The 210753-nt window shown below is 39.1% G+C and overlaps 20 protein-coding genes across 46 annotated transcripts; 9 read left to right on the plus strand and 11 right to left on the minus strand.

The window, feature by feature from the left end:
• Positions 1 to 14064: 14064 nt before the first annotated feature.
• Fmr1 (synaptic functional regulator FMR1) lies at positions 14065 to 22657 on the minus strand. Of its 5 annotated transcripts, none has more exons than XM_018019086.2 (12): positions 22299 to 22657; positions 21235 to 21424; positions 20974 to 21163; positions 19479 to 19528; positions 17471 to 17788; positions 17236 to 17401; positions 17093 to 17160; positions 16336 to 16645; positions 16145 to 16276; positions 15555 to 16077; positions 15052 to 15135; positions 14065 to 14994 (listed from the first exon to the last, which is right to left on the minus strand). In XM_018019086.2, exons 3-12 carry the CDS (start codon positions 21022 to 21024, stop codon positions 14576 to 14578), a joined length of 2121 nt encoding a protein of 706 aa, XP_017874575.1. In that variant the 5' UTR covers positions 21025 to 21163; positions 21235 to 21424; positions 22299 to 22657; the 3' UTR covers positions 14065 to 14575. The 5 variants fall into 5 exon arrangements, with proteins under 5 accessions (XP_017874575.1, XP_017874577.1, XP_017874578.1 ...); XM_018019088.2 differs by having other exon boundaries at positions 16345 to 16645; positions 22299 to 22656; XM_018019089.2 differs by having other exon boundaries at positions 15061 to 15135; positions 22299 to 22656.
• Positions 22658 to 24622: 1965 nt separating this feature from the next.
• On the plus strand, positions 24623 to 34579 carry CAH7 (Carbonic anhydrase 7). The gene is made up of 4 exons (XM_018019091.2): positions 24623 to 24893; positions 32346 to 32417; positions 33474 to 33632; positions 33696 to 34579. The coding sequence occupies exons 1-4, from the start codon at positions 24872 to 24874 to the stop codon at positions 34349 to 34351; spliced, it is 909 nt and encodes a 302-aa protein (XP_017874580.1). The 5' UTR covers positions 24623 to 24871; the 3' UTR covers positions 34352 to 34579.
• A 5034-nt stretch (positions 34580 to 39613) lies between these two features.
• TwdlW (TweedleW) lies at positions 39614 to 41016 on the plus strand. Its single transcript, XM_018017635.2, has 2 exons — positions 39614 to 39764; positions 39884 to 41016. Exons 1-2 carry the CDS (start codon positions 39750 to 39752, stop codon positions 40850 to 40852), a joined length of 984 nt encoding a protein of 327 aa, XP_017873124.1. The 5' UTR covers positions 39614 to 39749; the 3' UTR covers positions 40853 to 41016.
• Positions 41017 to 41282: 266 nt separating this feature from the next.
• Positions 41283 to 42346, minus strand: LOC108620714 (chymotrypsin-2). The gene has a single exon (XM_018017640.2). The coding sequence runs from the start codon at positions 42301 to 42303 to the stop codon at positions 41464 to 41466; it is 840 nt and encodes a 279-aa protein (XP_017873129.1). The 5' UTR covers positions 42304 to 42346; the 3' UTR covers positions 41283 to 41463.
• Positions 42347 to 43973: 1627 nt separating this feature from the next.
• LOC108620715 (chymotrypsin-1) lies at positions 43974 to 45968 on the minus strand. The gene has a single exon (XM_018017641.2). It carries the CDS (start codon positions 44986 to 44988, stop codon positions 44170 to 44172), a length of 819 nt encoding a protein of 272 aa, XP_017873130.1. The 5' UTR covers positions 44989 to 45968; the 3' UTR covers positions 43974 to 44169.
• A 152-nt stretch (positions 45969 to 46120) lies between these two features.
• Positions 46121 to 48005, minus strand: LOC108620716 (chymotrypsin-2). Its single transcript, XM_018017642.2, has 2 exons — positions 47792 to 48005; positions 46121 to 46862 (listed from the first exon to the last, which is right to left on the minus strand). Exons 1-2 carry the CDS (start codon positions 47974 to 47976, stop codon positions 46232 to 46234), a joined length of 816 nt encoding a protein of 271 aa, XP_017873131.1. The 5' UTR covers positions 47977 to 48005; the 3' UTR covers positions 46121 to 46231.
• Positions 48006 to 48099: 94 nt separating this feature from the next.
• Positions 48100 to 49067, minus strand: LOC108620712 (chymotrypsin-1). Its single transcript, XM_018017637.2, has one exon. It carries the CDS (start codon positions 49031 to 49033, stop codon positions 48170 to 48172), a length of 864 nt encoding a protein of 287 aa, XP_017873126.1. The 5' UTR covers positions 49034 to 49067; the 3' UTR covers positions 48100 to 48169.
• Positions 49068 to 49793: 726 nt separating this feature from the next.
• LOC108620717 (chymotrypsin-1) lies at positions 49794 to 50805 on the plus strand. Its single transcript, XM_018017643.2, has one exon. It carries the CDS (start codon positions 49858 to 49860, stop codon positions 50665 to 50667), a length of 810 nt encoding a protein of 269 aa, XP_017873132.1. The 5' UTR covers positions 49794 to 49857; the 3' UTR covers positions 50668 to 50805.
• A 1335-nt stretch (positions 50806 to 52140) lies between these two features.
• LOC108620713 (chymotrypsin-2) lies at positions 52141 to 53089 on the plus strand. Its single transcript, XM_018017639.2, has one exon. It carries the CDS (start codon positions 52188 to 52190, stop codon positions 53040 to 53042), a length of 855 nt encoding a protein of 284 aa, XP_017873128.1. The 5' UTR covers positions 52141 to 52187; the 3' UTR covers positions 53043 to 53089.
• On the minus strand, positions 53064 to 53965 carry LOC108620718 (chymotrypsin-2). Its single transcript, XM_018017644.2, has one exon. It carries the CDS (start codon positions 53918 to 53920, stop codon positions 53114 to 53116), a length of 807 nt encoding a protein of 268 aa, XP_017873133.1. The 5' UTR covers positions 53921 to 53965; the 3' UTR covers positions 53064 to 53113.
• Positions 53966 to 54513: 548 nt separating this feature from the next.
• LOC108613696 (chymotrypsin-2) lies at positions 54514 to 56498 on the plus strand. Its single transcript, XM_018007365.2, has one exon. The coding sequence runs from the start codon at positions 54576 to 54578 to the stop codon at positions 55419 to 55421; it is 846 nt and encodes a 281-aa protein (XP_017862854.1). The 5' UTR covers positions 54514 to 54575; the 3' UTR covers positions 55422 to 56498.
• Positions 56499 to 56966: 468 nt separating this feature from the next.
• LOC108620711 (uncharacterized) lies at positions 56967 to 60037 on the plus strand. Its single transcript, XM_018017636.2, has 8 exons — positions 56967 to 57531; positions 57585 to 57729; positions 57785 to 58120; positions 58285 to 58583; positions 58644 to 58731; positions 58796 to 59144; positions 59345 to 59466; positions 59519 to 60037. The coding sequence occupies exons 1-8, from the start codon at positions 57246 to 57248 to the stop codon at positions 59877 to 59879; spliced, it is 1986 nt and encodes a 661-aa protein (XP_017873125.2). The 5' UTR covers positions 56967 to 57245; the 3' UTR covers positions 59880 to 60037.
• Positions 60038 to 60834: 797 nt separating this feature from the next.
• cher (filamin A protein cher) lies at positions 60835 to 101441 on the plus strand. Of its 13 annotated transcripts, none has more exons than XM_018017625.2 (19): positions 60835 to 61103; positions 66216 to 66948; positions 67878 to 68223; positions 78301 to 78445; positions 78506 to 78841; positions 79311 to 79325; positions 80554 to 80645; positions 80698 to 81990; positions 82048 to 82434; positions 82547 to 83113; positions 83432 to 84236; positions 84295 to 84747; positions 84809 to 84944; positions 88813 to 88896; positions 89291 to 89381; positions 98179 to 98319; positions 98392 to 98561; positions 98621 to 100652; positions 100718 to 101441. In XM_018017625.2, exons 2-19 carry the CDS (start codon positions 66520 to 66522, stop codon positions 100900 to 100902), a joined length of 7707 nt encoding a protein of 2568 aa, XP_017873114.2. In that variant the 5' UTR covers positions 60835 to 61103; positions 66216 to 66519; the 3' UTR covers positions 100903 to 101441. The 13 variants fall into 13 exon arrangements, with proteins under 13 accessions (XP_017873114.2, XP_089319222.1, XP_089319223.1 ...); XM_089463096.1 differs by having other exon boundaries at positions 67899 to 68223; XM_089463097.1 differs by having other exon boundaries at positions 67902 to 68223.
• A 39-nt stretch (positions 101442 to 101480) lies between these two features.
• LOC149270558 (uncharacterized) lies at positions 101481 to 103513 on the minus strand. Its single transcript, XM_089476420.1, has 4 exons — positions 103256 to 103513; positions 102995 to 103199; positions 102391 to 102921; positions 101481 to 102321 (listed from the first exon to the last, which is right to left on the minus strand). Exons 1-4 carry the CDS (start codon positions 103281 to 103283, stop codon positions 101652 to 101654), a joined length of 1434 nt encoding a protein of 477 aa, XP_089332546.1. The 5' UTR covers positions 103284 to 103513; the 3' UTR covers positions 101481 to 101651.
• A 382-nt stretch (positions 103514 to 103895) lies between these two features.
• LOC108620708 (aminopeptidase N) lies at positions 103896 to 144845 on the minus strand. Of its 7 annotated transcripts, none has more exons than XM_089476393.1 (16): positions 144693 to 144845; positions 132669 to 132744; positions 130639 to 131204; positions 129258 to 129293; positions 114668 to 114976; positions 111110 to 111287; positions 110464 to 110733; positions 107610 to 107969; positions 107393 to 107545; positions 106764 to 107316; positions 105983 to 106704; positions 105799 to 105922; positions 105468 to 105658; positions 105239 to 105406; positions 105033 to 105176; positions 103896 to 104972 (listed from the first exon to the last, which is right to left on the minus strand). In XM_089476393.1, the coding sequence occupies exons 3-16, from the start codon at positions 130661 to 130663 to the stop codon at positions 104717 to 104719; spliced, it is 3489 nt and encodes a 1162-aa protein (XP_089332519.1). In that variant the 5' UTR covers positions 130664 to 131204; positions 132669 to 132744; positions 144693 to 144845; the 3' UTR covers positions 103896 to 104716. The 7 variants fall into 7 exon arrangements, with proteins under 7 accessions (XP_089332519.1, XP_089332525.1, XP_089332534.1 ...); XM_089476399.1 differs by lacking the exon at positions 132669 to 132744 and adding an exon at positions 141517 to 141736; XM_089476408.1 differs by lacking the exon at positions 132669 to 132744 and having other exon boundaries at positions 144723 to 144845.
• A 3545-nt stretch (positions 144846 to 148390) lies between these two features.
• Positions 148391 to 150586, plus strand: Ets97D (DNA-binding protein Ets97D). The gene is made up of 5 exons (XM_018019257.2): positions 148391 to 148553; positions 148698 to 148824; positions 148885 to 148954; positions 149008 to 149734; positions 149793 to 150586. The coding sequence occupies exons 1-5, from the start codon at positions 148490 to 148492 to the stop codon at positions 150224 to 150226; spliced, it is 1422 nt and encodes a 473-aa protein (XP_017874746.1). The 5' UTR covers positions 148391 to 148489; the 3' UTR covers positions 150227 to 150586.
• Positions 150346 to 190236, minus strand: T48 (FU domain-containing protein T48). Its single transcript, XM_018019258.2, has 3 exons — positions 190022 to 190236; positions 187864 to 188506; positions 150346 to 151870 (listed from the first exon to the last, which is right to left on the minus strand). Exons 2-3 carry the CDS (start codon positions 188189 to 188191, stop codon positions 150879 to 150881), a joined length of 1320 nt encoding a protein of 439 aa, XP_017874747.1. The 5' UTR covers positions 188192 to 188506; positions 190022 to 190236; the 3' UTR covers positions 150346 to 150878.
• Positions 190237 to 190437: 201 nt separating this feature from the next.
• On the minus strand, positions 190438 to 192904 carry Mink (Mitotic spindle and nuclear protein). Of its 2 annotated transcripts, none has more exons than XM_018019254.2 (4): positions 192764 to 192904; positions 191432 to 192694; positions 191285 to 191356; positions 190438 to 191218 (listed from the first exon to the last, which is right to left on the minus strand). In XM_018019254.2, exons 1-4 carry the CDS (start codon positions 192777 to 192779, stop codon positions 190533 to 190535), a joined length of 2037 nt encoding a protein of 678 aa, XP_017874743.1. In that variant the 5' UTR covers positions 192780 to 192904; the 3' UTR covers positions 190438 to 190532. The 2 variants fall into 2 exon arrangements, with proteins under 2 accessions (XP_017874743.1, XP_017874742.1); XM_018019253.2 differs by having other exon boundaries at positions 191432 to 192697.
• Positions 192905 to 192981: 77 nt separating this feature from the next.
• On the minus strand, positions 192982 to 197712 carry LOC108621758 (uncharacterized). Of its 3 annotated transcripts, XM_018019251.2 has the most exons (9): positions 197354 to 197712; positions 196888 to 196996; positions 196013 to 196800; positions 195394 to 195550; positions 194684 to 194997; positions 193789 to 194621; positions 193493 to 193729; positions 193306 to 193437; positions 192982 to 193241 (listed from the first exon to the last, which is right to left on the minus strand). In XM_018019251.2, exons 2-9 carry the CDS (start codon positions 196989 to 196991, stop codon positions 193134 to 193136), a joined length of 2673 nt encoding a protein of 890 aa, XP_017874740.1. In that variant the 5' UTR covers positions 196992 to 196996; positions 197354 to 197712; the 3' UTR covers positions 192982 to 193133. The 3 variants fall into 3 exon arrangements, with proteins under 3 accessions (XP_017874740.1, XP_089318918.1, XP_017874741.1); XM_089462792.1 differs by lacking the exon at positions 197354 to 197712 and having other exon boundaries at positions 196888 to 197336; XM_018019252.2 differs by lacking the exon at positions 197354 to 197712 and having other exon boundaries at positions 194684 to 194955.
• LOC108621760 (prolyl 3-hydroxylase sudestada1-like) lies at positions 197686 to 202109 on the plus strand. 2 transcript variants are annotated; one of them, XM_018019256.2, is made up of 7 exons: positions 197689 to 197857; positions 200007 to 200097; positions 200310 to 200449; positions 200529 to 200726; positions 200791 to 200985; positions 201036 to 201653; positions 201720 to 202109. In XM_018019256.2, exons 1-7 carry the CDS (start codon positions 197809 to 197811, stop codon positions 202031 to 202033), a joined length of 1605 nt encoding a protein of 534 aa, XP_017874745.1. In that variant the 5' UTR covers positions 197689 to 197808; the 3' UTR covers positions 202034 to 202109. The 2 variants fall into 2 exon arrangements, with proteins under 2 accessions (XP_017874744.1, XP_017874745.1); XM_018019255.2 differs by lacking the exons at positions 200007 to 200097; positions 200310 to 200449; positions 200529 to 200726; ... (1 more) ...; positions 201036 to 201653; positions 201720 to 202109 and adding an exon at positions 198065 to 199841 and having other exon boundaries at positions 197686 to 197857.
• Positions 202110 to 210753: the final 8644 nt, after the last annotated feature.

Raw genomic sequence — 210753 nt, forward strand, 5'->3', positions numbered from 1 at the left:
GCTGTCGCTGTCGCTACCGCAGCTGCAGTCAGCGCCGGCAGCGCTGCCTGTGCTGGCTGCCAGCTGCCGTATGCTTTCAGCTGCAACGGCCAACGTTGGCAGTCGTCAGTTTTAATTTCCACATCGAGTTAACAACATCACGAAGCGGCGGCAGCAGTAGCCGCAACGGCAGCAGCAGCAGCTGTGCTTTTTGGACTTGGATTAGGCGACCAGCAGCAGCAGCAGCAGCAACAACAGCAATCGCAGCAGCAGCCGCTCTACTTGCAACGTATTGTTATTCTGTTATAACCAAAAACAGCTGTTTTGCCTAACATGTGTGCCTGTCTATGTCTATATCTGTATGAGTGTGTGGGTTTGTGTTCCTGCATTGCATAAACTGTATTTTATTTTTACCTTCCTCTTTTGCACACGTAACGCGTGTCAGCATGCCCGTAAAATTCATTTTCATTTTAGATTTCGCGTTTCTATTTGCATTTCGCTTGCATTATGCAACAATGAAAACGAAACAAAGCAAATGCCATGTGAAACAGTTGCAATTGCACAGCAATTGTTGTGCCGTTAGATTCAAGCTTTAAGTTTGCATCTCTCTGTGTGTGTGTATGTGTACGTGCAAGCGTGTGCGTGCTTTGACGTGGAGTGTGTGGGTTGAAAACAATCATCCACGGCTCATCCACGCCAGTTCCCTCTCTCCCACGCACGCACGTCAACAGCCAGCCAATGCCGACGCTCGCCCCGCATTCCTCTCTCACTCTTTCGTTTAGTTTTGCTTGGGCCGAGTTTTTCGTTGAGTTTAAAATTAGATTTGCCTGCATTTGGCATTTGTTAGTGCACTCGCGCTTGCCTTTGCTTTATGTAATGCAAATGGCTTTCTCTTAACGAATCCTTTTCCATTATAATGTGATTCGCCGCAACGAAATCCCAATTAAAGCGCCGCTTTAATCAGCGGCCTACTTGAAACGAATTTCGTGCACTGGCAATTAAACAAGACGCGCATATATAGAGACGATCAAACACTGACACATGTGGCGTATACGCGATTTCACTGTAGCACAGTCATCGTAACACACACACATACGCACGCACACACTCGCACCGCATAACGTAACCACTTGACCTTGCACACATGCAGCTTGTATTACACACACAGCTGCAGCACATTTTATTGGCTTATATAGCTATCTATCTATATATACAATGTCTCACTTGTATTGCAGAATTTTGCAATATATATTTTTTGTGTGTAAAAATAACAAACGGACACGGGCATGTGCTGCGCATTCAGACAGCTGCCATTGTGTGTGTGTGTGCGTGGGGGTGTGTTTGCCTTTGTGTGGGAATCACAAGGCTCGTTATGAGGTCGATTTTGTCGTTGTGTGTGAAAAGATGACTGCAAAATGCATTTGACACAGAAACATAGAACAACAGCCGTTACAGAAAGCCTCTAATTTGGACTTTTGCTAAGAAAAAAACAGAGAGTGGAGCTTTAATTAATTGCTTTTTAAAGCCTGTTTAAAGCTGCGCACAAGGCGAAATACTATAAAAATGATTCACAGCCTTGTGAGGGCCAAGCCCCAACAAAAAGAAATCAAGTTAAAATTACTTTATCATGTTTTCTTTTTGTAGTACAAACCGATTATACGCTCAATTAGCGCAAAACATGGCTAATTCTTTACAGCTATATATATATATATATATAAACTGTTTATATACAATTTGTTGCAGTTGCAAAAGCTCTTTTTGAAACCTGTTTTTGAAAATTGCCAAAGCAATTAAGCATGCACAAATTTGCTGTTTTCATTTCAAATCGAACAAATTACTCGAGTACAAAATACACAAGTTTCAAATGAAATTCCAAGTACAGCGAAATTCCCATGCTTTTATAATTATAATAAAATAAACAAGCAATTAGAGTGGAATCAGTATAAATTTTATTCAAATTTTGAGTGATTTGAATCAACTGTTTATAAGAATAAAAAATAGTTATATAGTATATCTCATATCTATATATATTAATGAGACAGTTTTTTGCATGAATGAATTTTGTTGCAACAGTGTTGCGAAACGGCCGATAATAAGCAAGAGAAATGCTTAAATGTGCAATTAAAATAACTGTTTTTTAGATTCTTCTCACAAATACCTTAAACTCTTGTTTAGAAACTAGGCATAGACAATATTTACCGTACTATCACTTTATTTAGCTGTATTTTTTTGCTTACAAAATGTTTCGTGTTTATTTATTCAGCTAATGTGCTTTGGAATTTGTACCTCAACTAGCTGAATGAATACGCAAGTTTCCCTCTCTCTTTCTCTGTCTCCTTTGGCTCTGTCTCATATCAGCAGACGCGTCAACAACCCAAACAGACGAATTTTGTGCTGCGGCCATTTTTTTCTATCTTGCTATCGCGCTCTAGGGCTGACTATCTACATATGTATTTGTCTGTCTGACTGTCTGGAGACAAACATTACGTATTTGCAAAAAATACGAAGAAGAAGAAGCAGAGTAAAAAGTACGTCGGATGACATCATCAAGCGTCTGTGATGTGTCGTCTGATATCATTAACCAGTTGAGCTATTCCATTAAAAGATACTTTTATACTTTTGTCAGTGCTACTTTTGTTAAAAATACATTTATAAAAGATACTTTCGCTAAAGATACATTTCACAGATATTTTTCGATCAAATATATCTAGCATTTGACACACATTTTCCGGCCGTTTATCATTAGCTGACTAGCTGTTGGGTAGATCAAGTGGAACAAATGATCTTCTAAATATAGATATTTATATATCGATTCCTGTTGACTAACAGCAATTACTTTACTCAGCTGTCTTAAGACATAGCCATATATTTCTGTGACGGAAAAAGTGCAAAGTGCCTTAAAACTAAAGTGTATGTGTATGTGTTATCTCATAGATCGGTAAAAACAAGAATATGTTTACGTCAAAGAATTCTTTCAGTTTTATGCAAATAAAACTGAACTTTAGAGAAGATTTTTGCTCAAATGGGCAGCATATCACTACATCTTGTTTATTAATATATACGAGAGCTACAATATTTTCAGTATACATTTGAATTGCTTAAACAATTTTATTGAGTGTTGAGTCAGAGATGTGAAAAACCCCAGATAAGCGATTCGCGATCAACGATCGAAGAGCCGCAGGCAAACCCTTCAAAACAAGTTTCCGCTGTCTCTATATATTATATTGACTTGTATATCATATATGCATATGTAAAGTGTGTAAATGTCTGACAAATATACCCCATACTCCGCTTAGGGCATTCGACTTACGGCCAATTCTTGGCCGTAGTCAACAAAGTATGCTGATAAGCTGTCTGGTTTAGCTAGAGCAGCCTCAATTCCATATGTGTTTGGCATGAATCACGTGTTTCCAGATAAGCAAAACAAAATGCTTTCAAATCAGTGTACATAGCAGAGCAAATACATACATAGACGTAGCGCTGCCCACATCTGCTATGTAGTATATTCATATACATGTGCACATATATATATATCGCTAACATTTTGTGTATATTTCATGCTCTGCTGGCCGGGGAGCGACCTTCAGAGCAGCCGACAAGGTCGCCTTACCCAGTTTTTCAGGCCATATTGGCCTACAGCATTCACAGTGCACAGTTATCATCTGAAGCTTGAAAATTGGGTCAGTGTTACGACCCAGTTTTGGTCTATTCCGCCCCCATTTTAGCCGAACCTTTTTGGGGCTCATGGGTTACGAAAGATTGCAAAGGATTCCATTTTCTCTGCTGTGTGATTGGCAACTACATAACCTGGCTGAGCGGATGCACACAGCGTGCAGCGCTATATATACATATGACTGTATATACTGCATGCATGTGTGTGTGTGTGTGTATGTGCTGGCATATATATCGGGTATCTACTGCTGCTGCAGTTTGTGCCGCAAGGCTGCGCACGCTGCGAGCTTAGCCAAGAAGCCAAAAATAAAATTTCTCTTTGGCAAGGCGCCAAAATGCACTCAGCATTGCACATTGGCAAATGGCAAAAGACAAAAAGGGCGGAACTGGGCGAAGGGGCGGAACGAATTACCGCTACAGCTACCCCCGAACCCCATATCCCCCAATATTTCCCTATATGTGTATTTGTATTTACAGTGAAAAACTGTGGTAATGAACAGCTGTTGTTGGTTTAGCTAACTCTTGCATTATTTGCATTAGCAGATATAAATATTTTTCGTTTTAGTCAGTTTTGACTGTGTTTATCTGTGTGCTTGGCATATAGAGATTTTGTGAAAGCAAATCTTGGTCACTAAAAATACGTCCAAAATGCAATATGCAAATTGACAATGAGAATGCGAATGAAATGTGCTAGCAAGAGCTGCATAAATCTATAACATAACTCAAACACAGATACAAATACACACACGCAGGCATTCTTCAAGGCAGCAGCAGCAGCAGTTGCAAATCCTCCCGCACCGCCTCGATTGCACCGCCTCTAGCATTGGCAAAATCAATGCGCACTTTTGTGTCATTTCGCTTTTCACTTATTACATCACACAGAGAACGAGAGAAAGACATGAGAGTGACAGAGCCAGAGAGAGAGAGAGAGAGAGAGAGAGAAAGACACACAGAGACAGTGAGAGAGAGAGAGGGCGAAGGAAAGCACTATAAATCGAGGCCCAGCAATTTGGGTCAGCTGCAATGCTGTTACCCAACCGACCTGCCAAGAATCGTATCTATAGCATATTGCATATACTATATATAGTATGTAAACTATATATATATACATACATCTATATATATTGTCTACTTCTGTGCCTCGTGCCAACTTGGCTGCAACTTTAACTAGTTCAAACTTGGTGCCCTTACTTCGGCCAGTCTTAAAAGCCAGTTGCTTGCTTGCTTACTTCTTGTCTGTTTGCACAACAAACGAATTAGATATTATAACTGTGTCATGTGTGTCCGTTGTCTGTCTGTCAGCGTGTCCATAATAAATGCAAAGCTAGAATTTTAAATTACTTAACTAAAACAAAACGCTCTTTGTTGGTCAAAAACCAGAAAATGTTGCCCAGTTACATTCTTGGAAGCTATTATTAGGGTATGACCCATGGCCTACAAAACCTGTGTCTAAGTGCTATGGCTGGGACTTGATTTATCAATAATTCAAATACATTCCATGTCGAAGTCCTTTAATACTTAACCTGGCTCACTTTTCGTTTCGAATAAAAATGTCTTTTCAATAGAATGAATTCTTTTGTCTTAAGGGATTTCGAATTTCGTATTTCTCTTCCTTGCTTATTCTTAGACGTTTTTCCAGAAATGATATAAATCATTTAGCTTTTGTTTCTGTTTCTGCCTTCTTTATAAGCTATTTTCTCAGTAATTGTTTTCCTGTCATTTTCATAAACGTTTTACAGGCTACTTAAGAGCAGTCAAATATTATTGTTGTTTAATCATACAAGTTGTTCAACCGAAATATTTTTGTTATTGCAATAGAATCAAGTATGTTTTCATGTCGTATTAGGAAATATGTAGATACATTAAAAAAAAAAAAAATACATATATAATTCATATATACAAATTAGTGAATTAAAACTACAAATGTTCGTTAATCTTCACGCTTTCACGCCGTGTTCTGCGCGCTTTTGCGTTCTCTTTCCATATTGGGTCTCCATATCAATGGGTTTCTTTATAAATGTGTATATAAATATATTTCTAGCCCCTATACCACAATCTCTCGTATTTTTTTAACATTTATGCTATGTTACGTTACGTTACGATTCGTTTCGTTCTCGCCTGGCCGCACAAAACCAAAAATCTTCGAGCCTATCACGCATTTGCCGCATGACTCAGTTCGTTGTTTGTTGCTTTCGTATTCGCTGGGTATTTAAAATTAGCCAACAAATGCCCGAAGCTAACGCAGACACATAGATAATTCTCCCCACTTTTTAACAAAAAAAAGAAAAAAAAAAGGAAGAAATAAAAAGTATTATAATTAAGACGTCACTGTCTAACAGTCGCTGGATTTGTGGAAAAATGCCTATTAATTTATAGAGTTGATACAGCAATACAACTCAGCAGTGTTACGCACATATCGAAAATTCCTAAAGTCGACTTTCATAATGCCATGTATTAAACAAGCTTTAAGACTCGGATGATGACTCCCCCCAATATATGTATATTCCAAAATTCAACTGTTTTTTTTACATTTATATATAGACAACTCAGACTCTCAGTAACCCATAGCTAATATACTCTATTCTCACACACTGAACGAGTATTATAAGCGGTTAAAAATCCGCTTGGGATTCGTGTATAAAGAAAATTGAACACGCGTTCTTGTTGCTAGCCGCATTTCACAATCGAATCGCCCAGCGAAAAGCTCTGTTTACACATGACTTAGCGGGTACAGTAGCCACACGCTAAAGTGCACTGCAAATATTAAACAGACTTAACACGTTTTCTTTTAGTTTAAGCAGTAAATACTGTTCAATTTGTTGGCACTTAAAATAACACAAAATTGTTGTACGCCATAACGAATGTTTACTGTACGATTGGGCGACTGCTATTTGGCCTAAAAAAGAAACGACAATAACAAAAACAAAATAAAAATTAATTTAAGTAGCTTTATGGAGCTGCTGCTACTTTTTGGCCTTTACGTTTGTACTACTCTTGCAACTCTTTTAGGCCAACTTCCGCTGACAGCAAAAATGAAAAAAAAACAAAAAAACTAAGCTGGCAACACTTGGAGCGCTCGAACTCTTTTTTATGACACATTGGCAGGGCAGGTTTTCTGTGTCGGCATTTATGACCCAGATAAAAGCTAAGCGTGTTGGTCAACAACTACGACAACTATGCACACACACACACACGCACTAACGCACACACTGAGAACTGTTAATGAAAAGCGCTCAACATTTGCCTAATGAAATTATGACCAAGTTACTAAGTGTTTGCTTGCTTAAGCAAGGGCTGAAGGCAGGGAACGGAAGAGGGCGAATATTGGGGCGCCATAGTAGCTAGAGGCGTGGCAAGTTAGTGTTAATTTAAAAGATTTTCAGATTGCCTATGAAAGAAGCAGAGGCTAACATATGATATGATCAATATTTTATATATTGCTGATTGCGTGCATTTGAAGAAATAGTCCAGCTATTTGAGATGCAAATATTATATTTCTAAATATAATTTCAGCTGTTTACTCATTTTTGGCTTAAATTGAAATAATACAGAAAAGAAGAATTGTTATAAATTGAAGAATTTTTGAATGTACCCAAAACAAGTTTCGTAGCAATTAGCTTTGTGTAGGCTTAACACTGTTTTTGAATTACATTGCCCCACTGTACTACAGCCGCTTCAAACCACTGGCATTTTGAGCCCTTTTCAATTATGTATATTCAGAGCATATTTAGTAGTCGCAACAACTCGTTTGTCTAGCCGCAAATGCAAGAGGCATGTGCGAGTGGCAGCTAACCCAATTAATACACATCATAAATTTATAATTTTCATTTTGCTTCTTTTTTCCATATTGTTTTTCTGCTCATTGTAACGCTTTTTAAGCGCGTTACACATACAGACACACACACGCACACTGACACAAATAAGCCTTAATTTATTTAATTGCTCGGGTTGTGTTAATGTGTTTTACTGTACTCTAGTTGCTGTTGCCCTCGCACTTGTGCATTTTTTTCTGAGTTATTACTGTATTTTTCTTCACTTCTCTCTTTCTCGCTCTCTTTTTGGTTTTTTTTTTTTTCGTTAGAAAATAGACCGCACACGCGATTTATATTCAGTTATAAACGTATATATATGTATATATGAATATATAATATATATATATATATATTTCAATTTTTTGTTACACTTGGAAAAACGGTTTGTTAATTGTGCGGCGCATGCGCCGTATACGCAATTCATTTATGGCCTTTGCTTGAGTTTGTCTTCTCTGTTTGTTTGCCATGCACCAGTTTTTTCTTTTTGGCGCTATGCAGCGTGTTGGAGGCTTGAATGGTTTCGCTACAGTGAGGACTAAGCGCGAATATCTAAACCTTAAGGCTTAAGAAAGATAAAGCTTTAAAATCAGATACGTTTTACTATATAAAATTTATCACATCAGCAAAAAAATTGCCTACAAAATCTAGAATTGTATTATATACTTATATCGCCAAAATTATATATTTTCTCTTTATTTTTCCTTCTCCGTATTTCATATAAATTTGAATTGATGAAATTCATGTTATTCATCTTCAACTCGCTCTAATGAGCTTTCACTGCAGCTCAGTTAGCCGCACCTAGTCAGTGAAGCAAAGCTCCTTCCCCCTCCGCTTCTGCTTCCAATTGCAAAAGAGAAAAATCACATAAAAAGCAGCTGCTGCGCCCACTGTGCCACGCACCAATTCATCTGTTCCACAAACAAAAAAAATTGGCTTAGACTATGAATTAAAATAGCTTTGGGCATAAAAAATTTATACAAATTTTCAACAATTGACGCACGTGCACACATACATACATAGATAAACCTCTACGTGTGTGTATTTGAGCCCAAAATCAAATTCAACTTTGGAATGAACAGAAATTCTGCGCAATCAGCATTTGGAGCGCTCTTATCTTATCGCTAGCTGCCCCGACGCGACGTACTGCCACGCTTGATTCCAAATTGTTTGTTTGATTTCGATTTCCGTAATTTGCCTTTCTTTTGAGCTGTTATTCAAGTTTTTATAGAAAACTATTGACATGACTGCAACTATATAAGTATATATATAGTATATATATGTATAGGTATAGGTATATATGTAGATTCCTGATTGTGAGCAAATGGAGAAAGAGACAGAAAGAAAGAGAGAGTTTAGCGAATACAGGTGTTCGTCTTTTTATATGGATCTGTTCTTTACTTGAATTGTACTTGGTAATGCGTACGTTATGTAAAACATATAAAAACGTATAGCCATAGGGCTGTATCTATTTATCCAGCTATTCTAATAGCTAACAAAAGAATCTGAATTGAATATGTTTCATTTTAGATAACAAATTATTTAAACTGTGTTAAGACTATATCAAGATATCGTTCAGAAGATCTTCAATTAGCTTTTCTTATATGAAATAATATTTAGTTTTTAAGCATTTTAAACAAAAACTAGCTAAAGGAAATTTCGAAAATTCTGAGAAATTCTATTTGTATATATATATTTATATATATATAAACAACAGCATTAAAAAATGATTTAGTTTGATTCCCAAAAATTTGAATAAGGTTTTCTCTAGATGGGGTATGTGATACAATTAATACACACCCAAATTTATATACATAAGTCAGATATATGTATGCATACACACACTCCACTCCATATTTTTGACCCATTTTTTAAAGCGTAAATCGGCCGATCATTGCGCCCATCGCGTATAGCAATAAAACTGCTAATCGCATTTGTTTAGTTGGAAATCTAAAACTGATAAAGTTTGAATTTTTTTATTTTGTCATGCTCCCCACAATCTGCCACCCACTCTACCTTTCTCTCCTCCGCTCTCTCACGCACGTTGTTTTTAGTTGTTTTTTTTTTTTTGTTGCTTTTGCGTTCTCGTTGCTCTGTTTCGCTGTATATTTTGTGTGTTTTGATTTCAACACGACACGAATAACAATTAGAAGAGAAATATAACAAAATCTCGAGTCGACTGGTTGCTCTGATGCCGCTGCGTCTGCCACGCCCACGCCCATACTGACACGCTGCCGCCGCCGCCGCCACCTCGTTGATGTTGCGTTGTTGTTGCGGTTTTGTTCAGTTACAAAGAAAAGTAAAAGAAAAAAAAAAAGGCAAAAAGAAAATATGATTACGTATAAATAAGAGATAAAAGTATCTATAGCATAGCATCCTCTTGAGACAGTTTTGGGCTGCGTGTCAGGAGTGCATTTGCACTGAAAAATTCTGAAGCTTGTAAATGCACTATCTGGTACGACATTCCAGAACGTACAATCTTCCCGAATGCAACAACTAAATGCTGAAACAATATATATGCAATTTTTGTGAATAATGTGACTTGCCAATATGCCAATATATATAAATATATATATATATATATTTACATTTTATTTATTTATTCTATATATTTATTTAAAATTAAATTTTAAGCACAAACTAAATGTAAGCATTTATTCATTAAAAATAAAGAAATTATATGTTAATAAAAATGTTTTCTATTTTAAATAAATATCTTTAATATATGTCGTTTTATTTCTGTGTAATTAGGGCAGAAAATCTATCTGAAGTATGCCCAAGATACAATTCCATTGAGCATTAAACATGCAAATATATACCTTATATATACTACTGCATCAGCCATATACATATAGTTATATATATTAGGGTACATCTAGCCATATAAAAGATACACACAAAAGATATATTTAATAGGGTGATTAATTTAAAGCATATAGATAGAAAATATATGTATGTATAAAAATATAGTGCAAAACATTGAAAAGATTTTACTAGAGGGCTGAGATACATTTGATGGAATGTAGAGAAGATACAACTACATAAAATTTAGAGATACATTAAATTCTTTATTTGATAGACATATAGATAGATATAGATAATAATAGATACATATAGAAAAGATAGATATACGTACACAAAGATACGTACTATAAATAGATATGTAGATACATGTGGACAGATTGGCCTATATAATAGATACATACATAAGACAGAGGTATATTATGAATGAATAGATACAGACATATATAAACAAAGATAGATATATACATACCAGACACATATGATTAGACATAGTTATATAGATAGTCTGAGATACAGATAACTTTAAAATCAATCATTCAAAATCATTAGAGATTTTAAAAAACTTTCGATGCATAAAATGTGAGATACATTTTTTACAAATCTATAAAGATTAGATAATACAACGTAAATCATATTGAGTAATAATAAGACACCATCGAAAGGCCAGTTCGACTCGCTTGCAATGACCTTGAAACCGGGTCGACTCATCCCAACTCCAGTTGCAAAGAAGGCGTCACATGGTGGCCCACTTTAAGCTTGAAACTGAAAGCAATTATTATATGAATAGCTTAAAGCAAAACTAACTAAAAAGCGACCTTCAGACGTTGCATGCTCTAAGTAATTTGTTTGCAGCCCAACTTTCGCTCCACCACTCCAGCCCACTTGTCAAGGCCAACATAGAAACCTACAATTCCCCCAATATATATGTATGTATCTCAAAGTTTTATTGCATATTTTACAGCGCTGCGCTTGGAGCCACGCAAAATGAATAAAGCTTTCGGCGGGCACGCAACGTAGCATAAAATGCAGCATAAGTGGATAAGCCAACGGCGACGACGACGACAACGGCGGCGGCGGCGATGTTGCTGCCAATGAGACGCAAGATGGCGCAAAGTGATTTCGCCCCGCTGAAAAGCTCGCGACGGCATTTGGGCGAATTCTGATTGGCGCCCGTTTTCAAAGTGTTCAATCTATCTGTAGTATGCGCTCATCATATTATATTATTTTTAACTTATTTCTCATAATTTTATCATACGAAAAAATACCCTTTAATCCGATTGGCTATGCGCTTTGGCAGTGTGGTTAGCTGGTTGTGTGGCCACTTGAGAAATCACAGCCACTATCTTCACTGCCGCCGCGACAAGCTATGACACCGAGAGCCACTAGATGAAAAGAACTAATAACTAATTAACAAGTATATAAATAACAACAATGTACAAGCTAACAAAGCAAACTGCAATATTTGCAGATTACTTATCTAGGATAAGTAGATGCAAGACATGTGGTCTCAGGTGAGTACGCAGAAGGATATACATCTTTAAAGGAAAAATATCGAATATAATAAAATGGCTGGAATTTATTTTAACTGTAGTAAGTCCTAAAATCTTTAAAAAGGTAAATTAAAAAAAATATATAAATGATTAGACTTGAAGTCAATATAATTGCCGTATTTTAAAGTCTGAGAATAAAATATCATTTTCCATTGTAATAAAAAGTTCTTGATTTCACAGTATACACGATATGTCTGCTTATGAGCAGATCTTGAATTTTCGAGGAAATTTAATTTAAAAATGTTTTAAAAGTTATCTAATTTTATTTTTATAGGTGAATTCTGCAGATCTTTTTTTTCTGTTCTAAAGTAAGCGCTCTCTAATTTAGTAATGTATTAGGATTATAATGTTAGTTGTTCTATATGTAACATCATGTAGATATCCTATATTTCAACTGAAATATTATATTAACATATGAAAAAGTGATTGAAAACCAAGCGCTACGTTAGCACGAAGTCTTTTCCTCATTGTCTATGTTTATACAAATATAAGCTATATATTTACAGCAGGATAATTTAAGAAAAATTCCTCTCCAGTTAGAATCCCTCTCACTCCCTCTATAAGTATCTGCAATGGTAGCAAAATATCAGAATCAAAAGCTTTTGTTATATGGTATTCGAGGAATTTTAAGTCTATGTGCTACGTAAATCTACGTTTCTTTAGATAATTCTTCCAATAGTTGGAATTTCTCCCAGCTGCTTAATCTTATAGTGAATGTTATTTTTATTGAACCGCTGCTGGGCGCAAAAAGCATTTATAAATAAAAGCAAAAAACAATGTGGTTCTTTATGTTTTGTTTGTTTTTTATATTTATAAATTTTAAATTAATAAAATTTACTTGCTATATTTCTATATAAGTTCATCTTCATATAAATAATCATTTTTAGATCGCACATTCTTTCTCTTTTCAATTTTTTTTTGCTTTTTTTTTCTTGTATTTTTTATTTGAATTACACAACATTTCTATTATTTATCGCTTGTTTTTTTTTTTTTTTTTTTTTTTTTTTTTTTTTTTTTTATGTTAAAAGATTTTTGTGTTTTCTTTTATATATATTATTGACATTATTCTTCAAGTAAATGAGAAGAAATCTGTTTTGTATTTTATATTATCCGTTTCTTATCTGTTTTGTTTGTTCTTGTAAGTGTGGCTGTTTTTATTTTTTCATATCTTTTTTTCTTTAAATATCTTTAAACTGATTTTAATGAATTTATTACTTTTTAACTTCGATTCTGTTTTAACTAGCTTTTAATTATGTTTGTTGTTTCTATTGTTGTATCTCCCAGTTGGTGTTATTTATGTTGTTAATGTAATTTATGTTTATCGCTGCTTTAAATAATTTAAGAGTATTTAATAGGGTACTAATAAATTAGTTATACGCGTGATAGGTATTGGCAAAGTTGAATATAATTTATATGATTTGATATCAACAAAAATGTTAATGAATTATATTTATTTATTTACCCCATTCATGTTCTTTGCGTAGATATATGAGCGAGCGAGTGTGTGGGTTTGTGTATATGTGTGTGTTAGAGCGTGTATGCTAAATAATAGTAGTAATAAATACAACGTTATACAAATAAGAGAGGTTTTCCATATCGTTAATGTTCAGGCTCGACATAAAACAAAATGCAACAAATTCTAAAATGAATAAACAAAATTCGAAATTTTTTACGCTTTCAAATGCTTTGCAGATATTTGTTGAAATTCTCTACGCAAGCATTTACGTAACTAAACAATAATAATACAAAATGTATGTTTAAAAAAATAAAAATAAAATGAAGCTATATACGAAAAATAATAACTTTTGCAATTTAGTTTTGATTCACGCACGAATTATACACAAAACTTGTCAAACTAAATATTTTTTTAATGCTAATTTACAAATGAAATTAAATAGTATATACATATATATTATATTGGTATATATGTGTGAATAATAGAAAAAAAACATAATTGCAATTACATTGATTTCTTTCACTATAATTTTCATTATGTAACTAGAAACTTTCCATGTTGCTGAAGAATCGCGCTTTAAAAGCACATTTTCGGCAAGTTTTTCATGTTTTTTGTTTTTTTTTTTTTTTATTGGTTTCTTATTTTAGCAATTCATTTTCCGTTTTCTTTTTGAAAAACTGTGCTAATTGCCTGCATTTAAGTTTAAGTTAACATAATTCAATTTGTTCTCTTTTCTTTTCGTGTTTTGCTAATAATTGCATTTTAGTTTTGGTTTATACACATAATTAATTAGTTTCTTTTTGTTTTTGATTGTTTTTATTTAATTTCAATTAAAATTATAAGCCTAGCCATGGTTGTATGTTGCATTCCTCTTCTTTTTGTGTATAATTCGAGCTGTCTGTAAGTTTGTGTGTGTGTGTGTGTATGTATTGTTGTGTGTGACGTATTAGTATATATATGTATGTGTATTTGTATGTGGTACATTATTCATGTATAATTATATATGTTTGTTGTTTATTTTTTAGTTACTCGAAATAGTTTCTCAAACATTTTGTTATTTATGCCTACTCTACACGTTGTTCTGTTTGTTGTTTGTTTCGTTATGTTGTGTGTGTGGGTGTATGTTTTGTTGTGTAAACGACATGAACATTCAAATTTAATTATCTGCCTGCATGTTGTCTGTGTGTTTGTCTCTTGCCTGATGCGCATATACAACATGTTGAACGAAAGATTTGCATTTTGTTTGGTTGTTGTTGTTGTTGCCGTGTTGTTGTTGTTGTTGCTGGTGCTGTTGCTGGTGCTAATTAGGACGTACCATTGACCAAGCCTTCCTTCTTGATGACATCCGAGTTAACCGCCTGATCCGCATGGTTATTGCGATTCTTGTTGTTGCGCCTGGGCTTTGACTGCTGGTGCTGCGGTCCCTGTGGCTGCTGCTGTTGCTGTTGGGCAAGCTGCGGTGGTTGCTGTTGTTGCTGCGGCAGCAACTGTTGCTGCTGCTGTTGTGTGGCCGCCTGCTGCTTATCGCTATTCCGCGGCGCATCCTTCGACTTGCCAGACGAGGCGTTCGCATTGCCACTGCTCTGTTTGCTGTTCTCCTGTGCATTCAGCGGCGCTTTGTTCGATTGTGCTGGCGCCTGGTGCTGTTGCTGTGCGGACGTCGACGACGAGGATGACGGTGGCTGTTGTGATTTGTTGTTATTATTTCCTACCGCGCCATTTGCTGCAAGTGGAGTCGAAATTGTTGTTCAATTTAGCATTCAAGTGGAATCATCCTCACCATACTCACTGTTGCCGGGCGCATTGTTGTTCTTTTGCCTTCTGCGTCTTCTGGAGCTGCCCTCGTACGATGAGTTGCTGTCCGCTGTGCCGGAAGAGAGAAACATATATGTGTACAGGTGACGCAATTGAAATAACACAAAAGTTTGCAATATTAAGCGGGGGTTCAGCCCAATCAGAAATCAAATTTATAACGTCAAAAGTCATATTACAAATGGGTTACATTGAATTGCACAAATTGGATTCATATGTTAGCCAAAAAACCGTTGATATGTATATATGAGTTTATATATACATATATACGTGTGTATACCATACACTCTTACACAGATACACTCATACAGACACACAGTCCCTAGTTTTACACAACAGTGGTTGCTTGAATACCGAGAACGTCTTGTCCCCCCGCTTAAACGATCCGCAAGCCGACTGCTCTCCCTCTCCCTATGTCTCTCTTTCTCTCTCTCTCTCTGTCTTAATCCATTCGTTGCTTGGTCAACTCACCACGCTCCACGCTGCTCACTTCGCGCGTCTCTCGCATATCGTCGGTGTGATTATGGTACTGATAGTCCCTGCCGTTCTGCTCGTTGCGTGGCGGCCGGCGATTGATACCGCGACGGTCGTTGCCGCCGCGATAGTTTTGGATACCACCACTGCCGCCTCCACCGCCACCAGCACCACCGTTATTGCCAGCATTTGGTGGCCCGCCGCTGTTGCGATCATTGTAGCGCTGATCACGCTGATGGTCACCGCGGGAGTTGTAGTCATCGTCCTCGCGCCGATTGTTGTGATAGCGCTGGTTCATGTTATTGCCACCGCCGCCACGCCCGCGAACGCGACCACCGCCGCGCTGACCACCGCCGCCGCCGCCGCCACGTATCGAGCGCACAGATTCTATGTCGCTGCTGTAGCCGCGCTCTGAGCGCCGCGACACAGCGAAGCTCTGTGTAGAGCCCATCGAGGACTCTTGAATGGCGCGCAGCTGTTGATCGATTTCCAGCTTCTCCTGGCGTAGTTGCTCCACTTCCTAAGTAATCAATATAAATAAGAATTAGCACAGACTACAGAGCATTCAAAATTGTTCTGAAACTCACCTTCAGATGTGACAGATGATACTCCAGCAGCACTTTAGCATTCGCAATGCTCTCCATGGTGCCAATGAACACAAAGGGTACGTGCGCTGGTTCGCGTGGTATATTCTGATCCTGTTCGTCATCGCCAGCGATCTGTGTTTTTGTTGTTGTCGCAAGATTAGGCCATGCCAGGCAAGGTGTACAATACTCACAGCACTCACCTTGATTCGAAACACTCCGCTCTTATCTACAATCTCCTGTATGATGCGGCCGTTCTTTCCAATCACCTTGCCAACCAGCTCTCTGGGCACTTGAAAGAACTCCTCGGCATATTCGAGCATGGCTCGTGCCCGCTGCACCGACTCCTCTGTCTCGCCGCTTATCTTGAATGTGCACGATTTTTCCTCCAGCTCAATATTCGTAACGCCGACCAGCGTGCGTGCCGCTTGTATATTGGAGCCATGTGAGCCAATTGCCAGGCCCATGAGATCTTCGCGTACACGAAATTCCTCGATAAAGTTGCTAAAATAGATACAAAACGAAAATATTATAGTTTATAATGTATTAAAAAGTAATTTTAATAATGGAAGAGTTGTAGAACACATTTTCATTGGACAGCGAAGGGAATGGAATAACTGACAGTTGATAAGAACAATAGAGAACTTTTCTAATTCACTACAAGTCATTTCTATATCCTTGATAGCTGAACGGCGCTTATACTCCTTTACAATTAAATGTATAGTTCAGATTACTATATTCCTTATGGCTGATAAGCACAATATAATGACAATTCTACATAACAAATTAACTTATAGTTCCTATATCCTAATACATTTTATGCATAGCTACTTAAAAGGCTGATAAGAGGATTAGAGAAGAATGCTAGAGGCTACAACTGCCTAGAAACTCTTTCTATAGCTTAAATTTTTGCTATCTAGCATTATGTTTCATATATCTATTATAGCTTACCCACGACTCATCAGCTTGGTCGTTTCGAGCTGACGCGCAGCTTCTTCAGTCCTTTTCAGTAGCATAACCTGAATGATCAAATAAAAATTGAAAAGAGTTTAATAACTGCCTTATAAAGAATATTCTGAGCAGTATTCTGATACCTTCTGTGAGAGATTACGAAAATGCATATCCTTGAGCATGCTGGCGCGCTTCTGAGTGTGTTCCCATTTGGAGATGACAATCAGGGCATCTAATTCGCGATTATAGTTGCAAACGCCCGCATCGATGGTGCGCTGAAACTCCTTGTGTATGCCATCCTTTTGAGCTCTACGAAACAAATAAACATCGATATATATGAAATGTGTTGATATTTAATATTATATTCAGTTTACTCACTCTTCGCGCAGTTCCTCGGGCACGGGCAGCGTGAACTGATAAAACGATTTGGGCGTAATTGGCGGATTTGGATTTTTGGCGCGCAGTCTACCCAATTCACAGATTTCGGTATAGGGCGTCTCGAAGCCAATGTACGCGACCGCACAGATATCAGCTTTAAGCATTTTGATGACAGCCACCCACCAGCCGCACGTTTCGCGTTCGTTTGTGCGCGTGAATACCTCAACCTCCATGCCCTCCTCGAAGCTCGGCGCCACAACAGCCTCATCGGGCGGCAGGCGAACATTGACGAATGCGTATTTCAGCACCTCAGGCACGCTGTTGTAGCACAATTAAACGAGAAGATAGAACACAAAGAAATCAACACAAAAACAATTGAGCAACAGAGCTAAGATGGCAGACAAAATCATTTACTTCGTTTGGCATAATGAGCCAGGCAAAATGTTCATTTAAATGCCGTGTGCCAAAATATTTGATTGCGAACATGGCTGCAGACAAGTGTTTGCCGACGTTGACGTCGCCATCGGCGCAGGCGCTGGCAGCGCCGTCGACGCTGATTGCAGCGTCTGGCTGGGTGCCAAGCGTGCTCAACACACAATCGCGGGGGTGCCCCCTATTATTATTTTTTTCTTTATAGCCAAGACATAGATCGGAAATGACATAAACTGACTCACACACACACACACACGCACACAGAAGAGCAGCAGCAACAGGGTGGCAACTAAATTTAGACTCAGCTGCGCAAGCTCAGCAGAAATAAATAACAAAAACAAAATAAATAAATAAAATTGTATACATATATGAAAATATATACATAAATCAAATTAAAAACTGACAAAAATCTTCTAAATTGAAACTACTCAAATTGCTCCAAAAATGCAACAAGCGAATAAGCACAATCGCAATCTAGAAAGCTAGAGCAAGCTGAATATTAAATACTCTTCTATTGTAAATTCGAATAGAAAGTTTTGATAAGGTTTATTAGGCAAAACCTATTGTTGAATGAGGGGGCACTTTAAGATATGATATGAAAGTCTAAATGACAACATACAAATCTATCGCTGAATGGAGATAACTATTTGGCTTATATACAATAATAATAACTGTCTATCTGCCGATATATAAAATATATATTCTAATTTTAAATAAATATATGTGATATATACATATGATATAGACTTAGAAAGAATGACCTGATCTATATTTATAGTACTGTAGCTCTACGTTTCATCAATGATATCTCCAAGCTGATCAACTAATTGGAAGCAAACGAACTGAATAGATCAACTAATTACTGATGTATACATATATTTGTACAATATTTATGATTATTGCATTGCTCCATTAAAATTCTCCACCTGCTACAAATTTTATAATTAAATATTTATACCCTGTCTACAAGGATATTAACAAAATGAAAGCAACGCAAAAGAAATGACAAGAAAAATGGTTTCTTTCCGCGATTAAAAATAGCCAACTGCGAAGTTGACGTCGACAGCGACGTCGACTGTTGCTGCTGCTGCGACTGCTGTTTAGTGGCATTTGCCGCTGAGGCATGACAGCACGACGCGTGTGCACACACACAAACACTCACGCACACATACAGACAGACGAATGCATTTGAGGAGCTGACACTTGGGCGGCATGCGGATCACACGGTCAGTCCGTCTGTCGTTTGTCTGAAGGAGTCGCAGCAGCATCATTTAACAAATTGCGCCAAATGAGAAGCGGACAAACGGTGGCGTCTCCCAACACACAGGCAGACAGATAGACGGACGATGGACAGGCCGATGCGTTGGGCGAGCGTTTGCCAAGAGGTAAAGTGCAGTGCGCATCATTGTTGCAAATCGTTTGTAAAATAGGCACATAAACAACCAAAGAACATGAATAAAAAAAAAAAAGAATAATAATAATAATAGATTGTATGAATTGCAATATAAACAGGCTGTTGTTGTTGCTGCTGCTGTTTGGTGGTTTGGTTTGCTGTAAACTTTGTCGCTTGACTTACCCGTCCACATCCACAAAGATGCCATCATCGCCGACAGCTGTCACCTGGCCCTGTTGTAGTCGTAGTTGTTGTTGTTGTTAATATTATCATTGTAGTCGTTGCGTTGACGTAGGCAGAGACAGCGACAGAGACGTAGACAGCGACAGAGGCAGCACCAGAAAAGACAAGAGCGAAAGAAAAATGTGTGTCATTTATATAGTTGGTCTGGTCTGCGCATTTGTTGCTTTATGATACATTTCCTAAAGCTATAGATACATAATTTTGCTCTTAATTATACATTTTTATGAGCGAATTACCAGATAAATGCCGTTGACAAAACGTGCCACACACGCGGGGTAAATACGCCGATTGATACTGATAAGAAATGCAATGCAAAGGGTAATCGCTAGCAGCAATAATATATACAGTCCATAAAAAATATCTTTTTTTTTCTCAGAAATACCTTCTACGTAATTTAATTTGGAAAATATTGGAATTGAATTTAGCACATTAAAATAAATTTCATATGCATAAAATTCCGAGTAGATATTTATAATTGAACTATCTATGCATTGTAATTAGTAAATTATTTTTGTTTCCCTTTACACTTTCAAGTAGAAATATAATTCCAAGCAAGTAAACTTGTGATTCTGCGGTGTTATCATATACATATGTACATATATAGAATCTATAAAAAACTCTTTTGTATAATTTCCTATTAAAATAATTATGGAATGAGATTTGCATCCCTTTCCATAATCAATTAGAAATATAATTCCTGGAAATACGTCAATTAGTAGACAAAATACGACGCCTCAGCATCCTAACTATTCCATGCACAAAATTAATTACGAATTCCTGGGTAATGGCTAATGAGTTCCAGCATCTTTTTGGCTGAATGACGCTTTTTCATACCATTCAATGAATTGCAAGAGTTTTCAATAAACTGAGAGTGTGGCTCTTAATGAAAAGAAATGCTATTGCATGTGCAAATAAATTCCACTTTGCTATCAAAGCCATCAAAACGTATTATGTATGCAAATCTGATAAGCTTTAGAAAGGGAAATCACAAAGCAACAAAGTATTCGCCGCGAACGTCAGTGGCGCTAAAAGCAACTCTGCGGAGCCTGCTGCTTGTACACACACACACACACACACACACACACACAAACACAATCATATACGTGAATATGCAGCGACGCTCGCGCAGGCGACGACACACGCACACCCCCACACACAGACAGCGACTGCGTGCGCCCTATGAGAGTGCGTGTTGATTTCTATGCTTGTGTGTGTGTGTGTGTGTGTGTATTGTATGTGCCTTATTTCGATGCGAGACTCCACTCAACAAAATGATGCAGATATTTATAGAAATAAAGCTAAAATTTACGAAATTAGAAACTGAGGCCGTCGCTGCCTTCGGCACATGTTGCTGCAGTTGCTGCGTTGACAGCGACGTCGACAGCAGCAGCGGCGAGTTCAGCTTTGGAGTACTCCCGCTCTCTCTCTATCTTACCTTGTAATAGGCACCATTATCGAGTCGTACTTCGACCATAAGATCGTCCATTTTGTTAACCCTGTGTTCGCCGGTCTCCAGCTCTTGTGTGCAGCTCTAGTTGTAGTAGTCGTTGGAGTTGTAATTGATACTACAGCACTCGCCCCCGCCAATCGCCACACTCAAGCCGACGTATTTCGTATGTTAGCCTCTAAAAATTGAGAAGAGATAGAAAATGCAATTAAATCAAATAGAATATGGCAATGGCAATTCAACACCTACACAACGACAAAGTTTAGCGTTGTTGCTTCAAATCTTTGTTATATTCCCTGCAGTTGCTTTATCAGTCTTTTGCTTTGTTGCTCTTTTTGTTTTTGTTGGTGTTGTTGTTGTTGTTGTTGTAGCAATTTTGCGGTGGTTATGCTTGCTGTTGCACCCACACACACATACGTATGCTCAACTCTCGCAGTTCCTGAAATAATAAACAAGAGCAAGAGCTGGCAATAACAATAACAATAATAAATACAGTTTAAGGCGAAATTATGAGCTTATAGATTGACACAGGCAAATTAACGGCGCAGCGGTCGATGGCGAATGGCGAACGGCAGAGAGTGGAGAGCAGAGAGCAGCGGCAACAGCCGCGCGATGGCAATCAAAAGTTTTGAAGTTATTTTGGGCTAAGCATAGGAAATTCCTTTCTGGTCGAGAACGGTAGCTAAATATCAAGAACAACAACAACGACACCGACGACAACGACAACAAATGCAGCAAGAAACGTCAACGCGCTTTTGCCGGGGCAGAGCTGGTCCGTTGTCTTCTTCTTTATTTTATAGTCAGCGCCGCCGTCTTTCTTTTGTGTCTTCACATCACTTCTCAGCTCTCTCTCACACACATACACCCTACACTCAAATACACTCTCACATATATATAGATAGATATATATATATACGTCCAACTGTCAGCAGAAGCAGCAGCCGCCGAAATGCTGAGCACGCTTTTCCAATAAGAATTTTATGCACACACACACATGCCCCAGCACATGCCGATTTTTCATACACACATACAAATGTATCAATTTTTAGTCATCATTTCTTAAAACTTTTGAAAATTCTGGTGAATATAATTATTTAATTACATTCGCATTCTCAACTATTTCACACCGAGTGCGCTTTTTGTAAATTTTTCATTATTTTCAGCTCTCCTTTGCTGCACAAATTCGCCGCAGTCTCGGTCGCTGCCGCCTTTGCCGCTGTGCAAAAATTTTTTCGCTTCTTGCAAAAAAATTCTGCAGACGAACTACACGACTATATAATTACGTTGAATATTTCAAATGTTAATGCACTTACGGCTGCCCGGCACGTTGATCCGCTAAATTGTTTAATATTAGCTTCAATCTTTTGAAAATAAAAAATATATCGCGTGCAGTGCGCTGCTTTACTGCTTCCAAAAATTTTTTTCGGCTGCGCTGCGTTCTCTTCGCTTTGCTTTTGCACACTACTTCGTAGCTCAGCATTCGACAATGCTGCCAACTTGATGCAACCTCCTCCCGTTCGCAACAATCTTTCACTAATTTAGCTTTGTTCGCTTGACTGCTCAAATGTTTCAGACACAATAAATTCAACAATATTATTTGGATAAATACTTTTTGTGAAATAACCCAATGCTTGCTTCAAATCACACTAGAAAAACATATGTGACATGAAGCGCACAGAGGGGCAACGCTGCAAACTGACAAACAACAGGGCGTTGCCAACTTTTTGATTTTGTTATTACACTTTCGATAAGCAACGAGGGCTGCAAGCAATACAGAGTTGCGTGTTAATGCGCGGGCAACCAAATATTTCGATTTCCATTTCAAAGGGGAGAAAAATAAGCCAGTTGCTCCCATTGCTGCTCGTCGCGGATGAATTAATTGAGTTGTTTGATCATTGAACCGATGCCATTAGCACAAATCAGATGTGTCTCGCAACTCAATTGAATTTCATTTGATTTCAATTTGCTAAATTCATCTAATGGCAATCAAGTCACATTTTTATAGGCGCCTTTTAAACGAAACATGTTGCAGACCTTTGCCGTTTAATGTTATTTTATTAGCTTTTGGGGTCAGTTGCATGACTTTTTTTTTTTTTTTTTATTTCTGTTTTCATTTTATGCTCAGCTGGGAAAAAGTCGCGTGACGGTGCTTTTTCATCAATGTGTTTGTTTTCCGCCTTAATTTGTTGTCGCTGTTGTTGTTATATCTGAAATGCAGTCGCACGCAGCTAAATGCACTTAGATGTTAATTAGCTGATAAACCGTTTTTATTTTCGATAAATAAAATACCTGTTTACTGCCTATTATTGCATTTAAAGACTGGCTATAGACATGATATATAGTCATTTGATTTTTAAAGAGCTAAATCAAAATCTAAAATAAAACCTGATTGAAATATTTTAAAATATACTTTTTATTAATATACAGGGCATCAATGTTTGCATATCTGAAAAAAAAAAACACAAAACGAAAGCGAGCGTCAGCAGCAATTTGCAGCGGAAATGCATTTTGATTTATACTCAAACCGCATAGGTAAATAAATTCTCAGCAACTCTCTCTTCCACACATACATACACACGGATGGGCGCTACTCATTAGACTGTCGACAGCGCAGTCGATAACAAACAGCAGCATGTTGTTTTTGACATTGACTTTTGTTATGTATTAAGTGCAGTTTAACGACGCGACGCCGGACAGCGAAGCACAACAAAAGGCAGCATACATGAATAGACGCATACACACACACACACGCATCCACATACTCACTCTCTTTCGTTTAGAAATTCGTCTCTTCAATTAGCTTGCATGTAGTAAAGTGGCCTGCAAAAACAAAAACTAGAACAGAAGCATCTGTGGCTTGACCCCGCATTAATTGATATCAAAATTTAAATTAGCAAATCGTTTGAGCAGAATCTACCCCTCAGCCTCTTAATAATATTAATTTAAATTTATTTGCAGCGTTGACCAACCATTGGCCAAAATTAAGGCTCGCGAATGGAAATTTTCCAGCTGCCGCAACGTCACTTCCGGCGTCGCAGTCGCAGTCGCAGCGCTGCTAGAGTTCACGCGGTTTGCAGTTCTTCTCATTGGATCGGCTTGCTTTCTCTCTCTTTCTCTCTCTCTCTCATGCTCTCCACCTCTCTTGAACAGCTGTTGCTACTACTGTTTATTACGCCTATTTATTGCTCATTTAGCTTTACTCGCTTGCTTATCAATTAATCGCAGCGTCTTCAGCTTCGCTGCAGCGGCGTAGGCAGCGAAGCGACGCCGCAATCGTTCGGTACATTGCAATTCGCTCGGCTGCCTTCGGCTCGCGCTGCTATTGCTGCTGCCGCTGCTGCGCTACTCTAGCTCTTCTTGTTGTAATGGCTATAGTTGTTGCAGTTGTTTAATCAGCTCCATTTTGTGGTCTTTTCGCTAGTACAAATTGTAGTGAGAGAGTGAGGGAGAGCGAGCATAGAATGCCCCGAAAAACGGCCAACCTGTATGTGCCAATGCCATAATCCAATTCAATACTTACCGTCTCTCTGCGTGCAATTGTGTGCGACTGTATGTGTATGTGTGTGCGGGTATGTGTTTGTGTCTGTATCGTTGTATTGTATGTGTGTATGCGCACTTATTCGCCCGATGCTCGTACGGCATTCAGTAATCATTCTGTGCTGTGGGCTGCGGGTTCTGTTCTTCGTATCGGTTCGCCTCGGCTTTGGTTATAAAAGGCGACGATTCCATTTCAGTTTTATGGAGTTGTCATTGAGCTCGCAAGGGATTCGAGTCCTGAATAGTCGCTCTTTAAACTAATCAAACTAAAAGTGAAAGTGTGTTAAATATACAAATAAAAATAATTAAGTAAAATAATTAAAGAATATTCTATTGCAAAAATATCGTGATGCATTTCCTAGCCGTAATAGGTAAATTAAAAAATTTATGTTGAGTTTTGTTTGTTTCCATAGTTCTATGTAGATATTTTGCCACTATGCTGGAATGCTGCAGTGAACGAGTGTAATTACATGTGTTTCGCACAGACATTCCTCAGATTTGTTCTACAAAAGTTTTGCACAATCGAAATTGCGAATTGTCACGTCTTGTGCTTCATATATTGTCTGCTTATAAGCCACAGAGTCGTTGCCTTCCAGTATAATAAATTTAGATCGATCTTTTATTGATAATTCGGTCGATAATTTAAGAAAACGATTCTAAATCTTTAGTTTTATTAGATTGAAGATATTTATGAATTATTATGGTGTACTTTAATTGTTTATTATTTCTTTTTTTTTTTTTTAAGTAGATCAGATTCTACCTCACATCAGGGGATTTTTGACCATGTTGCTTTTTTAGCTAATTAACAAAACATAACACATACTCAAAGTTGTTGGGAATCAGATAAAACTGTCGACTCACGCAACTTCTGAAGTACTTCAATACCATGCGTCACTCAGATTTAGAATAAGCATAGGTAAACAATTATCTGTTAGGCAATTTAACAGCATTTTATTATCAATTGCCTAACTGTTGAGCAGGTCGAGCGAAGCCGTTCAAACATGTTCGATAAGTCAGGCTCTTGAGTCAGCGGTGCCTATAAAATCTGGCAAATAACCGCGCCTTTTCACTGACCACATCACACTCATAAGGTCAATGTAGTCAAACACGAGCTGAACTCAGTCGTTAAGATTTTATTGAGAACTGTTTACTGTTAGTTATTTCTTGATCTGTTGTCGATCAGCTCTCAATATTGAAGAATCACGAGAGCTCTCCATTTCATGACCACATCTTTATAAAACTTTTCAAATTTTTCCTTTTAAGTTCTCAATAATGCGTAAATTAAGTTTTGAGCAATTGATGTTCAGTTCATGATTAGATCCACAGATTCTTCTTTCTCTATGAGTTCTTCTCATTCAGCTTTTGGACAACTCACGAGTAACTCTTTAGTTTTCGACCAGTCCTTACTTATGTTGTAATGCCCTTTTCATATCACTACTCTATTAGCTGATGCTGCTCTTGTAATTCAGGATTAGATTCTAAGCAGTTTGTCGAGCTAACTAACGGTCCTACAGGTGTTATTCTTTTGTTTTAAAGTACCTTCTTAGGAAGATTATTTTTAGTTTACTATGCTATCGATCACGTGTCGATCATTGAAATCTTAGACATTATTTTCGAGTAGTACGTAAATTATTTTCGATTTCTCTATAGCCACTCCTCTCTCCGATTGAGTTCCACAAATCGCTGATAAAGCGTTGCAAATAATAAAGCATTTTGATAAGCGCGCCCATTGGGCATGCATAAGCACATATTAAACAATTATTTGGGAATTATAAGTATAAAGTTTTATTGTCGTGCTCGCCCGTGAAACCGATTCGATTCCGATTCCGATTTCAACTTGGACTTGTGACTATAAAAACTTAATAACAAGACACACCATGATAACACAGTAGCGCGCTTGGAGCTTCTGGGTTTTTGTATTAAAGATTAGCAAAGATTTTGTTTCAAGATATAATGGGACAATTATATATACCTGTGTCGTATGTTATTAAATGATTATACAACGGCAACGGCCTCAGAGCTGTGCGTCAATTGATTATTTTGCTTTGATAATTGCGAGTGAATCGAGCCACACTTATTTGCCCTGCTCTGTAATGAGTTTCATTCAAGAGGTTTTCTCTCCGATAGCTACAGCTCTGATAGCTGTGCATTCAAATCAACTCAACTTGAAAAATATCAATTTAAGATAACTCTAAGTTTTCACATGTCGGAAAATGAAAATGAAAATGCATTTCGTATTTTCGTTGTCCATTTGAAGTGCAACAAAGCGTGTGAAAAGTATCACAATTCGCATAACCCTCAACCCGGGGACAAATATTGATAGTTAAGCTATCAGCTTCCGTTTTACAGAGATTATTAAATATATATGTGTTTATTCATATATGAATTGTATATGGAGACAATCGCCAATCAGTTGCAATGTACTACTTAAGTTCTTCTGCTGATTTGCGCTTATCAGCTGTTTGTTTATAACTTATAATTGCATATCGACTTCTTTGATATGCGTAAAGACCAGGACAGAGCAGACCAGACCAGACGAGCCCATTGCCATCAATGTTGATGGAAAGTTTTCGCATTGCCATCGATCACCAACAATCAATGTCATAAAATTAATAAAACTCATTCATAAAAGCCAAAATAAAGCAAAGACCACATTCAGCTGACGTCTTCATTCGCAGTCGGCAACGAGAAGTTCCGATATATAGATATATAGATCATTTTGAGACTCTATATATATACAAAAGGACAAAACTAATATACTCCTTGTATATTCTATGAAAGGGCAACAAAAGGGCATCAACTAATCAATCTCGTCAACATTCAAAATCAATCACAGCTCATATATATAACTTATCAGGTTTCATATATATATAGCTTATTAAATGACTAATATTAAATAATGAATATTTTTAATCATAATAGTGTTTATTATAAATAGAAAAGTCCAAATTCAATCGAGATCAATATCAAAGTACAACTTTATATTTTAATAAGTGAATCAATTTTTTTTTTTTTTATATCTGTAATAGTCAATGACTAATATGAATGATAATGCTAATGTCACTCAAATGTTCACGTAGGCTAGACTAATTTCATAGTTGAAGTAGTTGCGGACATATTAAATATCAGTTTCAGCAATGAAACATATTTCAATTAACTTTTTTATTAATTTTTGATGAATGAATAATCATAATCATAATGATAATGGCAATGAGTGCAAAGTAAAATCTGCTATCAGTTTGTCTATCATACTTTCAACACTTTAGGTTCAAGTATTACAATTCATTAATGAGTAGGTCCGATGTATGAGTAATAGTATTAATAATCATGATCATGCAATCTAAACGCATTTCATAGTTCAGGTAGCTTTAATTAAATATTTTTCATTGTATTAATGACTAATAAAAATAATAATGAGATACTTCAATTTGACAGTTCAACTAAATATCTGCAAAATTAATTTTTAGTTTTAGCTTGAGTATTTCTTTTTCAATTTGCATTCTTTTTATGAGTTTTTATGAGTGTCTATCAGCTTGAACGTATTCACATGACCCGCACTGTAAGATGATAATTTGTATATTGGCATTATCGTGCTATCACACAGCGAGCATAAAACCGAGCGCACTCCCGAAAACCGTTTATCAGCGAGCGACTTTGATTGGATAATATAAGAAGTGTAAATACATTTTACAAAATATGGAAAATCACCGAGAGGGGCGTCTGGCGTGCAGTGATTAGGCGAAAAATTGGAATAGGCCTTCGCCAAAGCACAAATGGCAAAGCCGATGGCATTTTATTGCAACGAATGCGAAATTCCCTCAATTGTTTTCAGCTGACATGGCCAAAAAAATCGCGGGCAGATGCTATAAACAATAACAATAACATAAGAGCCAAATCGAGACAAATGCTGACAGTGCAAATCTTGCAAATCTGAGAAACTTACTAAACGTGAACATTGTCGCATGCCCACAAACAGACTATATCCCGTTGTCAAATCCGGCCAAACGCATGTCAGTGTCGTTGCTAAAGTTGACATGTGCATCGCTCTGACACTGACAGGCGTTGAGACGAGGCAATTGTGGCCACGGCTCAGCACTTTAAGTGCCAAGATCGAAAAACATTCAGCTGCGAGTGCGATGAGCTGAGCATGCTCGACTGGCAGATGTCCTTCATTTTGACTTTGACTTTGGCTTCGACAGATCTCTTCCTGTAACTCAAAGAAGAATTGGACAATATGATGAATATCATATAAAAAATGATTTGAATCCATATGGGATTAAAGGGAATAGAATAAGGTTTATATAAGTTTTTTGCTCTTAGTTCCTGAGGCTTGTCCGATCATAAGTGTGCGCTCACAGAGCACTCAAAGATTTCAATATCAAAACTAAAATACGGAAAGATGAATATAGAGATAGATTATAATATAGAGAGAAAGAAGAAGAAGAAGAAATACATAAATAGATAAAGTAGATGCAACTTTGATATATAGCGTATATACACATACATATATCTATATATCTGTATTAGCCAAATTTAACTTAAGCTCTATCGATATTAACCTTCAATATTTGTCAAACAGTTGTTCTAAATGGATATACCCACCTCAAGTCAAACTCCAATTCTCATAAGGCATAAAATATTTATCAAATCAGTTGCATATTTCGCTTTTGCCCCTCTCTATCTCTCTCCCCTTCTCTCTCTTTCTCTCTCTCTCTCTCAATTTCCGTCCGTCTCAGCTTTCTCGCTCTTCTCGGTTTTGTGCAATTTTTCGCATTGTTTTGGTATCCACGATGCAATTATCGTTTTGTTGGCAGTTTTGTTCAACACTCCGGGTAATTGTTACGCCACCTCCCCGGACACCTGCCCCGGCCCCTGCCCAGCCTCCTTTTAACAAGTTTTAATTGCTTTTTCGTTGCATGCGAATGTTAATTACAATTTACCCTATGTTGCATGCGGCTGCCACTATTGCGGCTGTCATTAACTATATCAGTTTGTATCTGGCTTCCGATAGATAGTCGCGCTCCTATATCGTTTAAGTATCTAATAATTTGGTTTAGTTGTTGCTGCAATTAAAATATTTATAAATTGTGCTTCAATACTATGATTGATGGATTAAGTTGTGAAATTAATCTCGCCATATATATACAGATAAACAAAGACTGAGGGCTCTTCACTTTATTATCACTCACATAATTATGATCGATGACAGGTCTTAAAGGTGTTCACCGTTATCAATAGCGGAAATGATTAGGCAATCGAAAGGAGCCGCAAAAGCTAAGCAAGAAAACCAAATGCACTGGCGTCTTAACTGGCCTAAAGCTGCTTGAACTATTGTTGTATATATACTTAGGCATAGATAGGCACACACACACATGTATATTTACATATATAAACATTTGCATTCAGTCTCCCACACTATGTGAGCCCTATTATTAAATAACTGTGTTCTAAGTTGTTCAATCTGAATGAAATGTTAATATTTATGACATTCAGATGTGTGAATGTGTTAGAGCTTACATATAAAATGTGCAAAATTAGGTATATAGAATCTGTAGACTTCATTGTACACCCCGTCCAGTTTGGGCTTAGAAATTTGAGATTATTTCTATGATACAAAAACGACTTAGGCTTTAGTATTCCATTAACAAATGATTGAGCAAAGTCCAGATAGCGATATCTACACATCAGTTCATAGACAGAAATAGGTTTCAATCTTTTGTCATTTACTAAATATAGACGGATTAACTGTGGCAATACATATGGCTAAGCACAGGTACTAAAAATGTTTCTCAAACAATAGAAGAGATAACGAATTAAATTGAAATATAATTTAGACAAATCTCAATTATAATATTAAAGTTCCCATAATTTAATAACTCATAAAATAAATGAACATAAAATCGAAATATTTGAATGAGTAAAAGAGAACTATGATCATATAGATATATATGTTATCAAAAGTAAAACTCATTTAAAATATTATAAATAGCTTCTATATAAAGTCCAAGTCATTAACTTAACAAATAAAAATTCAACTTGATGCAGCAGTAAATATTCTTAAATTGCAAATACTAAAATTTTGAAAATAAATTAGATAGCATTTCCAAATGATATAGCCTTTTCCAAATTGACCCATAAAAAACGTTTTCCATGCGAAACGTTTGTCTGGTTCCTAAATTCATTTGTCTATAAAGATATAATTAGTTTCTGCAATTGGAAACATCAAAATTACATTAGACATGTGCACAATACCAAATACATAAATAATAAATCATGGGTCTAGAATTTATAATAGAACAAAAAAATTATTTTAGAATCAGCTGTTAGGCACGAGCTTTGCAGAAAAAAAAAAAAAAAATAAATAAATAAATAAAATTGAATATAATATATTGCACAGTTCGCCAAGCCATAAATCCAGAAAAATTGTTTTCTTAGCTGCTGTCGTCATTTGGGTGAAAGCATATACCTATATGATATATCCACATATACTATATAGCTCTTTCTATTTTCTTTTAGTGTCAAATGGGAGCATAAATATATTTGAAAGATTTGGCAAATCGTAAATCAGGAGCTTTTCGTTTCTCTATTGCTTTTACGAGCTGTTTTTTTTAACCCCTTGATGGCTAAATAAACACTCTGAGAGTTATACGGATGGGTCAAAATGCATCATTAACGGCATATATATCTTGAGAAAAGAAATAAAAAATAGTCTTCAATTCGCACAAGCATGAATATCTGGCTGACATATGCTGATGCTTAGCTGCCAAAATGCTTTTAAAAAATCCAATTCGACTTAAAAATAACGAAAAAAAAAGCAATTTTGCTTATATTTCAGATTTTTTTGATTATCAACTGAACGTAGTGTTTGTGGTTAAGTGGGGTAGACTAATTTCTCGAAATTGAATGTCGCAGGCAAAGGAAGTTTCTAAATGCAGAATGTGTGTATATGGAGTATAAGAAGTTGCTTAGCTCTTGCCCAGTCAGCTCTTGCTCAACATAGTGAGCTGACGTAGCTCAGCCTAATTAGTATAAATAGACTATTATTATATGTATGCTATATGGCAACGTCGACTGAGCTAAGTCAGCTCATAATGCAGATCAAGGGCTGAACAATAACTAAATAGTTTATATGTAATTTTCCTTTGTACACATATGTATATACATGTGTCTTTGGAAGGTTCATTCCATATTGTAAGATCAAGACATCTCTTCTAAATGCTTTCATGAATAGATTATGCCTTTGGCATATGGGAACTCAGCTCTTGGGATATTCAATAGTCAGCCAGTACGGAATCTTATTTATGTTATGCAAACATTTGCAAATGCAATTAAAATATAAATAATGCACATCTAGTATACAATATGTTTATAGACGAACTGTCGCTGGCGCTGCTTTTGCTTTTGCTGCCGCACGGCGACATCATAAATTCGTGGCATTATTTTTAGCGCATGTTTGGCCGGCCAAAGTCAAGTGCAAGGTGCCAATCGTTGCCAAATAGTCGACGTATATCGCATTATGTGTAGTCTCTATATAGAGCACTGCCTCTGCCCTTCTTTGTTCATTTAACTTGTCTTTTATGGCACACAATGCACATTCTGTGCTATTTTGATGGCCGGAAAACGTGTTTAGCGGCAAACTTTTATGTCGGTCAAGTTGAAGAGTACCCAGAAAATAAATAATTACACATTTTTATATATGTATATCTACACACATGAACATGAGCATAAAATGCCCAATGAGGGCGCTTAGCTTGTTGTCTAGAGTTGCTCTAGTGTTACACTGCGTATAGCTAATGTTTGAGTTTTTCTTTATTGCCTTGCAGCTTGCAGCTTTTTGGCACTCAGCGCAGCCAGCGAATGGGGCTATCCGGACCTGGACAACAATCAGGATGAGCGTAAGTAGAGCCAATAAAAGTTACATATATGTATGTGTTTGGAGCTATATTTAAATTCGAGTTCATTGTGGGACTCATTGAAGCTCGTATTAGTTAATCAACGTGCATTTGCATAGCCGCAGTAGCTCGTGGCTGAGCTGATCACAGTCAAGTGTCTCCCATTCCAATGCCCAGTTGTGATAGCTCTACAAATAGCGTTTATCTAAATTGTGCCAAATTGCCGCGTATACAAATTCGAAAACGACAAAGTAAATGAACTTAAAACAAGACACGGAATTTGCTGAATACCAAATTGAGGGCAACTGTAATAGACTAGGGTAGTAGTTATGTGATAAAGATAGCTTCAGTGGAATATTAAGAAAGATAGAGGGATAGAGAGAGATAGAGCGAAAGACACTCTCATAGATAGTGTGAGAATCGCAGACATAGAGAGAGAGAGAGAGGCAAAGGTAGAAAGATCTAGGAGCAGAACGAAAGTTGGCTAGAGCGAGGGAGCTAGAAAGGTAGCATGAGTGAGAGGGATAGAAAGAGAGATAAAAAAGGCGATAAACGAAAGAGAGAGAGAGGATATAAGAAGGAGAGGGAGAGAGAGGAAGACTGAGACAGACCAAAAAGGAAGAATGACAGAGGGAGAGAGAGAGAGAGAGGGAGAAAAGTAAAAGTAATAGAATGAGAGATAAAAATACTGGGAGAGAGATATGTATGTATATATATATATAGAGAGAGACAGAAGAAGAGTGAGGGAGCTTGAGAGAAAGAAGGAAAGAAAGTGACTCAAAATATATAAACAACTAATTTTGCTTCAGTTTTTCTTAAGTTTAATAAATTTAGTTTATATCAGTAAATTAAATAAAATATATTAAATTCTACCTACATCTGTGCAAAAAGTGCGGAAAAATCTCATGTGATCAAATTATTCACTGCAGTTCTACATAATTGTTATTTATATAATAATGAATTGCCATTGCTTAGCCACCAGCCAATCATGTTCTATGTTTATTTCTCTTTATTTATATGTTTATTTATATAATTTATTTATTATTGTTATATTTGTAGCATTTCCCAAGTGGGGAGGTCTGTGTGACACCGGCAGAAAACAGAGTCCCATCAATTTGCACGTGAAGGGCGCGCTGAAAGGCGAGTTCAGTCCACTCAAGTTTGAGAATTACGACGAGCATCAGGGCGCACTGCAAATGGTCAACAATGGTCACTCAAGTGGGTAGTCGCCGTGATCCATAGATAACAATTTAACGATACTAAATTCCATTCGATTTTCAGTTCAACTCTCGGGCTTTGCTCACGAGCTAACGCTGAGCGGTGGAGGCCTGGGCAGCGACTTTGTTGTGGAGCAAATCCATATGCATTGGTGGTCGGAGCACACCATAAACGACATACGCTATCCCCTGGAGGTGCACATTGTGCATCGCAACAAGATCTATCCCAACATGAGCATGGCAGCTAACTTCAAGGACGGCATCACGGTGATCGGCGTGCTCTATCATGTGTCCAATACGCCCAACGAGGCCATTGGCAGCATCATCAAGAGCCTGGACAAAGTGAAGAAATACGATCAGATGAATGTGCCCACCCTGGTGGCGGATAGCCTGGCCGTGGACGATCTGGTGCCAAGTGTGGACACATATTTCACCTATGCAGGCTCGCTGACCACGCCCACTTGCGCAGAGGCCGTCACCTGGATCGTGCTGACCGACACGCACCCAGTGACACTGGATCAGGTGAATCAGTTCAAGGAGATCGAGTACAAAGAGGACAAACAGCTCCACAACAACTATCGCGAACTGCAGAGCGAGAATAATCGAGCTGTGGTGCTGGTGCAGCAGCTGCAGGAGCGCAACTCTGCGGGCAGGATGTCCGGCCTGAGCCTAGGACTATTGCTGCTGCTGGGCGTGGCAGTGCGACAATCTCAGCTGTAACTTGTGCAGGGGCGCCAGCTAGAGAGCTACACCAAAGACAAATCCAAACCAGAGAGCAACGACATACCAGACACACAGAAATTATACTCATTATTTGAAGGCAGGATTCAAATAAATCCAGATGAAATTTCAACTAGTCAATTGATGTGACATTCAAAGCATGTGCCTTAAATCTAAACTACCTATAACTATATCTATCTCTAAATATAAATAAATGTTTTATAAGCACTCCAGTCTGCGTTCTACTCTGGTTTCTGTGGTCAACGCGTAACTTGAAAGCGTTCCGCTTTGGTCAAAGCTCAAAAGTGCGAACTTTACAGCATTATTTGTTGCAATTTTGTTTTGATAATTGCCATATAAATACCTGTGGATCTAACATCTAATTATAGTTAGTGAGCACATAGTATGTATATTATCATCGGGTTTATATTCATTGCCCATTGTGATTCTCTGAATGCGGCACGAGTTGGTCAACTTTATGGCTTTAATGATGTTGTCCATAGGCACGCGATAAAAGAAATTCACTTGACTTAGTGTGTGACTAAATATAATACAGATAAGCATTTGACCACAGTCAACTGACCAATCAGATCCAATGATATCAGTAATGGACAGTTATTATCGGTTACTCTATATAAGGTACCAAAATAGTATAAGTATATAGCTGCAATGAAGTCTGATTCTTTTCAAAATGCTGATTAATTTTTGTTGTTGATTTTTATTTACCAATTAACGTGGTCAAGTTTATGGAGCCCAATATTAAGCTATTTGTCCAGTTAAATAAGATTTCTATTATTTATATGTAGGCTTAAAGAGAACTTACATACATATGTATATATGTATGTGAGGGAACATAAAAATAAAATTTCAATTTTTTGTAAATTATAAAATTTGCTTGGAGACCTATTTTACACGCATTTATTATTATCATTATCATTATTATTATTATTATTATTATTATTATTATTATTATTATTATTATTATTATTATTATTATTATTATTATTATTATATTCTTTATTCAGTTCGATTACTCTAAGCATTACCTAGTGCAAGTATATACATGTTAAAAACTGTTGATATTTTTGCTTATATTTAAATTTCATTTAGATTCAATTTTCTGTAAACTCAAATCCAGTGGTCAAGCAACTACTTGACATATAGATGGCGCCACTTAATGTAGCTACCTAAAAGTATGCAACACTTTTTGTTCACGAATATTTACCAGCAAAGGAATTCTTCTAACAGGAGCATGAGGTGGTATTTGAATTGAAGCATCAATATATTCAATCATTAGACTTTTACCTAGCAGACCTCACAAAATATATAGAAGCTGAGCCGATATAATCTGTCTGTTTGCCTGATCATGTAAGCCACTTGCGTATTCCATATTCAGTACGAGGTTATAATTAAAGACGGTAATCTTATTTTTATACACTCGTAATTGATCATAGTTTCTTCTGAGTACTCCGTATGGCAACATCCATTAATAACTGGCAAATAGAAACTAGCCTTATTTAAATAGAGATCTCTCTGCCTTTAGTGAGGCATAGAGCTTTGCCTGAAGGCTTAGCCACTTAATTGATATAAAATGCGAATGAATCAATCACAAGATAATTCCATATATATTTATATATATAAATTTCGTGACTGACACGATGTCTATGAAATCAATTTGAATTCATTCATTAATTTCTTGCTGCCTCGACGCGACTCGATTCGTTTTTGGGACTTAGCATAAATGTTTTGGGGCTTAAATGTTTAGAGACGGCGTTTTGGCTCGCGTTTTAGGCATTTTGTGTGATTTGTCAATGCAGCGTAAAGAGTATAATTAATCTGGAATCGTTTTGAGGCCAATAATCAAATGTGCATTAGTCATTCGAGCACCTAATCAGACTCTAGTTGGACGCATGCCTATGCCTACGGCTACGACGTATGCGTATGCGTCTAATCCCCAGCCACGTCGTATTACCACAGCAAACAAAGGCCAATGTCAAAATCTGACAGTGTGAAGCGTTAGCTACACAATAAATTAATAAATTAAACAAAAAAGTATAAAAAAGAAGAAGCACAGCTTGTTACGAAAATGCAAATTTATGCCGCGCCTGCTGCATTCACTTTTTATATATATTTTATCAACATGATGTGTTATATTTTGGTTTTAATTTTTTTTTTCAGATAAACTCAGCTCTTGATTTAAGATTTGCGAAATGCGTTTAACTCCAAATAAATGCAAATCCCTTCGGTTTCACATTACGAACGGAAGTCGATCGGAGATAGTTTTTAATATATTTATATATGAATAGAGGGTATATAGGGTATATATTTGGAAAGATTCTTCTAATAATAAGCAGGTGGAAGAGTTGAGATAAGAATAATTTTATATAAGAATATTCTATATATGCAAATGATTATTAAAGAAATATTATACAATTTGATATTTTAAATTGAATTTTCTTACATAATATAGGACTAGATATTTCCCATTTGGTATATAACCTTTATAAATAAATATAAGATATTTTATATTTTATTGCTTACAAATTCTAATAAAAATGCTTAAAATTTCTATAAATTGCTGTAAAATCAGCCTAGGTATCTTCTAGCCGGATACTGCTTTACTAGAGCGCTCTTACTAATTTTTGCATATTTATTAAATGTGAAGCAAACGATTTCCCCTTCCAATTCGCTACTTCGCTTTGGGTCATGCCTCTGGAGCAGTGGCGTGAGAAAGTGTGAAACCTGTTTGCTTAGCTCCGGTTGGACACAATTAGTAGATCTGTGGATCTGGTGCTAGCTAGGGCTGAAACTGCATCACTTGCATAAGTTGACCCATTTAATGCTTGGCTTAGTACTGGGGCGCAACATTGGCTAAGAGTGCAGCGTGGGACGAATATGACTTTCCTTATCATAATTGGATTACATATAAATTTACTGCTGCACATTTATTTACCATAACTGTCCGGCTTAATTAGATAATGCCCGTTATGACAACTCATTTCCGTTTAGCCCTAAACTAAACTGAATTAAACGGGGACTAAACGGAGACCGAACTGAAAACGAGAGCTTTCGATTTGACAAAGTGATTTACCTTCACTTTTGTGTATCGCAACTGCTTAATAGATGAATTTGGATTATATATGTATAGCTATATATATTTACGATATGTATGCGGGCATTTGTATCAATTTGGCGCATTTAAAATTGACAAATTTAATATGTGTTTCGATATAGCTGCACACAACAAAAAACTAGACCTTGACGTTATCTTTACAGCACGCAAAATACGGAGGCTTCGCCGTCTCCCAAAGCCCAAATCCCAAAACCCCATACCCATTCCATTTGCATTTGCATTCACATTCACGCATTGGCATTTTGGCCTCTTACGCTTCCAGCTAGTACAGTCGGTTCGATCGGATAGATCGATTGTAACCAACCGATTGTAGCCTCGTCGTAATATTTGCATGACAAATGCCTAAGTCATTCAACTTCAATGCAAATAATTCCAACACAATGCAAAGTTTATTATTTTCCTTAGCATTTATGATTTGTTTAACACCTTTTGTTTCCCTTTGTCTTTTTAGATTTATTATTTTGTCTTTGCCATAATTAAATAAAATTAATAAAAATTTTTGGCAAAATATTTGCTCTATAGCGTGTTCTTTTGTTAGGTGAAGTTTTGGACACGCTCTATATATAAAACAATGGATTGTAAAAAAAAAAAAAAAAAAAAAACAACATAAATATGTATCTAAAATCGCGTATATATGTATGAACGAATATATATGTATGTATGTATATACTTATATCTAAACCTTTAAATATAACGAGAGCTAAAAAATTAAAGTCTTGAATATTTATATTTCATCGGAATGTGAACGGAATATTTTATCATTTAGACCATGAATAAAACTAATTCTAAATTCTATAAATATGTTTAGAATATGTTTATACTAGATTTGTGCTTAATAAACTTTACTAAAATGTTATTGGTATAGTAAATTAATTTTTCTTCCAGAAAATAAAACAAAATCAAGGTCAAGAAATTTTTAATGGTTTTTTATCAATAGATAGTAAATTGATTTTGTGAAAAAAAAATAATAATAATAAAAATAATCATAGAAACATAAAACATATTTAATGTGAATATATTCTCAAAATGATTATTTACAAAAAAATTATTTATGTATATTTTTTTGAATTATTTATTTTTATTTTGTGAGATGAATTCTCTAACGGGACTAGACATCTATTAAATAGTTATCTGTTATGAATGCTTGCCAAGTGGTCTTCTGTAGTGTTCTTTTAGACAAAGACTATAGCCATTCACAATAATAGGTAACAATTAACTTAATTATTTATTTATGCATAGTCCGAGAATACTTAAATTAATGAGAAAATATCTTTTGTTTCTCGCCAATGGAGAGGCCATTTAATGGATTGGTTTATTTGTGGTGCTAGCCACTACGGCATGAATTTCTGAATTTCTCTTGTTTATATCGACAGTAGCAATGAAATTCATTGAAAAAAAAAAAAATGAAATTCATTCAGATAGATAGAACGAAAGACAAGACGATCATTGCATAAATTCACTAAGAGACGAATAAGAAATAACATAAAATGTAAGCTATAAAATCAAAACTGAAATGAAATCAAGTTCAGACTTCAGTTTCACATGTTTGTAAATAAAAATTCTTGAAATTTAAGTAATATTAATTTAATTAAATTAAATTTGCTTTAGCAAATATTATTCTATCTAATTTGTAAGCTAAATTAAACCCCACTCAGCTGCTGTTAACTGTTAACATGTTGGATCTTATCTCGAAAGTTTTACCACTATTACTCCTGTTTAAAATGCAGCCCTATCACATTTGACGATATTGAAGATGCGTAGCCCCTGCAGCTCCATTCATTCGATGTCATGTCAAACTAGGGTAAGGTAAAAGGGTGAAGTCAACAAACAACTTTATTTCGTCCATTGTCAGAGCGAGCTCCACTTGATTTGTTGGCCCACAACAATGGCCTGTTTTGAGGCGTAACAAAAAGGCCCAACTGCCAGCTGCCACTTGCCACCCAAACGCCCTACTAGCTGCCTCTCGCTCACTCACATACACACGCACACACATGCCATCTCTCTTTGTTTGCTGTTTGCATATGAAATGTTGTTGACTGTTGCAACTATTTTTTTTTTGTTTTCTTTATTTTTATTTTTGATTGTGACTGCCGTTGCTGCTGTTTCATTATTTGTTTCCGATTATAAACTTGTTGGCGCACAGCTTGGCCGCGTATAAAAGGCGTTGTCAGCGCTTGACCCATCATCACAACCACTTGACCCACAGCCAGCTAGAGAGCAGCCAGAGCCACAGCGTGTGCAACTAACTAAGTCCCAAGCAGCAGCATGAAGATATTTGTGGTGCGTTTTCAATGGATTTAACTGGACATTCAAAAATATATATACATACATATATATATCATATGTATATATCTCATGGATTATCAGTGCTTAAACCAAACTTCTTCTCTCCTCTTTAGACCATTCTTGTGGCCGCTTTGGCCTTGGCCCGTGCCGACATCAGCCTCACGCAGCAGGGCTACAACTACCGCCAGCAGCAGCAGCAGCAGCAGCAGCAACAGCAACAGCAACAGCCAACTGTTGTGGCTCATTTGCTTAACCAGCAGCTGCAGCAGCAACAGTCGCAGCAGTCGCACTCATCGCACCCAGTGCTGCCGCCTCTAGCCGTGCCACTGCCGTATCTGCCACCTGTGGGCCAGCAGTACCACTCGCAGCCTCAGCGTCTGCCCGCTCCCTTCCCCATGCCCTCCAACTTCCCAGTGAACTTCCAGACGGCGCCGCTGCAGCAGACGCGTCGTTCGCGTCCACGCGTTCGCATTCCCAAGAAGCCAATCGTCACCAAGAACTTCTTCATTCACACGGCACCCGAGGAGTCTGATGACGAGATTCAGGATGAGCTCCAGCAGCTGAACCAGCAGCCACGCAACCACTACAACGTGCTGTTCGTGAAGACGCCCGCCCAGACGAATCGCGCGGCTGCCCTGAATCTGGCCAAGAGCCTAAAGCAGGAGAAAACTGTGGTCTATGTGCTGGCCAAGAAGACAACGGCCGCCGATCTGCAGGACGCCATTGCCGAGGCGCCACAGCACATCAACAAGCCAGAGGTGTTCTTCATCAAGTACCGCACTCCGGAGGAGGCGCTCAATGCCCAGCGCCAGATCCAGACCCAATACGATGCTCTGGGCGGCAGCTCCACCATCACCGACGAGGGCTTGGCGCCAATCACCTCCGTCGTTGGCTCTCTGGACGCACCCGAAGAGGAGGAGGAGGAGCAGCAGCAGCAGCAGCAACAGCAACAACAGCAGCAGCAGTCCAACGATATCAGTGGCAGCGCTAACCTGAGTGGCACCATCAATGGCAACCTCAATGGCAACCTCATTGGCAACGGGCCAATCAACAATCACTATCTGCCCTCGAATCAGTTCTAAAGTATCTTCATTGCTCACCCATTGCGAATCTTAGTTAGTTCGTCCACATCCCCGTTGAACTCTCGCATTTTATTGTTGTCTAAGTTTATAAGTGAATTTATAGTTGTTTAAGTACATCCTGTAACCAATCCGTATTAAAAATTTTTTATTGAAAAAAAAAAAAATTAACTTACTGAATTTTAGAAAACTTCAATTTCTGAAACAAAATCTAATTATTTTTAATCAAAGCAAAGCTTTAAAGTTGTTATTACCTTGAAACCATTGAAAAAAGAGAATTGGTATCTAAGAGACAGAAGAAGGATTGGCTGATCACGTAAAGGATATATAGTAGAATCCAGTTATATCGACTCCGCTTATAGCATCCGTACGATTAGTGATAGATAAAAATAAAGTAAGGATTCAAAATAGTATTATTATTATTATTATTATTTTAATTTTGGATTTATTCATATATCTGTTTTAGCTATCTAGAATAGAATAGAAGAAACTTGTGTGGTCTTTCGTCAGTCCATATAGTCAGCTTTATTAAAAGACATCTTTAGACCAAGCCAAGATTTCATTCGACATTTCCTCAATCTCTGTAGAACGGTGGATCTCTACCGATGCCTGGATTAATGACAATGTGATTTACTCCTCCAAGCTGCCAGCTCCTCAGTTCCTGCCGCTGCCGCCGCCTCATGCAGACTGAGATGGGTGCGTATGAAGTCGTGATAGTAGGCAATGCTGGCGCTGGCATCCGGCTTGCCTCTGGCGCAGGGCATGCCCCAATTGACCAGGGCGACGAGTTTGCCGTTATGCACCAGTGGGCCGCCCGAGTCGCCGTGACAGGCGCCACGCCCCTTGTCGTTGTAGGTGCAGACGTGGCCAATGTCCACATGGCTGCTGTTGCCATGCGCCAGGCGGCACTCTTCGAAGGGCACATACTCCACCTCCAGGCGTTGCAGCTTGGCGGGCACCTCCCCGCCCAGCGACAGGGTGCCCCAGCCAGTGAGCAGGAGCCAGTCACCTGGCATCAGCGGCTCGTGGCCCAGCTGCACAGGCTGTGTGGCATTGTCGAAGACAATCGATTCGTTCAGATGCAGCAGCGCAATGTCGTTGCGATACTTGCGTGGCTCGTAGTCGCAGTGCTCGAGGATTCTGTCCACGTAGTAGTACCGGGAAACATTCTTCTTCAGGTCCTGGGTGCCTGCGAGCACTCGAAAGGCTTCGGGCGTTTTGCCATGGATGCAGTGAGCCGCAGTCAGAATCCAACGTTCCTCAATGATGGCGCCGCCACACGAGTGCTGCCCGCTTGTCGCGCTCTGGAGGGAAATTTGATAGGGTGCCATGCCCTCGGGCGCATCCTCGCCGCCCACAATGCGCTCCCTGGTGAACTGTGGCGGATAGAGCAACTGCTCCTCCAGCCGCACACCAGCTACGAGGAGGTTTACTAAGAGCAGCGGGAAAAACATTGCAAATGGTGTGTGGCATGCAACAGGCTGTTGCTTTTATGGCTTCTTCAAGTTCAGCTTTGACATGCTTGTCACGTAAGCCCTAGATTTCCCCGCATTAAGCAGGTCTGTGCTGATAAGCCAACCACTGCTCACGCTGCGAGCACGAGGGCGGAGACAGACATTCACGAGCATTCCCCAATAGCATTCCCAATAGAGTCAGCTCTGCTTTGATTGCCGCCACTCGAAGTTTCTTATGGCGTATTCGCAACGGGATTTCTAATAATCTAGAGATAGTAATTTAAAGAGCGTCAGCCTTGGTGCTTGGGTTGCTATTTTGAGTAGAAGTTGGCATAATAGAGTAGCTCAAGGTCTCATGTGTCATTGTCATGTAGATTTTATAAGTAGTCTAAATGTATTTTAACTGTGAAACATGTAGTAACAGTAGAACATTCAAGGGACTGTCGTTATACCCGGAAGACTTATATGGTTAAGTTTGAACATATAAGTTTATCTGGGGGCCAGAATTTTCATCGCATTAGCCATACGGACGCTATAAGCGGAGTCGTTATACCCGGATTCTACTATAGTTGTTTCTCGAAGTAGTATTTGTATGTATTAGTGAAACATATGTATGTTTCATGAAACTCAGCTTAGCTTTTCTTAGCTACAAACCATACATATTCTAGAATTTCAAAATAATGTTTCATTGAAATCGAACAGCTTCTTTTTGTCCTGAATTATTAATTTTCTAACTTCTTCACAGTTCTCTATTTGCTGAGGCTATAAGTCACCTTAATGAATATTTAAGAAAAACTGTTTAATTTTAATGTGCAGAAATATACCATTAAAGCTCTTGTATAATCTCTTGATTCGGGGCTCTATCAACATGTTAATCAACATTATCATATAGGAAGCTTAGTTTTTCAAGTATTTTTCTGGGTTTTGATTTTTAATGCGCAGCTCGATGATATCAATTCTTGTCGATAAGGTTCCTTTCTGATAGTTTCGTCATGTTGAAGCAGCTCATGGTAGATCCCTCCGAATTGATACCACCAAATGGACTGCATTAGCTTTTTGTTATGAGACTTGGCAGTTGAAGTTGAAGCATGCACTTAACTCATTATATTCTGGGTTGTCAACATTTCGACTGCTGTACCAAAAAAATCATAAAGAACCTTTCCAACAGGACCTTTGGGTTCGCAATTTGTGCTTGCAGCTAAAAATTCAATTAGATGAATCTGACTTGGGAAAGATCTCTCTATCCGAATATCTCTGAATATATTAATGTTACAACGAACATTTACTGGAGAATTACCAAACTCCTCTTTAATCTGAGCATAATCAAAATTATTATTAAGTAATAGCAATTACTTTTTAAGAATTGAATTCTAATCAAAGTCTGCCTAGCTATTTCTTTTTGTTTTTTTGGCAACTCTTGATAAATATATTTTTATTGTTTATTAGAAATTGGATGATAACTACTTAGTAGGCTTATCAGGCAATGATTGCCTAACAGCTGCCGACTTGGCTAAGAATAGACAACAAATTGACTCATTGGACGATCAGCCATGCGTCGTCAATTTCAATTTTATGACTAAAAAATTCGCACATTCGGAATTTCCATAGGCTGTTCCTTTTCAACTGTCCAAAAAACAGGTTCATAAAGTGATAAAGAAATAATGGACATCTTTATAGGTTCATAATTTGTTCATAAATATTTTATATTTTTGCGATATATGCGTGATAAAAATGTACAGTGTTTGGACTTATCGTCTATAGTCTTCTGGTTATATTTGTAGGTACATATATATATTTTTGTTCGGTTTGGCTTCTATTCGCCTGTTGGCTTTGTTCGACATGCTTTGACGTCTTCTCCTAATCATTCTAAAGGGACTTTTCCAGCTCGACCTTCGTCTTCTTAATCCAGTCTAGGTAATAGGCCACTGAGGCATACACATCCGGATAGCCCAAAGCACAGGCCTCACCCCAGTTGACCACGCCCACCAATATTTGATTCGCATCGACGAGGGGGCCACCCGAATCGCCATGGCAGGATCCTTCGCCCTCCTTTGTGAAGCTGCAGATGTGTCCATCGCCCACCCAGCTAGCATTGCGCACCTGGGTCCTGCACCTGTCGCGCTCCAAATACGCCAGATCGATCTTCTGCAGCTGGGTTACATAACGTCCCCAGGCGCGGGGACTGCCCCAGCCGCTTAAGGTAACCTTATCGCCCGTCTTCAAGCTCTGCTTGCTGGCCAATTGGATGGGCTGTGTGCGATTGTTGAAGACAATGGGCGTGGCTGTGTGTATAAGTGCGATGTCGTTGTGGTACATTGGCTTGTCGTGGCTGCTGTGCTTCGCGGCCGCATCCACCAGATGCTCAGCGCCGGGCTTTGTGTAGTCATTGGTGCCAGTCACGATCTTCAGGTATTGAATGGGCCACTCCAGGCAATGGGCAGCTGTTAGTATCCAATGCTGCCCAATGATGCTGCCACCGCATACATGCTCGCCGAAGGTGTTCATGATGGAGACTTGGTAGGGGGCCCAGCCCTCGGGTGCATCTGTGCCACCAACGATGCGCGACTCGGGTCGCACCACGTCCAAATCCAGCTGACGGCTCAGCTTACGGGCCAACCTCACGTGGCGTGCGAATCCACACTGGGCAAAGATCAGCAATGCGCTGACCAAGATGAGGAACTTCATTTTAACACTCTGTTTGGGTTTGCGTTACGCGAATTTCAATTTCGAATTGTGAAGATTCCGCTGTCTGGTTTTCCTTTTATAGTCGGCTACCTGTTGCCCTTATCGGCAGTCAGCTTTCTTTGAATACGCGAATCTTTCAGATAAGAGACTCAGACTCGATTCCTAGTAAGTTCCGCAAGTGACATTACCATAGCCAACAAGCTGATAAGCATGAAATTCGAAATTCTAGCTAGGCGGAAAAGTACCTCCAATCAGTTGGTTGACTGGTAGCGAATCGACAACAAATTACTCATACGCCGCGTTAGCGAACTTTGATCGACAGGCAATCTCAGTTGCGCACACGTCGATAGACGCCACCTCCGGAACTCTCCATTTCACAGCAGACAATAAAAAGCAATAATAATATGTACTTAGTCTTAATTATTCCTAAATCATTGCCCACTCAAACACAAATCAATCGAGCAAAAGCTACACTGTTCCAAAAGATTGTAGTCTATATTTCTAACTTGATTAGCTAAAGGTTTAAAGATCGATATATTCCATATATATTTAAAAACATTAATTTCTTGACAGTTGTCAAATCATTGCCACATAAGTCACGCAGTCCATAGTTTACTCAAAAAAAAAAAAAAAAAATTAAAATAAAAATAAAATGATTCAAAATCAATGATTAATATAAATGATTAACGAAAGCCAAACTAAATATTATGGAATTTGGGGTTGAGGCAAATTCTGTCAATTTCAATCGATAAATCTCAAGTCTCGAAAGAAAATTATATCTTTTATTTTTAGAGGATTTTGTCTGTAAGTAGTATAAGACTCATTTACTTAATGGTCCTCTTATAAGAATTTGTGCCTATTTTACAGAGTCCCAATAGGTATAAAAAATTAGTCATATTCAAACTGGAATTCATTCACTTTTTAAAATGTAAAATGAATTTCCTCCAATTAATATTAATTTAAAAATCATAACTTTTTTGATAAAAGTCATGTCGGACTCTACTATATATTACTTAGAGTACTCAATACTATACGGTTTATCCTGATTCAAATGTTGTTTCTATTATTTGTCTAAGTCAAATTATTCTCACAGTATATTTGAAAAGATAAAAAAAAAAACAATTTCCAAACATTTCTTTCATTGATTGTATTGTAAGCAAGCAAAATGTTAATGTGGGTGCAAGAGTCCAATGATTACAGCGATACCATCATCCAGACGTCTGGCCAAGATTACGGACATGACTTACGGTAGTTTAATAGCACAGCCCTTGATCGTGCTCTGAATCCAGTCGTGATAGTAGCTGACACGCGCAAAGACATCTGGGTAGCCGTGGCCACAAGGCACGCCCCAGTTGCCAATGCCCACGAGACGACCCTTGGAATCGACCAGTGGACCGCCGTGGTCGCCGTGACAGGCGCCGGCACCTACCTTGCCCACGGCACACAGGTGTCCGATATCCAGGTCGGGTGTTTGGAAATAGGTGGAGTTACAGCGAGCTGTCGGCACATAGGTCAGCTCGAGTTGCTTCAGATTGTCGACAAGTTCGCCGCTCGTCTCGTCGAGGCCCCAGCCCGTCATTGTCAGCTTCTCGCCCTCGACCAGATCGTCTACAGCGGCGATCGTAATGTTCTGCGTGACCTCGTCGTAAGCGACCAGCGTTTGCATCTTGATCAACGCGATATCATTATGGTACAGCGGCTGATCGAATTTGCAGTGCAGTATGATATCCTCCACATAATACTCCCAGGCTGGACCTGCCCATTCATTGGTGCTCATCACGACCTTTACGTTGTTCTTGCGCATGCCCGCCAGGCAACTGGCCGCGGTCAGGATGTACTGATCGTGTATGATGACGCCGCCACACATGTGATTGCTGCAAGAGATGGGCGAGCAATTAGGCTGGGTTATGCTTGGGTTTACTTGGTTATATAAGGTTAAGGGCAAGGTCAATAAAAATCAGATTAAAGCTACATTGTATTTAGCATGTTCAATCCCATTCTGTTTTATATAAAAATTGCAATTTCATGCATTGTAATAATTTTAACAATGTTAATGTTACAACATATTTATATAAAAAGTAGCATGCCCTAAATTTCCTATTTTATAGACTTCGGTTTATAAAAAGAACCCTTCAAAGTTTCAGATAAACTACATAAATGATATGCTGTTAACTTCAGAAAAACTAATTCCGATCTTTTTAAGTTAAGTGATATAGCTTTATCCAAAATTTTATTTAGGTAAATGAGTGTAATAAAAGAGGATATTTTTGATTATTTTGTTTTGCTACTGCACAAAGTAAACCTAAATATTAGACTAGAATTTTAGTTAGGATGCGTGATGTTGGCTTGCCGTCAAGGATATGTAGTTCTATCTCGAAGCTGTGCTTCAGAGTTAATGTGTATGAGCTTGTATATTTTATTGTAACTCTAAATTGGAAGGTTTTCCCATATTTTATCCAAATTTTTTTTCTTTCTATTATTTATATTTAGATTATCCAATTATTTATTTATTATATATATGTATTTATAGCAATACTTTTATCACAATATATAATTGCTCAAAACTGTTCACCATATTGATATTATTTATATTATTGTCATTAAATTTATCTTTTCTCGGTTGGTCTTTATTCATGTGTTAATATTTATTAATTTATTAGTATTATTAGTATTATTGTTATTTTTATTTTTTTATTATTTATCAAATTCACTAGATTCACTTCACTTTCTCAATACATCCACTTGATGCACACAATCCGCTTTGTTTTACATGTTATATAACTTATTATGCATTCGTATGTACCCGAACATATTCTGTACGGAGACCTGATAGGGTGCAGCACCCAAGGCCACCTGTTCGCCGCCGACAATGCGAGAACTGAAGGCGGACGCAGGCCTCGATGGGAAGACGCGACGCTGATCTGCTCCTTGCGAGCAGGACAGCAGCAGCATTAGCAAGGAGAGCGATACTCCGGTGTGGTAAGACATGTTAGCAGCTCAGTTGAAAGTGGACTGATCTAAAGGTTGGCCCAATGGCAAGCAGCTAAGCAATGCCTTGGATATTAATGACCCGCCATAAAGTTGGCCTAATATCAATCAGAATAAAACCAATTGTTGTTCGATACATGAAAATCCCATAACTTTTATTGAGGCAACTAGAAATCAAGAGCTGATAATGGACTTATGGCCTAGTCTTGCCGCAGCCTGTTGTGATGGTGCGTATCCAATCGTTGTAGAAGGCCACGCGACTGTAGACATCCGGATAGCCGAGGCCACAGGGTACGCCCCAATTGCCGATGCCCACCAGCTGCTGCTGGGCGTTGACCAGTGGACCGCCGGAGTCGCCATGGCAGACGCCCTTGCCCGCCTCCATCTTGACGCACACATGACCCAGATCCACGTCGTCGTCGTTTTGCAGCACCTTGCGGCACTCGGTCACGGGCAAATAATTGCCCTGCGACTGCAGCAAGTACTGCGAGTTGGTGCCACCGGCCCATTCGGTGCCCCAGCCTGCAAAGGTCAGCCGCTCGCCATCCTGCAGCTCATCGATCTCCGAGAGCGTTACCTTGGCCACATGCGCATTGTACTCGATGGCCCCCGTCAAGTGCAGCAGCGCAATGTCGTTGTGATAAAGCGGCTTATCAAAGTTGCAATGGACGTGTATCTGGTCCACATAGTAGCCCGGCGCCGTGTTGTTCCAGGAGCTGACAGTGCCCGCTATGGCAACCAAGTTGCGTGGACGCAAGCCGGACACGCAGCTGGCCGCGGTCAGAATCCAATAGTCATCGATGATGACGCCGCTGCAGAAGGGGAACCCGAACTGATTCTGCAGCGAGACAATCCAGGGCCAAGTGCCCATCGGTGCCTGCTGTCCACCCACCACGCGCCCCTGGATAAGTCTCGGATTGGAGTGCAGCTGCATCCCCTCGGCTGCCTCGCCTGGCAGCAGCTGCTGTCCACGCAGACGCAGCCCCTCAGCAGCGAGACAGAGACAGAGGCAGAGATAGACGCTGAGCGGCCAAGCTGATCTCGAAGTCGACGCCATTGATGTGAAGTATTGAACTGAAACTGAAACTCATTCACGATCAGCTCTGGAATTACACATCGGCTATGGCTTATCGCTGGGTTATGACTTCTTTATGGCCAATGGCGGGACGATAAGTTTTGTCCACTAATTGCCCCTGGTGCAGGCGGACATGATGTGCTGCACCCGGGGCCCCCGCCCCGTCCCTTTAGCCCACAGTCGTATCTCCGCCCAGTTTATAGACCCTCCAATCGAACGCATTTACCGTGCGGGTTTTATCCAGCTCATCGTAAAGATATGCAAACTGATATGGACTTTATTTACATTCATAAAGATTTGACCAGTTTGTTGCTTTAGCCACACATTCCGCGATAGCCACTGTGCCAAAAACTTTCCAGGTGCAATAAAGGGCTACACTGAGAGAAACACTAGGATAGACTGAGAGCTCAAATTGGGTGTATGCTCTGCAATTATCGTTGGGTCTATACATAGATCATATTCATATTGTTAGAATAAGTCGAATCGGATATTAGATATAGTAATCAGAATTATTCGATGATCTCGGAGAGTAGCATTACAATTTGAGCTTTCAGTCTTCGCAAATATATTAAATTTATATTGTTCTTTAAGCAATGAGGTAAAACCAGGATTATAGAGATAATGAAACGGATTATATTTCTACTAAGCCAAAAAAATTCGTAATTTAAGAGATTCCGAATATATGATTTGATAGCCCTATTTTTCCGAGTGTACCTAGCCGATATAAAAGCTTCGAGTAAATACTTTTAGTTTTTCATTGCTGGTCATTAATTGCAGTTCACACGTAGTTTCCATCGTCGATCGCCATGACTGCACTGAACGCGTCTTGGCTGTGCCTTTGTCTGCTGCTGGGCAGTTCCATTGACGTCAGCTGGGCTAAGCGTATCCATCATAAATATCCACAGGCATATGGCAATCGCATAGTCGGCGGCCAGGAGGCAGAGGAGGGGGCGGTGCCTTATCAGGTCTCGATACAAACGAGCTGGCAAACCAATATCTGCGGCGGAGTGATCATCGATGAGCGCTGGATCCTTACGGCCGGCCATTGTGCATTGGATTTCCCCATCGACGAGCTGCGCATTGTGGTGGGCACCAATGACAGACTTGTGCCCGGCCAGATGCACTATGTGGACGAGGCCTTCGTGCATTGCCTGTACGACATTCCAGCCGAATATGCGAATGACATTGGCCTGCTCCACTTGAATAAGTCGATTGTGTTCAACGAGCGCACACAAATTGCAGAGCTGAGTACAGAGTATCCGCCAGTCGGTGCTACAGTTACGCTCACCGGCTGGGGCTCGCCGCAGCTCAATTTCCCAGCCGTGGAGCGATTGCAGACCATCAACCTAACTGTAATCGATCACGGCGACTGCCGTGCCGCCTGGGATTACACGGATGGCGTCGACATAGGCCATATGTGCACCTTTACGAAGGAGGGCGAGGGCGCCTGCAACGGCGACTCCGGCGGACCCCTCACGTGGGAGGGCAAAGTGGTGGGCGTGCTGAACTGGGGCGCCCCGTGCGCCGTAGGCAAGCCGGATATGCACGCCAGCACGGTCTACTACGCTGACTGGATACGCCGCACCATGTCCCGTTGCAAGCAGCGCGTCAATTGAGCCGACTCATTGCCTATATCGGTCTATATATATACGATATACATTAGATAATATATAATTGCACAATACATGTTTTAATTGCATTCGTGGCCAGTTTAAAGTTCTCTTGGAAAAAATGGATATTCCCTTTTGAATTTATGAGTTTGTTTTCATTGAACAATTATTGGCGCTGACTGCCGAGCTGTTTGTTTTTATTTTGTGGCTTCATAAATATTATTAATTAATATCTGATGTGTGTGTTTAGGATATTGCGGCTTGTTTACTTTTATGAAGTATTTAGCCCCTGACTTGGTAATCACTTTATCTTTATGTGAACTCGATACAGTTCCTTACCTATGACTGGGTCGCTGAAGCTCAATAAGGAAATGTTGCTCATTTTAAAGAATATGAAAAATTCCATTGCACACTTCTTGCAGTGTATATTTATTTCATAAGAGGATTGCTTGGCTTAAAAAATTTTAAATAAATGAAAATAAATTTTAAAACAATTCATGTTCTTTATTTTGAATAAATGTGTAATATTATTTTAATTAAACGCGTCTAATCCAATTTTTAAATTTGTAGTATTTACTTAAAATATATCTTTTCACTAAACAGAAACTGTAGCCGAAAATTCCTTTCGTTATGGAAATGATAATTAGGCTACCCCAGATAATCTTTTAGATTTTTATATTATGATATCTTTACAGAGTAGCTTCATATTGGGAAGCTTAATCTAAACAAAAATACCATATATATCTCGAGATATTTTTTGCTGTCCCAAAGCACCTTAAGGCTCCCTTCAATATCCCTGGATATCGTGTACTTATGGACCCTTATGATCTTCTTCAGACGAGCACGCAAGTTATTTAACTGTGTTTTAGCTGTTATTCCATACCAAGGACAGACTGAATAACCATATAACTCATATAACTCCCAAATGGGCAGAATTTGGAAACTATAATCAGAAAGGGGTTTCAGGAGTGCCTAAATGTATATTAATAGTTTTGGCACCATTACATACTTCTAGCCTAGTCTTAAGCTCTCAAATTTGGACTGCTCCAATGCACTATTGTTTCATTGTTTAGAAGACTTTAAGGACTTTTATCGCCTTTTCTTCATTATAGTCAAAATTATTCCTTGTGAAAGACCCGACTCGTCTTACCACAATGTCCAATGCCACGCCCAAAAGTATGCTAAATCCATTTTCAACATCGATATCCGCAATTTTACAGAAGGCCGGCAGGAAGGAGCTGGCAAACTTGTGAGTCCCGTGTGGTTAGGGTATTTGCGGGTCTACATGCTTAAACCTATATCTTGTTCTCAGCATTGCCGAGTCATCAAGGCAGTGTCCGACTGCGATATTAATTACCTTCAACAAAATCGTAATCAGAACGCGTCTATATCAGTTTATGGGCTAGATATCGACAGTGGACGACATGCAGACCGATTTATGATCTAGTCAAAATTTGGCAGAGTATAAAAGGAAAATCACGCCGTGGAGGCGCGTTTAATACGCGTTCACAGATTGAGCTGTCAGAATGTGGAAAGAGTTCATAAGAGTCGGAATAGTCCTGTGCCTGCTCAGCTGGAGCATGCCAGCTGAGGGCAAGCGAATGCCAGAGGTTAGCGCCGAGAAGCTACAGCGATTCTCCCGGCCGGAGTCGGGCTCACGTGTCATAGGGGGCACGGATGCCGAGCTGGGACTAGCTCCCTATCAGATCTCGCTGCAGAGCATGTTCGGGGATCACATGTGCGGAGGCGTCATCATCGGTGAATATCACGTACTCACTGCCGCCCATTGTGTCTATGGCTATAATCCGCCGTACCTGCGCGTTGCGACTGGCACCGTGCACTGGATGCAGCCCGATGCCAGCTACTTTGTGGAGGAGTATTGGGTGCACTGCAACTACAATTCGCCTGACTATCACAACGACATTGCGCTGATACGGCTAAACGATTCAATCAAGTGGAACGAGTACACGAAGCCCGCCTTGTTGCCAGACGCACCGCTGGCAAATGGCTCCCAGCTGCTGCTCACGGGCTGGGGCTCCACGGAATACTACCGCGATGCGGGCGACAGGCTGCAACAGGCAACACTCACGTATGTGGACTACGCCACCTGCCAGGAGATAATGGGCGGCGATGAGGACAACGGGCCCGGACACATATGCACGCTCACGGACGAAGGCATGGGCGGCTGCCATGGAGATTCGGGTGGCCCAGTTGCCTGGGATGGCATCGTCTATGGCATAGTCAACTGGGGCCATCCCTGCGCCATTGGCTATCCTGACAGCTATGCGTCGACGTATTACTATCGCGATTGGATAGCACGCACAAAAGCGGAATCCTCCTGCAAGGATTGCCACTGCTATGCGAGCAATTATGGCATCTGATTGAAATAAAACAAAAGCGAATCGATTTCCATTTAAACCAACAATAATTTAGTCTTTATTTCAAGCCGAGCTTATGTAGTGCACCGGGCATTGCCGCTGATTACATTGCGTATCCAGTCGAAGTAGTAGTAGACATTGGCCTGCACATCCGGAAAGCCCTTGGCGCAGGGTCTGCCCCAGTTGACCACGCCCACCAGGTAGCCATTGCAGACGAGCGGCCCGCCCGAGTCGCCGTGGCAACCACCCTCGCCCTCCTTGGAGAAGGTGCACATGTGGCCCACGCCCATATTGTCCGTCTGATTGAATATTTCCAGGCACTCCTCGAGCTTGACAAAGTTCATGGAAACCTTTTGCAGATTCGGATTGGACTCGCCATTCGGCACCTTCGACCCCCAGCCGGTGAGCACAACCTCGTCGCCTTCGCGCAGCGGCCCCACGGGCAGTGGAATGGGCTGGGTCAGCTCGTTGAAGGTTATATTCCCGCTAACCTTCACCAGAGCGATATCGTTGTGCATGTAGGGCTTGTCGTACATGCAGTGCACGTGCACCTCCTCCGTGTAGTAGACGCCGCCGGGCTCCGCATAGCGATTCGTACCCGTGACCACAACTATAAACTCGGGCGGAAAGTTGACGACGCAGTGGCCCGCCGTAATGATCCACCGCTCGTTGAGTATGGCACCGCCGCAATTGTGGGCGCCCAGCACCGGCTGCAGGGAGACCTGATACTTGGCATACCCGACCTCTGCCGTCTGGCCACCCACAATGCGCTCTTCCATAGACGCTCCAGTTGCATCCATATCCATCAGACGCTTAGCTCTAGACAGCTCCTGATGCTGCTGCACCAGCAGAACTATTAGGCAAATGTGAAGAATTTTCATCTTTTCCGTAGGACATACAAAGACGGACTGAAATGTAAAAATGCTATAAGAGTTTTATCGAAGGTCTATTCGCCAGGCATTTTATCAGGGCAACTTTATGGATGCCTTCGACCGTTTACGATTGCTCGAGCGATAGCCAGAGCATTGCATATGCTTATACTTGTACTTGGCTTGTTCGTGCTGACCAAGTTCAGTTCTTATGGGTCCCATTTCCGTTCTTTATCAACTGGTACAAAGCTAGATTTCTATTGGGAGCATGTTAATTATGCAGGATGATAAAAGCTTTTATCGAGGCATAAACTATTAAATATTGTATTTACTTATTCCTTAACCTTAACTCGAACTTTGAATATTTTTAACTTTGAATATCTTTATAATAGTTATTTTAGTTCTTATGTATGAACTTTTTATCATATTCGTGGTCTGTTCCTAAATTATCGAAATTTCACACAAATTAAAACTAAATATTCCAGATATTATTCAAATACACCTCGTGGATATATTATCGAAGTCCTCTATATTTATCAATATTGTCGACTCTTTTATCATACTATTGTATAGACTATTGCTTGACCATTAATTGATACATGTAGTCATAAATCAGTTAATTGTCGATATCGAATGCACTTATGTTCCGTCGATCCACCTTATCGCCATGGAACAAGCCGGTGCCGATCAATCAGTCTTCTCTTGGCTGTCAACTATGACACAATACAAGCTTTGGCTATTCCCACTCTTATTTTTGGTCGTCCTGCTGCTGCCACGCCCCGCTGAGCCAATTGTGGGCGGCCAGAATGCTGCTGCCGGCGATGCGCCCTATCAGATCTCGCTGCAGACGCTGGCAGGCGGCCATCTCTGTGGCGGGGCCATAATCTCAGGCAGCTGGATACTCACGGCGGGGCACTGTGTGAGTGGCTGGCCCGCGGATCGACTGCGTGTGGCCATGGGCAGCACACGGTACTCCGAGCCGGGCGCCGTGCACTATCCCGCTGCCATTTACCTGCACTGCAACTACGACCGGCCCAAGTATCACAGCGACATTGCCCTGCTCCAACTGAACGAGAGCATCGCCTTCGACGCACTCACTCAGCCCGTGCAGCTGGTGAGCGAGTCCTGGCCCGCGGGCAGCTCGGAGCTACTCTTCACGGGCTGGGGCACGCAGTCGGCGGGCGGTTCCACGCCCTCGCAGCTGCAACGCGTGCAACAGCAGCACATACCGAGGACAGAGTGTGAGGCGCGACTCGATGGCTATGAGGACGTTCAGCTGGGCGCATGCCACGTGTGCGTCTTTCGGGAACGGAATATTGGCGCCTGTCACGGCGACACAGGTGGTCCGCTCGTCTATAAGGATCAGCTCGTTGGCATCCTCAACTTCCTGGTGCCCTGTGCACAGGGTGTGCCCGACGTGTTCATGGACTTGCGCTACTATAGCGAATGGATTAGACGCACGATGACGGGCAATGGCAGATGTGCTGGGGTGCAAGTGCAGACTATCAATTAAGAGCTCAGCTCGATGAGTCTATTCCACTGATAATAGTTTAGGTTATTGAAAATTCGTGTTCTATTCTATGTATGTATTAATCTGCTATGCTCGAGAGATTATTAAAATTAAAGAGAGTTACATAGAGTTACATTGTTAAAAATGCAGTCGCCTCTCGTTATTTCAAAAATGGGATATTTTGAACCTCCCATTAATTCAAAGTTAGCACGACTCCCCTACAAAATCTCTTTATATTTCGAATTATGTTCATAAAATTTTATGCACTGGTCTATGTGTTCTATGGTCTATATGTTCTCTGGTTAGTGGTGGAAGTGAATGAAGATGATGCTGTTTCAGAATCCCTAACCGATGGTGAAATTTTATCTGCGTAAGATACATCATTTGGCAGAGGTATCAGTTAGGTAGCAGGAGCCTCATTGGATAATTTAACTTTTGTCTAAGAAAAGAAACTGATGAAACTAATATCAGTCACTTTTTCTCCTTAAAAAATTGTTCAAGCACCAATGAGTTTCGAAGCAAACCCGAATAATTGAGTTATTTTAAAAGATTGATCAATTTAAACCTACATTACGTATATGTAAAATTTCAGCAAACCCGTAGCTCTTTTCGTTCTTTTCAAAGAATTATTAATTTGAACATACATATATTACGAATATGTAAAATATCAACAAATATTTTTTTTTTCTCTTATGTACATTACTAGCTCTACGGATATGTGTATTAGATGATAAAAGGATTCTGATCATCTTTGATGAATTAGTTTCAAGTATGAAATTCGCAGGACAGTGTTAGCGATGCTTTTATATACGTTCATACCTCAACTAGACAAAATTTAGTCAATAAAAATACTAGCCATTAGAATCGGGTGTATGATGATCTCAATATTGAGTCAATCTTTTGTATTTATAAGCGCTTAAAAAACTCCCGGAATAAATATTTCTATCATCTGTAGTAAACTAACATAACAAAGGGTAGGTTTCGGGTGAGGCATTGATTTGCAGCGTTTACAAAATCACCAACATTATACAAAAATTCTTAAGACACAATAAAAACAAAACATTTTTTGGTATCTCTCAATTGATAAGATTACTGTCGAATGTTTTAAATATAAATTCATTATACTGCAGACTTCTAGAGTTAATGCACAGACACTTGCTAGAGCTTGCATTTTATTTAAAAATAATGCCGTCAGCTCATAAGTGATTCAGTGAAATTTTTCCCGCTTATCGAATGTCAATTTGAAATTTCTTTGAAAAAAAAAATAAAGTAAAAGTTCCCATACTGTGTTATCAATGATATAAAAAATATGACCAATTTTGTTTGCCAAAAGTTTTGTTTGAGTTTTAGTCACGTCTTTTATCTTTATGCGAGTTGCTCGATTATTGAAAGTGTTGCTGATAAGAAATGAGATATAAGCTAGGCTGTGGCTAGTAAATACCCTGCGGTGAATGAAATATATATCTATCTATATATCAAATGTAGTATTATTCTATTATAGAAAGGCTTTCGAAGCAATAAGATTTTATATATGATAAGACATAATTATAAATATCATAAACGTATACAAGTACATAAGACCCCATAAAATAGTATAATAATTAACAGGGTATTTAAGAGTGAGCTGTCTGCATTGAAACATGGGCGCTATGAGGCGCAGCAAGTTCAGTCGATCAGCGATTGTCACGGTGAAAACATTAAATCGGCAAATAAATTACTAAACGAGTACGAAACGAGCTGAAAAAGTTGATCAAGAATTCTACAAATACACATACAAGAAAAGTTATATCTAACAGTTGAGTAGAATATATATAACAGTAACATAATATGCAAGCGGAACATAATCTTGGCGAGCACGCTAAATGGAAGCAAATCCAGGAAAATACCTTCACTCGCTGGGCCAATGAGCACTTGAAGACCGTCGGCAGTTCCATAGACAATCTGGAAACGGATCTGTCGGATGGTCTGCGGCTGATTCAGCTGGTCGAAGTGCTGTCGCAAAAGCAATTGCCATCGCATTGCCAAGATCCGAAATTCCGTAGCCAGAAAATGGACAACGTTTCGATCGCCCTCACCTTCCTCATGAATGAGGGCATCAAGATTGTAAATATTGGTGAGTGGAAGAGAGTTCAGCTGGGCACTCGGAGCTAATCGCAGCCATTGTAGATTCTACGGACATAGTCGATGGCCGATTGAAGCTGATTCTGGGTCTGGTGTGGACCCTCATTCTGCACTACTCCATCTCGATGCCCGTGTGGGAAGGGGATGAAGAGAAGCCGCCAGCAGAAGTCACGCTAACGCCCAAGCAACGGTGGGCTTTATCTTTCTTTCTGATAGCAGGCCTAATCTAATTTTTGCCTTTGCAGTCTGCTTGCTTGGATACAGTTCAAGATTCCCTTCATGTCCATCACCAACTTCACCAGGGACTGGACCACGGGCAAGCCAATAGGTGCTTTGGTTGATGCCTGTGCCCCCGGCTTGTGCCCCGACTGGGATCTGTGGCATCCCGAGAACTCCGTGCAGAACGCCACCGAGGCCATGGAGCTGGCTGATGCTTGGCTGGATGTGCATCAGCTGATCAAACCCGAGGAGTTAGTCGATCCCAATGTGGACGAGCAGTCCGTCATGACTTACCTGGCGCAATATCCCAACTGCAAGCTCAAGGATGGCGCACCACTGCGGCCCAAAACGGATCCCAACAGGTGAGAGATGATTTCCCTAATGTACATATGAAATGAAGGTGAATGTAGATAATGCTCATTATCTATCTGCCGATCCCTAAAAGTATGCGTTATTTTACCCACAACTTTTATTATGTTAAAGTCTATATTTAAATGCATAAATCTCTATTCTTCTTTTTATTCAGCATTCCCATTGTTGTACCCATTACACCTGTGCCTGAGCCTGTCATCGTGCCCGCTGAGGTGTATCCAGGCACCGAGTCTTATCCGGCGGAAGTATATCCGGAAATTGAAAGTACACCCGCCGAAGTTGATCCCGGCTATGAGATCGTTCCTGCTGAAGTGCATCCAGGTGATGAGATATTTCCTGCTGAGGTGCATGATGAGATATTGCCAGCTGAATCTTATCCTGGCCCTCGTCCCAATGGCCTCATGGATGGGGAGCCCGCAATCGTACTTATTGATGCCTTTGAGAGAATAGATCGTAAGTTCTATCAAATATATATCAAGTCTTGAAGTAAACATTTCTTTATGCTCTATTTAGCAAACCATAGGACTGCAATTGGAAAGCTATACGATCTGTACGACTCTAGCTACTTGATCACGGGCAGAGCCTTACCCGATGCCCAGAGGTACAACCATCTGACTTTTGGTATTATAGAGTTCCCTCAGTATTATAAGGTCCTCTATCGATAGATTTGCCATTAACTTTGTGTTGGAAAACAACGATGTAGCCCTGCACATCAATCCACGATTCGATCAACAATGTGTTGTCCGCAACAGCCAGGTAAGCGGCTCTTGGGTCCGTGAGGAAAGGCAGTCCACATTGCCATTTCTGTTTCGGCGCGGCGAGTACTTTGCCATTCAGGTGCTCGTCACACAGAGCTGTTACCTGATATCCTTCAATGGCCATCACATGGAGCCCTTCGTACATCGAATGTCATACGCCAAAGTTCGTTATCTCGAAGTGGCAGGACATGCGGAGGACATACGTATACATCGTTCTGAGGTTCACAGCTATCCCAAACAATTCATAGATGGAATGGTAAGTATTGAATATATCGATCATTTGCATATTTGGTATAAAAAATGTATTAATTCTTGTGCAAGATTTATTACTTGTCTGAACATATCAAAGAACAATTATCAATTCTATTTGCATTCTCGATATGAAGATATTAAGCCTCGAGTTTTCTTCATTTCTCTGATCTTAATTAAAATAAAATCTCTTACTACTCCTTATAGCCTGAACCTTACATGCCGTTGGATTTACATCCCACAAATTACAATAACGATATCGAAGTGGAGCCACTTAACGAGGGAGATAGTTTCCTTTTCAGTGGGGAAATCGATCCGAAGTGTGAAGTGTAAGTTTAATAAATCTGAAGCGTTTCTTTTATAATAATATCTCTTTCCTAGATTTGAGATATCGTTTATATATCCGAATGCAGCATACAGAGACTTTCCCTTCCACCTTAAGTCTCTCTTCAAGAAGAATCAATTCTTAATGAATAGCAAAATAAATAACGAGTGGTGCCGCAATGCTGTCTCCAATCGAACCCCATTCCGCAAAGGCGAAAGATTTACCATTCAGGTGCTCATCACAATCGACTTTTACCTGATAGCCATAAATGGTCGACACTTTACCAAGTTTGCCCATCGGATTCCCTTCCAAGGCGGTAACTTACTCAGAGTCCAGGGTGGCATTCACGATGTCAAAATGCATCGCACTAGAGTGCTGGACTACCCTCAATCCACATTGCAAAGGCAAATTTTGTGAAGATTCATGCAGTTCTTACGGCTTAAGTTGAAGGCTATTCTTATACACAGTTCTTTTTATTTTATGATTAAAATTAATATGAATAATTAAAAAATAGTTTAAGAATATTTAAAATATTATATGTATTATAGAGCTCCTTATTTTTGAGTTATACGCCATCTTACCCTGATTTCACATTTTTAATGGGATATATAAATCAATATTAATTTTTCAATTCCCTTTCAGCTTTTCAAAATTATATAAATTAGAAAAAAGAAAAGACTTTCTATTCTTTATAGTATCTAACTTCCATATATTATGGCACATCAAAGAGCTATGAATGAAAATTTCGACTTCTTAGTTAGGGTATCTCCTAGTCTAGCATATGTCTTAAAGCAGATTTTCCCTATGAATGAATCATGCCTTAAGTAATTTTTTCACATAGATGAAAATAAGTTTCGACTTGCCTAGAGAAAATGTAAAAAGTAAAACTGTTTGTGTGTAAACAGTTTTCCCTCTATATTTTTCGTTTGGCAGACGAGTCAATGCATATCTCTCTATCGAATATTGATTAGATTTGATTTAACAGGAAATTAGGTGAGAGGAAAGAAAACTGCGTCGGCGAGAAAATGCTGTTAGGATTTTGATTTACGAGTATGTCCATGTCAAATGGGATTGTCTGCTACGCTATACGCGCCGCCAATACACGTGTCGCTGCTCTAATTAAGGACAGGTAGACTCAAATGCAAACAGACACACATAGTCTTAGTAATGTTCGAAAGATATGAAATGCTCGACGCGGTTGCTGTCAAGAATTGCTCAAAAAGATATGGAAATACTGAAAATATATATATATTTAATTTTCGAAATAATTTTTTGCCAGACGCTCTCAAATGCTCACATAAAACGTATATATACATATATGAATATATGGCATGGTAATGGCTGAGAATTTTCGAAAAACAGAAATTTCAGTTGTTGCATTGACTTCGAAGTGTGCGGAGCATTTGCGTGTCGTGTCTAACGTCTAAGAGGGAATACGCGGCGTATACGCAATCGAACGATTCAAGTGCCAAAACAAAAACGTGTAGCTATATATACATATGCGTATATGTACATATAGTGTATATATGTGAATATATACATAGACGATATACTATATGAAGGCGCGTGTGTTGTACATATAGCGCCCAATAATTACTCAATTAGAGCATAACGCAACAAGATCGAGCAAAAAATGTCAAAGTATGTGCAGAGATTATTGCCTTTTGAAGGCAACAGATGAAAATCTAGAGAAATAAAATATGTGTGTATATATATGTTTATACATATATGTATATATGCGTACGTGTTTAATAATATGTGCTAGCAAATGAATATATATATATGTTTGGTCTAGATTATTCAATTTCTGAGCATTTATTTCCGATTTTGCAAAATAGTTGCCATTTCTTTTTGTATTTTTGATATTTTTGACGGACGTCTCCCGAGTGCACACTGGAGTCCCTAGTCAAGTCGGATCTCGCGCCAGATGTTTGGGCCTAACAATGTAGTTGGTTCTTAATTTAGATACAGTTGCACGCCTCAGCACACCTGAGTGAATATATTCAGTGGAAGAATTATAAAGACTCTCCATAATGAACTTTCAAGAATTTTTTTAAATATTGCGAACAATTCTGATGTTTCGCAATTTTGTGTGTTTGGGCATGAAATGGGCTTTATTTTTGGCTATGGTCATAGGCAAAACATCAAGAGAGGCAGAATGTGTGTATGAGAGAACTTACAAGTGAGAGCGTGATAATGAGCAGGATAGAGAGAGAGAGAGAGAGAGAGAGAGAGAGAGAGAGACACTTTTAGCCAATTGTTTGCACGTGAATAATTGGAGGACGCCAACGCGACGTATGCGTAACATTAAATTATAAACAGCTGCTGACAAGCCATAAAATGCGAGCACAAAAAATGAGAATGAAAAATAAACTATAGATAATATAAATTGTACATAAATTATTTAATTTTGGAATTTTTGTTGTTTCTTCATGTAGAAGTCTTTGATATAGTTAATGAGAGTTATAAGAGATATGTTTGATGCGTAGCAGAAACAGTTAAAGTTACAGATACAGATACAGATACAGATACAGATACAGATACAGATACAGATACAGATACAGATACAGATACAGATACAGATACAGATACAGATACAGATACAGATACAGATACAGATACAGATACAGATACAGATACTAAAACAAAGCATATCTCTTCTTCGCCTCACGTCCTCTAGTATATCTACCTCTTAATTTTATTCTAGCTGAAAATTCAATAGAAATTTTTGCAATGAGAAAATAAGAAACAATTCATTTGGTATACCGGTTTATTTCATCTTTAATTAAATATAAATCACTTAAATTTGAGCAGAGATTTTGCAAAAAGTTTTTTTTTAACCCCGCGCGAAATACAGAATGCGAATAAAATCAAAGAATTTATGTTATATGCTGATCGGGTTAGTGAATTAGTCATGCGACATGCCGCAAAGAATATGCAGCAGCAGCAGCAACAGCAAACACATTTATTTGCTTTCATTTCATATTTTTTATGAAGTCTGGCCAACTAATAGAATATATATTAATGGTTTATATAAAAACATATATTTTGGGGTATATTTTGCAAACGCAAATTATGAGTCACGAGCGGAGGGGCGAATTCGTCTACCGAGGGGCTCCGAGGACAAATGACAGTACGTCTGCAATTGGCAACAAATCAAGCATGCTTAACAACAACAGAAATAATAAAAACAACAACAAAACAACAACAATTGCCTCTATTTATAAAAGAACAACAAAATCAGCTGCGCGCAAAAATCGTCCAAAGTTGTTTGTGGGCAATAGCGCCAAAAGCTGCTGCTGCTGCTGCCTCTGTCGCTGCCAATTGCCGTTGAGCACAGAGTCAAGAGTGCAGTCGACGTCAACAGCGACGCTGTTGTCGTTGCTGTTGCCGATGTGCGCTGCAAGCAGCGAAAATACAAAGCACAAAACATGCAGCGAAATAAATATTGAAGAAATTATGTATTGATGATGATCAGCACAGTGCGTGCTACTTGAATAGAAACACTTGCAGCATATTTTCAGTGGATATATTTCAACTATGGAATATTTTCTATATACTCTACACCATATTTTATTGCTTATGTATTTTTTTATATACATTTCTGTATTAAATTATGATCAATTTTATATACTTTAGACTATCAATTGGGAATACATTATTATACATTGAAATTTGCGAATATGGTATTCAGTTGATATGGAATCACTTAAATACTCCAATATACACGTTATCTATATCTTCTAACTATACATTTTACAATTATTTTAGACTGCTGCTAGGCATATGTCCACTGCTGTAAGATACTGCGAAAATAATAATAAAGAAATTGAGCGAAAAACAGAAAGAAATAAAAATATATGTAAGAGCTGCGCGCGATTTGGCTGCATAAAAACATTGAGCAAGGAGGCGAACCGAAGTCAGTCGAACTGAGAAATTGCGACGAGCAGAACATTAAAGATTACAACCTGACTAACGACAGTCACAAAAACAACAACAACGAGTCGTTTACCAAGTGCCAAAGTCAAGTTCCCCAATGTGAACAAAACGCTCGAGCAAATCAAACGGAACAGAACGCGCGCAGCTCATAAAATATATAAAAAAATAAAAATATTGAAATAAATATTTTCAAAAATATTTGATAACCAAAGACTCAAAGTGCAGAGTGAACAGTATTACAAAAACAAAATTAAAAAGATAAATATATTTTTTTACATAAATAAATTAAGAGCAGAAAAATGGCAGCACGTAAAGTGAGTTTTCCTTTTCTCTGTGTGTCCCCATCTTTGCTTTTCACCTGTGCACACACAATTTCCTAGACAGATATTCCATTTGCATGCTCTTTGGCCAGTGTTGATCAAGTTGTTTGAATTTTGGGTCGGAATGGAGGACATGTGTTTTGCATTACCTTTTCATAAAGCACAAAAACAAAAACAAATTTAAAATATTTGTCAATTTATTTATAGACAACATTTTCTCTCTCAGTATGTGTGTGTGTGTGAATATGCAAATGTAGTTGCATATAAATTAAAAATAATTAAAATGGAAGTGAAAATTTATTTAGCATTTCGTTAGGTGCGCTGCTGCTGCTGATTCATGCCCCCAAGGCAAACGAGCCAAGTGGCGCCTCACGTTCGTCTTGCTCAAACTGCTTTTGGTGCGACGCGCGTTTGGATTTATTTCCATATTGGGTTCGATTTTGTGTTTTAGCCGATTTTAAGGTCAGTCAGTCAGTCGCACTTGGGCTACTTTAAATGGTCAAGCTGCGGCTCCCTTGGGAGCACATCATGAAGGACATAGTTGCAAAGTCAATCGTAATGAGCTTGGCAAAAATGAATGAGATGAAGTTACCTAATGGCATGTAGTATAGCCTCTATAACACTCCTTCTAGAAGCCCAATCAATGATCAATCAACCAATTCATAATTCCCAAATATAATTCAATTTTGACTTATTTGACAGAAGTTAACAAGTCTTTGACAAGTCATTGATAATTTAAGAAAGATCATCATCGTCAATCATATCAAGCATGTTCAATCAAACAGCAAGATATCTTTTTTTGACAAATTTAAGGAAAATAATTGAAAATTACACTTGTCTATCTTAAGTGCGAAAGCTGGCTTTGCGAAGTTATTAATCATATCTATCAACCTTCAATCAATTAGTGTTTTAATCATATTGACTGTTTTCGAGAAAACAAAAAATTACCCTCAGTAGGACTTGAGCTCCTTAACAACATTATCTATCAGTCATTTATCGATCAAGTATATTAATAATAATTTCCTTTTAGTTGGGATATCTCATACGCTAATTAAAACTAATTAATTTCATAGAAGAAACAATATAAATTTCCCTTCAGTATCAATCAGACAGCATTGTAAATTTTGATATTGCTCTCATTGATTGCAGCTAAATGGAACAAAATTTAATGTGCATAATGTTCAATCAAACAGCCCCCACTCTACGTTGTTTTTGGATTATTTGAACAAGCCTCGAATTTGGCGAGAATATAAAGCAGATCAGCTGTTCAATCAATCAGCATTCGAAAATCGACTTAATTTATGTTTGCTTTCTTCTTCTTGTTATTTTTTGTTGTCTAAAATGGCTAATATGTAGAATTCCTTACCATATAGAGATAGTCGTTTAGGCATCATTTGTTTCGCTCATTCAAATGTCTCGCTTGACATTACCCCCTCCACCCCCTGGACGTATTCACCTAAAAAAATAAAGGTGTTCGCCAAATGCGATCCGCAAAAAATGCCAAATATTTGACTACACTTATTTATTCACATTTCGGGTGTGTGTGCGTGAGTGCAATATTTGAAGCTGAGTGCATGAATCATATTAAGCATATGGAATTTTTTTGTTGTATACAAAAGCCGTGCTTCTTGAAGAAATAAAATTGAATATAACGTAATTAAAAAATCATAATAGCTATTAAAATTTAGTTTCTTGTCAATATATACAATATACATAAATATTCGATATACATTTATAATGGAGGAGAGTGAACGAGAGGGACTTGTTTTTTTTTACTTCTCTCAACTTTTTTTTTTTTTTTTACTAATAATATACATATATTTATTTATGTGGAATTTCAATATTCAATTATCTTTGAATAATTAATCAAACTGATCTTAAGAATTTAAAGTCAATTTTGCTTGAAAGTTAAAGTTAGTAGTTATTGGAGTGCATACTTTACGGCGAAGCTTGGAAATTCAAACCAATGCTCGAGTGATAATAAACGGTACATCAGTACTAAGAAATATTGCATCATCAATATTTCAATATCATAATTCAATTTAATATACATACATATGAATGTGTGTGTGCAATTAAATTTTAAACAAGCCATGTGACTTAAGACAACATAGCGCTAAGCTTTGTGAACCAATATTTTGTGCAGGGCGCTACATATAGAATGAGCGAGAGAGAGCAGAACAAACAAATTCTTAATACTTTGCTAGAGAACACGAAGCAAAGAGACATCACAAGAGCGCGAGAGAGCAGAGAAAGACCGGTAAACCAAACAACAACAGTAACAAACCGGTCATCTCAATGTAGATCAGAGCTAGGGTCAAGTTTTTGTTTTGAGGGGATGCTTGTTGATTAAACTGTTATAAAACCCAGTGCAATTAAATAAATATTTCAAATTTATAACTTTTTTGAGATTTAGAAAGATACATACATGCATATTTAAATATTTATTTGCTTGCACACATATATTGAACACGAATACTAACTTTTTGTGCAGAGTGTAAAAGAGCGCAGCCAAAATACTGTAAGCAAGAGCGCAAACAAAACGAATTTTGTCTGCGCGTCATCAGAGAGAGAGAGACAGAGTCAAACCAGACAGGTCAAACGAGAGACGACGAAGAGAGTAAAAGCGTGCGTACGCGCCAGAGAGTGGGAGAGAGTGAGAGAGACCGATAAACAATAAAGAAGAAACGCAGAGTGTGATAGGAAAGCGCAGCGCGTCGATCAGTGGCAACAGCAGCAACAATTTCAAAAACAACAACAACAACAACAGCAACTTGAACAACAAACCGGCCATCAAAATGTACAGCGATCAGCAGTTGGTGTTAGTTAACGGCGGTACGCTCAACAGTAACGACGCTATTGGCGACGAGCGGCAAAGAAACACAGCGACAATTCACAACAATCGAAGCCAGCAGCAACGCCAGCTACAACACCAGCAACAGCAGAAGATCGGTTCGGTTGCCCCTGTTGCTGAATTAGTGCAAAACGTGAATTATACAAACGTCAACGGTCAAACGCAGACGCAGGCGACAATATTTCTAAATCACAATAATTATAGAAAAATCCCGCCGAATTTGCAGAACAACGTCGCTGCAGTCGCCGCGTGTGCTTACAACAATTGCAACAACAACACCAACAACAACAACAGTTTTAGCAATTTAAATTTTTACGCCCAGCAGCCAACGAGCAACTACAACAACAATAACGAGCTCTTTCAAGTCGAGCAGGTGTGTGTTACCTTCAGCGCGTCGCCCTTTAATTTAGTTTTGCTTCCAACAAATTCCACAACTTCTTGAATTTTGTGGGCGCAAAGAGCTTTCCTTTCCTTCTTCATTTGTTGTGTTTTAATTGCAAAACATTTCGCAATTAATGAAAATGTTAATGAACTTCACACGCTGCGCAACTAGCACGGCGAATTGGCCGCTTGTCGCCGCCGCCGCCGCACCGTCGCCGTCTCAGTCGCTCCAATTCTTTTTCTAGCCCTTTTTCGCCAGACAGACGACTCTGGCTACCTACTCTATTTTGGTTGGTCTTGCCGGCACACGCACACATATGCATACGCACGCATAAACACTCACGCAGTCAGTCAAAGTTTTGTGAATTTCTTATGCCCCTTTTATATCTTGCATTCTTCTTCTGTTTTTCCTTTTGTGCGTTCTTCGTTAACTTTACGATAGTTTTTACGGGTAATAACATTCCCATACATTCTGGTGACTTTTCCAGTTGATATAACTGCTGTTTAGCCAACCACAGTTTATTGTAGGGTATACAAGTTTCGCTGCGAGTTTGTCAATCAGATTGTATTATGGGCCACTGGCCTGAAGAAGCGTTTGCGTGGTAGTTGAACGAATGTCCACTCAACTTATATTGAGTGTGTGATTGTGTGTGTGGTCTGGCTGTCCGATTCGCTCTGTGTGTGTATATCCGTGTGTGTGAGCATATAACTGGAACAAGTTGGCGTCGGTATGTCCATTGCCACACCTAGAGATCGCATTGAATGCGATCCGCCACGCTTCAGCGTGGACATTTTCATGCAACTTGGCTTGAATGCTATTGTAAAAAGTTCACCTAAAAATTATAGCACTGTCCTACACATGTCCATTTCCAAATCCTGCCTAACTTGTTGCTCTCTGCCCAAAACGCACAAAACTTACAGCCGAACGAATATTACCAACAGCAGCAGTCGGAACAGTACGAGGAGAACTTTGACGAAGATATGGAGGCCGAACGTGATCTAGCCGAGGATGCCCAATGGAAGAAAATCCAACAGAACACCTTCACACGCTGGGCCAACGAGCATCTGAAAACGATCGATCGTTCGATAAACAATCTGGAAACGGATCTGTCCGATGGCCTTCGTCTGATTGCACTCATCGAGGTGCTGTCCCAGAAGCGTTTGCCCAAGCACAACAAACGTCCCACATTCCGTAGCCAGAAACTGGAGAACGTATCGGTTTCCCTGAAATTCCTTCAGGATGAGGGCATCAAAATTGTTAACATTGGTGAGTAGTCCCCATCGATATTTGATTAATCTTCATATGTTGATTTCATGAAATTTCTGGGAATACGGGATTAAATTGGGTTGGGTTGCCAGCGGAACATAGATACACCCTTTGTTCCCACATATGTATCTATGTATGTAGACAGAGTCACGTTTTGCTGTGGCCATGAGTCAACTCCAATTTGTGTTTAACCTTAGCTGATCTGTTGGCAAGTCTAAAATATTTCCATACAAATTGCATAATAGGCGATTATTTTATTATCAACGCAGAGTCGAATGCACAGTATAGACACAAAAAAATAAAAAAAGGAAAAAGAGAGATAGCGAAAACCCCAAACAAATATCTATAGAAATTGCCTTGCTGGCAAATATATAAATATATAAAAAGAAAGAGTCTCAAGTTAGTTAACTAACGACCTGCAATGCATTCCAAAACAATTTGTTATTTTATGCATACCCTGTATTTTTAAGGCAGATAAAGGAAAGTATACTGATCTCTCTTATTTTTTTCCAATTATAATGTGTTTACTGTAAATTTAAATTTAAAGTAATTCATGTTTTATAAATTTGTTCTTAATCTTATAAAAAGTATTTTATGAAGATACGGCTTAATACATGCTATATGCAATCAGTTTTCAATTATATCCCTGCAATTATATCGAAATACATTGTGCTTAGATGTTTGGTACTCTATGTCATGAGTACAGGGTATTTACTGAACCAACAACATGTTTGCATCACATCTTATTTACACATTGCTGTTGCTTTTTTTTTTTCTTCAATGCGACAAGACTACAAAACAAATGATGTCATATAGACTCGTATATACTTGTATTGTTAGTGGGCCAGCATATTTTTATTCAAAGCGCCCAGCCTCAATGCGATTTTTACTTTCATTTGTTAATTTTAATGCATAATTTAAGATTCAGTACGACAAATATACACGTTACGCTGCGACAGCTTTGAATAGTACTCACATAGCACCCGTGACTCTATAGGCATGATGTCAGTGAATGTAATCATTCAAACATAAATACATACATATGTATAAGTATATCATCTAAGCAGAGTATCTGAATTTGATGGCGAGAACTTCAACGAGGCGTGTAGGTCTACCAGCTTTGTTGATTAAATCACTTTGTTGAGGGTCTACTACTGTGGGTGATATATATTGACTTTTCAAGATCAGGTCCAGCTAAATCACGAGCTTCAATAGCTAACGGTATCTAAAAAAAGTTTAATATCGTGCTAATTGTCATTGATTAAAACTATGAGCATGTGATAGTCATACTCAATGAGTCACTCTCCAAGCTGGGCTCAACGTGCACTCGGTCAGACAATCAGTCCATACATACATAAATACATTTTCTAGTACTTGTTTAATGCTATTTCTAATTAGAATTCAGTTTTTTTGACCGAATTGATAAGTCGTTTGTTTGTTTGTTTAATTTCCAATCTGAATCTGAACGAGTTGCTTCAGTTGTAATTCCATTAGTTGTTGATAAGAATGTCGAAACGTTCGGTGGATGCCAGCTATATATCAATACATATACACCTACATATACATATGTCCCTGTATGTGTGGGTACATAAAACCCGTTTGTCAATAATTGACAGCTACGTAAATATTGTTAAACATTTATGTGTTTTTAACCGACTTTTTATGGGCGATACCCTTTGGAAATGATATATGGAAATGTTTGATATGTAAGGCCTTTCTATATAGATGTGATAGCTTATTTTAAATCGATTTATATATACACTATAGAATTCAAGTTTTAGTAAACTATATATAAATATCGATATACGATATATGACGTCATAAATTTTGGATGTTAAGAGCCCACATTATCGTTAAAAGAAGTTCAAGAATGCGATACGGATTCTTGGCAAAAATATACGAGTTTTTAAAGGTGATCCATTTACCTTCATACCTTGTAATCATTTTAAAGTAATTTTCACTTTCAATCGGTCAATAATCTTTCATTTTTGTATCGGTAATCAGACAGCTTTAACTTTTCCTTTTTTAGGTTTATTGTATTTTTGATAAAGCCGGCATATCTTTTGCAATGATTAAAATTTGCCAAAATAGCTTTTGACAGTTGCAACAACATTTCAAAGAAAGTCATGATTCATATTAAAATTTTGTTGCCAATTTTAAAGAGATACTTAAATGATTCAGATGACAACATTAATGAATCATTTTACGAATAACTCGCTTGAAACATCAGTTTAGAATGTCAGTTATTACGTACCTCTTGACAGGGATGTGTCATTAAATATTTATAGCCAGAAACTAATATAAATTTATTTATATTATCTTCTATGTACATATGACAGAGAACAGAAGCTTTGTTCGACCTAGCCATATGTACCTGTCTATCTGAGTATCCCTTACTTCGTGGAAAGATATTTAATGGCCAATCACGAAACCTATAACAGCTAAAAGTTTGAAATTCCGCACATACCACACGTAGATCAAATTTATTTTAAATTATCGATGGATTTTCGAGTTTTCATTATATTGCCTTTTTATCGGTACGTCTATCCTCAATGTGTGATGAGGATTTCTCATTGTTTTCCCAACTAATGAGAGATCGGCTCTTAAAATGATTTGTTAGTTATTTCTATGAAATCGATTAGCACGTTTATCGAACTTTTATTAAATGAGCATAACACTAAAGCTTTTTGAGCTCAACTCATTAAAGTTGGTATCTAAATTCATTCACAGATCACTAAATAATGACCAGCAAGTATATAAACTTGAAAATTTAGAGCTTGAGTGTCTGTTAGTATTACTACCCTCAATTCGAAAACTATTTTACAAGCTAAATGAAGAGCTCTCCTACCTATAGCATACATGGATTATTATATGTATATGAAACTATTTACTGTTAATTAATTTCACTTTATCCAAGACGCACCTCTTCCTGTGCACCAAACCTATAATGAAAGAAAGAAAGCGAAATGAGCCTGAGAATTGTGGAGCTGTGCAACTGTTCGACGTTCCACAATTTAAACTGGTTTCACAAATTCCTCACAATTCATTTCTGAGTTTTTTTATTTTTATTTTATTTTATTTATTTATTTTTTGAGCTCTTTTGTGTTGTCAATTGAATTAGCGCAAAGTCTTCTGGAGCTTTTATACATACATATACCCAGCCCAACCACAAATTGTAGAATTATCTCCAAATGTTTGCGCTAAAAATCTAACCGAAAATAATAAAGAAAAATAAAAAATAAAATAAAATAAAATAAATAAAATGATAAAAACACTCAAGCGCAATAAAATTAAAAAAGAAAGAAAAACAAATGCAAAAATAACTAAGCAAAGAGAAACAAGCCTAATATGTGTGTGGAGATACGTATGTATATGTATAAATATCCACATATCTTTATATATATATATAAAGTCGCTCAGTTTACTCAATGACATCATCTGCGGCTCTTTTTGCTGACTTTTTCGGCGAACTCTGAGAAGTTTGTGCGATTTATACGCTGTTCGCAAGTGTGAAAATGGGGTATATCGATGTTTCTTATTTGAAGAGTTTATTTGAAGAGTTTATTTTTGAATATATAACGTTAGTTGCAGTCTTAGAGATTGCATGATCAGCTCATGGCCAATACAAAGTTACATCGGCGAGTAGATTGTTGACTCTTTACTCTATGATTCTTTGATCATATCAGCTGTAAGCTGCTTTTATACTTGTTAAAATGTAGAGCGTTCCACAGATTGTGATGGCTTTATGCTAATTTCGAGGTTCTGCTTCGCCGCTTTTCACACTGTATAATTACAATTTAGACTATATTTGGTCGTTTGGAGTCTCGTCTTGTAAAGTGACTTGGCTCTTGAATTTTCAAACCTTTGGCTAATCAAGATCAGCAATTCGGAATGTCGGCTATTCATAATCTTTCTCTTTAAAGAAAAAAAATTAATTTCAAATCTTTTCACACCTTAAGAATGAGTCAAACACATTTTATGAATTTTCTACAGATTCATAAATCGAATCTTTCAGCTTAACCCAATTTGTACTATGAACGAGTATTATGCAGTCGGTAGTGCTTAACTGCAGCAATCTTCCCTGTTGACTTCACAGCTCTTTGAGCAAGCCTCCATAGAGATGTGAAGCGTTTCATGGACAATGCGATGTAGTATAAAGCAGATGTCTAGTTCAATTTGTCACAGCCAATTGATTGTTATTGATGACGCCATAGTTAGCAGCCCTTAAGAGGCTACCAGACCCAGAGAGATAGAGAGGAGAAAGAGCGACAGAGGCAGAGCCAGCGAGTGTCAAATAGTAGGCAATTTTAATTCACCAAACCATATAAATATTCTGGTACGCAATCATAATTGAAGCTTCATGTTCCATTTGACCCAATTCTTAACTGCTTGTTAATCTTTTCAAATATTTATTCTGGAGACTTTGTACACAGTTTATCAACGGAAATCATAAAATGGCAACAAATTTTAATAAATTCCTCAATTTGAAGAGAGATTTCAAAATTATTATTAGTTTCAATTTTTTTTGGTTTTATTTTTTACTTGTGCTGGAATCGTTCTTCATTTATCTATGCTGCTTATCATTTGTTGTCATTGATATTTTTGTTAAAAAATATTTAAACTGTCTTTAATTTAGAGAGTCTACATCTAATTTGTGGTTGGTTTGCTTTTTCTGGGAATTTCCTATGTTTGCGATAGTGAATATTTGGATTTTTGTGAATTTGGTTTATCATGTTTGCAAAAAGTTGATGGAAGTTTTTGCATGAAATTTGTTATGGTTTTAGTAAGTGTGGTGGAACTCTGAATAAATAATTTAATAATAATTTTTAGTTAGAAACATCTTTTGTATATCATTATTATTTTATATCTCTTATTTAGTGTTTCAGAAATAAATAATTCCAAACAATATTTCTTTTTATGGGCACTAAAAGTTTTATCAACTAGTTTTGTGTTTATTTATTCTTTAGTTTATAAACATCATATCATTTAGTAAATATTTGTTCTGTAAACTGAATTTTATCTTTTATTAAAGCACAAATATTATTGCATTTCCCTTACATTTTATAACACAATATAAAAGTATTTAGCTTTTTCCTGCACATAAAAACAAAAACAGATAAATTATGTTGTTTCCGTCTTTTCTTGTATTTTTGTTTTTGATTAGCAAAATATTTGCTGTTGCCAAACTCACGTAGATGAATCAGAGTCAAGAGTTGGCTTGAATAGTTAAATATGCAGCCCACATTATCGGAGAGTTTCCGTTGAATTTTAGCTGAACTGTCCAATGCCGGAATGCAGTCAGCACGTAGTATTATTAATCACTGGCCGCTCAATATTTATTTTTTCACAATGCGAATTTTAACATGACGCCATCAATTGATACACCTCACTGACATTGAGGGACTTTAAATAGAAATGATGCTTAGCCAAGGCACTTGGCGTTTTATCATCATGATCAAAATGCAATTGTGATAAGATTAGGGTTAATCATGCTGAGTCAAACGCCTTGAAATCTCTCTTCCCGTCTATCTCTGGCCATTTAGTCATTTATTCAAATTAGCAACTTGTACCGCTAGCCAGCAAGAGAAGCCGGTTCAATTAACCCCAAAACAAGTGCGCGCCGGCAACGACAATGAAATATTAGATACTCGTACACTGAGCGAAGCTCTTTGAAAATATGCGAATAGTTGTGAAAGCGTAGTAGCTAAGGTTGTGCATAGGAATGCGATCTAAAAGTCAATTTCAATATCTTCCCAGACTAAAAGGGACTTTCTGTTATAAATAAATATCATATTGACTGTGCTGTTTCTCTCAGTGTAGCCTCGCAATGCGACAAGTAACTAGAAAAATGTATGCCACAAGGTGAATGCTTCATGTGGCAGACACACACCTCAGCCCACGCAGCACAGGCAGCTGCCCAAATTGAGCTGAGCGGCTTAAAGTTGCGTTTGATTGTTGCCAGCCAGGCTTAACTTTCTAAGCGATGCCACAGAGATGCTGTTGCTGCAGTTGGTGTCGTTTGAGCTGCTTTCGACTGCTCGACTGTTTGGCTGTTTGGGCGCCCTGCCTCTAATTAAATTAGCGTCGGGCGCGCGTCTGCATGATTAGGCTGGGTCGTGTGGAAAACTGGTTTTCCCAGGCCCACTTGCAAGAATGTCGGAAAATATCACAGCGATCAGCAGCCAGCCAGCCAGTCTCTGCCACAATTTCCGTGTCTGCCGACCGAGCAGAACGTGTCTGACGACTGTGACCCAGCTCAGCTAGAAGATTCTGTTGCAGACTCCATCTCCAACTCCATCTTGGACTGCAACGGCAATGCCAATGGCAATAGACTGCGACTTGGCAATTTAGCCTCTGCTTCTTGTTTATCTGTAAATTAAATAGTTTTCCGCAGTTGCGCCTAACATCATAATTCTTGGAGCTGTTTTGCTTTGCTTTGCTTTGGCTTTGCCTGATGCCTCACCAAATACTGCCATGTCATCGCAGACGGCACTCCATGGATAACATTTCTCTGAAAGCTATTAAAAAAGAATTCCTACAGCTTGAAAATCAAGATATAGTTTCTACAATAAATTAGCTTCTGTTGTATGAATAAGATATGTGAGACTCTGCATTAAATATGTTCCTTGATTTGTAAGGAAACTTATTCAATTATAATAAAATATACGAAAATGTTCTTTTCATTATGGTTAAGGTATTTACAGCTATATAGGTATTATTAAATGCATGCAGACTTGCTTTGATAGGGAACATTTATATTTTCCAGCCCAGTCAGTCAATCAACTCCGTTCAATCATTATTTACTCAATCTGTATAGTTCAGTAAATTTGTGAGATACTCAATCAAGAATATTTAAATATTTTGAAAAATTGATTTAAATTCTATAAATTTTATACCGCTATTTTCACACAGTGTAAACTGACTATAAATGAGCTCTTTGAGCTGCCAAAATCCTGAAGAGATAACATCAAGCACTTACGATTTACATTAAGTAGCGACGGCCAGTGGAGGGAACCCCCTTAGAGTTTTCGAAGAGTGGAGCGCATCATTGTTGCCACGTTTCGTTGCATAAAGTGGTTGCCTCTGCCGTCTCACGATTAGCTTTAATATGCATATACATATATCTTCACACTTATGCATATGTATGGGCTCTTGGGTGTGGTGTTTGGGAAGGGTGAGCAGGAGTCTAGTGGCCTAGGGGGACTGCGACTGGTTAATATGCATTAACTGAAGATATTTATCGCAGTTATGGCAAAACTCCATGGCATCTATTAGCATATTTCTGCATAGTTTACAAGCGAGAACAAACAACAAACACATCCACTCAGTGAAGAGGCAGTTCCAGTTGGTTCTTGTTATTGTTGTTGTTGCTGTTGAATAAACACAGTTAGACATTCTCCGGAGATTGTCGGACGACAGACGTCAGTCGGTCGGTAGCCGGCATTTGCCAGCCTAATTAGCCAAATCATCTTTTTTTTTTTGTAGCTTCTCCGTCTCTCCGTCTCTCCGTTTTAATTGCAGCTTTCTCAATAGCTGAGAGAGCCAACTTCACAACTTTACAACTTGACAACTCCATCAAATATATAAAAATGCGAAAATATTTATATATGTATGTGTCAATGGAGTGAGCATTTAGCTGGCAGTTAATACATTTGTCATTTATGCGTTAAGTAAACAGTTTCCAAATGGCCATCGGGATGTGCGCACGAATGGCCACGAGCTGACAATTTGACGGCTTTTGGCTAGCAGGCAGGCTGGCTGGCGAAACTAGCCGGTTTCTACTACATTATCATTATCATCATCATCATCAGCTTCAACTCCATTCTGGCCAATCTTGAATCTCTCTCACAAGTGGCACCAAAAGTAAACAATGCCGAATTGCAAATTTCGCCAATGTTGGAGGAAGGCTGCGTTTGGCCATAACAAGTAGAGCCCCACTTTATGTTTATATATGTGCATACACATACTCATACATACACATATTTAGAGATATATGTACTTGTATGTATTTTGGTGTATTTGTTTATGGCGAAGCTGTATCAGCAAATGTTTTAATGGCTCGTTGAGCAGCCAAAACAGCGGCAAAAGCATTCTACTAGAAAGCGCCCAAAAGACAGACAAAACAGAATTCTATGTGTTGGGGATAGACATTGATATACCTTGTAATTGCAATTTAAATATGAGTAAAGTATAGAGTTTAATTTATTTGAATAGCACGGTAAGGTATAGATGAATTTGATTTGAGTTATATTATGTATTTGGCAATAATGATTATTTACATAGTATTTAATAATGATTATATATATTGTATATAGTCTAGTTATACTGAACGATGCTTACGTATATGAATTGAATTGAACTATATTAAAACATTTCTCATAATTAATTTAATTTAGTATATAATTAAGTATAGATCATGTATAAACTATTAAAAAATAAAATTTTTAATTTCTTAAAATATAATTTGATAGAACTAAAGAACTTTTCCTAATATATGCTTATATGTATTCTGTATACAGTCCAATTTGATTAATTTTGAGATGAAAAAATTGTTTAGTTTTATATACATTAAGTGCATACTGTATTGCTCGAACTACACCTCTTCACCTCCTCCCTTTCTATAGGGTATAAATAGCTATGCATTGCATATGTAGATTAAATTGCCTACGCAGGCACATACAGATGTACGTCACTTTGCTGTGACTGTCGTCACTTGAATATGACATGCACATGTGTTGCATGTGTGCATGTGTGGATGTGCGCATGTATGCATGTATGCTGCTGTATTTGGTTACAATCAGTTAAGCGGGGTGGCCAAGTTAATGTTAATGTTTCGCTAGACTTTCACTATGCTGCCTCAGCAACAAGGTCGCAATTGCAGAGACAGAAAGAGTGAGAGAGAGAGAGAGAGAGAGAGAGAGGGGGAGAGCAAAATGTCACCTGGTTCCACTTGATTAGTAGACAGGTGTTGCCTCTCTATGCTCTACGTCTGATAAGCTATCAGTGTGTAAAAGAACCTTTCACTTTGCTTCCATTTCCATGCTTATCAAACGCTCGTAAAATCGCTTTAGACTTAGTTCAATAAACCCACCAAAAATAACGGTTTCAAGCATATTGTTTTTAATTTGCTTAATTCGTTTAACATAACAAAAGATATTTTGTCTATGGCTATGTGGAATTGACATCACAAGTCAAGGCAAGAGAGACGAGAATAAGAAGAAGAGAAGAGAAAAGAAAAAAAAAAAAACAAACCGGCTCGGCAAGCTGGTCGCGTGCACACTAGCCCTGAACTTGACCAGGCCAGCAATGCGAGGCAAATGCCGACTCTCAAAGCGATTTGCCGTTGCTGTTGTTGTTGCTGTTGTGGCCATAGTTGTTGTAACAGTTAACAAATGCCTTGCACATAATTGGCAGCTTGTTGCATGCAACAAGTACTGCAACAACGGTGTTGCCATTGACAGATGATGCCCGTCCAGTCAGTTGCTGTAGATGCAGTTGCAGTCGCTTTTGCTAATAGCTAAACCTGGTGCGAGCATTTAATAGACATATTAAGTTTATGATGGTTTCGAGTGGTCGTAACGGTGGTCCTCGTTCTATTTGCCGGATTGACAACAATCGCAACTAATTCAACAACTGAAATATAACTAAATCACGACATGAGCAATAGTTTAAGATTGTTCTAAATAGATCCTCATTCAACAGAGATAATTTATAGAGATTTTAGAATAGATATCCAAATATTCTTAGCTTTTAATATATGCTCAAATATTATGAATGACAAATTCTATCGTAAACTAAATTACCATAGATATAAAACTTGTATATATATACAATTTTTAGAATAGACATCGAGGTATTCAAGTATTATCAATGAAAAATTCTTTTGTAAACTAACTTAAATTATATTTAATGAAAAGTTAAAAAGTCTAATTTCCTACCTTAAAAAATATATTTAAAATTGAGAAGAGCTTTTAGCACTTAAATTCATAGAAGATTATTGCTGTTGAATTCTTGGCTTCAGTTTAAGTTTTTCACGCCTTTAAACTCGATCTGAAATGTTTTCTCTTCTCTTGAAAGATTCTTCGGATATTGTTGACTGCAAATTGAAACTGATATTGGGTCTTATATGGACGCTCATTCTGCACTACTCGATATCGATGCCAATGTGGGATGGCGAGGATGAGAAGCAGTTGAATGGCTCTGGACAGACGCCCAAGCAGCGGTAAGTAGCTGGGCACGTTCTCGAAATGCCAGACACACCTTTAACTCTTGTCATTTGCAGCTTGTTGAACTGGATACACGCTCGGATACCTGATATGCCCATCAATAACTTCACCAACGACTGGACCACGGGCAAGGCGGTGGGCGCATTGGTGGATGCCTGTGCGCCCGGCTTGTGTCCCGATTGGGAGATGTGGGATCCCAAGGACGCGGTGCAGAACGCATCGGAAGCTATGGGTCTGGCCGATGACTGGCTGAATGTGCGTCAGCTAATCAAGCCGGAGGAGTTGGTCAATCCCAATGTGGATGAGCAGTCTATGATGACATACTTGTCGCAGTATCCCAACGCCAAGCTGAAGTCAGGTGCTCCATTGCGTCCCAAGACGAACCCCAATAGGTAAGCCTCTATCCGACTCCCTTGTTTCATCTTTTTAACTGCTATAACTGCAATTAAGGCACGTACTATTTCAATACTGTTGTCTCTGAGAAGAATTACTTAAGCAATTGTAAAGTTTTCATAATTTTTCTCTCTGGACTAAAATCAACTGCAATGCAATTGTTTAAACCCAGTTCTTAACTGACTTAACTGACCAAGTGATCTTCTAATCGTCTCTCATTCTCTCTCTCTCTCTTTTTCTCTTTCGCTCTATTTCTCTTTCTTCTTTTTTTTTTTTTACATAAAATTTAAATACATATCTGGGCAAACTTTTTAATTTTCTGGATTTGGTTTCTTTCATTTTGGTTTTGATTGTTACCAACCTGATCTTATATAATGTATATATATCCTATATATACTACTACCTGCCTACCAATATATTTATCTGTGTATATATAATGTCTGAATGTCTGAATATTGCAAATCTCAGCATTCCTCCGCCGCGGTAAGTTCGGCATGCTTCTTCTTGTTTTGGGTCGCTTTTTAGTCGGCCATTCTTATTCTTTGTTTTTTTTTTCTTTTAATTTTGGCTTACGTTTTTGATATGTTTTCGCGTTTGGCTACTTTATGGCATTTTATATCCGTGCCCGCCTCACTTGATTTAAATGCTCTGCCAGTTTTATATTTTGGATCTTTGTACACCCTATCGCAAAGCATATTCCGTGTATTATAATGTGTGTAACGTATGGAGGAGTCGAGTATATAAGTGGTAGGGTTTTTAGGTGTAGAAATTTGCTAGATGTTTTCAAAGTCAATAGTCGACTAATCTGCTAATATGATATCAGATTGCTGTTTCCTTATATATAAACTATATTTTCAACTTGGAAATATTTCTCTACTGCAGTTAAATATCTCAGCTTACAGACTGCTCTGGTTCGATATCTAAAACCTCTCTTAGTTTAAATCTTTTTTCTTTAAAGAAATCAATACATCAATAAATATTGCTTTACACATATAAATAATAGGTTTCATGTCTGCTTAGGGTATTAAATTTTCGGCTTGCCGAAAAATGTTTAATTTTTGTGATGTTCTCTGTTTTTTTTTGGAATTGTTTCTTTTGTTATCTGCGGCTTTACTTTGTGCCTAGCCTTGAGCGCGCGTATCTAATGGATACTTCAACACGCTGGTCGTACGGCTTTGGTTTTGACTTCTGGCTGCCCGCTGCTTTTAGCTGTTGCTGTTGTTCTTGTTGTTGCACAGGTCTCTGGGACCCTCTTCTTGTTGTATATACCCGAAAAGTCTTGTTCGCTTGATTAGCGCATTTGAAGCTGACAAACTATTAGCACTAACTAAACAATTAATTTTTGTTAAGCTTATGCTGAAATGTGTCTTCAGTTCATTTGAAATTTTGAAAATTAATATTGAAGCATTCATTTCGGTCGTATTAATTTGTATATATTATATTATTAAAATCAAATTTTCAAAGAATATCATTAAGAGTTTTCATTTGAATTCATAAAATGTCTCATATAGCTGAAGGTAACAATAAAAATCGTTGCATACTTTTAGCTGCTGCGCTCTAATGCTGCCCGTGTAAAAAGTGCTGCATACTTTTGGTCGCAAAAGTATTTAGTATTCATGTTAATAATTTTTTCTAAACGTTAATGATTGCTAACTTTGTGTGTTAAATTTGAAGGCATTATGAACTAATTAAATGTTTCCCCTTATCGCAGAGTGCGTGCCTATGGACCCGGCATTGAGCCCATTGGCCCCGTAGTTGGTGCGCCTGCTAACTTTACTGTGGAAACTTTCAGCGCAGGCAAAGGTAAGTCAAAGAGCAAGAAATATAGGCAAAGTCTTACACATATTCCCTGCAGGTATTGTTGATGTTGAAATTGAAGGACCCGATGGCGTAGTAGAGAAGGCCGATGTACGCTTCAACAATGACAAGAATCTCACCTACACCATTTCGTACATACCCAAGGCTGAGGGTCTGCACAAAGTGGCCGTGAAGTATTCGGGTCGCGATATACCAAAGTCGCCGTTCCCCGTTAAGGTCGAGGGTCATGCTGGCGACGCCTCGAAGGTGAAGGTAACTGGCCCCGGCATCCAGCCCACGGGAGTGACCATCAAGAAGCCGACGTTCTTCGATATACTCACCAAGGATGCGGGTCGCGGTGTGCCCGAGGTGATCATCATTGATCCGGCCAACCACAAGACTTCCGTGGCCGCCAAGGTGCGCCAGTTGGAGAATGATACTTGGCGCTGCGAATATGTCACCGCACTGCAGGGTCTACACTCGGTTAATGTATTCTATGCGGGCACGCCCATACCAAACAGCCCGTTCCCCGTGAAGGTGGCTCCGTTGTCGGATGCGCGCAAAGTGCGCGTCTCCGGCCGTGGGCTGCAGGCGACGGGCGTGCGTGTGGGCGATGATGCGGACTTCAAAATACATACCGAGGGTGCCGGCGAGGGTGTGCCAGAGGTGCGCGTCATTGGACCTGGCGGCATGAACCAGAACGTCATGCAGTCCAAGGTGGATGGCAATACGTATGAGTGCCATTACTATCCCACCAAGGAGGGTCGCTATGTAGTCATGGTTACGTTTAGCGGACAGGAAGTGCCCAAGTCGCCGTTCGAGGTGAAGGTGGGACCCAAGAAGGAGTCTTCGATTGTGGCCTACGGGCCGGGTTTAAGCAGCGGCGTCATTGGCTACCCCGCCGCCTTTGTGGTGGAGACCAATGGCGAAACGGGCGCGCTCGGCTTCACCGTGGCCGGACCCTCCCAAGCAGAGATTGAGTGCCATGACAATGGTGATGGCTCCGCACTGGTCAAGTATCATCCAACTGCCGTGGGCGAGTATGCTGTGCACATACTCTGCGACAACGAGGACATACCCAAATCTCCGTTCATAGCACACATACTGCCGCGCACCGACTTCCATCCGGAACTGGTCAAGGCCATTGGACCGGGTCTGGAGAAGAACGGCGTGACCATCAATGAGACAGCCACCTTCGATGTGGATACCAGCAAGGCGGGCAATGCGCCGCTCGACATTGTCGTTCAGGATGTTTACGGCAACAAGCTACCAGTACAGGTCAAGAGTAATCCCGATGGCACCAAGAAGGTCAGCTATACGCCCAACTCCGGCGTGCCGCACACCGTAGAGGGTAAGCTTTATATACCCACAATTTGTGAACCTCACTAATCTCACTCTCTTCACTCAGTTAACTATGGTGGTGTCTCAACACCCAATTCGCCGCATCGCGTCTATGTGGGCGTGCCTGTGGATGCGACAAAGGTGCAAGCCTTTGGACCCTGGCTGCAACCGGGCGTCCGGCCCAATATGCCCACTCACTTCAATGTGGATGCACGCGATGCTGGCGACGCGGAGCTGAAGGTGAAAATCGTACACGAGGACACTAAGTTGGAGGTGCCATGTCGCATCATCGATAACCAGGACAACACATACTCCGTAGAGGTCATTCCACCCATGAAGGGCGCCTACACCACGACCATGACATACGGGGGACAGCGTGTGCCATTGGGCCAAAAGGTGGTCGTCGAGCAGACGGTGGATGTGTCCAAGATCAAGGTGGACGGCCTGGAGCCCAGTAAGTACTCAAGATTACTAATATTCCTCATCTCGTCTAGCTCTCGTATACATATGAAATATATTGTGTGCACATCATGGTCTAAGTCTAAGTCATTTCATTCATTCACAAGCCGCGCCCCTGAACAGTTTGCAGCAGTTTCGTATTATTACTCATGGTCTGCCCAAGGCGGATCTGGCTGTGACCATAACGAGTCCGTCGGGCAATCGGGTGAAGGCACACATCATACCCACAGCCGAAGGTTTTCTGGTCAACTTCACGCCCACGCAGCTGGGCGAGTATTTGCTCAGCATTTGCTTTGGCGGAACACCCATCACGCCACGCCCATTTCGTCTACAATGCCTCACGGGCAGTGACTCGAACAAGGTGCACGCCTACGGTCCGGGCCTGGAGCGTGGCATTGTCGGCCAGCCGGCTGAGTTTATGATCGATACCCGGGGAGCGGGCCAAGGCGGCCTGGGTGTCACCGTCGAGGGGCCCTGCGAGGCGGCCATCAATTGCCGGGACAATGGTGACGGGACCTGCAATGTAGCCTACCTGCCCACCGAGGCGGGCGACTACACTGTCAACATAACGTTCAACGAGCGCCACATCAATGGCTCTCCATTCCAACCGATAATTGCGCCCGTGCCGAATCTGAAGAATACGCGAGTGAGCGGCATCGGCATACAGCCGCATGGTAGGCAATGATGCGAGTTCCAGTATCAAGTACCACGTACCAAGTACCAAGCTACCAAGCTCCAGTTGCTGCCGCAATCCGCAATCTGTAATCTGTAATCCGCCTATGCTCTAATCCCAGCCAGCTAAAATGCCCAAGGCCCGAAAGTCGCACGCAGCTGACCCAAGGCTAATCTTCTTGCTGTTGTTGTTATTGTCGTTGATGTTTTGTTATTGTTGTTGAAAACTAAACCATTTGATACACTAATCGCATCGCATTCTTGTTGTCCCACGCCAATTCCCTCGACTTGTGCTAATCCTGCTGCTGATCTCCCCTTAGGTGTCATCATGAATGCCGACACGGACTTTATGGTCGACATGAGCAAGGTGGGCAGCAACATCGATTCTGGCAAGCTTTCGTGTGCCATCTTCGACCCGATGGGTCATGTACTGCCCAACAAGATGGTGCAGGGTCCCACCGACGACATCTTCCGCATCATGTACTCGCCATTCGAGGCCGGGCGTCACACGATTGAGCTGATGTATGATAATATACCCGTGCCGGGCTCTCCATTCGTGGTGAACGTGAAGAGCGGCTGCGATCCGACACGTTGCAAGGCTTATGGCCCGGGTTTGGAGAAGGGTTTAACCAATCAGAAGAACAAGTTCACCGTGGAGACCAAGGGCGCAGGCAAGGGCGGCCTATCGCTGGCTATCGAAGGACCCTCCGAGGCCAAGATGACCTGCACGGACAATCGCGATGGCAGCTGCGATGTCGACTATCTGGCCACGGATCCGGGCGAGTATGATATAACCATACGCTTTGCGGATAAACACATACCCGGCTCTCCGTTCCGTGTGCTCGTCGAGGAGACTGTTGATCCCAGCAAGGTGAAGGTCTACGGACCGGGCATCGAGCACGGCCAGGTGCGCGAGAGTGTGCCAACGGTGTTCAATGTGGATGTGGGCGAGGCTGGTCCTGGCCGCATTGCCGTCAAACTGACCAACTCCGAGGGCATACCCGTTGACAATCTGAGTGTCGAGGATAAGGGCAATTGCATTTATGCGGTTCACTATGTGCCGCCCAAGGCCGGTTCCGTGCTCACCTGCCAGGTGAAGTTCGCCGACGAAGAAGTGCCATGCAGGTGAGTGCCTTCACTTCTACTGCCCGCTAAGCGCTCTCCTCAAATGCTTCGCTTGCAGTCCGTTTGTGATGACCGTTTTCCCTAAGTCCGAGGCGACCAAGGTCACGGTGAAGGGCGTCAACGAGAAGAAGAAGACGCCCGCCTCACTGCCCGCCGAATTCGAGATTGATACGAAGCAAGCCGGCCAGGCGGACATCAATGTGGCCATCAAGAATCCCAAGGGCAAGCGCATGCAGCCACGCCTAGAGGAGGTCGCCACCGGCACCTATGTGGTTTCCTTCGTGCCCGACGAGTGCGGCACGTATCAGTGCAGCATCAAGTACGGTGACAAGGAGATCGAAGGCTCGCCCTTCAAACTCGAAGCATTCCCCACCGGCGAGGCCAAGAAATGTAAGCTTGTCGAGCAGGCGCCCAAGATACAGCCATCCGGTAGTCAGTCGCATCTGAAGGTGGATGCACGCGAGGCGGGCAATGGTGCTGTCACATGCAAGATAACCAATAAGGACGGCAGGTTAGTAAATTGGAATGGAACGCCATCTAGCGGATGGTAATAACACCATTTATTCCTGCAGTGAAATCGTAGACATTGATGTTATCGAGAAGGACGGCTTCTTTGACATACTGTATGCCCTGAACGATCCTGGAGACTACGATATCAATGTCAAGTTCGGAGGCAAGGATATACCCAATGGCAGCTTCTCCATTAAGGTAGTCTGAAACAAAAAGAACTACAGTCGAATCTAGTCACAAATTGATTTGTTGAAAGCGAACAAAATTAGCAATTATTATCATAATCTATTTATCTCAATCTAGTCACATAAGCAACAAGAACAACAAGAGAATACTCTACACGTACATAAAAACTCTAGTCGAATTCACAGTCATTTTGGGTGTTTGTGTTTTTGTGCTTTTCTCAATGTTAATGTCAAATTGTTTTTGTAAAAATATGAAAAAAAAAAAAAATGAATTCAAATTCAAAACACGCAAACAATTTACGTACGTATAAATATATATCTACATATATATACAGCATATGTATATAAAGCATATGTCAAGCGATGAAGACCCAGCAATAAAACAAAGAGAATACAATTTAAGTGCAACATTGTAAAACATGACAACAAAATAAATGAAAACAACAACAAAATCAACGTTTTGTATACAAAAAAAAAAAAAAAGAGAAATATTTCGAAAATTTTCGAACTGCATGCGAATGTTAAACGTTTTCAAAATTTGATTTCAACCAAAACCAAAACAAAAATGCTCTGCTCTGCTAAATTACAATATGCGCTTTATTTGATTCAATTGTTTTAATGCTTAATTAGTTTACAAATTACTATGCGTAAGTTGTTTGTGTGTGTTTGTAATTTGCCAATTGTTAACTGCCACTGTAAGCCATAGACATGCACGTATATATATATATATATATTTAAATAAATATATATAGATGTTTCTCTTATATATCATCAAGCGAAAGCCAAAACAAAACCCATACACACCTGACTTGGTTGCGCTCAATTTTCGTTGCTTTAGCACATTGCCAAAAATGAACCTAATTTAATAACTTATAATGATTGCTAATTTAACAACAAATTTTATTTGAATTTTAATTTATATTATCTAACACAAACGTATATTTTGAAAAAAATATTTGTATCCTTATAATTTATAGATTTTAATTTTTTAAACTTAATTTAAACATTTTTATCTGACTCGAAACGTATACTTTGCACTATATGATAGATATTTTTTTTTTTCTTTTTATGTCTGCCTCGTTGAGGTGCTATAGAAGCATATGTGGTTAATATCCCTAGCGTTATAGTCATATATGTCGGTCTGGCTTTTTATAAATGCGTATGTCATACATACATATGTATGAGTGTACTTGTTTCCTATACTAAGATATACATATTTATGTATGTATGCTGTGAGAATCGTAGCACTACTGAAACTTCTGCTAGATAAATCGTTTTTATTTAAGTTTTATTATGTGATGAAAATGTGTTGATTCAACCACCAATTTCAATATCAATCTTTACTTAATCTGATGTCAATTTAATCGCAATCTAAGCAATATGGAATCAAATTTTCAAATTTTGAATGGTATTAATTTTTGTTTCCATATTCTTTAAATAATAATAGGGGTCTTCTGCATGCTGTAGATTTTTGTATTATTTCTGGTTTTCAGCTATATGATTATGTTGTAAGTACACATGCTGACATGTTGACAAATGAATTGTCAAGATAAACGGCAAAGGCGACAAGAAATCACACATATATTCCGACTCAGACATATATATACTATATATAGAATTTTTTTTTTCGTATAGCAGGTTTCATTTGCGGGCATTTTGCCCAGTACAGAATTATTATTTGATTGAAACTAAGATTAATTATCATTATTTTTGATTAATAATGTTTAGTTGAGCATTAAACATAAACGTATTATGTGAAAGTCTAATAATCAACAAATCGGCTCTTTCTGCTTGAGTCTAATGTCTTTATTTGGATTGCCCTGCATAAAATCAAGAAGTTCATTGCTTTGATCTACTTTGTCTACGTGACATTTATCACATTGGCCCTATTTTTGTTTCAAGTTTTTTAAGAGTGCTATAAAATGTTGAAAACACCCACACACGCACAGGGAGAGGAAATGGTTTTTAAGTTTCAATATGTCTTTGCTGGATAGGTAATTAGAGCTATTTTTAATGCAAGAATTTTCCAGCTGTTGATGATTATGATCTATAAAAGCTGCTAGAGTAATGTGAAATTTAGATTTGATTATATCTGTTTAGTTTTTTTCTTTCGATTTTCAACTATAATTCAAATGCTGCCTTTCTTTAAAACCTTTTTGTTTAGCTATGCATATATAAAATATTCTATATGAAATATATTTGTAAATTGATGCCATTGGTAGTCTATTGGCAGCCCGCAAGATCATACAAAATGTAAATGATGTGGAACATAAATTAACACATTGTTTACAGTCCAACTGAATTACATTGAATTAATAATTAACAATATTTACAAAGCTAAATTTAATTAAAACAAAAAACAAGAAAAACGAAAAAATGAATATAAAATTTTGTAGCTGTAAAAATTTTTGAAATTAGTTTTACACAGACAAACACAAAATTTCGAATATACATAAAAACTATAAATGTGTGAAATGCAACTATATATAAGATTTTGCTGAATTATAAATTGAAATAAATATATGAGTGTGTGTATGCTATAATATATATAAATATACACACACATATATATATGTATATTAGAAATGGTGTTAAGAGCAGCGCTAAGAAGCTAAATGAAGAGGCCGCTGAATCACAGTTGTGTTGTAGTTGCTGCTGGCAACCGCGTGGTCGCCACGAAATATCAAGTATACGCCGCCCGTAACAGCGTCTGTTCATGCAATTCATGTGCTGCAACTAAAAATTTGCAAGTAATTAAAATAAGCACATAAAATTTACACACACAAGGTCTGCTACGTATGTGTGTGTGTGCTGAATTTGTTGTGGAAACTATTAAAGATTGGCAAGAGGCGATAGAAGCAGAAGCAGGCGACTGAGCGAGTGGATATACATATTGTCAGCTACTACGACTAGTGGCCTGGGCTAGTCGCGCATCCATTCTTAGTTCAAGTTTGTACACGTCGCCGTCGTCATTAACGCGCTGTCGCGCTTTGCAACACTGGAAGTTACGAAAGTGGAATACTAGAATTCGTGACGTTTTCTAAAAGGCAGGTCATACATACATGGAAACAAGTCTATGGCTGTGGCACCTGCATCTATTTCGAAATCTCTCTTTTTTTTACATTCGTATAATATATATACATATATAGATATTTTTGCGAAAAACCCTCGTTCGGATGCCCATCTATTGATTGGCTGTGAATTCGCATTCTTCTTCTTATTAATAGCGAAAATATTTTATTGAGATTTGTATCTATGACTTTTTTCATTTTTTTTTCTTCGGTTGATTCTGTATATTTTCAATATAAATATTTTGTGCATTCAATTCAATGTGCTGTGCTTATGTAAGAGCAATTGCTTGTGGAAATTCTTAGCACATGACTCGATGAGGGGAAAGAAAAAAGGAAAATCGTCAATCAATGCCACTTCCTTTCGACTCGACTTTATTTAGGTGTGTGTTTGTGCGCTTATTATTGTTATGCTTTTCACTCTTTAGAAGCTTCATTAGTTCTCTTCCCCTTTTTGCATTGTTTCACACTTTCAAGTCTTTTACTCTTGGACTCCTCTTTTTTTTCCATATCAATCAATGCATCGGTTTTTAATAATAAGCAGACGCAATCGAACTATTCATAGTTGTAAAATATTTTCGCAAATTTCATCACAAGTGCAAAGTATACGAATCGTACAGATATATGCATATATACAATATATATATGTCTATATGTCTGAGTACTCAGGATTGTGTTCTGATTTCGAAATCATTGGCCAATCGCATGTCTGGCTGTTGTTCCATACATTTCAATAGAAATCTTACATTTACATACATATATATATCGGGTGTATAATTTGGGCATTTTGATTTTGATTTTCATTGACCTCAGGCTGTCGAAAGCGTCGAACAATACTCGCACAGTGAGTACATCGAGGAGCATACGACCAAAGTGGTTAAGCAGATAACAACACAGGTGAGACAAAAAAACTTATAGAGAAGAGCTGAAATGTTGAAGAAGATGAAAAATATAAAAATAAAATATATATATTATATGTGAAGATAGAACAGAAGAATATGAAAATGTAAGAAATTGAAAACAAAATATTACAAATATTACAAAATATGAAGTCCTTAAAACTCTGAATACATCGAAGAAAGATAATTGAAGTTAAAAAATTAATTAAATGAAGAAACCTGAAAGTTTCTAAATTTTGCCTCGTTATAAAATAATAAGAAAGAAATAAGGTCAGGCTTTAGTAATACTTTTCATCAAGTATATCTTCCTGTTTTTATTGAATATTTTATATGCATTCCTTATATATTTTTCTATATTTTGCTATACTCATCCGAAAATCTACATATTATAGAGCGAACTGGTCAACGGAAAATCAGAAGTAACATATCGAGCTGTTGCCTTTGAGAAATTGCCACTACCCACAACAGGCGGAAACGTAACTGGTATGTAATTCTTTTCTCAATTGTTAACAATATATATAAATATGTATATATATGCAAATATAATGTATATATTTAATAATTTAATGAGAGTTGTCAAACAAATTTTTTTCTGTATAAAAATTTTTTTTGAAAAGTCAAAATTCCCATTAGGAAATGTTTGCTATTTTTCATTTAAAATTGATATTAAAATTTAAATTTTACGCTTTAAATTAAATGAAATTTGATTTGTTTAATCAAGAACATTTTTATAATATTTTTGCGACATTTACGCAGTGGCTCGTATTTGCAATTTAGTGCAAGCTCTTGGCCTCTTCCATTGTGCACGAAACAAACAAAAATAGAAAGCGAATATGTCGTAAATCTTAAAAAAAAAAAAAAAAAACCAAATCTCAAAAATAAACATGTATTTATATATATGTAAACATATATGTGCATATATGAGAGGTGCTACGGCACCAGGGATAAGTGACATAGCCAATGTACTCGGGAGTGGGACTGAGACTGAGTCTGACAGAATGCAGCTAAGGATGGGCGGACAGATGAACTGTCATAAGTTTGGCGGCTTATCAGGTTAATTGCTGACAGTCGGACAGCTTAATCAGACAACAACAGTGACAGCGACTATGACAGCAAGTAGGAGTCTTCTAATAGGTGCTGCTTGACTAGAAGATACTCAAAACTCTCTCAATATAAATAGAAATATATTTTAAAATATTGTATATATATTGATAATTATTCTATTAATAGAGATAAAGTCTTAAATAGAAAATATTAGTTGTCTTGATGAATCGAAACAAGACGGTACGTGAATCGTAATGGAAGTCTCTTTCATTTGTAGCTTTCTTCATTCTTCAGTTGAAATGACGAAATTGATTAGGATTTTCTGCATATCATTAAAAATTACTCTAATATTTACTACGCATTTGCTTTACTATTTTTTATATTTTGGAATATTTCATTTGTCTATGCAAAACACAGATCCTAAAAACACAATATACCCTACAACCCAAGTTAAATTAGATTTAGGGTATAAAAGAACAATGTCAAGAGATATTCCAGTTTGTTTTTGTGTGAGATCTAAGAAATAATTTTATAAAAATTTATGTTATAATTCGTATATATCCTATATGGTGTTAGGTATGCAATGCGAATTTCTTTTGTTTATGGTTCATTGACTGCGCCCGCCTCAGCGTGAAAGTAATTAAAATTTGTTTTTTATATTTGTTAATTAGCTAAATTGATGCAGTTTTGTCGAGGGATCTACGAGCTGTAAAACGCTTGCACACGATTTTATTAAATTCTCAGCATGATTGATGAGCTGCTTTTGCATTGGGATCGCGCTTCTTTTGCAAATCAATAAATAAATATGCTATATATAAATACATAGACATATACGTATAGGAGAACATATAAAGATATATTTGTATCTGAGAGGTAGTCGCCGCCTGTTGCAAATATTTGTTCGAATTTTCACGCTTCCATGCAATTTGACCAAAAAAACAAGAAGAATTCGAAGAAAATCGAGAAGAGGCCAAAACTGGGTCTGTCGTCTACTCATTAAAGATCGTGCCGTGCACGGCGGCCACGTTTCATTTGTGGCAGCGAAAATCAATAAACTGCCCACCGTTTGCTGTACGGCCAAGCCTCAAGTGTCGCCCCTGTTTGTGGCACATGTGGAACGTGCAACGCTTTAATGCTGCGCTCCATTTCGTTTGAAGATGGTTCATTGTAAATGATTCGTTTTGCCCAAATGACATTATTTGTTGCGCATTTGTCGCACTCATTATTCATAGCTCATCAGAGCGACGAGCTGTCGACCGAACCAACTTTATTCACCCACAACTTGTGGCTGAAAGTCTTGAATGGATTCTTAACTCTCTCGAGCTGCTGAAATATGAATACCTATAAATAGAGTTAACTGCACAGAAAACTTAAATAGAATATAGTCCTATAGAAGTAAACGATTTAGTTCCGATTTGAAATTAAATTCACGCTAATAGTTTTGGTTTTGATAGTTTAAAGGAAGAATAAGCTAAAGTAATAATTTAAATTCAAAATACTTATTTTTTCTATGTATTGATACCTATATTTATACATATTAATATTAAAAACTAGGCTTTACATATTTTACCTTGGTTTCATGTTAGTAAAAAAAAGGAGGAACAATTCTAATTGTTTTTTAATTTTTTATAAAGTGCATACTTTATCAACATTTGTCTTAATTGAGCTTATTTGCAAATTAAACAAAATTTAGTTATATTAAATTGATTTTCAAATTCAAAATTTGTTGACTAATTGTATTCTAAATGTTTTGCTGCACTTATTTGATTGATTTTGGCCAATTGCATTTTGATGTCAATGCCAAATATATTTAAGATTTACCAAATACAAAATCAATTACATAAGACTATATAGATTTTCATATATATATATACACATATTTATCGATACGCGTTTACACAATTAATATCGCATAGACTATAGAAAAAATCTTAAGAAACGTTTGACATAATGTTTCAAGCATTTTCGACATTCCACAATAAATTTTTTTATATCTCATTTTTTTTTAATGTTTTATAGCTGGACATAAAAAAATATATAGCGAATTTATTTTTAAACATTTTTAATAGGCAAATATTAATAAGTTTGATGTCGCCTGTGCAGCAATAAGTAATAAATTGTATTTCCTTTACAATATACACATACGAAGAGAGAGAGAGAGAAAGGCAGAGAGCAAGGTAGATAGATATGATTTCGAAATGCATAAATTAATTTTATATGTGCAAGTTTCGAGTTCGAAATACGAAATTCGAAATGACAACTGTTAAAATGTCCCACAGAGACGAATACTAGGACATGTTCAGCTCGAATGTTTTAGCCATGTTCTCTATACAGATATATGCATGCACACGCACACAGAGATACACACACATACACACTTGTCATATGGCAAATATTTCCAATTTATTTATTTTTTTATATTTTTATATATCGTTCATTGGCTCTGCGGCTGCTGCCTACTTTATAGGAGGCCTCAACATCGGCAGCCATATTTTTTGCCAGATCCATAAGTGTGTGTGTGTGTGTGGGTTTGAGTTTTTGTGTGTGTTGGCTGATCTATGCTGCCAGCGTCGCTGCTTCAGCTGCTGCTGCTGCTGTAGAGACGCATCTCTGTGCTAGGAACTGGCATGCTTTTATATATTGGCCTTAATTTCAATTTGGAACTGTCGATGTTCACTTGAAATCGGGACGTAGAGACGCGTGGACCTTTTGAGAAAGAAAACGTCGCTGGCAAATTTCAAATCGTGTCAAATACATTAATTGAGCAGCATAATTAAACAATTCAGTGTGTGCGTGTGTGTGTGTCTCTGTTGTTTAGTGTGCGTGTGAGTGTAAAGGATATTCGCACACAGGATTTGATCTTCAAAGACATTTTATTGTAGCTTCTATTCAATTGTAATTCTAGTCATATGCTATTATATAACGTGTTTGTAATTTCCATTTAAGCGCGTGAGTGTTCATTTCTTGTTGCCAAATCCATTTGTTTGCCCATTTTGTGCTGCTCGGCAAGGATCAGCAAGGATATGCCCCAAAAGGAAAACAGTGTGTCTGCATATCCTTGCTGCTGCCCGCTGCTCAGCTAGAATGCGCAAAACATTCGACGTGCTGTTAAAATTAAATTGTTCTAAATTTTAAGTGTCTTTATTTCAAAACCCAAAAACACGTGTTTCGAAACTCACAAAATAAAACAAAAAATATAAAAATTAAAAAATAAATATCAAAACGAAAATTGCCTTTACAAAATGCACTTCAGTTGGTTATCTGAAAAGCCTCCCACGCCGGAAGCGACCTGGGCCGATCATTCATACTATTTTCGATCCAATTACTATAAAGTGACCGTCTCTGAGCGCGATCATCCGGAGCGTACACACGTCTACTTCAATGAGACCATCATACCAGAGAATCAAGGATTAAATGGTTCAGATTTTATGCCATTGAATTTCAAATCATCTTTTTCAATTGTTACACATCAAGGTAAAAACACTCGAATCTTGAATACAGCCAAAATTTTCGCTAAAGAAAAATATGTAATAATAATCTCAAAGTTTATTAAAAAATATAAATTTAAAGTTAAAAATAATACACAAAGCCCAAAACTCAATAAAAAACGTCAACAAAAATTGAAAACAAAATAAATAAATAAATAAATATATTGAAAAATACAAATTAAAAAAGTAAATTAAAAAAAAAAAATATATATATATATAAAAAAAAAATAAATAAATCATAAAATAAATAATAATTTTAGCTATTTTTCAAATTATTTTTAAATGTGAAAAATTAAAGAAAATAATTTTATAAGATACATTAAACGTAGATAAATGAAAAATAGATATCAACTTTATGCATCTACATATGTCATATATATTGAATCTATAATGTTTAGATACAATATAATTGAAATTATCTTGCTTTCATTCTTAATCCACAAATTTCCTTAAAATTAAATTGCCAGAACTCAAGTCAAAACTTGAAGTGCATAGAGATATCAATCAAAATGTGTTGCATATTCCATTCGATGGAGTTGTCAGTTGCCCCACTGAGCACATACAAAAATATCTTGTGGTTGCTTCCATATATACTTATAAATAATTATATTTATATATATTTGATTTTACTATTTTGAAATTTTGCCAGGCCAAAATGACGTCCGCGACTTTGCCGTCAATAAACCCAATTCCGCTGACTAAAGCCACAAAAATGTCTTTTCATTTGTGTTAATGGTCAAAATCTCACCAAATGTCTCCGCTTGAAGGCGGCGCTTGGCCACACACATCAGCATACAGAACGACCCACACATACCTACATACACTAAGACTCACACCCCCACATCAAGCAATGCAATTTTGAATTATGAGCAAAAGCCTTTCAGATATATCTTTTGTAGTATATATATATATATCGGAGCAACGCATTTGTCTATTGGCTGGCATTATGCTCGTTGCTGCAAATTAAATTCTATGATTTATTATCAGAGTTTGCAACAAAGCGTAAAATTCGTTTGGCCCCTTGTGCGGTGCTGCTGCTGCGTGTGCTTCATGCATAAATTATAGTTTACACTAGCCAACAAGTGCTGAAAATGCATAATTTATTATTACATATACAGTATATATATTATAATAAATTGTAGTGAAACACTTTGAAAGATTTGGGGTTTGAATTGCTTTAAAGTCCTTGCATATTTGTAAATATTTAAATTTGTGTTTCCTAATAAATTGTAATTACTTAACAAAATGTGTGGCGTATAAAAATAAATTAATACAATATTCAAAATAATTTACATTTTAAAATATTACGAAAATTAACTGCTCACATAAATTAGGGAAATAAAGTACCATTTAAATTGATTTAAAAAGTAGTCAAATTAAATTCAAAGTAAATAAATGAATAAAATATAAAAATTAAAAAATAAATTAATTAATTTTAAAAAAATAATAATAATGATGAAATTAAAAAAAAAAAAAAATAAATAAAACAACACTTTTGTATGCAGTAAATTGATTAAAAATAAAATGTCCCATATAAATAAAATACAAATAATATTGATGAAAATTTTTAAAATAAAAAACAAAAAATATATTAGATTTTAACTCCACAGCAATTGGTGTAATTAACTTAAACATATATGCATATACATATGTATATATAAATCAACAGTTCAGCCACCATTTTTGTTGGCCAGTGTATGGCTCTCAACATTTTTCTTCTTGTATCTGCAAATGGCGCAAAGTTTTGCTGATATATCGAAAACATATATGCGTTCACGTCGCCATTTGACTCGAACAGCTTGAGAGTCATTAAATCTTTCATTTGTATTGCCAGCGTCCATTAGATAGATGATGCCAAGAAGCTAAGAGGATGGCACTGCCCAGCAGATTCTCATGCTTCAATGGGCAGCCGCTATAGGTGCCGCAGGTAGCTGTCTGGGCAAGGGGGCGTGCCACTGAAGATGGGCGACAACTGGGACGGACAGCAACAAATGTTCAAACATAAATAATCAAAAATTATTATTATTATTTTTTTTTTTTCATTTTCATACACATTTTTGTTCATTTCTCATTCGTCTAATGAAAATGACCATGCGAACAGCTAGATAGAGTTGTCTTGCCAGCATTTTTTATGCGTTCTTGCTGGTATTTTCTAATTTCCCATAACATGTGTATATGCTGCTTTGAATATATGTAGTATATATGTACATACATATATCGAGAGATATTTTCTTAAAATGTTCTCTGCACGCACTCAGCGCAACATTTTGATCGTTAATTTGCAAAAATTTCTTTGAACAAAATATTTCGGATTATTTGCATTTTACATGTCATTTCCATTTTATGATATTGAACAGCTGAACGCAGACGCTTCAGTCTATATAAAATTTGTGCTTGGAATTTGGCTTTTGATTCTCCACAGCTTAACACACTATCATTGCCAATCCACTAAATGTCAGTTTAATTGTTTCACATCAGCAAGAAACGTGCGCCAATAAATTTTCAATTTTCAATTTTCAATTGTTTCGCACCCAAAGGCGTTCCACTTGGCACTAATGCCAGATATTTTCTTTTTGATTTTCTTCCGCTGCCACTTTCCCACCAAACCCCACCCACCCGTCCATCCAATTGTTTTGTTTTGAAAATTTGCTTAACATTGGACAGGCACGCGACACGTTTCCCTCTGTCTGATTTATGTGTGTTTACCAGTCCGTGGTTTTGCTTTAGTTCAGCGATTAGCCGCGGCTATTTATTTTATCGTGTCGCTTTATTTTGTTTAATTTTTTTTTCGGTGTATCAAAACATGGCGAATTATTAGCACTATAAATATATGAAATAGCAAAATTAAAATATCAAAAATGTTGACTTTTCTTTAAAAATACATCTTGAAATTTATGCTGAAAATACTTTTAGGATAAAGTGTATAACAAATGGGGCAGTAGGCATATACTATATTAATATATATTAGGTTGAATATTCATAGCCTTGATAGTCAGCCTAATTTTTTCAGGCAAACCTATATATATCATATTAGAGCTCCTCAGTTCACAGTTCTTTGAACCGATTTGTTAATTGAATAAATTGTTTTAACACTAGTTTATTGAGTTTAAAATTTAAAAGCTTTTGAGACAAGTTACGTGGCATAAATATGTTCAGTCTATATTTTACAATTTTGTAATACACATATAAGATCAAGATCAATTTTAAATACTGACCTTCAAACTCATATCGTATAGAACCATTTTACCAAAACAAATATCAAAGCGTGAACTTGTTTCCGAAACATTGTTTCACTCTTAGCATTTCCAGCCCTGATATAAATTCTAGCAAAAAAACATGTCAACACTTATGTTATTATTTATTGAGCATTTATTTATGATATACATAGTATATAAATAAAAGCACTCATAATTTGATAAACAACTCAAGAGTGCCACAACAACAAAAGTGTTCTTCAGCTGTGAATCATGCTGTTTTCCATCATATAATTTATATTTATATATTGTTTATTTTTGTTTTTAAAGATCTCTTATTTACCAGAAAGATAAAACATTCACTAAATTATATGCAGGTAGATTTCTTTCACAATATGTGACGTCTTATGTGCCAAGCCTTTAAAATTAATGATCCCCTGTTGGACTTTCTATATAAGATTCCTGAACGCAAGAAGTATATAATATAGAAAGTATTTTCGGGAATACTATATATAAATACATACATATCTACACATATGAGAGTATATAATGTGTTATAAATAAGCTTCCCGGAATATAAAATAAATTTTATTATAAGTGTGGGCTCGTGGCACAGTGTGTTTGTCCAAGAGATATTCCTCCAGTTTGTTTGATCAATAGAAACTTCTCGTCAAATCTGGCACAGACAATCTCTGGATATATATACCTCATATATATACATATATATTTGTGCATATGTATCTTATACATAAGTGGCTACGAGTTAGAAAAGAGATTGTCCTATATTTGACCTCAAAAACATCCGGGACAGATATTTTAATTTTTTTGTCTTGTTTTTCCTCTGGCGACTGCGTGGGAAAGTATAAAACCAATTGTAGGCGTTGGTGAAAATTTCTTCAGAAAGTCGAAAGATTACTGTGAACTCAGTTCGTGCGGAGCAGTCGCTGTGTTGAGAAGTGTTTTGAAATCGAAAATTTATACCAAGGATTATAAAAAGGATATACTAAATATATATACAGTGGACCAAATAGTATGTGAATAACCATATATATTTTAAAGAAAAATCGTAAACAAGAACTGCCATCAAATAAAAAAATATTTCTGGATACAAATATTTTAATTAGTATCCATATCCTGTTTAAAAATACTTTCGGAATTTTAATTAAAATTGCTAAAGAAACTTTTTCGCCACTTTCCAGTTCCGAGTGCAAAAACATTTGTTCCCATTAATTTTAACTGTGCTGCGTCATCAGAATTCATAAATATTTTCAAAAATAATTTGTTTTTGAATACCGAAATAGATGAATTCAATAAATATTGTCACGCTGGTCCGCCTATAATAATTTAAATTATGATATCGTTGAGGAATATTGAGCTGGGAACATTTTTGGAACCGCCTACACAAAGTGTTGATTTCAATCTACTTTATGGATATATTTGTTTGGATGTGATCCATTTTGAGCCACACCCCTTTTTTCTTGTGCTTTCTTTGAGGATATGTTAAGTATTAAGATCGCTTGACTAATGTGAATATATCTTTCGTTTCATTTACAGCTGAAGTCAGAATGCCAAGTGGTAAGGTAGATAAACCCATTATTCAGGATAACCGTGATGGTACGGTCTCCGTGAAGTACGATCCTCGTGAGGAGGGGTCCCACGAACTGGTTGTTAAATACAATGGCGAGCCTGTTCAAGGTAAATATACTATGGAGAAAAAAAACACCGTTATACTCATGTTTACTTTTATTTTTTTTTTTTTTTTGGCAGGATCTCCATTCAAATTCCATGTGGACTCCATAACATCCGGCTATGTGACCGCTTATGGACCAGGCCTGACGCACGGTGTCACCGGTGAACCCGCAAACTTTACCATCTCCACCAAGGGCGCCAGCGCTGGCGGTCTGACCATGGCCGTCGAGGGACCCAGCAAGGCAGACGTAAGTTTAGAAAACAGCAATATGCGAATTCAATCATATACAATTCCATGATTTTATAGATCAAATATCATGACAATAAAGACGGCACTGTTTCGGTGCAATATCTGCCCACGGCTCCAGGTGAATACCAGGTGTCGGTGCGCTTCGGCGACAAGCACATCAAGGGCTCACCCTACTTTGCCAAGATAACTGGTGAGGGTCGCAAACGTAACCAGATTTCGGTTGGCTCCTGCTCGGAGGTGACCATGCCCGGTGACATCACCGACGATGATCTGCGCGCTCTGAACGCCTCCATCCAGGCGCCCAGCGGCTTGGAGGAGCCCTGCTTCCTCAAGCGCATGCCCACCGGCAACATTGGCATTTCGTTCACGCCCCGTGAGATTGGCGAGCATATGGTGTCGGTGAAGCGGCTGGGCAAGCACATCAACAACTCGCCTTTCAAGGTGACTGTGTGCGAGCGCGAAGTGGGCGACGCCAAGAAGGTGAAGGTCAGCGGCAACGGCCTTAAGGAGGGACAGACGCACAGTGACAACATTTTCTCCGTGGACACTCGCAACGCCGGCTTTGGTGGTCTCTCGGTATCCATTGAAGGTCCCAGCAAGGCGGAGATCCAGTGCACCGACAAGGATGACGGCACACTGAACATCTCCTACAAGCCCACGGAGCCCGGCTACTACATTGTCAATCTGAAGTTTGCCGATCATCACGTTGAAGGCTCACCCTTCACCGTGAAAGTGGCCGGCGAGGGTAGCAATCGCAAGCGCGAGAAGATTCAACGTGAGCGCGACGCGGTGCCCATCACTGAAATTGGCAGCCAGTGCAAGCTGACCTTCAAGATGCCCGGCATCACATCCTTCGATCTGGCCGCCTGCGTTACATCGCCCAGCAATGTCACCGAGGACGCCGAGATCCAGGAGATCGAGGATGGTCTGTATTCGGTGCACTTTGTGCCCAAGGAACTGGGAGTGCACACCGTCTCGGTGCGCTACTCTGAGATGCACATCCCCGGCTCGCCCTTCCAGTTTACAGTGGGTCCACTGCGCGACTCGGGCAGCCATTTGGTGAAGGCTGGCGGCTCTGGTTTGGAGCGCGGCGTTGTCGGCGAGGCAGCCGAGTTCAATGTATGGACACGTGAGGCTGGCGGCGGCTCGCTGGCTATCTCAGTGGAGGGTCCCAGCAAGGCCGACATTGAGTTCAAGGATCGCAAGGACGGCAGCTGCGATGTCTCCTATAAGGTGACCGAGCCTGGCGAGTACCGTGTGGGCCTCAAGTTCAACGACCGCCACATCCCAGACTCGCCCTTCAAGGTGTACATCTCGCCCGATGCCGGCGACGCCCACAAGCTGGAGGTGCAGCAGTTCCCACAGGGCAACATCCAGGCCGACGCGCCCTATCAGTTTATGGTGCGCAAGAACGGCGCCAAGGGTGAGCTGGATGCCAAGATTGTGGCCCCATCTGGCACCGATGACGATTGCTTTATCCAGGTGATCGACGGTGATATGTACTCGGTGCGCTTTTATCCACGTGAGAACGGCATCCACGCCATCCACGTCAAGTTCAATGGCGTGCACATACCCGACTCGCCATTCAGAATCAAGGTGGGCAAGGATGTGGCCGATCCGGCAGCTGTGCATGCCACCGGCAGCGGCTTGGACGAAGTGAAGACTGGACACAAGGCCGATTTCATCATCAACACGTGCAATGCGGGCGTTGGCACACTGGCCGTCTCCATTGATGGTCCATCCAAGGTGGCTATGGATTGCACGGAGGTTGAGGAGGGTTACAAGGTGCGCTACACACCACTGCTGCCCGGCGAGCACTACATCACGGTCAAATACAACAACATGCATATCGTGGGCTCACCCTTCAAGGTGCACGCCACCGGCGAAAGGCTGGCCGACGAGGGCGCCCAGGAGACATCCACAGTGATTGTGGAGACCGTCCAGAAGGTGGCCAAGGGCGGCAAGAACACTGGCGTCCATCTGCCCACCTTCAAGTCCGACGCCAGCAAGGTTGTCTCCAAGGGCATGGGCCTGAAGAAGGCCTACATTGGCAAGCAGAACCAGTTCAGCGTCTCTGCCACAGATGCAGGTGAGTGACAATTGATACAAGTGACATAAATGAGACATTTCTCTAAACGTATTTTTTTTGTTCAGGCAATAACATCCTGTACGTGGGCATGTACGGACCAAAGGGACCGTGCGAGGAGTTCCATGTCAAGCACGCTGGCCACAACAACTACAATGTGCAGTATCTGGTGCGCGATCGCGGCCAGTACGTGCTCCTAATCAAATGGGGCGAAGACCATATACCCGGCTCCCCATTCCAGATCGATGTCTAAGGCCAAACAATCATATATAATATATATACACATGCATAGTTATATGAACCACAGCCCCTAATCCCAGCCCTATCCAATTGTTCCCGACTATGTGTGAACCAATCGTCTTTTCCAGGGTCCAAGAATTTTTGTGTTTGTTTCTCTATGATTGTCTTTGTTTAATTTTAACTCTTTGCCTATCATTAATATAAGTGATTATTATTTTTTGTTATTTGTACATAAAAATCAAGGAAAATATCAAGAAAACGAAATCAACGTATGTTTTTGACTTGAAAATAATGTTTGCGCGCCATTTTCACATATCAATTATAAAAACAAATTAAAATATAATTTTCATCAACGATTTGGTATCAACTAAATTTACTTACCACAATTATTAAAAAAAAAATTTCGAGAAAATCTCTTAAAACAAATATTTAATACTTAAGCAAACACTTATGAAGATGATTATTACGATTATGATGTATTATGTTTTTTATTATCTCTATCGACATGTAATTTACGTAAACTCAAATAAAAAAATTTACAAAATAATTAAATGAAGTTTTTTTATTTTATATTTTTGACATTTGGTTTATTTTATTGTACTTGCTTCATGTACACGGTTTTATTTTTTGTTTATTGGTTTTTATTATCATAAAATTAAAAAAAAATCAATCTTAATAATAAATTAACAATTTATTATTATTTATTTTTCGACTTCCCAATACTTTACTTTTTTTTTTAATGAATCTTACATATAAATGTATTTAGTTGTCTGGTTTATCTTGTTGCACTTGTTTCATGTGCATGATGCGAATGATATCGGAAATTCTCGTTTTAGCCTCTTCTAGGAGATCGTCGTTTAGCAAATGTAGTTCATTAGTAATAAAACTACCAAATTGTTCGACTTGTTCTGGTCTGGTGATGGCTTCACTTAAATTGATTGCGTGCTCCATCGGCTGACCCTCCTCCATCACCACCATCGCGAGACTCTCTGGGTATATTAGATAGCATGCGTTCTCTGCATTATCCAAGTGATCTGCTGAGCTATTCCCATCGAATTCATTCTCATTAGCTTTTTCTAAGGAGTTTTCGTTGTCTGCACAATCAGGGGAACGACTTTCCATATTTTCTGAATCGATTGGCTGATCCTCAGTGCACAAACTGTTAAAGTAACCAATCAACTTGGGATTAAGGTAGTAGCTTGCGCAATCAGGCGAAGGACTATCAATTTCTGAATCGAGCTTGTCAGCAGCCAGCCAATGGTTAGGGTAATCAATAGGGTAGTAATTGGCAAAGTAATCAAAAAAGCTAGGCTTGGGGCAGTATAGAGCTTCATGTCCTTGAGGCTTCGGGGTCTGTGCAGTGCACAACATTTCGCGCACCCTGGCATAGTGAACCCACTTAGAGCAACTATCAGGTCTATTGCGCTCTTTGCTGCAAATAGAATTTACATTTGATATGCCGTGTGTGTAAATATAAAAACAACTTCAATGACCGTCTTACCTAAATTTACGAATAAACGATTGAATTTTCGTGTTGATATCATAGCATCTGATATGAACGCCCTTACTTTTGAGCTCTGCCGCCATTTTTTTATATATACCTAACTTTATTTCAACGCGTACTAAATCACTCATATATTTCTCCCATACATCCAAGAATATGTCTTCCTCTTCCAGGCCCCAAAGTCTGCGCCTTGGTTTGGTCTTTTTCACTGCACTAGGTGCAGCTATAGTCGAATCGGTTGAGCTGGCTTGATATTCGTTAGCTTCGATATATTTTTGGAATGTGACAAAGGTCGTCGTTGAGGATGACGATGTCCGCATGTCCTCGATTTCGACTTGAACTTCGGCATATTCCATGGGGGCAGCCTCATCAAAACAGTAATTATTTTGTTTATAAAGTTCACTTGAGCTGTGTGAGTCGTCCCTAGTACCAAAATGTATTTCTTGAGCTTGTTCCAGATATCCCATTATTATGGCCATCCTATCAAAGTTTTTCCATCGTTTCTTTTTATTCGGTTCTCTTATGATCCTGAAATATTGAATATATATTAATTATTCCCTGATTAATCCACCTTTGTCGCTTCTTAGACTACTATACTTACTTATTATATTTTCTCTTGAGAGAGTATATTTTGGTTTTTATTCTATCCACCGTGGCATCAATCCCTTTATTTCTAAGCTCAACCTGAAGATCTTTGCAAACATCTGTCAGAGTTCTACCATCATTTACAGCTACTAAATTATTTTGCCAAATAAGTAGGAATATGTCCTCCTCCTCGGACGTCCAAAGCTTCCGCTGGTCATTCACTTGAAACAATTTTTGATTATTAAGATTATTATAGTTAATTGTAAATTATACATACTTTTTGGTTGATAAAAGCAGTTTCTCATTTAATTCTCGAAGTTGTTTTTGTCGCAAACTGAATTTTCACTTCCAGCGTAAAATTCAAAATTAATGCTTAAAGTCTCAACGAGTTGCAACTTACAACAGCAGCGTTGCACGGTTCAGCTATTAGCTATTCTGAGAAAATACTGACACCCGTTAGTATCACTGAAAAAATACCAGCATGTTGCCACACTGCCAAAAGATGCAAAAATAGCAACATTCAAATAAAATAAATGTGTTGCTTTGAACGATTTTCAATATTTTTACATTATATAAGATGTTGAATATTACTTATTGTGGCCTTTATAGGTAGCTAGACTTCAATCTGAATATTTCTTCAAACTGTTTAAATTGTTCACAGCGAGAAGCTGCTTGCTATGACTAAATGGCAAAAATGACTCGTTAATATGCAGTATTTTTGTCGTTATTTTAACAAGTTTGGCGGTTCATTCAAAACATTACTACATATATACGGCTAATTATCGTTGCCGCCTACTTTAAAAATAATTATATAGGATGCATATATGTATGTATGTATGCTGAATGCAAATGCATGGCACTTACTATAAAAATTCCAGGTAAAATATACCGGTATAGAGGGAAAAGTTGACCTTGAATTTACGTAATTACATTATTTATTTATTTGTTTTTAGTTAAATATGCTTTAAAACTTATTTACATGATTGTGCACTAAGCGAATATATATTTAGTGTTACGCATTATAAAATTCATAATAGATAACTTTTACATTAACAATAATTAGATATATTTTTATTTATATATATTTATTTAGGTTTAACTTTCGCAATACTTTGAAACTTTGCGGTAAGGACACTCAATTTCCCTCCACTATCCAATTAAGGTAGCACTTCGTTCATCCTTTCATTTTCATTTTGTTTGTTGGACTTAATATAAATTAAAGATATTACATTTAGTTTGACTTAGTGCTAAATGGCTTAGTAGTAGAGTTTCAAGTGTATTTATTTCATTTGTTAATATTTTACCCAAGCAGCATTAGGAAACGTTTTGATGATATTTTCAACTTTTGACCGACGGAATGAAATGAATTGCTTTCTTTCTTTTTCCTTCTTTTTGGCTATTGTTGTGATAATAAACTATAGTTTTTTTTTTCTATTCAAAACAGGAACGTTGCAAGAAACTCAAAAATAAATTACAATAGACTGAAGCAGAACGAACTTATAAATTAAATAAATATACAGATACTTGCAAAAAGTAGAGGATCTATAGTCATATAGATCTGGCTATCTGTCATATAGCTGGCTATCTTAACTAAGTTGGCTAACTTACAAGTTTATATCACTTTTCGCAAATAATTCGTTTCACATATTGATTTTGTTTTGTTTGCTAAACTTATATTGAGGCTGTTGAATAAAATGTAGCATTTGGTTGAAAAAGTTGCGCCAATGACGTCGAGGGCCTAGAAGATGTTGATCTGGAACTCGCTGACAATGGCCTCGAGGAATCCTTTGAGGCTGTCGTAGGAGTGGGTGCGCCAATAGATATTGTCATTCACCTGCTCCATGGCCAGCCCGATGGCAATTTCGACGGCCTTCAGGCCGAGCTTGCGGCAATTGGCGGCCAAGGCCTGCAGCTGCTGCTTATGATAATCCTTGTTCATATAGATGGTCAGCGACTTGATCATCTCCGTTATCGTCGAGAAGCCATCGCCATAGCTGCAATTCGAAATGTTAATATATGTACATATAATTTTGATGTACTTTAGTGCAACTCACTATTCGGCTATCTCCTTGATGTTGGTCTGTAGGAAATCAAAGGCTATCTCATAGCCAATGGCGTTGGAGGCGACGGCACGGAAGGCCAAGGCGCCATCCTGCTTGAGTATACCCGACGTGGAGTTTACAGTCAAATTCAGATATCTAAAGAGCCAATCATATTTTAATTTCTATCACATATATATATACTATCATCTATATCTTACTTGGACAACAGCCAGGGCTTGGTGGTGCAGCCTAGAGATGTGAGTATCTCCTCCTTCTCCGAGGCACTGTTCGTTCTCTTGTATTGTTTGTAGGCGAAGTACCACTCCGGATAGGAGCCCTCCGCCAGGGCTGTGCAATAGATGACCGACTTCAGATTGGGCTTAATGCTGTAATCGAATATGAAATTAGCTATTGATAACTGTAGTTGCTGTAGCTAGATCTACTCACGGATTCTTTTTGGGATCACGCATCCATTCACGGAATTTCATCTGTGCCACCTGCGTGCAGCGATCGTAGTTGAATTTGCAAGCAAAGTTTGCGACCAAGGCGCGATGCTTGAGCTGCAGATGTGACTCATTGTCCGGCTCGTTGAGGCCGTAATGATCGAAGGCCGGACGCACTATGAACTTCATGAAGGCCTAGAGTGAGCAGATCGAAAATTAAGCAAAGAAGGGCATAAGTAAGAAGGGCATACACTCAGAGAAAATCCAATTAAATAAAATAAAATTCAATTTATATTTTGATTATTTTTAGGTTTATTTAATTTTTTTCCACTTACCCTGAAGGTCTCATAGGCTGGTTCCCGCTTCAGATTGTAGATGAGATAGTTGAGACCTGGCTTGGCTGCGCTCCACAACAACTCATCGTCCACGGCCGTGAATAGCTCCATCAAGAAAGTCAAACTGGAACATTGGATAAAATTAGTTTTAAAGGAAGTTTTCGAATTGACATATTCAGCTTACGGTATATCGTAAGGCAGATACTCGGCCTGCGATAGATGCAGTGCATCGTCCAGCAGCTGAGCGCGAGTGATGCGTGGCAGTGTGCTGAAGTTCTTCTTCAGAGCCAGCCAGGAGGTCATGTCGTAGTTGACCCGATAGTAGCTCTGTCGGTTTAGATTCAGGTATACAACGTTTTCGCTGTTGTTGACGGAGGTGAAGACATCGTTGATCAGCAGCTGCTCCTGGTCCTGGGTCATCCAATGCGTGGGTATATTGTCGCCCTTGTGCAGCTCGTCCGTCTCATAGGTAATGGGTATGAACCAGCGACTGGTGTCCAAGGGATTGCGAGTGGGCAGCAGATAACGCTCCTGTCGCAGCACCAAATCCGCACCATTGCGCTCCACGTGCACCACCGGGTAGCCCGGCTGTGTTATCCATGAGTCCATGATCTGTTTGACGTTCATGCTCTTGGGCAGCGTGCCCTTCGCATGGCCATGGCGCGTAAGGAATGCCCAGAGATCATCGCGTGACATGTTTTCGTAGGCAAAAGACTTGAGCAGATCCTGGGTAGCCGCACGGAAGGCCTCATCGCCCACAATGGAGTTCAGCATGCGCAGCAAAATCGTACCCTTCGAGTAGCTGATTGGATCAAAGATGCGACGCACATCGCTTGAGGTCTTCACATCAAATGAAATGGAATGAGATGTATTGGTGGCATCATGTTGCATCGACTCCTTGAATTCCTGTAAATTTAAAAGTGAATTAGTATGGGAATCCTGTCTATAACTAGGCCTCAACTTACCAGCACCGTGAATGTATCCATAATCTGGAACTCGCGATGCACATGATTGAGCGCCTTGTAGCTCATGTAACAGGCAAAGCCTTCCTTCAGCCAGAGATCGTCCCACCATTTGGGTGTCACCAGATTGCCGAACCATTGATGTGCCAACTCATGGGCAATGATCTGAGCTACGTACTGCATGTGCTCCGATGAGGAGGCCAGCTCCTGGTCCTCGGGCACTAACAGCGCCGAGTCACGGAAGGTGATCAAGCCCCAGTTCTCCATGGCACTGAAGCCAAAGTCAGGCACGGAAACCAAATCAATCTTGGGCAGCTGATACTTGATGCCGAAGTATTCCTCATAGTAGGGCAGGAACTTACGCACCATCTTATATGCATAGTTGGTCATGTCCACAAATGTGGGACGCGTCCAGATCTCCACGCGCGGCACAAGGGCGCTGTCCAGCTCACCAAAGCTCGAGTCAACCATATTGGAGACAATGAAAGCCAAGAGGTAGGTGGGCATGCGGGGCGTGGTCAGGAAGTCGTCGCGTATATAGCCAAGACGATGGGAACTGGGAGAGGAAGAGTTTGATATGATTTGGGTTTATGAAAGAATTATTCGAATCAGTTCATATTCAGTTCGCTTACCTGCTACGATATTTGGGCATGTTGGACAGACACATTGTCTTCTTGGTGTCCCGCACGATGCTGACGGTAAAGTTGGCCTTCATGTCGGGACGATCGAAGCAGGGGAAGGCGCGGCGAGCATCAATGGGCGAGAACTGAGTGCTGATGACCCATCTGCAAGGAGGAGGAGGAGTATAGAGATAAAGGATCCCCAGTTTATCCTATCTACACCACTTACTGCAGCTGCTTGGTCTCCGGATTGGTGTAGCTGGTCTTGTAGATGCCCTGCAGCGTGTCTGTCACCTGGCTGACAAAGTCCAGGCTCAGTAGCACTCGCAGATTGGACTCTCCTGCCAGATCCTTGTCCAGTCTAATCACAAATGTGGCATTGCTCTCCCCATAGTCGCTGTCGAAGTCCAGATCCACCTCATCGCTCGCATTGCCAACGGGCGCTCGTATCACGCGCACATTAGAGATGCTCACATTGTGCACGTCCAGTACAATGGGCTCCCAGCTGCTGACTTTGGCATCACGTTCGATTTCAATCGACAGACTGCCATTGTTAGCGGACGTCTCGACATTTGGCTCGATGACAATTCTGCAAAGGGTCAAAAGGTTCGGTTTGGCATTATTCATTAGCCAACTATTTAAGTGCAGGTGCAAATAGTTCTCTAATCACTGCCAGAAACGACAAGACGCCTCAATTAAAACTGCCAATCAATCAGCACGGCTCAGTGCGGGTCAGCCAACGCCGAGCTGTGTCGCATTGCAGCTCTGGCGTTTGTGTTAATCATTCGAACGGGGAGCTAAACTGTAATTGCGAGCTAAAAAATGCCACAAGAGCAAATAATGTGAAAAGGCAGGGGCATGACCGATAGTCTATTGCTCTGTAGTTCTCTAATTTATCACTGGTTATAACTGATTCACGAAGGTCTTAAGTAGTTCTCCCGAAGCTGCCTGGAAATGTTTCGGAAAGAGGAAATGTTAGACTCCCAAAGATTAAGTTCTTTTTCTCATAATAGCTAAACACAATGAACTACAATAATAAAACCTACAAATTAGTTTCAACTTTCAGGTTGCACTAATAAATATTCTTTGATTTTAGTCTTGACAATGTAAGGTAGCTAACAAAGTTCTCCTAAGCACCCAACGTCAAGTGCTAGAGTATCAAATTGTAGATCAATTTCTGTTCGTCCCCTTTTCCCTTCACATTTTATTAAGAATGCCGTTGGCAAGAGCTGGCCGCCAGATGGAACCACTGTGCTGCTTGGTGCTCTTGCGCCTGTTGGCTATTAATTGCGTCGATTGGCTTACAATGTGTTGTTGCGCCCGGGGGCAACCAGGAAGCGTGCTCAGCGCAATTTGCCATGGACAGAGAGACGGGTGGACAGACGGACGTTTGCTTTGATCAACAGCTGCAAAATCAGTTAGCATCGATGATTTTGTGTAGTGAGCAGCAAAATGGCATCGATAGCCAACACCGACTGCTCCAGCTGCGTGGCAGACGCAATTCAAGTCTTTGGGGTATTTCTGTGTCAATTATATTAATGCATGCGGCATTAGCTGCAGCATCTTCCATCTCCCATCTCCCAATCGCCCAATCTTCTAGCTAACTAACCAAGCAACCCATCTGGCGTGCTGACAGTTGGCGTGCGTGCTGCTGCACAAAGATCTGCCTCAGAACTGCCTTCGATCGGCCTCAGATGTTTGCCGCCTGGCAAGAATCAAGCGGCTGGGGCAGGGGGAGGGGCCAGTAGCATGGGGCGATTCCGCGTGAGTTTAGCTCTGCTCATATTGTGGACATATTTGGCCAGCTCCTGTGGTGTCTGATTGTCGAACAAGTTGTTAGATGTCTGCATTAGCTGAATGAGCTCTGTGAATGTGTGCTTAGCCTAAGTGCCAACTGGCGCACTGTTGGCGACGCTCAATCCTTGACCCACTTAGCGGGTGTGCATCGTACCTCAAGCATAAATACGAAATGTCTGACAAAACATCTTTTGGCATGACGTCAATAAATATCCTAGGAAATGCACAATGGAGCACACGCCATGGGGTCAAGGGTTAAACTATTGTTGTTGGACAACTGCTGTCGTTTTTTGTATCGAAAGCCATTTATACTTGACTTGAATCGATGAAGAGTTAATTTAGTTGATATATCGAAAATGGGACATAACAATAAGAAGAAGACTACACTTATTAAACGGATAAATTATATAGCTTCGTAGATATAAATATAATAGGGAGAGATAGTGAGTCTCGTATTTATAAAAATATGTTAAGTTATGGTTAAAGTTCAGTCAAAGTATAACAACATTTATAATAAATCAGAAAATGCATCGATCAATCAGTTAATTTGTGATTTAGTTAGTTAATCAGCCTGTCAATAAATCAAATACTAAGTTAATCATCAATCATACAATCATAAAGGTCAGTCAATCAAAGAGTGTGAGAACCACTCAGTCAGTCAATCAGGGTGCGAATAGAAACCGCTAGTCAATCAATTAGACAATCAGTCAATCTATAAGTGAGATGGTCAATCAATCGATAAGTTGCCTGCTTGACTGGGCTTCAATTAATTCATTTAATCAATTTGTCAATCAGTCAGTCAAAATACTAAACTAGTCAATCAGTATGTCAGATAATTAGCTTATCAGATAAAAGAATTAATCAGCCAATCAATCACTCACATTCATTTACATTTATATATATATCAAGAATTTAAATACAATCTAAGCGGAAAACTCGTGCCGTATTCCGTTTTATTATTCCGACACGCGCTCATCTGCAGTACTTAATGATAAGCTATTATCGTCGTATAAATCGCGTTATACTGATTTCGATCCGTAGAAGACTCGACTCTAATTGCAACAATGTGAGCCGGAAGCAGTGGAGACAACAAATCTCCGCCGACAATTTATGCCCGGCTGTCCAGTCATCAGGCCGCGCACTTTGCGTGGCTTTCAATTGAAATGCGGGCATGCAAAGCAATTTGAGGAGTAGTCGCGTGGAAGCCATTATTCAATTGGGGCTGAAGTGCAAAACTGAGTAGATGCCCCTCCCCCGCTCGTCTCTGGGCCCTGGGTTGCACTCACCTGTAGTGTAGTGGGCGCCAGCCCTCGTACAGCTGCAGCGTGCGCTCCATAGACTTTGCATTTGTGTCCAGGGTCTCCTCCTGCACGGGTATATCGCCTACGGGGGGTACAACTACGGGTTTTTCTGGCTTGGATACGATTTCAGGCTCCTTTTGTTTCAGCCAGCCGGGTATATCGAACTTGGCATTTGCCAAGGGCGTTGCATTCGCGTGCGTGTCGCTCGTTGCATCGTTCTCGTGACTCTGGAGATCCTTGGACTGTGCCTGGGCGCTGTGTGTTGGGTAAAAGGATATATGAATAAAGTTTCGGGTTTGAGTTTATGTAAAGTGCTTAATTGTATTTGGACAAGCTGGGCGCGGCCTGTGCAAACAGTTAAGCAGCTAAAGCAGCTTCTTTGACCCTTCCACACCTCGAAATGCGTCAGAGGAAACGAACCAATTGCTTTCGCTTTCAAGACGGACGTGAAATGAGGTCACGCCGGAGTCGACAGTCAATTAACTCGTTTGCCAAAACGCATTAGAAGAATGCAAAAAAAAAAAGAAAAGGGAAAGCATGTAAAAATGTGCTAAAAATTAATAAGCATGCCAAACCCACAAGTCCAATCAGCTCAGATTCTTAGGTGTAGCTCTTAACATGGCTTACTCACCTGGGCTCCATGACAGGTAAATTGTGCGAGGCGAGGTAGTAGGTAACAAGCACTGAGAATATCAGAGCTACCACCATGATGAAAGCCGCGACGACCAAACACGTCCTCGAAACATAAACACCCGATGGCGGCCCATTGAAAACATATTTCTGTCCATTTTTCGTCTTTAGTTGACCGCCTATGACAATAAGCAAGAAAGAGAGAGCGAGAGAAAGATCAGTTAGTTGGGATATTAAAGACACTGACCCCCTAGTTCTAAGCGACTGAAGAAATGTTACAGCTGCTGCCCTTTATATAGGGCGACTTCACTCAAAGTCTACGTCGCTCTCAAATGCTCAGCCCAGGTAGGAGACGTTACAGTCGAGCCTTAAGTGACCAATGGGAAAACTCTCTGCTGCTTCAAGCAATTTAGCTTCTCTTTACTTTAATATAAATACAAGATGAATACTGCTGCATACATATAGACAGCTTAAATGTTCTTCTCTAGATCTTATTCGTCCATGGCGTTTGTTAGGCAGCCAAACAGAGAGACATACGTAGAGACAGACTTTGAGATAGAAAAGGAGGCAGACAGAGAGGCAGATATACAGACAGGCATACGAACATATATATACACAAAGAAACACACATAGTTAATCCGGATTATCTCGTTACTTAAGAATAAAGGCTAATTGTTCATATGCTTATGTACTTTAATATTTATAATTATTAGATAGTATAGACAACAGTTTTTATTGTTACCCAGTTCTCTTAAGGACTAGGACATAGTCTGTCTCCAATTCCCGTAACCATTTTCAATGAATTCATTATTAAGAGACCACTTTCGAGTAGGCTATATCTAGCCTGAAACAGGCTAAAGTGGCAACACGGCTTGTAGGGGGAGTGAGCGAAGGAATTTTAAGTGCTGGCAGCTCATAATTGCTGTTGTATTAGTGAGAATGACGGTTTAGCACAATTAGGAAAATTAGTCTCTGCGTGTCTGTCCCGTTGATCGTTTATGTTCTTTGCGTGTGCGAATATAATAATTTTGCTAATTAAGTTAAATTAACTAAAGAGTGTTAATCCCGATTAGTTGCTACTTTAAGAGCGTATGATTATATTTGTTTCTATTATAGTTACTATATTTTTGGGATATCCACATATTGATAAAGCGGTAACTGTGCTGATACATAAACTCAGAGAACAGAGATAGTGGGAGACAGAGAGTGAAGGAGTGACAAAGAGTGGGAAATTACTAGAGGGTAATATGGAGCTACTGTTAAATAGGTAAGCTCACCCATTTATAAAAACATTCGATCGAGTAATGTGTTAATGTGCAGAACATGACATGAAAGCGTATTAGAGCTTTGACGTGCGAGGCATAGCCCTCTGTCTTGTTTGTTTTTGTCTTCTGTGTGCACTAGAAAGTATTTATGGGAGTCCAAACTCTGCTTTGGCATTCCTGGCATGCCGATGCATTATGAAAAGTGTTCAATGAAAATAAATTATGCACTTTTTCGACACATAAGACATGCGAGGGAACTGCGCGCCTCGTAATGAAATATGGTATAATTTGGCCAATATATGAGTACAGGAAATTAATTGTTAACGGGCCATTCAGCTGGGTGTTGACAGCGCCACGATAGCTTCCCGCGGTGTTGCGCGGCTCGCGAGGTAGCACAAGATCATTAAGCTCAATGCTGAAAAACTGAATTCGTATTTGGCGAACGAAATTGAGTGAAAAATATGTGTGGCTCATTTTTAGGGCCGGAACATTTGTAGAAAGACAAAACCGGCAGCAGGTGGGCATATGCATAAACAAATAGCCAGACAGTGCGGCACAAAAGTCTGTTCACACCTCTCGATAGGATAGCCAAATAAACCATGCAACGTAAAATATGATTATGTTATTATGTTAAATTTGTTTCTCCAAGTGTAAATGTTATCTTTACGTAAACTATTAAACTGAAAAAGCTCAAGATTTGATAAAAATAAATTTATGTTGCATGGATCTCAATCTAAAAAATTTGCTCTATTGTAGAAATGGGCTTGCCCACTGTTAACACTGAACATGACCATTGATCGCGAGCAGAAGAGGCGCACGTGTTGGGCATTTTCAATTACCGATCAACATGATCGAAACTAGCTCTGTGACTATTGGACTTTGCCTATAAACCCACACAGCTGGACGTTTTATGACGCGATAAATAGAGGAAGAGAGAGAGAGAGAGAGAGTATAGCGAAAGAGTGGGAGAGAGTGATTGTGTGTATCATTAGATTTAATTGGCAGTTCAGTGACTTTTTAGGCTGAATTTAATTGCAAAAAAATGAAGGTTAACAATCTGGCCCAAATTAAATTTTCACCTGTCCCAATGCTAGAAAATCTGTTGTTAATCTACGAATGCCTGCGGCAACCACCAGCACCGCCTCCACACCCACTGGCTTTGATCTGGCGCAGGCTGATGGAATTTATGTGGCAGCCTCAGCCACATTTTGTGGCAGCAACCAAATTAAAAACTTACACGGGTTGTGGATCATGTTGAATGCAGCGGATAAATCAGTTGTCAGGCATTGTAACTCACGTTGAAAGCTTTTCAAATCTATTTTCTTTTTCCCTTTTCTTTTCACTTTTGGTATTTCACCAATTTTTAGTTTTATTTATTGTTTGTTTAGTTTTGCTGTTTGTTTTGCTCTTTCTGCGGCTAGGTGAGAAACGATTAAAGAATTTCATTAAAAAGGAAAAAACACATGTTGCGGCCCACGTGTGCACTGACTGTGCTTTATTAACAGACAGACAGACAGTCTGATGGACTGACGGACACTCCTACTCCGGCCAAAATAGACAGTAAACACACAAACACACATATGAATTTATAAATATATATGTATGTATAAATTATGCATGTGAACATATGTATTTTAATATGCATCAGCCGAAGTTTAAGTAGCATTAAAAGACAATAAAAACATTCAAATTGAGTTGTGAATAAAGGCGACTATGTAAGTGTGTGTGTGTATGGGTATGTTTCGGCGTGTGACTATGTGTGTGTGTGTGGGCGCTGTGCGTGAGGCGCCGGCTTCAACGTGAAACGGGAACGCCTACGAGCCGAGCCGAGCTGAGCCGAGCAGAGCTCAGAGCTCGGGGCATTTAGCTGGCGACATTGAAATTAATTCGGGAATTTCGAGCTCGTAAAAATATTCTCACCAAATTGTTAATCAACATGTCAAATGAGGTTAATTAGAAACCAACTGAGCAAAGGCAGGTATTCAAAAGTAAAGCATGAGCAAATGTCCATACAGAACGTATAGATATAATACTTACTAACTAACTACTGCGAGAGTAAAGCTCTTTAAAATGTGTGTATCACTTGGAATTTGAGTAACAAAAGTACTTTGAATTTGCAACTATTTTGGTTATCTATACATATATATGTACATATATTTATGTGTGTGTAAATGTATATAAAAATGATATGCTTTTTATATATTTTACATAAATAAGACCATTTTCCAAATATCACAAACTTTAATTAATTCATGCCAATACTTTTAATTAATTTATGAAATTTTGAAACATACCCAAAAATTTGTCCTTCGATATGAAATCGAAATGCAAACGTTTTCTAATATTTTTCGAATCGTTGAATTTGAAATTTCGCAATTTCGTAACGAATCCGTGAAAGGGACGGCCGCCTGCCACGCCCAACGCTGGAGTTGTGGATGAATCGGATGATGAGCATTTTGTTGGTGGTGCAGAGGATGGAGCCACTTCAATGGCGGTGTTGGCGCTTGCTGATGCTGTTGCTGGCGTTGCCATTGGTGTTGTTGTTGTTGTTGGCGCATAAATTGATGAATTTTGCATGTTGGGATTGGTATAGGATATGATGGCTGTACACAAACACAGATACGCGATAGCAAGTGAGAGAGAGAGAGAGGGGGAGAGAAAGAGAAAGAGAGAGAAAATGCGAAAATTTTGAGCAAAATGAGTAAAAGCTAGATGAGTGTTGAGTTATTATTTGTTTTACAATGTTAATTAACAATTACTATGGTTAAAGCAATGAAAAAGCAAATGAAAATGTGTGTGTGTGGGTGTGTAGGTGTGTGCGTGTAATTGATGCCAATTCGCAGTGGCCACAATTGAAAATGCATTTAATCAAATTGACGCCACTGCCGATTGAGCAAAAGGGAATGGAGCGGGTGGGTTGGGCGAGGGCAGGAGATGGAGGCATTCAAGTGGCACGTGTCGCCACGGGGAGGCGTGTCTGTATTATGTACGTATATATGTATATGTGGTGTTTGTTGTTGTTGCAGCGGCTGCAACTAATCGTTGCGATTACGCCTAAAGTCCAAGCACAGAACGAAACAAATTCGATTTGCTGGCGCCAAATACTTAAATCTTTTCGCTAAAAATACAAAATGCTTCACAATGGGCACAATGTTTATAGGTACTCTCGCTGAGTTATGCCTATTTATAACCAAATATGTGTGGATATACACATACATATATACGTTGATTTGCCACGAATAAAAATAGTTTTCAGGAATTTAGCAAATTTCATCTTTTACTGATTAACAATAGGCTGCGATTGAGATGCTTAAAAATATATATAAATATATATATATATGTATATGGGCCTCAACTTTTGTTGCCATACAAGCCTTGTTAGCCTTGCTCCTTCAGTAGTATCTCGGATCGCTAGATGAATCATCCGGGTGAATGTAACCGAATGCTTTGCGGGCAACTCCGTATCGCCGTTCGATTTTATTATGCGTGAAAACGGAGAAGTTCTGCGACCCATAAAATCAGAGCTATATTGCCTTTTTGCATTTTGCGCACATACACAAGATCGTTTTACAAGCAGCAGAGAGGGAGAGAGTGAGAGAGAGTGAGAGAGGGAGGGTTGGAGTTCCAGTTAGAGTGAGACGGCATACAAATTCAATCAAGCGTTAAATTTTGTGCGGTTTATGGCGACGTTTCTATGGGCAAATGAGGCACAGTTCAATAACAGCCAGAGCAGCACTTTAAACAAGCAAGGGTTTAACAGATGAGAGTGTTTGGCTAGCAAATACCCTGTGCATACATATATTGATATAAGTGCTTCACTAAATATGATGTAAGTAATGCACTCTGACAGACCTGAGGTAGCAGAATAAGTGTAGAAACTATAGAGTTTATATACAAGCCTAGTAATCTATAGTTGAGCCGTCGCATATTTATCGCATATCTCTGAGCCTAACCGTTATACCCCCTTCACGCATCTCTAGAAGATACTGGGTATAATATGTTCGACTTTGATCTTGAATATACCCAAATAAATAATAGTCATAAAATGACTGTATCAGATCGTCTTACAAATCGCCCGAGATTGTTGCTGAGAAATTCTATGAATGAACATTTAAATATTTGTTTTTATTTTTTGCTCAGGGCAAAATTTTTTGGTATTGCGTCTAGATAAGGCCGCGTATACGCAATCTTATCGGGAGTATTTGCAAAAGTTGGCAGCAGATAAGAAACAAAATATTACTTAATCCAAAACAAAAGCCAAATGACGAACTAGGAAGTAGAGAAAAATGAACTAAACTCGTTTCTTGCTTTCTTATGGGAATAAAGACGAATTCTTTTTGGCTGCAACAAATGTTTTGTTGTGAAAGACCCGACTGCGTCTGTGAGGTGCGCTACTTAATCGACCTATAAAACGGAAAGAAACAGTCGTATTTACGTCATTGTCAACTCGTGTCGACTGCACCAGAGAAATGTACCCTAAAATTGTTTCTTATCTTATCGCAGACATCGGAATCACTGAAATGACAGACAATCGTTTTTTCGTTCTGCTTCCCATACCTATTCCTATTCCTATTCCCATTCCCAATTCGGCATGCTCAACACCTCATTTAATGATAACCCATATTGGAAAAGAAGAGTTAATTGGGTTTCGGGCAACTGGGTTACTTAAACAATTTCTGTTGTTTGTGCTGGTGTTTACAAGTGCATTTCTTTCTTCCCATCGGGCCATTGGGCAATCGCAGTGCCCAGATTTATGAGTCACAGTCACAGATGCCAGGCCCTGATATTTGTAGTTCCATTTGCTTGATTAACTTCTCCCTGGCTCCCTGGCCCACTGTTTCATTCTGTTCTGTAATGCGATCGCCCTGCCATGTGCTAGGGATCTGTTTGTAGCACTCTTAATTTGTATACGCAGCCTGTGGTTTAATTGCGCGCTGACCCAATTCCGGATCTCAGCCTGAGCAGCTCTTCAGGAGGTAGCAAAGTAGGCAGAAAGAATGTGCTTGAAACGGGCATAAAGGACCATTAAATACTCTGTAAACAGTCTCAATGTTAAATCTACTGCCGAGACTGAGAGAAATATTCCCTAGTTTCTTTCATTCAACTCTCGATCCAAATATACTCTCAAGCACGCTGCTGAACAGAGTATGGCACACAAATAAAGCTGACAGTTTTATTTTTGCATTAATTACAAGCGGTTAGCAGATGTTGAGGATGTGACATGGCATATTCGCGATATGAAGAAAGCCAAGGCTAGCTGTCATCGAATTTCCACAAAACTGGCGACAAGTGGAAGTGGCCCCACTCAAAAGCGAAATGTGGGTCAACCGAATGCCAGCCAGAATGTAAGTACACTTTGCTTCCAATAATACGAGAAGAGAGTGAGAAATTAGCCAGTTGTTATTTAAATTGATTCTCAATTTGCAAACGACGCCAATAAGTCTGGCACGCTACGAGTATAACAATAGCAAGTGAAAGAGCAGATGAAAAATAATATAAAATAAAGGCAATACAAATAGTTGCCAAACTTTTAGATACATTGAATATCAGACTCTCAACTGTTTGTTTCTGTAATATATTGCCTCGATTAAGATTCTCAGATATGCCGCTATTCGTTACAGATATCGTGATCGAATTATAAACACCCTCATTTAGCTCATAGTCAGAATAATGTTTGCCGATTTCTCATGTTCTTCATTCTGTTTCTTTTCTCTCTTGTCATTTGTTCAGCTGAATCGTTACAGTCGTATATTTAAAATAAAGAGTTAAAAGCCAAGCGCAGAGTTGACTGAACTTTGCAGAACGTGTGGCGGTTGCATGGGTGTGTGTGTGTGGGTGTTTCTCTCTCGCTCCCTCTACCTCTACATCTTTCTCTCTCTCTGTGTACTAAAGCAATACTACCCAGTATTACCGCCCGGTATTCCGTTTTATTGCCCATATTGTTCTGCATGCCTCTAATGAAGCGTTCAGCATTGCAATTACCAAGCTCGAGGGCTTTCCAAGTGCCATTGATTCGCGGCATGTGCGTCGCTTGGTTGCCACCAAGTTTTTGTGGGTAGGAGGGGTGGGGGGAATTCTGCGGAAATGTCAGTCGATTTATGCATAGTTTTCTACTCCATTCTGATGCATAAAATGTTGCATGTGTCCGGGCGATAAACAATTCATTTGTTGTGTCGCATCAAACTTGAAATCTAAACAAACTTTCAACTCGAAAAAATGATGGAGTTAAAAAGAAAAACAAATAAACAGAACCGAGTGTAACCGACTGTAAGATGCGCTCTCCCATATGTAAAATATTGAGGTTCATTTAGAAAAGAGTTAGCATAGATTTGATATGCCTTCCATTAGTATTTGAAGTTTATCAACGATATGAATTGATTTTAGGATTCCGTTTCTAGCTAGAAGACTATAACTAATATCAATTTACCTCTTGAGCAACAACTCATTCGTTTCAGCGATACTAGAAACTTTCAACACGCTTTCTTCAACTTCAAGCTATCATCAAACTGATATACTCTTCAAGTATCCCAAGCGAGCAGAGGAAAAACACTACACGTAGTTCATATTGTGGTCATGTTTTGTCTTCTTGGTTCGGTTTCGGCTTGCTTTAACGCCTCAGAAATTGTTTATTTCCAGCGTTGGGTCCAGACCACTTTCTTTGATTTACGCCGACAAAATTTTATTTCTTGTTTTTCTTCAGTTTCGCTTTTAGTTTTCCATTTTTTCTGTAAGTTCAGCAGAATTTGTTAATTTTCCTTTTCTGGAGCAGAGAAATGAAAGCGAAGCAGTAGCTGGACGGTTCCATAATTTCGAAATCTATTGTATAATCGAATGGACCAAACACGAGATTAGCATAACACGCTAAGATCTCGGTTAAAGTTATAAATAATTAGTGGAAATTATGAACCATAATGAAAAGACTGTGAAGCCAGACAGAGAAATAAAAGAAAAACAATGCAGCTGATTATGTGATCAAGCTCGCTGTCGGTCACATTTCCGGGACAGACAAACCTACAAAAACCAGTCGCATTATTTGCACTGCGCAACGGTAGCCGTGGCAGATGCAGACTCCCAGATACATAGAGACATTAAGATACAAAGATACACAGATACACAAACACACATATGTATGGGGTTCATAATTATGTATCTCAGCAACAACAGATTGCGACAACATGGTGCACAAACAGAGCTAAGCCCTGAGAACTGTTTGGACTTGTCACCACTTGCCCTTAGCTACCTTGAAGTGTGAAGCCGTGTAGCGTGGACAAATGTGCGGCTATGCACGACTCAGCTCCGTTCAGCTCGACTCGCTGCATTCGGTACACAGATAATTTGGCGAGGCTGAAAGTTTAAATGCTGTCAGCCCCAGGCGGGCAGCTATGAATTATCAACAGGCGTGGAGACACCATTTAGCGGCTGATGAGACTGCAGTTGAAAGCAGAAGCTCTGTCTGAGTGGGCGTGGCAGAAAGGCATGCATTGCTAATGTCGATTGCTCCCCGCTGAGCGACAAAATGTCTGCAGGGATTATACAAAATAGAAGTAAATGGCGAATGTATAAAAGAGAGGCGTGGCACAGTGACTTTCAGAACTGGGCAGATGCGAATTATTGGCAACGCCACAGCAGGCTGCTTAAGAGCTACTTGTGTATCTGAGTAAAAGTTTGTATTTGTGAGAGATTTTATATACGAACAAATATGTGTGTATCTAAGAAATACGTTTTCATTTACGCCAGAGAAGAACTAATAACAAGTTTTTTATCTGAGCAAGTCTGTTAGCTCTTAAATATAGCGGTTAAGATTCGTCTATATCTGCAAGATACAATTACAGTTTCAAGATACTCTCGTGTCTTTGAAAAACTTTCACATGTATGGGAACATAAAATAAACATTATATTTATATCTGCAAGATACAATTGACGTTTCAAGATACTTTCGCATCTATGACATACATATGAAAAAATCATTTCACACACATTTGTAGGCAGCTCAAAAGCTGCTCTTGTATCTGTGAATATATGCTGTATCTGTGAGATACTTTTGCGTCTGTATGCGATCGACACAAATGCATTGCATCAAACGGCACAATGTGTACCTAGCCGATGATCTATGAGCATTTTGTAGACCGAATTTGACACTTGTCGAGCGTCGGCTAATTTGCAAATTAAATTAGCGCTCATTCTCATTCGCTGGCTGGAAATGACAGCATGACGCCAGCTCAAATGCAAACAGACTCACACCCGCACTCAAACCCGCACTCACACTCACACTCACAGTGAGAGAGAAAAGGCCGTTCACAGCAACAAAGCAGTCGTCAGTTATCAGCCAAGCCAATTTCCATTAGTGGTTCGAGAGGAAGCTCGAAACAGGGCAAGCGGCAGTAGGCGCCGTCAAAGAGAATTAACTCGCCTACAAACATTTGTGTGTTTTTGCATGTCAAACGCAAAAGCCATAAAAAGTGGGCAATAAAAACAAAGTTTGGCAAGCAAATGGAATTAAGTTTTTGTCTCTAACTTTTTTTTCTATTTTTTATTTTTTTGCTACCTGTAATAGTGAGCCGAGCCGCCGCCTCCCGGTTGAATAAACCTTGTTGCCAATAGACCAAAAAAATAAAAAAAAGACGCAGGTACAACCCAACGTATGAGCGATGCCTAGCAATACGTCCCAGAGCAATGACTGACCCCACAGATACATACACTGAACAACATGCAAATAACTCTTAAACAATTCTAACTTTTAATTAACAACGACACGTTACCCAAACGTTGCAAACAACCAGCCATAATAAACACACTTTGCATACACGGTTTGAGAAGTGAAAGAGGTATATTAGTGATATGAGGTATATTAGTGATATATTTATATCTCATGTAACCCTACTGCTGAGAGACAGAGATGGAGAGAGGGAGAATATATGCTGATGAAGATGAGATCTACTTAGGCATAGAGACTTAGATTCTCTTCACAGAGATACAGAGAGAGAGAAAGATTGAAAGTGAGAAAGAATCTAAAGACTTTCAGCTATGATAAATCAAATCATTTTTTACTTTTTATTATCAACTGCTTTGGATTTTCGTATTTCCAACAAACACAGTAGCATACAGTCAGTTATACCCGTTTCCCTATTTCATTCAACAATTTTCACGCAAAAAGGTTAACAAATCGTATTGTGCTTTTTTCTGTCGACTCGACATGCAATCCATTTCTGATGAGTTGGTGATTTGAGTTGTTTTGTAATATGTAATTCGAGTGCTTTGACAATTTGTCGCACTTTGCGAATCAAATCCAAATGATCTTGAGTTTTTCATTAAAAAATCACAGCGGCAATTAAGCGATTGCTACTTGGAATGGATATGTCAGTCTATTGATAAAAGTATTGCCAATTAGTTAACTACTTCACAGTTGGTAATTATTTCTGTGGTGAACGCGACAGGCATCACAATTACAGGTTACAAATATATTTATTGTTCGATTCATTCGTTCGTACACTTTATTGCCTTTTGTTGTGCGTTCACAATTTATGGCTTATTTGGCTTCATTATTCCAAGAAACAATATCCATTGGCAATTGGTAAAAGATTTCAAATAAATTAAGCATATATATCGCATTTCTTGGAGCCACCTCCCATGCAATTAATGGCAATAGCCTAACCTTGGGTAGCTCCCGCCCCGCATTACGCCATCAACATTAATACATAGTAAATGCCTCGACGCCCCAGTAAGTTTTTGATATATACAATCAAATTAAATGTCGACCATAAACTATAATTTCGCGTGATTACGTTAGGCTTGAGGCATGTCCTTCGGCCGCATTAAACTGTCGCTCGGTCCCCGATAATTTGATGGCTTTTTATATGCCTGATAAACTACATGAATTGATAGGTACTCTTGCATGTGTTTACACCTACAGCAAACAGCCTACGGTCTACAGTTCCGCTATACAAATTAGCCACAAATTATTGGCTAGGATCGCAAATGAGACGTTTTGTGTGCCCAAACTAGAAATATATACACTTTAAGATACATTGGGTATATTGAATATTATAAATAAGTGAATTGGTTTACGAATCGCATTAATCCAGTTCTTAGACCAGAGTTATAAAAGTGTCGAATAATTTCTTTTAAATATCGATATATAAATATATTTTAATTAAATCATGTGGCTTTTCAAAATATATTTATATATCGATATTTAAAACAAATTATTCGACACTTTTATAAAGTTTTTATCCTTAACACAAATAATAGTTACTTTGATCAGTTGGCAATAAAAATCAGTAAAATAATCTTCTGAAATATTAATTCTCAAATGACAATCTCAATATATAGGGTATTATTTAGTCTTTCCTTTTTGTTCCATCTGTTGCTATTTCGATTGTCTTATTTTTTTGAGTATTCTATTTTTGGATATTTTTGATTTTTGTTTTCGTTTTGCTTTTTATTACGGCATTTAATTTTTTTTTTTTTTTTTGTTCCTACACATATAACCGGGGCATAATCGGGTTTTGATTTGGCGTGATGCCAAATTAGTTTTGCTCTCGTTTTCACAAGCTGGCACTGACATTGTCACGCACTGTACAATTTGTTGTTATCTTTGTTGATATACACGCTATACTTGAAGCGTAATGGGGCATTCTGATTTTTGTGCAAAAGTTGAGGGAGGAAATGTTTCCATATCCGCTTCCATATATATTCTATTCCATTTGGATTGAAGTAAATTTTTTATACTGATATATAAATTAGATATCACTATGAAACAAGGGTTTATATTCTAAGCAAGGAAACTATTCAGGAATAAATACATCTATACATATATCAAGCTAAGTCCTCATCCAGCTAGCTAGATACAGAATATCTCTTAGTCGTTCACTCAAATCTTTCAGTTGTTTTTGTGCAAAAGTATTTAGGTTTTGTTTATCAGCGCACAAAGAAATTTTTATATTATTTATATCACTGTCAAAACTATTTGCTAAAATCAAGGCATTCGCTTTTGAGCTAATGGATATAGGTAATTCTCTTGGAAATGATATATAAATAGCAATATATATACATGTATAGAACAATATACATGTATATATACGGATTAGCTTGGGTGTGCGTGTTGTTGCGTGGATTTAGTTGGGTCTTTGATCCGCACGCATTCGTTGTTGGCGACACGCTTGATTTATGGCCAACATTTATCTGTTCGCAAGTCGAGTTTTCTGTTTTGTGTCTCGACTCAATTTAAGGTGAATGAAGTTTTTCAAGCCTTGGATGCCCCCACACCTGCGCCCGAGGGTTGCTCGAGCGCTCGAGAGCCCACGCAAAACAAGATTCGTTTTCATTCTGGCAATTGATTAATTGTTGCCTCTTTTTGCCAAAAGTAAAACAGTTTTAATTTCTTAAAAGGCCAATTAAATGATTTCAGCGTGGGCCGCAGTTGATCCCAAATGTTGAACTCTGTTTTCAGCGCTTGTCGTTTGATATCTTTGAGTGTATCGAAGCATTGCATATTCATCATGTCCCGGCTATTTGTTCCGCATTATGATAAATGTTCGACACGTTCTATGGCTGTATGCAGCTCAGGTGCAGTCAACTCCTCAATTGGTTATCTATTAGAGTGCAATCTAAGCACCGCAAATACGTGCTGGCAGCCAAGACATGGGGGCCAGCTCTGATAGCATCGCCTTTGCGTTTGACCGCACTTAGGCAATTGATTTTCCATGCTCAATACTGAAGCCGAAGACGATGACGATGCCGATGCCGATGCCGATGCCGTTGCCGATGCCGATGCCGACTACATCACGAACTGGCTCCCGGCTTTATGTTGTATTTCTTATTTTTCTATTCAACTATTATTTTAGCCAATTTTGGTCAATTTTGCATAACAGCCCCCAAGCCTAGAGTTTATCTCTGCGTTTTTGTACCCTAACCAATATTTGTGTAGGGTATCATGAAATTTTCAATACACATAAGAGAATAAAAGCTTGTTGAAATATTATATATAATGAATAATTTTATTTTTATTTTTCATCATCATCATTTAAGACAGATTAGAAATATAATTCATTTTAATTCTATATACTCTGCTGACCTTTTGCAACCTCAACTATAAACTATATAAAACATAAATCATCTTTGCTATTTATTACAGAGTATCTCTCAGTTTCTTTCATACTTGGGCGTTTTTGCCATATAAGTATTTGTCTTGAAATCTACAGCGAAAAACACTTAGCCCCGTTAGCATGCCTGGCCATTAAAATAAATTATTTAATTTTATTATTGCAGATAAAGCTGCAAAATTACGCGAAAAAAATGCAAAAGATTTGACAGACAGTCGAGTTTAAAACGCAGCGATTAGAGCGATTTTAAAAATTGGCCCAATAGCTGGAATAGACTTGAGAATATGATAATTATACAATTCAATTAAATAGGTGTTATTTTAAGCAAACGAAAGAACCAGAAAATTAGTATTATTGCCCCAAAGCCGGACAGAGATTCACAGTGAATTGTTGCGCATGCGCTCTAAACAAATTTGCATACAAATCTATAAATATCTATATATGTGTGTGTGTGTGTGTATGAGTATGTGTGTCTGCATGTGTATTCATTTCTATCATCTATCTCCATTGCAATGTTTATTTAGCAAATCGATGGGCGTTGCATAAAATGTGTCAGCGGCAATTGGAGTTGCCACAAGCGCTGCAAATTGTCTTTAATTTGTGCACATTGAGCAGAAAGATCATAATGCTGACGTCATTATGCATATAGATATATTTACATATATATATATATATATATATGTATATACGTGTACATTTATGTATAGCTGTATCTGATCTGTTGTCATGCCCATGATTTTCATGAGCAAGTCACAATCGTCAGGCAAAGAGCCAATGCAAATATGTCGAGAAAACGGCCAATACCAGAGGCCAAACGGTTTGACGGCTAGGCAAACAATTTAAATGCAAATCACGTGTTTCTATGACTGTCCATTAAGTTTAAAGAGTTTCTTAGCTTGCTGATTGATTATTTATAAAATGCAATTTATGATTAATATTTGGAGTATATAAGCAAGAAAATCAGACTAAATGCATTAGCGTAAATTTGTATACAAAAATAATTTTAAAGTTTAACACTCGATATCTATATTTCTCTGAATTACAAATTTATCAATAGCCTTTAGACTATACATAGCTGTCTCTAAAAAGTCGATTAACTGAAATTGAGAATGTAAAATCAAATTTTGCGTTGTCTAATTACGCCCAAACTTAATCTGATGATTCTAGGTTCTTCTATTTCATATTATTTATTCTCCATAGAAAATAACTGTCATAGCGAACGAGTATGCCGCAGCTGGTTAAGCTCGCTTACAACATTCCCCACTTGTTTTTCTTAATGCATTCGATCGATTGGCGATCGAAGCGGTTATAGTTGTCTTCGATCTCGCTGAACTTGAACTGGAAAGGCGCTTGGGAATGCAAATGGAAATGAAACAGTGAAATACTGAAATATTCAAATGATCTTCAATAAGAATTGAATGCTATTGTCGAATGTGGGCAAATAGGTGAAAAATAGAAAATGATGCAATAACACACAGATGTAATAGTGATTGAAAGGCTGTCACAATTGTTTTTAAAAACACTTAAGGAAAGCGTTTCCTGTACAGCTTCCAATTACAATTGATCGGCTTTCTATCAACGTTGTGATTACAGTTGCATTTGAAGTGTCAGGTAATTGAACACCTCACAAATGCAGCTCCAGTCATTAGCGGTCTACGAATTAAAAGACTTGTCAAACTTGTCTTAATTCTAGTGTTGTTTATAGAGAAAAAATGTTTTTTCTTAAATATTTATTTCGTGTTTGTGAAGCTGTGAATACTCTGGCTAATCATTTCGCAGAGGTGTGAAAAGTGACGCCTTCTTGTCACGTGGATTATGCTAATACAGATACCTTATCATGCCCAATTATGTAGACAGTCGTCTCAGCAGATCAGATACTACAATTGTATATATAGATAGAGGCGCACACACACAAATATATTCTAAGGTCAAGTTGAAGTCTAAACAAATAGCAGCTGCCTGTATTAAATTCAACAAACAGTTGTTGCTAATAAATTTTGCCTAAATATGAAACGAAAGAGAAACTGTAAACAACGAAAGCGAAATACTCTTTTACATATTATATATGCATATGCATTTTAGATGATTTCGGTGATGTGTTAGGAATATATTAAATTTAACAAAAGTTGAATACCCAATAATTTTAAAATTGCTCATCATTAGATCTGTACGACTTGTTGTGCTTGATGCTTATCTACATATATCTACATATATTAGCTAAATGATATTTGGATTCTATTTAGTCAATATTATATATTTCAATTTCCACACGGTAAAGCTTAAGCTTCATTCTAAGTTTGACTGACTATGACATTATTTACATGTGATATATATGTATATTGTTCTCTTTATTCTTAGAGCATCTCACTATAATATAATACTCCACCCGAAGGGCTTAGAGACTGTGGTGTTCCCCCTATATTAATTCCCATGTTTATGCTATCGTCATCGCTGCGACGCCACGAAATTTACATATGCATAGATCAGCAGACATAAACACATATGCACACACACAAACACATGTGTATATAGAAGCAAATATGTATATATACATGTGTCGCTGTATCTGTTTCTATATCTAAATTTTGTTTACAGTTCAAAGCACTCGCGGCCGCAGGGTCAATGTAAAACCGAGTGGACCATGTCCATGTTTCAGTTGCGTTTCCCAACTCTGCCTGCGCAACATTAAAAGCTCTATAGATATATCATTTTATTTTTACCAGAGAGGGGTGGGCGTGTCAATAAACACCAACTGACACGATAAATTATCGCTGTGTATTGCTGTGCTATCTAATTGCGATTTGAATGCGTTGTTAAATTTAGTTGACTTAGCTGTTGCTCGATATTTTATTTGCTTTTAATTCAGATATATGTATGTAGGCACACATACACACGTATGTTTATGCGGGTGCTATGAGCCATAAAAACTTTTCTATTTCTTAGGGAATTTCAGACAGATGTACCCAAGGTTATCGACAGGTTTGCGTCTTTGCATTATCAAAGAAGACCATTTATTTGGCTTAGGCGGCGACATTGTCCAAAGGCAAGTTCAAGGCTAAGTGACTCAACTAAGCCACATCGTTGCAACTGAGCTTAGTCGACTGTCTAATACTCGCTTGGAAGTAATTCAGAGCCTTAAATTGTAAGCTCACCTAGAACAAAGTTATATAGAATAATAAAAAATGCCAAAATACTTTATCTTTAACCTTATTTCTTTACTTCTATGTCTTCAACTTCGAACCTCCCTTCGGCAATTTGTAAGCGAGTATTAAGACTCTTTAGTGGTTGAGAAGACATTAATGTTTTTTATTTAAGGCGCATGGCCCTTATGCGATTTGATTTTAAAAGCACAGATCAAGTTATTTATTGCGGTTTGTTTGCTCGTCGACTTCCAAGAAATAAATTTGTATCTAAAGCAAAGAGTGCTCAGAAGGCAGTCAAAGTGGAAGTCGCTGCAAAATGTATCTTCATTGTCTTCTGATCTCAGCTCTTTTCGCTCGAAACGTGTTCAAGATACATGCGGAACGATCCTTAAAGATCTTTTTGCCAGTCCGGATGACATCAGCAGTTGCCCCAAATTGCTTCAAACTGGATGTTGCAGCAAGTCTTTTTTTTCGCTTTTTGGTTTTTATGGCATTTTGTCAGACGTGCCTCAAGTTGCAGTTGCATTTGCATTTCTTGAATGTCTCTTTCTTGGGTGTGTGTGTGTGTGTTTGTGATAGGCGTAAGTACTTGAGATTTGACATTGCATCAATCGCTCACAGTTCGATGGGAAATCTACTCAATGCAACTGTCTGGCATATAAATTTATGACAGTTTTATTTACTGAATTGAATATTAATTGAAATACGCATAAGGTTATTCAGCATCCGCCAGTTTGCCCTAAATGGAAGACAACTTGTCAACAACCACAGCCGCGAGACTACTTAGCGTTTAGTTTGGTTTCGTTTAAGGCAATTTATATAGTATACCGAGAATCTTTAACCATTTTGATTTCACAAATTCATAATCAGATTATGTAAATATGGAAATCACTTGAGAAGTGTGCTAACAGATATACACTGTAAAAAACCGACTGATTGACTTTCTGCCTAGGTGAATAAGAAGATAGATATGGAACCAAATCTATGTACTCAAAATATTTCATTTCATTTCGTCAATGAGATAACGATTGTGTTGAACCAGTAAAATGCTGATTGATGGATCGATGATCAACAAAATCCAAACAATCGCTTAAAGTTATATAGAAACACCTTTACTGAAGAAAAGTGAAAACTGAGATTGGAAATTTGGATTTGAAAGTTGTTGAAAATGCACTTCCTAATATCAGTTAAGGCAAAAGCTGACTCATGCAATTATTACAGAAGTAATAAAGCTAAAAGTTACAGCTGAATAGCTGAATTCAATTTCCACAATACAAACTCAATAACAGTCATAATCTAATATAGATTTTTTGTTTTTCTGTGTATTGATCTGATAATTTATATATGTTTGCATGTGGAGGTAACTTGTCCCTACTCAAGCCCTAGAAGATGTTCAGCCAGAGTGGGCGAAGCCGCGTAATAACCGGCTTGTGTGTAACTGAACGATAGCAAACCAGTTGAGCAGTTGACTACAACAACAACCGAATATGTAGCTGCAGTTGTAGCTGAAGGCGATTTCATATAGTTAATTGAGTGTCGGCCACAAATTGATGCCACTTGGTTTTATGAACCGCCCCATTGACGCTGATAATTGGGCGACATAAAAATGGATATGCACTTAATGCTATGTTTCAATTTACCTGGACTTTCCACGCCCATTATGGCATCGGAATCCTCTGCGGGGTCCGCATGTGTGCATGTGTTTATAGTAAATAGCAGATTATAATATTTAACTATGATGTCAGATCTGATCTGCCTGAGTCAGAGCAGTTCAGGTAAACAGACTCGCATCGTAATTGTTTATTTCTAGGCAGCAGCAAATGTTTGCCAGAATTGCAAGAGATTAAAAATAAATGAAATAATTTATGCATGCTAAGCTCATTCGGTTGACTAATGCTGGCAGCTTGAATGATTCGCTAAAGCATTCATATAAATCAAATAAAATTCGCATCTTGTGTCACTGTGCCGCAGCAAAAACTAAAGAAGAACAATTTGTCTGCTATGCAATTTTCATAGTTTTCGCATATTTCAAAGTCAAAATAAGCTGCAAACATCTCATGTTCTGATAATTTTCAAAAAGAATTTTGTATATTTGTGTGCCGAGGTGCCGTATGAGTTAATGGCAAAATTTGCAATTAACAATCAGCTAGAATGGCTTTTATGTGTATGTATGTAAATTTCACTTGTATATATGTACACATGTAAATGGGCATGATGCAAGAGTTCATTCACTAACCAAGCGACTGGATAGCGAGTCTTGGTGATGTATGTGCACATGTACATATACATATGAATTGATCTATAAATAAACCTAGAGCAGGTATGACTAAGAAGTGCCATTGTTTCGAATGGCTTTACAAATGCTCAACTTGGGCTACTTATGAAAGTGAAATAACTCGTGAAATTATTTTTCAATTCTAAAATTAGAATAAAACAAGAAGTAAGCAAAACAAAATGCAGAAATATTTAAAAACCATAAAATTAAATTTCTAAGACAATATTTTTTTTAAGCCAGCATATTTTTTTTTATAAATAACTTTCAGTTTTCTAGGGAAAAGTCTTTTTTCAAGCTATTATTGATTTATAAAAAGTTCCCAAGCAATTGCAAGAATATACAAAAGAATTTTCAAAACAGATTATCAAACAAATAAATATATATTCAATTTTTATTTAAAATTATGACTTATTAAAAAATCTATATTATCATTCCATTAAAAATATGAAATGAAGGCCGAAAAATGTGGCAAAACCGTAAAGATTCAAGCAATTGAATTCATAAATGCAAACGAACCCATAAACATGGTTTGATTACAGATTGAGAAAGTGCATTCGGCCCAAGCGATAGGCCATAAATTAACGGATAATTGACTTTAAAATATGGCACAAGTTGGGCAAGTGCTAAATTTCAATAGCATTTGGGTTTTAGCACCTCAATCGAATGCAGTGTGGGTAATAAATATCTATATAGGTGTTCTTATATATGCATATAGTGGAAGATCGATAGATTTACGAGGCACTCACCTTCGTTCACGTAACCGCCCTCCATGGTGCCGAATGTGTACACCTCGTTGCGGCTGCCGCTCCGTTTGCCTTTGAACACCTTGGCCACGACCTACGCCTATGCGGACACACGAAGAGGGGGCAACAGTTGGGGCGGTAGCCTCGCGGTCTGGTATCTGCAGCTGACTTCTGGGCGATGCACTCGACACCTCTCGTATTTCGAATATGTTTTTCTTATGCTCTCGAGCTACTTATGAGAATGTATGGCACAGCGCTCCCAAGATACGACTAATAATAATAATAATAGTATTGTTGCTTAGCACTTGGATATCGAATTGGGCAGCATTTGTGGCATCATGTGGCACGTCTCACACTCTTTCTCTCTCTGTCTCTTTCTCTCGGTGATTTCCAGTTTTCAGTTGCCGTTGCTTCGTCCCACTGTGCAGCAGAACTTATCTGGCAATTGTATCTGCTGCTCCTCTACAGCTAATACTTCTCAGTGTGTGTGCGTGTGTGTGTTTGGCTTTTCCTGTGAATTTGCATGTGGCGCGATTTGGCTTTTCTAATACTTGCTGTTGTTGCTGGTGCTGCAAAGTAAATGGAAGAGGTGCCACATAAATAAACATGCAACATCAAATTGGCTTTTGATAAATGTTGAACCCCAAGTCTGACCCGAATGTAGCCCCAACAGAAGAAGAAGAAGAAGAACCAGAGGAGGAGCGAAAGAAAAACATATGCACATTCACCGCGAATCAAGAGGGCAGGGCAGGGCCGGGCCGGGTCTCGACGAGATGAACTCTCAGATTTCAAGGCGCTGTCACTGCAGAAATGTTGTCTCTGTGTGAGTATATGTGTGTGTGTGATTGTATTTGTATATCTTTCTGCAGATGCTGTGGCCCATTGCCTGTTCTAATTTTGGATAAGCTTGGTGAAAAGACGCCTTGACATTTGTTTGACTTTGCGAAATTTGCGGCTGCATTTTTAATGAGAAACGACGCGAGACAAGCAGCCACATGCCGCATGTCTCTTGCCGCATGCCCCCATGCATAGCTGAAATCTTTGGAACGACCAACAATGTGGGGCAGATTCGTGTCAATGTAGCTCCAACTAGCCGAACTTCTATCTACATGTTGATAAATGCATTTTATCTAAATAAATGAAGCCATTAATATTGACTGACTGACTGGCTGACTGAGTGAGTGAACGTGTAAATGTGAATGATTGACTGACTGACTGACTGGTAAACAGAATAATTGATTGCTTAGTTGACTGAATGGTAGATTGATTGCTTGACCGACTAGCAAAATGACTGAGTGGCTTGATGACTAGCTGTCTGATTGACTGCTTGACTGGCTGATTGATGAATTGACTGAGTGGTTGACTGGTTTATTGACTAAGTGGTTGATTGCGTGAAAGTCTAAATGATTGACTGACTGATTGATTAAGTGGTCCACTGATGGAGTATTTGATTGACCGAATGCCTGCCTTGCTGATTGACTGCCTGATTGATGATGTGACTCATTCATTTATCAATTTTTGATATATCCATCGGTTAGGCCGAACAACGCCGGATACCCGCAATTCATATGAATAATTTCCAACCAACTTTGGACCATCATAATGCCCCATTAGGCCAATTTGAGGTAAAATCAGACTCAGGCTTAAGCGCTTGCTTGACTTCTTGGAATTTTCACGCCAGCTAACATTGCTTTCGTTGATGTTGCTGTTTGTTTATTTCAACCATTAGTACATAAATTTTGTGGCACTGCGGCAAAGCGTTTTCCAACTTATTTGCAAACAACTGCTGATGTCACTCGGTCAATATTTGCTGCATAAATTGAAAACTAATTTGAGCTGCAAACAAACGAATAAGCGAATGAAATCGTTGCGCTTGTTTGTGTTTTACTTTTTGATTGTTTGTTTTCGTTGGTTGTTTTTCTCTCTTTCCCCAAGTTCGGTTTCCAAGCAGCAAGTTCAATGTCAAATTTGCAATCCACTCAAAACATATAAACACACTGAATTATGATAATTTCTCGCAGCATAAATCATACCTAGACTGGCGGTGCTTAGAATTAAAGTGGAACTAGCAACCAAACCGAACCGCACGCGCACAGAGTTCCGCAAGAACTGACCGGAAAAATGAAAGCCGGAAACAGAAGCGCGATTTGAAGAGAAAGACATAAAAAAGAATCGAAATTGCTTTAACAAAAAGCGCCGAATTTATGCATGGATATACATATATTGTAATAAAAAGAGTGAGAGTGATGGTCGGCAATATGCGACTACTGCATACTCGCCTACATTTTTTTTATGAAACTCTGAAAGGTATCTGAAGTCTTTGGTAAAGATTTGCCACTATCTATCCTACTACTACTAATACTTGTACTATTTCATACTATCTATGCTATAGTCTACCTTAAACATACAGAAACGTATATTGACGGTATACGGAATTATCTAGAGAGTTGTTATTTCATCTATACATATTTCATCTATATATTTCATCTGAGTACCATTGGCTGCCATCGAAAATGGTCATCTATAGTAACAGGTCATATACTCCTCTGTAGCTAGTGAGCGGGCATTACAGCACATAAAAGAGAAGAGCTCGAGAGAGTAACAATTGTCAAAGAGACCCATCAAATGGATTCGGACCGGCGTTGACAGCGAGCAGGCGACTCATCAATGGATTCATACTTGACATTCGCTTTCGGACAGCGCTCAAGAACCAAGAGACCAAGAGACAGCAGCCCGAAGGCCTGCTGCCACACTCCCCGCCCATTAGTCTAATGCCAAATAAGAAGCTCGTAATACTGTCAATTCTTTCATTCATTTTTGGGCAGTTGTTCAATTTGATCGGCGGCAGGCGAAACGAATTTTAATTGATGCGGCAGACCGCAGACGTCACTCGTCGACGGATTGCCCCGGGCGATAAATACATACATAGATATTACATGGGACAGTTGTGTCGCATAATTAATGCGGCACTTGATTAATAATCGTTGAACCCCATTGTGACCCGCAGGCCGGGCCACGCCTTCTAATTTACTAGCACTAACCACTTTTATGCTCCCATTTATGTTAATTGTTATTATTTATTGTTACTACGGTTGGTTGATTTGTTGGAACTATTAGCGCAGCATTATGCTTTAATAATGAATTGTAAAATCTGAGTCTGGCCTTCGCTTTAAAGCAACCCCTATGCTTCGGCTGGGGCATTCAATTCAATCAATTTGATCAATTATTATCTGTTTTTTATATTCTTTTAATTCTTTTCAGTATTTATGAGTGTAAATATTTGAAGTTAAGGACGGTCTACTGCGCATGCCTGGCTGCCTAATTCAATCCCAGTGCCATCAATCAAAGCTACAAATTGTCATCAAGGAAAGGGGATATACAGTTGCCTAGCTCTCTCTCTCTCTCTCTTTTTCTCTCCCTCGCACTTGCCTCTGTTTGTTTTGCTTTGAGCATCGCTTTAATTGTCAGCCCAAGTTTGTAATTATGTAATTGTCATCGTTGTCTCCGCTGTTAAATTCCCGCTGCCTTGAGAGTGTCACATTGTTGTTGACCATGACAAGGGTTTTCGGTGCCCCAACTCCAACTTGTCTGCCCCAGTGGCAAACAAGAAATAACTGAAGATGGGGCTTAGAAAAAGAGTCAAGTGCTTAATTCAATATGAGTGGAAGGAAGTTAGAATGAATGACTTCAGCTTAAGTGCACCTAGTACCAATTAGAGTAAATGCTGAGCCTTGAAGACATCGCTTTGCCTGAATCCAAACTAAAATACTCTACAACAATGGATTGGACAGTAATATTCATTCTACTCAAATAGCACAGAACAAATGCAGTTTGTCCACAAAAACCTAACACAAACATGCTTAAAATATTTATGAAAGATTTGACCATAGAGATAAGCTCACCTTACAGACAACAACTATTCCATTTGTTAACAGATAGTAAACAAAAGTAAAAGTTTGGCTGGCATTTGTCATTGTATGATTTGAGTCATTCAGAATCTTAAGTTCACAAGGCACAGTGGGCCAAATATACGAAAAATAGGCTTAAACTATGCCACTCAAGCAGTTAAGTGGTTGGTAAGCTGATGCTTCATTTCAAGAGAATTAGAATGAGAGTATTTTCGATTGTGTTATAGAGTAGCCTCTGCTCGGCCCGTTGAGAATTCTCTTAATAGAGTCTAACCGCTGTATGTAAATATCGAATCAAACTTAAATTGAATTCAATGACATTACAGAATGAAAATTGAGAGAGCATGATATTTCGATGAAGGGCAAAATGATTTAAAAAAAAACATGAACAAATAATACACCTCCAAGTGCAGATCATAGGCTCTTCTCAGATTTGAGACAACTCGCCAAAGTAAGTATTATTTACGCTCAACAACTCTTCCATCTATTTTCAAAGGTAACTCAGAGACTCCTCCAACAGCTAAGAAATCATACTTAAGTCATAAATATGCTTTTTCAACGCACTCAAATTTTCGTGTTTAGTAACAAATTATGCATTTTATTGATTGGTCAAACCGCTTGACAAACATTTAATAATGTATCTTTGTTAATGGCACTTTGTAATTAGTAAGTTTATCACTGGGCTGCGACCTGTTCACGCTGACTGCAACAGCTGACATTACGTATACGTAAGCGTATATTCATATATTATGTATACGCCGATGCAAGCTTGAACGCCGGTCATTAGCCAGCTCCAGCTCGCAGCCATAAAACCAATTGAGTGTCAGTTCAGCAGGCCAAACAAAACAATAGAACTCTGGCGAGCTTGTGTGCAGTAGCTGTATATTCATATACATATACATACACATATATTGTATATATCGCAGTCAAAATTAATAGCGCCTGTTTCTCCTCTTTGTTGCTGTTGGTTTCTGGTTTTGTCAATCGACGACGACGACGTCATCGTTGGCTGTCAGCTACTGTTCACCGACAATTTAATATATAATATATAGTCAGCAAAGAGATAAAACAACATGGTTTATTTTCGCTTTTTGTTCTCTACCGAAATAAAAAAGCACAAAATTCATAAATCTATTGAAAGTAAATAGCGAAAAAGTGGGTCAGCTTTTGGAATTAGATGAAAAGCACTTGAGGTAGTAGTATGAATATATATACGTATCTCTATAAAAAAAAAACACATCAATCATAATAATGTGTGAATAGCAGCCAAAAACAGCTCAACTTGTACTGAAGTACACAATGTTATAGACTCTAATATTGTCAGACCAAGTAGCTCGTGGCGTATGCCTAATTCTTACTCATGAATTCTACACACAAAATAAAATAATTATGTGTAGCTGACTCAACAGCCAAATTCAGCGCACTTCTTGTCGGCAAAAATTTGTAGTATAAACTGAATATAATAAAGGCATAGGGCAATAAAAACGAGAGTCTAGAGAGCAAAGACGACTGCATAATACTCGCTCAAGGGCGAACAGAGTTAATGTGTTGTCTCTTTAGAGGAGGCCAAGGAATAGCCATTTGCAAAAGTTTATGATTGTCCATCTAAATTTGAAGAAGACTCTGCAATGTTCCATCTCTCGATATCAATCTAGAATATATACAGGTCTTAGAAATTCAGCTCTAAATGTGGAACTGAGAAGTGGATTTTACTTATTTTTTTTTTTTATTGCCAAGTCTCTGGCTTCAGTTATTATATAACTGAAGGGGTATAACAAGCAATATTCTTCCGGCAGCGGCGCCTTATTGGGTAAAAAGCCCTAAAGCCGGACAAAAACAAAAACAAAACGTGATGAAAATTGCAACCGATGCCGACAATTATTAAAATTGAAACAGCTTAACTAAAAATATATTTTCGGCTTTTTTATTTATTTTTATTTAACACCTACAGCAGCTGGCATCAAGTTGAATGTGCATAGAAAACTTTTTAAAATTAGGTAAATAAATAATTTGCTGTATTTTCCTCATAGATTTCCAAGAATTGCGAAATGCTGCGACCTTCAGCATGAGTTAAATGTGCTTCATTAAGGTAATTCTTCTCACATTTTTCGTTCAGTTTATTTGTTAATGAAATATTTCTGAAAATTCATTCGAAACAATTTCATTTCATTTCGCTCGCCTGTTTTTTAGTTGTTAGCTTTAAGTATATTTATAGCTGATCTCATTATATGCTGTCCCTACTTGCCATGAACGATTTGAAAGGCGAGCTAAATCATTAAAAACTGTTTTTGATATCAAAATTGTATAAAGATGTATATACACATAGGTATAGGTATGTATAGGTATATATACTTTTTTGCTTCGCATTGGCATTTTATCGCAAAGGTTGGCCAAGTGATGCGTGTGTCTAAATTTTGTGGAATCAGGCAAGTCAATTAAAGGGGCCTAAAATAGTTTTTAACAGTTTGCTGTTGTCGTCCAAACGTACAGTGGACCAATTGGACAGTGGTACGCTCTTGTTTATGTTGGCCTTTTCGTGGTCAGCTGACGTAATTCGCTGTCCAAGGTTAGCTGCAGCTGAAGCTGTTGTCTGCGCATGAGTTGCACTATCTTTCTTGATCTCGTTTGGGTATGTCACACAAACACTCACACACACACAATACGTGCTCTCAAATGATTAGGCGTGAGGCTTAAATAAGTTGGGCAACTATGTGTAACAGTCATTAGAAGACAGAGAAAATATATAAGTATATATGTATATGAATGCAATGCTCGTATAACTTTATAGTATAAGTCCTTTTGGATATACAATATTGATTTGTTTACATTGATATAATTAATATATAGTTTCTAACAAGTATGTTGTTTTCTTCTTTATATTATATATCTATTTATATTATTTTTAAAATATTTTTTTTTAATCTCGGTTTAAACTTCAGTTGAATTTTTGGCTTACTCTCCCAATTTAATGCCGGATTGCATGTGATCTTTCAACTGCTCATGATGATCATGATCATGTTGCCAAAATCACATAATCAGATGTTTTAAAAACATATGCCAAAAAATACTACATATAAAATAGATTTATGACTAATATATATTAGACTATATTAACAGTTCTCTGCTCTTATCTGCACTCGGAATCTTGATCATAAAAGTTAATCTCGTAAATAATTGCATGTGATTATGTATATGATAGAGTCTACACTTAACAAGTGGACAATCTAATAAATTGCCAAGCCGGAACAGATAACGCTGCAGGTTGATGTCATATGCCATTATGGGAGCTCGCTCGTATGGAGCGTGTCAAATGCTCAAGTAAGTATTTCGCATGCCTTATATACTTAGTATGCCGGCTGCAGAGCTCGACCTGGCGAAGACTATCGCCCCAATCCTCAGTGAAATGAAATTTCATTTTCTTTTGCATTGCGTGACCAGCTGCCGGCTCCACCTACAACTGCAACGACTGCCCTCGCACCCATTGCAATTGTCATTTATAGTATATATATATTTCTCTGTTGCTGTTTTTTCTGTTAAACACGCATAAAAATTTAACGCTCTGGCATGTTTGTCATGTGCCGCTGGCCTTTTGACCTGCCGAGCGGCTGATGAAGTTGGCTGATATGACCGTTGAAAACTGGAGGAGGGGAAAGAGTGGTTGTTTACTTAACTGAAGAGTGGCAGAACGCGCGCGGGAGCCATCATCAGCTACACTTCGACTTAGGCAGGCGTGTCCAGCGGGGCAAAAGCTACAGAGCGTCAATAGCCCCTGCTCCAAACAGTTCTTTTTTTTTTTTTTTTTTTTGTTATGTGTGTCAAGTCGAATTATATACGCTAAGTGTGAGTGTGTGTCTATGAGTGAGTGAGTGTGTGTGAGTTTCTGGCAGGTGGTTGCTAACAGCGGCCAAATGTAGCTGTCGCCACAGCAGTTGACAACTGAGGTTGCGTCCATATTCATAATTGCATATTCACATTTTCTAATTTCCCTTGCAGTCATCTGAGTGAAACATACAAGTTCACGTATTCACTACTCGCTTTAGACTCATATTCAGACATTTGTATTCTTAATTATTTTCCTATATTCGCATTCACATTTTTCACGCTCATATAGCTGAACATACTCATATACTCTTTTGTTCATATATTTCAATGGTTATTCAGATTCACATATTTCAAATGCATGAAGCACATTTTATAAATATTCATATTCACTCTCATAAAGCTGATCGGTTCTGCATTCACAAAGATGGCAAATATCACATATACAAATACATATTTACAATTTAATTCATATACTGTAGCTTTTAGTTGATATTCATATATATTTACCTTTTCATTCATATATTTCATTCATATAGCTGTATTCTTAATATATAAACTATAATAGTTTATATTATGTATTTCTATTCGCCTACACAAAAGTCATCTGTCAAAAGAATATGAATACGAATCACATGGTCACTCATATTCATAATCAATAACTATTTGCGGATGATGTTCACATCTTATTCACATTCGCATATTCACCTTTTTCATTCATATATACAAAACCATTTAGTTGAACCGCCTGCACAGGCAACTCACGTTCACATACACAGATATATATGTATATATATATAGATTCACACACTCATTTAGCTGCACACTCAACTCTTGCGCGCAGCTCTCATTCATCTTCATTTAAGGCCTGCATTTACATTTGCATTTGCCACATTCACTTGGCTTTGTCATCTGTCAAATGCATCGCTCTGTTGGTCCAATTGGACGTTATAAAACATGAATATTCCGGTTGGAACATTTGGGATTGCCCTCTTGTCTTATCAGCTGACAGCGAGCTATCAATCATCTGTAGCACATGACACACGAATCTTAATCCAAACCTTAAACTGAAACTGAAAACGAAACCGCAACTGAAACTGAAACTGAAACTGAATGAAAGCAGCTTTTGGCACGATTTCGTCACCAGGTTCATATTAATTATATATACATACATATATATTCTATTTGGCACCTATATTCGGTGCTATTTCGGTGGATGCGCCAAGTGTTGCTGGCTAATTGAATTTATTGCGCGCCTCACTAAAATAAACAAATGCAACTCTCACACATATCCACACTCACAATGTCACACACACACACACTAGCTAATACATTTGCTTTTGTTTTTATCACCTGACGCTGAGTAAATTTTTGCATTCTGCTCTGTATTATATACGAGTATGAAAGCAATTTATAGACCAAACAGTCGCACATATTTGCTTTTTATTTAATGACAAACAAAATTGTGTGTTTATTTCTTGTTTTTGTTGCTTTTACACACACGCACACGACAATTTTACGACGTGGCTAACCTTGAAGGTGGTAGCCAAGCAACTTAAAATCGCATCTATCTATCTATAATATATATTAGTATATATATACATAAATATTTAATATATAGTAGTGCTTATGATGCTGCTGCATAGTTTCTATGAATATAAATTAAGTCAGATCAGCTGAGCAATTTTATAATTTTTTTTTATGCAATCCTTTAATATCTTATATAATATATATAGAGGTAGATAAAAGATTGAAGTTTCCATATATTTTTATATATGTGTTAAAAAATTATATATAAAATTATGTAACTCTTTAAGCTTATAAATTATTATGAATATTAAAAAATAAAAAAAAATTAAACTAATTTATTTATTGTATTTTTTATGTTCTTTCTCTTCTTCTTCAAAGGTCTCTTTATTATATGGCATTCTAAGATTTATAGCTTGCAAGTATATAATATATATTTCCATAAAATAAACAAATTTATAGCACTCCAATCTCAGCTATGCAGGGTACTTTGCCTTCTATCAGCAGTCATTTACAGTTAATTAAAATGAATAGGTGAAAACAACGGAATGTCAAATGTTTCAAAACAATTTCACCAAACGCCTCAGCGTACACAGTGGAAAAGCTCATTTCCCCACATGTTGCAAAAGTGCTATGAACAAATGAGGAGCCGAGGGGAGGGCATGCAACGTATATTCATGTGTGTGTGTTGTGAGTTTGCCGCACATTGCACTTGAAATAGTTTCGACGCACATACAAATTTCAAATGTTTGGACTGAGCTATATCTGTGTCTATATCTATTTCTATATCTTTCTCTGTTTCTATTTCTGTTTCATTCTATACCATAGATATGCAGATATATGTATACGTATTTATATATATACGGCGAACATCGTATGGCAAAGAGCGCTCGTCTATTATCATAATTTCTTATCAAATGACTCATGAGAAATCGCGTTGTGCGCAACAGTTGGGAATTAGTTGTGGTTGCTCTTGTTGTTGTTGTTGCTTGTTTCGTTTTCTGGCACCGGCCAACTGTAAACAGATAGAAATAATAGAGGGCGAACGCAATATGAACACAACAATTGCATGAATTGTGCAATCTAATTTATATGCTCAAATAAAGGGAGGCAATCAAATACGGAATGGAATTAGTTAGTGGCGCTTGGCTCTGTAGTAAATGGAAATATATACGTATATATTTCCTTATCTAGATGTATGTTACAAATATTTTTAGAATTTTATAGAGCTGTATTTTGGTTACTAACCAGTGTAAAGAAATGCTGGGAGTCTTTATGTAGTCTAAATGTATAAGGGTCTTTATGAAAATTAGTGAAAAACAAAAAGAGATTTGGATGTATGTTGACCTATAAAATTATATGAAATTCAAGAGAGCCTCAGATAGTAAAGTTTTAAATTTTCTGCAAAGACATTCAGTCTTATATTCAATTCATTGAACTTTGATTTATTTGATTTTGATTTATAATTTTCAACAAATTCTGTTCTTACGAAAAACAAAAAAAAAAAAATACTTATAGCTAAAGTTCATTGTACTTATGGGTAATGGTTATAGAATAATTTTGCATTATAAGAGCTTCACTTCCCCATTCAGAACTTTCTTTTCTTTGCGTAATAGATGCAAATTACCTTTTCCAAGAATCCTCAATAGCTGCTCGATAATTGAATACCCTAAGCGCGCATTCAATATAAGCATTGTCTGCTCCTGCTATGGCTTCCCGCATTTCAGTTCTCTTGTGGCAAAATGATAATTATGCCAGGCCTATGCCAGGCAGGCAGGCAACCGACCAGCCAGGCAGACCTGGTAAAAGGATACTCCATAGCCGGCATACACTTTCTCCCCCTTTCGCTGCAGCAAAAAAGGCAAAAGAGCGAAACCGCAAAAGTAGAAAAAAAGGGAAACCACAAAATGTTGCAATTCACTCAGGTAATACAAAGCGTTTCCAAAGAGGGGGGCGTGGCATGCGGTAATAATATGGTGCGGTACCTAATTGTAAATGCAATTATGCAAATGCCAAAAAGGCAGTTACCAAAGCGAAAGAGCAGAGAAGAGCGACTCACAAATGAAGGGTAATCAAGCCAAGCAGACAATTGATAAACGAACCGAGAGACATACGATTGATAAAAGTGCCCGAAAAGAGCAATTAAACCAATATAAATTGTGAACACGCGCCAGAGGCGCAAACAAAACATAAAAGCCAGCAAAGCAAATATATTCCCAAATGTGAAATCGATATGGGCTCGAGCATATTCCCGAAAGGTCGCACCACGAGGGCTGTTGGCCTCAGCATGAGAATGAGAAACGTTTGCTTGAGGAGGGGTTGAGACCGTCCTTAAATAGGGAATACGATATGATATTTGCGTTTACCTTGAGCGAAAAATGCAGCCGCTGATGAGCTCAGAGCCCAAAAATCTGAATCAAGCGATAAGACACATTACAATGCCACGCCTCCCCTATATAGACGATATAAATATATATATATATCTATGTATTTGAGATACATATTTTATATATGTAGAGTATATGCTTCGGATGACGTTGCTTTTTTTTGGCATATGCTGTTTGCTCTTATCTCTGTAATTCTATCAAATTACAATCGAGCAAATGTTTTGGTTCCTGTGCTGAAATCTGATAAGCAACCGGCCCTCCCCTCATAGAGAATCGCTCTACTGTTAAATTAAGTGTGGCATTGTTGGGGAGGAAGGGGCGTAGAGGCTTGTAGGAGGCTTGCATAATAATTATAAAAATAGTCGATTATCGCATGGTTGGGCAGCATTCGATTAATTAATCGACAAAAAATACACAAAAAAGAGCATTTTAATTAGATCATAACAGATAGATACTCTGGAAATTCTTGATATGAGAGTATATGAATTTCTAGAGCATTGTAGAAAAATCTATAATCATTTTTCTTAATATATTATATAAAATATATAATGAATTTCATATAAAACTTCTAGTACTTCAGATATCTGATAATAAATACAAATTGAATACACAAATCTTAATTAAATATAATTCATTATACATACTATAGCAGTTTGATTGATAAAGTCTGGTATTTATTGACTTAGTCAAGCAAGTCAGTGGAAAGATAGTCTATGGCAAACTGTTTTATATATAGAATATTACCTATTCCTGTTTATCTACAAATAGCTATCGTACACGCGCATAGAACAAAGTTCCTTTTGCTGTCCTCACGTCTTTCTTTTTACCTGCCTATCTGAGCTCATGGTTCACTGAGACAAGCCAAGGACTATTTAGAACTTTATTCTTTTGTTGTTGAGCAACTTGTTCACAATGTAGCATATTTGCGGGCGTTCAAGCGTTCATCAATGCATAATAAAACGAGCAGCAGAAAGAGGCAGAAACAGTAGCAGCGGCAGCGGCAGAGGCAGCGGCGGTGGCGGTGGCAGTGACTGTGGCTATGCCTGTGGCAGAGACAAATGACAACGACCCACTTAGCGGCTATGCCTCGCTGAGGTAAGCACAGCGCGCCGCTTTGTTGCATGCATGTGCAATTACGTATACGCCCTGTATTTATTGGCCTGAGCCCACGCTGCGCCGGCCAGGTTAACAAGTGGTCCCGCGAGAGAACACTGCGAGAGCTGAGAGCTGCTGGGACTGCAAGTGGGTGCCGGTGTCGAACACCTACCCACACAGACAGCAGGTAGCAGCACACACACACACACGCACGTACACACAGGCACTGAGAGCACTTGTGCTTGCATTGAAATGGAAAACAAAAGCTGCATGTGAAATGTTGCAAAGGGCGCAATGTTGCCAGCTGGAAAACTTTCAACAGCTGTTCGGCCAGGTTGAAAGTTCATGCGGTAGTAACAGCAGCAACAACAACAACCACAGCAACGACGTTCGCTACGTCCTTGGACTTTATCGGTGTGGCTGCCACAGCAGCTCCCCGAGACCCGGCGTGCTGCAGCCAGCGAAGGACATTTGCTGCTAGCCGGGTGCTGCACACACGAAAATCAATATGGCAAACACTCGAACACTATGGAATGCCATATGCATATCTAGGCAGCGATTGCCCAATGCGTTCCAGCCGATAGCAGCAACAAATTCCACTTGATTAGCACACCAATGAAACAAAAAATGGAAAAAGTTGATAGCTTTCAAAAATGCCCCAAAGAAAACTTAAATGCATAAAACAAAATATACAATTTACGAAATAAACAACAAACACTCGAGGATGAGTTACACTTTAGCCAGAGCTCACTGTGGATGGCCGCGTGCGCTTCGATTTTGATTAGAGCGCAGACAGTAACAACAAAAACAAAAGCAAATCTAAATCAAATAAGCAATGCAAATCGATTGAAACACAGCATTTTTTCAATGTTGTTGTAGCTGCTGCCCTTGTTGTTGTTTGAGTTGCCCGAGTTTGTGTTGTTGTTGCTGCGAACATTTAATTTCTCACACTTTAGTTTTCATTTTCATTTTAAAATGCTTTCAGCTTTAGGCCTCTATTGTTAGTATTATTACCTGTTTAGCGTATGAATGAAATCACATTTAGAATCAAAATCAAATGGCCAAACAGCAGCACCAACAACAACAAACGATAACAACAATCTGCACGAAAAACTCACTTGGCTAAATAAAAAATCAAAATTAAAATTAGTTTTTTGAAATTCTTGGGTCTTATAGCAAAACAAACGCCCACTCTTTATACGGCCCACACGCAACGCGATAACAAGCCTCAACTCAGCCAACAATAATAACAATAACAACAAATAGTAGTAGTAAAAGTAATAAAAGTAAGAGAAATCATAAATTATTGTTGCCTGCGCACTTCGATTTGGTTGGCGGCCCAAAAACTAACGTTAGTTTGGCCAAAAGCAGAAAAACTCTATTCTTTTCTCTCACTGAGAACTCGCTAACGGTTAGCCGAGAAACGTGCGCGGACTCAACACGAACAACCGACGCGTTTCAGTTGCGCCAACAGACTGAATTGTTCGAAGCACAGCTGAGAGAGCGAGCGCAGTCAACAAGAGCAGCGCAGCAGTGACGTCGGCGCCGACAGCAGCGTCGCAAACGCCGGCAGCAGCAGCAGCATTGGGCGATTCTTGATTCAGCTGATTGATAAGAGTCTCAAGCACGCACACACGCACATGTATGCACATACATACGTACAGACACACACACGCACACACTCTGTCATTGCGTTTATCAATTATGAAATGCATTCATTCAAAAGCAAGCAAAATGAATCAAAATAATAAAAATAATATTAATTTGTATTTAAATAAAAAATACAAATTAATATTATAATACATATTAATATTAATATTTTTTAATAAGAAAAAATTTAAATTAAGCGGTACAATTTTATATGCTAACAATGAAAGAAAGAAATGTGTGCAAATAAAAATTCACGTAGTTCAGACAAAGCGATATAGATGAATAGTTGAAAGATCGAATTTTTGGCAAGTGATACGACCAAGTCAAGGAGAAATGCTCTAATTATTAATTCAATTGAACGAAACTAATTTCATATGCAAATCATGCTGATGACATGCTAAGCATGACTCCTGTGCAGCTTGGTTTTTTTTTTTTTTTTTTTTTGAAGGCGTGATGACGACTTAGAGGATGACTCAAGCGCAACGAGAGGCTTATTTATTATTTCGGATATTACGGCATTGGTGACTTGACTGGATTTGGAATGGGTTAACCAAATAATATTTGTCAGCCACACAGCAGTGAATCATGTTTGAGATCTTGTCAATGCTTTCTATTTGAATGTTTCCTTTCTAAATTAAAAGTTCTTTATGGACATTTCAAAGTTTCTTTTTATCGAGTGAAGCCAAAGTGGCTAATAAAATATAGAAAAGGACACGGCCCGCAGCCTAGTTCACTGGCCCCCAATAAGGCTGCGGGTGTTCCTCGAAAGGCAAACAACAAGGCGAAGCGAACTGGATTATTTATTGGGCGACCCAGAAAGCTCGACGTGGCCAGCGAGGCCCATTGAAAATGCAAAATGGCCTCCAATTAATTAGTAAAAATTATGAAATGGAAAAACTAAAAACTGAATACGAAACTATAACTGAAACGGAAACACGAAATTCATTTGAGTTATGCGCCAGCCAAACGCAGCTGCCCCACTTACCACCTGGCCCCACCCCTCGTCTGCCTTTCAAGTGTCCTTGCAGTCAGTCCGAGGCACTAACCTGCTAGCCCTTTGGCGACCTAAATACCAGGCAAGGCTGGAAGCTTGTATACCCAAAAATGCAAATAGGATTTCAGTAGTAGAAAAGGCATAAGTAATAGCAATGGTATTTGATGCACTTCGAGAAATACGTAGTAGAAAGCTCTAGCACAAATTGACGCACTGACAGAAAATTATGTTACTAATGATGTAAGTTACAATTCACATGATTTTCATTCAGAATTGTCGCTCTAGCTAAAGTTAGCTTGTAATTTCTGAGATTTTCTTTCAGTGTATGCCTTAGCTGCTCCAGTTTCGGGACTGGCCACATCCATGTGGGAGTTGTCCTATTGATTTAATTTCCACTATTCTTAGTGACGCAATGCGCGACGTAGTCGAATCGCGTCGAGTCGAGTTGAATGCGCTGTCCGTCTCGCTGTCGCTGTTGTTGTTGTTCTTGTTGTTGTAGTTGCTGTCGCCGTGGCGTCCCAGCAATAATCCTGAGACGCCTCCAAGGGGTTGTTTTTGTTTGCCACACTGCCACAATGCCACATGGCCCATTGAGCTATGTTTTTGGCTCTAGTTGTCTGCCGGCGCCGCAATGACTGCGCATAATTTTATGGTTTATAGCGAGGAGTATTTCTCAGCTCTTAGCTTTCGATTCCCAGACGACTTGTCATTGCGCCTTAGGCCGCTGTTGCTATTCATATTTTGGGCGGTGGCTAAAGAGACCCTTCGACTGATGCCACAACTGCAGCTGGCTGCCAAACATGACCTAGACACTTTGGTCTAGTTGTCTCTCTAGTGCGATCAGCTCTAACATCATTCTCGAGGTCATTACAATGACATAGAGCAGCGCAGCTAATTAGCATTTAAATTAATTGAATAGTGACTAATGATGAGCCACAATCTGCATCTGTGTTGACACTGACTCAACATCTGTGTGCCAAAGAGTCAGAATGTATATTTAGAGCTGGATTCAAAGTGGGCTTAGAACTTTACTCAACCGTTGCTCAAAGCCCAATGGAAACACAATTTTGCGTAAATTTAAGCCCTTAGTTTATTTTAAATCACAAACTTATAAAAATTAGATTAGTCGGATTAGGACTTGTACTCAAACGCTGCTCAAATTCATATAGGTATAAAAACAATTTATGCAAATTTCAGTCATTAGGACTTTTATTTTATTTATTTTTAAACTATAAAGTTAAATTTTATCAGCTCACCTTAAAGACACCCTGCTTTGCTTTATAGAATGTAGTTGTCTATGATCCAATATTCCATAAATATGAATTCTTATTGCAACTGTATTCTATATATGTATATGTTTTTATCTTCATCAGAAAACAAGTAACAATTTAGCTAGAAATTTGCCAACTCAACTGAGCTAACAATGAGATAATTTTTGTGCGCAACTCTAAAAACAGTGCGAAACTCATTTGAAGGGGATAGGCGAGAAGTGTTTGGGGCAGGAAACATGAAAAATCGTTTGTAGTAACAAGTGCGCTTTGCACTTGAAGTTGTTTAACTTCGGCTCCTCCCTCCGGTCACTATGCCACCATCTCCTGCCCGCAGCCTCTGGCAGCAGACAACAGCTGATAAGACAATTGTCGGTCTTTGTCTTGGGCAACAGTGAGTGGGTGAGTGAGTGAGTGTGGTACATATGATGTATATACAATATCGTGTGTGTCGAACAGGTTCTATGGCATTTTATCTGCAGTTAACGGGTGCCGCTGACCCACTTGCATAATGGTCTTATGTCCAAGAACTTCCTGATTTTGATACAAACATGGTCAATTGTTTTGGATTTGGAGCACCAATCACTTTAAATGCTTATACATAGTATACACTATTTAGTGGTTGGTTTATCAATGAATGTTATGTATTTAAGATTTTTAGTACTTGTATTGGCTGCTAGTGAATCACTTCAAATGGGTTGACTGTCAGTTGTGCACATAAATTTCCTTATTAGCTACTCACATCAACCGCAATTAAGCTGATCAAACGATATTCGCACAATATATTTTGATAGCTTTCTTGATTGTCAATGTGTGTAGTTAATTGCTCTAATTTTTGCATGCAAAATTTTTCAATGATTGCGAACATAAATAGAAAGCAAAGCGTGTCAGCAGAGAAATATTTATTATTAGCTTTAAAAGCTGAAAAGCTTACATATATTGTTGTTAATTTTGCAACAAATTTTGCAAGCTAAAATATTTATATTGCCTTTGCTTAACTTGAAATATTTGAATAGCCCGCCATTGTGTGCAAGCTATAAGAAGCTGATTGCTATAGCGCAACAAGTTGACAGCGCCGGAACACAAATGAGCTAAAAATGTTTATGCTTTTAATAACTTTTAGCTATCTGGTCACACTTTTGGTGCTCTCCAAATAAATTGCAGACAATTTGTCTGAATCTCCGTAAAAATATAAACATATAAAGCATGGACAGCCACAACGATCTGTCAGATGAGTTAATAAGACGTCTTAGCGGTGGTGGTGGCCTGGGTAAGTCATGAACTATCGCATCCAGTGAGCAGCTGCTGCAGCTCCTGCGATGGCCAACTGCACAGGTTGACGTTATAGTGCCTGAGCGCAGTCTGTGTGCAGCAACAGTTGTCAGCTAGCTAATCTACCCCGAAAACCTTGCAGAGGAAGTGATATCCAGCGAGATTTTTGAGGAGACGAATATATACGAGGATACAAATGATGTGGAGAACGAGCCAGATGACATTATCATCGTGCACATGGACATTCGGGAACCGCTCAGCACGCTCAAGTACATTCATATATATCAAAAAATTTTTACATATGTATTAATTTGAGCTACATCTTATAGAAAACTTGTGGAGCAAAAAATTGGCGTTGAGCTAAACTATTATACATTCTGCCTACAGGATGCGCAGGAGGTAAGAATTCTGACAAATCTTCCGAAGCATCAATTAAATGAAGCCATTTGCAGCTGGAGCCCCATAAGAACTTGGTCGATCAGTGCGTCAAGGGCGAGGGTTTAGTGCAGATCAATGTCCAAATCCAGACTACGCACAAAAAGATAAACATTGCGGATGTTCTGAAGCCCACAGAGGCAGCGCTGGCCACCCTGGCCATCGAGGAGGCTGCCCAGCTCAGTGCCCAAGACACCAACAGCAGCGGCAAGAGCTCTTCCAGCGGCAGTCCCAGCAAGGTCAGCAAAAAGCGTAAGCAGAAAACCGACGAAACATGTGATGTAGATGTCATGGAAGAGGACAAGGATGCCGATGTGGAGGTAACCAAACCCGTGCTCAACTGGGTGCTGGATAGCAAGTTCAAACGGGAGCAAATCCGCCTCAAAATACCTGAAGCAGTGAGTGAATGGACGCCTGCGCATGTTGCCCACTGGCTGGAGTGGGCGGTGAAAGAGTTCGACCTGCGTGACCTCAACATGGACGAGTGGCGAATCACAGGCCAGGCGCTGTGCGCCATGACGCACGAGCAGTTTAGCCGGAAGCTGCCTCGTGATCCGGGCAATGTATTCTGGACGCATCTACAGCTGCTCAAGGAGTGCAATTTCGTGTCCGTGGTGCACAAACAAGCCGAAGAGCTACGCAAACCAAAACAATCCAAAGCGACGGGTGGTGCCAACATACCCGGAGTGGGCTTGGAGCAGCGTATAATGCGCAAATCCTTTCAAAGCGTTAAGAGCAATGATTGTAAGTAGCTGATGTATAGATACTAGATCCCTTCAACTAATCGTTTCTCCTTTAACAGCCTCCGACAGCTCGCCGGCGCCGCAAAGTCCCAGTCATCATAACAGCATCGGATCTGGCAACAATGGCCAGGTGCAGCTCTGGCAGTTTCTGCTCGAGATCCTGACTGACAGCGAGCACACAGACATCATCGAGTGGGTGGGCACAGACGGCGAGTTTAAGCTAAGCGATCCGGATCGCGTTGCCCGCTTGTGGGGCGAAAAGAAGAACAAGCCCGCCATGAATTACGAGAAGCTTTCTCGAGCGCTACGCTACTACTATGATGGTGATATGATATCCAAAGTATCTGGTAAGCGTTTCGCGTACAAGTTCGACTGTGATCTGAAGCTGCTGATAGGCTATGATGCCAGCGAGCTGTCGCGCTTGGTTAACGAGCGCAAATGGGCCGACCAACTGCAGGCGGCGCAGAAGGAAGCCGATGCCGATGCGACATGACAGCCGGCCACTGGTGTCAAACGAGAGCCCGATATCCTGTGGAAGTACGAGGCGCCATAACGCTGGCTAAAACGGTTCGCTGTCCGTTTATTGGCCAGATTAATTGAACTGCATTTAAATATTTGTAGGCACATGATTTTATTGTTCACTTTGTTCATAATATATTATAGTTATTCACTAAGCATTATAATCTCCGTCTCTATAAGCTATCGCTATAAATATCATATACGTAGGTACTGTATCTATCTATATAGTAGGTATCATATATGTTTAGGCATTATATCATATATTGTTCGATTATACGTTGGCGATTTTTGTAAAATCCATAAAATTAAAAACAGAAATCCATTTTCCACGCGATTTCTTCGATTTTCATTTGTATGTTGTTGTGTATGTGTGAGTTTTTGTGATTTTACATGACTAGTTCGCTCTGTAGAGGCTAGATGATAGACTAACTAGGGCTAAGCTAGATTAAACTAAACTAAACGTTAACATTTAGCGAGTCGGCAGCTAAATGTGCGTCTCAGTTTGTTGATGGCCTGGCGGAATGTGCTCAGCTCCGGGCTAGACTTACGCTGCACATGGAACCGTGTAGCGTAGCCAGCTTTGTGCTAGGATAATACTCTTCCCTCTGCTGCTGCAGCGGCCGATACTAGAGCTCAGTCGTGATCTCGTCCTGCGGCCGAAAGCCCAGCTTATAGAACTCATCCTCTAGCCAGAGCGAGCTGGCATTGAGATCTGTGATGAGATTGCCGCTCTTCAGCGTATTGAAGCTGCTGCCAAATGGATCCGAGGCACGCGGCTCTTCGAATTCGTGCAGGCTGATAAGCGAGCCGAACAGGTGCAACTTCTGCTGTGCCGAGGCGCTGCTGCTGCGATCTCCTGGCAGAAGATCCGTGCCCAGCTTTAGGCTGGGTGGCGTCCCCGCCTTCTGCTGCTGCTGCTGCTGCCTGTAGATGCTGTGGCTTGGCTTCTTGGGCGCCGCATACAGCGCCTCCGAGCCACCGCCGCCCGCATGGGAGGTCTGAAAGAAGTCAATCAGCTGGCCCACTTGCGGCTTATAGCGCTCCAGAGCGTGCTCCGACCACGCATACAGCCGCGCCCAGTCGTGCGGCGGCGTGGGTATCAGCTCAATGGGCCTGTTCAGCAATATCAACAGCTTGGCCAGGTCCCGGACAATGGGCCGATACGAGTTGGCCGCTGCCACCTCGCCGGACAAGTACAATTTGCGTATTTGCCGGCGCGTGTCGTTCAGCATGGCCAGAAAGTACTCCGCATTGGGTCGCATTTCGTTCAGCTGACGCATGAAATCGGCCCGATCCATTGTGTTCTCATTGATGAGCTTCTGCTTGACAGACTTGCGTCGTCGCTTGCGCCGCACCAGCATCACGGCCACGGCCAGCAGCGAGAGGCAGACCAAGAAGCCGCCCAGCAGACCGGCCAGCGCTGCCATCAGCGGCCCGGAGTAGCCAGTGGGCACACAGACGCGACCCATGAACTCGGTGTGGGCCGACCATTGATCCAGATAGCCGGCGGGGCATTCATCTACGCATTGGCGCGTATCCGTCACCAGGTACAGTGGACACTTGATGCAGCCCGCCTTGTTGCAGCGCAAACAGTGCGAGCTCGTCGTCACGGGGCAGCCTGCAAAGAGAAAAGTGCCAGAAATTGGGTTAGTTAGGTTGGGTCACAATTAAAGGTCTCTCAATTAGCGCTAGCTCACAATCAGCATAATTGCTGCTCATTTGCATAGGGTAACGTCTGCTGAAGCCTCCCACAGTCAATTCCCTTAATGACTGTAAATTAAGTCATCCATCCTATTGAATTATCACTGAACGGCAAATTACACTAGACAACAAATATCCGATAGAAATGGGAGCTTTTTTAAAATCATATTTGTGTTCTTATTAACTCTAGCTCTGTCCATTATTATACTCTTTTTACCTTTGGAAACTGAAAAACGTTATCTATTTTCTTTCCTGTATGTTAGTCATTCTCTTGTTTCTGTCCATTAGAATCATAATACTTGTTGTCCAGTGTCAACTGCGCATATCATAAAGATTTTCCACTTTAACTGGGTTTTGTCGCCGGCTATTTGTTTTGTTGGCTTTCAAATTCAAGGTAAACCCAACAAAAATTGTTTGACTTTTGGTTTTTGAAAGAAACGACGACGACAACGACCACAACTACATCAACATCAACGCATTAGCATAAGAAGTGTTGTGCACACAGAGACACAGACAGTTGACAGACAAACAGTCGGACGGACGGAGCGACACAGACTATGCTACATATTCTAGGAAGGCGTCCGTCCAATGGGAAAGTTCAATATGAGACGCGATGTGGAGGCGCATCCCAAGTGTTGTCGCCGCACATCAAAAGCTTTTTTTGACAACTGCAACGAGAGACAACGCAATGCGACTCCCAAGCAGTTCAGTCGTTGCCGTTGTTGTTGTTGCTGTTATTGCTGCCATTGTTGTTGTCGGATCAGCAGCTGGCCCATTTATCTTGGACTGAAGTGGCTGTTATACCCTGCGCGAAAGGTGAACAAAAAGTATATGAGGCTTACGCAAGTACTTCAACTACAAATGAAAATCTGCGAATCTGCTTAGAATATATAGAAAATAATATAGAATATCTTGTTCTACATGATCAACTATACCTAGAGCAAGGTCTATTGAGCATTGAGTGGGAAAACTTTTGTCTATAGAGTAAATAAGGTAAAACAATACGATTTCAAATTTATCGCATTTGTGTGGGTTTAAGCTTAACAGTCACAGTTACAGTTTAAGAAGCATTCGATCAATAGAAAGGCGTATTCCTTTCTCAGCTTGAATTGGAGCGCAGAATTTCCTAATTTCTAGCCAGAAATCAACCGAATCTAAACTCAGTTGTTCCCTTATTATATTCACTCTCACAAGATCACTGAGTATGTTGCAGTCGTTCATTTACGGTTTATCGTTTTTCTTCAACAAAGCCTTGGCGGTTTCTGTCTGTCTGCTCGCCTGTCCGGCTGTCCGACTGTTTGTCATTGCACCACGTACGCACCTTGTCTGCCCCGATTGCCATGCACTGAGCGTCCGTCGTTCAGCATCGGGCTGGGCATCATCAATGGCATTAACTTGTTTTAGCGCTAATCAGACACAACCCCCGAGCAAATGCAGCCGCAGCAGCAGCGGCAGCAGCAATCGGATTGCCGATTGTCGATTGCCAATTGCCAATTGCCTTTTGCCGACTGTCTGTTTGCCTTGGCCATGGCCAATTCCCAGGCAAGAGCTGTGCGGATAATCAGTCGGAACGTAACTCGTAATTGATATTGTGCAGTCCCTGGCCGGCTCCGCTCCGCCACCTGCTACGACCCAGTGGGCTGATTCTGGGCGTGCAGTTGATCAACGATAATTGGTTATTAAATGGAAGATTGCCTTACCCCCAGCTCCTGCTGCCGCTGCTCGTCATGTAAATGCACTGAAATTACAGCGCCCAGCCAGATTATAGTGATACACATACATATACATATGTATATATGCTATATATAAATAATGATATCTCGATTGAGCCAGCAGGATTCCATTGGCATTGCGCACTTGAGCGGAATAAATGCATAGCAAATGCTCCTCGGACCGAGCATCGTAACTCAATAGAGATTCAATTTAACAACTGATTGAATCACAGATCGAAACAATTATCATTGCAGCCCTAGCACGATTAAGTGTTGCGTGTAATTATACCCTGTACGCAATAAATATAAAGTGATTGAAGGTGTGCCCTCTGTGGATAATATTGCGCAAGCTTTGTGGCTCTACATATAGGGTATACTTTTTCCAATGAGTGAACTTGAATGCTAAAATACCCTGTTCTATGAGAGTACTCGAATACTCAAATATGTATAGAAATTGAATTAATTTATTTTCGATATTTTTCTGACAACAATAGATACCCTGTATAGATAATCAATTTGTTATTCTATGCACCTATATATATATATATTGTTGGCATTTTAGAATACATATAGTACTACTTGTATATAATAATGAAATATTGATGCGTTGCCCTTTTAATTTCACAAAAAGTATTTTCTATATTCAGATATCACGCATCTGTGTTAAGCTGCTAGCTACAACTACACTGATTAGAGGGTATCTATTAGATAATCATTCAATTCGTTCATTTATCATCTTGATAGCTTATCCATTCATTTGCATTTCTCAGCAGTCGATGCTATCATAACTCAATCAACAACAAACTGCGCCCTGTTCAGAATCTGTCACGCCCATACTGTAAGTTATGCAATTGTTTAGGTAAATATGAACTAACTAATAACAAACATTGGTGAAACATGTGCTATTGGCTAAGTTTTGGTTAATGAGCAACAACAAAAATTCAAATAAACCTAAAACAATATTTAAACTTTCTATCGCTGACTCAGAGCAGCTATAGAAGCTCTCTAAACGTGGGAATTAAATACCATAAACATGTGAACTTCGTATTAGCTAGGCGTGTCAAAATATCGGACAGTTGCTCAGATACTTGACAGATATACTTTCACTCAAAGACAGCTGCAACAACAGCAAAGGCTAACTGGCAATTAGTATATTGTAAAATGTTTATCGTGCTCAAATCGCAGATCGGCGCTTAAAGCGTTAATTTTATGACGCGTCAAATGAAACACGCATCAAACTGACTACATAAAAGACCATTTGCTGTGGGGGAAGTTCGTGTTTGAATGGCAACTATGAGTAATGCGCCAACAACTAGCGATGTGTGCGTGAGGACACGAATGTGTATTACAATTGGCATGGCTAACAGAGTAAATTTGGTTTATTGTTTGAACTAAACATTATCTAGGACAAAACAAGTGCCAGAGTTTATTATTATCTAGGCCATAGATGATTCTACGTAAAGCTGAACTTGTTATTTAATATGAACCAAGCTAAGGCTTGATCGAATGTCAAAGAAAATTCATCACAACAGAATGATAGATCTAGATCTTAGATTAATTGAGATAAGAAAACTTAACTCAAGTCAGAACATTTTGGTTTTTAGTCAGTCAATCAAAGCGAAACTTGATTGAAGTATTCAAAGTTAACTTTTTTCTAAACGCGAACGTGACACGCACCCATCTCTAGCATAATAAAAAAGATAATTGAACTGGTTCCACACGCTCAAGGTCGTTCCATGTGAGAGAGTCGCGCATTGAAATTGAAAATTGGTTATCGAAGATCAGCGGCAAATGTGTAGCCAAACAAAGCCCAGCTACTGTCTACAGCTGGCTCTGCTTACCCAAAACCAGGGCGTGGCCTTTCATGTCAGTTGAAAGCATTGACATTTGCATGTAAACAGGGGGCACAAAAGTTCTAATGAACTATTACTAAAATCTATTAAATAAACCGTTCGTTTAGTTTATGAACTAAACGTTGGGCACGCAGAGAGGCAGGAAGGCACGAAGACTGAATAACAACGTGTGGGCGTTGCCAAATTTGTTATTATGCCCCAAGCCGTGGGGCGGACTGTTCCATAATTTACCACAAAATGCTTTGAACTTGCTACGTGCCCGATCAGCCCCGCCAGCTGCGTGGCAATTGAGTTGACTTGAGTCAAGTCGAGAAGAAAGTTCGCCCGGAAAGCAAAGCAATGCAAACTTTTACCAAAAAAAAACAACTAAAAAACAAAAAAAAAACCAAAAACCAAAAGATTGTAGGGTGCAGGGCAGAGCAGGGAAGTCGTGCGGAGAGTAGCTGTGTGGCATGCCCAGGCGGCGTTTATTAAAATAACGGTACTTAAGTGCGCCCTAAGCAAACTGCACTTCGATACTCGCATGCAACGAGCCGCATGCAACTAAATAAGCGCCAAGAGCACTTCGCTTTTCAAATGGGCGGCAACCAAAATCGGCACAGGACAAACAGAACAGCGTCGAGCAGAGAGAAGCGATAAGGGAGCAGAACTTTAATAAGCATTTAAGCGACATATATGACAAGAGGCAACAAGAATTAACAGTTAAGTACACAGTGGCCAAGAAGAAAGATGCATATGTGCTGGCTACAACATAACTGAATGAAGAGCAGAAAGAAGCTTTAAATTATACAAGTTAAAGAAGTTAACAAGAAGGAAGAGAGAAGTGCGATTTGAAAGTTCTTTCCGCATTAAATAGTTTAGATCTGAATTTTTTGAGGTCGGTAAGAGAGAAGCATATTGAAGAAGTGGAGCTATATTTTGAATAATTCAGTCTATTCCCAATATTTATATAGATAGATGAAATACAATTTTAAATAGGGTATAAAACAATAATAAGCTCACCGATTTAAAGATTCTTCATAGTTATTAATTTTCTAAAGTTTCTCTCTATTCAATATAAAAAAAAAAAAATTTTTTTTTTTAATTTTAACATTTCTTTAAAATTACTTGCAATATATATCTTTTATAATAAAAATAGAGTTAGCTTTCATCAGTTAATAATTTGATAAAAAGAAAACTTGAAGAGAGAAGCGAATTCCTTAATTTTCTATTTCCGTTGCTTTCAAACAGTAGTTAAGATCATATCTGAATGTTGCCTTAAAGAGAGTAGCAACATTTTTTTTTTATATTAATAGCCCCGACAAATATAATTTATATGATGAACATTAATCAATCTTTTGCATGGCTCGCGCAAACCATTCTCAAGATCATATCTAGGTTTTAGGTTCAGCTTTGGCTTGACCCCCTTTTGGGGCCAGCGAGAACAAATTGTATCATGAGCAAACTGTTTGCAGTCTTTAAAACACACACCCATCGATGCCTTTGTCTGTTTGGCTTCAGTTCGTGACCTCCATAAACTGCAGAATCCAACTCATATAACCGGAGATAGAAGGAAGCTACGGAAAGGGGGAACGAGAGAGAGAGAGAGAGAGAGAGAGAGAGAAGCTGGTCGCCGAGGGTGAGGTGCGGGCAACATCCTAAGATTCTGTACCCGAGCGCACATTTTTTAATTGCCAATAAGTTTTGCGAGTCAAGATCAACTGGGCAACACGTCAAGCGACAATTTATTATAAATTATTTTGGTTAGTCAGCCGCATTATTTATAAGGTAAGTTCTTTTTACTTTTGTTTCCCTTTATGATAAATTGCTTAATTCTGCGATTGCCTCAGACGACGGAGCCAACGGCGGCCAAATTCATTTAAAATTTTGTCGATTTTCAAACATCCGTTCGATTTGCCATTATTGTCGCGATTTTCTTGCCGGACCAGCCAGACACAACAACAACAACAGCAAAAGCATCAACAACAACAAAACAACATCTCGTTCAATTTGCTCAGCACTTTGTGTTTATTTGTTTGCGATTCTTTTGGGTGCAGGAGAAAAAAAAAACTAATTAAAATGCAGCTGACAAAATGAAGTTTTGCCTCTTTCAAGCTTGTCGCAGATGCAGCTGGAAGCCATTTAAAAAGGCCTGCGAAAATGTTAATTCGTTTCATGTTTTTATTAGAAAAACGACAGGCAAGAGAACTCTAATTATATAGATATACATATACACATACATATATAATCTATGTATGTATACATGCTTTTGCAGAATTATGGTATAATTTTTATTTGCATCTTTAATTCGATTAGCGTGAATTAGTAATATTATATTACTGTTTTGTTGATTTGTTAACATTTATTATTGTTATGGATATAATTGGTATTATTATTATGATTGTCATTAGCAATAGTCTCTATTATTATTAGTTCCACTTTTTTTTATCATTATGATATTTATTGAATATTTATTTTAGTATTATTATATTTATTTTGTTATTATCATTATGATTGTAATTATCATTATCAATTTCATTCATATTATCTTTATTCCATACCGATAACCCTTACAATATTATAATTGTAATGTTCATTATCATTGACATTCCCATTGTCATGATCATGGCACTATCATTATCATTATCATTATCATGAACATGTGTCTACACATTTCTGCATCCGCATCAGCAGATGTCATGATCATGCGCATGCACAATACTTGGGTTTTCGCCTAAATTAACACCTCAAAACCGCTCAAATGGAGCGAGTCAGGTTGTTGCTGTGGCAGTTGCAGTTGCAGTTGCAATTGGATTTAGTGGTGACAGATATCAGAAACTCATTCAGAGAGCCAACTTGTTTGGCTGGTTGGCAACGAAATGCGCTGTTGCCAATTGCCAGCACGTTAACTCTGGCCATAAAAATCAAATTTACAACTGCAGCTGTCAGCTGTGGCTTGTTGTTCGTTGTTTTGATGCCCTGTAATCGATGCAAATTAGGGAATATTGGATTCATGCAGCGGGAGTGAGCGAACAGTACAAGAGTTTTTCAAGTCCTCTTTGATAAGAGAGTTAAGATTAAAGAGTTTCACCCCTTTCCCTATGATATTTATTAGACATTCACCTCATTTTAGTTAGTGAGACTCTCTACAGGGTAGCTCGCAGTCAGTCTACCTTAGCTGCCAACTGTTGACTGCCTTTTATATTTACTGCTGAATGCGCATGCGTTGCCCGTTGCAAGTTGCAAGTTGGTCTCTAATTGCCGGGCAGAGCGCGAATAACTTGACATTAATGCATGTTGAGTTTAATTGTTTCATGTACACGCAGTTCCCTGTGGTCGTTACACTGGGAGCCCACACACACAGCCGCCCCAGTCCAAGCCAGCCAGCTAGAGAGCAGGGTGAGGGAGAGGACGAGCCCAAAGTAAATAAATTGAAAATTGCGCTGGGCAAATTGTTTAAACATTGTCACAATTGACAATTGCCAATTGACTTGGTAAACGCGTGACGTCGTCGTCTTTGTCGTCGCTGTCGACGGCCCACTGGCATTTGCATAATTTCTAGATAGGCCGCGCACGTATGCATAATAATAATAATAATAATACAAGATATCGGGCGCTACACAAATAGATAAGTCGATACAAAGAAGGCAAAACGGCGATATTGACAACGACTTTGGCATTGACTTGATTGCAATTACAGAATTATTCAATCAGCCGAAGCTGTTGATATCTAAACTATAATCAAAACATATATCAGAAATGACAGCAGTCGGAGAGCTCAACACCTGCATACAATATACTTATTAAATTAAATTAATCATAATATGGAATAAAAAACATTTCATTGAATAATAATTAGAATCAATCACTAAATAATTGAAAGCTAGAGTGGTGTAGATTATACTCTAGGGTATAGATTAATACTCTATTTTTAGGACTAGAGTATACCGTATTCGATCTCAGAATATATACTTGAAGCGCCCATAGTTATTCACTTGACTGGTGTTTACATCATTTATTTAATTATCGCCACATTCGAGAGCCGCAAAAATTGTTTAATTTTTACAGCCACGCACAGCAGGCGAAAGAATTGCCTTGCTCACATTGTAGCCAAGGCCTACGATTGTAATCTACTTAAACTGCTTACATTTAAAAGATTAATATTGGCCATTAAGCTAAGTTAATGCAATTTGGCGCAAATATTTGTATATAATATCAGACATTCTTTCAATTAATGAGAAATCGTTTCATTCTTTTTAAACGCAAACTGTAAGGCTTTGAATAATTCAAATGTTTTCAATTAAATACTTTTTCTTTATTTTTTGGTCAAGGCCTTGTGAGTTCTTAATAATACTAATTCATAATAGCAATGGTACTAATGCTATTCAGTAATAAGTATAAACAATTAACGCCTTAAATTACATTCTATTGCCAAAGATTTAAACCAGCACGAAATTTTATTTTATTGGCATTGTTATTAACATTATTATCATGATTAATATTACTATTGCTATTGTGACTGTCACTAGCTAATTAATTGAGGCTCCACATGTCACATGGTATTACTTGTATGCAGTTTGTTTTATAGCCAATTTGAAACATTTGACATTAATCAGTTGGTGGAATCTTTAAGCCTCGTTCGTATGCATATAATTTCGTAATAGCTTTGAGCTGATGCTTAGCCCACTGCAGCCACCAAAAGCCGTCTAAGCCAATTAGGCAACTGCGACTTGACTTTATACTGATTACCATGACGAAATGTCGTACCATTTACAAAAACATGCCAGACCCCGAAGTAAACGCAGCAGCAGCGAGTGGGTGCGCGGGCAGCGAGAAGAAAAGCCAAAAGTTCAAATGCCTTGGCGGTTACATCAAATGAAGTCATTGCAGTTAGGAGAGAGAGAGAGCGGGCATGGGCAGGTAATGAAAACAAATACCTGGCAAAAAAAAAAACTATAAAAAGAAAAACAAATACAAATAAAATGCGACAAAATCTGCGCAGCTTTTGCACACGCGCTCCAAGCCAGACCAGACTGGACCGGACCGGTCAGGCTGTCCGTCTGCCTGTCCGGCTAGCCCACTGGCTGCACTTGCGCAATGTGGCAGGCAGCATGGAGCAGGCAGCGACGCATGCGCAAACACAGCCACTGCCCCCAGCTCTTGCCACTGCCCCAGCCCCCGCTCCAGCAGCTACCACAAACGGTTGCAATGCATTTTAGCCAGCAAATTGTTTAGCTAAATGCCGAACTGCACCGATTGCCGCAAAACGTGGCGATAATTTCATTTGGCTGGACGGGTTTCCGTTTTATCAATTAATTTGAATTCGAATTTGAATTTATTCAGAGGCGTTTAATGTTCGCACTGTCCGCTCCGAGCTGGCCTTCGTCATGGCTAATGCCAGCTGACACTCGGCGAAAGTCCAGACCGATAATGAGTTTCCCACCCGACTTGCCCAATTAGCCAAATAGTTTCAGTCAGCCAGCGCCATGCAAAAGGCCTTTTCTATCATGGGCAAACTTTTTGGCTGAGCTCATTAATGTAGAAAATAGAAATGATACGAACAGAAAGTGAAACTTCGTGCTAAAATTTTGTTAGCGTTTATTGAAGTTGACTCTGCAGTTTGTTTTGGTATTTAACGAAAATATTTATATAAATTTATGATATATCTATACAATGGATTGATTGAGCTATAAATGATTATAGATCAAGTAAGAATCAGAGAGAAGAGTTCAAATTTGGTATACTCTATAAAACTCAAGTTCTTTAAAGAGTTCTTAGCCATGAGTCATACCTGGTTTATGTCTTGCATGCCAATTATAGGGTATCTCTTAGCCCACCTCCCTTTGTAGCTGCCTTCAACATATGCTGCCTGGCGTCACTGTAATTGAAAGTAGCTGCTTTGTAAGTGTATGTCAAAAGGCTAGACAAAAACGGTAGCTGCGACAAGCAAATAATAACAACAATAGCGGCAGCAACAACTACAACTACCGCTACAGCAACAACAACAATAACAACAAAAAACCCAAGCAGCAGCTGCCGTCAGCAGCTTCTTTTGAAAAGCGCGTCCAGTGAATGGAAACGGAACGGCCCGCAGATGAGCCAAGTCATTTGGATGGGTGCCATGTGGAGACATGGGCAACGACGCGGCCAAGACGTGGCCCAGGCGTGTTATCACGAGCTACCAATTGGCTTTTGGACTTTCTTTTTGGGGATCGACTCATTTAAAAATGCTTTACGTGCGCCGTTTTTTCTCTCCTTGGCTGACAGGCGCAAATAATTAAACTTTTTTGTTTTTGCTTTTATTTTTATACCCTGAACCCATTGAAAATGGGAAATCAGGGTATAATGGTTTTGTGAAAAGTATGTAACAGGCAGAAGGAATCATCGCAGACCCCATAAAGTATATATATTCTTGATCAGGACGACGAGCTGAGTCGATATAGCCCTGTCCGTCTGTCCGTCCGTCCGTCCGTCCGTCCGTCCGTCCGTCCGTCCGTCCGTCCGTCCGTATGAGCAAAAGGATCTCAGAAGATATAAGAGCTAGAGAGCTGAAATTTGGCAAGCATACTCGTGTATACCATAGGCAGTACAAGTTTGCTTTATTTTTTCGATAACTCATCCGATAACTTTTTTATCGAGAATAATCGAAAAATCGACAATGTTTTTTCAGCTTATTTTGAACACTTTTAGACCTGGCGACTTCAAATTTGCGTTGTATATAAAGTTAATGGATACAAAGATTTTGTAATTTACAGATTTTGGATACCACGCCCCCTTCGCCCCCAATTTGTAAAAAACGCATTTTAAGTACTAGAGACTTGTGCTTTGAAATGTACACACATTTAAGCCATATGATTACGCTCTAAAAGTTTCATTAAGATCGTATGTCTACAAAAGAAATTATTCAACAAATAAATTCTCGTTATATTGCCCACACTGCAGTGCAGCCCAAGCGCAGCCGCTGCTAGCTGCGCAGTTTGCAAAGCGCGTGCTTATACGTGCATGTGTATGTATGTGTGCATAAAAGAAGTCCAGAATGATTAGAATATCAGTTTGGAGGGTTCAGGGTATCTCCTAGTCGAGCAGTCTCGACTGGAGCCTTCTTACTTGTTTATTTTTTATTTTTTGGGCAAGTGATAAGCGTGTGGGCCAGACAAACTGTAACAAATGCGTAGAAAGTTGCGTGTGCCACTTAAGTGTCGTGGAATGCAGCACCGAAATCTTATATGCATATGCACATATGAGAAGCTCTGGAAGGGGGGCAGGAGGCGTGGGCTACTGGGGCAGGCTTGATAAAGTGTCAATGTAATGCGTCGAGCAACAGCTTCCACATGTCACACAAATCAAATCAAACAAAAAGCAAAGCGAAGCCAGTTGACAGCCAGTTGTTGCTGTTGTTGCTGCTGCTTGCAACAGCGAGTGGCAAGTACTTGACCGAATTCCATTGCGGCCCCCGCCAACTCCCTGTCCGCCTCGCTCTCACACTCACTCGCTGCTGACACTGTGTGTGTGTGTATGTGTGCATAATTATGCCCAGTTGGCAGCACTCGAACCAGCAACTGTCAAAGAGTTCTCCGGTTCCCCAAGCAGCTGCATCAGAGTTGACACCAAATGCAAAAGGCTGAAGTCGAGCTTAGCCGACTTTATAATACTTGACCAAGCTTTAAGAGCTGTTAAATAGATGAACTTGAGAGTTGTTATTATTAGAAGAGCCTAACGGTGTTGCACCTGCTTATCTGAAGTTTGCTGCTTCGAGAGCTGTGCAAGAATTTTTTTAAACCTAAAAGATTGATGGTCTTAGTAGTAATATAATCACCTACCTGCAACAAGGAACTTTTCTATATGTAAGCCATTAAGATATAGTGTTTTTTTTTTTCTGATCTATAAATGTATCTTGAGCTTATTTCTTAAATCCAACTCCAATATACTCTTTTCTCTCCATGAGCCAGCATAAATAGCTGAGACCACTTCATGCAACAAGACGCAACGGCTCGCAGAGATGTGCCAAGTTGCAATTTGCAAATCAAACAGTTGCAGTTGCAAAACAGACAAAATGCCAAGAGGCAAAAACCAATGAACCAACCAAACCAACCACAGACAAGAATTTTCACAAATATTTAGAAATCTGTTAAAAAGAAACAAAAATGCAAGGAATTTTAGAAACGCTAGCCATAGTAGCTAAACAAAACAAAAAAATTTGACCAATTATTTTTCAGACCTGTCTTAGAGTTGTTATTCCATTCCATTAAATTTGCTTTTGCCTACAGATATTTAAGCTGAACTCATTTAAAATATTATTAACATTTTTTAATGATGACTCTAATTCGATCAAAAGACAAAACATTTTTCTTGCATTAACTAAAAACATTTGATTGCCTTTCCTGACTGTTACCTCTGCATTGTGTCTGAACAGCTTGGGAATTGTAAGCAAACATGTAAAGTATGCATGAAAATTGGAATGGCAGTTTACTTGCTTTTCACAACTGTTGGCGAATTTCAATTAATTAAACCAGCTAACTCTATAGACTTGTAACACTCGGAGCTATGGCAAAACAAAAGCTCAACTTAGGTAACACACACACATAGTGCGAGATTTATGTGTGTAACAACATTTTTCAATGTACTCATATGTAAGACTTAATTTGGTGCCCGCATTGCTGCCAGCCCGAAAACAAATATTTTCACACATGTCAAACAGAAATATTCGTTGTCATGGCTAAAGGAAAATTGATAATAATCTGCCATACAGCGCAAACACATACAGAGTGTACGCTGCAGTTGAGCACGATGACGACGGCAACAACGTCACAATGTCGCCATAGACGGCGTCCATTGGAGGACAACTGGATGGGGAGTGCTGCAGGAAGCTGCCAACTGCGATCGTGCCACAAGAAATATGGCAGAAAATCGTGCAATAGAAAAGTGAAGCAGAAATCCCAAGCCAAAACACGGCCACATGCAACAAGCGCAGCTTCCTTGAAAGGTGTGCTTGAACAATTAATTTTGCTTTTTCGGCGTACTTAGAGCTACACTATAAGCAGAGAGATAGGGTATAAGACCAGACTCTTAGGCACAGTAAATGCTTGTTTAAGCAGTTAAATTGATTTTGTATGATTTTTTGTATGTCTTAAATGAAAATAAATTTATGCAATGAGTGAGATTATATTGCTTTTTGTTTCAAGTATATAAAAATAAAATTTCCATACATTTTTCTGATTATTTTAGAGTTTACCTTCAAGTCTTCCTTATCTCCAATGAGTTAGAGACTCTTAGAGTGTAAGATTAATTTTTACTTGAATCTCGAAAATTTACAAAGCTAGAGACATAAACTATATAATTTAGGATCTTTTAGACTACAATAAGACTACAAATATTTTTTATATTCCACTTTCATGCGTCCAAAACATAATACTGAAGCTAATTCTAAGCTAATTTGCTTAAAATTTTAACTAACTATTTATCAAATTTAATATGTTATTAAAGTCAAACCCTAATTAAAATTGTTTTATAAGCCAGACCTCCTTTTCTTGCCGTGTAGATTGAGTGCTATGGAACCACAGTGGAGAGTCTTAGGTATGGATTTGTTGTACCAAAACGTCGAGCAGAATGCGGGCAGTGAGCCAGAAGACAAGCGCTCTGAGCCGAGAGGCTTTCCAAAGATGCAGCTAGTTTATTTATGGCTGCCAACTCGATGAACGTTATGTGTAAGACAATGATAATGATAATGATAATGATCATAATGATGGCTATGATGATAATGATGATGATGACAAGGCAAGCCAGGCTGTGACCATTTAGAGCTGATTCTAAGCGCGCACTTTGGAAAGTTGGCTCGCGGATTTCCAAGGAACAGCAATTTGATGACGCCAATAAAATGTGTGTTTAAAGCCAATTGATTGTTGTCGACGCGTTTACAGACATGAGCTTCTTCTAATGGCCAAAGCCAAACGGAAGAAGGCCAACATATCAGCGCGGCTATGGACCCCACCAGACGCAGGCATTCACACATTTACACAAACACATACACACACTCAATCAGAGACACACATGGAGCTGCCTTTGTGGAGCCCACAACTGACATCTAGTGGTACTTGAGCTAAAACTTGCAGCATGAAGTGCATTTGGGAATGCCTCGCACAGCATTAGATAGATTGGAGAAGATCTATGGGTTGAGGCACTTGAGCAACGAAAACATTTCAAGTTGCATGCAACTCCACTCAATACATCTACATACATATACAAATATATTGGCTTTGTTTTGCTTTGTTTTGGCTGTTTGAGCTCAAGGTAATGTAAGTTTTTGTAGCTTTATTGATGCTAACAAGTGCTTTTCACACAACTTGAAAAATGAATCGGGCCTAAACCCTAACCAAATCGCAGCGCAACTTTCACAAAAATAAATCAAGAAGACAGCTGAAAATTCCATTATAAAACTTTCTAGCCTAATGTAACTGAACTAATTAATGATGCGGCAAATGCGTAGCGAATTATCTAAGCGAAAGGTGTCAGCATGTGCCACATGTGCCGCATGTTCCGCATGTGGCACAGACTTATGGCTTGCCATATGCTGCAGTCAATTTTTTACCGTATTGCAGTAGGTCAACAGAGCTTAGCTTTTTATATTTGGGGCGTGGCTGCTCTATAATGGCTGCAAGCCAGTGCCAGACTGGAAATTGAAACACCCACACAATGCACAGCACTCTACACTACACTACACACTTGGCTTGAACATATGTAAATTAAACCCACTGCAATTGCACTTTGGACACCGATTTTAATTATCCCAAAAGCCAAACAAGCATTTCAACTGTATACAACAACATCGACAACAACAACAGCGAACCAAAATTGTTTATAAAGAACGAGCCCCATACAAATTTCATGTGTATGAAATTGTGAGAGCAACAACAACAACAAGGCCTCTAAAAGTGAACGGGCGTCAGCTCGGAGACGTTAAGAGCTACAATATAGAGTACGAATATGAGCACAAAACTGAGTGTGAGTGTGAGTATGAGTATGAGTATGAGTCTGAGTGTGAGTGTGAGTATGAGTATGAGTATGATTACAAATAAAGGTTAATCATTCTTAGTTTTGTATACTACAATACCGTGGAACAAACCTTGTTGAATATGCAATGAGATAATAAATTAATTATATGAATTGTTGTTAACACACATTTTTTCTTAGAGATTTAGATTACAATTTAGATTTAGTTAACGTTAATTGTCAATTATTTATGGTCTAGAAATTCTAAAATAAAGTTACGTAGCTGTGTTCAAAATGCCTTAAAGATATCCAATACAATATTTCGAGTCTTGATATAAGAAAATATTGAAATAGTTTTAACAAAAACTAACAAAAAACTAAAATGTTTGAGCTCTATGATATTTTTGTGACTTTCTGTTTAGTTAAAAAAAAATAAATAAATAAAAAAAAACTTAAGAAAAATATTGTTAATTACTTATAGCCAAAATCAAATGCAAGTGCAAATTTTTCACGGTTTATCAATGAATGAAATTCAAAAAGATAACTAAAATAACTTTAAATTTGCTCAAAAATCTTTCAGCAAGAATCAATTTGATTCATACAGCTGCAAGTTAATTCCAACATACCTACTAAATATTCTCATTTTCGCACCAGTGTGCGCTACGCATGTCAATTCTGATGCACCTGCCCGCATACCCGGCACACCCCGCTAGTTATGCTTTGGCACAAAGCGCATGCGCAGCAACAGCAGCCGAGCGGAAATGGCCGCGAATTGTGGCAATAATTGCGATCGTTCGGTCGACTGACCAGACAGAGCATATCCACTCACTGCCGATGCAGCGACCCAAAAAAAAAAAAAAAAAAATAAACAAGAGACCAACAAAAAACGAATTCAATTTTCAGTTTGAAAATTGGCTGATTTTTCACCTTCATTAATTTTGCTGCGAGTTGCTTTCAGTGCTCAATGTTCCGGCAAACGAAAAAGCCGCTTAAATCAACAATGTTACCAGGCGAGAGTGAAGAGGGAGAGATGGGGTGGGGGGATTAGTTTTTCTTTGGGGGCGGCGACAATTGTCGCTGTCCAAATCATTTCAGCCGGGAGCGGGTGGGCGCCACGTCAAGTGTCAGTCAGTCACATTTTATGAAGAAAACGAATGTAAGAAATAAGACATAATACATTTTCATAAATGCAACATTTTAATTTTCATAACGAAAAGCGAGCGAAATTATGAAATTTCCGGTCGAGGCAATTCGTGGGCCGTTGTTGATAAGCTGACGGTTCAGGAAACCTGCGCTGAGCTATGTCAACACACAAACCAAGCACAAGGCAGCTAGCCAGCTCGCCGGCAGCCAACAGCTGGCAGAGGTAAAAAGTCTAACAATGGGCAGCCTCATGGATACCCTGTAAAAGCCGAAAATTCTTGAATTGATGGTAAAAAGCAGAGGCTTAAAGGTAGAAGTTGGTGAAGGATTAGAAAAAGCTTAGCATTACCTAAGACAAAAGTCTATAGGCAGAAGAGGCTTATCAAGTAAATCAATTGTTGATACAGTCACAGTAAAAATAGTAGAAAATGGCTGAAGCTTATAATAGAAACAGTTAAGTAAAAACTGTCAATCAAACCACATTTCATTTTGATGTGGGTTTTGCAAAATTACATATTTAATTCCATTTTTATATGTGTTCAGACGCAAAGCACCCATTAAGCTATGACTAAGTTTCTATCTGCAATGGCTTAGTCACAGTTTAGTTTTAGCCATGACAAAAACTAAATTTAAATATGTATACATATACAAGTATATATTTATAATTTTCCATGAAATTGATCTGCTTATTCATTCATTCATTCATTATTTCATCTCCATTTCACTTTTACTATAATGAACCACATTTAAGCAAACAATTAACCTCTTCCAGTTGTAGGGCATCATCAAGTCGAGGGCTTTCACCTGCAGCCTGGTTGTTTATTGTGCATTGCATTTGGTAATGCAATTCCGGCGAAAATTCAACCAACAAATATTGCCAACTGCTGCAAATGCGCATAAAAATGAGCAGCGACTTTTCTTACCCCTTCCGCTCGCTCGCTCTCTCTTTCTCTCTCTCGCTCCCTCTTTTTATGGGCACTTGGCTTTAAGCACCGCATTGACATGTCTGACACATGTTTTGGTCGCGGTTTTTTGGCTTTGGCCAACTTCATTTGAATATGCTTTTGGCACTTGGCTCGCAAATAAAATCTATATATACACATATATTCAGCAGCGTTCATGCTTCGATGTTTATATAGCTGTACATCTAATATCGTTTGATTTTACCTGGAAAGATCAAAGAGCAGAAAGTAAAGAAAACATTAGTTAAATGGCTAAAACTATAAAAGTAAAATCGCGAAATGCCGCCAATTGAAAACTTTTGGCCCCCGAACGACCCGCTGCCAATTGGATGACACCCACGACAAATAATCTTCAGTTAATTAATTGAGTTCAACAAGTTGAGAAAATAATCAAAATCGATTGAAAAAAAAAAAAAAAAAAAAAAAAAAAACAGAAAAATGTTTTTCTGTGCTGCTGTTGTTGTTGTGGTTATAATTTTTATATTTTTGGGGTCAAGCGGCCAATGTTGCATTGGCTTTGCTGACGATGTCAAAAAATCATTTGCAAATATTGCGAAAAGCTTATAATTGTTATTTACTTTATTGCCGTTGTTGTTGTTATTGTTGTTATTGGCAATTGAGCAATTTAGCGCTATTCATTCATAAAAAATAAAAACAAATTTTGTTGTTTCATTTTGGGCAGCTCACGCGGCGCCCGAAATATTTGTAAACGTGCTCAAAATGCTCAATCAAAAACGCATTACATGAATATCAATTTTTCATTTAAGAAAAATATATATGAGATAAATAAATAAAAGAAATAAACACTATTATGTTTAGACAACCAATATCTTGCGCAATGCTCCCCATATTGGCACTCGGTTAAATTGTCAATCGAGCCAACGATTGCGTAACATATTAATATTTTAATTACCTTCCACATTTGTGTGAACTTGAACCCGAGTTCAATTCTCGCGTCATCGTCCGAAACTCTTGATAGCGAGCCGCCCCGCACATAAATTGTGTAAACGCAGCTCATAAATAAGTCACTAAATGAAATATTCGGCACATTTTATACACCGCCAAAGACAGCTCACAAAAAGTTCTGTTGGCAACAGCTCGAACAGCTACTTAAAGCAGTTGCGAATTACAAAGAAAAACAGCTTAATTCAGCTTATGGCCATTTGATGTATCACAGTCTATTTGGCAAAACATTGATAGAAAAGACTATTTTGATTTCATAGAGTATATTTAAGGTGTCTTTTGTGTGTGAGTCATCAATAATTGTTAGGGCCCGTGATTCAACAGCTCTTCAGTGTTATGCAAATGTCAAAGTTACTTTTCACTTCATTGGAATATCAACAAATGAATTATAATAATATACATGGCGTTTGTTTAATGTGCCACTTGTTAGAGACCCAAAATGCCTCTCGCATATTAAGAACCTTGAAGGTTTCAAGGGGTTACAGATAAATTCAAGAGCTATTCGAACACAAAAAGGAGAGGAAAAATACTTTTACAAGTTCGTTGGCTTCGGCACATTCGGGTGATTTTTATGTGTTTCTCTACAGTACATTGTGAAACGTTTATAGTGCAGGTAATTGTATAGTATAGCAGTTAGTCATACCAGCATCAATTGTACTCTGGGAAGGTGCCTTCAGATGCCGACACCTCCCCATTTGCAAAACCAGTTTCCAAAACTCATTAAAACGTTTGCATGCAAATGGATTCTATGTGTAAAGCACATAGAAAAACCTCCACTTTGCATTCAACTATATCAAACAATAAAGTAGCTGATTGCGAATAGCAAACAACAATAAAAAGCCATGAGCAAGTCGCTGATGATATCATGGCAAATTATTACATTTGGAGTAAGATTTCTTGAAAGTTTGCAATCGTTTTCGTAATACTGGAAATTCTTAACAGTCAGCGGAGCCAAACAAATTAATTTATGGACTATATAGCATGTATATCAAAAAGAATAAATGGATATACATATGAATATATACATATATATATAAATAGGAGTATATGTATATATATTACACAAGTGGCCAAACAAATTTATGAGAGGAAATGTGAGCAGCAAATTCCGACGTTCAATGTCAAAGCGGCGCAAGTTTGTTTACAGAATTGAATTTTTATAGCGATTCGGTGATTGCGCTGCTCGATTCTCAACCGAGAAAAATTTGTAGGTGCTTTAATTAAGGTAGGATTGCAATGGAGTTTTCCTTAGTTTTCGGGTTAAGAAAAAATATAAAATATTTACATATTGTTAAAAAAAAATTGTCTTAAATTTATATTCAAATATGGTTTTTTTTTCGAAATTAATAGGATTTATTTAATTTAATTTTAAAAGCCTCTTTTTTCCACAAATAAAAGCTACATAATTAATTTTATTTAACAAATTTACATAAAATATATACATAAAATATTTTTATAAAAATATTTTTTGCTAATACAAGTTTCTCTGTCTCTATTCTATTTCGCTCTGGAATTTAGTTTTCCTTTAGCAAGTTCTAGTTTTCCAGCTTGCATTTCGACACGGTAGCTTCTTTTCGTTCAGTGTATTGATTGAGCAAGTTGTTGCTGAGGGGCGTGTAAATTGCGGCCAAGCGGCGCGATTTTGTGGCCTTTAATTAAGTAAGAGGCACGCGCATTTAACGGTTAAATCTTAAGCAAACATAAATTGTGGGGTATTTATAAGATACAAGTCAAGATCGCGCGATTAGCTAGCAGCAGCAGCAGCAGCAGCGGCAGCAATTACCGCCAGCAATATACACAGCAGCAACAGTTGCAGCCGTCAACAACGATCTGTTGGCTAAATTGAAATGTTGCCACAACAAGTTGTTGGCCAAGTAAATCAGCTTATGGGCAACCCGGCAGACTGGCCAAAAGAGAGCGACACTGATGCTACTTTGAGTTATTTATGTTGGCCAGTTCCATTAGGCCAGCCAGCTGTTGGCACTCATTAAATACAAATATGATAATGCGTCGATCACATTTATCACCAAAGAAAAAAAAAAAAAAAAGAGAAAAACAAAACAAAACAAAATATTAATAAAAACCCAAAACAATCTAATAAAATTAACAAACAACGCGAGCTGTCTGAGAAATTGATTATGCAAATTTGTTTAACCTTTTGCATGAGATTACAGGATAAACGGCTTTTAAATTTCAGAGAGCACAACATATATATCTACGTATTTCTATCTGCGTATTTTAGCTTCAATTTTTTATTCTCCCATTTTCGCTTTACTACTAGCTTTTATAAGCAATAAATTGTCGTGAGACATGAGCCGATTACTGAACTTAATTGTAGTATCTAAATATATATGTATTCAGTAGCTTAACTAACAATCGCTTTTGATAGCAATCTGAGAGTCGCAAAGAGTTTATAATCTGTGCTGGGATTTTTAGAGCTTTAGGCAATCTAATCTTATGTGATGTATGCGGGGATCAAGCAAGAGTAATACGACTTGCAACAGCTATATTTCAGCAGCTGTCTATGTTGTCTATAACAATCAGTTGTCGTATATTTAATATTATATGCCTCTTGAAACATAAAGATTATACTTAGGAGATGCCATAATTATAAATATATTCTGTTGTGAAATATCTGTATATTTGAAAAATATATGAAATCTATGATCTTAACATAATCAAGTAATGTTCATAAATAGAAACAATAATAATAATTAATTTTGTGATTATTATTTATGCATTAACATTGTTTCTATTTATAGTAATGACTTAATATGAATTCAAATATATATTGTTTAGCCTCATTAAATGATACTTGATAAATCGTAAGCTCATATTATTCGTATGCTATTCTTCTGTTGCTATTTGAAATTTTCGAGATTCGACTAAAAAAAAAAAAAATTAAATTATTTAGACTTTTGATTTGACTGTAGCTGAATACTTTTGCAATTGCAAGCAATTTTCTAGCAACTGTTTTTCGCCAGACTTTTAAAGTTTTGCAATTTTATTACTATTTGGTTTGATTCAGTTCTTTGGCTTTTTGTGCAACATTCCAATATCTGTTAGTCATAGCACGTAAGACACACATGTGTGTGCATATTTATTTAGCGCACTGTTAATGCTGCTGCCAAAATGCATTTGCATGCACCAGTTTCAACCTGAGCTGCTCTCGCTCATGCTCCCCCGCCACTGCAGCGCTCCGCTCCACCTGCGCAAACTCCCACTATTGTGCTGGCTGCCTATGTATGTGCTGCTTCATGGCTTTTCAGCTATTTAACGTGCGAGTTCTGCTAACAGCAAACACAACAACAACAAGAAAAGCAAAGCAAGCAAATGATCTGCTTTAAAACTTTTATGCACATTTTATGGTTTACATTATTTTTTTTATTGTTTTGTTTGTTTATTTTAGGTAGAGACACGCCGCTGTTATTTTATAAGAATTTTGTATTTCGAATTGCATTTGGTATTTTATGAATCTATCCAACATATGATTTTCGATTGTATATTTCCCACACATCGATTATAAACGTTTTGCAATCAATTGAATTAAGCTGTTGATTGAGGCGTTGAAAATGCATTTTCATTGCTTGTTTGCTTCAAGTGGCTTTTCCCGTTGCACCATCTTGCTGAAGCGCGCGAGGCAGCAGAAGCAGCCTCAATCAATGTGATGCCACGCAGCGGAAATGTTCAAGTCAGCAGTAGAAGCGTTTGTCACAACAAATGGTCATTGTGGGGCAACAGCACGTAGCTCCAGAGAGAAACAGCTCAGACACTTCCGCAATAACCAAGCACCCGAATAACAACTCGAAAAAAGATTTTCGCATGAATTGAGCTCAACAAAAATCTGGTCAAAAAGCTGGCCTATGCCCTTGTCCAAGCTGCTGGCTTTTTTCTTCTTTTATCAGCAACTAAGCATCTCTTGTAAGCTTATACCTTAGGGTTTTTCAGAAGAAACCGAAGAGGTGATAATTTCTTCATACAAACTTGACATAAACGTGTTTAATAATCAGTTTATGATTAACTTATATTCCATTTCAGCTTAATTCATTCAGTTCATCATAAATTTTCCTTTTCACCGCTTTAATCCTTTCCACACATTAAATTTGCAGCTTCCAACACCTCGTAAACAGCTTACAGGATAACTTATAGTCGCGCAATTCGACTTATTTATGAACAATTTTTTTTTGTATCCAGACTTTTGCCGATAAAGTCGCATTTGCTTAAGTTAGAAATAAATTCTTGTTGGCCACAAAAAATGTGTAAAAAAAAAACGTCTTCAGCAGTGAGAACCAGCTTCAAAAACTTGTTTTGGCCAAAAAAACAGAGGCCAGAAGAGAAAAAAGTCAAGCTGGGGCTATTAAAGCGCCGCCAACTTGCAGCTGTCTGCCAGCCATATGAAGCCATAAAGAAATTGGCCAAAAAAAAGTAAAACACCAACAAAAAGAGATACGAAAAACTGGGATATCAACAACTGCAAAAAAAATCTATATAAACATTTACGGCGCACATTTCTTTAATGAATTTTTATGCAGCACACAAATCAACTGCGCTTTCCAAATTAGTTGCGAGTTCATGTTAAATTAATTTCGTAAGGAAAAAAAAAACTAAATTGCAGCAGTTGCTGCCACAACTTGTGGCACAGGGCATGCTGAGAGAACAGCATTAACAGCAGCAGCAACAGCGGCAGCAGTTGCAAACAACGTGATGCTGACTCTTGAACTGCCTGCAAGTACCGCAAACTGCCGATCAGCCCAGCCAGATAAAGCCAAGGAGTAACAGCAACAGCAGCAGCAACTGTTGCTGCGGCAACAGCAACAGTTTCCGCCAACTCCTTCAGAACAATGCAGCTTGCCTGTTGCAGCAGGCAAAAGATCAATGACATCATGATGAGGCTTTGGGTGGATGCTGCCCTCTCTCAGCACGCCCCTGCCAGCAACAGTATTGCTATACACTGTCTGCCAAGGGATTAGGGTATATTGGTATATAGAAAACTTTGCGTTGATTATCTAATGCGCAACAAATTTCTGACATTTCTGACAGAGGTTTCAGGTTGATAAATTACTAAAGAAATAGCTAGGATATATGGAATTTATATATTATTTCAATGTGTATTTACTTAATGCACAGTTCGACAGCCTCTATACATAGAGAGAAAGTTTCGGCTTTAAGCCAACTAGTATTCTTATGGTCACAGTTTGAAACTCATGTCAAAGTTTTAGAGTTACAATCTGAAACTTTTACAGCTTTCAAAATGCAACCTAGTAGTTTGCAAGGCACTGCGCAGTTTTGGAGTTACTAGATTAAACCTCAATAAATTCTCTTTAACAACTGCCTCAGGCTATTTCAGCACTGTGCAAGCGCACTTTGCAGTCGTTAAGACTCGTTTGCAGCAATGTTCTTAGTAGTTGGATGCTGTCATTGCGCTGCACGATAGAAAACTGCGTCCAACCTCTGGGTTTTGGTCTTGGACATGGGTCTGCAGCTTCGTTTGGCCTCTGTGTGTGTCTGTGTGATTTTTGTCGTGAGTGCCAGCCACAGCCAGTGCCTGGGCTGGCAAACTAACTGACAAACTGACTAACAGACTAACAGACTGACTGACAGACTGACGAACTGCGCGCTTCTAACGCAGAACAAACTGCAGTGTTTGTTGTCTAACTTGCTGTCCATCTGTCTGTCCGTCTATCTCTCTGTCCATTTGTCCAATTGCCAGTTTTGTCTGCAAAGTCGTGACACTGAACAAATGTCAGCACTTGCGGGCGTGCGGCATTTGGCAGCAGCGGCTTTGACTTTGAGTACGAGGCCAAGTCGAGGCGGTCTGGCTGGCTGACTCGCTGGCTGGCGGGCAACAACCAATCAATTAAGTTGGCCAACATTAACTTGGCAACAACTGGCACCCAACACACAGCCGCGAAATTTGATATGGCTGTGAGTGCGGCTAATGTGATTTATGCCCACCATTGGCCAGGCATCCTCAAAGGTAGCCGACAGCAGCCCAAGGCTCACCAGCCGAACAAAACTCATCCCCAATTGTGCTGTGTCAACTAACGGTTAACTACCTTATTTTTAGCTACCTTAAAGAATGTCGTGGTAAAAATATCCCACGCAAATCAAACGACTAAATGTGAATGTGGACCATGGCGCAGCCTCTCACACAAATCAAATCCAAATTGAAATTCAATTAGAGTCACTTTTTATTTATTTTTGCTTTTGTTAAACATGTTTTTTAGTTTTTATTGCTTAACCTTCTGGTTTATAGGCCTAGGCATCTGTGCTCGTCCGTTCACCGAGTGAGACATTTGCATTAAGGCTGACCCCACGACTTGATAGCCACTAAGTGAATAGTTAAGAGTCTGTGGCACGCCCACAACACCCATACCCATACTCATACCAATCTCCGCACATGGTCAACGTCAACCAGTTGGATCGTTGATGGACAAGTGCTGCGACGCTATATTTAGAGCACAAGCTACAGATACACGAATATACATACATATATAAATATATTTGTATATATTTGTTTGTATATCTGCATTCATTTGAAGATACATATCGTAGTACTTTGGCCATGGCCAGCACAAGAGTCCAAAGCAAATGAATGTCAACGCTCCGGAATCAAAGAAACTATACAAAAAACAGAAGTAAATAAAAAGTGTCGCTGGGGAAACATCATTCGTGTTTTTTTTTTATTATTTTTATTTTTATTGGTTTTGGTTTTGGTAGTTTATTTTTATTTATTTTTTTTTTTTCTTCTTTTGAGCGGCACACGAACGATCAATCAGCGTGCACACATGATCATTATGGCCGATGCGGTTAGCCGAGTCTTTAGGCCACTTTCCCAAAGAGTTCGAGCGCGAAATAAGTTTTCGCTGGGCTTTTGTGTGGGCCGCATTGTGCGGGAAGCGAGCTTGGGCCACAGGAATGTCGGCGAATTTGTAATTGCGGCTAAGTGCAGAGCATTGGGAAACCTACAAGAGCCATTTGCGGATGCGGGCTCATTAAAAATAGCACAGAAATACAAAAGACGTCAAGTCTTTGAACCCGCTAAAACTATTCAAAGAAAACTAAAACCTAGCCAGATTTGGGCGATTCTCAATAGAAAGACCACATAGACATATCTCTAAAGAAAAAACTTCTAAAGAGCATAAATACCAAGCTTGGTCTCAGTGGGTTATTAAAAATTAAATGGAACAAACGCTGTCAATATTTAATGATTTCTGAATAATAGGAAATTGTTTTGTATGTTGTTGCTTCGCTCTGATCTATTCCCATATTACATATTTAAAGACTTCAAAGAAACCTTTTTGCCATATCTAGGCACACTTCCAATATACCCCTTTTCTCAAGTTTATTTTAAATGCCGCACAGTTCATAAAAAAGAGTGAGCATCAAGTCTTTGACCCCACAACAAATTCTTGGGGAAAATTGTTTTTCGATTGAGCCTAAATATAGATCAACCGCTATTAAGCTGCCATATGCCAAGTGAGAGATTTATGCTGTTGTTGTCAGTTGCTCTAGCTCATGGAACTTGTTCAATCGCACTTTAGTTTGCGACAAAACTCAAGAACAAATGAACAAATGAACGGTAAATGGCAAGATCTCTCTCTCTCTCTCTCTCTCTCTCTATTTTTCTTAGCCATGACGGATCTGTGATCAGTGATTGCTGGCACACATTAAGTGCTACACGAATTTCATTGGAGAACTCGAGCGTACAACTTCTTAAGGGAGGGCCGTCTGATCGGCCGTGTCGAACTTTGACGATCGCCGTTGTCGACAAGCGACGCGCGCGCACGACAAGCTACGCCAAGATACTTACGTATCTATAAGATATGCGGTCCAACAAGCGCATAGATACACGTGTATCTGTAGCGACAAGTACAAAGGGAGAGCGAGGGTAGCTCAAGAGTCAAGTGGGAGATTACATTGGAATATATTTAACTTAAATGGAAATTTATTTAACTTGCTTAGATCTTAGATTTATTAATTTATCAAATTTTATAACAACTTTATTATTATATAAGTTTATATATATAAGTAGAGTATATATACTTCCATATAATCATCCGTAGTATTATAATTTGGTCTTTAAATAGGTATCATATATCTTTTGTAACTGTAAAGAATTATTCGAAAATGCTTGCAGCAAAATCTTTTCTAACAAAAAGCTGTTTTAAGAACAATCTTTTTCATGTCTTCAATTGTAAATAATCATTTAATGCACATTCGTGTTGTCCAATTTTCTTTAATGTACTCCACATACTTGTCTAACTAGCCTCGCTGCTTGCGCCTTTCGATTTGCTTTCTTTTTGTGTTTTCATGTTCTAGACGGCATTTTTCCTGCACGCCTATAATAATTTATTTCTCTGTGTGTGTATGGGTGTGTGTGTTGCTGTGGCTAATTAGCTTGTAAGCTCAATGTGAACACATTTTGTCGAAAATGAAATGTTCATTTTAACACTTTTGTTCTTCTCTTTTTGGGAGGGGTGCAGATGGAGGCGGCAGTGGGGGCAGCTCTTGAGATCAGCGGATCGACACGCTTATAAGTATATGCGCCTTAATTGTGTGTGTCTTGGGTGAAAGTTGTTCGATTTCTAGACACTTATTTGCTTCTCTCTCTGCCTCTCTCTCTCACTCTTTCATAATATGCGCAATAGAATCTTGAGTGGAAGCGAATGGCCGTTTGGCCTGGCAAAGTGTGTGTTAATTATGGATGCGACTATCTGGCTGTCTGTTTGTCGGACTGGCTGACTGACTGGCAGTTGGCATCTCCAGTTTCGGGTCTTTTTGGCCAGGCGTATATAATTTGCGTCCACTTGTCTTAGCTGCATCATTAGCTAATTGATCGTCGTATCGAAAGGGATCGAAAATCTTAAGGCCACGCGAAGACTGTAAGGCAATAGCTTGCGCATAAATTAAACAATATTTCATAAATAACATTTGATTATGGCCTGTCCAAAGACAAGTGGGCAAAAAGCAACAACAACAGCAACAACAGCAGCAACAACAATAAAACAAATGGTCATTTCGAAAACTCATCGAACGGTTCATTCACCTGTGCTGTGCTTTAAGCATATGCAAAGGCAGTCGGCGCGAGGGCCTTTCCGTTATCATGTTTCTAACGGTACCCGGCCTGTTCGTTGTGTGGAAAAATGTGGCATAAATTAGAGTCGCAGCCATAAACACAATAAGGCAAAACACCCCCTACCAGAAACCAAAACTCTGTTCTATCTGCCCAATTTTCAAAATCAATTTGATATCATCCGCCACCTCGAAACCCGATAATAGTCAATTCGATTTATGTTGATAAGCTAAAGCTTATAACAAGAGAACAAAATTTCCTCAGCTCTTGAGTGCCATGAAAATGCAGGCTAATAGGTTTACAAGATGTCGTAAAATGATGAAAATATGTGGAGGATGATGTTACGAAAAACTATGCAACTTGGTATATACCCTATAATCAGCCAAATATTATTTAGAATAAGTGTAGGATTATTTAGAATGAATAATCAATATTTGATCTATATAAAAATTTATATGGAGACGATTTCAAAATATTACCGATTTCCTTTATTTCAACTATCAAATCTAATATAACAAAAATTGTTTGAATAAAATAAAAAAATAAAATAATGCAGCAAAAATATGTCAAATACTTCCATTCCGGTTGGAGTAACTAAAGATTTCTTTAATACATACATACATATATCTGTACATATACATATCTGAATACATATGTCTGTACAAAATATATCTCAGCTGAATTTCCTCATTGAACTGTTATATATAATCCTATTAGACCAATACCAATTGGACTCCTGTTTACTCGCTAACAACCTAATGAAGACTTACATCTATTCAAAATGCCTTTCTTTTAATGGTACATTTTCATTTGTGGAAAAATGAAAAGCGTTGACGATTCGATAAATCTTAGCAGTTTTCAATTGCATGAACATTTTTACAACAATTTGCTGGTAATAAAAACAACAATTTTATAGCTGCGCTTGATGACTTGATGACTTGACGATTTGATGAGTGACACACACGCACACATACACACGTATACTCCCTCGACTAACTAATTTTTAATGCCTTTCACAACTTTGGGCGCTCCATTAACCACAGCGACCCGCATGTAAATTTTAATCCCGACAATAACAACAACAAAATATCGAAAAACTTTTATTTAAGGCGCCAACATAAACGAAAATTAAGAAGAGAAGAAATCGTATTAAAATATTGAGAAATTTTATTTTCTTCTTAAGCGTCTGATCATTTTAATTGAAAGAAAAGTTTGTAAAAGCCTGGCCAAAGTTTTATATCCAAATATTTGGGGAATTTTAAATGTTGCGCCATAAAAAAAAGAAAAAACATAACTAAAGCCAATCAAAATATTGCGACAAGCGCTTTTTGGAATGCGTGAACAGAGGCAACGCTTTTGCCTTGTAAGCAGCTTAGTTTAAATGTTTATCTAAATATATGTATATACATTTATATTTATATATATTTACATGTGGCATAAATAAATAAAACGATTGCCAAAGTTTCTGTCGTAATTCCGGTAGCCAATGAGCTGGCCAAAGAGAGGGAGACTGCGGCAAGGAGAGGGAAATGCTTTGATACCTAATGATGATAAACAACAGATGCATTATGCGGCAGCAATGCAGGTGCAGACTAACTAGATACCCTGTAAGCGAGGAAGTATATGAAATATGCTAATAAGAGACAGATTGTCTATGATCGAGAAACTGACCGAAGACGTTTCTTCATAATCTCATTTATCAGTAAGTCGTTAACTCTTCAGCAAAAGTTGCACCTGCTTGAAGACACAACTGAGGCAGTTGACAGGGTGTACGTAAAAAATACAAAGTAACCACGCTCCACGCATAAAGATCACATTATAAATATTTATAAGGCATTCATTGTAGATCAGCTAAAACTTTCCTAAGGAAAACACATTTTTCTTTCACATTATTAACCACTTTTGCCCAACTTACAGGGTATATCGCATATTTATATAGATATTGTGTTGATGATGAGCAAACAGCAGAGACGCCTGGAAACACCTCCTGGGAGGCGGACTGAGCCACACTGAGCGAAAGAGGCAATTTTCATTAAATTGCCATAAATTAACAGCCCGAGCATTAGACGAGGTGAGATGGCAACAGCAACAACAACAACGATATTAATAATAATAACAACAACAACGACAACATGGCAACGCAATGGAAATGCAAATTTGTTGCTGCAAACCAGCTGCTGGCGAGATTTGCGTAATTTGTAATGCTGCTCAGCTCAGCTTGCAGCTGACGCATTGCCTGAATGACTGACTGACGGACTGGTTGAATGAATGGCTGATTGATTGATTGATCGATTGCCAGCCACAAGCCCAAGTAACATTTAATTATATGCACTTGCATCTCTCTCTTGCATCTCGCTCCCCCTCCCTCCCTCTCGCTGCCTGTCTGTCTGCGCCATAATTGACTGTTTATTGGCTATGTCGTCGTCGGCTTAAGCTTTTTGATCATTTATCGGGGTCCGCAGTCAGGTTAATATATTTCCCATTTAGTCATATGCCATAGGCAGGGCTATTGGGGTGAAGCTGCAGCAGCAGCAGCAGCAGCAGCAGCAGCAGCAGCTACCGTTTGATCGCGCCCCAAAGGTGTTGCCGTGACAAATTGTGCAGTGCGGAAGCAATTTTCAAATCAACTTTAAAGAAAACGAAATAAATAAGCATTTTAACTACCACAACAAAAATATATTTTTTTTTCGTTTCTTCTTAATATATTTCGATTTTTTTTATGTCGGATAATTGCGGCTTTGACTTTGATTTCCGCATGGGCCAACTGATGGCGCCCAAAGTGCTGACATGCAAATTTCAGGGAGTGTCTCGAATGGCGAAGAAGAAGAAGAAGGGAGGGAACGAAATAGAGATTATAACTTAAGCGAAATTCATTTGCAGCTGAGGAACCAACACTGCAAGAAAATGGAATATAAATTAATTGCAATGATGATGTTGATTTTTCTATTTTTTCTTTTTATTTTATTTATTTATTTTTATTTTTATTTTTTTTTAATAAATCAGATTTTGCTGAAAGCCAAAGGAAAAGTGTAAAAAGAAATTTTCTTTTCTTGTTCATTATTATATTCAACTTTTTTCTATATACGTTTTCTTATTTATTTATAATATATCAATCAATATTTTGACTGCCTTGTAAACTAATTTAAGTTTTTTAAGAATTTTAAAATTAACCTAACAAAAAAAAACTTTCTACACTCCCAATATACGATTGCTTTCGATACAAAATTATAGTTAAAATATTCTAAGTTATTAAACTTGTTAAAATATTCAGTAATATTTATGAATTAATTCATGTTAGATCAAAAAATAAGCAGATGCCAGAATGCTAAAAAAAGAAAGCCAAATTTCTAGGTCAGAAGCCAAATATTGGTTTTTCACTTTAAAAGAAAAAAAAATTAGGTATATTTATTCAACGTGGTTCGACAAGTCAGCCTGAGGCTTCTTGGAGCTCTGTTGCGGTTGCGCGCTCAAAGTTCAAATGTCAGCTACACGCACATGAGTAAGATAGATAGAGAGAGAGAGAGACCGCATGTGGGATAAAGAGTGAGAGGGCAAGAGCATGAGTCAAATAATGAAATGAAACATCTGTGCGTCTGTTTATGGCTGTTGCAGCTCGTCTGTGATTTCTATTTCAATTAGGCGCTGCTGCTGCTGCTGTTGCTGCATGTGGAACGGCAGTCAGCCAGTCAGTCAGTCAATGCAACAATTCGTCAGACAGAACCATAATGATCTAACAATAATGCTCTTAATTTTCTTCTCTGATTATTTATTATGCAGTCGCTGCACATGAGTTTTATCTACATCGACATCAACATCTGCATCTGCATCTGCATGCGGGTGCTGCAACACAACCCAAGTTTCAAATGCTCAATCCCGAAAGCTGCGCCGCATTTTAGAATTTATGGCCAGCCCTTCGAATTTATGTTTTGGTTAAGAAACATAGCATAGTCAAATTTTATGTAGAATTTTACATTTCATGTTGTTTTCATGTCTGTATGCTCCATATGCATGCATTTAGAAATACATTAACACATGCATATACTGCCAGCCCTCGCCCACGCTGCGATGCTGTTGACATGGCTACAACTAAAAACTGATTTGTATACCCTGCATTTATAGTAAACAAATATTTGGGCTTATAGTGACGTATGAGTTTCTAATAGGCAACAACTAATACTATAGGAGAAATATGTGCTTCTCAACTGATTGTTAAGCTTATTTGATGTATGATCATCAGTTCCGATAGCGCTAGATTTTGAGATTGATTTATTAATGTAAATCATACATAAATATTTAAATATATGCCCACGAAATTCTTATTTTTGTATAATTTAAAGTTTATATTTTAAATAAATTCTATTCTTAATTCCAGAGCTATAATAATGAATTCCAGTGAATTGGAATATAGGATAAACTATCGGTTTTATGAGTAGCTGCAAATTAATTACAGGATATCTAGCAGTCGAGCAGTGCTCATTATCCCTCAATCTCAGTTGCATACAATGCGTGGTTACATCTTTTATCTTTAGCGTATTTTTCTTGTTGAACATTCACTTTTTTGTTTCTTTCTTTTCTTTTTTTTTTTTGGCACTTTCTTTCTAGCTGAAAGTTCATTTGGTTTTATTTTTTCTTCAATTTGCTTTGTATGTGTGTGGGTGAGGAAATGTCGTGGAGTTGGGGGTGCTGTACATGCGTTAGCCACAAGCAACAAGCCGTTAGCCGTTAGTTGCTTTTCAAAATGTAAATACATTGGCAGACACCTGTTTATGGCTTTTATACATTAAATTCAAACTCTGTCTGTCTGAATGTCTGTGGCAACGTAGGTGGCTTGCTTGTTGCCTCAAATTGTTGCACTTGCCATTGTCTGTGGCATATCTGGCATGTAGTTAGTTTGTAGCTTGTCTCGAGCCAAACCAAGCCAAAAAACAAAAAATACAATGCCTTGATCAAAATCTGTAAATTTGCCCATTTACCCATTTGCTACGTTGCATAGAAAGTTGAATTTCAATTCAATAAAATCAATAGATGAAGCACAGTGGGACCAAAACGAATAAAGCTAAGAATAATAAACTTGTTTTATTTTCTCTATTTTTTGTAAAGATAATTGAATTATATTTACAACAATGTTGATCCGCATATAATATATTATATATATTTTTGTTTTATCATTTTCTGCTATATTTCTACATCTCTTGGCTATTATAGACACGCTGACATTAGATCTGAACCATGCCGAAAACGGCAAAGCGGCAAAGTTCATAAAGATATAAACTTCAGAAAAAGATAAACAAAGGAACGGGGCATAAATAAATGTAAACAAATCGATATAAAGACTTACATACATACACATAGACGCATGTATGTACATTGCACAATTGTAATATTTGAAAACAAATAAGCAGAGCAAAACTTCTGCTTTGGCACTGCGAGCAGGAGTCACATTAATGAAAATGGGCTAACAGAACAGAAAATCATTAAAATCTCCTTTTTTTTTGGGTTTCTTTGACTTTTTTTGCAAAAGGTGTAAACAAAACAAAAATAATGCCGAGAAGAGATCAGGCGAAACGCAGCGTGAGTTGTGACTAGACAGAGTGTTAAAAACTACCTGTACGCTACGCAGAGACGTGGATGCCTAGATAGATATAAGGTGCACGATGGATGCTGCATGCAGCATGCTGCATGTGGTCATGGCGTGCCGAATCGCCAGGCATGAAATGTGGAAAAACGCCATGAAATGGGCTTTCGTCAAATTAGCGTGCCAGCGTTAACGACGAACGCATCTGCTGATGCTATGCGAGTGTATGTGTGTGTTGCACTGTGGGATATTTCGCACTTTGCACTGGCAGTTCAATGTTGTTCTCGATTTGCTACCTGAGCGAGCCGAGAGACTGACTCTGTGACGGACTAACTGACAGAACTTGCCTTGATTTATTTGAAGCTGTGCGTTGTATTTCTTGCTATACCCTGTGTATATACCAAAATGGGGTATATTTGTACTTTTAAGGCGACTTGATTGGAGATTGTCGAGTGAAAAAGTATTTTGTTTTTGAATAAATGTACCGTATTGTATTCAAAAAATAATCACAGCTTATAATATATAATTTTATTCTTTAGTATTTTCGAATAATGAATACAGAAATACCTCAGAGATTCGCACACACAATTCAAAAAATTTATTATGACAATAAATCACCATAATAATCAATTACCAAATATCAATTCCAGGCAATCTATTGAATACAGGGTACCTGCTAGTCGTTCAAAGTGCTTGCAAACTTATTTTATGTATCTAAATTTGCATTTGCATGTGACCTGCGCAAGTGTTGGAAGCCTTGGTTCTTATCTAATGTAAAGAACTCCTCGTCGCTGACTTTGGCACTTGATCCACACACACACAGAGACTATATACAACAAGACACACTGGGAGACTGCCGTATAAACTGTTTAAACTGAGCGTCATAAATACTCCCGTCGTTTAGTTTTTACGATTGTCGGCTGTCTTTGTTTGCCATAGACTCGCACCACACACACACACACACACATAAACACAGGCACACACACATACATTGCTATGCTGAGATACAAGTTCCAAGTATCTTTGAACATATCTAAATGCATATACAAGTAAATGCCACAGCACTGTGCAGAGAAGAGTTGAAAGACCAAAGAGCTCAGAGCCACAGCTCACAGCTCAGACAAGAGCCTCCTGCTAAGATATGTTGGCGACTCCTGCGTACTGTACCCCAAGCCCGGGCGAATCCCAATATCATCCAAAAACAGGTCCCCGCCAGGGCCAAAGTTTGCGTGCCTTGCAGACATTTTTATGGTTTCTTCTGCTGCTGCTGTTGTTGCTTGCTGTTGCTGCCGGATCTGCCCCAAAAAAAAAAGCACCAACAAAAAATTACGAAAGAGAGCATTTATGGGCGCTCAGGTAGACTCTAACAAAATTTTGTTAGCTCTGCAGACTCTTTGAGTGCTTTGAATATTTGGCAAACTATTTCAACCATTGCATTTTATAGCGTATAACAAACTGAAATGCCTAAACGGAAATTCCAGCTTAACATTGATGTGGTAACAGAGCCCGCTAGTGATTGAATCTTCAGCTATATGTATTAACTTTTTAGTATTAGTGCAGCACAGAGTGGCTTAAGCAGGCAGATATACTTTTTAATAATATTGAGGACTACAATTACAGACAATAGGAGTTATCATTTCATTCCCTGGATATATACAGTGGATGTTGAATTTCTATAACTTTTCACCTTGAATACATATTTGTATGCAGAGCATGTCTACCCCATTTATAGTAATTCCATTTATGATCTTCAAGTCAAATATGGTTGTCTATTTTAAAGGGAATACTAATTCCTGTTAACTACCTTTCTAGTAAAATAAACTCGGTAACTCTCCACCCCAAACATTAATATATTCCTTTATACATATCCATTACACTTCTACACACAAATTTTCCACATATCCAGCACTTCCATTCATGGTCTCCTTATCGAATTCAGCGCGTCTTCACATGCTTTGAGCTCTGCCGCTCTCACCAGGAAAGGTTCAGGTTGGAACCCCAGCCCCAACTCCAATTTCAAATTTCCAGCTTCGACTTCCAACTCGATTCAATATATGGTGCGTCTCAGGTATTATGGGACGGCGCTTATCTAACCTTATCTTACAACACTTTGCCGTCTCGTTGGGTTGTTCGGCTGTCGTTTCGGTTGTTTATGACCTGCGCCTTGCCATCGTGGCATCGTATTTCAAAAAATTGCTTCCAACAAGTGCATTTCTACCGTCCCTCCCTCCGTCTGCTCTTTTTCAGTTCAGTTCAGTTCCATGCGTGTGTTTTCTGTCTCTCTGTCTCACTCTTTTGTCTTTGGTCTGTGTATTTGTCTTTTGTGGTCTCTCCGGCTGGTAATTCAATAGCTGGGCAACCACTTCACGAAGACGCTGCCCCCAGCTGGGGCATCCATCCATCTATCCAGGATGTCAACCGCACAGCTTAACGCTTTCGAGTCTGCGGCACGCTCGGCACATCCGCTGCTGCTTCAACAAATTCTGTTGGCTCATTATAACGAGATTAAACTGTAATCACTGCGAGAGAAGTGTGCTGTACACTCTCTCTCTCTCTGTCTCTCTTCCTCAATATTTATTTCTTCTCAGATTTGTCTCTTCTCTGTTTCATTTACTTTTTGGGAACACGGAACCCAAGTGCTCGCTTCCTGTGTCCCCAAACAGACCCAAACGCTTCAGCGCTTCTCTTCAGTGAAAGGGACGCTACTTTAGTTGTTGATGTTGTTGTTGTTATTATTGTCATTGCTGTTGTTTTTGTTTTTTTTTTATTTTTATTTTTTTTTATTTATTTGCCTCTTGGCCTATTCTGTAGCCTTCTCTTTTTTTTTTTATTTAAATGTCATTTAAGCGGCTTAACTTGCGTCGCTTTTTATGACAACATTTGCGAGCTTTATACGCCAGCCAGGCCTCGTTTATGAGCGTGAAAATGAAAGTACTTTCCTCATCTGGCGGCTGCCTGACTCGCTCATTAGCTTGCCCTTTCTCCATCTCTTTCTCTATGTAGCCCGTCGCTCTTTCTCGCGTTGAGTCTCTCATAAGAAATGATGACTGTGCCGCTCTTTGACGCCTGGCGAACGTTAATTTTGAGCTTTCCGAAATATGCCACAATTATTTTGTTTTTGACCTGGCAGCTGATGAGTAAGCCACCATTTCAGATGATATGATATAGAGATTATATATTTGTATACATATGTATACATATGATTTTGATATATTTTCTATATAATCACTTAAAATAATCCTCTTACTGAGTAATTCAATTAAAATGTGAATATTTTGAAAAAGTATGTTAAGTAACTCTGTTATTAACAGACCAACAAGTTAACGTTCGGTTAACATTTGCAAATCTCTCATCAACTTATATAGTGTAACAGTTGAAAAGCAATCAATTAAAATAGGCAATAAAATTAACATAAATGTTAACTATAATGTGAAAGTAAATTTCTCCATTATATTACCATAATATAAGATTTACGTGAACTGAATATATTCTGCTTATAAGATTAATCTTATTCACATCAAGTATTTCCCAGAATCTCCGATGAGATTAATGTAAGTCGAATGTAAATGATTGCTATTTATTTCACCAACGTGCTTCAACTTTAACAATTTATTTTCAATTAACATTAAATTTTTTACGTCGAAATTTAATGGAAACTCACCTGAATTTAGCTGCACGCCTGGCAATACCACCGACGACTCTGCTTTGAATCCTATCATATTATCCACATCATCCGAATGGACTGCTTCCTCTTCTCCGCCGCCGCCGCCGCCTCCTGATGCCTTCTCTAGCTTCTCGGCGCCCATGTCCAGTGTGGTGACTGCATCCAGTTCCATGTCGATCAGCGTGTTGCCTTTGAACAGGCCCGCGCTTCGGTATTCCTTGGCAAAGGGCGTGGCACCCAGCGCCGCCCCTAGCAGCATGAACAGCAGGCAAAGCAGGCGACACACGCGGCACATTTCACATTCAGCGGCTTTTCTGTGCCACATTGCGAGAGACAATTACAGTGGACACTCGGCTAGACATAAATTGCTAGTTGAATTATATAGCGAGTGGCCTCAATTAACGGCACAAAGCGCACAAGCGCTGATAAAAAATAACACACAAACTTAAACCTTTTCACATCAAATTAGTTCAAGTCTCGTTCGGGACTTGACCGCAGCTAAAATTCAATTATCTGTCGGCTTTTTCGCCTTTTTCTTTTTTTTCTACTTTTTTTTTGCCAGTTATAAAAAAATTATGTCACCAATTAGCAAACGACTTGAGTTACGGTTGTTGCTGCTGTTTTTCTTTGCTTTTTGACACTGCAAAGATACAAAAGAAAAAAAGAGAGAGCGTGTGTTTAAATAAAGCTTTGAAAATGGATGTTTTAGAGACTAGTTTCTTTTTGAACACTTTGACAGGACTGTCAGGTAAGATCTAAGTAAGTGACCTAGTTGTTTATCTAGATAGTAAAAGCCAAAATTGCAGAAAAAATATTATTTTATACCAATTCTTTAAAAGGAAGTGTAAAACAACAATCCGAAAAAAATATAATTCTAGGAAAAACTAATTGGAAAATCGTATTCTAATTTCCAAAATTTCAATTTCCAAGTGAGCACTGTATTATATTCCATAAGTTGTTTGGAAATGGTAATTGAATCCTTCCAGCAATGGAAGTAGCACAGCTTCTACGCCTTTAGCACTTAATATGGTCGTTTAATATACTGAAATATGAATACTCTATAAAGGAATTCAAATAATTTTAAGTAATTAATTAAATACGTTAATAAGGACGCGTTGCACTTATATAAATTCAAAAATGTTCTTATATGTATGTGTCTATACATGTATCTATAGATACAGAGCCATCTTTACATATTTATTCATACATACATATATACCTACATACATATGTAAAACGAATGTTTTAATTTTAAAGGATTATTCAAATTCGCATAACAACAATTGAGCAGTGGATGTAAATGGGTTAACGGAAATTCTTGCACACATTTCCAACAGCTGCTGTCGACTTGTGCGTTGGCGCGACAGCAAATCAATTAAAAATGCAGCAATATATCAACTGGCGTGTGTGTGCATGTGTGTGCGTAGTTGCATGTGTGTATTTGCGTACGCGTTAATTTCCATTACAAATTCCCATAGGATGTTGGGCATGCGCGGAAATAAACGCACGAATTTCCACAATGAGAGGCGCGCAAATGCAGAGCCCACAATAAGCAATAAACGCATAAACGGTAAACAAATTGCCGCTACCTGTGAGACAATCCACAATCCACACAAAAACGCCTTAAAAGGGCGACAGACGCACTCACACTCATGCACGCTTGCATCGACATATGTAAAATGAACACTCAAACAAACTGTGAATGATGCGTACGCATATGAATACATTCGCTCACATATGCATGTGTATGTAAGCATGGGTAAAGCGCCGTTAGCGCCGCTCATAAATGTCACTGCAAAATGTTGTTGCTGCTGCTGCCGGCACATATGGTGCAATCGTTCTCTCTCCCTCTAGCACTACGACTATGAAACGCGTTTAATTTTTTTTTGGGGAAGATGCGACTGGAAACGAATTTGGGCGAAAGGAAAACTAAAGCCTGCAATATGAATGCGTGTGTGTTTCTGTGTGCTGAATTCCCATATGAAACGAGTTTTGTCCAAATATTTTTGCATTACAACAACGAAAATCCATTAACAATGCAAATATACACACATACACACCCACACGCACGCTCGCAAAGCTAAACAGCGTTTTTAATATCCGGCGGGAAGAACAACAATAAACGCTCGTTTTATTGTTTATATTTACTGCGTACCTTCTATGCAACAATTAATAATTGTTGATCAGTTTGTTGGACACAAACACACACACACACGGACATCGACAAATATTACGCGTAGTTTTTTCTTCAATTTGGCGAGATTTGCGTGAATTAATGGTAACGGTAAAATCGAAAACGACTCACGCGCAATTTCGCTTCACCGACCGCACGCTACGACAACGATCTTCACAATAACAAACCGAATGTTGCTCAACAAACGGGCCAATGCGTACAGAGCGCGCCTTAGCAACATGTATACTCAACCTATCTCAGCTGGCAATCGATTACAATGCTGGACTGCTATTTGTAAATATCGATAAGTGTGGTGAATTTTGAGCTCATTGTCGATAAGTAGCCGTTCACTTTTGAATGACTTGGTTCGCTTACCCCAAATTAAGTCATTTTTGAAGTAAAATAGAAATATAGATATATTATAAAAACGAAAATCAATTAAGAATACAGAATTAAAAATATATTGTTAAACGATTATTAAATAATTGGGATATCAACCAGCGTTCTCATCCAGTTGCCGACGATGTTGCATTTGCAGCTCAAAGCGACGATTCGAGCGAACTCCGCGCACAATTTCGCTTCTCTTCTCGTGTCCGCTGCGACCCTTGAACATTTCCATATGCCGCTTGCGACGCGCTTCCAATTTGTTCTGCATGGTATCATCCCTGTCGCCGGGCTTTACCTTCGCTATACTCTGAATGCTACCTGGTCCAGATACAGCTGGAATGAACAGCTTGGATGTCACCGAGGTGGACAAATTGAATGCCGGCCTCGGCACCGTCTTGTTGCTCGACAAAGCGGGCCGAGCCGGCACCAATGACTTGGGCTGTGTCACACCCACAATCTTGCGCGGCGTCGGCAGCAGCTTCACCCGCTCCACCTCCTCCGGCTTCAATGGGGTCAACGAATAGCTGGGCACTTCGATCTTTTTGACTGCACGCAAACGCACTGGCGTCTGCTTCATGGCTGATGTAGCAGTTCTCTCCGATTGTTGTTGTTGTTGCAACTTAACTGCAGAGCTTGTTAAGACCTTGGCACGCACAGCCTTGCGCTCCATGTGCTCCACCAGATTCTCCATCTTCTCGAATTGCTTTTGGTGAATTGCCGCGAAATTTGGCAGTTTGGTACGTGCCTTTAATTTACTGGGCGTGACTGTGGACTTTATGGGAGGATATTGCTCTGAAAGGAGATGAAGATATATTAGATACATGTATACGAATTGGATATATAAACTGCTGCACTTACTCATCTTGGGGATGCGACTTGGCATGGGATTTGGTTCCAAGGACTTGGAACGTTTGCGACGTTTCGTGACATCTAGGAAAATAATATGGAATAGATAGTAATATAGATGAGATCATGATTAGGTATTGATATATTTATAGCTCTTACTGCTGTTGTTCAGATTCTCCCAGCGTTTATCAATATCATTGACATTGGCCATTTCCACGGGACTGTAGAAGGTGACTCCCTTGGCCTTCGTCTCATTGGATCGTGGTACTGATTTCGAGCGTCTTTGTCGTGGATTTTCCGAAAAGATTCCAGATGAACTGGCTTCGCAATCTGCGAATTCCGTCTGGATTTTGCGTTTGAAAGGTGTAGGAAAGCGATAGGCCTTCGGCTTCGTTGAGTCACTCTCAATGTCTGCAGCCTCCGGTTGCTTAAGATCCACATCAATTTGCTGTTCTTCCATAATGCACAAGGCGGGCATCACTTCATCCGCATGCGCTTTGTCATCGGCATCGAAGGTGACGTTCAATTCGTTCTCTGTGTCGCCATCATCTATCATAATGAGGGATGGCATCTCATCGTCTTCTTCGGGTTGATGCTCAGCTTCGAGCGGGCACAGGCCCAGCTCATCCATATCATTCTCTTTAAATACAGCTATTTTCTGATCTTGCTCTTGAACAGATTTAACATCATTATCTATTATATCTGGGCACAGCTCCACTTTAATCTCCACTGGAGTTGGCTCAAAAGGTTTCTTATCTCTTATTTCCTCGTTGCATTTCTCTTTTTTATTTTCATCATAAGCATTGGGCGATGTTGAGACTGTGATTGCTTCTGTTACCTCTAGCTGCTTGGAATCTTCTTCTTCTAGTTCTTTCTTTTCTGTTTTCACTTCATTCTGTTCCTCCTGCTCCTTCATCTCGTCATCCTCCTTATTTTCCACCTGCTCCTTCATATCCTCGTCTTCTTGTTTCTGCTCTTTTTCGTCGTCGTTTCGCTTTTGCTGTTCTTTTTCAACTTTTGACGATTTGGTCTTTTTGGATTTGCGACTGCGCTTGCCCGAAGTGCGACCCACCTCGGCAACGCTCCATTTCTGTGTTTTCTCCTCATCTAGATTCTCCTTGTCGACAATGGTAGTGTCCTTTTTCTCCTTGCTGGCAGAAGACAACAGATTCTTTTCAATGATGTCTGTATAGTCCAGAGTCGGGCGCACGCTCTTGCGGGCACTGCGACGCGGTGTTTCGCAGGCTTTGCGAATGGATGCACTGGGTGTCTTCGGCAAGGACATGAGCTCATCATCGTCGGGTACAGTCTCTCTATTTAAAATACTCTCATTCTGCTTTTGAAGAACGGCGCGTCGCGTCTTTTTGGCCACAGGCGTCTGTGGGCCTGACTCCTGGTGCAACAGGACGCCATCAATTTGAGCTGCTTTATGTGAATAATTTTGTTATATTTTTCCTTCTGAGAGAATAACGCATCTCAATAAGTATTTACCTGCAGTTGTTTCCATTATTTTATCCCAAAAAACTCTTTTACACTATGTGCGCGTCTCTTTTTTTCGTTGCTTTCAAAATTGTTGTATGCAAAGCCAATGTTAGTTAACACGCATCATGCGCGCGATATGTGGCAAAAGTATCGATACCTTGTGATGAGCAACGATAATGTTAGGTACGCATGCGTCTATCGATATAAAATTTCAAAAAGGCGTTGAATTTTAAAAATGTTATTTATTAAAAATATCTTTGAAAAAATACTACTAAACTGCGTAATTATTTTAAATAATGACAGCTTTATGATGGCAACAACGACTAGCAAGTCAAGTTAAAATGAAAAACAATGGTATGAACATTAAATATGTTATAGCTTAGCACTCGTCGGTCTGTATTATAGGGGTGCTCTGACTGCTGAGGGCCAGTTGATAGGCAACCTCAAAGGCCTGGCCAAGAGTCAGAATTATTTCGTTAGCCAGTTCCTGTCATGAAATACAATTAATTTCACAAATGTATTGATATAAATTATTGTTGAAGGCAACCTACCAAATTGTCAACCATAAAGACATGACAATAATGAAGCTCCTGCTCTTTGGTTATATAGGCAAAGTAACGCATATCCTCCGCATCCTGGCATACGCAATTGATGTTCTCTATGTCGTGCGAGCAAATGGCAGTCTAAAATAGATTTAAAATAAAGTAACCTAGCTGGCAGATCGTTCCGGTAGCTTACCTTTAACTCGTGATCTATGAACTTGACGCCCATGCAGGAGACAGAGATATCCACCTGGAGGCGTGTCTGCAGATTGGCTGCCTTGAGATACTTGGTGGATGTATTGCAATTCTCCAGCAAACTGATGTCGCTAACACTTGAAGCTGCCTTCAGCTTCTCATCGATCTTCAGCTTCTGGATGGACTTGCGCGTCGAAATGGTGCCCTGCAACTGCCTGATGACTGTTGAGCCCAGATACTGCAAGCATTCAATTCAATTAGCAGTTGAATATAAATGAAGATATAAATTATATATACATAAACAGAGTAATGTATTTCGCCATAGACCAGCGTATAGGGTGAATGGCACCAATGCGAAGCTGGACTTGGCGATTTGACCAGCAGCAAATCCTCCGGATTGCGTATGTGCAGCGATTGGCGAGCGTCTTCCATAGAGCCAGGTTGCAGCTGTTCACTGTGCATCTCCTCATCCTGTTGCTGCTCCATTTCCTGCTCTTGTTCCCGGTCCTCATCCACCTCCTGCTCCATTTTCTGTCCCGGCTCTGGTTCCACAATGCACACCTCATTGCCTATATTCTCGAAGATCGTATCAATCTCGGCCCACACACGCGAAGCACTAAAATCCTCGCCAGTTGTGGAGAATCGCTGCTTAGACAGACTACGCCGTGGATTCAATGCATTCACGTTTCTCACCATGCTGGGCGAACGCAGGCCACGCCCATCCACCACATCTAGCGCCAAATTCAAAGTTGAGCCCTTAAAGAGGCCAGCAAATGGCTCATCGCCCACGAATTCCTCCACCTGATCGGAGCTGCAGGAGATCTGAGAGTCATCTAGACGTGGCGGCTGCATAAAACTAAAGATCGTGGTCTCAGCCTCAACCACAGTGGGTGGCGGATAGTCGGGTGTGGGTGAGTGGCGAGCTATATGCTTGATGCTATTGTTGATGTTATTATTGTTGTTGTTGTTGTCTACAGCCTGCCTGGGCAATATGTTCTCATAGTCAAGATTTAGGCGCGTGCGCGGCATGGGCACCGGAGCTTGCAACGGAGCTTGCATTGGAGTTTGCACTGGAGTTTGCACCTTCATCTCCACATAGTCAGATCGAGGTTGTGCTTGAGGCGCACCAGCTAATAAGCAAAAACAAGTAGTTAAGTTAAGGATTGGGATTAGGGCATGTCAAAGAACTTACAGCCGCTGCTGTGGTTGCTCCGCTCCTCGCTGCTGGAGCTGGGCTTGAGCAGATTGATGTACTCATAGGAGCGCGAGGGTATCGAACCGTTGGAAAAGGTCTGCGCTGAGCCAAGTAGAGCGCTCTGATACGGCAGCTTGTAGACTGGCTTATAGCTGGACCACAGCTCCTCGCGGGGCTCTAAAGTGTGCATATCGCTCACCGACTTCTGTGGCCTAATGGGCTTCATGTCCAAGTAATTGGGCGGCCTTTTGATGTAATTATCCAACGAGCTTAAAGAGTGCGAAAGTCCATTTGGTGGAGGAACTTGCTTGCTACAGTCAAGTAGTTACAGTTTGTTTTTTGAGAGGGTGGTAGTAGTGTTATGTGGGAGAGAGAGAGAAAGAGATAAAGAGAGAGAAGACCAGACCCGTTATATGAAGGCGCTGTGATAATTAAAAGAACTACCAACCAATTGAGTACGCTGTGTGTGAGTGTGTGCGTGCGTGCGTGAGTGTGCGTGCAAGTGACATAGGATGATGAGCATGAATTCTATTCTGGAGCCGATCGGAGTTCACATACAAATTAATGCCTGCATTTCGTTAATTGATCTCACAAATTATAACATGTGTATTTAATGTGGGCGCATATGAGAGAGAAGTTACTTGGGTGCATGTGGGCGTGTCACATGTATTTCAGTGGTTCAGTGGTTAGTGCGTGCGTTGGCTTACTTCCTCTGCTTGGATGGATCGCTGAGCTTTGCCTGCTTCGGCCGCTGTACATTCTTCTCGTAGAGGCGCTTCGGCAATGACGACGACGAATCGATATGGTTGACCAGCTGCGTTTGATTTCTGCGCAACATCTGTGACTCAGTCAACTCCGTATATTCTGAAAGTAAACAATCCGTGTGGGTGTTAGAATGTCAACACAAAGAGAGCCCAGTCATGGGCCCCACTCTAAATCATGGTATACTTATAGGAATTATTGGTTTTAAAACTATATACATATACTCTTTCTCTCTCTATATACTTGTACATATATATGTATATTCTATCGAAGAGTTTTATTTTAATACAATATTTTACTGCAGATTGAAAGTATATATATAGAGAGAGTTACACATTCCGTAATACCTATTCTAAATCATCTTTATAAATATATATTACTATTCATATAATATATATGCATATATCTACTCTATCGGGGTGTTTTATTTGTAATCATATATTGCACCTCATCAAGAATATATATAGAAATATATTGGGGTTATAATCAGTATGTTACATATTGCGTAGCTTAATTGAATCACAGGATAAATTTAATCATATTTATTTCAGTCAAGTTGCGAACCTTTGATGATGGCCGCAATCTCGTAGGTCACATGAGGTGGATAGTCGGAGAGTAACTCGAGGGCAGTGCGTCCGTTGCCGTCGGTGGCATGGACATCGATGCCAGCTCTGAGTAGGGTTACCACCACCGACTTCTTGCCACACAGCGCTGCCTCGTGCAACGCGCTGCCCGCATTGGTTAGAATGTTGACATCAACGCCAGCTGCTAGCAGCGTTTCGACCACTTTCTTGTGGCCATTGCGGCTGGCCAGGTGGAGGCAAGTGTGCGTGAAGATGTGCTTGGTGGGCGTGGGCGAGTATTGGTGCGAGTAGCCAAGCATTTCGGCAACCTCATCCTCGTCATGACGGCGATAAGGTGCAATCAGATCGGGCTCGACGCGCAGCAGTGTTTGCACCGCCTGCAGCCGGCCAAACTGTGCAGCCAAGTCCAGAGCCGTCTGAAAGCTATTGTTGCGTATGGTGGGATCGGCGCCATAGGATAGCAATATGGCCACGACATTGGTGTGCCCGTGCTGGGCACTCGAATGCAGCGGCGTCTCGTTATCAATTGTCTGGGCATTCGGATTGGCCGGCTTGCAGCTATGAAATAGGAGCATCTTCACAATATCCTGATAGCCCGCCCAGGAGGCCAAGAAGAGCGGTGTTGTGCCACGTATATCGGGCACGTCCACCTCTGCATTGTGGGCGAGCAGCAGGCGAACGACGGCGCTATGCCCATTGAGACAGGCGTGATGCAATGAAGTATATCCATTGACATCTTGGCAGTTGATATTGAGACTTCGACGAAAGCTAAATAAAGAGAGAGATAGTGAGAGAGAGAGAGAAGTTATAAATAGTATATGGTAACTCTAATACTGATACAACAACTGTGCTCACCTGGACAGGGGACCGTGTCGCTTGGACATCAGCTCCAATAATTTGCCAACGGTTTTTATATCCCCACTGCGGGCTGCTTCAAGTAAATGCTGATCCTTACCCATTGGAGCTATTTAATTTATTTAAAAGAATATCAAATTTGTGATTAAACTAAAGCACAATGAGATCATAGCTCCACCCCACCCCCACCCACACCCTTTCAGAGTAAACAGGTCTCTCTTTCCCACCCGTTGTCTCATCAGGTGGCAGTCAGCTGTTTCAGCCCACTGTTAACTCAGCAGCACGTTCCAATTATTCACACATTCCAATGGGCACACACACGCATAAACAAACACACCAGTGCATATGATATGTTTGTTTTTATAAACGTGTTGTATTTAGGGCCTACTCTTCCAAGGTCATCGTACGGCATTGCCACCCAAATTTTCACCAAAAATAGTTCAACTTCTCATTCTTATGCACCTACCGACTAGTTCTTCACTTCCTAAATAAAACACTTAATGAGCTATAAATGCGGATAGCTTGACACAAATTCGAACAAACATTATTATGTGTGCTGCTGCTGGTCGTTGAACGATTAATTAATTAAAGTGCTTGTACGTGGAAATAAGAACCACTGCAACAAGTCCAACACTCTACACTATCAACAAATAGAAACGAACTGGCAGTAGAACGATCGCTCAACTTGTGCTGTTAAATTTCTTCAGCAATTCGTTCCGTTGCCTCACTTTTGCGTTCTGTTGCCTCCCTACTGCGTTCTGTTATCTCACTTTACCGGCATGTGTGTGTAATCGATACTTATCGAATCGTCGTTTGCTGTCAGTCAGAGACATCGATGTTTTTGCTTTAGACGCTCAATGTACATGTTTCATTTGGTTAATCATATTAAAATTGAATTCTACAAATACCCAAATACACAATATGGAAGAAACTAGTTCTATGAAGCCCAAGCGCAAAGACACAACTGAAGGTGAGTGGAAGCATACGTAACCAGCATTTAAGTAGCAAAGAACTGCGTATAAATGATAAATGTGCCGGCACAACGAGTTCAATAGAGACCGCTCGTCCGTGTGTGTGCGTGTGTATAGGTGTGTGCGCTGGCCATACATTAAAATTTAAGGTATGCCTTTCTGTTTAAATGCTTAATGCAATGTCATTCATTGTGTTGCCCTTGCAGATAAAACGGGCGAGGAAACGGCCGTGCCAAACAGCGACGGTCCACAAAAGAAATTGGCGAGGCTCAATGAATCGCTGGAATCGGCGTCTGGAGCGGGCGACGCAGACGTGCAGCTGGCACTTAACAAAGCTTATCAGCAAAAGGATGTGACGCAATGGCTGCAGTCAGCGTGGACCAAGCAAGCGGCAAGCACAACAGAGGAGACGACTGGTGCACAAATCTATGGCGAACCATTCCAAATAAGCTTGCTGCCAAATTTCCTAGAGGCAGATAATACGCGTGCTTTGGTCGACGAAATGATCAACAAGGTGCATTGGTCGCGCAAGCAAATGGATTTGTACGAGTTCTATCAGAGCACCGATTTATCCAATATGCTCGAGTGCCGGCTGCTCACCAACTTTCTGCAGATGCTGCGAAAGCAAGTGCGACCATGGCTTGAGGACATCACAAATCTGAAGCTAGACTATGTGTCCGCCTCGTGCAGCATGTACAGCTGCGGCGACTACTTGCTGGTGCACGATGATCTGCTGAAGGATAGGCAAATCGCCTTCATCTACTATCTGTCGCCTTGGCAGGGCGTTGAGGAGTGGAGCTCGGAGCAAGGCGGCTGCTTGGAAATCTTCTCCAGTGATGAGCAGTGCTATCCACAGTTTCCAGTGCAACGGAAAATTGCGCCCAAAAATAATCAGTTCGCATTCTTTAAAGTTGGCTCACGTTCCTTCCACCAAGTGGGAGAGGTAACGACCTTTGACTATCCCCGTTTGACGATCAATGGCTGGTTTCATGGCGCCACCAACGAGGCCTTCATGGCCGACTCCTCGCGCGCCTTCCCTCGCCTCAGCTACCTGCAGCCGAATGTGAATAATAATCCCAGACTGGGATTGCTTCTAAACGATGTCTACCTAAAGGCAGCCACGCGTCGCAGCATACAGAAGCGGATTGAGGAGAATTCGGAGATATGTCTGTATGAGTTCTTCAAACGCGAAAAGTTCGAATTGGCTCGCGCTCAACTGCTGAACGATGAATCGCTGAGCTGGCGACGACAAGGACCCGCCAATGCGCACAACTATGAAGTGATGGATCTGGACACCGCCAAGGGCACTGTTCAGGAGCTGCTGCAACTGTTCCGTAGCAATGCCATGTTTCAGCTGCTGCGCGACTTTACCGATCTGGATCTGTATGGCGTGGATGCCATTACGCCCACTTGCAGCGTGGAGCTGCAGCGCTGGTCGCACGGCAACTACACGGTGCTGGGCGACGGTCTAGTCAGCGAGGAGAATACCCTGGATTTGGTTTACTATCTGAACGCAGCGGAGGGTGCGGCGGTTATCACATATCTCTCACCTGATGTGGAGCAGCGCACGGCCCACAGGAACGGTTTGGATACCGACCAAAGCATTGATAATACTGACGATACAGAGGACGACGAAGAGTGCCAAGATGACTCCGTCCTCCTCACAATAACTCCCGTGGACAATGCCCTGAACATTGTCTATCGCTGCGAGGGCACCACCAAATTCACCAAATACGTTTCGCGTAACACGCCGCTGGACAAGGGCCCGGTTTTTGTAATATCCTGCAGCTATAAGGAATAATTGCGATGATTTGTCCACACTATGCCGCCGCACGTACAAGCCATAAATTGTTTTTCAAACTGGCGCAATGCACAAATATTAATATTCTGTTTTCTAAAGCTCAGCGAGAAAATGTTGTTTGTATACAAGCGGGAATGCCACTAAATGAAATGCCCAATAAAGTGATGTATAAAGAAACGCAAGCAATCAAGAATTTTATATATGCAAATCGCGAATTATTTTTAAAAGTTTAGCAAATGAATTCCTCAACCTAATTGTTTTATCAATCAGTTTTCAGCTTTAGCAAAAATTCTTTACCCTAATTGTTTTATCATTCAGATTTGGTTTTTTATTTGTTTTAATTGCAGATAAGTACCGCATTGCTGCAACGATTGCGTTCATTGTGGTCATCGTTGGAATTGGCGTGCCCATGTGGTGGAAGACAACCACGGTCTACAGGTGAGTCAGCTGCAGTGGAAACTCACTATGATGGATGTTTGTGATTACATGGAAGCAGAGTGGAGCTTCAAGTGGAGTCATTCGTTACAGTAACTTATATATCATCTTCTATGGCGATAGCTCACTTATCTCTTAGCACACTCTATACTAATTCCTCTTTAATACAGTTTTCACTGCATTCACAATCTACAAATTTGAATTCTCTTTCCCAGAGTCTCCTTGCCTTCGTCTGCCATTCTGCGCCTCAGCGAGCATCCCATCAAAACAGTTGTACATGTGTCCATCTATACGCAGCAGCCAGATCGCGCCCAGCTGCTCATTACGGAGCTGCAAAACGCATTTAAAGACAGCAGTATGTCAAAAAAAAAAAAAAACACATCATTTATCATAAGCATGACATGAAACCATTACTAATGACTATGTCCATTTAGATGTTTGGATTATGGAGTTCAAGCAGCTGTCGCCATTCGCCAAGGCAGCCGAGGCCCATACGCCGGCCGCTTTGGAGAAGTTGCTGCTGCAGGAGCATCCGCAAAGCGTGGGAGATTTCATGTTCATTGAGTGGCCCAAGCTGGAGGATGAGTTGCTGCTAACCACTGAGCGCTCGGCGCTGATGCGCACCGATGTCAGTAAGTAGCGATGGCAATGGTTAGAAATTTCCACTTGAAGCATTGCAAATCTTTCACCTTTCAGCTTCCAATAAGATGGCGCAGCTGCTGCATTCAAAAATTCTGCAAACCTATCGCGTCAATCAGATACTCAGCACAGATGAGCGCATGGGCATCAAGTCGGAGGCTCCCCAGCCTGACTACGATGTGGTTATATCCGTCCTAAATCCTAAGCCTAAAATCACCAATGCTAAGTGGAATGTCGTGATGGCTGCGCAGAGTAAGTTCGTTTTAGATTTTCAAGCTCGCTCTAATCACTTGCAATTGCAGCTTATATAGAGCCCTTCCTGGCGCAAATCTCTGACATATCCAGCTACACAGTGCGCACTCAGTGGAAATATCGTGTGGCCCTTGAAGCCGATCTGAAGCAGGTGCGCGATCAAACCAAATTGGGTCGCCACTATGCTCTGCAGGAGTCAGCCCTGCCGCATCTGCTCACATCCATAGCACAAAATTTGAGCGCGAGCATCACGGACAAGCCCGTCATCAACTTGGTGGTGTATATACCGCCCTGCAGCTCTGCACCGCTCCACATATACAATAACAAAAATCAGATATTAACGCGTGATGGCGTCGATGCATTCATTTCCCCACCCTGGGGCGGCTTCATAATAGCCAATCCGCCCGAGAGAGTCTGCATGGCCTATATGAACGATGAGCCAGCCATGCAATATTATGTGAATACTAATGATAATATGCAGGTGATGCTGGATCAGCTGCAGAAGCTATTGGACATCAGCAGTGAGGTGCAAGTGTCTGGCGTCAAGACAGTGGACATTGAGCAGCTGGCGCCCAGGCGCTGGGAATACGAATCCTATATACGACGCAGCGCTATTCGCCACATTGCCACGGCCAGCAACACGCTGCAGAGTCTGATCAAGCTATTGGGTAAAGCAGAGCCGAGTTAGGACTAATTAGATTCATATTTAATGTGTGTCACGCTTCGTTTTGCAGATCAAATCAGCTACATTGTGATTGACGATCAAGTGGGCACCGCCATAACCAAGTCGCATAGTGACATTCTGGCTGCCAAGGCCGCATTGCTGGAGCATCGTTTGCTGAATGCCTCGGCGTTGGCCAAGCGCGCCTTTGTGGCCTCGGAGCGCGGCTTCTTTGACGCCAGCTTGTTGGCACAGCTCTACTTTCCTGACGAGCAAAAGTATGCCATATACATTCCACTGTTTCTGCCGGTCATGGTGCCTGTGCTTAGCTCTTTCAATATGCTGCGCAAATTGCTGCAGCGCAAGCGGAAGGAAAAGCAGCCGTAAACGAGCCATATCGAGCGCGCGCTTAGTCAACCAAATTATGTATCATTTAAATTAAAACAATTAAGAAGATTCTTTAGAGATTTGAAAGTTTACTAATAGTTGAGCCCGTCCGTTGCGCCCCTCCCAATAGCGAGATCATCTTTCCGAGCATACACTGTAGACGCTTACGCAGATGAGATATGCGCACAAAATACGTAGCTTCATGTTGGTGCGTATATATCAAGATTTCGATCCAAAAGTATTATATGTACATGTAAATAATTTTGATTACTAAATCAAGGCGAGCAAATGGCACTTCGTAGCGCCTCAATTTTCCCTGATGACTTTTATTGCTGGTAGGTGCGATATCAGCGCAAAAATAAAATTTGTGTGTGTGTGTTTTTTTTTTTTATGTCAGGGCTGAGAGATGCCACGCACCCACATCCATGCCCACAGCCCCTCCGGGCCAATCAAGCGGACGCAGCGTGTGAACATGGCGCATAGGTCAGAAGCGGGATGCCGCCTCATGATGAGTGTCAAAACAAGCAACAAAAGCTTTGCCAATTTTTTGTCTTCTTTTTTTGTTTTTGTATTTTTGGCAAATCAAATGTTGTTACACTCTCGCAGACAACAAAGTGCAGCAATGTTGGGGTAGTCGACTATATAATACCCTAACACGTATTAAGAGTGATCAGTCATAGATTACCTAGTTTCTCGTGAGTGAATTCAAATTGAAAAAGTCTGACTGGACTACAAATTCGTAGTTCCGGTCATTAAATATTGACTATAAAATTTTAGCTATTGGACTTCTCAGTGTTGTGTGCTTAAGCTTTTATAATTATTCTTATCGTCTTTAGTATTAGTGTATTGCCGTTTGCATTGTTACTTTATCTCCAAATTTTCTTTCATTTTATTTTTACGTCCATCCGTTGAATATATGGCTTCTCGTTCTTTTACGGTTATCTCTTTGATTTTCTCTCTTTCAACTTCCTTCTCTATCTTGTATATATAAAATCTTAATTTTTCTCTTCATCTATCATTTTGCAAACTCTATTTATACATACATATGTTATTTTCCCTCTCGCTCTCTTTCTGTTTAATATTCGCTCTGTCTTATAAATATTTAATTTTGCTACGTTTCCTATAGACTCTTTTCGTCAATATTCGCCCTTTATGCGATACTCATACTTTCAAGTATTCCCTATATTGCTTGGAATTAGATTCCATTTGTAATACCAAAATAAGATGAGCTATTCTCTCGCAACTCTTTTATCGGCCAATCTCATCACAAGTCGAATGAATGTTTTAACATAATCCGCTGGGTAAGAGCATTCAAATTGCATGCGAATGCAAATGAACAAAAAAATTTCTGCGCAGCTATCAAAACTCGTTAAGCATTGAATTGGCTTTGGCTACGGCTATGGGGCTATGGGGCTATGGGCGCTGATCGGTTGAGGGTGGAGATGGAAGACGCGGCCCAGCATCGACGGCAAACTATGGGCATTAAAAACTAAATAGTTAATTTTTAATTGCGCATGGCTCGTTGAGTCGAACAACAACAACAACAAGACAAAAGCTGCGTCAAATGAATAAATGTGAGTGTGTGACTGTGAGTGTGAGTGTATTCAACAAGTATTTGTCTCTTGTATTGCAAAGGTTAAATATTATTTTAATGAGCTGAGCTGAGCTGCGCTTGTCTGAGACGCGAATACTTGAATAAGAAGAAGAAAAAACTACCTTTTCTCCAATTTACGTTGCCAAAAAGGTCAACAATGTGACTTTTAACCAACGCCAAATGCCGTCAGCTTGCTAAGTGGCTTTGTGTCACGGCTTCAACGCGAAGACTTTCGATTATGTCCCTGTAACCATCCACCTAGACCACATGCCACATGGCCACATCATACATAGTAAATCGAGTCGACTCGATTGACTCCAGTGGGGAGGCACGCCTGCACTTGCGCAGGGCTCGACGTCTGCATTTCCGGCGCCGATTGAATCAAATTACATGCCATCTCCTCCATTTGCTTTGGCTGGCCACAAAACTTCGATTTCCCACACGCAGCCCGAGCCAGAGTCGGAGCCAAACCGCACGCACGTAAAAATTCAATTCAGTTTAAGAGCAGCAACTCGTCTCTGTTTTTTGAAGATTTCAGATTTGAGATTTTTCAAAGAAGTCAGCTAAACCGAAGGCTAACACAACAACGAAACTAATTTTGATGCGGTTGTTAAATATTTCCAAACATCTGAACAGAAAAATGAGCTGGCTGAAAAACAAATCGGGCGGAAAATCAAAGCGAATAACATATACTCTACGTAGTACGTAGTGAATAAATGATCTTCTGATTTTGCTATAGTGGGTCGCAATAATAAAATAATTCTATATGATCTTCTGAAGTTATTATGGCTCTAGATGTCATAGTGGCTCAATACGAAATGAAAGGATTCTTTATGATCTTCTAATGTTGTGGCTGTGAATGTTATAGTGATTCAATACAATGAAGCGATTCTATATCATCTGATATTTCTCTAGTGGTTTAATGCAATAAACAGATTATATATGATCTTCTGCATTTCTTGTGGTTCTAGATGTCATAGTGGTTCAATATAATGAAAAAATTCTATATGATCTTTTGATGCCGAGAAATGTTAAACTCGATCAATATAATATTTTGGAATTTTATATGTTGTTTTAGTTTTTCTAGTAGAAACTTGATGTATGTAGTGGTGCCTTATAATATTCAATCCCAATAAGTTGGCAAGGCTCTATATGATACAAGTGGTTTTAAATGTATAAGTATATTTGCTCTATATGATATTCTGTCTCTCTATAGATCTGTCTGATATTGATGGGAAACTGCCAACATTCATATATTGAAGACTTTCTTCATATTCAAGGAGTTCATAAACTGATGCTTTATAAATTTCAATGTGTGTTGTCCCTTCCTTAGTACTTCCCATATTCATGATACCCCACTTATACACTGTGCGAGGGCTTCAATGTGGAAATATTATTGTTGTTTATCGATGAAGATGATGGACACTTAAATGCAATTGCTGCAACAAAGGCAGCAACAAGGCGTATAATTAATAATTGATTACGCTTAAAAACGGACATGCAGTGCCCAGCCTGAAGAATTTCGAGCTGAAGAATTGAAGAATTGATTGGTAAAATATCTAATAAAAAAAGAAAATGGCACAAAGTACAGGGAGCCAGGTGTGCCCATGTGTTTGGCTTATATGGCAGCCAGTCGCGCAATTGCCAAATGTGCTTGGCCATAAACACTTTTGACCATAAGTGCAGTTGTTGTTGTTATTGTTATTGTTGTAGCAGTTGCTGGTGCTTGGGTATCTGCGTGTGTGTGTGTGTGTGTTTGTTTTTTATTTAATAGCTGCACTGCATTCCCATCGCTGCGAGCTCGCTAAGTGAAATTAATAAAAATTGCAATCAAAGCTGAACGATGCTGCTGCTGCGGCTGAACCAAAAACGTCAATGCGTCTGCGCAATGCACATAATTTGTTTAATTAATTACGCCAACACATTTTCATTGCTGTCGATTGGCCAATAGCCGTGATGTGATTTTTCACATAAAAATAGAAATAGAAAAAAATACAAATGGAAAAAACTGTAACAACCAAACAGATTTGGCAGCTTTCGAAAGATGTTGCTGCGGCGGCTGCCACTGTTGCTGCTTTTGCTGCTGGTGCCCGTCAGCAACATTCTCAGCATGCGCCAAGGCCAGTGGCATTTTGTTTGTGCATATGTGCCTGCATCTGCGTTCATCCGCGCACATTGCAGCTGGAAGTTCAACTCAACATTTAAGCCAACTTTTGTGAACGGCAAAACTTTAGTTGCTGCTCTTTTTTACTTTTTGGTATAGATCCACACTGGGCCCATTGTCAATGCTTATATAGGGTAGATTGTTATTGTTAAAAATATGTGTGTAAGAAGCAACTGAAGGCTTGGCTGATACCATAAATTTGATATACTCTTGAGTGGGATATATAGCTGAGGGTGCTCACTCAACTCAGTTTGGTATGTCCATAGGAATCTCTTTCTCAGCTTATGCAATCTGGAGTCACGTAAGAAGTATTTTCCTCCCCGCAAAGTTTGTTTTTATAAATTATTTTATTTATATTGAATCGATTCAAATCTTTATTGATCTTCCGAAGACTCGGATTATGTTTAGAGAAACTCGTAAGTTTACTTATAAGGAAACTATTCCACCACAGCATACCTTTCTCTTTGCATACTCCTATTAAATGATCTATTTCGGGGTATCTCATAGTCGTGCATTCCCAGCTACTATTTTTTTGCAGTACTTTGTATCGCTTCTTTGCGAGTTGTTTAGCATTTTCAGCTGTTCTGGGAAATCTATGGAGCTAGCTGCGGGCAAAAACTAGAATTGGGCTCGTGACACGACCAAAAAGCACCTCAGCTTGTCGTCTTTATTGACAGCGAGTTGATGCAGTGTAATTCACGTGTAGTCTTTTATGTAGAACATGTTTAGCTATTAAACAGCTACATATGTATGTGTTAAATTGATTTTTATAATAATTCATATAATTCTATATATGTCGTTGTATAATTTCATTTAATTTAAAAAACAGCATTCAAGTCAATTTCTTGATTAGCATCGTCATACTAGTTGAAGTTGTGTGCTTATCTGCTTATTCATTAATAAGGAAATCTGTTTAGTTTCTTCTTACTTCATGTCGTACCAATTTTTTTTCTATCGATACAAATCAAATGCCAAAGTTGAAGCTCATATCCATATGCATGCTGGCCTATAGCAAACGTAGATCCATATTAAGTGCCGTTAGTCAAATCAAATAAAGAGCAAGTCATATAAAAAATCAGAATGTATTTCTCGATATTGCTCTACTCGTATCAAGACATTCCTCTGCTCTGCAATACTCGCAACAAATGCAGGCGAGAGTGCGACAGTCTCTCTCGTTAGCGTGTCGTATACGTAATGTAATAAAGTTGTTTACATGACAAGAGATTATTATACAAATTGCCAAACTCTTGTAGCTTAGGCCGAGATCTCAAATACAGCTCGGCTAAATAACAATGAAAACATTTCTTTTTTAATTTGTGAAAACGACAAATTACGCGACGAAACATAATTCGAAGGTTTCACACAAAAAAAAAAAAAAAAATTATTTGCATAGATTCGTGTTAGATGGACAATAATAAAAAAATAGTAAAAAAAAATAGCGAGTGATTAAAAAGCGTTCAGTAAAAAAATTTTGCTGTCAGAAAATAATAAACAAAAAATGTATATATAAAAATATTTTTATATACACATACATATACATAGCATGTAATACAATGCCTGGGAACTACTGAGAGCTGAGTGCTGAGGGCTTGTTGGATGCTGCTGGAAAAGTGTCGATGCTGCAGAGAGGTTTACGATCGTGCTCAAGGACGCTTATAAAACAAATAAAGCGAAATGCATTAAACAAAGCAAAAATATAGCTTGCCGCCATTTGACATAAATGCCAATTTAAATGCTGCAAAACGCATAAATCAACAAACGAGAGTTTGTTGTTGCTGCTGCCGTTGCTGTTGCTGCTGCTGCTGCGGCTGCTGTGGCTGTTGCTGTCGTGTTTTAGCCGAAACAAACGTTCAGCAAGTGGCGCACCTTAAAAACGTTTTTCTGACTTTATGCCCGCGGCAAATGCAAAGCAATTGAAGAAGACACCAAGCCGAAGGGAGCAGAGTTCAGTCAACGGCAATAACTGGGTGACAAAAAAAAAAAAAAACAAAAAAAAAACAGAAAACAAAAAATCAAACCGTTACAGCAAATGGCGTTTAATTGAATTAACATAAGCCAAGAAAAGTTGGCTTAATAAATGCGCATAATTTGGCACATCCTGGTCAGTTGGCATTTAGTGATGTTGATGCTGAGTCTAGAGGAAACGACAGTTGCAGTTGGCTGCTGGGTCACAGCAGCAGCAGCAGCAGCAACAGCAGCAGCATGAACAATGCTCAGCGGCAAAAGACTGAAAGCTCATTAACATGATTACAATGAATAATTCCATGCACATACACATACATATACATATATATAAATATGTAGGTATATTCCAACATTGTTGCAAATAATTACGAAAAATGCATTTGTATGGCTATGCAATTAGTCACAGATAGCACAACGGCAACAACAACAACAATCTGTTGGGTGTCGCTGCAGCATCTGCAAGTCTGCGCGTCGCACCACGCCGCGCCGGATTCTTGGCGAAATCAGCTGCCAGGCAGCACCTTTTGCCGTTTGCCATTCCCATAATTTGCAATACATATATATTTATATATACATTTTTGTTGTTATTTATTTTGTTGTTGTTTGAGCGAGCTTAGCAACTGCAATGTCTATAACATTTTCTCACGTTTCGGCTTGGAAAGATTTCGGCACAAGTTGCGCCTAATCGCGGGGGTGCTGCCTAATGCGCATTTTATGCAAATGCAAATGCAGCATCAACTGAGCATCAATATACAATATATTTATCTACATTTAGGTATTTATAGCTCAGCTGCCTGGAGTTTGGGCAGTTTATGAGTGCGGAGCTTAAGTTGACAGTAGCTGGTCGAACAAGTTCGTTGCCTAAGTCTTTCGTTTTAATTGCTCGCATAAAACGCGCATCTGTAAATCTATTTGGCAATGCGTTTCGCTAACTGTCAAATTAGCCGACCGACCGACCGGCTGACTGACTGACTGACTGACCGCACAACTGGCTGGCTGACCAAATCCTGCGCCTCAGCCGTCGATATTTCGCAAGCATCTGTCGCATCATAAACTGTAAATTGCACAGCTGCGGCTGCATTTGCCACGTGCAGGCGTACCGAATCGCAGCCCATGCGAAATGCTGCCAGCGAATCAGGCAGCGCAGCGTGTGAGTGTATGTATGTGATTTCTTATTATGAGGTTTTCCACTTTATCAACGGAAAATCTGCTGGCAGCCAGCCGCCACATGCCTATGCTCATTGCTGCACAATTACTCAATGGGCTCCGACAAGCAATTCCAATTGAAATTGAAATGCCCAGCCATGCAGCTCCCAAGCTCCCAAGCTCCCAAGCAGCCAACAGCCAAGCAGCCAAGCAGCCCCATTCCCAATTTCTGCTTTTGACTCGTTTGGTTTGGCCTGATGCTAACTTTTTGGCATTTTTTTGGCGCGTCGCACTGCCAGCAAATGCCAGACGCGCATCTTCAGCTTAATTGAAATTTACTCTTGCTGCTGCTGCTGCAGTTACTGTGGTTGCTGCTGCTGCTGTTGCTGCTGCTGGTGAATGTCTGCATGCATTTTGCATTGGCTCCCACACATTGTGCAAATGCTTTCGGCACTTTTACTGCATTCAAGCAGCCAAGCATCTTATATAATCACACACAACCAAAATAATAATAATAATACATAAAACCCCCCAAAAAAATAAGAAAATGGAAAAAGAAATATTAAATAATTTACGTGCATTGGAATTCTTAACGAGTTGCTGTAAGACCCTTTTACCAGTTGCCATCGGTACAGCAAAGTCGTGGCGCATTTATCAATGTCAGCCAGGCGGAGGCCATTCAAATTGATGTGTATTTAATTGAAAGCGGGCGCTAATTAGAATTGTGCCTGGGCTGCTGTGTAATGCGAAAAGAAACTCGAAACGAGTTCGTGCCTTAAGTCTTTTGTTTGGCGCTCGCTTTGCATTTGATTGTTGATTTTGTTTTGTTTTATTTTGTTTAGCCTAGCCGTCTGGCCGTCTGGACACTTCCTAGTTATTAGCCTTTCCCACGCAGTTGGGCAACAGCATCGCGTGAGTCATAGCCTTTCTTTGCCGGGGATGACACAAAACGTAGGCCAAGCAAAATAAATTGAACATTTATTATGTTTTTTTTTTATTTGTAGCCCTCTCTACCCATCTCTGCCCCAACGACCTGCCGAAAAACTGTTACACAATCATTGCAGCTGAACTCTGAACATGAGCCGAGAAATTAGACAGAAACAACAACAAAATATTGATGGGAAGCCAGTTGCAGGCGCAGCACATAGGATGGCATATGCCCGCAGCTAAACGAGGCTGCTGCAAGTCAACAACCAGTCAACTCAGGCTCGTCTTCAGTTGACATTTTTTGTTGTCGTCTGTTTGTTTGCTTACAGCTGCAGCTGCTTTGCTTTGTTTTTCCGGCAGCCAACCTCAACTTTGAAATGCCAAGCTGTCAGTTTAGGGCGACACTGTGATGGACATTAGGCGTCGAGCCGCCTTTATTTTGTCTCATTTTTGTTGGCCAGATCAGAAACGGCAAACAAAAATGTTTTTTAAATAGCAACGCCCAGTAAGCGGAGATCTCTGCTAGATCTGCAGGCGTGCAAATTCCCACACTGCAACAAATGCCGCGCATTCCCCACACTACTTACCCATATACGCGAACCGGATTGCCGAGAGGCAGCAACATCAGCCGCAGCAGCGGCGGCAGCGGCAGAGGCTGTGGCAGCGCGACTTTTGCCCCGACACAAGCAGTCGTCGCGGCAGCAGCAGCAGCAGCAGCAAGAGTAAATGACAATGCCGCGCCGCGCCATGACTAACTATGACATAATACCAGCGGAAGATGCAACCGACGCTTCAGCTTCAGCTTCAGTTGCAAGTCAAACAAACATTTTCTGTACATGTAATTGCAGGCGTCTTGCGGTGGGAGTGCGGTCATAAGCATGAATTGATGCTGCCGCTGCTGCTGCTGCTGTGGCCCTGTGGCTG

Source organism: Drosophila arizonae, chromosome 2 (assembly GCF_054131065.1).
Source record: "Drosophila arizonae isolate 15081-1271.41 chromosome 2, UAZ_ARI_1.0, whole genome shotgun sequence".
In the NCBI taxonomy this organism is placed as follows: domain Eukaryota; kingdom Metazoa; phylum Arthropoda; class Insecta; order Diptera; family Drosophilidae; genus Drosophila; species Drosophila arizonae.

Bases quoted from the DNA above. Each gene is read 5' to 3' on its own strand.
- Fmr1 (XM_089462779.1), bottom strand. From the start codon at position 21,024: ATGGACGATCTTATGGTCGAAGTACGACTCGATAATGGTGCCTATTAC. The intron at 17,789-19,478 runs GTAAGTCAAGCG...GTGCTACAACAG, and splicing joins ATCTTTGTGGATGTGGACGG to CGTGCCTGAGGTGCTGAAAT. The intron at 15,136-15,554 runs GTGAGTTGACCA...CTTCCGGCACAG, and splicing joins AGTGAGCAGCGTGGAGCGTG to CGGACAGCAACTCATCGTAC.
- CAH7 (XM_018019091.2), top strand. From the start codon at position 24,872: ATGCATTTCCTAGCCGTAATAG. The intron at 24,894-32,345 runs GTAAATTAAAAA...ATTGCCTTGCAG, and splicing joins GCATTTCCTAGCCGTAATAG to CTTGCAGCTTTTTGGCACTC. The intron at 33,633-33,695 runs GTGGGTAGTCGC...TTCGATTTTCAG, and splicing joins GGTCAACAATGGTCACTCAA to TTCAACTCTCGGGCTTTGCT.
- LOC108620714 (XM_018017640.2), bottom strand. From the start codon at position 42,303: ATGTTTTTCCCGCTGCTCTTAGTAAACCTCCTCGTAGCTGGTGTGCGG.
- LOC108620715 (XM_018017641.2), bottom strand. From the start codon at position 44,988: ATGAAGTTCCTCATCTTGGTCAGCGCATTGCTGATCTTTGCCCAGTGT.
- LOC108620716 (XM_018017642.2), bottom strand. From the start codon at position 47,976: ATGTCTTACCACACCGGAGTATCGCTCTCCTTGCTAATGCTGCTGCTG. The intron at 46,863-47,791 runs GTACATACGAAT...CATCTCTTGCAG, and splicing joins TCCGTACAGAATATGTTCGG to CAATCACATGTGTGGCGGCG.
- LOC108620712 (XM_018017637.2), bottom strand. From the start codon at position 49,033: ATGGCGTCGACTTCGAGATCAGCTTGGCCGCTCAGCGTCTATCTCTGC.
- LOC108620717 (XM_018017643.2), top strand. From the start codon at position 49,858: ATGACTGCACTGAACGCGTCTTGGCTGTGCCTTTGTCTGCTGCTGGGC.
- LOC108620713 (XM_018017639.2), top strand. From the start codon at position 52,188: ATGTGGAAAGAGTTCATAAGAGTCGGAATAGTCCTGTGCCTGCTCAGC.
- LOC108620718 (XM_018017644.2), bottom strand. From the start codon at position 53,920: ATGAAAATTCTTCACATTTGCCTAATAGTTCTGCTGGTGCAGCAGCAT.
- LOC108613696 (XM_018007365.2), top strand. From the start codon at position 54,576: ATGGAACAAGCCGGTGCCGATCAATCAGTCTTCTCTTGGCTGTCAACT.
- LOC108620711 (XM_018017636.2), top strand. From the start codon at position 57,246: ATGCAAGCGGAACATAATCTTGGCGAGCACGCTAAATGGAAGCAAATC. The intron at 59,145-59,344 runs GTAAGTATTGAA...TACTCCTTATAG, and splicing joins AACAATTCATAGATGGAATG to CCTGAACCTTACATGCCGTT. The intron at 59,467-59,518 runs GTAAGTTTAATA...TCTCTTTCCTAG, and splicing joins ATCGATCCGAAGTGTGAAGT to ATTTGAGATATCGTTTATAT.
- cher (XM_018017625.2), top strand. From the start codon at position 66,520: ATGTACAGCGATCAGCAGTTGGTGTTAGTTAACGGCGGTACGCTCAAC. The intron at 66,949-67,877 runs GTGTGTGTTACC...CAAAACTTACAG, and splicing joins AGCTCTTTCAAGTCGAGCAG to CCGAACGAATATTACCAACA. The intron at 83,114-83,431 runs GTAGGCAATGAT...ATCTCCCCTTAG, and splicing joins CATCGGCATACAGCCGCATG to GTGTCATCATGAATGCCGAC.
- LOC149270558 (XM_089476420.1), bottom strand. From the start codon at position 103,283: ATGAGAAACTGCTTTTATCAACCAAAAA. The intron at 103,200-103,255 runs GTATGTATAATT...AATTGTTTCAAG, and splicing joins CTGCTTTTATCAACCAAAAA to TGAATGACCAGCGGAAGCTT. The intron at 102,922-102,994 runs GTAAGTATAGTA...TCAATATTTCAG, and splicing joins CTCAAGAGAAAATATAATAA to GATCATAAGAGAACCGAATA.
- LOC108620708 (XM_089476408.1), bottom strand. From the start codon at position 130,663: ATGGAGGGCGGTTACGTGAACGAAG. The intron at 107,970-110,463 runs GTGAGTGCAACC...GACCCTTTGCAG, and splicing joins TGGCGCCCACTACACTACAG to AATTGTCATCGAGCCAAATG. The intron at 107,546-107,609 runs GTAAGTGGTGTA...TCCTCCTTGCAG, and splicing joins CCGGAGACCAAGCAGCTGCA to ATGGGTCATCAGCACTCAGT.
- Ets97D (XM_018019257.2), top strand. From the start codon at position 148,490: ATGGACAGCCACAACGATCTGTCAGATGAGTTAATAAGACGTCTTAGC. The intron at 148,955-149,007 runs GTAAGAATTCTG...AGCCATTTGCAG, and splicing joins GCCTACAGGATGCGCAGGAG to CTGGAGCCCCATAAGAACTT. The intron at 149,735-149,792 runs GTAAGTAGCTGA...CTCCTTTAACAG, and splicing joins AAGCGTTAAGAGCAATGATT to CCTCCGACAGCTCGCCGGCG.
- T48 (XM_018019258.2), bottom strand. From the start codon at position 188,191: ATGTGGCACAGAAAAGCCGCTGAATGTGAAATGTGCCGCGTGTGTCGC. The intron at 151,871-187,863 runs GTGAGTTTCCAT...TTCTCTTTGCAG, and splicing joins AGGCGTGCAGCTAAATTCAG to GCTGCCCCGTGACGACGAGC.
- Mink (XM_018019253.2), bottom strand. The intron at 191,357-191,431 runs GTAAGAGCTATA...TTATTTTCCTAG, and splicing joins GGAGAATCTGAACAACAGCA to ATGTCACGAAACGTCGCAAA. The intron at 191,219-191,284 runs GTAAGTGCAGCA...ATCTCCTTTCAG, and splicing joins AAGTCGCATCCCCAAGATGA to AGCAATATCCTCCCATAAAG.
- LOC108621758 (XM_018019251.2), bottom strand. From the start codon at position 196,991: ATGGGTAAGGATCAGCATTTACTTGAAGCAGCCCGCAGTGGGGATATA. The intron at 193,730-193,788 runs GTATATATAATT...GAATGCTTGCAG, and splicing joins AAATACATTACTCTGTTTAT to TATCTGGGCTCAACAGTCAT. The intron at 193,242-193,305 runs GTAGGTTGCCTT...ATTTCATGACAG, and splicing joins TCTTTATGGTTGACAATTTG to GAACTGGCTAACGAAATAAT.
- LOC108621760 (XM_018019255.2), top strand. From the start codon at position 197,809: ATGGAAGAAACTAGTTCTATGAAGCCCAAGCGCAAAGACACAACTGAA. The intron at 197,858-198,064 runs GTGAGTGGAAGC...TTGCCCTTGCAG, and splicing joins GCGCAAAGACACAACTGAAG to ATAAAACGGGCGAGGAAACG.